The 288,358-nt window shown below is 42.4% G+C and overlaps 3 protein-coding genes and 3 long non-coding RNA genes across 10 annotated transcripts; 3 read left to right on the forward strand and 3 right to left on the reverse strand.

Annotated features, from left to right (window-relative positions):
• Positions 1 to 20,714: 20,714 nt before the first annotated feature.
• Positions 20,715 to 87,808, reverse strand: ABCC11 (ATP binding cassette subfamily C member 11). 3 transcript variants are annotated; one of them, XM_032486256.1, is made up of 32 exons: positions 87,480 to 87,808; positions 80,497 to 80,579; positions 79,434 to 79,529; positions 78,194 to 78,336; positions 76,576 to 76,694; positions 73,787 to 73,945; positions 69,748 to 69,895; positions 67,939 to 68,172; positions 63,030 to 63,203; positions 62,072 to 62,219; positions 61,767 to 61,915; positions 60,324 to 60,431; positions 55,916 to 56,173; positions 53,888 to 53,959; positions 51,465 to 51,589; positions 49,172 to 49,244; positions 47,293 to 47,496; positions 45,890 to 46,024; positions 45,715 to 45,811; positions 43,938 to 44,027; positions 41,647 to 41,750; positions 39,964 to 40,161; positions 36,776 to 37,002; positions 36,514 to 36,651; positions 35,103 to 35,289; positions 30,992 to 31,081; positions 29,199 to 29,388; positions 27,572 to 27,731; positions 23,734 to 23,812; positions 23,032 to 23,142; positions 21,310 to 21,474; positions 20,715 to 21,183 (listed from the first exon to the last, which is right to left on the reverse strand). In XM_032486256.1, exons 4-32 carry the CDS (start codon positions 78,290 to 78,292, stop codon positions 21,088 to 21,090), a joined length of 4,137 nt encoding a protein of 1,378 aa, XP_032342147.1. In that variant the 5' UTR covers positions 78,293 to 78,336; positions 79,434 to 79,529; positions 80,497 to 80,579; positions 87,480 to 87,808; the 3' UTR covers positions 20,715 to 21,087. The 3 variants fall into 3 exon arrangements, with proteins under 3 accessions (XP_032342147.1, XP_032342145.1, XP_006183606.2); XM_032486254.1 differs by lacking the exon at positions 79,434 to 79,529; XM_006183544.3 differs by lacking the exons at positions 79,434 to 79,529; positions 80,497 to 80,579.
• Positions 84,856 to 167,371, forward strand: LONP2 (lon peptidase 2, peroxisomal). Its single transcript, XM_032486257.1, has 15 exons — positions 84,856 to 85,197; positions 91,883 to 92,117; positions 95,712 to 95,843; positions 97,435 to 97,557; positions 100,114 to 100,277; positions 101,993 to 102,087; positions 107,120 to 107,378; positions 115,863 to 116,004; positions 132,314 to 132,464; positions 134,329 to 134,455; positions 138,222 to 138,355; positions 154,280 to 154,422; positions 163,111 to 163,318; positions 163,733 to 163,923; positions 166,944 to 167,371. Exons 1-15 carry the CDS (start codon positions 84,965 to 84,967, stop codon positions 167,163 to 167,165), a joined length of 2,559 nt encoding a protein of 852 aa, XP_032342148.1. The 5' UTR covers positions 84,856 to 84,964; the 3' UTR covers positions 167,166 to 167,371.
• A 6,140-nt stretch (positions 167,372 to 173,511) lies between these two features.
• SIAH1 (siah E3 ubiquitin protein ligase 1) lies at positions 173,512 to 199,475 on the reverse strand. Of its 3 annotated transcripts, XM_032486259.1 has the most exons (3): positions 198,842 to 198,960; positions 194,233 to 194,316; positions 173,512 to 175,571 (listed from the first exon to the last, which is right to left on the reverse strand). In XM_032486259.1, exon 3 carries the CDS (start codon positions 175,567 to 175,569, stop codon positions 174,721 to 174,723), a length of 849 nt encoding a protein of 282 aa, XP_032342150.1. In that variant the 5' UTR covers positions 175,570 to 175,571; positions 194,233 to 194,316; positions 198,842 to 198,960; the 3' UTR covers positions 173,512 to 174,720. The 3 variants fall into 3 exon arrangements, with proteins under 3 accessions (XP_032342150.1, XP_032342149.1, XP_006183588.1); XM_032486258.1 differs by lacking the exon at positions 194,233 to 194,316 and having other exon boundaries at positions 198,842 to 199,475; XM_006183526.3 differs by lacking the exons at positions 194,233 to 194,316; positions 198,842 to 198,960 and adding an exon at positions 177,909 to 178,514.
• Positions 178,705 to 192,334, forward strand: LOC116665739. Its single transcript, XR_004322390.1, has 4 exons — positions 178,705 to 178,835; positions 182,166 to 182,275; positions 189,505 to 189,660; positions 192,197 to 192,334. It is a non-coding gene; the product is annotated as an uncharacterized LOC116665739 (long non-coding RNA).
• Positions 197,559 to 219,464, forward strand: LOC116665740. Its single transcript, XR_004322391.1, has 4 exons — positions 197,559 to 197,621; positions 212,903 to 212,960; positions 217,589 to 217,687; positions 218,907 to 219,464. It is a non-coding gene; the product is annotated as an uncharacterized LOC116665740 (long non-coding RNA).
• A 2,873-nt stretch (positions 219,465 to 222,337) lies between these two features.
• On the reverse strand, positions 222,338 to 224,426 carry LOC116666073. Its single transcript, XR_004322948.1, has 3 exons — positions 224,290 to 224,426; positions 223,423 to 223,565; positions 222,338 to 222,514 (listed from the first exon to the last, which is right to left on the reverse strand). It is a non-coding gene; the product is annotated as an uncharacterized LOC116666073 (long non-coding RNA).
• Positions 224,427 to 288,358: the final 63,932 nt, after the last annotated feature.

The raw sequence follows: 288,358 nt of genomic DNA on the forward strand, positions 1-288,358 counted from the left end.
GATTCACAAAAGATAAAGAGAAGGAAATCAAAGCATACAACTACAGAAAATCAATTCACGAAAGAAGGCAGCGAGAGAGGAAGAAAGGAATAAAGGAACTACAAAACAGTCAGAAGACAGTAAGATGGCATTAGTAAGTCCTTTTGTATCAATAACTAGCCTAGATGTAAATGGATTAAATTCTCCAATCAAAAAGCATAGAGTGGCTGGATGGATTTGAAAATAAGACTCAATTATATGCCACTTACAAGAGATTCATTTCACCCTTGTGAACATATATAGGCTCAAAGTGCAGGAATGTAAAGATATTCCATGCAAATGGAAACCAAAAGAGCATGGGTTGTTATATCAGAGAAAACAGACTTAAGTCAAAACTATAAGAGGAGATAAAGGTTATTACATAACAATAAAGGTGTCAATTTTTCAAGAAGATATAATGATTATATTCCCAATATTGGAGCACCAAAATATATTAAGCAAATACTAACAGATATGAAGAAAAAGATAATACAATACTAGTAGAGGACTTCAATACCCCACTTTCAACATGAGATAGATCATACAGACAAAAACATCAATAAGGAAATATTTGTCCTACTTTAGGCCAAATGGACCTAACAAACATATACAGAACATTGCATCTAACAGCAGTAGAATACACATTCTCCTCAAATGCACATGGAACATTCCCCAGGATGTATCATGATAGGCCACAAAACAAGTCTTAACAAATTTAAGATTAACATCATCTCAAGTATCTCTGACCACAATGGAATGAAACTGGAAATAAATAGCAAGAGGAAAGATGAAAAAATCACAAATATGTGGAAATTAAACAACACACTTCTGAACAACCAATGGGTCAAGGAAGAAATCTAAAGAGAAATTTTAAAAAATCTTTAAAGAAATAAAAATGGAAACAAAACATACCAAAACCTATGGGATGCAGCAAAAATAGTTCCAAGATAAAAGTTTATAGTGATAAGTGCCTATATTAGGGGAAAAAAAAAGAGCTCAAATAAACAACCTAACTTCACACATCAAATAACTAAAAAAAAAAAAAAAGAAAGAAAGAAAGAAAGAAAAACAAACTAAGCCTAATAAAGTTAGCAGAAGGAAAGGACTAACAAATATCAGACCAGAAATAAATGAAATACAATATTGAAAAATGATAGAAAGGGACAATGAAAGTAAGAGCTGTTTTTTTAAAAGATAAACAAAGTTGACAAATCTTTATTTAATCTAAGAAAACAAGAAAGAATACTCCAATAAATAAAATGAGAAAAGAAAGGGTAGGCATTACAACTGACACTGCAGAAATACAAAGGATCATAACAGTCTACTGGGAACAACTGTACACCAAAAAATTGGATAACAAAGAAGAAATGGATAAATTCAGAGAAACATACAACTTACTAGGACTGAATCATAAAGAAATAGGAAATCTGAAGAAACCAATTATGAGTAAGGAGATTAAATCAGTAATCAAAAGTTTCTCAAGAAAGAAAATCCCCAAACCAGATGGTTTCCTTAGTGAATTCTACCAAATATTTAAAGGAGAGTTAGTGACAGTTTTTCTCAGACCCTTCCAAAAAATTAAAGAGGAGGAACACCTCCCAAACTCATTTTATGAGGCCAGCATTACCCTGATATCAAAGCCAGACAAAGATGCTTCAAGAAAAGAAAACTACAGATCAGGATCCTTAATAAATATAGGTGCAAATAATATCAAGAAAATACTAGCAAGCTGAATTCAACAGCACATTAAAAGGATCATATGCCATGATCAAGAAGGATTTATCCCTGGGATGCAAGGATGGTTTGACATACACAAATCAATAAATTAATACATCACATTAACAGAATGAGAAATAAAGTCATACGATCATCTTGATAGATGTAGCAAAAAAATTTAACCAAATACAACACCCATTCATGTTAAAAAAATAAATAAGCTCAACAAATTAAGTATAGAAGGAATATACCTCAACATAATAAAGGCCATACATGACAAACCCACACGTAAAATTCACACTCAGTGATGAAAGATTGAAAGAGTCTCATCTAACATCAGGAAGACAAGGATGCTCACTCTCACCACTTTTGTTCAACATGGTACTGGAAGTCTTAGCCATAGCAATTAGGCAAGAAAAGGAAATAAAGGCACCCAAATTAGAAAGGAATAAGTAAAATTGTCTCTGTAGATGATATGACCTTACATATAGAAAATCCTGAAGGCTCTGCCAAAAGAACTATTAGCACTAATCAATGAATTTAGTAATGCTGTAAAATAAAAAATCAACATATAGAAATCAGCTGTGTTTCCATACACTAAAACAAGATATTTGAAAAAGAAAGAAAACAATCTATTCATGGTAGCATCAAAAACAATAAAAATACTTATGAAAAATTTAACAAAGGAGGTAAAAGTTCTGTACACTGAAAACTATAAGTCTTGGAGGAAAGAAACTTAAGAAGATGCAAACAAATGAAAAGATATCCTGTGTTCATTAATCAGAAAAATTAATATTGTTAAAAATGTCCATACTACCCAAAGCCGTCTATAGATTCAGTGCAATCCCTTTCAGAATTCCAGTGGAATTTTTCACAGAAATAGAAAAAAATCCTAAAATTTATATGAAACCACAAAAGACCCTGAATAGACAGAGCAATTCTGAGAAAGAGGAACAAAACTGGAGGCACTTCCTGATTTCAAAGTATACTACAAAGCTATAGTAATTAAAACATAGACCAAAAACATAATTGAGAACCAAGATATAAATCCTCACTTACACAGTCAACTAATATTTGACAAAGGAGTCAAGAATACTCAATGGGGAAAGGATAGTCTCTTCAAAAATGGTGTTGGAAGAACTGGATAATCACATGCAGAAGAATAAAATTGGACTCCTATCTTATACCACTCACAAAATTAACTCAAAATGGATTAAAGACTTAAATCCTAAGAACGGAAACCGTAAAACTCCTAGAAGAAAACATAAGGAAAAACTCCTCAACATTGATCTTAGCACCTATTTTTTAAACATGACATCAAAAAGCAAATAAGAAGTGAAAATAATTAAGTGGAACTACATCAAACTAAAAATCTTCTGCACAGCAAAATAAACAATCAATAAAATTAAAAGGTAACCTGAGGAATAGGAGAAAATATTTGAAAATCGTGTATTTGATAAGTGGTTAATAGGCAAAATATATAAGGAACTCATACAACTCAATAGAAATAAAAAACAATCCAATTAAAAAATGAGCAGAGGACCTGAATAGATATTTTTCCAAAGAAGATACACAAACGGCTAAAAGGTACATGAAAAGGTGCTAATATTGCTAATCATCAGGGGAATTCATATCACCTCACACCTGTGAGAATGGCTATCATCAAAAAGACAAGACATAACAAGTGTTGGCAAGGATATTGAGAAAAGAAAACCCTTGTACACTGTTAGTGGAATGTAAATTGGTACAGCTACTATAGAAACAATATGGAGTTTCCTCAATAAATTAAAAATAGAACTACGATATAATTCAGCAATCCTGCTTCTGGGTATATATCCAAGGGAAGTGAAATCAGAATTTCAAAGAAATATCTGCACCCTCATGTTCGAGGCGGCTTTATTTACAATAACCAAAATATGGAAACAACCGAAGTGTCTGTCTATGGATGAATGGAGAAAGAAGATATGGTGTATATACAGTTTGCCCTTGAACAACACCAGTTTGAACTGTGTGGGTCCACTTATACAGAGATTTTTTTCAATACTAAAATTCTACATGATCCAGGGTTGGTTGAATCCACTGATGCAGAACCATCTCACAAGTCATGGAACAAATCCCCCTTAGACACCAAGGGACAACTGGATGTGAATTTAGACTGTGGGGGGAGGTCAGTGCCACTAACCCCTGCTTTGTTCAAGGGTCAACTGCATATGCACAAAGGCAGAGCATGCCCTCTGACACTGTCCTTGGCAATATTCCTCTTTATCTCTGAAGGTCAATTGTGCTTCAATTAAAAAAAAATGTAAACACTGGGAGGAAATGCATCAGACTGGTGGGGATTATGGGTGATTGTTATTTTTTACTTCGTTTTGGTGCATTTCTAGTCGTCGTCAATGAATATGTAGTGCATGTAAAGTTAGAAAGAAAACGATAAATGTCATTAAAAATAAAGAAAAAATAAAAGATCAGACTTGGAGTAAGGTGAGGGCCCGGGAGAGGAGGGAAGGAATGTGACATCAGTCAGGAGGCCATTATCGAAACCAAGGGAAGGGGGAGGGTATAGCTTAGTGGCAGAGCGTGTACTTAGCATGCAAGAGGTCCTGGGTTCAAGCCCCAGTACCTCCAATAAATAAGTAAAGAAATAAACCTAATTACCTTCCCCTGAAAAAGAACCAAGGGAAGACATGGAGAGCTCCATGCCACAGTGGAGGGACTGGAGGTGGTTAGAAGCTGTTAGATATCGGATACTTTAATTTCTTTGCTTATCTTGTTTTGAATTTTTTTTCATGCGTATTTTGACTTATCACTTCTTATAAAATTGGATGATATCACATGCATCTTACTTTTCTCACTTATCAATAAGTTGTGGAAACTCAAAAAAAAAATTTTTTACATTAAGAAGAGAAGCAACATGCTGGTATAAATGTGAGTCATTTAACTATAAAGAATTAGTATACAAAATTTACAAAGAATGTTCAATACACCAATAACAAAAGTATAGACAATCAATTAGAAAAGTGGACAAAAGATATAATTCACAGATGAGCCAAATGAACTCACAAACATGCTCAACCTTTGAGTATCAAGGACGTGTGAATTAAAACCACGATCACAAAAAGAGCTATTTCTCATTCTTCAGATTGGCAATATTAAAAAGCCTGGAAATTGTAAGTCTTGGCATATACATGGAGCACAGTAGATTTAAACCCTGTTGGCAGAAGTGTAATTTAGACAACTACTTTATAAACAATTTGCTGTTCTGTGATTAAGTTGAAGATTATCTTACTGCCACGGTCAGTCATTCTCTCCCTAAGGTATATACACGCTCTGAACAAATTCCACCTGTTCAAGGAGTCACACACAGAGTCACACACACCCCCTAATTTTGCATGCTTCCTCTCATTGTCCTCACAAACTCTCCCCTACATCTCCTAGCCTCTCCTCTCCCATACTCACTCATGGCAACGCTGAAGTTCTAGATCTAGATCTAGAAAAACTCAAGCACAGTAAGGAGATTCCTCAAAAGACTGAAAATAGACTTACCATACAATCCAGCAATCCCACTCCTGGGTGTATGTTGGGAGGGAACTCTATTCGAAAAGATACACAAACCCCAATGTTCATAGCAGCACTATTTACAACAGCCAAGACATGGAAACAACCTAAATGTCCATCAACAGATGACAGGATAAAGAAGTTGTGGTTTATTTATACAATGGAATACTACTCAGAATAAAATAATGCCATTTGCAGCAACATGGATGGACCTGGAGATTGTCATACTAAGTGAAGTAAGCCAGAAAGAGAAAGAAAAAATACCATATAATATCACTCCTATGTGGAATCTAAAAAAAAAAGACTTATTTACAAAACAGAAACAGACTCACAGACATGGAAAACAAACTTATCGTTACCAGAGTTGGGGAAACGAGGTCGGAAGGGATAAGTTGGGAGTTCGAGATTTGCAGATACTAACACTGTATATAAAATAGATAAACAACAAGTTTCTTCTTCTTCTTTTTTTTTTTTAGTTCAAACTATGGCTTTATCTCCATCCTCTTGACAGCACAAAACTTTAATGTTAATTCCTACTTACTAACATTTCATTCATGGGTCATGCTTTTTATCATCTCATTTTCTTTTTAACATTTGTTTATTGAGTTATAGTACAAGTTTCTTCTGTGTAGCACAGAGAACTGTATTCAGTATCTTGTGGTAACCTATAATGAAGAAGAATATGAAAAGAAATATACACATGTATGTACATGTATAACTGAAAAATTACACTGTAACCAGAAATTGACACATTGTAAACTGACTATACTTCAATAAAAATACCATATAGAAAAACTCAAGCAACCAATCCACAGAGGATAGACTCTCATGCACAAAATATCATTCAGCCCCCTCCACAGGAATATGTGTAGCAGCTCTGTTTGCAACATCTTAAACATCCATCAATAGGAAAATGGACCAATTGTATAATCTGAATACAGCATATTACTATTCAACAGTTAAAAAGAACGAATTAAATCCACACATCAACCTATGTGAACATTGTAAATTGAGACAAAAAAAAGTTGTAGGAAATTGTATTCACTCTGATAACCATATGTATAAAGTTCACATCTTGCAAAACAGTAATATATTCATTTGTCGATCAATATATTTGTAGTAACGTCTCATTTCTCCAAGTAGCCCTGATTCCTTTGATTGGGGAATGATATTAGAAACCAAGCTCTGGACACTGGGTGTGTTCTGTTATGGGGATGTTGTGGTTTCCAGCCCTCTCAGCTGACAGAGCAGCTAGTATACAGAGACATACCTACATGTTTTTCTTTATGGAGGCATCTGAATCTATTTTGAACTAAGCATGAGTTCCCACTGATTCTCCAACTGTAATCCACTGCTGTGATTATCATAATTCTGGCCTCCTCCCCTTGCTTACCTGTAAACTCCCACCCCGAAAGTGAGAAACCTAGTTTTCAGCATCCACCAGCCAGTTACTTAATTTGATCCCAATATATGTACATCACAGCATCAAACTGACACGTAGCCCTGTGGGAAATAACACCATCAGCCAGAACACAGTGCTTCCAGGAGCACAGCACAAGATGGAAGCGGGGAAAGGAACAACTACAGTGGAGAGGCCTGACGGACGTTACCTCGGCCAGGGGACCAAGGTCAGCATCAGCAGTGAGTCTTGTTGATAGGATGTACCCTTGAGGTGATGGGATGAGATGGGCACTTCACCTCTGTGGTCCTCCCTCCCCAAAACTCATTAACCCCAGTCTGATCATGAGAAAAACATCAGACAAATCCCAGCGGAGCTACATTCTACAAACCACTTGACCAGTCCTCCCCAAAACTGTCAAGGTCATCAAAAACAAGGAAAGTCAAGGGGGAAGTGTATAGCTCAAGTGGCAGAGTGCATGCTCAGCATCCGAGAGGTCCCGGGTTCAATCCCCGGTAACTGCTCCAAGCTGAAATCAATGAAGAAACCTAATTACCTCCCCCTCAGCAAACAAACAATACAAACAAAAACAAGGAAAGTCTGAGAGAGTGTCACAGCCAAGAGAAGCCCTAGGAGACTTTGACGACTAAATGTAATGTGGTATCTCGGATGGGAACCTGCAACAGAAAAGGGGACATTAGGTGAAAACTAAGGAAAGCTGGATAAAATACGGATGTTAGGTAATAATGACGTATCATAATTTACTCATTAATTGTGACACCTACACCACACTGATATGTTAATAACAGAGGAACCCCTCTGTACTCTTTCCACACCTTTCCTGTAAATCTAAAACTTTTTAAAAGTAAAGTTTATTTTTAAAAAATGAATTGGAAAGATATAGGCCAATTTCAAGATGATGGTTACCTCTGGCGGGTGGAGGAATGGAATCTGGAAGTTACCCGGGGATCGCCCCCGGCCATTATGACATGGAATCATGTATTTGAGAATGTAAACCCTGGGCCCGGGCTGTGTGTGCTCAGCATGTCAGCGTACTGCAGATCTCCTGTGCTACCCAAGTTCTAAGGAGGGACAGATCAGGGCGGTCTGGGAAGAGGATGGGGTTAGGGAGGACTTGTTATGAGAAGTGAGGTCAGAGCTATATGGTTGGAAGAGGAGAGGAGGAGAATTTGAAAGCCCAGGGGGGATGCTCAGCTGAGGCTGGGTGTGGTGATACCTGCATAGTGAGGCTCTTAAGGGAACCATGCGCATGAGGCTTGGGCAGGAGAGTCAAGAGCCACAAGCATGGGAAAGGTGGTGAAGGGCTTTAGATCTGCTCCTGCTGATGTAGACAGCAGCCTGCTGGCCCCCACACAGGCCCAACCCTGGGCAAAAGAGCCCCAGAGAGCCTTCCCCACAAGACCTCCAATGTCCGTTTACCAGAATGCCCTTCGCGGCTTCCTCTCCCCAAAGCACCATGCCCTCCTGACTTCTTGGGATTTGCTGCAAGAGGGCAGTGGTGGGCCGATAGCCGCTGCAGGGATGCTTGGACCGAGAAAATTAAAGAAATTGGCCTCTCACCCTTGGATGGGTCGTTAGCTCCCTGAATATATGCAATCCAGCTCTGGCCAGAGAGGCAGGAGGAGGGAAACCTAGACGCAAGCACAGCCTTGGACGCAGAGCCTGTCCCCATCCTCCCTGGTACTGCCACAGCATGGGCCGACAGCCACGCTCTGATCCCCACACAGCTGCCCTCGGCTTCCGCAGCCTCGGGGCCACTTCCCTGCCTGCAGTGCCCTGAGGGCTGCACAGGAGATTAGTCTGAGTAAAGCAGAGCGGGGAGGGCAGATTATTGGAAAGACTATTATGAAAGAGCTCACTACGATTCTGAAACTCAACCGAAACTATTTTGGGGAGACAGAACCAGAGAATCCAAGAAGACACCAGAAGTGGCAAACTCAGTGTCTTGGGTGAGAATTTCCTTCTGGCCAAACAGACTGTGGTTCAACAAGTTTGGCCACAGACCCCAGTCCTTCTCGTCAAGACAGCCCTCATGCAGTATTTCTGCAGCCAATGGACAACCTGAACCGTGTCACGAGGAAATATCAGACAAAGCCAGAGGAACATCCTACAAAACCACTAGCTGTGCTTTTCAAAAATGTTAGCATCATGAAAGACACAGAAAGGCAAAGAGACATTCTAGGTTAAAGGCAACTAAAGAGACTGACAGCTGAAAGCAATATACAGCCTGCATTGAATCCTGGGCGAGGGGTAAAATAAGGGTGTTACTGGGATGAGTGAGGAAATCTGAATGTGGACTGTAGGTTATGGAAGAGCATTGTATCAAAGTAAAATTTCCTGATTTTGATCCTTGTACAATTTGAGCCTTTATAATTTTGATTATTATGATTATATAAGAGAACATACTTATCTTTAGGAGATACATACTGCAGTATTTAGAGGTAATGGAGGAAAATGTCTGCCATTCACTCCCAGATTTGCCAGAAAAATAAGTTTGCTTAGAGAGAGAATGTTAAAGCAAGCGTGGCAAAAAATGCCAATTTATAAATCAGAATGAAGGGTAGTTAGGATTTCTGAGTGTCATTCTGGTTCCTTTTCCAGAGGCTTGAAATCATTTCAAAATAAAAAGTTAAAACTTTTTTTTAAAAAGAAACAGCCCTAAAGGGGATGAATTGTTCTACTGTGAAACTGAGAGCCATGTGCTGGCCACAGTCGCTCTGGTATCCGGGGCCAGGCAGACAGCATGCATGCTCTCTTCACGTGCAGACAACTGCCATGTCCCTCTGCTCATCCCCAGCCACCTGTTTGCGATGCCTCTCTTGTTCAGGCTAAACGTCCCGAGTGCTGCCTCCTTCTGAGAGGACAGGCCTCCCGTCCCTAGAGAATCCTCCTATGACTTCTAGAATTTTCCTCACTCCTCTAATGGCAAAGAGTCCTGGTGGCGAGCTGTCATCAGCTTGTCTTAAGGGGTATGGACTCCAAAATGCCAAGCACAGGACACCAGGCCTCCCTGGCCAGGTTCGGGTAATCAGAGTGCAGAAGGGTGATTTCCTGGGGCACGCCACAGGGAACGCAGAATTTTGATTACCTAAGACCACTTGGAAACGCTGCAGCTGGAATGGCACTTTGCTAAATTTGGCAGCCCCCGAGGGGGAGAACGAGAATTTTTAAATCAGGAAGTCTGCTTTGGCTAACATCTCTATCCCGTCTGTCATGCCATCCTCTGCCAGGAGTGAGGAGCTGCCTGGAGTGAGAAATCTGGTTGCTGGCAGTCACGGGCTGGAGGTGGGGGACCGCTGATGAGAGCTGGAAAAATGTGAGGACCTGACAGGTCAGAGTCCTGACTCTGCTCCTGGCCTGCCTGGTTCCACTGAGAGCAGCTGAGGGTTGGCAGGAGGTGGAAGCAAGCCTCTGACGCATCCCTCTGCTGGCGGGCAGGGTGGTCCTCACCTGACCTCAATAGACCAGAAAAGGCAGAAGCGGGAAGCTCTCATTTTAGAGCAGAGGATACGAACTGATAGATCATGGACTATACATACCTTGCAGGTCCATTGTATTTGGCCTGCTCAGTTTGTTTTTTTTTTTAATTTTTTGAATTTGTGGAAAACATTTAAAAATTAGAAGATAATCACGTTAAAAGAAAAAAAATCCTCTGGCTTTTGTCAAAAATCGGGAGCTCTGTAGGCCCACGAGCTACAATCAGCTCACACAGAGTGCGTCAAGGCTTCTTTGGCAGGGCACAGCGTGGTTTCGTTTGCCACAATCCCCACCAATCCTTACTGTCTCCCTGACTCTGGGCTCTGGGTGACTTAGTGTTTATCATCACACCTGCACTGCTGTTTTCCTTACGGTAGTTTCATTTTTCTCTATCTTTTCTGTCTCCAAAAAGGGAGGACGAAAGCTACCTTGAGGGCATTTCAAGAAGAAACATTTTCCATATCTACCCACTTCACTCAACTCTGATCCATGCCTGCTTCTCTAACCCAGAAAAGTACCTATTAACCATATCTTGTTTGAGAATCAGATTCTCCATTTCCCTTGGTGCCCACAATGGAAATCCGTCCCTAGGACTCCCCTGCATCAACCAAATGCAGTTGCACTCCTAAGCATGAAATCCTTCTAGGATAAGAGATTATGGCCACTGTTCCTCTCTTAACAAATCCATTCTTAATTTAAGGCCACCCAATATCTGCAGGACTCATGCCCTCCCCCGCCCTCCCACGGCCCCTTCCTCCAGGCTCTGTCTGGCCTCTGCTTGGAGGAGAAGCTGTGGGAAGCATTTCTCAGCCCCTGCCCCTCACCTCTCCTGTCTGTCCAGTCCAGCTGTCCCCACACCCCGGTGGGCAGCCAGACCAGGGCGATGGTCCCATGAGTGATATAGAGCTGGTGTGGGAGAGGGAGAAGGGAGGGGAGAGAGGGCAGAAGTAAGCAGGTGCAGGTGAGAGCACACGTGACCTGGGGTGCAGAAAGGGGAGGGGGCCCCAAACAGTGATCTGTGATGGAGTCTCCAAGAGAGGGCGCCTGCTCAGTTACAGGGATTCTCCGACGAGATTGAAGAAAGTTGAGAACTCCCATTTTACACCTGTGTGTACCACACAGGAGTGCACCATGAATTCAAGCTCTTTAAAAAAATTAATCGTGTGATTAAATCGTGAACAGTACTCTGTGTGTGTGTGTGTCTGACAGGGCATTCATTCATTTACTTAGGCTTTTGTATATCAGATTTGGAAATCCTGTCTTGACATTACAGTTTTTAACAACATGGAGCAGGGGGCTCCCAAAATGGCCATGCCCAGCCTCCCCTGGGCTCTGGGGCCCCAGGTCTCTGCTTCCTCCCTCACGGGCAGCCACACTTGATGTGGTGTTGCCCATCACAGCCTGTCCTGGGACAAACCAGGGAATGATCGCTACAGAGAGGAGTTTACCTGCGCAGGAAATGCTCTCGTCCTTAGGGCGGGAGGGAGAGGAGGAGGGGCCAGAAGTCATGGGGCTCAGAGAGGGTTGCCTGTGGTTGCTTGGGTCTCCTTCTCTCCAGGGACCCAGATTCACTGCCCTGTCCCTCCTGCCTGGAGCCCGCCTCTCCAACTGCCCCATTCAACTGCCGCTCCCACCGCGCCTGCAGAGGGAACCCTGGCGGACCAACATTCCCTCTGCCCCCATTAAAGGGCACTGCCCCCTCCCAGTTGGGCCTGGGCATGGTCCCCCTCCATCAGTGACAGCTCACATCATGTGCTTTGCACAGCCACCCCCTCCCCAACCTGTCACATCACTGCCTCATGTAAGAGGGGAAACTCCCCCCTAAACCCCATTTTACAGACAAGGCTGAGGGTCAGAGGGCTTTCCACGACTGGCTCCAGGCAAGGCTCAGACCAGCCCAGGGACCTGCCTCCCAGACAGCTCGCATGTCCCCCTCTACATTCCTGCAAAGGTGAGGCAACTCTGAGGTCAGGGGATGGAGGAACATCCAATTTTCAAAACAGAGAAAATCTTATCCACTTATTCCCCATTCACTGAATCAAAAGTAAAAGTCAATTTGAGCTTTTCTTCCCCCCTTGAATTAAATGAAACCGACGCAAACAGCTAACTTTTACATATCAAAGTTTCCTGTTTATTTCACTTCAAACACTGGAACATGGGTCTTTTCCGTTGTCTTGAGTCCCTGTAGGCGCCTGGCCTCCGTGTCTTGCTCAGAGCGCGGGCCAAGCTCAGAGGCAGCTGAAGGATTCCACAGCGGCCAGTGAATGGCTGGGAGGGAGGAGCATCGCTGAACTCAGAAATAGCAAATCCGGATTCATTTTTATGAACTCCTTACACACTTTAGAACACCTTCTCCTCCTGATTTACATGGATTTTATGACAAATTTCACTGTAGTATTTCAAGCTTGCCAAGACTTCCTCCTCTTCTGCTGGTCAATTCCTCCCCCTGCTGGCTGTTCCTGGCTCCTCCTGGATGTAATTCACAGAGGAGGCTGCCCTCACTCTTCCAGCCCAAAAGGGAGGTGGGGAAGGGGGTGGGGGCGGTCTGTAGACAGCTGCCTGTAGGAATACCTTCCTTCGAGGAAGCTTCCCTGTCCTCGGGGGTGGGCTGGTCCAGCAGAGTCTTTCTTTCTGCGAGTCTAAGGGGCCGTTTTATTTGCCTCCATTCCTTCCTTCATAAATGCAAATCACAGCTAATAATATCCTTGACATTTGTAGGATCCTTTGTGTATCACAAAATTCTTCCTCCTTTTATCACTTGATCTTCCCAACCACCCCAGGACATCTCGGAAAAACCCAGCACAGGCTGACTTTCACAATTTCCAAACGGATTCAAATGGTGACGGGTTTATGGAAGGAGAATGCTGGGCAGTTTTCCTCCATGTTCGTGGAAGTTCTGACAGAGGTGGATTTCCACCAAGGCACGGTGTGGGTCCTGCATCAGGAAGACCGTTGGGCCTATCGGGCAACAGAGTGTGGTGTGGACTGATGGGGAAGGGCTGTGCAGCCTCTGCCCGAGGCAGTCTTCAAGGGAACAACAGACAAGCTCCCATCCGGGCAGCATACACTCACGGAAGGTCAGGGCACCGCTGAGCCAAGCCAGCGCAGGGCGGTCACACCCCCAGGGATGGAGGAGGGGGAAGTCCATTGGATTACAGGAGGAGAATAAAAATATTAGAAATCCTTTCTAAACTTGTCCTCATCTTTATAAAAATTCTCTTTTTCGTGTGTCTAGATAGGTAAGTACAGCTATAAACATGCACAAGCTACACGTCATTGTAAAGAGATGTACAAGCCGCTATCAGGGGTCTGTGACGCTGTGCTCAGTGCCGGGTCTCGGGACTGTGGTGCCAACTGGCGCCTGCCGAGGCCCTGCGGCCCCAGACTTCCAGCCCTTAGGCGTCCGTCTGCTCTTCGGAAGACAAAGTCCCGATGTGCGTTTGCCTCAGTACAGCTACAGCCCTGGGAAATGACCTGCCTCACCGCAGCTCAGGCCAGCTTGTCTCAGCCCCTGTCTCCTTCTTATCAGAGTCACAAATTCCACGGCCTTGCTTGTGTCAGTCCATGTCTCCAGCTTACTGGAGTTGTAGATCCACTATCCTCCCATATATAACCTCACTTGTAGCCAATCGGAAGGCTGTCCCCCATCCTTTGTGTTCACAGCTCCTTCCCCAAAGAAAAAACCTGTACGTTGATCCCAGGACACCCAGGCACCTCTTTTCGGTGTGGCCCGCTGTTGCCTGTAAGCAGCGTAACTATTAAACTTTCATTTGTTGTTAAAATTTCCCATGCCTTTGGTAAATTCTTCTTACCAGCCAGTGTCACCAGCCCTGCCAAGTGTCCCCCAACAAGGACCACTCCTCTTAGACGATTTCCCAGCTCTGAGATTCTGCGGGGCTTTTATTGCAAAGTCAGTTTCTGCCTGAAATCCTCCCTCTTCCTGCCCTTCACCAATAAAGCATAAAAGACATGAGTTCAATCAATCTCAAAAAAATAGTTTAAAAAATTTTTTAAAAATATGTGTGTATTTCAGAGAGGAAGGAAGGAAGGAAGGAAGGAAGGAAGGAAGGAAGGAAAGAAAGAAAGAAAGAAAGAAAGAAAGAAAGAAAGAAAGAAAGAAAGAAAGAAAGAAAGAGAGAAAGAGAGAAAGAGAGAAAGAGAGAAAGAGAGAAAGAGAGAAAGAGAGAAAGAGAGAAAGAAAGAAAGAGAAAGAAAGAAAGAAAGAAAGAAAGAAAGAAAGAAAGAAAGAAAGAAAGGAAAGAAAGAAAGAAAGAGAGAGAGAAAGAAAAGAAAAGAAAGAGAAAGAGAGAAAGAAAAGAAAAGAAAGAAAGAAAGGAAAAGAGAGGAAGGAAGGAAGGAAGAAAGGAAGAAGTTGGGGGAGAAAAAACAGAGGGAGAAAGAGACAGAGACAGAGAGAGACACAGAGACACAGAGACAGACAAACAGAGAGACATGGCGCCAATATCCCAGGAAGAACACAGAACTTAGGATGTGAAGTTGCACAGAATTAAATGGCATATGGTGGTTAAGAATAGGAACTCTGGAATCACATGTGAACTCAGAGTCTCTAAATTTCAACTTCTCCAGCTACAAAATGAGAACATTCACTTCAAAACATTGTAAATCAGTTGGGGATAAGATAAGGGAAGTGCTTAACCTAGTGTCTTAAACATAGTAAACACTCAATAAATGGTAGCCATTATTTGTGAATGATCATTTTTTAATTAGCCAGATCTCACAGGAAATAAGAATTGCACCTTCTGGGCTGCTGGTGGACTCTGTCCGGTGGAAGACACAAAGTACCTGCTAAAGGAAGGGTTTGGGTTTTTCATTTTTGTTGGTTTGCCTGTGAACTAAGGAGAGACATTTGGGGGAAGAACATACAAAAAGTTGATGTCAGATGATTTGGGAGAGTAATTTGGAATTTGAATGGGCTCTTAAAACAGGAAGGGGAAGATACATAAATTAGTGAACCAGAAATTATGCATACAGCGATTAGCCAGCAAGCCTCTAGGAAGGCACAGAAAGTGCTCCTGGGCAGAAAACACGTGTTCTAGCTCAGCTCCACGCCTTACAGACCTGGGCACATCTTTAGAGAACTGAGCCCGCGTGTACAAAGTCACCCCTCCAGTGGAAAAGGTGACCCTCAGTTCTCAGGACAGGGAAACTATGCTTTTTGTGAACAACTACATTTTTTCTTCAAAAGGTTGGGTCATGAAGATTGTGGAAGACATCTTCCTCCTTCCTTCTTCTTAGCCATCTCTAGCAATGGTACACAATCTTACGGCATGTGTCCCATGTGACATGACCTTTGTGGAAGTGATCTGTGAGCTCTGAGTCATGAATCAGATGCAAACCCAGAATCCTGACATATGTTGTTGGGTGTGGGGAGAAGGGGTGGGGAGGGGTGGGTGCCGAGTGGGACTGAGACCCCCACACTGCAACAGAAACTTCCGGCTCTGTTAATTGTTGCAGAGGACAGCACAGACAACAAAGCATTCGGGAACCAAGGATTGTCCGGGGAACATCATTATGAAGTCAGAAAATTCTACCCCTCTTTGCTGTAATGAGAAATGGCTCTGCCCTGATCCTGCTCTGAGTTGCTGCGATGGTGGCAGGAACTGGGGAAGGGTAAAGCCTGCGTCAGGGGGTCAATCCTGCTCTGAGCAGACGATGCCCGACCATGGTACTGGGTGAAGCCTCTCTCCCCAGCCCTGGCTGCTCTCTCCTGTCCCTCTTGCTCACTCCTTTTCCTCCTTGTTTTAGATTCGAGTCCCAAGCCAGCCTGTTAAAAGCCAGTGGTGTAGCTGTGGGCAGGAAACCTCCCCTGTCTAGGACTCAGTTTCCTTCCGTAAAATCAAGTGCTGAACTGGATGAGGGTTCTAACTCTTTTTGTGCCATAGATCTCTTTGGCAATCTAGTGTCTCGGAACAGTGTTTCTAACACATAAAGTGTATAAGAGCGCAAAGAAAGCCAATTATACTGAAACCTGGTTATCAACTACATGGAAAAATTCAAAATTGGATATTGTCATATACATGCTTCTATATGGATGCATTAAATAACCTGATCTAGCAGCAGGTCGAATAACCACCATGATTTCAAAGCAGTGACGCACATCAATGCTATTTTGAGACATCTGAAACTATTGAAACGAAATTTGAGAATATCAGTGATTTCTGGTGAGGACGAAGTCACAGGTGACACTGGTACTATTAAAGTTTGTTGCCTCATTCATGATCAATGGAAGTGCTGAATTTCAGTTAGTGAACATAAAAACATCATTTTTTCCTATCCAAATTCACGGCTCCCCTGAATCTAGCCAAGGAGTCCAAGGACCACAGGCTAAGAACATCTGGACTGGCCATCTCTGAAGTTGCTTCTGACTCTGACATAGTTGGATTCCATAGAGTTGGACAGATTAGGACACTGAGGATAGTGGGGTAAAATGTTACTATCTTAACAGTTGGCACCTGTCATAGGGAAGAAGCTGGGTTTTGTTTCAAGAACTGCCTTGACCTGTCTCTTGAGGTAAACTAGGAGACCCTGATGACTTACTTGGCAGGAAAAGGCATTAACAGCACGAACTGTGTAGCCCACGTTGGGGACTGGGACCTGGAGACAGAGAGAACTCAGAGGGGACTGGCACGTGGCGTGCAGGAGTCTGGGATAGACGCTCCCCCCTTTTGGCCCAAACTTCATGGTCATTGATGTCGTCTATGTGCACAAAGGGAACAAGGGGAAGTGCTGAGTTCTGAATCAATGTGATGGAGAAAAGAGAGTCTGCATGGCCCGGTGAGGTGCACCAGAGGTCTGGACAGGAAGAAGTCATAGATGCACAGAAGCTCTGGGGAACCGATTAGAATGAGGGTGTGAACCTTTCCAGTCTAGAGCATTCAGAACAGAGTATTCTTGCTGATCCCTGGATTGGTGTGGCCCCAGAATCAGCAACATCAGTACTATCTGGGAACTTAATAGATAGGCAAATTCTATTTTTGGGAGGGGGTGGTAATTAATTTTTTAAATTTATTTATCTTTTTAATGGAGGTACTGGGGTATGCATGCACTCTACCACTGAGCTATACCCTCCCCTACCAAAAATAGACAAATTTGTAAGCCACACCCCAGACCTTCTGAATGAGAAAGCATGGGGGCAGGGACAGAAAGCAAGCTGTGTTTTAGCCCTCCAGTCCATTCTGATGCTCATTCAAGTTTAAGAACCCCCTCCCATAGGCATTATGATGTTCACAGCTGCATCCCATAGTCAGAAACCCCCTAGAAGTTATCCAACCTGATTTCCCCTCGCACACAGAATCCCTGCCAGCACTGTCTTGTGGGATCACTCTCTGTGCCTGGGGGCATCAGCAGTGCCCCTCGCCCTACACAGGGGAGAGCTGTCAACATCAGAAAAGGCTTCCAGCCAGGGAGAGCTCCCTGCCACTCCCTAGGGGCCATTTCCAATGACAGAACATCCATGCCCTTGGGCCTGGGGCTGCCCTCTGGAGCTACTTCTAGAAGAAGCCCTTTAGGAAAGTGAAGACAGACTCTGAGCCCTTCCCTCTTCCTTCCTGGTCCTTCTTACAACAGGGCTCAGGCCCCTTAGTGGTTGTCCTTTGAAGAGCCTCTATTTAGCAGTGTTTCTCTTAAAATGGAGTGACCAGAGCTGGAGACTGAGGGCCAGAAAGGGCCAGGTCCAGTGGGACTACCTCCTCCTTTGATGTGTACACTCACCTGCTGTCACTGTGCACCGCATCACATAGCTTGTGTGGAAGCTTGTCCTCTCCACTTGACAGGAGGGAGGCTAGGTCCTGAGGACAGAGGAGGGTCCTCAGAACCCCTGGACGCTGAAGATGCTTCCCCATCCCCACAGGGATGTAACTGAAAATACGAACAGTAGCAAACCATTAAGTAAGCATGAGGAGGCGGAGCAACATTCTATGTCGTCTCATTACAATTATTTTTGAATTATTTTTGAAATATCAAATATCAATCTTTTGAATTTTGTCACAAACTATTTCAGATGCCCCCAAATATATAAAGAATTATTTAAAGAAAACAAACTCATATACTCATCTGTCAGCTTAAGGAATAAACTATTACCAATACTGTGTGTGTGTATATATATATATATATACACACATATACACATATATATATATACACACACACATACATACACACACACAGTTTTTTCAAACAGTTCTGCTTTATTGCTGCTTGGAGACAATGGTTCTCAAGTTTTGCTGTGCATTTACAGCTTTAAAAATTCCAGTTGCTCAGTCTCCACCGCAAATCAAAACACTGAGGAATGGACATCAATCAGTATTTTTTAAACACTTTGGATGACTCCCATGTGCAGCCACGGCGGCTGAGAACCAAGCCAGGAAGAGAGGCTGCTGTGAAGGAAGGTGCGATGGGGCCCTGAAGACCCAGTGGAAATGGGCTCTAGTTCTTTCCCTCTGACTCAGGGGTCAACAATTTCCTTGGTGGATTCTCTGTGGATCTGGATCTGAAATCAGCGGGGCTGTCCCTGCATTGTAAGGACAAGCCTGCCATCTGCTGGCCAACTGAAGGAAAACAGGCAGCTAACTACACGTGGGTCAGTTATCGAGGGCAGCAACACTCAGCTCGCTTCCTGACACATGATGCAGGCAGCTGCCCTGTGGTAGGTCCAGGAAGGGGCAGGGCAGGGCAAGTGGACTCACCTCCAACTTGCGGACGAGCGACTTTGCGACCCTGCAGAGTTGTGACAGGCTGGGAGCAGGAGGGGCCCTGGGGCACTCCTCAGAGCCCAAAAAGAGAAGGGCAAGGATGAAGGGGAAGGAGACCAACAGGGCAAAAGGAACTTTAAGAGAGAGAAGACATTCACCTGGGAAAACCCTAGGAAGAGAAAGAAGCAGGAGGTGCCTAAGAACCCACGACGGGCACAGAGGTGATGTAACGTGTCACTAGCTCTGAGAAGGAAAAGCCGGGCTGGGCTAACAAGATAACTCATAAATCTAAGTGTAACAAGTGTCGGTTTACTGATCTAAGTTCTGCTGGGCTAACTCATAAATCTCAAGTTTAGTGTCGGTTTACTGGGCTAACAAGCTAACTCATAAATCCAAGCTCAACACGTGTCAGTAACGTGATCTGTTCCTAATAGGTAAGCTCCAGTGTACTGATTCCTTGCTTTTTGTTGTTCGAGCCTTATTGGCTAATAGCCCCATGCAGTATAAAACCCTATAAAACCCCATGCACACGTCTTGGAGGTGCTCAGAGCTCCGGAGCAGAAGCCCCTCTGAGCCCGCTGGCGTAATACATCTGAGTGCTTCAGCCCTCTGAGTGGTGCTTGTTTCTTGGCTGGCCTGTCATTTCCGTAACAGCTCGAAGCCCTGTGGTTGCATCAGCCCAGTTACAGTTCATTCCCGCAGGGATTGGTTTGCTGCTCTCTCTGCCTGGGACAGTCTTTCTTACCCCAGCCCTCTTCATCTGAGCAAATGTTTGTTCATATTTCAGGTCTCAGTAAACTGCAACCTCACTTCCACCAGGAAGCCTGCTCTGACTGTCCCCCTCGCCTGCACCCTGTTACTTGGTTCTGGAACCTCCTGTTGACGTGTTTACTATTTACTCACTCTCAGGAGGGCAGGATATCATTATACCCCCAGCAACCCCACCCCCACCCCCAGTGCAATAGAATGGGAAATATTTGGTTTTACTGAATTTATTTTTCCTTTTGGCAAAATCAGACACGGTAATCTGAAAACAAGAGGAAAATACCTTGAAACATATTTCCCCACAACAATGAGGTCGCCCTAGAAGTAAACTGAAAATAATTACTTTTTGTATATACCTGTGACCACTCGGCAAGGCAGTGAGGGGGTGGGGAAGAACAATTAATCTTATTTCCAGTTGGCATATGTTATAAACTAACTCTTCATTTCACCCATCTATGCCCGTTTCTAAACAAGCATATAATAGACAGCTAGTATTTGGGGGCCTGCCCAGCATCCATGTCCATTTTTCATTAATGGAGTAAGCGCAGCCCAATTTTATTTTGGAGAAACCACCCCCTCCGTTCTCCATCCATGTGATTCAGGGCAGCTGACCCCATCCCCAGGCCCAAGTGTGGGCATGTGACCTGGGCCTGGCCAGTCGCTATATTCCAGCAGCCTTGCCCATGACTGGTTCAGGGATGAGAACATGACCCAAGCTGGCCCAGTGATATTCAGACCTGGAGAAAGAAGACCTGGGAGTGCTGAGCTGGTGGGGCATGAGCCTACAGCTACTGGCAGCCATGCCGCCACCATGAGGAGAGAAGGTCAGAGAGAGAAGCCAAACAAAATATTGCAGAGAGTAGAAGAAAGGCAGAGGCTGCAAGGTAGACATCCTATGATATTGACACCCAACCCAGAACTTCTGGACCTTTGCATCCCATGAGCCAATCAAGTCCTTTTTTTTTCCAGAAGTCAGTTTAAGGATGTCTCTGTTCCCTGGAGTGGAACGAGACTAGCTAACATAGAAAGCAGAACAGAGGATGTGGCTTATTTTTACTTTTATTATTTTGCAAAATCAGTACATCATTTGTAATGCTTTTAACACCGATCAGAAAACTATAGTAAACCTTAACATTATTATGAAATTTCTCAACATATCAGTTAAAAAGAGACACATGATCCTTTGATTAACTAGTCTTCAGTAGGGCTGGGTTTCCCACTTTTGGGGAGCCACAGAGGGCCATGTTCTAAGTTTTGCTCCTCAGTGTCCTTGCCGTCCATCACCAGCACTCCTGAGCACGTAGCAGCCCCACTTTCCAGAGAAGCAGCCATCTCTGCACAAGGAGGTCATAGACTACGGTCTCCCAGCTGCACTCCTGTGCGCCCTGGTGAGCTGGGACTCCCGCCTCCACTCGATCCCCATCCTCATTGGCTCAGAGAAGAACTGGCTGATGCCAACAGGGCTGCAAACACGGACCCAGGCTTCTTCTGCAGGACCTCAGGCCTGTCAAACTCCACCACCTGGGAGCCGGGGAGAGGAGAGGAGAGGACAAGGGAACAGCTGAGTTCGGTCATGAAGGATTCGAAGTCCTCCGGTGGTGCCAGCCTGGGAGCCATCCTCCCCGCAGTCTGGGGATACCCCCTCACCTTCCCTTTGTCCATGACCAGGATGCGGTCACAGTTGAGGACAGTGGAGATGCGGTGTGCGATGACCAGCACCGTGCAGCTCCGGAAGCCTTCGCGGATTGTGTGCTGGATCAGGGCATCAGCCTCCAAGTCAATGGAGGCTGTCGCTTCGTCAATAACGATGATCTGGTGGACACGAGACGAGGGTGAGCAGCTCCCTCAGGCTGAGATCGGGGTCTGGTCCTGGCTCCGTCCACCACTAATCTACCAAGTCCCTCAGCTGGAAAACGAGACCTTCGGACTGGGTTCAAAACCCACCTGGAACGCTCAGTTAGCCATTACATTATGAAGAGAATGTTAGGTCTCAACCAAGAGCTAACTATTTTAGTGACTGGAGAATCTAGTTCTCGAAAATGAATATGTGCCAATGGCAACTTCTTGTTTTGTGAACCACCTTATTATTTGTCTGAATGAACACAGAGCAGTGTTCCCTGAAGAAGGGCCAGGCACACGCCGCGGGTGGCACAGGAGATGGTGTCGTCAGTATACGGATAAAGGTTCTTTTTACAATAATATGCACGAGAAAAATCTGCAGATAAATGTACTTTTTACCTTAACAGTTTTGTGTTCCTTTCATTAGCAGCATGGACCAGAAAAATCTAACTAGCACAGAAAGTGTGATTTTACACACATTCCTGTATGAGGCCGTGTTGATTTTTTTTTTTTTTTTTATGGAGGCACTGGGGGTTGAACCCAGGACCTCATACATGCTAAGCATGTGCTTAAGATGAGGCCATTTTTAAAAGAGAGCATTGTGAGTAAATCACAGGTTAGGTGGTATCCAGATATGACAAAAATCATTAAGTGATAACTCAAATTTGGGAAACAATATACAGAAAGCAACTTCCGTGTCCAGCAGCTCAGTAACTGAAATACGGAGCTGAGAGGCTGAGGAAGTGCTCCATCCATATTTCAAGTCCTGTCACTCCTGTCTCAGGAAGAGGGGAGGGTCCTCCTCTGAAACCTGCTTCAGGCCCCATCGCGCTCCGCCTGCTCTTGCCCAAACTCTGACAGTCCACACCCACATGTTTTGCATTTATCACTAAGTAACCATGCTGTGTGTTGCGTGTGCGTGTGCGTGTGCAAGTACGTATACACGTGTGAGTGTGGAGGTGTCTGTAAGTGTGGATTATGGTTGTGTATCACCTCCCTTGTGACAGAACGTTTGCTCCAAACTAGCCCCTGGAGCACCTGAAATTACTGCCCAAATATTTGGAAAACTTCAAGAAACATTGTCAGATGAAACATTTAAAAAATAGGTCACTTCGCCCCGGAACAGCTGTCATCTGATTCTCAACTCTAATCAAGACAAGGGAGTGCCCTGCATCCAAGTTTTAAAAGGAAAGCACGGTAGGTGATTTTTATTTTACTGCGTTTCTAACCTTGTGACTTTCTGTAGAAGTGTGTCATGACTTGGTGGTGTCAGCTTAGGTCAGGATGCCGGGGTCAAGGGCACCCAGGCAGAGGCCACCCCCCGACCCTGGCCCCAGCACACCCCAGCCCACTCCCCACCCCCGCCTCCGTGCGCACACGGAATGGCAGAAAGTGACACAGCAAGCCCTTGTGGGATTTGCGGACAGAATCCAGCACAGGCCCAGAGTCCCGTGGTGCCCGAGGGAGACACGGCCAGCATGTTTCCCAGGCCAGGCGTCACCGGGACCAACACGCACCCACACCTCTCACCTTGGAGCTGCAAAGGAGGGCCCGGGCGATGCAGAGCAGCTGCCGCTCCCCTACTGAGAAGTTTGCACCATTTTCCACTTCTGCTTGCAGTCCTTGAGGCAGCTTTGAAATCTGTGACATCAGGGAAGAGGCCCTCCAGCCACTGTGCAGTGAACCCTAACCGAACGTCATACCCCCTCCTCTCTCATCCTGTGACACTCCTCCCATCTCTACACCCCCAGCCGACGGTCTTTCTCATTCTCAGCTGCGCCCGTCTCACTCCTCTGGGAGTCTCCGCATCTGTTAGACCCTGTGCCTGGAAAGTTCGTGAAGACCTGTGCCCGGCTGCCCCCTCAGTAATTGGTCTCAGTCATACGTGCGTCTTTACAGAGCCCCGGCTTGGCCCGGCACTGCAGTGTCTGCTGGTAGCATCACTACCTGCACAGGACTTGGCGGTGTCTGAAAGCATCTTGCGTGTTCATTGCTTATTGCCTTTGTCTCCCTCGAACGTAAACACCAGGAGGACAAAGTCATACCCGCCTGGCCCTTGCTGTGCCCCCTGAGCCAGAGCACGCTCACCTCATTGCTGCTGTCTGAGTCATCAGCCTTTATCTAGGGGTCCCAACCCATCTCAGCCCCACGCGGCAGCATCTGGAATATCCTTGAGAGGGGCCTGGAGGGTCAGCAGGCTGAGACCAAGGACTGGGCCCTGCAGCCACTCACCATCCTGCTCAGGAACGTCCTCTCCAAGACGTCCCAGATCTGCTCGTCCGTGCAGCGGTCAAAGGGGTCCAGGTTGAATCTGCCACGCAAGAGGAAGAGAAGGGTTCAACAAGCACACGGACCATTGAACGGTCTGCCCCCTACATAGCAAGTCACCAAGGATGGTTAGAGCTGGATCACTGGGTTTAGAGAAGCCCATGGAACTTCCATGAGTGGTCATTCCTTGTGCCTGCCCAGTACCCCTTCCTTCTGCAAACAGCAGCCCCCAGACCTTGTTGAGGGGCCACCTCCTCCCCAGCTGCCAAGCCCATGTGGTCCAGGTGGGGCTCCACCACCAGCTCCAGGGTGGAGCAAGGGACTCAGGTATAAGCAAATCAGCCTGTGGCCACAGTGATTGGCTGGGGGCGGGAAGGTAGCCAATCAGAGCGTATCTCAGGACTTGGACAGGAATCCCAGGAAAGGGACTTGTTCTTTCTCACTGACTGAGCAGGGGAGGCGGCACCACTTGCCTTGGGAGTGGGACACATGGAGCCCCCCAGGGCTCCCATCAGAGCCTGAGAATGAAGCCAAGGCAGGATGAGGAGGACACTGGGCCCTTGAATCAGCCTTGGTCTTCCCAGGGTTGGGAGCCAAAAGAGGCCCTTGTAGCTTAAGCCACTTTCGGCAGTGTGGGTGTTAGAATATACATCACATAGTATTTATCATTTTGACCATTTTTACGTATATAATTCAGTGGTGTTAAATACATTCATGATGTTATGTAACAATCCACTAAAACTCATCATTTCCAACAAAAACTCTGCCCATTAAGCAATCTCCTTCTTCCCCTCTCCCTCAGCCCCTCAGCCCTGGTAAATTCTTTACTTTCTGTTTCTATGAATTTGCCTATTCCTGGTACCTCATTTATGTGGAAATATACAGTATTTGTCCTTTTATGTCTGCTTTATTTCACTTAGAATAATGTTTTCAAGGTCCACCTGTGCTGCAAAATATATCAAATTTTCATTCTTTTCATGGCTAAATAATATTCTATTGTGCTTATCTATCATATTTTGTTTATTCATTTATCTGTTAGTGGAAACTTGGGTTGTTTCCATCTTTTGAATATTGTGAATAATGCCGTAAACACTGGTATACTGGTATCTGTTCAAATCTTGCTTTCAACTCTGTTGGGTATATACTGAGAACCAGAATTGGTGGATCATATGGTAATTTTATATTTAACTTTTTGAGGAACCACCAAATTGTTTTCCACAGTGGCTGTACCATTTCACATTCCCACCAATGGTGCATGAGGGTTCCAGTTTATCAACATCCTCACCAACACTTGTTACATTCCTCTTTCTTTTTTCTTTCCTTTCCTTTCCTTTCCTTTCCTTCCCTTCCCTTCCCTTCCCTTCCCTTCCCTTCCCTTCCCTTTGCTTTCCTTTCCTTCTTTCCTTCTTTCCTTCTTTCCTTCTTTCCTTCTTTCCTTCTTTCTTTCTTTCTTTCTTTCTTTCTTTTCTTTCTTTCTTTCTTTCTTTTCTTTTCTTTCTTCCTTTCTTCCTTTCTTCCTCTCTTTCTTTCCTTCCTTCCTTTTCTTTTCTCTTTTCTTTTCTTTTTTTAATTATAGCCACCCTAGTAGGTATCCCGTGTGGTGAGGTCATTTTTTTCTGTCTCTTGCAGTGAAAGAATCCTAACTGATAATCCAGGTGACTGACATCAAGTTGGGCCCTCTCTGGACTTTACACCCATTAGGTTTGCACTTGCATTTGCTGTAGGCAATATTCTAAACACTTCCCTCTTCTGCAACCACTCAGTCCTGATTGAAACCTGTTCTTAACCTTCGCTTTATCTTTCCCCAGTTCTCGCAGCCACGCACATTTTGCATGCAGGGCTAGACTGTGTTAAAGAAGCAGGGCTAAAATGCCTTAGTTGCATATTTGATGGTCTCCAGTGCTTTTTCACAGACGGGCTCACTGACACCCTCTTCCCCACGAGACGGGTATACCTTTCACTGATGAGAAAATTACGACTTACGGGTGCTAAGTGCCTTGTTCAAGGTCACACCACAAGGCAGTCGGAGAGGTAGAATGGAAGCATAGATACTCAGAATTAGACGGCAACTTAAAGGGCAGAGTGAACCCACATTTCCTGTACTCCAGCCCACACTTCTTTCTGCTGCAGCGAGGGACTATCACTGGTTAAGAGTTGGAATACCTGAGGTTATATCTCACCTTTACCATTTACATGTGTGTCTCCTTAAACAAGTCACTTTTCCTTGCTAAGTTCAGTTTCTTCCCCTGTAAAGTAACACATAATAATAGTGCCTACCTCATAAGGTGGTTGTGACAGTTAAATGGCGCAGAATATTAAGGCATAAGGCTGGCATGTACCTCAATAAATGTTAATTCATTTTACTTTTACTCCTCCTATACCAAGGCACCATAGATTGGCCAACTTCTACCTTAACATGGAAATCTGTCACTAAACGTTATCTCATTCCTCTAAAACAACACAATCATAAAATTCTGTTTGTACACATATATACTCTCCTTGGAAAGACTTTCTCTCCTTTTTCTGCCAGGCAAGCTCCTTCTTATCCTTCAAGACCCTGTTCAAATGTCTCCCCCCCCCAACTCTGTGAAGCCCTCCTGGATTCCCCCAGGCAGAGTTATTTGTCCTACTTCTGGGCTCCCTCAGCTCTTGGTTCATATCTCTGATCTAGCAGTTGCCTCCCTGTATCATAATTTGATATGTCTTACATCTCGACAATGCCCCCACCCCCGATGACACCGTGCACTCCTCGGGCAGGGAGCAGTCATGCATCAGAGTGTCCCCAGTCCCTAGCACAAGGTGGGGACCTGGCAGAAGCTCCAAAAAGGCCAGTGAAATGGATGAAAGGATGAAGGAATGAATGAATGATGAGTAAGTAAATAAACGGATGATCAGAGCTCTGGGGTTAGTTTACTCTCTTGCCTCTAAGAATGCCCCTGGATTATCCTTGAAATGTGCGGGATCCAGCTTCGTTTTTTGGTTTTTTTGTTTTGTTTTGTTTTTTTAAATCTTTTTTTTTTTTTTTTTTGGCTTTTTAAATTTTTTAATTTAATTTTTGGGGGGCTGGGGAGAGATTTGGTTTGTTTGTTTGTTTGTTTGTTTTAATGGAGGTACTGGGGATTGAACCCAGGACCTTGTGCATGCTAAGCATGCACTCCACCCCTGAGCGACACCCCACCCCAGCTTCATTTTGAATGCCTTCAATCTTCCTCAGTCTCCATGCCTTGGGTTCCCACACAATGAACATGCTCTGTCCTTCAGCAGCACTAATCCGGGTGAAGTTTAGTCCCCAAGCAGACTTCCGAGGAAACAGAAAGTGTGGAGAAGAGGCTGAAGGATGCAGTTCTGTCTGCTTCACTGCGGGGACTGCCTGGACTGGGAAGTATTTCCTAACATCCAGCCTAAACGCCCCTACTGGCTTTATCCATGGGAGAGAGAAGAAAATGAACCTCATGCCCACATGGAGGGATGTGGTGAGCCACAGGGAAAGTGCTAATAGTGACCTGTAACCTGACCAATACCATCAGGTGTCTAAAAAATAAAAATCGTGCACCTTTTGTCAAGGGCATTATGGTTTACAACGTGCTCTTGTGTTTATCAGGGCCTCATCCAGTCCTCAAGGACACCCTGGGGAGGGGAGCCAGGTGGGTATGTGAGGCCCCGTGTGCCCAGGAGAGAGCAGAGGCCTAGAAATCAGGGCTTTGGTCCCGGGTAACCAGAGGCAGCCCAGCTCCAGCATTCCGACCCGCAACTCCTGCTGGGAGCCGCCCTCCTCACGGGCTGGCCTTGGCCCCGCACTCACCTGATGGTCCCTGGCAACAGGACAGGATCTTGAGGGATAATGGAGAACTTGGACCGCAGGTCCTCCAGGCCGAGGCTGCAGATGTCCACGCCATCGATGAGAATGCGGCCCCTGGCAGGTTCTACCAGGCGGAAGAGAGCCACCCCCAGGGAGGACTTCCCTGCAGGGGAGAGACAAGTGGGGACTCTGTCCCCTGCATCTCCAAGAGGGGCAGCACACGTTGTATCCGGCGTCCAGCCCTGACCTCCCCGCTCTGTGGCCCATTCCTTGTCATCATGAGCCTGGGGAGAGCAGAAGAGGCCTGGCGTCTCTGCTCCAGGTGCTCCAAGCTGCCATGAGCGGCTTCCTACCGCCTATCCGGGAGGGCTCGAATGGAGCCCCTGGGTTCAGTCCAGCTCACATATTTGTTTTGTTTCATACACACAGTGTTACTGTTTTTTTTAATTCTTTTGCCCCCATTAAAAAAAAAATCCAAAGACCTTATAGACAAAAATTCAAATTGCATGCTTCTCTTGAAAGTCAGTGGAACCTGTAACACTGGTCCCATACCCACCTCGGCAACAGGCAGCTGGAGCCAAGTGTTGCCGCTTCCTTGAGACAGAACGGTGTTCAAGTTCAATGCTCTGCCCTCCCCAACCTCCTTTCATCACATCCCAGATCCACTTCACTCATCCGGGTTACTCGCCAGGCTCCTCAAGGCATTTGAGTCCAACCAATCAGGTCAATGGGAGGGGCAGCCGTGTGTCTCATTCACCTTTGCGTTAACACGCCTGGCAGAGAGTAGGTGCTCAGTAAATAGCTACTGGATGAATACAGTCAATTGGAGTGTATCTACTGAGAGCTTCTCTCTGTCAGACCCAGCCCTGCAACTGCAGGCAAGAAATAGAAAGGGAAGTACACACGAAAGAATACAGCTGGAAGCTCTTCACCTTGCAGTAGCGCAAGGCCTTCAGGGGTCCCGAGGAGGCGAGACACTCAAGGCTCCAGTCATCCTTGGGGGCTACCTGGAGGAGGCAGCTCCAGTGCATAGGGGTGGGACAGGAATTGCTCAAGTCTGAGCAGTGTCTTTGAACAATGCAAAAAGCGGGGTTGGGTGACCCTTGAGTCAGATCTCCCAAAAGTGATGGGGTTAGGGGGAAGGAAGGCAGAGAAGGAGGGGGCTGACAAGAGAGGTCTAGGAGGGGAGGCAAGGAGGAAAGGGAGGACCCAGAGCTCACCCTTGCAGAGCCCTGCACGCCCCCTGCTGGAAGTGCTCGTCCCCACACCCTGTTCACCCCTCAAGTCAGCTCAAACGTGGGCCTCAGGGCCCAGGCCACTGTAGGTCAAGGAGCCACCAACCCAGTCACTCTGGTTAATGCCACCCCTCCCCTTCCCCACGGCATTCACCACCTGCAGTCATCTTCCTCACTTCCTTATTTGATGACCTGTTAACATCTGTCCCCTCTACTGGAATTTCAATACGATGGGGACTTGGGGTTTCATTCTCCAGTGTCTGGCACAGGGCCAGCACAAAGTGAGGTCCCAATAAACACCCGTGGGGTTGCTGAGCAAACACCTGCCCAAAAATAGGTCTGACACCCAAAGGCCAAATTTGAGGTTCAGGGGAGACCCGGGATGCTCAGCTCACCAGAGCCCGTCCTGCCCACGATGCCCACCACTTCCTGGCTGTGAATCGTCAGGCTGAGGCCATTGAGGATAATAGGCGTGTTGTCTCTGTACTTCATCTGATAATCCTGGAATGTGATTTCTCCATGCTGAGGCCACCCACGCGGACAGTTCACGCCTTCTATATGTAAAGGAGCCTCAGGGACACACATCTCATTTTTAAAGAAAGAAAAATCACTAGTTATCATCAATCTCTGCCCATTCCCTGCTGACCGACCGGCCTCTAGCTGTCGGGTGTGTGTCCCACCCCAGCCCAAGGGTGAGCCACCACTATGTGATCAGAGTACACCCCAAAGGGAACGTCCTGCCCCCAGCCACCTGGAACACACATGATTTTTTTTTAAGTTTTTTGTTGTTGTTTGTTTTGTCTTTTGGGGGAAGATGGGGAGGTAATTAGGTTTATTTATTTTGATGGAGGTACTGGGGATTGAACCCAGGACCTCATGCATGCTAAGCATGCACTCCACCACTGAGCTATACCCTCTACCTGAAATAAACATGATTTTTTTATCCCCAAAGGCTGAGATACCATATTGCTAGTCCCCTTGTTATTAACATGGGAACTCTCCCTAGTTTATCGTATGTGTTTTATATACAGATCCCTTGTGCAGACTTACCCTCTCTCAAGGCCCAACCTAGGAAGTGGGCAATTTTAGATAATTTCACAGGTGAGAAATAGAGACAGTTTACAATCACACAGCTAATGAGCAGACTACCAGGGGACTCGAACCCGGGGCAGCATGACTCCAGGCCCACAACTCTGCAACAAGCATAGCGGGTGCTTTGAGAGGAAAGACTGCTGGAGAAGAAGCCCTGCCACCTGGCTGCAGGTCATGGCTCCTCTGCTGGAGCAAGGGTCCCAACAGCGCCCCTCAGTGTTAAATGAGTCTGTGATTCACAAATTCTGCTCGTGACAGGGGCAGAAGACTGGCTTTAAAGGGCTCTGCCAGCCCCTGGCTGTGTAATTGTAAGCAAGATGCTCAGCCTGGCTAAGCCTTAGTTTCCTCTCCTGAGTAATGGGGCTAATGCTTCAGTCAGCCTTATTAAATTGTTTCATAATTCCACGAGATAATCTATATATAATAATATTGAGCCTTGACTACAGGCCAGGCACTATGCTAAGGGCTTTACATGTTATGTTATTTAATCTTTGCAATAAGCCAATGAAGTAGATACTGTGGTCTGTCCCATTTCAGAGATGGTGAGCAGCGAGGCTAAGTCATGAGGTCACATAGCTGATTCAAAGTTTAGACCTGAACCCAGGTGATATGGCTCCAAAAATCTAGGCTCTTAACTACTATGACATGAGTAGAAATAACACTAATAATAATAATCATAATAATTATATATTATTATTATATTATATTATTATATTATTGTTATTATATATATATAATAATATATTATTATTATTATTATTATTATTATTATTATTATTACTATTATTACTATTATTACTATTATTATTATAATACTTGGGCAAAACTCTCATTTCTATAAGGGCAGATCATTCCCTCTACATCCAGGAGCTCCATGAGGGATGCAGTTAAAATGAGCCGACAGTTTCAGAAGAGCTTCTGAGAGATGCTATACACAGGTCTAGGGGCGAGGAGGGGGAAGGGCCAGGAGCCCCAGGTGCCTCCTGGGGATGTCTCAGGGTCCCTAGGGTGCCGGGGCTTGCAGAGGTCACACAGCCCCAGCTTCGATGTGGAGCCGGCAAGATCCCCCTGCACAAAACGCAGACCTGTGTCCCACCTTCAGGTACTGCAGCATCCTCTCCATGGCTGTAAAGTACCCCTCTGTGTCTAAGCCAATTCGAGCAGCACCCTGGAACATGGACGCCAGCTGGAATGAAGGAGAAGCTTCAGGTTAACAGGCTTTGGGGTGCGCTCAGGCTCTCCCCACTCCCAAAAACCAGGAGTTGCGGTTCCCCCGAACAGTTCCTCAGACCAAGACAGTTTCCCTGATGGGGATGGAGCACACACTTCTGGTGCCCCCGAGTCCACTTTTGAGTTTAGCTGCAGCTGTGGTAGGCAGTCACAGGCGAGAATCCCACTGACACTCTTCCACCTCGTGTACCCTCTGCTTTCTGCTCAAAACCTTTGTCCATACCATGGAAGCCCACTCAGCCCATGTGCAGTGCAGCCCAGAGACACGGGAGCTCTGGCCCTTGGAAGCAACCCTCAGCTAATGGAAAAGGAGCTGGTAGATAAAGGCTCCTGTCTCTCAGACTTCAGGGGACAATCCTGGGACCATTCCATAGCTTCTCAGGAGATTTGGGTAGAGTTGAGGCTGGTGACCTAGGACAGTGACCTCAGTGACACACTTTCACAGTGCACTTGCTCCTTCCCTGTCTCACGCTCCTGCTCCCTCGGTCCTGTTTCCTGGGAGCATCTTGCAAATAATCTGTCTGCATCCGAGTCTTTGTCTCAGGCTCAGCCTTCAGGGAAACCCAGGCTAAGAGGGATTCTTGGGAATTGGAGGCACCAAACTGAGGAAACTGAGGCCCAAATAGAGGAAATGATACCTACAGAATCACCCGGAAGCTGGAGGCAGAGCTGGGATCGGGGGCCCAGTCTTTACGCTCTGTGCCCCCAGGCCATGCAGAAGGTGCTGGGCAACAACTCCATCATACATTCAGTCAACAAACTTGGACAAAGGTGCTAAACCAGGCTCCACGCTTCAAGTGCCGCAGACACAGGCCCTGCCCTCAGGGAACGCCCAGTCAGATAGGGAGACAGACAGGTCACCAGAGAACAGCAGCACTGAGGGAGGCACTCCACAACAGAGTCAGCCCACTGCTCCACTGTGGCCATGGGACAGTCACCAGATGAGGGCCACTAGGAAGGCTTCCTGGAGGAGCTGGCACTGGAGCTACATTTCTAAGGAGAGGTGGGATTTAGCCAACCAAACACCTGTGGAGAGGGATGTTTTGTCCTAAAAGAGGGACAAAGTCCTGACGGAAGCAACATGGCCACATACATGCACGGTCCCACAGGCCATCTCGCTGTGGCTGAAGCAAAGGGTAAGGACGGGCCAGAGAGGGAAAGCCTGTATAAGTCAAAGAAGGCGGCCACCATCATGAAACAACACTGAGCTGGGGAAGGAGGCCGGGGTGCGTTGGGAGGCTGCCTTTCCTCCAGTCAGGACATCAGACACAGCCGGCTGTCTATTAACAGCTGGTCCTGTCTCTCTTCCTTGCTTGTGCTCAGATGTTTGGCAGCCTGGAGCCCCTGAGTGGCTTGGGTTATTCCAAACCAATCCTGTTAAGCCAGCGACTGGTTTAGGAGTGAGCCATGACACAATCCTGAGCAATGAAGCAAGAGGAAGACTCAGCTGGGAGTATGCCAGGAAACTACTCCTAGTTCTTACACGGGGGCACGTGGGAAAAGTGATCTTGTCTCCAGACTGTGGCAGTTTTGGGTGGGGATGTGTTGCTTGGGGCTGCAGCCGCCATTTTGTGAGCTTGAGTGGACACTCCGGAGGACAAAGTCAGGTATAGGTGCCAGACCAGAAAGATAAAGCAATCACGGGTTCCTGCTAGGCCACTGAATCAGCCAACAGAGAACAGCCTTACCCCAGCCTTCTGGTCACATCAGATAATAAGTTCCCAGGTGGTCCAGGCCATTTTGAATTGGTTCTGTAGCTTGCTTTGGCTTGAAGCAGGAGCGTGGCTAGTATTTACTGAGAAATCTCTTAGGCCAGCAACAAGGTGTGTGATTCCTGCCTCCCAAAGCCTGAACGTGATTTTTTCAACAATGCTTGCAGAAGTCAGAGAGGTACCAGTCTGAGCAGAGGAGAGAGAGCATGTGGGATCTGGGGCCAGATCTGAGGGCCCGGAAGGCAGGTCCTGGCTAAGGTTTGGTGCATAAGGGGGCACGGAGTCTTTGGAGCTTCTAACCAAGGCAGTGATGTGAGGGAAACAGAATTAAAGAGCCCCCTGGAGAGAGTGTAAAGGTGGATGGAAAGGGTTTCGGGGGTGGGGTGAGGCAGGGAGGCCGAGAGGTTGTTACCCGGGATGGAGGTGCGACAGGGCAGCAGACGCTAAGGAGAAAGGACGAACCTGGGGCCATTCTGAAGCCATCAGGTCCCCAGGCAGAGCTCCTCCCTGGTGTCCTTGAGTGTCTGTGCCTGTGTGCGCCTGGCAGAGCTGAGGCTCCGCCCGTCCTGCACCAGCACCGGACAACCTGCCAAGGGGTATGGCCGCCAGGGAGCGTCTCTGGCCTCGGTCACTCCACATCCCCCAGGACTTGAGTTGGGAGCCTGTCCCCAGAGCCCAGAGTTCTGGAAGGCTCAGGGCAACTCTGCACAGAGGCACATGTGGGCGTGTGTGTTCGTGTGTGTGTGTGTGTTCATGTACGTGTGTGTGTGTCAGAGAGAGGGGGAAAGGGAGAGAGGAGAGCGTGTCCCACCGTGGACAAACCTGCTCTCACCAGCTGTGGGAACGCAGTCACGTTATCTCACCCTGGAAGCTCTGGTTTCCTATCTGGAAGCCGGGAACAGTAATAGCAAATGTTTATCCAGCATGTATTCTGGGCCAAGCATTCTTCCGGGTGTGTAACGTGCACGAATCCTCCCATTCACACACATTCCTCACAAAGCTGTAATTTCAGAACTTCTATTATCTCCCTTTTACAGCAGAAGAATCCCAGGCAAACGGAGGGTGACAGACTTGTCCCAGAGTCACACAGCTAATCACTGACAGAGCTTCATGTGAACCCACATGTTCCAAACCACACATTCCTAACCACGTGGCTACATCTCACAGAACGTGGGGAGAGTTCAGTGGAAGAAAGCACAGCAAGCGCCAGCCCCGGGTCAGCGCCCTGGTTATGGGACGGGGCGACTGTCTCTGGGCGTGAGCCCTGCACAGCCACCTGCAGGAGGGTCTGCGCACAGGTGTGGACATGTGGGCACAGCACTGTGTATGTGTGCAAAGGCCTGTCTGCTGCAGGGTTCCACGAGGAGCGGGAGGGACCCCCTCTGCATCCAAAAGGACGCCTCAGAGTAGGGCTCACGAGACCTGACCCAGTTAGAGAGAAGGCTGCCCAGGTACAGAGGGGATGGTTCATGAGTCCACCTGGGGACAGGGTGCCCTGGAGCTGGTGCGCCAGGGTCCCCAAGGAGGATGCTAGGCCTACCTCTGGCCTCACAGCTCTTCCCCAGGACTCTGGGGACGTGACCCCTGGCCCCATTGCAGCGGGCGAGGAGGAGCTCAGGACGTGGGGCACCCAACTGCTACATCAGGGTCCCCTTGAGAACCCATTTTTAAATATAGAGTCCAAGACCCCGCCCGCCCAGGACCTGACTCCGAATCCCACTGGAGGACGGGATGTCGGCCCCGCTCCAGGGCCCGGCTGGTCAGCCTGCCGGGCTGGGGCAAGCACTCCGCTTCAAGTCTGTGCACGTTGAAGCCTAAGGGGCCCTGCTCCAAGGGAGGACTGGAAACTGACATTTTTAACCGCCTTCCCAGATAACTCAGAAAAGTCTGACAACTGAATCAGAGTCTGAATAGTACAGTAAAAAGAAACCACACAGGAAACCAAGAGGTCAGGGGTCTTGCCCTGGCCCTGCTCCTAACTCTCTGTCCGTCCAGACAACTCCTTCCCCTCTGAGCCTCAGTTTCCCTGTCTGCACAATAGAAGGGTTGGAGTCTGTTGCCTGTGGGTGCCCTTTCAATCCCAATATTCTATGATTCCATTCAATAGCTTTAAATACAGACTTCCCAGTTCAGAGGTGGTAAGGAAACAGAACCAAGCAGCAGATTGTTCATAAGATCACAAATGCCCAAAACCCAAGATGTAATCAAAGTCCCACGGCCCCTAAGTCTGCCCACGCCCCCACCGTCTGAGAGTCCCTCCCTCACCCGCAGGACGAGGCTGATAGCCATAGCTTTGTAGGAATAGGGGGCAGAGGAAATGCTGAAGAGTATGAAGAAGGCCACGACCAAGGTCATCAGATTGGTCATGAGCTCCAGCCTCAGTGACATCCATCGCGTGGAAAACAGGAACATCAGCAGATAGTTATTCTCTGTATCCGTCAGCCATTTAAACCTGAGAAAGAAAGGACAACCCAAAAATCATACATGTCTGTCTAACCCAGGGCTTCCCGAGGGTGCTTCCTCCAGCATCTAGCTCCCGACTCTCACCAAAAAGGACAACAAACAAAATTTGGGGAGTGGAGGGGGGAGGCAATCCTCACTACCCCAATCTCAGCCATGACCCCAGATCTAGGAGAGGGCTCTGACTTTGAACTTGATGGGTAGTTCAGGATGGAAAACTTGGGCCAATGCGAGTGAATAAATGCCGGAATTCGTGAGTGAGTGAAGGGAAGCGCCCCCTTCCCAGGACCCACCCACCCTGTGTCTGCCTTGCTCACCACTGTGTCCCCAGTGGGTGCTGAGCACCTGGTAGGTTCTCAGTGTTGACTGAATGAATGCATCGCTCCAGTATCCCCTTGGTCCTAGTGTCTTTCCAATGCCATTGGGAGAGCTGGTACCACAGTGCATCCAATATTCCAGTTAACTGAGCCCACACCATCTCCCATGCCCAAATCTTACCAGGCTTTGAGACCAGCTCAGATGCCACCTTCTCCCCAAAGCCTTCCCTCATCCTCAGAGCTGTAGATCCTCTCTTTCCCATCTGAACTCCCTGGCATCTTATCTGCTCCTCTCCTAAGCTGTCTATCATATTCAACCCTGTCTTATTACAAAATATGTATCTGTGTCTCCTGTCTTCCATTAGACCGTGAACTTCTTGCAGTTCAGTACAGACCAGGTTTGACTGATCTTTACATAGTTAAGCCTCAGCAACAATCATAGGGTCTGTTTGTTTGTTTCAACAAACATGTAGAAGGCAAATCTAATGTGTGAATAGTGAAGGAAATTCTGTTATTTAGAAAGCTGTTGTTCTTTTATTATTTTATTATAACTAGATACCTGTTTGGAAGTGAAAGAGAAAAAAAAAAAAGCAATGCAGTAAGTGCTAAGCCAGTAGCGCACCTTACTATTAATTACATGAACATATGTATATAACAGCCACAGGTCTTTAAGGCTGACAAACATTTTTCACTTACAAATATCACTTACATTTTTCTTATCCTTACAGCATCATCTTCCAGATGAGGTTCTGAAGACTCAGAGAAATAAATGGAATAAAGCAATGTTCTCTCTGATTCTTCTGAAGATGGTGCTATTCTCAGATGCTCTATTTCCTACCTTCCTGCCCCCCACCGCCCCACAGTCTGCATCACCCTCAGGTGGCAGCAGAAGGACTCACTCATTGATGAAGTCCTCAGTTTTTCCGTAGACATGGATGGAGCTCAGGCCGTGCAGAGAAGTGAGGATGTGGGAAAATAAAGGGGAGCGGCTGTAGTTCCCCAGTCTCCTGAACAAACTGTTGGCCCTCTTTAACACCCTGCAGCAAGAATGGGGGTGAGTGACCTGGGCCATCCGCCTCTGGGACCATCCAATTCTAGGTTAGTCCCAGACTCACACCGGAAGTCACAAACCTTGTCCCCAAGCAAAAAGAAATCACTCACCTGCAGTAAATGAGGCAAACAGTGAGTAACACAATTCCCATCAGCAGGATATAGGGGGACAGCACACTGATCATCAGCAGGATGAAGACCACCACCAAAAGCAGGAGCAGGACCTGTTCAGCAACAGTGGGCAAGAACTGGTCCAGCTCATCCAAGTCCCCTGAAAAGCAGTTCAGGAGCCGGCCTATCGGGGTCGTGTCAAAGAAACTCATGGGGCAGCGGAACACCTGCAGGGACAAAAGCACCCCAGATTATGACACTAGCCACAGGCCTTGCTCAGGACTTGATGAAGATGCCAGGTACCCTCAGGCTCTGAAGAGGTACAGGCCGCAGCCTAAAGGGTGTCCAGGGAAGGCTATGTAGAAAAATGGTTAAAAACGGGCTCTGGAGACAATTTGTCAGGGCTCCAGTGATGCCCAGCTCTTCCATCAACTGCTGTGTGATGGTGGGCAAGTTACTTAACCCTTCTGAGTCTCAGTGTCCTCACTTGTATAATGGGGATGATAACGATGCTTCAGTGTTGGGATGAAGACTGCACAACTTTGCCCATATACTAAAGGCCTTCTGAGTTGTACAGTTTAAAAGGGTACACGACAACCTATGGAATGGGAGAAAATATTTGCAAAAGATGAAACTGACAAAGACTTGACCTCCAGAATATATAGGTAGCTCATACGACTTAATAAGAAAAAAACAAACAATCTAGGTAGCGTGGCCAAGTGTTCTAAGGTGCTGGATTAAGAAAAAAACAAACAACCCAATCCAAAAATGGGCAGAAGACCTAAACAAGCAATTCTCCAAAGAAGACATACAAATGATTAATAAGCACATGAAAAAATGCTCAGTATCACTAATTATCACTAATTTGAGAAACGCAAATCAAAACTACAATGAGGTATCACCTCACACCAGTCAGAATGGCCATCATTCAAAAGTCCACAAATGATAAATGCTGGAGAGGCTGTGGAGAAAAGGGAACCCTTCTACACTGCTGGTGGGAATGCAGTTTGGTGAAGCCACTGTGGAAAACCGTATGGAGACTCCTCAAAAGACAAGGAAGAGGCTTACCATATGACCCAGGAATCCTGCTCCTGGGCATATATCCAGAAGGAACCCTACTTCAAAAAGACACCTGCACCCCAATGTTCATAGCAGCACTATTTACAATAGCCAAGACGGGAAGACAGCCTAAATGTCCATCAACGAATGACTAGATAAAGAAGAGGTGGTATATTTATACAATGGAATACTACTCAGCCATAAAAACCGACAACATAATGCCATTTGCAGCAACATGGATGCTCCTGGAGAATGTCATTCTAAGCGAAGTAAGCCAGAAAGAGAAAGAAAAATACCATATGAGATCGCTCATATGTGGAACCTAAAAAACAAACAAACAAACAAACAAAAACAAAGCATAAATACAGGACAGAAATAGACTCATAGACAGAGAATACAGACTTGTGGTTGCCAGGGGGGCGGAGGGTGGGAAGGGATAGACTGAGATTTCAAAATTGTAGAATAGATAAACAAGATGATACTGTATAGCACAGGGAAATTTACACAAAATGTTATGCTAACTAACAGAGAAAAAAATGTGACAATGAGTGTGTATATGTCCATGTATGACTGAAAAATTGTGCTGAACACTGGAATTTGACACAACATTGTAAAATGATTATAAATCAATAAAAAATGTTTAAAAAAAAAAGATCTTGTGGTAGCTCATGGTGAAAAAGAATGTGAAAATGAATATATGTATATTAATGTATGACTGAAAAATTGTGCTCTACACTGGTAATTTACACAACATTGTAAACTGACTATAACTCAATAAAGTAAAAAATAAAAATAAAATAAAATAAAAGGGTGCATTTCATGGTATGTGAATTATATCTCAATAAAGCTATTATTTTAAAAAGGAAGAAAGGCATAATACATTGAAAGTGTTCAGAACAGTACCTGCCTCCTGGTAAGTGTTCCATTAATAACCAACTCTTACTTTTTTCTACAGATGGGACCATTTTCACTCAGCATCATCAAAGATTAGCAGCAGCAATTCCACTGCGATTGCAGAAGACGGAACCTTGGGTAGATTTTAACCTTGACTGCCCCTTCCTGAAAATGGCATCCCAACCTCACTAAAAGCAGTGAATATGAGGCCCTTTGGAGATCAAAGAGCATTTCATACTAGCACAGGGCTAACAACAATCCAGTTCATCCTTCTCATTTTACAGACGAAGAAACTGAAGCCCAGAGAAGGGGTAGCAGCTTAGTGATTGCTCAAGGTTGCCCAAGTAGTTGATGGCAAAACCCTAACAGGACCAGGGCTCTCAAGACTTCCTTAACCCCCAGCACAGCCACGCTCTTTACAGAAGGCATTTCTTAAAGACTCAGGGCACTGACCTGCTGACCAACTGACCACTTTCATTTCCCCACGTAGTTCTTTATTTTTTATTTTTTGGGGGCGCAGGATAATTAGGTTTATCTATTTATTATTATGTTTTTAATGGACGTACTGGGGATTGAACCCAAGACCTCGTGCCTGCTAAGCACACGCTTTACCACCATTGAGCTATCCCCCACCTCCTCCCCGTGTAGTCCTTAAGCCATATCACAAAACAAAGTGAATAAAGGTTAATAGTATCTCATAAGACCAAAAGTAAAGGAAAGAATGAAAGGAAAGGGGAGGGAGGAGGAAGATGCATTGTGACTATTAATAAATGATAATTATTTGAGTCATAAAGTGTCATGGCAAACGTCTGGAGACAGCAAGAAAGACCAGTGGTTGGCAGGGGTCTGGGGAAGGGAGGGGTGAATAGGTGGAGGGAAACTATTCTGTATGATACTTAGTGGCAGACACATGCCAGTATACATTTGTCAAAACCCACAGAACGTACAACACAGAGAGCAAAACTTCATGTGAACTACGGACTTCAGTCGATAGTAATAACGAATCGATATTGGCTCATCAGTTGTAACAAATGCCCCACACTGATGCAAGGTGTTAATAATATGAGGAACTGTGGGCATGGTGAGAGGGATGTGAGAAATCGCTGTACTTTCTGCTCAATTTTTCTGTAAACCAAAAACTGCTCCCCCCAAAAATTGTCTAGTAATTTAAAAAAAAAAAGTTGGGCAAGGTCAGGTCTCAGACTGTGGCCACGCCCACTTCCCCGGGCCCGTACCTTGCTGAGGAGGTTGTTGTGCAATGTCGTGGACGCCTTCACCGTGACCTTGGTGAAAGCCAATGAGAACAGGATCCCTATGAAGACCAAGAACAGGGCACCGAGGCCATACACCAGCTGGTAAAAGGGCAGCTGGGGGTTGTCGAGTATGTCTCCTGGGTCTGCAGTGGTCCCGTTACTCTCTCGGCTGCGGTTGGTCTTCAAGAAAGAATAAGGGTGGTGGTATGATAAGAAATATGCTTAGTCTTTGTCCCCATTTCCTGGCACAGGGCTCCTAAAACCCTTGTGATTTCCTAAGTGCTGCGGGTGCTGGGAGCATCTTTTGTTGTAATAAGTGACCTTTGATTCTGGTCACTTTTAAGATCTTTGGGGTCTCCGGAGCAATGAGTGTCTTTTGCAGCTAATGAGATGACGGCACCAGGTATTTCTAGAATCTGCCAAGGTGGAGTCAGAAACTTTAGAGACCAGCTCCCCAGTGCCTGGGGGCTTCAGGTTTGGGGCTGGTCACCAGAAGGACCAAGCCATGGGTCCAAGCTTGGAACTTTCAGCCCTACCCCATCCTCTGGGAAGGAGAGAGGGGCTGGAAATTGAGTTAATAATTAATTATACAGATGTATTGAAACCACCACAAAAATCCCTAAAGCACAGGCTTCAAAAGGCTTCCAGATTGGTGAACACACCCATGTGTCAGAAGGGTGATGCACCCCGAGTCCATGCAGACAGAAGTTCCTGCACTATGGACCCTTCTGGACCTCACCCTATGTATGTTTTCCTCTGGCTGTTCATCTGTGTCCTTTATTAGATCCCTTATAACAAACTGGTAAAAGTATTTCTGAGTCCTCTGAGCCATGCTAGCAGCAAATTATTGAACCCAAAGGTAACGTCCTGAGAATCCCCAAATTATAGCCAATCCATCAGAAGTACAAAAGGTCTGGACTTGTGACTGGCATCTGCAATGGGGACAATCAGAAGCATCTCTTGTAAGGACCGGAGAACCATTCCTTTGAAATATCATCAGGAAGGGCAGGGCCCCGGTCTCCCAGTCTCTCTGGGAGGATGGACCGCCCGCTGGCCGCAGACACAGCGGGCCTAATGGCCTTGACGCTTACCAGCCTTCTGTACTGTTTCACTTCTCTGAGCTACTGGGGCCCCGCTTTCCCTCCTCCCTCATTCGCCCTTTGAAAAGCCCAGATCCCCTCTTGCACAAATCAGAATGGAGCTCAGCTGTTTCACCACTGACAAGAGTGACTAAATAAAACCTTGTTTTCCCTGTTCTAACTAACGTCCGGCCATGTGCATCTTTGCTGTGGCCTCCCAGCCACCCACAGGGGAGATGAAATCTTATTTTAAGTAATACAGAACAAGGAGGCAAAACTCCGGCTGAAGGAAAGTCACTTAGGTGGACTGCAAAGCATTCTTGGGGAGCTGTCTGGGGACAGAAACCTCTTGGTTTTGCTCCAGCGAGACTGCCTAGGTGGCCACTCTGTGAACACAGGTGGCCAGATGGGAGGGAGCCCCAGAGTTCTGGTTCCCTCTAGAGCTCCATTTGTCCACTTGGCAAGGGCAGGCACTGGGCTTGCCATGGGCTTCCCTAACCCGTGCTTGAGGGGCCCTGAGGAGTAAGAAGCAACCCAACTCCACACAAGCCCACAGAAATGCACTCCAGTCCCCCATGGCACTCACCCCTGAGCCCTGCTCCAACCAATGGCTCAACCACCACATGCTGAACATTATGAGGAAGATCATCACCACTGAGAGAAGGAAAACCATGGCAGAGACCAGGTAACCTGGGGAGGGAGAAGGGGGTAACACACAGGTGCCATAAGAAGGTGCACGGCCATCCCAGGCCCTTGGATCTCCCTGACCCCTATCCATTTTGGACACCTTAGACGACTGGAAAGAGCTGGGTTCCGAGGTTAGAAAGCCCTGGGTTCATACCCTAGCTCTACTACTTAAAAGCGATGTGAGCCTGGGCAAGGTACCAAATGTCAGTGACACGCCACCTCCTTGCCTATGAAATAGTCATAGTAGTCCTGCCAGACTCATGGGGCCGCTCTGAGGATGATACGAGATAATGTGTGTCAAGCACCCAGCCCAGTGCCTGGTATAGAAGCAGTCTTCTAGAGGTCAGTTCCCCTTACGCAGGTCCTGAGGGTTCAGTGTTCAAAATAACAACAGCTCCTTTTTACGTGGTATGTACTACTGTGTACCATGTGCCAGGCATAGTACTAAATATATGCATTATTTCTGAATTTGGAATTCCTATTCCCATCCACTGAGTCTCCAAGAGAGGATGTAACTTGCGCACAGTCACAGAGTGGGTGAGTGGTGAAGCCAAGGATGGGAAAACCCAGGGTATAGCCCCTCCTTTAGCATCTACCTCTTGCACCAGCACTCTGTCCACCGACCCAGTCCCATGCCCACATTCCTTTTCCTGAATTCCACCCTTCCTTAAGCTCTACTCAAGGACCACCTCTCTTTGATGGCATCCGAGACTATACCTGGTCAGAGGGATGTCTCTCGCTGCTACTGGACACACGTGTTATCATTCTCCAGCCAGATTCCAGGGTGGGCTCTTAGATTCTATACACCCACCCCTCCAGAGGTTGGCACAGAGCCTGATCCACAATAGGTACTTTGTAAATACCCATCAATTGTTTTCTTGATTCATTCATGCAGTTCACAAATATTTGCTGTTCCCTTGCACTGGCCGGGCCCTACAGGGATGCCCATGGTGGGGATGGTGGGAGTGGCGATCTCCTCTGCACAGTCTACCTTTTCATCCCCTAGACAGCTAGAGAGAAGACACATCTGGCCCGGGGTTAGGATCCAAAGTCAGTGAAGAGTAAAGAGCTGGTGTGGAGTCACAGTGACTCTCAAAATTTAAATTACTCAAAAAGTACAGGATCATGTACTTGGTTTTGTGTGTACACCATTGTACAGTTATATGCGTGTGGATTTGGTAGTGTTCACCATTTAATAAAAGGAAACTTCTAATCACCATCCACCTTCAGAAATACAGTTTAATACATACCAAAATGAAAGCTTCACCAATGTTACCTTTGCAATGCATGCAAATATTTTCTATTCTATTCTCATTTCTATTCTCATTGATACTTACAATTCACTCAATTGATTTCAGAACCCACCAGTGGGTAAGGACCTGCAGTTTGAAAAACACTGAAATAAAGAGGACTGTTAGCACTCTTTATTTCAAGAAAATATATGGACTATATTTTCTTACTTTCTGTATTCTTACTGAGGTGTCCTTTGGGGTCTTCATCATGGAAAGCCTGCTCCTCTTAGGGCTAGCTAATTCCTAGAGACAGCAAATGACTCCCTGTGGGCACATCTTTGATATACAAACCAACCAGTCCAAAGCTCACACTCCCAACCACGTCTTTTCATCAAACCAATATTCCTCCTGCCCAAATTACCCCAAGACCAAGTATTAGACAACTAGGACCACCGCTATAGCCCAGAGCCCCCCAAAATCATTCAAACCATCCAACCCCAAGCTTACTCAGCACCCCTATCCTGCTTCCCCCAATTCTTCCCACAAAAAGACCCAATAAAGTCTCTGAAGCCTGGTCTCCCTTCTCCCCCTTTTGCCTCCTGATGGACCCTGGTGCTTCCCCATGTGGCTCTGCATGGCTTGCCATGCCTATTTCAAGGGATCTGTGAGTATAAATGTTTCCCTTGGTGAAAATAATTTACATGTTGTATGTCTCGCCATATTTGATTTTTTTTAATGCCAGGTACCTTTTAGTACAAGTACCCATGAAAACCTAACTTGCAGCATTGACTATGGTGGTAGGGTTACCATAACTGAGTACTGTTGGATGAAACTGTGCATGTTAAACTCATGAATGGCATGACTCTTCTGCACCCCTCTGCCTCACAAGACCTTGCAGGGGTAGGGCTGGTCTGAGAGAGGGTCCTGGCCTGGCCTGGAGCAGCTGGCCTCACCGTACCTCCGGCTACCTGGATGTAGTGGTGGTAGACACTCCATTTCAGGGACCCTTCTTCCATCTTCTCCTTCCTGGTGAGCTGATTTTCCAGCCCTGGCTCAGGGAAAAGAAGAATGAAACAGTATGCCTCCCAATCTCCTGTATCTCCTTCCCAGGTCAAAAGGAGCCTTGCAAAGCCCTCTGCCCTGGCTTCCACCCAGTGCCTCACCCAAGTCTGACTCAAACCAGCAGATTTTCCATGGAAGACTACTGAAGGTAACCTTTGCCTGGATTCCAGAGTCTAGAAAGGGGGTCTATCCCTAGCCATTCATAAACTCTGGAGGGCCTAGGGTTCTCAAGATCTTGATGGGTAGAGAAAGATGGCAAGAGAAAATGAAGAAAGCAATGACTTGGGGCCAGAAAACCTGGGTTCAAGAATTGTCATCACAATACTGTGCAACTTCAGGCAAACCACTTAACCTCTCTGTTTCCTCATCTGACAACTCCTCAAGAAACAGTTGTGACACCAGCCCCGGCAGACTTGGCCTAGAGCAGAGCAGAGGGACCAGTATCTAGAGATATCAGTAGATGGTGCTGATGACAATCACAACCACAACAATAACAGGAAACAGCACTGTAGGGGATGACTGTTGTTTCTGCCTGACACTCTTCCTTCCTCTAATAGCAACACCCCAGTTTTTCCTAGGGAAGAGGGCTTGCCTTATGGAATTTGACTCTTTAGGGGAATTATACCAGAATGGAAAACAATTGGAGTAGGGTTTTTTTTAATTTATTTATTTTTATTTTATTTAAATTTTGTTGGGGACAGGTAATTAAGCTTATTTGTTTTATTTTTTAATGGAAGTACTGGGGATTTAACCCAGGACCCTGCGCATGCTAGGCATGCACTCTTGCCATTGAGCTATACCCTCCCTTTCCCTGGAGTAGGTTTTCTTCAAAAGGATTCTGCACCTGTTCCCGCTACTTAGACCCCAAAATTGCTGAGGCCTGGTTCTTCAGCTTTTCCTTTCATTCTGTCATCTACACTCTTTCCTGCCAATAAATTATTTTTCTTCCCAAATCAGTTTCTGATCTCTGCAGCTGAAGACTCTACTGGTGACAGGAACCTGTGCTGAGGGCTTCCCTCCACCTGACCCTATCTAATCTCCACTACAACCCTGCAAAGTAAGCACTGTTATCTCCACTTTTGCCAATGAGGGCTCAGAGAGTTTAAGTTGCTTGGCCAAGCTCACACAGCTTTGTGCACAGCAGAGCTGGAATTCAAATCCAGAATTTGTCTTACTTCAGAAATGGAAGCCTTTCTGTTCTGCTACTCTGTCTCAGAAAAGAGCAAAGCCACAAGCTTCTGGATGTCCAAGACTGGGCCTAGATCATTTCTGATTTCCAATACATTTGCTGTCAACAAATGTATAATGAATGAATGTCCCAATGCCTTGAAAAGTTTTACATTTGAGCCACTCAAGGCCAAAACTATCCCCATCCTGTCTCTGCCTCTGCACACCCTCAGCTGTTCCCCCAACAACACTCACTTCCTGGATGCTTCAGGCCTCCATACCCTGTGGGTATAGGATCTTTAATCTGTATGTGTAATGTTTGGGATCCTGTTTGGCGAGGACATGGTCTGGTCAACTACTGGGATCTGTATCCTGTATGTGTAATGTCTGGGATCCTGTTTGGTGAGGACATGGTCCGGTCTAGGGTGCAGGGGGAAAGGTCAGGGCCTCTGGAGGGCAGGCAGGCAGGCCGGAAGAGGTTCTTATCCTATTCCCGGCATCATTACCAGCATTTTCATTGAGAGGCTCTTCCTGGCAAGTGGTCTGGGCCTGACCTTCCACCTGAGACTCTTCGGCTGCCTTAGCTACGCCCAGCAGCGTGCCCTGGGGAGAGAGCACATGCCGGGAATGCAGGGGTGCCCCTCCCCATCAGGAGTGAGCAAGGGACGGGGCGGAAATCACCTGCGTGGCCTCCGCTTTCATCTTCCGGATGAGCTGGGCATATTGCCCCTGGTTCTGTATTAACTCACTGTGAGTTCCTTTTTCACAGATTTTCCCATCTTCTAGCAAAATGATCTGATCACAGAACTCTAAATACTGAAAAGTCAGAAGAAATAAAGTCTTCAGTAAACATACAAAAAGATGTTTTTACCTCACTATTCAAAGGAAAGACACAAATTTAAATCATGATACAATGTTTTATCCCGCCAGTCTGGTAAAAATGTGAACACTGGACAACCCCAAGTGTCGGTGATGACTGGAGGTAAAGGGAACCCGTATAAAACTGGGGCTGGGGGGCTGTAGATTGGTACTACTTTGGAAAGCAAGCTGACAGTATCTAGTAAAATTAAAGATTTTTGAAGAGTTATGAACCAGCCAATTCACTCCTAAAACGCTACCCTAAGAAAAGACCTCTCAGACACGTGCATCAAAACACAGACAGAAGGATGTGCACTGGAGCATTTTTTTGGTAAAAGTGAAAACTGTGAAACAACCTAACTGTCCATCCTGGAGAAATAAATTCCGGAATATTCAGATATTGGAACAGTAGACCAGTGACAATGAAATGACATTCCACGTATCAACATGGAAGCTCTTGAAAATATAATGTTGAGCAGAAAAGCAAATTACCGAAGAATACGAAAAGTAAAATATCAATTATATAAAGTCTTAAAATGTGCAAAAGGGCACTTGCTCCTGTCTGGAGAGCCACACATATGTTTTAAAAGGGAACAATGAACAGCAAAGTGAGGGAGGCAGGAGGGCGGAAATGGAATGTAATCCGAGGGCCATCGATGTGGGACCGTGTCATCTGGGTGGCAGATGTGTGGGCTTTCGTTAGACTATTTTCTAGCCCATTTTTATGTCTTAAATATTTTATACCAAAAAAAAAAGAAAAAATAAAGCCAAAATAGAAGAAGAAGGAGAAATAATAATAGGGTCTTGAGGCCAAAAGCAAGCATGAAGCCATCTAAGGAGAAGGGCCCGTGGGAGGCAGCAGCAGACACAGTGTGCACTTGATGGAAAAAGGGGAGACTTGGGGAAGGTTTCTTCTCTAAGAGAATGTGTTATTTTTTTGTTTGTTTGCATTTAAATTTTTTTGTAACTTCAAAAGCAGTGGCCCACCCTTACGATTTTGAAGATGCAGGAGACCTTAAAATTTGCTTTAAGTTTTTACCAGCCTATATTTTCCACATGGAAAGCAGAGGAAATCAAGTGCTTCACAACAGTCCCTGAATCCCTGGGTCAGTCTGAGCGGAAGGGGCAGCTGCAGTGGGGCAGTTACTGAATCACACTGGAGAGGCAGAGGCTGGAGGAGCTGCCTGCTCCGTCAACCATGTCCAGAGCCCGGGAAGGGCAGTTACCTGCAGCTGGTGGGTCACCAGGACGACGGTCTTCCCCCTGAGCGTCTTCTTAATGCACTCCTCAAAGATGTGCTTCCCCACGTGGACGTCCACGGCCGACAGGGGGTCGTCCAGCAGGAACAGCTCGTGGTCAGAGTAGACGGCCCGGGCCAGGCTGATCCTCTGCTTCTGCCCCCCAGAGAGGTTGAGGCCCCGCTCCCCGATCTGTGGACAGGAAGCCAAAGGCACCAGGTCTGGAGGGTGAGCCCAGCCAGGTGTGCTCACTCCAGCCAGGTGGGCAGATGGATAGACCGAACCCCGCCGAGAACACGCTCCTGGACCCCTAATGACTTGGCACCCTTGACATTTCAAAAATATTTTTCAAAATCTGCTCAGTAGGATATGAAAAACTGATTTTCCACTAATACAATTTGTAATTCACAATTTGATACAATTTTTCTCAATCTGTCAGTTTCTCAGGAGACATATTACACTTTTAACAATTTAGTTCATAAAATAAATTACTTATTCCCCCAAAACAGCACCTTCTTACATCTCATTCAGGTTTTAAATCTCCAGTGACTGTCCCTATCTGCTGGCGAGACCATGGGCCTGGGTTATGCGCTGTCACCTAAGACCATGTGTACCATGTGCAGCTACTTGACAGGGCAGGGCTGTGATGGCTGGGCTAGCCCTGCCGTGGCCGCCGTGGGAAAGGCCCCCTTATACGACACCCCTTATGTCAGGAGTCAGGGGGGAAAAACAGAGTTACTGGGCAGCGTGTCTGGGGTCGCCTAGCAGATTAGCACCCCCGGCAGCTGCCAGCTGGCCCACCCCTCAGTCAGGCTCTGGGGACAAGGCAGCTGGGGGCTAAGTCCTACCCGGGTTCCTCCCTGCAGAGAGGAAGCAGAGTTGAAAGAGCAGCAGGGTGACCTCTTGTCACTGCTCTGCCTCCAGCTCACCACCATGTGACCATGGATAAGCTTGGCCTGGGCAAAGCTCAGCTTCCCGACTTAGTCGCTCGCTCAGCAGAGACTTAATAAATGCCTACTGTGTTCCTTTAATGAGAGCTACACCTGCTTGACACCGGGCACTATTCAAAGCACTTTGTATGCGTCACCTCCCCTAAACCTCACATCACCCTGACGAGGTCAGTACTGTTACTGATGCACTTTCCAGACCAGACCGTGTACTTCCTACTGAAGACACGACCCTGAACAAGACAACTGCGCGCTCTGCCCTCAAGGGTGTACACTCCCATCTTTAAAGGAAGGATGACAAAAGAACTGGCCTCCTAGGGTTATCTGAGGCTCACCCAAGACAGTGCATTCAAGTTGCTAGAGGAGTGCCGTGAATAGAGCAGGTGTTCCTTACTGATTACTGGGCTAGTGTTCGATGATAAAATCAAGACAACAGTACTGCTTTGATCTTAACAAAGGTCTTGTGTGGATTAAGGGTGGCTACAGCCATGAAAGAAGGCGAGTTATCAGGAACATGTAACAGTCAGAACTCAAATTGCCACTGTGGGGCCACAGCTACCACTCCTATCGACATGGCCAGAGAGGGGCAGGGTGGGTGGATGGGGCCCAGGGGTTGGATGGAAGGTTTCTTATCTTCAGAGAGTCTCCACTCTTGCTTCAGAAGGAGTTTGAGGTCACCCCCCATCCTCATGGGGTAAGATAGTCTCTTTGTCAGCTCCCAAGGTCAGATGACCCCCAACTTCCCTCCCTCAGTGGGAGACGCTCTGAGGCAGAATCTGCAAAGCTAACTTGAGCTGCTCTAGGAAGGAGGAGCTGGGGTCCCTCCTCTACCTACCCAGGGAGATGGGCTGGGGACCCCAGAACACCATGACAAAGAAACAGTCACAGCAGAGCTGGTGGGGTGCTCGCCTCTCACTCACCTCTGTCATGTCTCCAAAGGGCAGGATTTCCAGGTCACGGTGCAGGGAGCAGCAGTGGAGCACCCGGAGGTACCTGGAAGGACAGAGAGCTAAAGAGACGGGTGGCCCGGCCGCAGGCCCTCCGGCCTTCCCAAGCTTGGTAGGGAATGGTCTTGTATTCCATGGTAAGAAATTTAGCCTTGATCCTGCATTTAATGGGAAGCTACAGGAGGCTTTTTTCAGTTCCTTCCTCCCTTCATTTCTTCCAATCCAATGAATGCACTTGGTAAATATTTGAACAGAACAAAAAGAAGAAACAGTGGAAAGTGAGTCTCCCTCACATCTTTGACCCTCAGTTGCTTTCCTCAGAAGCAGCCACCAACAGAGTTTATTTATTCAGAAATAATCTAGTGACATATGTATGTGTGCAGCATATAGAGATTTACACTGTGTTAATGGCACCACTGTATTCCATCATATGGATGCACCACAAATCATTTAACCAGTGCCCTAGTGCTGGAAGTTTGAGTTGTTCCTAGTCTTTTGCTACTATGAACAATGCGACACAAATATTCTTGTACATGGATCGGTGTTTGTGGGTGACACTGTCTATGCATTCAATGCCTGACAGTGGATTTTCTAAGTCAAAAGTTGGAGCATTTTTATCTTCAGCAGATATTTCAAAACTACCCTTTTAGTGGTATCCGTCTGAAAGCTAAGCAGTGACAAGACGTCTTTTTGGACGATTGCCCTGGAGGCGGGATACAGAGTGGAACAGACCAAAGACTGGAGACAGGGAGCCAAGGGCAGGGGCAGTAGGAACAGTTCAAGCAGGAGGTCACGAACCAGCACTAGCAGCAGAGATGGAGAAGAGAAGGGAAAAACAAGAGCTGTTTAGGTGGCTGAGTCGTCCAGAGTTGCTGACAAATTAGATGTGGGAGGTAAGAAGGGAAGGCGTCAGGCTCACAGGGGTGCAGGATGGGGGTGATGCCACAAAGCGGAACTGGGAATTTGGGAAGAGAAGCAGCGGAGGTGGGGGCTGGGCAAGCAGAGGGCTTATGAGTTGGTAGAGGACCTGATATCAAAGAACCCACAGGACAGCCGGCCAGAGAGGACTAGTTTATACACCCACATAGCTGTGCCTTTAAGCATTGTTACTGGGGGCCCATTGCAAAATCATGTAAAGAGTCAAAGGAGGCCGGAGTCCACCAGAGTTGGAAGCACAGCTGTAGCATTCAGGGCAGTTTTCCTGAACCCTCCACTGCACAGACTTCACTCATGGCTTCCAAGTGCATGTCTCAGGCAAGTTTCCCTCCAGGACCCTGGGAGGGAGAGGCTGCAAAGGGCAAGCAGGGATGTGCATGGGAGGCGGGCATTGGGCCAGGAACCCAAACTCAGACTCCGGTCCCCTACGTTGCACAACCTCATCACTTCATTTGTTTTACCTCTTAATTTAGGGGTCAGGAATTAATTCATACAAATGAAGTTTTAAAGGAATGTTTTTGAAAGGGGAGGGTTATTTTGAGCCAGTAGAGCATCACAGTTAAGTGTGAAGTTTCTGAAAGCAACTGGGTTCAAATTCTGTCTATCATATTCTACCAGCTGTGTGACTTTGGGCAAATTATTTAACCTTTTCAGGCCTTAGCTGACTTGTCTGGAAAATGGATATGATAATAATCTTTCTTTCCCAGCAAGAAGGAAATTCGGTGATGCATACAAGTGAGCACTGATAAAAGAAATGTTCACACATTGAGATCTGGGAAAGTCATTCTGGCTTATAGATGAGTTAACTTGAATTTGATGCTCACTAGAACAGCCTGTTTGTGGCCTGTCAAACATTCATTGTACATCCACGTTAATTATGAAAGAAAAGGGCACACTGACCAGAAGTAAAGAATGTCTGTGTTAAAAATAAAGATGAAACGCCCCTCTTCCTGGGGCACCAATGCTGGCCCTCCCTCGATAAGACCCTTTCCCAGGTAGGTGCCAAGGGCCTAGTGTATGTGCTAGTCTGTTTTTCTGAAACCTCAAAGAAGTGTATCCCGGACTTGTTTAATGGTGTCTGTGCTGACAAGATATAAAACTGCTGAAAACCCTGCTTCTCTGGAGCAGTTTCTCAGTCATCTGGGAAGCAGGCTCGCGGGCTAGTCCTCGGTGTAGCTCCCATAAAACACTTCTCTATTCTTCTCATTGGTTGTTTATCGATTATTTTTGTCAACAGCACACCGCGTCAGCCGTTGCCAAGTCAGCTAGAGGTCCCTCCCCAAACAGGACACACCCCCCACGTCCAGCCCTGCCCCTCCTGGAAGCTTACCGGGCCTCATCATACTGGCTTCCCAAAAGGATGTTCTCCCGGATGCTCCCCGCGATGATCCAGGCCTGCTGGGGGACGTAGGCCAGGCTTCCGTGTACCCCCACCGAGCCCTCCAGCAAGTGCATCTGCCGCAGAAGGAGTCCAGCCTCAGGACCAGGGGACCTGGGACCGGCCCTGCCTGGCTCAGTAGCCGCAGTGCCTGTGGCCCCAGTGTGCCCCAGCAGCCTGGGGGCTCCCCAGTGTAAATGGGATCTTAACCTGGTCCTGCCAGGCCCACCAGTGAGCTGAGGAAAGGCCCTGAGAACAGGGGCAGTGGTTGGAGCTGAGCCAGGCTTGTTCCTGCTGCAGTTGAATCCCAGGTTTGCAAGGAAGAACACCCCACACTTTGTTTCTTCTCTATTTCCCCAGCCCCAACCCCGAGCAAGCAGCACCTTCCTACTCTTCACTGTGAGATGGAAAGTTCCAGGCCATCTCTGACCATCTCTAGATATCACAGAATTATTACTAATTTGTTAGGCATGATAACATCACTGTGATGAGGTAGAAAAACCCTTATTTTTCAGACAGCATGATGAAGTATTTATTGGGGAAGGTGTCATGATCTCTATAATTTCAAATTCTAGAAAATATGTTTCTACATAAATGTGGCAAATATGCAAATGTTATCAACTGTTGAATCTCAGTGGTGGGTATAGGGGTCTTTAGTGGTCTCCCTGCTTTTCTATATGATATGTTAATTTTATTTTATTAAAAAAAATTTTAATGGAGATACTGGGGATTGAATCCAGAACTTCGCACCTCGTGCAGCCTAAGCACATGCTCTACCACTGAGCTAGTTCCCTCCCTGCCATAGATAAATTTAAAAGCATACATTAAAAACAATCGAGACCACAATTCTTATGCCCATGACCCCAAGCACAGGACCTCATCATCCTGTGCTTCTTCCTCCTTCTCATCCTGCACTTCCTACTTCTGATGTGAAGCCAGGCTTTGATTAATAAGAACAAAACTTTAAAATGATATCATTTTGTTTTCCTTTATTGGAAGGCAAGCGATTGGTTCATTCGAAGAGGAAACTGACAAGCCTCTGGCCACGGAAAAAGGTGGCCTTGAAGGGAAACTGCCAGGAAACGGGAAACGTAGCTGTGATGAGAAGCAAGTGCCAACTGGGTGTCAGCCCTGGCTCCACCCCTCACCTGCTGGCCACCATGGGCAAGTCACTTCTCTCAACCTCATTTACTCATCTGTAAACTGACCTTCATGTCTGTGCCTTCCTCAGGGGATTGTTTTTAGGTTGAAGGGAAAAATGGGAAGCACTGAGCACAGGGCCTGGCATGCAAGTACTATGCAAACTATTTTTACTATTAAAAAAAAATGAAGTCTTCTTCTCAGCTGTAAAGAAGTCGGGGAAAGGCCATCACATGTGGAGGACAAACAAATGAGCCATCAGATGGGTGTATTAGGAGACAATTGCTGTGGACAAATTGACCACATTCCAAGGAGGTGATGAGTGTGGTGGTGGGCACTCAGGAGGCAGAGCTGAGAGGGGAACACAGTAAAGGATGGATACCTGCGAATTCTCCCAACCATGCAGGAAGGAGAGACGGCGGACAAAAAAGGGAGGAGAAAAGAGAGGAGCCCCAGGACTGGGTGAGGCTGAGGCTGAGTGGGGAAGGGCTGGCAAGACCCCCATGGGGAGGTGACCATACACATATACCAGATGTTATAGCCGTTTTATGGTGGTGTTCCCTAAGAGCTGTGCAATATGACCTCAAATGTTTGGGGGGAGTGGGCTTGATTTTGAGGGGGAACTAGAGAAAGGGTGGGGCTGTGCCGCATGTCTGCACAGCTGCAGACAAAGCAGACCTCAAGAACATGCACAGGCCATGCAGTTGGAGGTTCAGATCTCAAAGGCAGGGGCGCCCAGCAGGATGTGAATTCTGCTGCTGGGGTGCAAATGAGACTGTCCCATCCCATCCGAGGGCCTCCTCTCCTCATCCCCTCCCTCCCTCCCACTCCTTCTTTCTCCCTCCACGTTTCACTCCCGATGCTTCCTCACAAGGGACACATGTCCCACTCTGAATTTGGCTTCACGAGATGATTTTTATTATCATATTAAACTTTGAGATCATCACCTGGTAGCTGGCTGATGACAGCACAGAGTGGGGAAAGCAGAGACGGATGAGGCCAGACCTCCAGGTGCTGGACAGGCAATACTCCCAGCCAGAGGGGAGAAGGAAGCACATTCATAACTCACCCCACCACCACCACGGTGTGTGCTCAACTGTTTTCAATACGTAAAAACTCTGTTGGTTGAGACCCCATCGGGGAAGAAAGTGGTGATGTGACTTCCTTGGGGAACTGGAGATTGGGAGCGCCTGGTCTGCCCAAGGGTGGATGTGCAAGGGTCCCAAGACACTCACCTCCCCCAGGATGGCTGACAACAGGCTGCTCTTGCCACTTCCCATTTTGCCACAGACCCCTAGCATGGTCCCCTGCAAAGCCAAAGAGGACAGACAGGCATTGGGACAGATGACTCGCCCAGGGCGGGTCTGTGTTTGAACACAAAATGACAAACAGAAAACAAAATACCCACACACACTCCCAAGGCCCCTCAGACAAACAAAGCTCCAGATGAGCTCTGACATTGGTCTCTACAGGTGGGATGGGACAAGCTCAAAGGAAGGAAGTCGCATGGACACATGGTCCTCTCGGGCAAGAAACCCAAATGCCAGATCTGCATCTATGCTACTCTGTGATCCTGAGCAAGTCACTTAGACTCCTTGTGCCTTGGTGTCTTCATCTGTAAAATGGGGGTAATGAAACCAGCCTCACAGAATTCAACATATATTCGTTCATTCATTCATTCATCCATCAGATAGTCATTTGAGTCTCTTCTGTACACCAAGTAATGAAGAAAAGAACTCCCATTAAGCTGACATTTCTAGAGAGGAGAGACAGATCATGGAATAAATAAGAAAACAAATAATATCAGAAGGAGATATGTGACATAAGTAAAATGAAACTGGCTACTATGACAGACAGTTGGAGGTTACAGTCATGTTGGAAGGGTTGGCCAGAGAAGGCTTCTTACAAACATGTGTCATTGCAGCTGAGACCTGAATGACAAGAAGGAGGATCTAGAGGTTCCACATGATGGGAACAGCAAGTGCAAAGGTCCTGAGACAATACCAAGGTTGGCTAGTATAGCTGGGTGTGGAGGGAATGAATGGGAGAAGACGTCAGAGGTCAGATGTGGACAGGGTGCTCAGGGAAACCTAGACTCTATCCTAAGTGCAGTGGAAAGTCAGTGAAGGTTTTAAGCAGGAGAGTGACTTGAAGCGGTCTGTTTTAAAAAGATCTCTCTGTCCACTGTGTGTAACGGATTGTAAGAGGGTAAAAGTGGAAGTGGAGAGGCTGGTAAGGAGGCTCTTAGAGGAGCTGGATAAGGCGTGATGGTGGCTGGGGTTAGGGCTCCAGTGAGAGGTGGGTGGGTCCAGGAGAGATATTGAAGTAGAGCTGACAGGCTTCGCTGATGGACTGGATTAGTGGGAGGAGAGGAAAAGAATCAGGTTTGACTTCTAGGTCCTCGACCACTGGAAAGATGGTGATGCCATCTCCTGAGATGGGGAAGATGTGGGCAATGGGTTCTTTTTCAGTCTTGTCTTGTTTGAAATGTTTGGTAGGCATTGAAAAGGAGGTATTAAATAGACAGTTGAGTCTGGAGCTCAGAGACTTGAAAGCTAGAGATAATAGCATCAAGATGGAAATAAAGCTGTAAAACTAAAGCTGATGGACTGCAGGTGATCACCAAGGGAGAAAGCAGAAGTAGATAGTGGATATTAGATACTAATATCTATTGATATCACATATTATTAACAATCAGTATTAATATTGATTACTATTAGATACTAATATCTATTTTATATATAACCATCATTAGATATAATCAATGTCTACATCCTGTGTCTTATTATTAGACATTAATATATATGATATCTTGCTAGATATTAATAGATACTAGAGAAGAGACTAGATGTGGACAGAGCAGGGAAGCCAGCTCTTACAGAGAAGCCAGATGATGTGAGTTCACAGAATAACGAGGTTGAAACATGCATGACAGTGTTTGGCACACACTAGGAACTTAATACATGTTAGTTTAGTCGCCTTCCCCTCTCCTTCCCTTGTCCTTGGTCCTTCCAAATACCAGCACACATACAGCATGCCCCTCTGGGTCATGTTATTACAAAACAAGTTTAGATGATCGGTTGAGTCACACTTAAATATGAAAGACTTCCTATTCACCCTCCATGGAAATTTTGTATTTCAAAGGGACATCTTGGAGAGGGCAGTTTCTAGCCAAGGAACTAGTGGGGCATTGGGCTGATGTCCCAACCTCAGGCCCCAACAGTCTGGCAGGCAGCCGACATGCATGGCCTGGACGAGGCTACCTTTGACACCACCAGGTTTATCTTGTGCAACTCTGGGGCCCAGCCGTCCCCTTTGTCCTCTGGCTTGAAAGCACCTAGAGGTGGCTGAGGCTGGGTCAGCGCCTCAGGCGTGTGTCCGTTCTCCAGCTCCAAGGCTCCGTTGACAATCCCAGGGCAGGTCTTTCTCCACGACAAGGTGGCCTCCTCCATAACCAGTGTTTTGCTGGGGTCCTTCAATGTCTGCACATAGAAGTCAGGGCTCTCCTGGAGGAAAAATTTCTGGACAGAAACAAAGGAAAGAGAGGGAGGAGGATTCAGTTCTTTAGTCCGCTAGGAACACGTACCCATTTTACTGGCCTGCCTGTGGTCTCATATGAACCTTTTATGAACTTCTAATGAACCATGAGAGTCTGAAGAGCCACCATCAACTGGAAGAGGCTAGTTTTTGCTGTCAAAAATTCTACATCGGAGGGGGAAGGTATTGCTCAGTGGTAGATTGTGCACTTAGCATGCATGAGGTCCTGGGTTCAATTCCCAGTACTTCCATTAAAAATAATAATAAACAAACAAACAAACAAACAAACAAACCTAATTACCTCCCCCTAAACAAATACATAAACAAAAACAGTAAATAAATAAACAAATAAATAAATAAACCAAATTACCTCCCCCCTAAACAAATATACTTAAAAAAATTTTTTTTTAGGTCTACATCAAAGTTTTCCAAATCTCAGACTACCAGCACTCTTTCATGGCTGTATTCTACCTACACTATGAGTTATTTTTCGTTTTATTTTACGTAGACTAAGGATATAACCTACATTAGCATCATCTTAAGTGAAAACAGCTGTCAAATCATAGTACTGATGTATGGTCTTTCTCATTAAATTTCATTTAAAACTATTAAAAATAAAAAGGTCTGTCTGTGCACCGCTCCGTGGGAGATGCTGTTTCAGGTCATATATTTCAAAATGTGACTATCAGCAGGTCACTTCTCTCTGTGTCTCCATCCCCCTGTCTATAAAAAAACAGAAGTTGAACTACATGAATTCTACTATTTCAAAAGGTGGGCTCATATATATAAAATAGATAAACAGCAAGTTCATACTATATAGGACAGGGAACTATATTCAATATCTTATAGTAACCTATAATGATAAAGAATACATGTATGTACATGTATGACTGAAACATTATGCTGTACACCAGAAATTGATAAAACACTGTAAACTGACTATAGTTCAATAAAAATTTTTTTAATTTGAATTTTTAAAAAAGGGATAAATTGGGAGTTTGAGACTTGCATATTCTATATATAAAATAGGTAAAGAAAAGTTTCTACTGTATAACACAGGGAACTATATCCAATATCTTGTAGTAAGTTATGGTTAAAAAGAATATGAAAACAAATATATGTATGTTCCTATATGACTGAAGCATTGTGCTGTACACCAGAAACTGACACAACATTGTAAACTGACTATACTTCAATAAAAATATATCTTAAAAAAGAGTGGGTGGGAAGTGTTACTGCATTGATCAAATTGTGCTCACATGTCTCCACCTGGAGATACGTTTAGAAAGAGATCTAGAAAGACATTTACGGACATTTTGGACATTTGGTTTTATCTCTAGGTAGTAAGTGCTGAGTGATTTTTATTCTCTATCTTTTCGCATTGTCCGAAATTTTTACAATGAGTACATAGCCTTTTACAAAAGCAAAACAAAAAAGCTGCTTTCAAAAGGCAAAAAAGTGGCCTTTTTTTTTTTAATTGGACCTCAGGTATATTGAATTTGATAAATTATAACATTTGGGTCAAGGCATACGGTCATCAGGGGGCATTGCATGGCCCTCTTTATTTTGTTTTAGTTAGTTTGGCAGTTACTTGTTGAGCTATTTTCCATAACATGGTGAGTATCCGTGCGCCCACCGCTGAACCTGAGAGCCGTAACTTTCACCTATCGATGGGTCCTTCCCCATCTCATCTCCCTGCTTGGTGTGGACAAAGCCCTCCTCGCTTTCCAAGCTCTCTCCTTGGGAACCACTGTTCCAAACGTGGAGGCTTTCATTCCTGTGCTTAAAAAAAAATTATCATGCTGGCTTAATGTGTTAGTGTGACAAGCACACAGATCTGGGTGTGAATCAACACCAATAAACTGGTTTATGGGGAACAAAAACAGGGAGTCTTTGACCCCCAAATGCTCTAAGTAAATTCTCAATCTAACTACGCCATTCAGTGATTTTTCACTTGTTTTTTTTTTAATAAGTAGCACAAAGGAAGCTGTGATCTGGAGTGCCCACTCGGGGACCTTGTCTGGAGCCCCCGAGGGCAGCCTCAGCAGCCCCCAGCAGCCAGCTCACCTTCTACCTGTGGGCACCTGCAAGAAGGCAGCCTCCCTGAGGGCTGGCAGGCTTCTCCCTGCCCTGGAAAGCTGGCTCCTCAGCGTTCAGGAGCCAAAGGGCACAGGGGACTGAGAGCTGGGTTACTGCCCCAGGGAACACAGAGGAGAAAGAAGAAATCCGGCCCTAAAGATCATTCCTTCCCCTTCCAGCCTGGGGGTCTCCACGACACGCCTACAGAAAAGTTAGCTGGCTGATGCAGGAAGAGTGGAAGATGCCCTGATGTGAGGGGACTTGGAGAGTAAGTACTTGTCCCCAGGTGATAGCTCCCTTCCTGCCACCCCACACCACCACTCCACCACACCCCCTTGATCTTGAGGGTCCAAGATCAGCCCAGGGTCAGAGGCAGCCCAGATTCCGAGATCTTTGCCCTGACCCCTGCCATTCCTGCCTCCTCATCTCCATGGTAACTACATCCATCCCACCCCCTTCCCGCCCTCTAGCCGTCTCTCTGGTCATTCCTTCAGCCAACATCCCTCCCCACCCTTCTGAGCCCAGGTTGTACTTCCTTATCTCTGCCCTCCCTGCAGGTGGAAACAGGCACAGACCGGATGGGGCAGGGCGGGGCAGGGCGGGGCAGGGGTGGCTGTAGTGGGGCAGAACTAGAGCACCAATGGGGAGGAGGAGGCGGCAGGGCCCCCAGTGACAGCGACTGAGAAGTTAGGGGAGCTCTTGCGGCTGTTGGTAAGGAAAGGACTGTCTTGTGTTACTCAGACAAGCCAAGTTCGTTCCAGCCTCAGGGCTTTTGCACTAGCCGTTCCCTCTGCCTTATCATCCTCACTCAGCTCCAAAGTCGCCTTGGCAGAGAGGCCTTCCCTGACCAGCCAGTCCAGCGTAGCCCCAGCCCTCCCTGACACATGCTTTCAAACATCACTCCACTTTATTGGCACCACAGCTCTTCATGTGAACTGATCTTATCTTCTTTGAACATTAATTCACTTTTTTTTAATTTGATTTTTTGTTTGGTTTTGGGAAGGGAGGGGATTAGGTTTTTATTTATTTACTTTTAGTGGAAGCACTGGGACAGGACCTTGTGCGTGCTGGGCACACACTCTACCACTGAGTTATACCCTCCCCCCATAATTCACTTGTGAATTGCTTCTTTGAAATCCCAGATTGTAATCCTCTGGGAGCAGGGACCCTCTGGGTCAAGCTCACTGCAGTATTCTCAGTTTCTGGCTGGACATAGGTATGCAATCATTTTCTTTTTTAATGAATAAATGAGTGAGCAAATGAATGAGACGGATTTGGGACTGCACGCCTTTAAGTGAGATGACTCTAAAATGCTTAAGAAATTGGTTTCAATTTGAGTTTTTCAACTCAGATGCTTGTAGGGGCAAGACCAGAAATGTCAAGAAGTGAAGGAAACCACTGCTAAGATGAGGAGTGATAAGATACAGCTCTGGAGGTGCGATGGAGCACCGTGGGAGGCCGCAGGACACCACACTTAAATGCCGTGACTTCACCTGGGGTGGCTCTTATCTCCGCTCTGGCTGCTGTGGCCACAGGAGGATGTGGGGCCAATGTTGCCAGATCTTCTGATTATACATGAGAATCCAGAAATCAGAGTTTATAGATACAATTTCCAGGTTTTCAAATGCCAGCAACAGATATAATTTTTTTGGCAGGGGTGTGGGGGGGGAGGGTGGTAATTCGGTTTTTATTTATTTATTTATTTCTAGAGGAGGTATTGAGATTGAGCCCAAGACTTCGATATAATTTTTTAAAAAGCAAAACCATCAGGGTAACTCTACACAAACCTGGACAGGGTCTGCAGGCCACCTGCCTGAGATGTGGTTTGGATCCACTCTCCTAAGATCTCCCCAGGGTCTGGGCGCCGGCCTGACTCACCTGTCTTCCCAGCCCCATACCAATCGGGCACCGGAGGTCACTGAGTGAGACGGTCCCGCTCTGCCCAGGCTGGACTCCGCCCTGGCCTGGGGTCACGTGCGGGAGGAGCTTCACGGTGGTGAAGGCAGAAGAGCACGCCATGCCAAGGGCCGCGCAGCCAGGCCTCTGACCACTCACCTTGAACCTCTCCGCGGCAGGCTTGGAATTCGTGAGGCCTTTGATTGCAAAGGGTGCTAAGAACACGGACAGCTGCATGGAATTCAAGGTGGCCAGAGTGGTGAAGACCTGGATGGGGCAGAGAGGAGGCGGTAAGGGTCACAGCCCTGCTGTTCCCCTCACCCCCGGAGACCCCATCTCTCAGCCTCAAGCCACAGAGCCAGACCCTGTAGCTTCCAACCAGCAGGCCCTTCACGTGGCAGAGGACAAGCTGGTATTTTGGGGAGACTGGGATAAGTAGGGGAAACAGCGCTCATCTTAAAGTTGCCAAGTGAAGGCCTGATCGCTTTTGCAGATAAGCTACTGGGTAACCCTGTGACTTGGGCAGGTCCCCCCAACCACAAGTGCAGTTTCCCCATTGGCAGAGTAACCCTAAAGTCGGTACAGGATTAGCTGACAAGCCCTGAAAAAACACAAATGAGAGAGCTTTGTCTACTGGCAACGTGGCTTTGAACTACTATTGCCGTCAAAATCATATCTATTCTTTGCCATAGATGCTCTTTTCTTTTAGAATATTCAAAATCTCCCTAAGCTTCAAGCCTAATCCATGCCTCTCTCTCCCCCAGAGACCCTCCCTGACTATAGCAAATCACTTCCAGCTCTTAGGATCCCAGAATGTGACCTCCAGGATGAACCCTGGGCACTTTCCAATTCATGCCATTCATGCCCCATCTCCACCCTCTTCTTTGTCCAGCTTAATCTAAACTCCAGCAGAGCAGGAATGCTTTGGTCTAACCTTGCGTGGTACAAGTGCAGCGTGACCCTGAAGTCTCACCGAGAGTTCTGCTTACACAGTCCCCCTCCCACCCACAAACTTGCCAGGGTGTTTTCCTGGTGTGTGCCAGGGCCAAGCAAAGGTGGCTGCCATCCAGAGCACGGAGGAGGCTCCCCTTCTTGCTTTGGTGTGGTCTCCTGGCCTCTCTGGACTCCAGCCTTTCTAAGAGCAGCACCCTGTCCTCTTCCCCTCCAAGAACTGAATTCCTAACCCTGAAAGGGCAGCTGCTGCTTCCCAAGGCCAGATTCAGACCATGAAGAGAAAGACAGGAGAAGCCAGACCTCTCTGAAGTGTAATTTCAGGGCCCTATTTTGGGAATCAGAGAAACCCCTCACTTTAAGATTTTCAACCTCAGCGTCATCTGGGCTTTAACTACACATTCCACTTCCCCTGCACCCCCAGATGCCTCTGTCATCCCCCTGCCCACAGCTGCTTTCCAAGGGATGTCAATTTCTCCAGTGGACTGAGATGGAAGGAAGCTTCAGACTCTAAAAGTCTGGAAAATCAAAATCAACTTGTATTATTCATTTGCAAAAACTTCAGATCTTTCAGGAGCACGGGCTGGAAAAGGACATGGGAGAAAACTCTCTATCAATATGGGAGAGGAAACAAGCACCCCAAACACGCACTACTGAAGTTGTGAGTTTCAGTCGTAAGCCAATATGGATGAGGAACATCACGACCGAGCACACGGTGGGGCTTATGAAAAAGAAAGAAGTTGTCAGGCTCTGGATAAACCCAAATTTCTCCAAGTGCTTCCTCTCCTTTCTTCTGAAGTCTGGAAAAAAATTTTAAGGTTTTGAAATTAATCACAAGAACATTCCCCAAAGAGCACAGACCAAGCCCCAGAGCTTGAACGAAATCCCTGGAAGGCGAGAGGATGGGTCCACCATGACCTCCCCAGGCTCTGAGCAGAAAGCCAGCTTTTCTGTACCTTTAATTATTTTTGCAAATAGTCTCTCCCACGTGCACATTTTAATCAACTTAATGCTGGTGAGAACTTCACTGGTCACGCAGATGCGCTTGTCACTGACCTCAGATATGTGATTCTTTATCTTCACAACAGTTCTGGTCAGGAAGACCTGCAGTCAGGGAGCAGCAAGAGCTTCTTTTGACAAGGGCAGGAGAGTGCAGCCTGCGGTTAGTGCGACAACTAAGTATTTCCAGAGGTAAACTCCAGATGCAGAGTGAATACCTGCGTCTCATCCTGCACTGTTTGAACCCACTGTGACTCTAAGTTCCAGGTCCCTGCTGAAAGATTTCCAATGGAAGCCTCTACAGGCTGTCATGCCTTAGGGTACCTGCCTCACACATCCTGGAGGGGCTTTCTCTTCTGGGTCCCAAGCCAGGCTGTGGCTAACTAAACAGAAATGGGACTCTTCTGTCTCCTGGAACTCTAACCCCTCTACCAATTGCAATCACCTTCTAATCAGAGTACTTGTGCTAACGGAGGAAAACACTCAACTTCAATAATTCAGAGCACACTGATCCACGAGTCCCTTCCTCTTTTGCCCAATTTTATTTCAGCTGAATCTTTGGTAGCCAATTTGCTTCTCTCCCCTCTTTATACTGCGCTCAGCCAAATGTTCAGTGCATTCTGGGTGGAAGAGAAGGAACCACAATCTTACAAAGGATATCTATTGAGGAAAGGCTGTGCATTATCTGTCACAGAAACTTACAAGGTGGACACCCATCAGATTCACCTCTTACTTATTAGGCCAATGTTGTGGGCAGAGAACCATTTGAGGTAGGACTTGAAGCTGAATCTTACTCCCAGTGGAATGAGCAGTCAACAAGAGTCAACAGAACCATTAAGAAGCACCCCAGATTCCAAAACCCTAGGAGTTATGGGGAACGTCCAACATCAAATGGATGGCAAAGAAAGACATTACCTCCAGTGGTAGAATCAGGAGATAGCAAAGTGTGGCAATGAGCGCAGTGGGTCCAAGAGTGAGGCAGGAGGCGATGCTGGAGGCTAGCAGCAGTAAGCAGCTGAGCAAGGCCAGGGGCCCATTGTACACGGCTTCAAACAGGTAGTTTATGTCTCTGGTGAAGAAGCTGATGGCCTGTAAGACAGCAAGCCCAGCACCACAGGTGTCACTTCTCCAGGTACCCAGAAGAGGCTATACGTGCACGTGGCAGGGAGCTCCCCCGGGCCTTCTCCTGGCTGGAAGGCTTAAGAGGCAGGGCGGGAGAGACAGACACGCCAGGTTCACTGCTCTCCTGTTACTGGCTGTGTGACCCTGGATAAGTTACTTTGCCACTCTGAGCCGCAGCTTCTCCACCTGTAAAGCTGGAATAATAATACCTATTGAATATGATTGTCATGAGAATGTCAAGGAGACAGAAATATCGGCCCACATAGACTGTGCTCAATAAAGTTATATTTTTCTAGACTATCGCTATGACTACTACTAACCAGATTCCAGAGAGTTGCTTCCAGTCTTCAATTCGATTCGATTCTTTTAAAAATCTTTTTTTATTGAAGTATAATTGATTTACGAGGTTGTGTTAGTTTCAGGTGTACAGCAAAGTGATTCAGATATATATACTCTTTTTCAGGTTCTTTTCCATTATAGGTTATTACGATATTGAATATCGTTCCCTGTGCCATACAGTAGGTCCTTGTTTATTTTGTATACAGCAGTGTGTGTATGTTAATCTCCAGCTCCTAATTTATCCCTCCCCCCACCTTTCCCCTTTGGTAGTCATAATTTTGTTTTCTACATCTGTAAGTCTATTTCTGTGTTGTAAATAGGTTCATTTGTGTCTTTTTTAAAGATTCTGCATGTAAGTAATGTTTATTTGTCTTTCTCTGTCTGACTTACTTAGAATGGTAATCTCTAGGTCCATCCAAGTTGCTGCAAATGGCATATTTCATTCTTTTTATAGATGAGTAATATTTTATATATATATACACAGACACTCACATCTTGTTTATCCCATCACCTGTTGATGGACATTTAGGTTGCTTCTATGTCTGGACTATTGTAAATAGTGCTACTATGAACATGGGGGTATATGTGTCTTTTCAAATTAGAGTTTTCTCCAGATATATGCCCAGGAGTAGGATTGCTGGATCATATGGTAAGATTATTTTTAGTTTTTTAAGGAACCTCCATTTTGTTCTCCACAGTGGCTGCACCAGTTTGCATTCCCACCAGCAGTGCAGGAGGACTCCCTTTCCTCCACACCCTCTCCAGCGTTTGTCATTTGTAGACTTTTTGATGACGGCCATTCTGACTGGTGTGAGGGGATACCTCATTGTAGCTTTGATTTGCATTTCTCTAATATTCTATTCTATTCTATTCCATCCTATTCATTCTCCTACTACTAATAATAACTGCATTTTGGGGGCAGGAGCTGAGTCTTTCCTCCTTCTCCTTTCTCTCTCTCTCTTTTTATTTTTTGCTATAGTCTTCTGCCCACTCCCTCCTTCCCAAATATATACTGCCCAGTTCAGTGTATAAAAGCTGACATTCCAAATCACAACATGTTTAAGGAAACAATTCACTAATTACTGTCTTTTAGAATTACCAATCTGAATCCCTAAGAAGTGATTTCCTTCTAAGTTTAATCTGATTTCCTTCCAGTTCCCAGAATTTGCCCCAGGCTGAGCCTTTAAAAATGTTACAGTGTATGCGGGAGCAAAATTTGGTACAGCCACTTTGGAGGGCAATTTAACAGTGTCTTTTAAAATGAATAATTGCAGAAACCCCATGACCTGGCGATTTCCTTCTTCCGTTGGGGAACATTCACATGTGCTGGAGGAAGCACGTACACAAGATGTTCATTGCAGCATTGCTTATAGCAGCAAACCTGGAAACATCCTAAATGTCCATTGGTGGGAAGAGTTAAAGCGTCCACTGAAGAAGATTAGTTAATATTGGGTCCTGGAGCAAACTGTCAGTGTTCATGTCATTTACTAGCTGTGGAACCACAGAGACATTACGCAGTCTCTCTGTGCCTCCATCACCTCACCGGTAAAGTGGGAACAATAATAATACAACCTACTTCATCGTGTTGATGTGACATCTGAATGAGATAATACATATAAAATACTGTCTTTTCACACATCGAAAGGTCTGTGTGGGGGGTGATGGAAATGGATGAAAATGGTCAAAAGGTAAAAACTTTCGGTTATAAAATAAGTAAGTCCTGGGGATGTAATGTACAGCATGGTGACTGTATTTAAGAACACTGTATTTTCTATCTGGAAGTTGCTAAGAGAGTAGATCTTAAAAGTTCTCATTACAAGAAAAAAAATGTACAACTATGTGTGGTAATGGAAGTTAACTAAATGTGTTATGGTAATCATTTTGCAATATGTGCATATATTAAATCATTATGTTGTATAGTTTGCACGAATACAACGTTATATGTCAATTATATCTCGGTAAAAATGAGAGTTTTCCAAGAAAAAAGCTGTAATTATGGGTGAGCATCACTGAAAAGGAAGGAGGATGATCTATACATGCATGGAAAGTTAAGGCATAATGAGGAGGGGAGGAAAAGCTATAAAACAACACAAGTGATGTAGAACCGTTGATGGAACAGCCCACCCAAAAAAAGCTGTATCACACATTTTCTATCGGTAAAAGCAAGTTGCAGAACACAATGTAAAATGTAGTATCATTTATGTAAAAACATGCACACTAAACACAATATATTTTCTATGGGTAACTTGCAGGTGTACTTAAATGTACTTTTAAAAGTCTGGAACTACACAAGTCAAACTGATAATGGTGGTCACCTCCAGGCATAAGGGGAGGGACCAGATCTAGGGGGTCATCTATACTATATTTTCTTTCTGAGAAGAATGTCTTCAGGTGTTTTAAAAATTAATTTTAATATAAAATTTATGGAAGCAACTCTCTAGAAAGCCTCATGTGAGCAAGTACTTCCATCTCCAATTCCAAATGGGCCGTCTTGTTTTATGTTTCCGCAAAGATGCTTGGGGAAAATGGGCCTTGCCTCCAGCAGGGGCTTAGGACAGAGGCGTTCAGAAGGTCTCCATTGCAAGGCAGGACTAGGACCTGGAATCTGCAGCCAGGGTCTGCGGCTCCCCAGTCATGTGACCTTGTGCAAGTTTCATACACTTTCCTGGCCTTAGTTTCCACCCCTGTGACAGTGGGAACAATAACAGAAACTGTTGCATAGAGGGTAGTCAGAGGACCGACTGAGCTAAAGCACCTGTGACAATGTCTGGCAGTTACTGTGATGATTTTGCTGAGATGAGCAGGGAGAAGGGCTGCCACGGATCCTTGGACTTCAGTCCAGTGCAGGAGGACAGGGCAGCCTCCGTGCTTAAGGCCAAACAGAAATTAATGACACAGTTTAACACATGAATCACTGCCCCCTTCTACACGCTCTTTTATTTAATCCTCATTTAATTCTGTGAGACAACAATCCTGCAAGGTGGGTCCTGTTATTTCTCCACAGCTTCAGAGAGGATGAACAAGTTGCCTAAGGTCGCAGAACTAATCAAATGGTGAAGAATTAACAGTAATGATGATGACAATACCTTACACTGGCTAGCACTTGTGTTAGAAAAAGCAGCTGCTTGGTGGCAATGGTTAATTTAGCAGACATAATTTTGGACATGGTCTTGTGTAATTCAGATGCTGGGCTTTCTGAGGGATAGAATAGTGAATCTGAAATGATTTATGTCTTTGAAGGGGGCTTATCTGAGTGGAGCAGCCAGATTTGTGCTTGGTGGGGAGTGGGGGCAGAGGGTGGGGTCCAGAGACACTCTCACAAAGGAGCGCACATCTAAGCTGGGCCTGGAAGGATGAATGGGATTTTAAAAGGGCAGTGATGTGAGCAAAGATGCCAGCAAGTGGGCATGCCTGGTCTATCTGGGGACTGGAGGTTTAGCCCCGCCTGGCCCGGAGGAAGGAGGCCAACCTAGGACCAGAGGAGGGAGCCTAGGAGGAGGCGAGACCGGAAAGTTGCCAATGCCGGGTCACCAAGGCGTTTGGCTTGAAGGTAAAGAAGCCAAAGCGGTGCTGTCTTTTCCCAAAATTAAAACGTCTGTTTCAATATAAAAGTAATCCATGCTCCTCCGGCAACTGGTAAGCAGTGAAGCAATAGGGAAATTGAAATTAAATATGTAAAATTCCAATGTCGCCCATGACTCCAGGTCATAGTTGGAATACCTTCCTTCACTCTCTGTCAGTATTTGTTTGTGTTATGCTGTGAGGAACGCCAGAGCAAGGACTGACCAATAGCCCATCAGCTGGACGTATCCCACCTTTGCAAATAAAAAAGTGAACATTCAGGGAGGTTATCTCAGCCTGGCTTCTCCCAGATTGCCCTGTGCTAGCAAGTCCTCCCATCTCTTCCTCTCTGAGTAGTCTGCAAGGATATGGTGTCCAGGGAGCTTCCACTAAGGCTTTGTGTCTTTTTGTTCACTGCTGTATCCCCAGGGCCTAGACCAGGGGATCAATGAGCAGGTAAATCCTCCCTAAGGCTGTGAATACAACTGGCCTCTCCCTGGGTTACTGTTGACTTCCCAGACCGCCCTAGAGGCAATTGTTGATGGTTATTTTTGCAGTGGGGCGGAGATGGGAGGAGGTACTGGAGACTGAACCCAGGCCCTCCTGCACGCTAGGCACGCGCTCCACCACTGAGCTACACCCTCCCTGTTGATGGTTATTAACACTCACCCTGTGAACTATTTCCTTTCTCCTTCTTCCTTCTGTCCCAACTCCCTCTTCTCCCTCCCTTAGTCTCCAGGACAGCGATGTCTGGAGGAGGAGGAGGGAACTAGGGCCTCAGCGGGCAACCTCAGTCACTTACCTCTCCCACAGTGATGTGTGTCAGAGACTTAAATTGTATCAGCCTCTCAAAGGCAAAGGAGAAGATGGCCGTTCGAAACCTGACGCCCGTGCGCTGGTTGAGGACCCAAAATGAGCACAGACCCATAGACTTCAGACACTCGGTGAAAAAAAGGGCAAAGCAAAGCCCTATTCCATAGGCAATGCTCCCTGACTGCTCTTCGGAATATTCCAGGAGCTTTGGTATAACCAGCATCTAAAAGGAAACAGGAGTTTGGGTCATCCCACCTTCCCAATCCTGCTTTCAGCCAACACATACCCAACACGGGCCGTGTGTGAGGTCCTCGAGTCAATGTAAGGGGCTTACTGAATGATTGAAACTGTCTACACTCAGGGAGGTCACAGTCCGGTTGGAGGAGACTGAGAAATTCAGCTAACCCAGATCTGAATCCATGTCCACCACCTCGTAGCTGGTCCTGACAGGGAACAGAGGACACCCAGAAACAGGGTAATTCAAGGGTAATAACCTGACTGTTTACAAAGGTGTGGGTAGAATTTAGGCAGGAAACCCGCCAGGGGTGGAAAAGCACCCTAGTGCTTAGCAGCAGCAGAGAAAGAAGGGCAGAGGAGCGAGTGAGTTTACTGAAACTAGACAAAGCCATGCAGACAGGGCCCTTCATTTTAGAAGTCTGGTCACCAACCTCCAGTGACAGGGAGGGAGGCAGTCAGAGCAATAAATATCCTGCCCTCACTTCTCCTTCCCTCCAGCCTCCAGTTGGAGTCTCCCACTGGTCAAACCCACCCAGAAGCCAAAGGCAGGGGACCCCACAGATGTGATCTATCCAGGTCACATCACGTACTAGGGGCGCAAGTGGGGCAGTGAGGACGAGGGTGGAGAGTGGGTCTGGAGGGACGAATGGGGAATATCCAGGACGCTAACTGTCACCCAAGTCACTTATCTCTGTGGCATCATCAACCGTTGCTTCTTCCTGATCTGTATCCCTTCTCCCTTCAGCTGGTAACAGCGCCTTGGTTTTTCCCTAAGGGGACTCCCACCCGCCCCAGTGCATGCAGTCTAGGCTGGACTGTCAATCAATCACAGTCTGCAGGCCCACCGGTGAACATGTGGCCCCACTGGGGACAACCAGAGTCACTGACTGCAATCAGAATCTCGGGCTGAGGAACTGATAGGAAATAGAACCAGTTCATCCCAACCATGGTACAAGGAGGAGACCAACATTCCCAGAGCTGCTCCGCTGTTTCTCAAAGCAGCTCATACGTGCTGAACCAGGTGGAGTCCTAAGTGTTTATCTCAGTGTCACCTAACGAGGCAGGTAACTTTGTGCTCTCCAATTTACACATGAGGATTTCCATTAGAACTACTATTGAGAGGGGGAGGGTATAGCTTGGTGGTAGAGTGCGTGTTTAGCATGCACAAGGTCCTGAGTTCAATCACCAATGGCTCCACTAAAATAATAATAATAATTTTAAAATGCACAAATAAATCTAAATACCTCCCTCCCCCCCAAAAAAGACAAAAAACAAAAACAGAGCTACTACCGAGAGTGTCATGGGGTTCTATGAGGAAACAAAGGCACAAAGGAGATAAACAAGTTGCCCAAAGTCACCCAGAAATTAAATAGCAGAGCCAAGTTTCAAACCCAAGTGGTGACTACAGAGCTCACACTTCTAACTAATACCAGCTTAACTGCCCCAAAGGGTCTTCATTTTCTGAGCAGCAGCTGGGAGACAAAGACATCCCCATTTCCTGGCATGGACTTGAACATGCTCACCTCCAAGTCCCCACAGCCTCACCGAACCTGCCGCTTACCGGCCCAAACACACTTGCAGCCGAGAAGCAGCAGCCCGCAAGAATATTGAAAATAACCCTTGTTCTTTGGAATCTTAGCATCACCCGAAACACTGAAGCTTTGTCAATCCCACGCCTTGAGACTTCTTCTTCCCAAAGGAGACGAAGCCTTGAAAAGAGTAAAATTGAGCCAAGTGAAATCTCTTTGTACATATCACCCAAATGTCCTCGTCTGGGAGCTTTGTTACAGAAATTTTCAAACATAGCCAAAGTTGAGAGAAGAATACAGGGAGTCTCCCCAGATATCCATCCCCAGCTTCAAGAATTATCAACATTTGACATTTTTGTTTCATCTCCTCTCCCCTCCACTTTTTTTTTGCTAGAATATTTCAAAAAAAAATCCCAGAGATACCATTTCATCTATAAATGCTTTAGTGTCTATCTCTTCCAGATAAAGCCTTAAAAAAATCCATGGTAACCATAATAATTATTAACTGTTAATATTAATATTATTAATAACTTTATTATTAATCATTATTAATTAATAAGTGTTACTGATAACTATTCATTAACAGTTATACATTAATAACATCATAACACTAATTCCTCAATTGCATTTAATCCAAACTTCTCTGATTATTTCAGAAATACATTATTACAGTCAGTTTGCCTAAATCAAGATCCAAGCAAGGTCTACCCATGGCAATTAAAAGACAAATCCAACAGGCCTCTTGCATCTCATTTTAGTCTGTAACAGTTTCCCTTCCTCTGCATTTTCCTGCCATTTACTTGTTGAAGAAACTGAGTCATTCAACCTGCAGGATTTCTCACAGTCTGGATTTGACTGATTGCACCCCTGGTGCTGTCTAACATAATTTCCTATGCCCTGTATTTCCTATTAAACGGCTAGTTAGATCCAGAGGCTTAATAAATTTCAGAATTCAAGTCAACTGGCAAAAATTCTTAATAGGTGACGTAGTACTGTACGTCCTTTTGCATCACATCAGACAATGCACAATGTCTGGTGTCCCATTTTGAGTAATGTTAAGGTGGATCTGCGGGTTAAGGTGTGTTAACCTGACTCATTTGTTGCTAAGTTCCCCATCACGGATAACCACTGCCGAGACCCAGTGCCAATAGGGCTGGCAGAATGGTGGTTTTTCTAATTCTATCATTCTTTCTGTACTTAATAGTCTGAATTTTTCTGTAAAAAAAAAAAAAGACAACTTTCCCTCATCAACTATTTTGTTACCCTGAAATACAGTTAGTTGAGGAAACAGCCTGAGACTTTGAATAATGTCCCTCTTCCTTTTTGTACACAAATTAAGATTTATATAACCCAGAACTCTGACCTCCAAAAAGTGTCCTGATTTATTTCAAAGTCCCCAAAAGGGTGCCCCAGTGTTGGTTCATCCAACCAAAACTGTACCCTTATTTTGACATTCCCAGCTGGGATATTTGTGTTAACACCAGCAAAACAAGTACACCAAAAACATTTCCTTGGGGGGTAAAAAAATATAACATACAATATTTTTTAAAAGCATCAAAGAAGTTACCATGAAAAAAATGAAAATTTTGTTGACTTTTACACTTCTTTTTTATTTTGAATTGTATTTGAGGCTGGGAGAGGTGACTGGACAGTAGTCATTGTGATGTTTAAGGCTTCCAGAGCTCTAATCTTGGATGCCTTCCTTGCATCCACAACCCAGTCTGTCAGCTGCAGGCACCATGCTGGTATCTATCTGCCTTTTGACCTCCTGGCTCCTGCCTCCCTGCCTCCCTGTGTCCGGCTCCACTGTCTGGAAAGCAGTCACCACTGCCCAGGATGAAAACATCAAGGACTATGCCAAGGGGCTCCAGGTCCTCCCCAAGGCTTCTGCCCCTCAGTGAGCAAGAACACAGTGGGCAGAATAGCGTCCCTTGTCCTGCCGCCCTGTGCCCCCATGCCCCAACAGCAGCACTGTTTGCACGAGTTCTCCAACAGCCCTATCAGCGTCTGGTTCTCAAACTCTGCCTCGAGTCTCACCCAGCCTCTAGTGGCAAGCGGTTCTCGCTCTTTCTACTCTTTGCTCCTCCAGCACTGGATGCTCATCCCAATGCCAGGAGGATCTTACTGTGCTGCTTTCCTTCACCTGCAGTCAAGGCTCAGGCTTCCCCTTGTTCCTGAGTTATAAAAATGACCCCATCCCACGCTCACCGAAGTGGACCAGACAACTTGAGAAGTCTGGGCTTCAGTGAACAGAGCAAAAAAATGTCCCCACAACACCTGCCTGTGTGGGAGTCTTTGCTTGTGGACGGTATTACTCAGGCCAAACCCTGGGGCCACCACTCCTCATCGCAGCCCCACCCCCGCACTTAACACGATCCACAGAGACAACAGCTCTAGGGTCAATTCGACTTGGTCTAAACAAACCCAAGCTTTCCACAGCCTGCCCACAGCTCTCCTGGCAACTCTATACATTTCTGGCCAGGATTATTAGACTCAGATTCAGAAGATTTGGATTCAAATTTTACCTCGCCCATTCGTTAGCTATATGATGCAGGGGACGTCATTTCCCTTCTCTTAATCCTGTTTCTTCATTGGCAAGACGGGGAAGATAATATCTGCCCTGTTTATTTCATAACCCTATTGTGATGATCAAAGGAGGCCATGGATGGGGAGATGCTCTGTTATTGTAGAACAATACAGACGCGAAGAATTATGATGGTGATGAGGATGAAGATGATGGTGGTGAGCTACGGTGAGGCTGCTGCCAAGAGAGGAACCGATGATGATGGTTGTCAGTATATCCTTTGAGGAAGCAAAGTAGCTCTTTGGAAGGGTTAGGGAAGACACACCCCAGAACTCTACCCGTTCAATGGTGAACATATAGGAAGGAACCCCTCTAAAGGTGAGAATGCCCAGATAATTACTTTTTCAAATAAACATCCAACAATGGAGTGATTGCAGAAGTGTTGGCGGTCAGGCATTGTGAATTGTAGAATAAAAAAGGCAGCAACAGTGAAATGGAAGTGAACAGAAGTAACTCAGGTGACCTGGCACTCATCATGTTAGGGAAAGAACGAGCCAGCTAACATTTAACTGATCGCCTATTAGTATCTGGCATTTTTCCATGTGCCTCTCTTATGTCTTTTGATTCTTACAACAATCCTGTGAAGCATCGTGAGATAAATTTTTTGTAATTCACTATTTTGTATATAAAAACACAGGGCTGACAACATAGCTGGTAAGAGGTGCAATTCCAACCCCCAAATCTGGCATTATCCAAGAGGTGCTCCCTGGAACTTTTTTTTTTTTCCCGAATAAGTCTGAGAAGCAATGAGTCAAAGTTTAACCAGTCTCTATTTTCTCAGTGCCTTCACCCCACTGATTTTCTTTGTAAATCTCTGAGACCTGGTGAGAACATGGCAATCGTTCGCAAACTCCCTGACCGCCGAATGCTCTTTTCAGGGAGGCTCTTAGGGGACTGCCATTTCCCGGAACACATTTGGGAAATGCCCTTCTACACCCTGGTGTCTCTCATGAAGTAGTTAGAGGGAGGAACATGAGTACAGGACATTTCAAGTCACTCACTCCCCCCCTCCCCATTTGCTCTTCCTGTCACCTTGTGAGGTGGGCAGTACAGGAAATTTAATCACACAACTAGCTAAGGATTAAGAGGCAGGGCCACCAACCCACAATGTAATGATCAGTGACCCAGATCAGTGCCTGATCCAGGAAAAAAAAAAAAAAAAAGCAAAGGGGACAAGCGGTCATTTCTAACTTTCTCAAGGTCCTGGGCTCCCAGGTAAATCTGATAAAAGGTGTTAATTCTTGCTCCAGAAAAAGATCTCTAGCCCATACTTAGAAAATGTATAAATCATTTGAGGAGATTCATGAACCCCAGGTTAAGAACCTCCAGAGTAGAGTGAGGCCTCCTGCTACAAAGGAAGAACTTACATTTTTCAGTTGTCTGAGGATGGATCACCACAACCCACCGCCATATTCTTAGCATCTCTGGTCACCATCCACCAAGACGTGGTCTTTAACCAACCCTACTGGCTTGCCCAACGCAACTACCTTTCGCCATTTTTGGTTGAGGCGTCATGTACTGACATCTGGGGGATGGTGTTCTCATCCAAGCAATTCCGTGCACCTCGGATCATGAGTGGGGTGAGCCATGACACCATGAGGTAGGAGAACAGGCCAGCATCATCCAGGGGGTGTGGTGCAGGAAACCTAGCAAGGAAGTCACAGGCAAGGTGGTCACACTTACGATGCAGGCTCCAGAGGCAGACGATTAAGTCAAGGGCAAGATTTGGAAGGGATGGATTATAACTATGTAAAAACCGCAATGTGGTCATCTGGATGTACAAAAAAGGCCTTTTTTTTTTTTTTAAGAATCTATTATTTGCAATAGTTAAAAACTAGAAACAACAAAAACATCCATGAATAGGGGAATGATTTAAAATGAAAGAAGACAAGTATAGTGTATCCTGTACACTTGTGGAAAACAATGCAAAAGTGTCTAAAAAAAGAATTGATCCATATGGAGAACATGGAAAGGGCTCTAAGAATATTAAATAAGATTTTAAAAAAAAGCCACTTGCAAATCAAGAAATTCCAGGGGAGGGTATAGCTCAAGTGGTAGACAGCATGATTAGCATGCATGAGTTCCTGGGTTCAATCCCCAGTATCTCCATTAAAAATTAATAAATAAACCTAATTACATGCTCCCTCTCCAAAAAGAAATTCAGTAGTTTTTTACATAAGAAAGGAAGAAATAAGAGAAAGCAGAAAAAACTATATATATATAAAATATATAATATATATCAAATTATATAACAATTTATATCAAATCATTAATAGTGATCGACTTTGAAGTAGGGGTTAGGATTGGCAAAGGAACATGAAAAGAGACTCTCATTGTTTTAATTTTTCTATGTTTTGCTTCTGTAACTTCCACAAAAACAATAAAAATGAAATAAAAAGTAAATACATAAGAATGATAAGGTCATATCTCTGGGAATGATTCACAAACACAGAATATAGAAAAGAGTGATCGGATTAGGGTGTTGAGATTGTGCGTCATTTCCACTTCTTTTTTCAAAAGTGCCCTTAATGCCGTATGTCTCAACAGGAAGAAAAGTCAATTTAAAAAAAGATTTGGGGAGGGTGGGAGGGGATAAACTGGGAGTTAGAGATTTGCTGATACTAACTGATATATAGATATAGATATAGATATAAAATAGATAAACAACAAGTTCTTGCTGTATAGCACAGGGAACTATATTCAATATCTTGTAGCAACTTATGGTGAAAAATATGAAAACGAATACATGTATGTTCATGTATGACTGAAGCATTGTGCTGTACACCAGAAATTGACACAACATTGTAAACTGACTATACTTCAGTATAAATATATATAAATCAAAGAAAGAAAGATTTGGGGCAAAAGGTATGTAAACAAAAGTGCCCAACTGGTGGGATGTTTTGTTTTTGGCTGTGGCCTCTTTATTTCATACTCTGGTCCTTTTTCATATTTTTATATTCTCACAGCCACCAGCAACCGTGGCTGGATATTCTGGGCAAGGCTGGCCACGTGTTTGCCTGAGATGTTGGAGAGTGAGGGACAGAAGGGAGGGTGAGACACTGCAGCAGATGTGTGGGGCCATCTGTGACCGCACAGGTAGGGCCAGAAGCGACGCGCCAGGGCTGATATTCTGATAGGCCCAGCAGAAACACTGTGTCTCTCTAGATAAGGCTGCCTGGGTGAACTCAAGCACCAAGATTCTTTGTTCCTGGTGGAGATAAGATCAATTCAGTGGGTTACAATGTAGCTAGTATTGATAGGAGCTCAGATTTTAAAAATTAGGAAAACAAATGCAGTTTGCTTGATAAAACGTGGGAGAGAAGAGAGACTTGTAAACACAAAACGGGCTCCTGCTGATGAAATGCTGAGGAATCAGACTAGAAGTGGTAAGATCCTGTCAATAAGGGATTAACAAATGAACGTGTGCATGGCCCCTGAAACCAAGGATGTATAAATTAGAAACTCATTTGGGGATGGTTACTTTAAACCATGGTTTACTAGAGAAGGCTACATGGAATGTCTTTAGCTCTTAAGTTTAAGGGTAACATCACAGGGCATTTGGCCCTTTCAGTGGTTCCCCATTTCTCTTGGAATGAAGACCAACATACCTAATGTGGCCTGTGGGGACATGTATGATCTTTGAGCACCTGCCTCCACCTACAGCCTCATCTCGTACCTGGCCCACGCTCACACAGGACCATCCAGAGACAATGGCCTCCCTCTCAGCTCCCAGACATATCTCTTGTGTTCCTTTCACTGCAAGGCTGGGCCTTGGCATGTGCTGTCCCCTCTGCCCAGTTCATTCTTCCTTGACTCTTGCCTAGGAAAATCTCGTTCATTCTCCAGTTCTCGGTATCACTCAGAACCTGTCACATTGTCACTGTTTCATTGCCCCTCACGCCCCCACCTTTCTTCACAGCAACTTCCTCACACAGCTCATAATCACATATTTATTTACAAGCTTACTGTCATTCTCCTCCATGTGGGGTCCAAGGTGGGTGAGGATCCTGTCTATCTCGCTCACTGCTACCCACCCACAGTCTAACACAGTGCCCAGCTCCTGTAGCTGCTCCACGAATCCTTGCTGAACGACTGACTGAATGAATGAAAGAATGAGCCCTGATGTGCCTCAGGCTTCTCTGGAGGTGCTGGCTGTGGTGTGTGACAGGACTGTGTTGGGATATGGTTATGTAACCTTTGGGAGGGGTCTGGGTGCAAGGGTCTGGGAGCCACTGTCCTGGTGAGTATGACCTCATCTCCCCTCAGGACTCACTTTGGCTTCAGACGGAAGGGAATCATGGTTCTCCAGGCAGCATGGTACTTCTCCCTTCCCCGTGCCTCGGGCTGCCTCACCTGCTGGCTCCAGCAGCCGTCTCTGACAGTGAAACTTTTCTTGGGAAAGAAAAACCAAAAGAGCATCAGTTTCAGACCTCACAAATACTGTCCAGAGGGAGTGATGGACCAGCCACCCAAGGAGGATGGATCTTTCCCCATCCAGCCTCCTAGAGAAAGGCTGCAGGGATTAGGCAGAGAAGGACAAATACTGTGTGATCTCACTCCTATGTGGAATAAAAAACACCCCACCAAACAGAAAACCTGAACTCACAGATACAGAGCACAGACTGGTGGGTGCCAGAGGCAGGGGTGGGGGATTGGAGGAGTAGGCGAAATGGGTGAAGGGGATCAAAAGGTACAAATGTCCAGTTATAAAATGAGTAAGTCATGGGATAGAGTGACCATGGTTAATAACGCTGTATCGCATAATTGCAAATGCATAGTGGAAAGTTGCTGAGAGTAGATCTTAAAATTTCTCACCACAAGAAAAAAAAATGTGCAACTATGTGTGGCGACAGACACTGTAGTGATCCTTTTGCAATCCATACAAAATATCAAATCCTTACATTGCACCCCTGAAACTAGTATGCTATATACCAACTGCATCGCAAAATAATTAATTAATTAATTATAAGACAAATAAAATAAAATAAAATAAATAAAAGGCTGCCAGGCAGGGAATGAGCACCAGGCCAAGAGTCAAGACAAACAGGTCCCAGCTCTGATTTGGTTCCTTATCCACTAGGTGACTCTGGGCAGGTCACTCCACCTCCCTGGGCTCTCATCTGTCAATAAACACTGCAGACAAGAATAAAGGGCGAGGCAGAGAGGATATAGCTTGGTGGTAGAGTTTGGGCTTAGCACGCATGAAGTCCCGGGTTCAATCCCCAGTACCTCCATTTTAACAAATAATAATAAATAAATAAACATAATTATCTGCCTCCCAAAAAAGAATAAAGGGTGATATAGTCAGTCACCCCCAGGATGTGAGACTAAGTCACCCTCTGAGGTTAAATCTACTAAAAAGAAATCAATAAGTAAAAAAGGAAATCTCAAAACATTACATGTTACCCTTTTGATAAAGTGAGAAACAACTAAAATAAAAAAGATACATCATTTCTAGGACTTCATATAGAGTAAATAATACTCTCTTGAAAGCATAGCAAGTGACCAGTGGGAAAGGATTCAGAACAGAGATTTCTTCAGGTAGGGAGAGCTGGGGAATGAGATGGGGGAAGACCAATAGCTGGACGTGACTGTCAAAGTCCAAGCTGATGAGTTGGTGGTGGGTTTAAAGATGCTTATTATATCATTATAAGTAAATACATAGATAAATAGGTGATAGACAGACAGACAAACAGATAGGCACATGAACCATGAATGTGTGTCCTGACCAAGGATCATGATTCATCTGATTGTAAACGCCTGAGTTCCATTAAAAAAAAAAAAAAGGCTGAATAACTATGGAACAAAATTCTTTGACCTAATTTATAACCACTGAGAACACCCTGTCAACTCAGTATCCTGGTGTTTTGATGCAAAGGACATCTACTTACATAGCTAAGTCCTGAAACCATGACATCATCTGCATCCAAGCCAAGATTCACAAGGCCACCAGAAGGCTCGGGGACCCAGGATATCCTCCTCCTCGTCATTTTCAGTTGTGCTGCCAGTGCTTTGTTTCCCAGAATCAGAGAAGCTGAAAAGGCAACAGGTAAGAGCAGCTTAAATCCAGCCCTGAGTGGCTAAGAGACAGGGGATATCACCCTGCGGGGTCTGTGCCAAGGGCCACTGTCCCAGCGCTAGCTCTTCTCTCTGCCAGGAATGGGCTCACCTCTTCTGAGCAGTCCCTTAGAGCTATCTGAGAAGCTGTCTCCTGGGCTTGAAGTCCTCAGAAAATCCACTAAATAATTCTCAACTTTTATGTTGTGCATTTTTTTTTCAGTCGACAAGATACAGCTTTTGCCATTCAAATAAATATTGGATCGTCCTCCAAGTAAATAGACTTGAAGACTAGCCTGTCATCTTGAGGGAAGATTTTCTAGATTCTTTTATGTTGTTTCCTCGCATCTCACTTCCTTTTCACAAGTCACAACCAAATCTGGTGGACTCAGTTTCTGGAATTCTCCTACAGGGCCTACTCCAGATCGACTCCGCAGCCATGGCACCAGGCCACTAAGGTTTATAGTTGGCCTCCTGTACCATGGGTTCCGCAACCAGGATTCAACCAACCGATGAAAGAAAATTCTTGGGAAAAAAAAATCCCAGAAGGTTCCAAGAATTCCCATCCGAAACTATTTACATAACATTTACACTCTAGTTACAAGTACTTACATAGTATTTACATTTTATTAGGTATTATAAGTAATTTAGAGATGACTTAAAATATGTGGGGGGATGTGCTTAGATTATGTGCAAATACTACACCATTTTATATACAGGACTTGAGCATTCTTGGAATTTTGTATCCGCAGGGTCCCTGCAACCAGTCTCCCTCCTCTGAACTGAGACACAACTGTACTTGCCATGTGATGGTAGAAGTAGAGCTTTCGGGGAAAAAGAGAGAAGGAATGTGTTAGGTAAGAGAGGGCATCACAAATTCCTCATTTAAAACTCTGGGAAGAGGCCAGTTTTGTGGCTGTCATGAACCAGCCTAGGACATAGACACATAAAAGTGACATTGTGGAGGGAAAGTAAGGGTGCAGGGCAGTAAATTCTAGCTTGCAAGTCATGCACCCTGGCAAGGGGCTGCATGTGTCAGTAGTGTGCTGGTAAATATTTGTATCTGTAACGAACCTGTGCGGTTGCAGTTGGCAAATGAGCTTAGTTCCAATCCTGCAGCTGCGGTTGGTAAATGGGTGTAGTTCCGATATGATTGCTACTTGACATTTGCTATACGTTAATGAGTTAGAGAAAAATGAAATATCAGACACATGTTGATTGGATTATCATTCACTTGCCAATGACCTGAATAACTCTGCTGAATAATTTTCAAATACTGAAAGAATATTTCCTCATTTCTTGTGCTCTTCACAATATAATAGCTACTGGCACCACTTACTTGTAGATTTAATCTGCATCATTAACATTTCCTGCATTTATTTCTTAATTCTAGACTATCAGTAAAACAATAAAACAAGCCCTAATCTGTAGCCTTTGCTGATTTTTGTGGTGTAAACATCCCCACCTTGGATGATTTCAAGTTACCAAAATGTTGGGAAGAGAGGCGCAGTTAGAAATCATTGGAAAGTATCTCCACCTTACAGATACAGTAGATGTAAATAATTTCAGAAGTATAAATAACAGTAAAATGTCGTGAATAATTAGGAAATGATAAATACTAAGTATTACCTTTGTCTTTGATATAACGTAATTGACTGAAAGTTTATATAGTTTAATTTTAATAATGCTTGCATTGAACAACCGGGCTCCCAAAATCCCTGAAAATTTGACAGTTGGTTCTCATGAACCAGTGTCTTAAAATGGTAAGCCTAAACAGTTATGTTCTCTTAATCAACCAGCAAGTAGGGGCTCATAAGGAAGACCAGGATTCCTAGAAAACAAACAGAAAATAGATTTTTTTTCCCCTCACCTTTCATATATATATATATATTTGCCAACCTGGTTTATTTATACACATCTGCAAAGAGATATGATGAGGGTTTCAAAGGGGTGATTCCATGTAGAAATATGAAATTTATCCAGGAAACTAATAAAGGGTTTATAGGACAAAGTAAACCAAATGGAAATGAAGGCAATGAAAATGGATGTGTTCACAGAACACAAATTGCTCATCACAAAATAAATGAAACTCAGCCACACGTTGACTTGGGCCACCTTCCAATTCTGGGACACTCACCTCTGCTTCCTTGACTGGCCAGGGGAATTCCCTCCTGGACTTCCTTTGGCAGTCTTAGGAAAGTTCCCTGGCCTTCCAGCTTCCTGCCAGGAAGAGGACAGAGCTGAACTTTATTCACTTGATTTGTTAGAGCAGGCAGAGACCTAGATATGAGCAGAGAACGGGGGACACAGACCAAACGGCCGGAATTGGGCAGAAAGGAGGGGCACAGGCCAAATGCAAGAAATCACACATCATGCAAGCATCAGGGGTTCCTGGGCAGAGAAAGAAAAGCAGGAACCTCTGGGCTGATAAGTGGCCCAGAGGCCAACAAAGAAAGTTGGGAAAAAGCAGGAATCTCCAGTGTAACCTTTTGCTCATTATGCCCTCATTTCAATAAAATTAGCCTTGCAGATTAGAAATATCCATCATGCACCGATGCCATGACACTTCTGATCCAGACTAAACAAGGACAAAAATCCCTCCTCCCTTTGGGAAGGTGGAGTTGGGATAAAAATCAGGGAATATGACCCCAGACCCTTCCCTCCCTAATGAATATTCTGCCCACTTATTTTTACACTCTATGTAACCAACTTGCCAAAAAACTCAGGGCAGCTGCTCACCTGAGCCTGCCTGCTCTCCACTTGAGAATGTACTATCCATTACTTAATAAATCCTCACTTCACTTTTTTAATCTCCACGTCTTGTCTCTGAGTTCTTTCTGGGACAGGATGAAAACCTGAACTCCGGTTACATGCACTGGCAACATCTTCAGTGGCAAGACCATCATTGCAGTTAGGATGCAGCCCAGGACATGACTAGGAATAAACCAAAGAGGCAACAGACGCTTCCAGCCCTGTGTTCCTTTCATCCCCGGAGTGGCCAAAGCTATGATTTAGTTTAGACAAGGGCCCTTTGCATATGATGAAACAACCTGTGTATAGGAGGAGGGCCATTGGAGTGAGGTAACCTTTCTGGAGAAACTGACTTATTTCCTCATTGTTTTCACCACTTTCCCAGTAGGGTCTAGGGCCCAAGGCCAGAAGGAGCACCAGAGGGTAGGGCAGGTGCCCAAGGTAAGGGGCAGAGGCCTGAAGGGAAACCACGTCTCAAGAAGCAGAGGTGATCACACCTTACTCCTCCCGTCCCTCCCCCTTCCAGACCACACGTTCCCTGTGGGGGTAAATTTCCTGGGGCTAGTTCTCCTAACTTCTGGGGCCCCTCATTGGCCATCTTGTCTGCTGAGTCCTTGCATCCCAATGTCTGGTCTCCTCCTCTGTTCCAGAAACTGGGAAGCTCCTCCCTACCTTGGTCCTTGCCCCAAGTCCTAATCTCTTACTGAGAACCTTCTTCTCCAAGCTCCTTGCAGAGCATGGCAGTTCTCATTCAGGTATCAGCTCAGACACCACCTCCTCGGGGTAACCTTCCCAGACCTCCCTCCTTAATGTTCTCCTATCTCTAGCCTTTTAGACATATTTTCCTATTAGATTTCCTTATCACTTTGGGGGCTTATTTGTTTTCTGTCTACCTCGCTAGAATGTAAGCTCTTTGAAACCAGGGGCCTTGTGCCTCTTGTTCACTGATGTAGCTGTGAATCAAAAGAGTGCCCAGCACACAGCAGGTGCTTAGTAAGTGCCAAGTGGATAAATGATGTAGTAGATGTGGAGCTGGTCAAAGAAGGAGCCAGGAAAGTGACCTGGTCACAGAAGACCTCACATTTATATTTGTGATGCTTTCCCAAATGGGCTACTGTCCCATCATAGGATAGACTAGACAGGATTGAAAGAAGGTGTTCATCAAGCAATGTAGGGGGAGAGTATAGCTAGCTCAGTGGTAGAATGTTGCTTAACATGTACCAGGCCCTGGGTTCAATCCCCAGTACCTCCAATAAATAAACCCCCCAAAAGCAAGCAACTTAAATGTGGACCTGTTCCCCTAAGACACCACTATAGTACAGTAGAACTCTTCTATTGCTGGTTGTGGTCAGGAGGAGTGTATGTTAAAAGCATTGAACATAATATTTAAAAAATACACTACAAGGTTTATAAGATGGTTTTTGAAGTTCTTTGTTAAAACACTGGGAGCCTCAAAAAAAAAAAAATGGGCCCTTCCCCCTTGTCCTTGGAGAGGCTTTGATGAAAAGATAAGCTCTCATGGACCTGGGAGGTGCATTTTGTATCTCAGTATCACCCCCAGTGTCTATTACAGGGTAGGGTGCCCAGTACCATCCAAAGAGGTGATCCAGGGCTTGCTGAGTAGATCCAGAATCTTCTGCTACCAGCCGGCTTCTCTTTAGGTCCTAGTGGCTCAGGCCCCAGCCTGGAAAGATACCCTTGACAGGGTCCCTTGACATCGGTTTCTTCTCCCCTCGTCCCGTCCAATCCGTCAGCACACTCTGGTGAAGGTACACTCAGACAAAGCTTGAATCCACTGCTTCGGGTCCGAGTTCTCACACCTCCGGCCCGGACAAATTCAACCACCTCCTAGCTGGCTTCCCGGCGCCTGACCTGAAACCCTCCTGCTCCAGACCCCCCACAGCAGCCAAAACGACCTTTTGAGAACAGAAGCCTGAACAATTCTTCCACAATGTGAAACCACCGGGCATAGCGTAGGACCCAAACTCCTCACTCCAGCGGACTCGGTCCCGCAACCTCGCTCTACAGCCCGGCCCTGCCCGGGCCCCACCTCAGCAAATTCCGGCAGCAGGCTCCCCAGACGCCCTAAATTCATTCCAGCCACAGGCTTCGCAATCCTCCGGGCTCCCTGCCTGGAATAGCGACCCCCAGTCACCCACCCCACGACCTCAGCGCGGCTGCCTCCTCGGTGCCCAGCTCGGGACCAACACAAGCTCCTCAGCAAGGCCTTCTCTGACCATCTAAAGGACGTGTCACCCTCCAAAAGGATTTTCCCTGCTTATTGTTTGTTTCTCCCCCTAGACTGTCAGCTCCATGAACCTTGTCTGTCGTGTTCACTGATGTATCTCTGTGCCTAAAGTAATACCCAGCACACAGTAGGCATTCAAACTATATTTGTTAAGTGAGTAAATAAAAGGTGGGATTGTGTCAGAGAAAGAGCTTTAGGCAGCAGGCTCCCAGTTCCTGCATTTCTGTCTCCACCACAGTGGCCAGGGCACCTGCCTTCTCCTTTCCCTCACCTGCTGCACACACGGAAACACAGTTCCATCTGCCCTGCATCGGACTCGGGGTCCAGGGGTCTGACCCCCCACCTCCAGCCCCCCAGCCCTTGCTGCCCAGCCAAGAGGAGCTTGAGGGTAGGCCCTTGCCTTACATTAGGCCCTCTACCCATCCACAGTCAGCCCAGGGCCTTGCCCTTTGCACCCAACGAATGCTTGTTGACTTGAATGGACATTGAACTCCCTCCTGGAGTCTGAGAGCATTGCTGGACTTTATAGCTGGGGAAATTTTTTTCCCTCTGCAGGCTACAGTCAAATCCAAGTCCAGTCCCAACATAAAGGAGCTAGCTCCCCATGGCTAAATCTGGAGAAAAAAAATTCAAGCAACAAAATATGTGATATTATTGGATTATAACTCATAAAAAAATTGAATAGCCATGAGTCCATACTAATATAAAAAATAATTGAATAAATAAATAAATGAGGGAGAAGGAGCAGCTTTTTTGTACAGAATTCCAATTAATAAATGAAGAATTAACTCCCCCCAGGCATTTATTACTGATGAGAAACATAGTAGCTTAAAGTGGAGAAACCCAGCAGATACCACCTTCAAGAAATCATGGCCAAAATCACCAGCCGTAAAACATTTCACCGTCTTGTGTCACTAAGGCCAGATCACTTCTGTGGTTTTCCTGCCAAAAATGTATAACGTTGACCTAGAGAAAGCATCAGATAAACCCAAACTGAGGGACATTCTACGAAATAATGGACCCATACTTTTTGAAAGTACCAGAGTTTCAAAGGGGGAAAAAAAAGATTGAGGAGCTATGACAACCAAATGAAAAGTGGGATTCTGGACCCAAAGGACCTTAGTGAGAAAACTGGCAAAATTTGTGAAAGTCTATAGATTAGATAACAGTAATGTTCATTTCCTGGTTTTTATGGTTGAACGGTGATTATGTAAAACGACTACAAGGGAAACTGGGTGAAAGGTACATAGACATTTCCTTCTATATTTCTGCAACATTTGTGTACATCTACAATCAATTCGAATTGAAAGTTACAACGTTTCAAGTGGACGTGATTTACATGGGATCATCCTTGGGCACACACACAACGCTGAGTGTGCCTCCCGAGAAAGCAAGCTGGGGAGCCGGCTGGGGAGTGGGCAGGTGCACGACGGGCGATGTGCGCCTCTTTTAGCATGTTTTCGGCGCGCGGGGCCGGCGTTCCGGGAGGGGGCGGGACCGGAAGTGGCGGCGCGCCGGGACCGCGGCTGTGGTCGCAGCCGTGAAGGCCGCGCGTATCCGTGCGTCCGGCTTCAGGCGACGTTCCCCGCAGCAGAGGGCCGTCACCATGTCGTCGGTGAGCCCCATCCAGATCCCCAGCCGCCTCCCGCTGCTGCTCACGCACGAGGGCGTGCTGCTGCCGGGCTCCACCATGCGCACTAGCGTGGACTCGGCCCGCAACTTGCAGCTGGTGCGGAGCCGCCTGCTCAAGGGCACGTCGCTACAGAGCACCATCCTGGGCGTCATCCCCAACACGCCCGACCCGGCCAGCGACGCGCAGGACCTGCCGCCGCTGCACAGGTAGGCCGGGCGGCGCGGCGGCGGCGGCGCGGCCTTCTCCCGGGACCCCGGCCTGGCCCGGGACGCGGGGCTCGGGGCGGCCCCGCGGCGGGGCTCGGCCTCTTCGGACGACTCAAGTGCCGGGCAGGGGTGACAGAGGAATGCCTCGTGACCGTTAAATGAGCTAGTGCATGGAGTGACAGCTGCACGTTAGCTGTTTGCAGTATGGTGTGAACGCCCCGCCCCCCGGGTCCTCAGACTCCGAGGCCCTAGGCCCGGACTCTTAACTCTCCAGCCCCTCCTCTTTCTTTCCCTTCCTTTCTTCCTTCCCTTCCTTCCCGTCTTGTAACTGAAATCCTTGCTCTTCACGCACGTTCTCTTTTCCTTGTCCATCCTAAATTGCACCATCTCTTCATTAACTTTTGGGTGCCTTTATTCCACACTCCCTGCCTACTCTCCTCCCCTCAGTACTTCTGTTTCCCTTCCTCCAAGGCCTTCCCTGTTCACATTTTCCCTTGTCTCCCTTTCTGGAACTTTCCTACCTTCTCATCTCTCCTTCTCTCATATCTTATCATTTCTTAGGCCCCAAGCTTACCACTAGATTACCCCACGCCACGGCCCTAGTTGTGTGACTTTGTGTGACAGGCCGAACCTATGCCCGTTTCTTTTCTTCATTTGTCATTTAGAAACCAGCAGCATCCATCTCCTAGGTGTGTTATGAGGATTAAGTGAAATCACGTGTGTGGTCTGCTTTGCCTCATGCTGGATAAAGGGTTGCACTGTCAGTATTACACCCACCAGCCACCTGTGGCTTGAGAGCACTTGAAATGTGGCTTGTCCAAATTGATACTCTGAAGTGATCAGTTGTCCTGCTTTGCCAGGGATGGTCCTGGTTTTAGTACTGCAAGTCTTGTGTTCCAGACAAACCAGGGTGATTGTCACCCTAAATGTGCTTGAAGTGTACAATACACACCAGATTTTGAAAATTTAGTGTGAAAAATGTTGGTGAATAAATAGATTCTAAATAGATTAAATGTTGGAATGGTAATATTTTGGCTGTTTGGGGTTAAATAAAATACTAACTTTCCCTGTTTCTTTTTTCTTTGTAATGTGGCTACTAAAAGTACCTATGTGGTTCACATTCTGTTTCTGTTGGACAATGCTGTATATAGTATGCTCTCAACAAATTCACCTCCCAAGCACCTTACCTCTTGTGATATTTTCAATTTAGAGCCCCTTCCTCATTCACCTGCAGTTATCCTCTTTTAAAATTAGGTGTACCTGACCCTGAATGGATTTCAGGAGGGTGAGGAATGTCTTATCTTTGTCCAAAATATCGTGATTATGTCCATTTTTTTTTAAAAGGAGAGTCCATAGTTTTAATCAGATTCTCAAAGGAGATTTAGTAGCCCTTCCCTCCCCTCCTAAAACAAAACAAAACAAACCATAATTGTCCATCATTAGTCCACACTGTAAAAGCCTTGCTTTTCTCAAGTATGGAAAACATTTTGGTTTCCATTTGATCTGCTTTGCTTATTGCTTGAGTGGAATTAGATACTTTTCAAGTTTCAGTAAACTGTAATAAATTGTGTTGGATTCTGGTTTCTCTACATATGACCCTACTCCTTAAACCTTTGTTTATTTCTACCATAGTTTTTTTGCTTTCTGTGCCCAGGCACTTAGTTGCCTGTTAAGGCAAGAGTGCTCCTGATAAGATTTTTTGTTTTATGTCTACTACTTACCCATTGGTACACTGTGAATTTCGAAAGTAGGTTTAGTCATGTTTCAGGTTTGAGTGACTATTTGTTGGTATTATTCTGGCAAGATTTTGGAGGGTTTTTAATTTCTTTTATGTAAATCCCTCCAAAATAACAACTAAATTCTCCTGCTTGGAAGTAATCACTCATATTCAGATGATATAATCTGAATATAAATCTGGTATAATCTGGTCTGATATAATCTGAGTATAATCTGGTCCTTGTTGTTCATATTGCCTTTGTTTTAAATGAATAACAATGTTAAAATTTAATCATTTTAGTTAGAAAACATACACTGAAAATTCTTTATAGAATTTCAACATCATAAGGACCCACCAGACCATCTCGTTATCCTAGAAATACTGTTCACTACTTGAAAAGTTTATGTAGAAAGATTGCAATTCCTTAGTATTAGGTTCTAATGTCTTTTTTCTCTAATATGTATGACCTTTACATACTCTTACTTTAAAAAATTGAAAAACTGGTAGTAGTACAAATATTGAGTTATCCATAATTCTGTTTCAATACCCAAATCTTTCCAGTTACCTGCTCTTCCGGGTGGTAGTTGGACCCCAGGAGGAAGGCGAGGGCTCCGCTCCTGTCTCGAGTTTCCTTCAGACCATGCAGGTGAAGATGCCTCCGTCTTCAAGAGGAGCAGCAGAAGCAATTTGTTTCCTCTGTGCTCCTTGTCATATAGAGTGGCAGGGCCAGGTGTTGACTTACCTGAACCACTTCCTTCATGGTTTTGAACAGCACAGACACTTTCTGCATGTCAGGGTGCAGGCATGTTGCCCGACCCAGGAGGCTTATGAGGAAGAGCTTTGGATTATCCCCACAGTGTAGCACTTGGCTCCCGTGCCACCTCAGGACTGTCTTTTTCATGGCCCCTTGGTGACCCATTGTTTTCTTAGTGAAAATGGATAACATTGTCCTCACGCGTTTCAAGATGGCCCTCCAGTCTTGTATCTTTCCATTCTTCATTTCCTCATAGTGCTGACAGCTCATCCCTCTTCATTTTTGGGTTACTTCATCTCTGAGACCCCAAATTAGTTTCATTGGCATTTGTCTGACAAAAAAAAAAATGCTTTCTGTATAGCAGATGCATCAGTTCATAATTTGGATCGAGTCTTTGTCCGTGCCCTACTCTTACCTGTATCTATTAGCACTCTTAAGCACTTGACATATTACCTGATAATACTAACATTTTAAAATTTAATGTTTTATATTAGCAAGTATATAACGAATAGCTCTGCTTCGATTTTTCTACATCTGCCTTCACTCTTTTTAAGGAAAGTCTACGAGTAGAATTTCTTAAATTCAGAAATGAACTTTCAAGAAAGGAGTGAAAATCAAAACTCTTATAGTCACAGAAGCCTCGTCTGTTGTAGAACTTGGGCCTATCCTAGTAGACCACTTCCTTGTTTCTAAATCATTATTAATCATGATGATAAATTTCACTCAACGTCGTCAGATATTCAGGAAGATAAGGTGAAACCAAGTGAAAACTGTAAAGAGGTCTCAGTGGGTCTTTCCCAGAAGTGCATAACGTTTGCTTCCAGAGCTTTGGTAGAAATGCTTCTCTTCCATAAATGTTAAGATGTAAGCATCGGGCATTAAATAACAGCTGTGCTTTGCAGCACCCCAGCTGTTTAGAAGCCGTGTTAATAGTGTTTGCTTTTATACTTCTTATAAGTACAAATTCACGTTGTCCATTGTGAGGGGAAAAGAGTAAAATTTGTCGTAATAATTCAGGTCCCCAGTTTGCTGTGTAATATCCTTGTAATCACGGGTAACTAACCTGTTACCCTTTTTGAGTCTCAGTTACTCATTATGCTGAGGAGGTAGTGCTGTGTTCCCCACGGGGGTCAAAGGTGGTGTGTGATGAAATAATACTTTGGAAAGCCTTTTGTAGACTGCAGAGCAATAAACCTGTATGTTAGTGGCATTATTCCATTGCCTAAATGGGTAGTTTTATTTATTTGTTTGTTTTCATTTTTTAAATTTACGTATTTATTTTACAATATTACATTTTTAAAAATTGAAGTTTAGTTGATGTATGGTGTTATGTTATGACTGGGTAGTTTTAAATGTAGATTTCACAAATGGTGGTTGGGGGAAGGAGTACGAGGGCCTTTTATTGTTTCAATATGGGCAGAACTGAACTAGTGTCGTTACAGAAAAGACTCGGACGATTAAGGGTTGCAAGACAAATGGAGGGCTTTAATGTTAAAAAAAAAAAAAAAAAGAAAGAAAGAAAGAAAGAAAAGAAAAGAAAGGTGGTTGGCATATATCCACCGCAGTTGAGCCACCTACATAATCACTTCCTCTTGGAAAACTGCTTTTTGCAGTAGCGCTGCTTTTAGGTTTTCCCACCAGGGTAGCTGATGGTTCTCAGATACTTTTGGAACTCTTGTATTATCTAAGTGGGTTTCTAAATGACACAAATCTTACCCATTGTTGTCAGACTTTGTTTGGATTAAAATAAAACTTCACAACTCTCAAAAAGTAGCTCTCAGGAATCTCAAAAATTCTGTGAACTATAAAACAGCACAGTCATTAAGGTGTGGAGCTGCCACTTAAAGGGAAAGAACACCACTCATTGGTGTTCTCATTACTAATACATGTGGAGCTGTTGCAAAATCAAGATGATGATTTTGGTTATGCCTAGTAAAGCGTGTGGTAGAAGAATTAGAATATTTAGAAAGATGACTTAACTTCATGTGAAATCTGTGCATTTTTATGGATCATAGTTAGAAGGGAAGTATTAGATTAATAGAATAATTTGTTTACTTCATACCTATTTTTATGTTTAAAACCTAGAGCCCAACAAATAGTACAACTTGTCTAAAATAGCATTAAACGTAGTCCTTTCCCCTAGAACTTTTACCCAAAATGTCTCTCATTAGGTACTCTTTCTAGCCATCTGATCATTTCACACGTCACGTTTTTTCTTTAAATAGGGTGCATTCAAGTCAACTATAAGTAATTAAAACTAAAAACCAGTTAACATGTTTAAAACCTTTATGTGTTTTTTCTCATTAGGAGGAAAGGCATAGTGTAAATCCCCCTTTATCTCTTTTCAGTTTGGAACATTTTCCTTTCACCAGTTAGCAAAAGTATTTTATTTGCTTTGTAAGAAAACTCATTTTCAGTCTCACCTGTAATCAGTGACATAGCCCAAATAATTTAATGTGTTTCCTAGTCCGGAGGTTTGGATTTGTGCCTCTGGTTTCCCGTTGGTTTCTGGTTGGTTAATGCCTTAGGCTGGGGAACCGGTTCTGGTCTGTTGATGCTTATTGTGGACAGATCTGTAAACTCTTTCTGCATTTGTGTAAGCATTGTTGTGTCATCTACAGTGAATTATAGTCTCAGTTGGTCTCTGATCAGTTTAGATTAGATTAGGGAGGTATGGCTAACTCCCTCAGGCCATCTGGTTGGTTTTCAGACCCTGGGAGAGAAAATCCACTGTTGGTTGGTGACTGAAGGCAAGGAGCCACAACACAGATAACTCAAAATAATACGTAACTGCCAAATCATTTCATGTTTTTAAAGTATGTGATCTTTTTCCTTTCCACCAAATCATCATCCTAATTTTTTGGTTTAAATGATTGTTTAAATCAAGTTTTTTTTTTAATATATTTATTTATTTTTTTGGTTGGGGGAGGTAATAGGTTTATTTAGTGTTTATTTGTTCTTAAAGGAGGTAGTGGGAATTGAACCCATGGCCTCGTGCATGCTAAGCACGTGCTCTACCACTTGAGCTATACCCTGCCCCCTAAATCAAGTTTTATCCCCCATCCCCATGGTCTGACTGGAAGGGTGAGGAGGAAAGATATGCACAGCTCAGAACAGACTGAGTGGCAGAGGGAAGCCAAAGGTTACAGGTAATCTATGAATGAATCACCTACAGGAGGTAATCAAGAATTCACTGCACACGTAAGTCAGCAAGCTCACTAAATTATCCACATACCGAGTGTGTCCACCGTGAGTGTGTCTGAGACGGGCAAGTGCAGTTTCCTGGTGTCACCGTTTTCCAGGGTGTTGAGAGCTCTGGTCACCTTCACTTCAGTTTCTTTTCTGAAATGACCACCTTTCCTACAGCCGAGGGGAGAAAATACCGTTGTAGTTTGGGATCTGGAAGTGTCCTCTAACTGTTGGCCTTTCTGTTTTGTGTAACTTTGGCATAGTTTGGAGGAGACTTCCTTTCTGTGCATTAAGTTTACTTGTGATTGGGTCAGCATTGCATGATAAGGAGCTAGGACTGCAAACTTGTTCAACTAGTATTAGGTGAGGCGATTACCACTTAGTCGAGAACTAGGTTTATACCTTCTTGAGATGTAGGTCTGTGTTAACTCTCCTCAGTCCACGACAGTGTGGCCTCTGATATTCAGCCCCACATTTAGGAATTCAGAATTCAAGGGCATACACGTTAATTCCCAGATTTGATGGCACTTTGTGATAAGGCAGACATGTAGGTTTATAGATTGTGTAAAAATCCTGGCTTGATGTCAGTAGCAGAGCTGGTATTGGAACACGAATTTCTTAGATTGGTTTACATCATGCTCTTTATATATAAATCTGTTTAAAGTGCTAATAATATATATTGTGGTGTAAGGTTGCCTCATTCCTAGTTGGCAAATATAATTTGAGCTGTGTAATTCTCCACTGCTTTTACTTTTACGTTTTTATGCTTAAATAATCCAAATATTTAGGAATTTCTACCTAATTCTTAAAAGAGGCACTAATTAGAATGAGATGGCCCCATAGCAGATGGTAGGGACTTAATCAGGCTGTGTACTAGCTGCTAAATTAAATAGAGAAATAATTCATTTCCACTTTAGATGTTCTTTGTTTTTTAATGAATTTCTCAGAAAGGCAACAGTTTTGAGGTGAGTTTCTATTCTGCCGTATCGAACACTTGTAACACGGATGTTCTGTGTGTTTTTCAGAATTGGGACAGCTGCACTGGCGGTCCAGGTTGTTGGCAGTAACTGGCCCAAGCCCCACTATACTTTGCTGATTACAGGCCTATGCCGTTTCCAGATTGTACAGGTCGTGAAAGAGAAGCCGTATCCTGTTGCTGATGTGGAACAGTTGGACCGGCTTGAGGAATTTCCCAACACCTGTAAAACCAGGGAGGAGCTAGGAGAACTCTCAGAAGAGTTTTACAAATACGCAGTACAGGTGAGTTGCTTTTAAGTTATTCCTTAAAACCCTATTTTGCTCGGTTTCTTCGTTGCCCTAAGATGTGATGAATGCATTGAGTGGCGAATTTTTAGGGCAGCATATGTTTAAATGATTTAGTAGGGTATTATAATATACTCATTTCAATTTGCTATTGTCTGGGATTGTACCTAAGACATACTAGCCAACCCTTTCTAAAATTTTTCCAAAGAGTATTTCTAGAGCTTTTCTTATAAGTTCCAGGGTCTCCATACCAGATAATTATTAAACCTAAATAATCTTAAATATTAATACACTGTACAGAGCTATTTATCACTAGACTATCTAGGCATTAAATTATACAGGTTATGTTGGTTCAGAAGTCAAAGTCACACTGTGACTGGTAATAAGTGTGGAAGGTTAAGCCCGCGGTAGACTGATTTCAAGTGTGGTTAAACCTTGACCATCTAGAATGCTGGGAAGGAAGCACAGGTTAGGCATGCATTGACTATTGGGCTCTTTAATTCTAGGTTTGTGTTTTTTGGTTAACTCCAGATTGAACATAAAGCTCATCCCATTTTGTTTCAAATCTTATTGAAAAATATTATAAAATATATTTTTATACATAAAAATATTTTATCTATTGATGTAATCCAGTGATGAAACTGGATCTGTGAGAGTCAGGCAGCATGTAAACTGATCATTAAGAAGCATGTAGGGCAGGTGTTCGTAGCGTGATTGTATTTGTACCTGATGTGGCATTTCAAGTGTGGTAAACAATGGAAAACTAGAAAATTTGGAGCTACAACTGCTGTTGGGGCTAAAAGGAAGAATCTACTTGAAGAAAGAACCAGAGCCAGTGAATATGCTGTTTAGGAATGAAGGAGGTAGAGGGGAAAATAGACTTTGCCTCTTCCTTTCCCTGGGTCATCCTCCTGGGTCTTCGTTCTCCTGTTGGACACAGCTTCTTGGCTTCTTTCTCTTGTTCTTTATTTCTACCCACTTTGAATCAACAGAAGAATTTTAAGCATATAAAGATTTTGCAATGACATTAAAGGAATTTTTGGAAAGAAACACAATTTTACTATCATGCATCTGATTTAATTTTTGCTTTCTTCTGGTTTTGGTTCCTATTCAGTCTTATGTTTTGATTTTTGATCCATATCTATTTTTTTATTGAGTTATAGTTGGTTTATAATGCTGTGTCAATTTCTGGCATACAGCACAATTTTTCAGTCATACATGAATATATATATATATATATATATATTTATTTTCATATTCTTTTTCCCCATGAGCTACCACAAGATCTTGTGTATATTTCCCTGTGCTATACAGTATAAACTTATTTATGTATTCTATATATACCTGTCAGTATCTACCAATCTCAAACTCCCAGTCTGTCCCTTCCACTCTCCTCCCCGCTGGCAACCACAAGTTTGTATTCTGTTTGTGAGTCTGTTTCTGTTTTATATTTAAGTTCATTTGTCTTCTTCTTCCTTTTTTTTTTTTTTTTTTTTTTTTAAGATTCCACATATCAGTGATACCATATGGTATTTTCCTTTCTCTTTCTGGCTTACTTCACTTAGAATGACATTCTTCAGGGACATCCATGTTGCTGCAAATGGCATTCATATCTAATTTCAATATTAAGTACTTTTATAAATTCCATTGATTCAGGATGTCATAATTATATCATTTCTCTTCTTAGGCTTTAGGATTGTTTCCAATTAATGGTTTTCCTCCAACCCCTTGTACATCTGCTTCCACAGCCCTCATTGGTAGACCTCTTCAGTAGCTTCCTAACTAATCTCCTTCTAGCTTCTTCTTTCCCTGACCCACCTGCTCAGGAGTCCTTTCTCAATAATCTTTGAGCATCCCTCTCCCCTGAGTAAGAGACTCTAATAGCTCTAGGATGAAGTTCACATTTCTTAGTATAACATTAAGGCCCTTCACACCTCTAGTTACTTCCATTTATACCTAAGGTTCTAGCCACACTGTACAGCAGAGAGCGTCACATTTTATTTCCCGTTTCTGTGATTTTTTCCTTCTGTTCTCTCTGCTGGGAGTGTTCCACCTTCTTTGAATTTTTAGATTTGATTTTTGCTTTCCCAGCTCCTGTAGACTGTTAATGCTCCTTTGCGTGTGTCTCCACAACCATTTAAACATCCCTTTTAACATAATGCTTATCACATTATATTGAAATGTGTCTTATGGGTTTGTTTCCCCTCCCAAACTAGAATTCATCCCTGCTTTAGCCATCCTGTACTGAGCACTATGTTGTGTCTGACAAATAGTTTGTACTCAATAAATACTCAGAGAAAGAATTTTAACTGTTTTACTTTATTTTTTTAGGAGAATTTTCTAATTATGTTATCTACTTCTCCCACACCAGAACAGCTTCATCAAAATTATGCTTTAATTCTTTTGGCTATAGGCAGGTAACAGTTTCCAAAGTTACAGTGCTTTTAGGGAGATTTGATTATTACTGGCATATGAAATCTCGTTAGAGTGACTGTATGAGGATTCGGTACATTGTGAGTTAGTCAGTACGGGCTAAGTTTTGCTGTGTTAAGTACCCCCAAATCTCAGTCACATAAGGCGACAAAGTTGTACTCCCCACCCGCACTTCATTGCCCTAGTGGGGCAATGATCTACCGAGTAGAAGTCACGTAGGGACCCAGGTGGGTTGAAGCTTCATTTTAAAACATGCTTCCGTCATTGCTGAGGAAGGAAGAGGAGATGTGGCATGTTTCTCAATGGCTTTTAATGCTTCTGGCCAGAAGGAACTGTCACCTCCCCTCATGTTTCATGGTTGAAGGCAAGACCCACAGCCACATCTGTGTTCAGAGGTGAGAAAGAGCAGCCCCCTACCATGTGCCCAAAAGGACAGGGGACTCTGTCAGCAGCCCCAATGACTATCACAGTTACTGAAAGCTTGCCTTGAGCTTAATCTGTCGTAACTCCAGGATGTCCCCTAGAAGTTGTTTTAAAAAAGATCACTCATAGTCAGTGCTCAAATTCTAGCTAACCCAGTGTTCTGCTAAAAAAAACCCAGCATTTTGGCTGCTGATTGGTTAACATAATAGCCTTAACCTTGTTACATTTCCAGAATTGGATAATTATACTGATTGTGTAAGAGAATGCCCTTGTTCTTAAGAACAAAGGTCATGATGTCTGCGATTTATTCTAAAATGTTCAGCAATAATTGTGTGAGTGTATAAAGAGAGGGAGAGAAGGCAAATGTGGCAAATTGCTAACAGTTGGTGAGTTTAGGGGAAGGATATTGGGGGAAGGAGTTTACTATCGCAACTTTTCTATAAATTTTGATTTTTTTCAAAATCATAGTATAAAATCACAAATTTACAAAACCTTTTATAAATATTAATGTTATCCATTTTTGAGCCATTTTTGCTTTTCATCATGATTGACATTTTAAAATTACTTCTTTTTTCCTCTGAGGTGGGTAAAAATGCCTGGATATAATAATCAGTGATCTTTCAAAAACAAAGACTTTCTCTGAGGCCCAAACATTAAACTTAGATGATGGTCTGATTTTTTAAATCTACAAATAATGCCAGATTTCATTAGAAAGACTTTTTTTTTCCCTTGTAGTTGGTTGAAATGTTGGATATGTCTGTCCCTGCAGTTGCTAAATTGAGACGTCTTTTAGATAGTCTTCCAAGGGAAGCTTTACCAGACATTCTGACATCAATTATCCGGACAAGCAACAAAGAGAAGCTCCAGGTACAGTGTGCCTTCTGAAATGCCAAGTTACTATGGCACTTTTCATTTGGGTCTAGATAGTAAGTTTTGACTTTCAGGTAAGAGATACTGGAGACTCCTAGAAGTACTTAAGATGCTTTTACCCTTAAATTGGCTTGTTTGTTTGTTTAATGGAGGTACTGGGGATTGAACCCAGGACCTTTGTGCATGCTAAGCACATGCTCTACCACTGAGCTATCCCCTCCCCACTAAATTGACATTTTTTTTTTCATTTACTTCATTGCTTTAAAAAAATTTTAGTTATAAAACTATCTTTTTAAAATTGTGGTTTAGTTGACATACATTATATTTGTTTCAGTGGTAGAGCATAATGATTCAATATTGACTTTAAAAAATTTTTTTTTCCTTTTTTTGCGGGGGGCAGTAATCAGGTTTATTTATTTATATATTTAATTAATTTATTTATTTTAAGTGAAGGTGCTGGGGATTGAACCCAAGACCTCGTACATGCTAAGCACACACTCAGCTACTGAGCTATACCCTCCCCTAGTATTAAGTTGACTTTTGGTTGTGATTGTTCTACACTGTTGTGTACTCAGGCAGTTGTTTTATTTGCATTATCAGTACTGGTAGTTTGTCAACTTATGGAAAAAGTTAAGGCAGAGAATAATAAAAAAGATAAATATTTAATTTAATTTAAATATATAATTACACTTTGTCTCACTACTGGAGCCAAGACCTTTCCCGTGTGTGTAGGCATGCTTTTTTGACCTCTTCATATTTCTTACATAAGCCACACCTGTGATGCGTTATCTGTGATTTTCAATTTCTGTTTCTTTAAAGTGAAATAAGATACTTGAACAATAATCCAGGTGTAGACTCTTAGATTTGAATGTCTTTCCTCCAAACTATAAGTTTTTTTGAATACTTATTTTTATAGTATTTTTAAGCAGTCTGCTTCATCTTCCTAGAACATTAAAGTTTTCATTGAAGCAAGTCTCCTTATTTTATCAGTTTATTTAGTACTTGAATCCAGCAACTTTATTTAATACTTAAATCCAGGAACTCATGCAGACAGGCTGGGTTTAAACACAAGAACTCAGCTCACCTGGTAGGAGCAGAGAGTGCAGGGGTCCTTGAGACTAACCTGGCTGTGGGCAAGCATGTTCCACCAAGAGACCGGAGAACATCAGTCACTCAGACAAATCAGTAGTGGAGTTTGGTTAAAAGTGCTCCTATTCTCTTGGATATATAAAAATTTAATGCCGTGAACCTAGAATTTGTGTAGGCCTAATATGTAGACATATTCTGGGCTTTAGAAAGAATTGACATAAAATGTGGTTTTGTTCTTGCTCTTGGAACAGCAGACGTGGCTTCATTTTTAAAAGGGTAGATATCTTCATGCTTCTCTTTTTTGGGATTCTGGCACCGTGCCAGGTGACCTTGCTGATTTAATACAGTGACTTTAGTTGTGTCAGCCATCGGGTAGCTGTGACTACTGATGGTAGTGGCCTTCTTTACCTGATGACTGAAGTCCTGACTCTTGACTGCCTTGTTTTGGAGCATGTGTTTCTGAGAGAGCGGTTCTGCAAATTGACTCACGTTTCCTCAGATTTTAGATGCCGTGAGTCTGGAGGAACGGTTCAAGATGACCATACCACTGCTTGTCAGGCAAATTGAAGGCCTGAAATTGCTTCAAAAAACCAGAAAACACAAGCAAGATGATGATAAGCGGGTAAATACTTCTTTTAATCCATTTCTTCAGTTTTCTAGTTGTTTTTCTGTGATGTGAAATTCAGGGATTTTTGGGGGGGAAAAAGGGAGGAATAAAGAAAGGAACAAAGAAGAAGTAAGTTCATTGTCTCTTACATTCAGGTTACTGATACAGTTTTGGATTCTTGTTTGCTTCCCTACCTCTCCGTGTCTGAGTTCTTTTTTTTCTTTTAAGCATGTAGACATTTTCTCATTTTTTGTTGTTTCTTTTGGTAATCATCGAAAGGGATAGTTTACTAAGCCATTTCTCTTTCTGCTAAACGTTGTGTGATGTTTTCAATATTTTAAAAATTAGCAAATAACTGCATGAGTGTCTTTCAAGTATAACTGTTTTCACTGCATGTAGTATTTGTTAAGAACATACCACAAAATTGTTTCCTAAAAGGACTCTGTCAGTGTGTTGTGCCCTAATTTGGCTGACTTTTAACTTAATAAATGTTTCAGTTTTCATTTAGTCAACTGTTAGTCTTTTCCTGTCTTCTAAACTTAGAGACCATCTTTCCTCCAAATATCCACTTTCTTTTAGTTCTCCTTTAGTTGATTGTTTAAATATTTAACTCTTTAGCACGTATGTTTTTATTTTGCTCTAACACATTCGCCACCTCACCCAAATCTAGGTGAGAGTTGTGTTTCCTCAAGGGCACCCGATCAATGTGTTAATAAGGTGGGCGATCAATGTGTTAATAAGGTGAAGACAGCAGTTATATTTTCTCCATAATAGCTTTTTATTTAATTTAACACCATTATTAAATAATCCTTCAGTTCCCCATTGATTTGTGACGTTTTTATTATCATATATTGCATTTACTTGGATGATGAGATCTGCCTGAAGACTGCTTGGAGCTGTTGATCTTACTGTTATGCTGTAGGCACATTTAAGATAGTAAAGTAGCTTTGATGTGGACAAGGGTGAAGATGACAGCTCTCTGAAAGCAGTGGGAGGTTAAGTGAAAGGTTGAGAATAATGTTGGAGATTTGATGCCATCAGCACAGAAACATTCCTCCGTCTAAGAGACTACATTGTGGAGAAAGAAGAGCAGAAGTGAAGGATTCCTTGCGGGTGGGACTCAGGAAGGAGTGGGGAGGTAGGCTGAGAATGATGGGAGAGAGAGGAGTCGCTTATCTGTGGCGGATGTTCTAGGACATCGTGGGCGGCATCTAGGACATCGCACTGTTGAAAGCAAACACCAGAAGTCTCAGTTATTTCTGGCTTGAGATCGGAGCACTAACTCAGTTACTCATTTTGTGCAGAAAGACAAACCAACGTGTACTCTGCATTGGGAGACACAGAAAACTTACAGCTCCCTATCAATAAATAATACCATTGCTTAGACAGAGAGTTGTTCAGAATTGCTCTAAACAAGCAGCAGCTGAAATGCAGCAATCAGAGACTAATATTTGGAGTTTGCCTAAAACTGATTCCTTGCCTGCTCCCCTAAGAGTTTGAAAGTGCTCTTTTAGTAGCTAGAGGAAAAACTGCATGAAGAGTCCTTTCGTCTCAACAATGAAATAATTGATGTGTTCTTTAAAAATCTAACTTTAAAAATATTTTATTTTTGGTTTTTTATACTTTAAAATATTTTATTAATTTCATCTGCTAATGACTTAAGAATAAAAGTATATATTTAATATTTGTTTCTATAAAATTAATTTTTTCACTGTTTTTAAGCTTTTTATATTTGAGTAAGTTCATAGGTTAAAAAATAAATTCCGAGGCTTTTAAATTGAATACCAGCATACCATTTTGCTCCAGTAATGGCTAGAGTAGATGCATGATGTTAGTGAGCAGAGAATTTCAAAAGAGCACAAAGGTAGTTTTAAAATATGATAGAGAACCTTGGAGAAAGAGAACTTATATAGGACTGTTTGACTTGGCATGGGAGACTGTTTTTGGATTTCAAAGAACAATTTCAGCACGGTAGAAATGAAAGACAAAGTACCGAGTACGAATCACTGAAGTAATTGGTGATGAAAAAGCAGAACATCACGAGAAGGGAAGTAAATCATGTGTAGTAAACTAGGAGGGACCGTAGGTAAGATGGAATGTTTTGAAAGGAGAAGGACTTTTCTGTGTGTTGAAGACAAAGAAAATAAAGCCAGTGGTGAAAAGATTAAAGATGTTTGAAACTTTGTAGTGTAGGTTGGAAAAGGAAATTTATTCAGTTGCCAAATGGTAAATAGTAAGTATATCAAGAAAATAGTGGCTGCAGTAATAACTCCAAAAAAGATAATTCCTAGATGTTTTAATTATTTCTAACAGCCAGTTCCTTGAATTTTTTTCCTCATGCTGGTCATCTAAGCATATGCCAAAGAATCATGTCCACCTTATATTGGTCTGCTTTTTAAATTCTGTAGCCTCCGTGTGTGCATGTGCCTCCTACTTACCATTTTCAGCTTCATAGTTCCTAAAGATTTAGACTCTAGCCAGAAAAATGTCTCTTCAGCACCAGTTATAACCTTAAGTGTAGCTAAGTACTTTGTTTTCGATTTATTTTGACTCTTTTACTTTCCGCCTTAGGTTATAGCAATACGCCCTATTAGGAGGATTACGCACATCCCAGGTACTTTAGAAGACGAGGACGAGGATGAGGATAATGATGACATTGTCATGCTAGAGAAAAAAATACGAACGTCCAGTATGCCAGAGCAGGCCCACAAAGTCTGTGTCAAAGAGATAAAAAGGTAAATTGTGGAAGCTGTGCATTCATGAGTATTTTCATTTTGCTTATTAATGTTAAAAATATTGCTCACGGATTTGCAAATATTAACTGCTATATAGAAAATAGATAAAGAAGTTCCTTCTGTATAGCACAGGGAACTGTATTCAATATCTTGTAGTAACCTATGATAAAAAGGAATATGAAAATGAATATATGTATGTATATGTGTGACTGAAACGCTATGCTGTACACCAGAAACTGGTGCAACATTGTAAACTGACTATACTTCAATTAAAAAAAAAAAAATCGTTGCTTGTGGAAACGAATCTGCTATTTTGCATTACAAAGCTGAGTGATTTGTTTTATATTCTTTGATCTTTCTCGTTTTTTGTATTTAATATAGTCATGGACCACTCTAGTCATCTTTCCATTGTCAGCCTTAATCTCTTTTATCTCTTGTCTTTCACGGCTTTTCTAATTCTCAGGGTATAGCTGCAATCTATGGAATACTTTTCCTTCTTTCCTAAACCAGAATCTGATTCGTAAAATATTCTTAAGACTCCTGAATCAATACCGCTTTCAGGAATCTTGTTCTCAAATATGGAATATAAGTGACACAACTCTTCTACCTACCGTGTGCTGCCAGATACAATTACTGTTGCAACTGCCTTTTCATTGTCTTAAATACTTGGCCCACACTTGTTTAGACAGTAATGTTTGTTCAGTTAATATTTGTGTTCTTCACACGTTTCTGTTTTATTCCTTAGACTATAAATTCTTAGAAGGCCGGGACTGTCAGTTTCTCTTTGTTCAGGATAAAGTGCAAGGGAACCTTGATACCAGAATAGGGTATATGGGTTGATTACATTCTCTGGATGATCTCAGGGTTAAATAGAAAACCAGTTTTTTTCTTTACCTACTTGCAGTGTTATTCCTGTTTTTTTCTTTTTCTTTCTTTCTGTCTTTTTTTTTTAGTAATCTTTCTTTTTTGTTTTTTTTTTGGGGGGGTAGTAATTATATTTATTTATTTACTTATTTTAGCAGAGGTACTGGGGCTTGAACCCAGGACCCTGTGCATGCTAAGCATGTGCTCTACCACTGAGCTATACCCTCCTCCCCATACTTGCAGTATTGTAACTACGTTGCATTTTCTTTTATGAGTGAATTATAAGCAACCTGACTGAATGCTCAGTAACTGAAGATTTGACTTCTGAGGTTCACAGTTAAGAACATAAGTAAATATAGTTGAGGTCTATTTTATATTGACTCTGACATCAGTTAATAAATGCAGAACATCTGTTTTGTACAGAACACTATTTAATAAGCACTGCATATATTATGGAAGTTGCACTTTTTAATTGAATATCTCATGAGCTGGCTTCATCTCTGATACAGAACAACATGTAATTATTATGCATGGTTAGGCACTTAAATCTTATTGTCATAAGTAAATCAGTATGTAAGTGTGACTTGAGACTCTCCCTGTGAGATATTAATGTTGATAAGACCATATTTCAAGGATAGCATTAGATCTTGTCCACTCTACCCCAGTTTACAAATATCTGTTTGAAACAAAATAATCGTTTTAATAACTAGATTAAAAATTTTTTTTTCAGTTTTGTTTGACCAAATATATATGATATATCTGACCAAGAAAAGGAGATATGCTTGATTTTTCTGGTTTATGGAATTTTTCTATGTTCTTGAACAGGTTTGCTATGTATTCTTTCCCCACAGGCTCAAAAAAATGCCTCAGTCAATGCCAGAATATGCGCTGACGAGAAATTATTTAGAACTTATGGTGGAACTTCCCTGGAACAAAAGTACAACTGGTGAGCAAACAAAAGAGCACCTTTTCCACAGCCTGTCACCCGGAAAGCTTATGCAAATTCTGTAGAAATACTGATTACCTCCCTGTCACAGGAGTTCATGATGTAAACTGTTCAGAGACTGAACCTGAGTCACCTAGGTCTTAGGATCGAGCAGGAAAAGAAGGTGCTGCGTGAAAGCGCCCTTCACGCGATTTGGAGAAAGTAGGATTTTCTGTACTTAGTGAAATATGTGTTTTCAATAGCAATAGTCAATCAGACAGCAACTTTTATATTTATGTCAGGAGCCAGAAGAAAACCAACACGTTTGAGGTAGTTGGCAATAAGTGCCCAGTCAGTCCTAGAGATGGTAAAGCTTTGTGTTTTCTAAAAGAGACAATTACGGATAAAGTCAGGATCACAGTAGAATGGTTTCACCATTTGGAAGTTTGTTTTTCTCCCACCAGAACCTATGTAAAGAGTGTAGATTCTTTTTATCCCTCTTTCCTTCAATAGAATTTTTCTGTCCATCAGGAGCATTTTACACTGGTTTTCTTATATCTTTGCTTTGTGTTTTCTCCTAGGATGAGAAATATACTTAGTTGTCTTTCAGAATCATTTTATTTGCATCAGTTAGTATAGAAACAAGATTTATTGAGTTCAGCAGTGGATTGATTTGCCTCAACTACTCTTGGCATTAGAATAGCTGTATGGTTGAGTTTTGAGAATTCAGCAGATTTATTTATTGATTATCCAGGCTGATGAAACTCCTACATTTAAAACGGTGCTAGAGGTTTTGATAAGTGTTAGCCCTAAAACACACGTTTATGTGCCACATAAGGTATTTTTTACATACCAGATTTCAGGATGTTGAATTTTTAACATTAAATACTTTCCTGTTGACCTACAGAGGACTGTCCTCTCTGGTATGGAGAATTAAATTTTTTTTTGTCTCACAGAGGGCCCAGAATGAAGCATATTTATGTTCAATTAACTGTGCTGGGGCAATGATTGGCCTAATCATCTTCCTTCTGTTTTGACCACCTTTGTTTTTGTTCATTTATTTATTTTGTTTTGACCACCTTTAGATTTCATTCCCATTACAGTTCTTTGGTTCTTGTTTTGGGAAGCAAGTACATTCTAAGTTAGGCTAATTTTTCCTTTAGGAATATTCTGTAATTTTGCATTTATCCCATTGTCTAGATTTTGGTTTAAGTGTCTCTTTCTGTTTGAATGTTTGTAAATAAAGTTATAAGGCTAATTGATATTTTGTTTTCTGTTAAATTCTGGGAATCCATAAATTTTCCTTAGGTTAAATCAGGTTATACTGGTGAACTATAGGAGGAATCGTTCAGAAGCAACACTGGTAAAATTTTTCTTTATTTTCCAGTTTTATTAGGGTATAGTTGACATATAGTGAACTGCACATATGTAATGTGAACATTTTGATGAGTTTTAACGTGAGTATGTAACTGTAGTACCATTACCATAATCAAGGAAATGAACATACTCATCGCTTCTAAAAGTTTCCTCATGCTTCTCTGTGATTCCCTCCCTGCCTTCCCATTCCCGAGCAACCGCTGTGCACTAGTTCATATTTCCTAAAATTTTGTGTAAATGAAATGATATAGTATGTGTCCCCCTCCTTTTTTTTTTTTTGGTTATTTCCCTCAGCATAATTAAATTAAATTCATCCATGTTACTGTGTATATCGGTGATTGGTTTATCCATTTACCTGTTGATGGACATTTGTATTGTTTCCAGCATTTTAACAACAGTATATAAACTTGCTCTGAACTATGCTGGCAAATTTATTTTTTAATTTATTTCATGTTTATATTTATGACAAAATATTGCCTTCTAGTTGAAGGTGTTTTACCAAATAAACTGAAGCCGAATATCTTGGTTTAATTTTTAATTCAGAATTTTCTGGAAACACCATAGTAGGTGAATGCAGGGGAGCATGCATTCCCATTGATTTAGCCCCGAGTTGTCAGCTGATCTGTTTGAGTTCAGATGTCTGTCTGGATCCAGCTGGGCTATGGGGAAATCCATTTTGGTTCATTTGTCTTCTGTTAACTCAACTCTCCAGTGCCTGCTTTTAAGTGAAGTGGCCCTATTCTTAGAGATTTGAAGAGGGCCCTGCTCCCTGTTAGTTTAGACCTGGGAAAGGAATTACATTTAACCTTCATGTGTTTAGCTGCTCTGCTTCCATCTCATCTTCCAAGCTTCCATATTGGTATGTGTTTGCTAGGTATTTGTTTGTGTCATTGATGGAGTCATAATGATACCCAAACTCTGTTATTTTCCCTTTTGACCACAGAGTGAGTGCAGGACATGAAGCACGTCTACATAGCTTGGTAACACCAACGGTCTTGTTTTGAAATTTTGGTGTTCTCTCGGTAATATTTTTTTGTACTCCAGGATTTGTTTTAACTAATGACTTAAGTGAGGGTGCATATAGTGTAATGGCCTGAGAATATTAAAATTGCAGATTTCATTATTTGCTAGTAGTAGCCTAGTAAGTTGCTCTTGCTTTCCTCCCTCCCTCACTTGTCCTCTTGATAAAGTGAAATTCATGACTAACAAGGACTTTTTGTCAGGTTCACACGTGTAATTTTGGACAGTTGAGGCCAAAATGTTTATTTGAATGCAGAGTGCTGACTCCCATTTTTTACTGAAGTAATCCAGAAAATAGAAAATTAAGGCAAAGCTTTTATTTTTTCACAACTCAGAGAGTTTCTACTGGGTGTGTGTGAGCATCCTAAGTGCGTAGGACTCATGGAGCCTTCATGAAAACCCTCCTGGTCCAGCATTTCAGCGGGGAACTGAAGATGGGTAAACTGTGGTGTGAAAGTAGGCATGTTGAGCTTCTGAACCATTACTACACAGACTTAGGTCTAAGTGGTTGTTGTGGGTCAGGTTATAAAACCATGAAAATGTCTTCCATAATCCTCATAAGACAAGCTTATGTCAGTAGAGATTATCAAAAGTAGAGAGGAAAGCAGAGATGAACGAGTTGTAGGAAATAAGTTTCTTGATTTTCCCATCTTGGGAGCCAGTAGATACCATTTCAATCTTCTGATTATAAATAGAGAAATATATGTTCCAGCAGGTTTGAAATTTTTTACATTTAACCATGAGTATTATTCAAAATAGTAAGAGTGCATTCTGAATCATTAAAAAGAGCAATCAAAAAAAATGCATCCTGTATAGAAAAGATACTCGATATATAACATGGAAATTATCTTTCCTTAAAAGTTTGAAGGAATGTAACTTTTTAAATTGTCTTTACTTGGCATGTTAGAAGAAATTCCTTCATTGCTTTCATTATTTTCTAAAATACACAGAATTCTATTCTTAGTTTACTGAATGTTAATCAAGAATGGATGTTGCATTATAACAAGAGCCTTTTTAGTTACAAAATGACATTTTTGATGGAAAGTTTTTCTCCTTGGATGTGATAATGTAATGAATATGTTGATAACTTTATATTGAACCGTATTTGCATAAGTAAAATAAGTCCCACTGGGACTTAGTAGATTACTCTTTGAATAGACTTGATTTACCAGCATTTTAATATTTAGAGCTATGCAAAATGGAATTGGTCTGAAGTGGGTTCTTTTAATTTACTATGGTAGGTTTTAGTGTCAGAGCCAGCATCATAAAACAGGAAACTTTCTTTCAATTGTTCATATATTCATTGGTTGGGTTCTGAAACCAGGAAAGGGGGAAGAAATTTTATTCTTTCCTTTCCAAATCACTCAGCCAGGACTGACTAAAATCCATAGTACTATAAATTACATGTATTGCTGATTAGCTAGGTTTTTATAGACTAGCTTAGGAACCAAGTTACGATTTAAGGGCTTTTTGTTTTTTCCCCTGTAGGAAAAACACATGGCAAGTTCCAATAAGTGATTGAAAGAGTGGACATGTGTGTGTGTGTGTTTCTCTCCCATTTTCTTCTTTCACTGTCGGTATGATCACATGGTTGTGGATTAGCTTCTGGCTGCCGTCTAGCTGATGAATTCATTTTGGCTTCCAGGGCCTAGTGTTTAATCGGTGATTATTTTAGGTACTAAAGCACATCAATAAACCTAATGAAAGCTTGGATAGAAGCAGGGCCTAATTCATACATTTCTGCTGAGACTTTAATCAATAGAACTTAGGCAGTTCTTTATGTCTTAATTTTTTTTTTGATCCAGCCCTTCTGTTTTAGAAAATTAGCTGAAGGAAATAATTACAGATGTATGTGGAGATTTAGTTACAAGGACGCACAGTGAAGCATGCTTTATAACTGTAAAGATTTGTAGATAGCCTAAATGCTCAGCAATAGGGAATTAGTTAAATGAGTGCGATTAAGTAATGGAATATTATGCAGCCACTAAAATGTTACTGAAGAGTACATTTGCAGTCAAATGCTCTTCTCCTGAGCTATACCCCCAGGACTGAAGAGTACATTTGACACTGAAAAAGGTCCTCAGTGTGTTAAGTGAAAAAAATTTTCCAAAACTTGAACTCCTCATAAAATCTTATTTTGAAAAATAGACGTGCAAGTGCTCATGTGCACATGCACATGCACACACACACAGAACCTGGAATAGTGTTGAAGTGAAGGTGGTGCAGCTTTCTTGGGGGCATGAGATTATGGGGACTATTTCCTTCTGATTTATTCGTGTCATAAAGTTTTCTGGGATGAGCGTATATTCTGTAATAAACGAAAAAAGGAACAAATACCAGGACAAATAGAATATGTATAAATTATGTCTCCTTAGAAATAATGTGTATCAAGAAAATCATTCCCAAATGAAATGATAAGAGTATTAACTCTTTGAGTTTTTAATTATGTAGTTTCTACTCTTTCTGTAAATACTAAATCTTCTTAAGCAAAAACCCAAATCCAGGTCTCCCTGAAGACTCATTTAGAAGGATCCAAGCCTGTTCTTGTCATGTTTTTTTTTTCAAAAGAATATTTTGGCTCTTGCCAGCCTGGAAGGGAATTCTTCTATGTAAAAATCCCACGTGCTTAGATTATTTCTGTTGGATTATTTGGCAGACCGTCTGGACATTCGAGCAGCCCGGATTCTCCTGGACAATGACCATTATGCCATGGAAAAATTGAAGAAAAGAGTGCTGGAGTACTTGGCTGTCAGACAGCTGAAAAACAACCTGAAGGGCCCCATTCTGTGCTTTGTCGGCCCTCCTGGCGTTGGTAAAACAAGCGTGGGAAGATCAGTGGCCAAGACTCTGGGTCGAGAGTTCCACAGGATTGCACTTGGAGGAGTGTGTGATCAGTCCGACATTCGAGGACACAGGTAGAATACTTCTTTCAGTTTCATCTCCGATTTCCTTCCTTTTCGCATGACCAGAGTCCCCCCAAAAGCCAAGGCATAACATATATCTTAAAGGGCTATTTGCGGTGCCTTGCGTGGAGAGGACTAGCCTAGAGCCTCCACCATGATGTTATGCCCACACTAACCTTGGTATGAGTGTGACGACGGATGGGGTGTCTGGGCCGCAGCTTTCCTGGAGTCTCATTTGAATGTAATTACAAATTAGTTGTGATTAAGTATTATAATGTCTTTACATTCATTTTGGCCCAGTATCATTTCATAGATAATGACCCATAACTTTTAGAGTTTAAAAAATAGCTGGGGCAGGTAGAAGGAGGTAAGAAGTCTTTGGTAACAAATTTATTATATTTGCAGTTTAAACATTGTTTTAAGAAGGATGATTTGCAGTGCAAGTATGAGTAATAAGGTAAAAGGTTAGGATAATTAAGGCCTTCCCTTGCATTTTGACGCCCTTACTATAAAAATACGTTCAACTGTAAGAACTGTGTCTCTGACTAATCTGACATTATTAGAATCAGATTTGCATGTCACATTCATTGTTTTGTTCTCTGTGGTCTCTGTTGCTCAGATTGGAAGATGCTTTAGGAAAGTGTGAACCTCTATTTCACAGTTGCGAGTTGTAAGAAAACATACCTATAGTGTAGAAGTATTTAAAAATATAAAAATCATGAACTGCTTAAAAGAATATGATGTACACCTGAAACTGATATGATGTTATATGTCAATTCTGTCTCAAAAAAAACTTAAAAGGAGCTGTTTAGCTTTGAGTAGAAAGTAATTAAACTAAAGATAAAACTTCTGTCCTCAATACCGTACCCTCAATCTTTTTTTAAAATTTTTTTTAATGGAGGTGCTGGGGATTGAGCGCACGGCCTCATGCATGCTAAGCATGAACCCTTAATCTTAAAGTTGTAAAAGCAATCCAGATTATAAGTGGAGACATTGGCAGGCATGCCAGGGGCAGGCAGTGAACAACTGCCAGTGGCTAAGGGTAATTTAAATGCATATGTGCAGTTTGGTGAATATGGAATACATGTGGATTGTGGGGAAAAAAAAGAATGTGATGCTTTTATAAAAACATCTCATTTTCCACTTGACTTATTCACAGGATCTTTACGCAGGGATGGGAAACTATTTCAGAAACTTTTGAAGAAAAATGGTTCTTTTTATTCTCTTTTGTTTGCTTATTTACAATTCTTAGGCATTGAAGAAAATCATTCCCAGATTTTTTAATAAACAAGCAGTGAAGACTGCAGATTAGATCAAGGAATTGCTTTGGGTTATTCTTTCTGGCAGTTTCAAGTGATAGGATGTTTCTGTTGCCCAGACTGTCTTATTCTCACATGTGCCACTAGGGGCTGTCATTTGCTTTCGTAAAGAAATCGGCAGGCATCTTGGACCAACCTTGGAGAAGCTGGATCTAAGGCTGAAACCTTCTAATTTTAGCTTCAGAGCTTTAGGGAGGTGTTCCCCATGCAAGTGACTTGATTCCTGCCCTCAGAGTTGTTTTTGTTTGTCTCTTCCTTTCGTTATCTGTAGCAGTATTGTGTAAGAATTTGATGGAATTTAAAGAGTGGGTCTGTGGAGTTACTCTCAGGTGAAATTAATGTCCGTGGGCACATGGCATGTAGGTGTTTGTCCTTATTTCTTTCTACATTGGTATTAATTATTCATTAAGGCTTGGAAAGTGCTTAGTGCCTGGCACACAGTGAGCATTCAATAAAAGTTAGCTCTAATTATTATTTTAATTCTAAAGTCTCAGGCAGGCAAGTTGAGATTTATAAGCTTCAATATGACTTTTTATAAAATTCAATCTGATTTTTAAACTGTACCTAAAATATCCTGTTTTTGGCATTATTGTCTAATTTATGTGGCAGAATTGTGAAGTGTATTTTATGATCCTGTTGGTGGACAGTGTGTAATGTCGTAATTCCATCATTTCTTAAGAACATTGTGGGTTTTAAGCAGATCTTTGTTTTACATCTTTACTGATATTGAGAGATACAAAATCTATTCACTTTTTTCAAGTGACTGTACTTCCCCTGTGTGACTATCACAAAGAGAATTGAATCTGTAAAGAAAATAAGAACTTATTTCCTTCACGAGTGTTTTGTGAAAGAGCTTGTGTATTCATCTAAAATCTGTGTAAATATAAGCTTTTTAGAAATGTGTAGAGGTTGTGATTGTTGCCAAGTAACAGGTATGTGGTTTTGTCTATGAAGCCTGACTTTTGATGCAGCTTGCTGGTCAGTACGTGCTCCCTAGCCATCACTGTGTCAGGTGTTTCATTTGTGCTCTTGGGGACTTGTTACCAACCTGCCCCCTAAATTATCAGAGCCCGCAGAAAATTTTTATTTGAAAACCTGTTTGGAAGCAGGTGGAGAGTGGGGAGTGGCTGTTAAGAGGAGGAGGGGGTCGAGAGCAGAGTATGCGCTTATGTCAGAGTTACGGGTCGGAGGAGGAGAAAGAACAGTAGAGGATTCTAGCACAATCATGGGGTGGAGTTTGCGGGAACAAGTGGTTCCACATGACAGTGGAGGCATTTGGGAACACCCAGGTCTTGGCATTTAAGTACTGGTCACATGCTCACAATTAGAGTTCATGCAAAGTTTTGTTTTTCCTCAGCCTTGTGAGTAGGCACTACTGTTCTGCAGTCTGAAAATAGCCAAGGAAAAACAGAGCTGCTTTCTGTTATCTTCCTTGCTTATTCTCTTGATTTTGTCACACACTTTCTGTGTTTTCCCATGCACGGAACTCCAGTCTTTTGTGAGAAGTACCTGTTTACAGGAAGAAGAGTGCTAATAAGTTAAGACTTGATTTTTAAAACAACCTAAGCCATGTCTTTTAGAGTTAAAATGATAGTGAGGCAAGAGATGGGGAGAAAAAAAAACATTTCGTTTGCATATAAATCTTAAACTGGGAAAATAATAGTTATCTGACTAAACGTTGGCCTGTTGTTTTTGTTCATATTATTTTGAATTGATTAAAGGAAAAATAGTTGTGCTTATTTTCCATATTAACTAATGCATTTTTTTCAGTGTAAACATTTTTCATTTCTCATTCTCTCCATTGGGATTTTTCCGTCTACTTTTATAAGCCACAGAATCTCTGTTCCCATCTATCGGTTTTTATGACTTACATTTTTATATTTAAATATTATACTTAAATACCTTAAATCAGTTCATAGACATTAAATGTAAAGTGACTTCTTTTAGGATGAAGTTTTAGGAAATCATGTTTGTATAACAGTCTCTTTTTCATTAGCTGTTCCTTGGTGAGATACAGTATTGTGACATTTCTTAAGTTATTGTCGATATTTACTTTTCAGAAGTCACTTACCTCTGTTTGCCCAGATAATAAAATTGTATCATTTCAGGGAACCCTTGGCTCAGTTTTCAAACAAGATGAGAAGAAAAACGATCTTTTTCTTTCCATGGTGATAAATTTTCATATGTAACCTGAAATTGGTGATGTTTTAAATAAATTAGCTGTTTCATTATTAGTCTCTACAAGGGGGAAATAACTGAAGCAGCAAGCACTTAATATATCTCTAGCATAGTATACCAGAAAGGGTACGGTTTGCTCACTGTCCTCCTTATAACCTGTATTTGCATACAGCTCGTCTTCGCCCTTCTAAAACGTACAGGTTTATTTTAAGGCCCTAACCCAGGGCTTCTTCCATTAAGATGAGTGCAGTCAGTTATGACCCTTCTCTCCTGTAAACTGACCGCTTATTATCTATCATGTTCTTGTAACGATTGACACAGACCTTTGTTGTTTCGAGCACATGCCTGTAGAGATAAAGCATATGTAAAAAGGAGGAGCACTGTGGAGTACGGCTTTTCCCATGTCTCACACTCCTCTGCATCACTCTGGGCTGCCGAGCACGGTACCACGTGCTCTCTGAGCGCTGTATGAGTTCAAGGAAGAGTAAAACGTGATTACACATTGGAAGTCGTGCAGTCCTTTAGGTGAGCGCACCCGTGCAAATGAATGTATGGAAAGATTGAGGGATGACTGCTCCAAGAACAGTTGGATTGGTTTAACCTGCTATACTAAAGACTATTTTTAGTTCTTTAAAGACTCTTTCTTTTTTAAAAAGATCATTAGGATCTCTTTCAGGGTTATTTTTTCCATTTTGAGATATATGTGTGTTTGTGTATCTGTATATATACATACACATACATACATCCTTGGTAGAAAATTTCGAAAATAAAAGGGAAAAAAATCCCCGTTTTTCTGCCATACAAAGGTAATCACTTTCAACATGTTATTTCCTGCCAGACGTTTCATTGAGCAGCTTTTGCCCCTTTTTTTTTTTAAAGCAGCTGAATTATAATCCTGCCCTTTCTACTTAATATTATAATATAAACATTTTATATTACTAATTGCTTATGAATATAATTTTAATACTTTGTATTATAGCCCACAAGCACTCCTTAATTCAATTGAAGAAGCATGAAAAAAATTGATAGTAAAAATGCCTGGTTTTCTCCCTGGTCTGCACACCTCATTCCTGACATGTAGATGTCCTTGGCAGCGACAGGCTGACCAGCCTTTTGGATCACATTAGATTTGAATCTACCCAGAGGTGGTGCAGAGTAGTAAAATAGTTGGTTATCATGGAGCTGTAAATAGATGATATTGTAATTCCATGTAGTTGTTCTCTGAAGTATAACACAGACTACTTTTTGGAAAATGAAAAATGCTGATCTTGTAACTTAAAATTTTGAAGCGTATAGATGCTTTTGTTTTTGCATATCTTATACACTAGTTGAAGAGCCCTGAAAAGGCTGTGAACTGCCTGTAACAATTACAACTATGAGTTCATATATTTTTAAGTTAACTTGTATACTTCAGTTTTAAGAAAAACTCCTAGGTCGTTATGTATTCAGGCTGAGTAAGTACTCGAAGTGAAACATTCTTTGCAAACTTTCCCGTATTGTGCTGTATTTTTAGATGTTGTACCACAAGGATGACTGTAGAAAAGACAGTTATGTTTACCCTCAAAAAGGTTGGAGTTTGTAAACTCTAGTTTGTTGTGCTAGTTTCACTTACTTCTTACCTATGCAGTTTCTCAGTAGGAAATTTTGATATGCTAATTTGTTTTTAAAATGTTTGTGTTTGTTTGGTGATGTTGAAAGAGAACATTTTTACTTGTATATTGCTACATTTTTCACCATCTGATTCGTATTGCAAAGGTTTATTCAAAGTATATTCCGTATCTTCAGTCAGCAAATTGCATGCTACCCATACCTTCTGGTAAAGGACAAGCACATCATAGGTATTTTCCGTAGCTTATGGGCTCTGACGATACTTGTTTTCTTGGTTTGACATCTTGACTTGATTTGACGTTTGGGGATGTTACGTGTGATTGAGCAGCTCTGAGGATGTTGAGTGTGTTTCATGCTGTTATCACCGAGCAAAGGGCTCGTGTGTCCACCGCACAGAAAGCCGAGCTCTGACAGCGGGTTTATAGCAAAGGAGGGGTTTATTGCAGGGCGCTAAGCAAGGGAGTGGGAGACAAACCTCAGGCCCACTCCCACTTGGTCTTTGAGTTAGGGTTTTTTTTTTAAAAGGCGAAGATGAAGAAGCTGGGGTTAATTATCATCTTGTGACATTTCTGTGACATTTCTTAGTCATAGTTTCAGGAATCAGCGTGTGTCTGGTTTATAATTTTCTGGCCAGGTGGTCCATGGCTCGAGGGTCTGTTAGCTCACCTTGCCCTGGAGAAACAACCTCAGTTTGTACATTAATAGTGATGTCTACAACAGCAATTTTAGTACATTAATGATGTTATCCACACAGTAGTTTCAGTCATCTGACTCTGGTTGATCGGCGTTGAGTTACTGCAGGATTGAGGTCAGAGGGGGCAAGAAAAGAATAACGTTTTGGATAAAGAAATTAATTATAAACCCAGTGAGGAAACTTGGTTTGAGGGTGAGGGCTCGGTTCCACTATGAAAGGACATTTGTAAGATTTGCTACGACAGGTTTCTTTTGTAGAGCACAGGGAACTATGTTCAATATCTTACAGTAATCTATAATGATAAAGAATATGAAAAGGAGTATATGTCTGACTGAAACATGCTGTGCACCAGAAATTGAGACAACATTGTAAACTTACTATACTTCAGTTAAAAAGTCATGAGATAGAGATTGAAATGAGACCCAAATTTAGGTGTACTGACTTCTGCTTTTGTATTTTTTTCAGGAAACCAGAAGTGGACTTTAAATAGCTATTGCTAATAATAATTAGAGTTAACATCGTTTGAAAGCTAACTGTGTGCCAGACACTCTGCTGGGTGCTTTACCTGTTATGTTCTCTTGTGTTCTCATGTAAATCCACCAGGATGGCACTGTGGTTATCCCCATCTTAGCAGATAGAAAGATACTTTGGATGCTGGCATAGCTGATCCGGTGTCCTTAAACAGGAGAAACAAGCTTCTGTTTGGGGAACAATCTCACGACTCAGCTCCTGCATCTAATCTGGATTAAGACCCACTCTGTCATCAGAGTGCTCACTGGGTCTTTTGAGGAGGCCGTATACTTGGTACCCAGGGATAAAACCTAGGTCGTAAGTATGTGTCAGGAGAATTGGAGGGCCAGCAAATGCTGCAGACATTGCATTATTGAAACGATCACTTTGTGAGAGGTGGTTAGGAAAAGTTTCATAGAATTTCTGGAATTTATGTGGGTGGGGAGAGTCCTAAGAGCAGGAAGTTACCATATTAACAAAGGTTAAAAAAAAAAAACATAAGGAGTATTAATAGGATCTTGATTGTGTATGAAGCAAGAACATAACAACAAGTGAGTAAAGCTGTTGGGGGCTGGACTGTGAAGAGCCTTGAATTCCAGACAAAGGAGTTTGGACCTAATTCTCTAGGTTTAGGAAGCAGTGGAAAGTTTAGAAGGAATTGTTTATATACAGCAACTAGTATCTAGGTTTCCACTTCTTCTTTAGAAAGGGCAGCTGCCTAGAATACTATTTTCTCCCCATGACTTTAGGTCTAGAATTGTCAGTACTTATTTTTGTAATCTACCTGTCAAAAGCAGTGAGGAAAGGAAAAGAAATTAATGCAGCAAGAAATGACCGTTAGAGGCTTTGAGTTTTTTTTGTTTTTTTAAATTTGCCTTCCCTACTTATTCACAAAAGGCTGACAAATCTGTAAGTTCTCTAGAGGGATACTTTCAGGGAATTTATTAGTTTTGAGTCTTGGCCTTCCTATACCCCATTCTGAAACCCTGAATGTGCTAATAACCCCTTATTGTAACAGGACAGTATTTATTGTATCTAGTTCCAGGGCCTTGATCAATCCCCCAGATGAAGGGCATTCCCACGATATTTTTGAGGCTTCCTTGTCTTTTCAAAGGTCACTGTTTACTCTGCCCTACTTTACAGCAGTCATGTGGCAGAACCGAGCCTGGTCCGTGAGCCGGTTTTGTGCAGGTCATGAGATACAGCCCAGCCGCCGTCCCCCTTGCCGTTGGTCTGCTGCTCACAGGCACGCCCCCTTTATGCCTCTTCACAACAGCGTTTGATTTGTGCATGGCTTAGGCAGCAGGGTTGTAGTTAAAACTAGTAAATCGCTGCTTAAAATAAAGTTTTTGCTGGCTTTGTAAAAAAAAAAAAATAAGGCCCTTTTTTCCTTTTGACAAACATATTTGTTTTTATTTCATATCACACTGTGCGTCTCAGTTACGTAGATGATTCTTGTTCAGATATGTTGAAGCAGCCTCTACCGTGTGAATGCCCAGCAGTGTCTGGCTGGATTTGGTTATGCCAGTTAGTGTATGGATGAGCACAGTTTTATTCAAAAGGCCAGAAGTAATGGGATTTTGGCACAAACACTGTTGACCCCAGATCCTCTTACTCCAATTAATAACAAATTATTGCCTCTGAAATTAAAAATTTTGGAATTTTTCTTTCTTTCGGGGACTACTTGTTGAGTGTCCCTTTGAACCAATTCTCATTTCCTTCATGAAGATGGTGGTGTTTTAACCAGCGCTGGGTCAGCCGTTTCAGTCTGTAAAAAGGAGGTTGTGTTGGGGGATAAGAAGTACCAGGAAGGAGGGTACTTGGAAAAACTGAAAAATATGGGAATTAAATTCATTGGGCTCTTTGCATGTTTTAGAATCTTGAAGAATAAGAATAACTATGTGACTTTAAGAGTAATTTTTTTCAATTTCACTAAGTAGCAAGAATCAGATACAATGATTCCAGTACCCTGGGTTAAATAGACAGACAGACAGAATTAAATAGAAAATAAGACAAGAATTGATACTCTTGGATGTATCAGAGGGCTTTTTAAATTTGCATTACCTCTTGGCTGTATTGCTCTGATAACTAAATGACATTTTTTCCGAGCCACAGTTTTGATGTCTAAATGACACCGCTCCTGCCTCCCGACATCTTTGTTGTGAATTTGCTGCTTGTCTTCTGTAGGCGCACCTATGTTGGCAGCATGCCAGGCCGTATAATCAATGGCTTGAAGACCGTTGGGGTGAACAATCCAGTGTTCCTATTAGATGAGGTGGACAAACTAGGAAAAAGTCTTCAGGGTGATCCCGCTGCAGCTCTGCTTGAGGTAAGATTTAGAAAATTTCCTGTCTGTAATCACACTTGAAGAGTATGGATGAGAATAGTTAATCATATTAAAGTGACATGTACGTTGCCATGGGTTTAGTTGTGGGAAAAACACTTCGATACAGACTAAAACCTGAAGCAATTTGATATTTAAATTAAAATGTCATAGAGATTTCTTTTTCTTTCCTTTTTCTGATAGTTCCCCTCATTTCTTTTTTCTTTTTCTCTTTTTGTTTTTATCAAATAGTTTAACAAAATTCTATGCATACTTTTTGTTTAAAGACCAGTAATTCTATAGGATTATTACAAAAAAAATCAGCAAGCTAGTCTCTCTTCCTTGGGTTCCTTATTTCCTCTTCTGCACTTTGACCTCTGACTCTTAGTTCTTTCTCACGATAGCATGGCTGTATTGTTTTCTTGATTTTACAGTTTTGGGCATTATCTATTGATTGCTGTCTGTGGGAGATGAGAGTTTGGCTTGCTTGCTTCCTTCTGTCCCTACCATGTCATTTTTATACCCCCAAACTCCCAATACAAATTTTATCCTGATTTTGTTAAGTCATTATTGACCATTTACATTATAGTTATACAAGTGCTTTTCGCACCAGAGCCGTGTGGTGAACGATGGTCACTTTTCTTTTCCTGTCCTCCTTTTTGTTTTTATGTATGTGTTTTCAAAAATCTTTGTTGAGTTAATAATTATATTGTTTCTTTTGTTTATTTGCACCAATTGTCTAGTTCTCCTTTCAAGACTTTCAGACACCCTGTGCTCCATCAGTTTTGTCTTCTCCAGGCCTCGGATCCAAACTGGTCGTTTCCACATCCGGTACAGAGCTCCCCCTCCCCCTCCGCGACGTTGGGGTTCCTGTTGCCGGTGTTTCACGCCTTCCTCTTTCTTGGTTTATTCTCTCATTGTCATAGTGTTAATCCCACAGTAGCTTCCTGAGAAAGCCTGCATAGGTGGAAAATGTTTTTCAACTTGCATATCAAAAACTTTCTTTATGTCTCCCTCATTCTTGATCGGTAGTTTGGGTATAGAATTCCAGTTGGAAGTAATTTTCTTGCAAAATTTTAAAGACGTTTCTCCATTGTTTTCCAGTTCCCAGTGTTGCTCTTGATGAGACTACCATTGTGGTCTTGCCTTTTGTGACTTGTTTTGCTCTCTGAAAACTTTTCAGATCTTTTCTTTATCCCACTGTTCTGAAAATGTATATCAATGCCTTGGCATGGATCTCTTAGTGTCCATTTTTGCTGATGCTTTGAAGATTCTTTGAATTGGAAAATCCTGTCCTTCTATTTCTGTAAAATTCTCTTGAATCCTTTTGTTGACAACTTCATTTTTTTTGGAACTCCTGTTCATTTGATGTTAGATCTTTAATTTTCTTCTCTCTCCTATTACTTTATTTTTCGCTCTACTTTCTGTGAAGACTTCCTCAGTTTTATCTTTTAATCCTTCTATGAGTTTATCATTTCAAAGATCAACTTTTTAAAATTTCTCTGCATATTCTTTTTATAGTATTTTGCCCTTGTTACATAGTTGTAATGTCTTTTTATCCCTGAGAAATATACTAATAGGTTTTTAAAAATTTTTTTTCTCTTTGCCCAAAAGCTGCATTTATCTATTTTCTATATATTTTTTCTGATCGCTGTCTTTTATATTAGTTTTTCATTTTCATTAAATGTCTGATAATTTTTGTTTGTGTGTCATATTTAATAGTGAGGAACAAAAACTGATTGGAAGCTGTGAACATAGGAGAGGGGCGTATTGATTATGAGTTTCCCAGTAGGGTCATCTGAGTAGGCTGTAGGATTACAGGACCTCCTGTGTCAGTAACTTCAGATCTTTCTTTTGAGACTGATCAGATTTCTCAGAGAAGAATCTTCAAGTCTCTTGGCTTGACAGTGAAGGCCCAGCTGCCAGCATTCTGGGAACCCAGTAGGGAAAGTATCACTGCATTCTGTGTCCCGGATGTATGTGTTCACCTGAACTGTTGTGTGTGAACTGTTCAGTTCGTACATACCTGCTCAGCTGTGCCCAGTGTCACCTGTGCAGGGAACCACTGTTTTTTGTTCTTAAGAAAATAAACCTCCAGTACTTTGCTGGGATAGGGGAAAGGGTCTGGGAACTGACTGCTTCATAAATTTACTTTAACCTGTCCTCCTTATTTACCACCTCTGCCCCCACTTTTTATCCTGGTTTAAGTAAAATATTAATATTCAGATTGATTTGTAAAATTGGGGGAAAACTTGCTTTGTGAAACTTTTTTTTCTTGTTTATTTCCTTGCTCACAGTTCCCTCTGGCTTCCTGTTTCTTTTCTGTTTTCGTAAACTTAGAATGGCCTAGAACATGTGTCTTGTAAGCAGGGAGACCTTACTTTCTGGTTTTCCTGGGACAGTCTCAGTTTATGCCTGATTATTAACTGCACTCTCTTTTAATCTTAGAAGTAGGTCCTATTTGGACAATAAAAAGGACACTCTACTTAAAAGCCCCAGAGCTTGGAGATAAGAGTTTGATTTGGTTTAGTTTTGCTTGTTTTTATTGGAAGGTAGTTGTCTGGTGGCTTGGTAATTGGTTTACTGATCAGTACTATGAACAATAAAATAGTGACCATTGTTTAAGATTTTAGTGGTTTCTTAGATGTTGACGTTAGATTTTCAGTTTAATTTACATTGGGGCATTTTTCAGATAATCTGACAGATTTTCCCATTAGACACTTATAGTTACTGTTGAAAAGAATTTAAGAGTAATTCCCTGATACTTAGGTTTCCCAAAAGACAGTGGGAATTGTGAAATAAGTCCACCAAATACAGCTTCACAGGTGGTAGGAGACGGTGATTAAATCCCCGTCTTTTTTGCAAAGTATATTTTGAGTGTTCACCTGGTGCTTTGTAGTGATGGAGTAACATTTGTTGAATTGATCTTTGATTACAAGCAGCTGGCATAATGATATTTTCTTGTCTGATGGAGAACTTGGTGTTCACTTTTTTGACAACTGATTTCTTAAACTAAAAGTATGAAAGCCTCAAATAATGCCTCAGAGTAAATGCCACCTGGGGGCCCACGCTCATCACGGAGGCTTAGTGGTGAGTAGCATCAGTTCCTTGTAGGCTGTGGTGCTGGAGAGTGAAGCAGGATACGGAAACCGAAGAACCGAGCGGCCTGGTCCCTGACCTCCTTCTCCTCCCCACCTGCCCCAAGCCTGGGTGAAAACCTCTCATACTTCACAGGTTGTTGAAACAAATGAGAATATATGTAAAAGCAGTCTGTAAACTGTAAAACACTCTACACATGTTATTTTACTTTAATATCCACTGACATTTCCTGTATGTCCATTTTGAAAGCCACTTGCTATTTCTGTCACCAGTAGACCCACCTGAATGAAAAAAAGAACAAATTCAACTATTCAACACCTTGTGTTTAAAGTAGAATATATTACTAAGATTCAGGAATATCCAAGAGGGTAGTTTTTAAATCTTTCTACATCGACTGCCTACGTTTAAAAAAAAATTGGCATGTAGATATCATTTATGAAGTATACTTGTACAAGATTATTTTATTTTACAACTAATGTATATCAAGAGAATATATACTAAATATGAAGAACATAATAGTAGATATAGAGTGATTATTCTGGATAAATTAGAGAATAAGCTTGTTCTGCCTGTAGATTCTTCTTGCTTTTATATTTGTTCATGAAGGATATGCTGATTTCCTTGAGCTTCCATGGAGTTGTTGCTTGTATAAAATAGAATGTATTTCTAGTTATTGTTACAAACATTTGGATAGCCTCTTTTGAAAATTTATTGGAAAAATATAAAAATAGATCCAACTACTTGATAAATGTTGGTAGACAGTAGAATTCAGGCAACTCTGTTGTTGGATACAAGGAAAGTCCTTTTATGTAATTATTAGACTCAAAATTACAGAATTTTTTTCTTATCAGGTAGATTTTATCTTATTTATAATAGATGCAAGATTCAGACTTTTTTGTTAACTATGAGTGCATTTCTGAAATATACTTTCGTCTGATGGGCAAATAAAATACATGGATACTTTACCAATTTTCTATATAGGCAGTATTCATGGTTCTAAGTAATATATAGTATCCCCAAAGCAGAGAAGCCACTAGTCTAGATACAGTAAACTTCTTTCTTTAAAACTGAAGTTCTTACTTACTTAATTAGAATTGTAATTACAATTGGTAGTTAGATCAAGTAGTGTATTTACTATGTAGACACAATGAACGTATTCTCTTCTAAGCTTTACCACCATTGTCAAAGAATGTCAAAGAGAGGGGACTCAGGAAAATCCAGCCCTGTCCTTTTATAATAAAAAACTTGAGGTTCAGGATATCTTAATTTTTTATCTTATCACATGCTCTGTTTACAATATAAATTCTGGAACTCTAGCAGAGCGAAAAATGCCGTAAATACCGATGTTATGAGAGAAGTGTAGGTGAAGACCCATGCCCACTTTCTGGCTTCTTTTTCTCTCCTCCATCTCTAATTAGGGGAAGGACTGCAGCTGACTGCAGATGATCAGACTAAGCTAACTTAGGGAAATTTATGGCTTGCTAATCATTACTTTCCAGAGCTAGCAACCCTTTTTTTGGTTTGTTTTTTCCATTTCAAGCTCGTACAAGGGAAGAACCTTCTAACTAAGCTTGTTCAAGGATTTAATATTATGGAGTCATCACATAGACAAAATGTTTACATATTCTTTTCTATTATGGTTTATTACAGGATATTGCATATAGTTCCCTGTGCTATATAGTAAGACTTTCTTGTTTATTTTATATATGGTAATTTGTATCTGCTAATATAAAACTCCTAATTTATCCCTCCCCCAATCCCTTTCCCCTTTGGTAACCATAAGTTTGTTTTCTATGTCTGTGAGTCTGTTTAACTTGAAAAAGAATATGAATGTACATATATATGCACATATGCATAACTGAATCACTCTGCTGTACACCAGAAACTAACACAACATTGTAAATCAACTATACTTCAATATAGCAAACCTTGTTGCCAGTGCCAAGGCATAGTTGCAGATTCCAGAAAAATGTCTTAATGTCTTTGTTAGCTTTTTGATTTTCTTTTTATACCCTACTTCCATTTTCTGTCTCTCCCTTATTACCCACCCTCTCTACCCCTCACATATACGTGCTCAGGCTGCCACCAGACTATCCACTGCCGTCCAGCCCTTAGCTGTGTTCTTAATGAAAATAACTATTCCTCATTTCTACCCTGTTTAACACTCCTGTTAATTAGAGTTTGTGGTGATTGGATTGCATGACTAAATTTACATGAAAACTTATCTTGGAATTTGTTGGGACAATTACTGGTATGAATTTGAGGCTGGATAATTTCCAAGGCTTTCTTCTCCTCTGCTGCCATCCTCTGGGATGCTGTATCAGGGAATCATTGGACAAGCATGTAGACCACATCTTGGCCCTTGTCATCTTTCTGTCTCTATAAGGGCTTACCACTGGATTCACTCGTAGAATAAGAAGAGAAAAGAAAAAAGAATACTTGAGAGATGTAGAGACAGTAAATTGTAAAAAATAAGTTGAGAAATAGTAGTTTGATTAATAAATTGAGAAATAATGATGAGCTGGGTTTAGTCTCTGCCTCCCAGGTTGTCAGGAACAAGCACTTTTCAAAATACCCTGTCTAAACATGTAGGGAAATATTTTACCAGTATTTAACATGTTATGTCTATATTCTTATTTTTCATACAAAGAATAGAAAATATTTACAAAATTATATAGAGACCTCCTTTATATTAATGATTCTCTTTTGCCAAAAATAAATAAAAAATTTGGATATTCTGTAGAAAATGTATGCTCTACTTTGGGCAGTTTAATTCACAAATGGAGATGGGGATTCATTGATTAAACCAAAGCAGCTCACCTTTTAAAAAGTTACTACTTAAATAATATTTTATTGATTTTTTTTTACCACTTTAGTGTGGTATAATTGACATATAGTAAAGTGAGTATATTTAAAATGTACAATTTGCTGAATTTTGACATGTGTATAAATTATGAAGCTATATGCATAATCATGATAGTGAACATTGAGTTTCCAGTTCTGAAATGAGAAATTCATTGGAGGGAATCAGCAGTAGATTTGAACTGGCAGGAGAAAGAATCAGTGAATTTGAAGATAAATTGATAGAAATTATTTAGTCTGAAGAACAGATAAAAAAGAATGAATAAAGTCAACAGACTGTTAGGGAAATATGGAATACCATTAAGCACACCAGTATATGCATAAGAGGACAGGAAAGGGAGACGGGAGCAGAAAAAATTTTCAAAGAAATAATAGATGAAAACTTTCCAGATTTAATGAAAAACATAAATCTACACATCCAAGAAGCGTAGTGAATCCATGTAAGATAAACACAAAGTTTAAATCCATGGGCAAATAAAATACATCTTATTGACATCTTGTGTTTTGGTTGTTTTCTGTCCCCTTTGTAAGAAGGATCCTACTTTTTTCCTTTGAATTACATTATTAACTATATGGACAGTTTATTAGTTCAGAAGGCATATATTCTGTTGTATATTCTGGTTTTTTTTATACTACTTTTGGTACCTTTAAGTTAAAAAAAAAAAGCACATCTTTATTTCTCTTAGGTATCAACATCATAATGAAATAGGATTTCTTGTCCCTCCCTTGTATAAAATGAAATAATATACAGTAATCGATCCCTTCCTCATCTCACCACCTGGTTACTTTAATTGATTGTACTCTTTTTTTAACATTATGAATCTTTATCAAAAACTATTTTCAACCTTTATATTCTTTCTTATTTTAAATTAATAGCTTTTTTAAAAGCAGTTTTAGAATAAAATTGAGTGAAAAGTTCCAAGGACCCCATATAACTAACTTCTCACCCTCTGTTACCCAGTTTCCCCTTTTATTAATATCTTGCATTAGTGTGGTACATTTTTTAAATTGATGAGCCAGTATTAACACATTATTTTAGCTAAAGTCCATAGTTTACATCGGGGTTCAATTTGTACTGTATATTCTGTGAGTTTTGGTGAATATATAGTGACCTGTATTCCACCATTACATCGTAAAGAATAGTTTCATTGCCCTAAAAATCCCACATACTCCACCTAGTCTCCTTTCTCCTCTCCCTACATCCCTGTCAATCACTGTCTCCATATTTACTGTTTACTGTCTCTATAGTTTGTCTTTTCCAGAAATGTCATGTTGTTGGGCTTATGTAGTCTTTTCAGATTGACTTCTTTCACTCAGTAATAATGTATTTAAGATTCTTCCATGTCATTTTGTGGCTCATTTCTTTTTATCGCAGAATAATACTCCATTGTATGGACAAACCACAGCTTGTTTATCCATTTATCTATTGAAGGACATGTTAGTTACTTCTAGTTTTTGACAATTAGGAACAAAGCTACCATAAATGTTTACGTGCAGGTTTTTGTGTGGTCATAAGTTTTCGGCCCAGAGTAAATACCAGGGAGTGCAATTGCTGGATCATAAGGTAAGAGCATGTTAAATTTTATAAGAAACTGTCACACTGTCTTCCAAAGTTGCCATACCATTTTGCATTCCACCAGCAGTGAACGAGAGTTCTTGTTGCTCCACATCCTCCCCAGTATTTGGTTGTCAGTGTTTTGGATTTTGGCCATTGTAATAAGTGTGCAGTAGTATCTTGTTTTTATATTCTTTTTTGTAAACACATTTTCCACCTTTATTTTTTAATTAACAGATTTATTGAAATACAATTCACATACCATAAAATTCACCCCTTTAAATGTGCAATTCTGCAGTTTTTCAGTATTTTGATAAATTATCCAGTTTTGGAACACTGTCATTGCCTATGTCTCTGTTAGCAGCCGCTCTCCATTGCCCCCTCCCACAAGCCCCTGGCAATGACTAATCTTTCTGTCTCCATGGATTTGCCTATTCTGGATACTTTGTATAAATGAAATCATATAGTATGTGACCTCTTATGACTGTCTTGTTTCACTTAGCATAATGTCTTTCAGGGTTCATCCATGTTATATGTATCAGAACTTTGTTCCTTTTTATGGCTAAGTAATATTCTGTTGTATGAGCATACTACATTTTGTTTATCATTGGCTGATGGACATTTGGGTTGTTCCTACCTTTTGCTTATTCTGAATATACTTCTATGACCATTCATGTACAGGCTTTTGTGTAGACATAGGTTTTCAGTTCTTTTGGGTGTATACCTAGGAGTGGAGTTGCTGGATCATAAGGAAATTCTGTATTTAACATTTTGAGAAACTTCCAAACTATTTTCCCTAGTGGCTACACCATTTTACCATCTCACTAATGATGTAGGAGGGTTCCAGTTTCTTTGCATCCTCCTCAACACCTATTATTGTCTGTCTTTTTTATGTTAGCCACCCGTTTGCTTAGTATGTGTAAAATGATAGCTCATTGTGATTTTGATTTTCAGTCCCCTAATTGCTAATAACATTGAGCATCTTTTCATGTATTTGTTGGCCAATTGCAGATCTCCTTTATAGAAACAGCTATTTAAATCATTTGCCCATTTTTAACTGGGTATTTTTCTTTTTCATAGTGAGTTTCTTACATATTCTGGTTACAAGTTCCTTCTCAGATTCATGATTTGCAGATATTTTCACCAGTTTTGTGGGCCTTTTTTCACTTTTTTTGATGGTGTTCTTTGAAGCAGAGAAGTTTTTAATTATGATAAAGTCTAATTTATCTATATTTTTCTTGTGTCATTTGTGGTTTTGATGCCATATCTAAGAAGCCATTGTCTAATCCAAGGTCATGAAGATTTACTCCTACATTTTCTTCTAAGAGTTTTACATTTTTAGTTTTTATATTTAGGTCTATAATCCATTTTTAGTTAATGTCTGTATGTGGTGTGAGATGTAGGGACCCTCTTCATTCTTTTGCATGTGAATATCCAGTTGTGCCAAGCACCATTTGTTGAAGACTTCTTTTTTCCTGGGATGTTTCCATGGAAAATCAGTTAACTATAAGTGTAAGGGTTTATTTCTGGACTTCCAACCATTCCATTGATCTGTATTTCTTTGCTTACTCCAGTATCACATGGTCTTGATTACTGTGGTTTTGTAGAAATTATTGAAGTTGGAAAGTGTGAATCCTCCAGATTTGTTCTTCTTTGTAAAGATGGTTCAGCCATTCTTGGTCTTTTGTATTTCCATATGAGTTTTAGGATCAGCTTGTCACTTTGTACAGAAAAGCCAGCTAGGATTTTGATAGGTTTTACACTGAATCTGTAGATCACTTTGGTGAGTACTGCCATATTAATAATGTTAATTCTTCCATTCTATGAACTTGGGGGTCCTGTTTATTTAGGTCTTCTGTAATTTCTTTCAACTATGTTTTGTGGTTTTTGAGTATGTAAGTCTTGTAATTCTTTTGCTAAACTTGTTCTTAAATGTTTTATTCCTTTTGATACTATTGGAAATTGAATTGTTTTCTGCATTTCTTCTTTGAATTGTTCATTCCTTATATAAAAAAATTACAGAAGGCAGGGGTTATAGCTCAGTGGTAGAGTGCATGCTTAGCATGCACAAGGTCCTGGGTTCAATCCCAGTACCTCTATTAACTAAAAATAAAAAAATAAACTAAATAAAAGCTAAAAAAAAAAGAAATACAAATTGGTTTCTGTGTATCAGTCTTGTATTCTGCAACCTTTCAGAACTTGTTTATTCTAGTAGTTTTTTTCAGTGGGTTCTTTAGGATTTTGCAAGATCATGTTGTCTGCAAATACAGATACTTTTACTTCTTTCCAATCTGGATGCCTTATTGCCCCACCCCCCACCCCCTGGCCAATTGCCTTGGCTGGAACCTCTAGTACAATGTTGGATAGAAATGGCAGGATCTATTCAGATCAAATTTATTGGCATACAGTTGTTTATAGTATAGTCTTACTCCTTTTTTATTTCTGTAAGTTTGATAGTAACGTGACCTGTGTCTTTCTTGATTTTAGTAATTTGAGTGTTCTCCCTGTTCTCCTTAATATTGCTAAATGTTTGTCAGTTTTGTTGAACTACTCAAAAAACCAACTTTTGGTTTATTGATTTTCCCAGTTGTTTTACTCTTCACTGTTTCATTTATTTACTCTAATTATTCTCTAATTCTTCCTTCTACTTGTTTGTGTTCTGTTTGCACTTCTTTTCCTACTTTCTTAAGGTGGAAGGTTAGGTTATTGATTTGAAATTTAATATAAGCATTTCAGCTATCAGTATATTTATAAGCACTACTTTAGCTGCATCTCATAAATTCTAGTAACATATTTTAGGTTTTTTTTATTCATCTCAAAATATTTTCCAATTTCCCTTACGATTTCTTTTTGATTCTTCAGTTATTTAGGGGTTAATTTCATGTTTTATGAACTTCCAGATTTTCTTTTTATTCATTTCTAATTTGATCACATTGTGATTGGAGATTATAGTTTCTATGATTTCAGGCCTTTGAACTATAGACGTTTGTTTAAGGCTTGCTTATGGTCTTTGCTGGAGATTGTTATATGTGCCCTTGACAGTAATGTGTATACTGCTGCTGTTGGGTGGGTTGTTCTCTAGGTTTTGTTATGTCTAATTGGTTTATAGTATTGTTCACGTCTGTACTGGTCTGTTGAAGACCTATCTTCAAGTTCATTGATTCTTTCTTCTGCCAGCTAAAATTACTCTTTAGCCCATCTAGTGAATTTTTCATTTAAATTACTATATTTTTCAACTTTTAGTTTCTATTTGCATCTTTTTTATGATTCCTGTCTCTTTATTGGTATTCTGTATTTGTTAGAACATCATTCTTACAGTTTCCTGCAGTTCTTTGATTTCCTTTAGTTTTGTTTTTTAATTGTGGTAGAATACACATAACATAAAATTGGCCGTCTTAACTATTTTAAAGTATACAGTTCAGTAGTGACAGATATAGTCACATTTTTGTGTAACGAACCTCTAGAACTTTTCCATCTTGCAAAACTGAAACTCTGTGCTAATTAAATGCAACTCTGTGTTTCTTCCTTCTTCAGCCCCTGCCACCTATTATTCTCCTTTCTGTTTCTGTAAGTTTAACTAATCTATATGCCTTATATAAGTGGAATCATACAATATTTGTCTTTTTACAACTGATTGATTTCATTTTGCACAGTATCTTGAAGGTTCACCTATATTGTAGCATTTCTGTTTTAAGTATATTTTTAATAGCTGATTTTAAATCTTTGTCTAAGAAGTCTAACATCTGGGCTTCCTCAGGGACTGTTTCTAGTCACTACTTTTTTTTTTTCTTTTACTGATTTTAGGCCATACTTTGTGTTTCTTCATGTGCCTCATAATTTATTTGTTGAAACTGAACATATAAAATATTTTAAAATATATTTTAAAATATAAATATTAAAAATACGATTTTTAAACTAATCAGATTTCCCCCTCCCTAAGGGTTTGTTGTTTTGTTGTTGTTGCTATTTGGTTTTTTTTAGTGATTTTCCTGGTCTTATTCTGTAAAATCTGTATTCTTTGTCATGTGTGGCCACTGAAGCTGCTCAGTTTGTCTAGTGGCCAGCTAATGGTAGGACAAAGATTTCCTTAAGTGCCTAAATCAGTGGTCTTCCACGCTTTTCCGAGGGGCTCTGTGTTTAACACTAGGGCAGGTAGTTTATAACTGCCTCAGCCTTCACTTCCTGCTTTTACACAGCCTCAGTGTCTGCCAGAGGTGGGCTTTGAGGGCTGTCTCAGATCGTTCCTGGTCATACTTACAGTCCTGTACATATACATGACTGCCTAGATTCCCAGAACACCTCAGAGCTTTTGAAAAGCCTCCATGAGTATCTCATCCCAGAGTTTTTCGTTAAGTTTTTTGATCAGACTGTTGTTTGTCCCAACTGATGTCGCTGCCTCAGGCAGCTGCAGTGTCAAACACTTGCTATTGGTTTTTGACAAATGCACCGAGGATAGTGCTGTTCACACAGAGTGTTCTCTGAGTCAGATCAAATAAAGATGCATCCTGAGAATGAGGCCTTTCCAAGGAACTGCCAGACCCCTCAGACAGTGACATTCTCGGGGGCTGGGGCTTGTGGAGAGCTCTAATCCTGTTCTGCCCCATAGGGGCTGCTGGACTGCTGGTTTTCACAGCTATTGTAGTTGTGAGGCTGCCATGAACTTGGGAGAAGGGAAGGGTGTAAAGCAAGTGAAAACACCCCAAAGCTTGTTATACTTACGGAGATTCAGCTGTTTTTCTTGAAAAAACACTTGTTAATTTCTAGAATTCTGAAAAAATTGATTTTGACATTTTCCAGTGTTCTCATTGCTTTTATGGAGAAGCAGATTTTCAGACTTCCTTACTCCCTCATTCTAGAAGTGTGTCCTCCTACATTTAGTTTGAATTCTGTGCTTAAATGATTTCATTGCTTCTGACCTTTTTATTATGATTTATCTGTTGTTCAGATGGAGTGTATCTTCAGGTTACTTTCTTTAAGGATTTGTTTGTAAGTTATGTTTTGAGGCCTTTGTATTTGCTAAGGTCTCTTTGTTGCCTGCACTGGTAGTCCCCATATGTTTTGTTAGCATATTCCATCAGCAAAAATTTTTGAAAATCCCTCTCTCTATAATATAAATACATATGTAATAAGGATGTATTAGTTTGCTAAGTCTGCCATAACAAAATGTTACAGATTAGGTGGCTTAAAAAAGCAAACAAATTTATTTCCTCACATTTCTGGAGGTTTGAAGGCCAAGATCAAGGTGTTGGCAGGTTTGATTCCTCCTGAGGCCTCTCTCCTTTGTTTGCAGATGGCCGTCTCTTCTCTGTGTTCCCGCATCCCTTTGTCTCTCTTTCTCTCTCTCCTTGTAAGGACACCAGTCATATTGGATTAGGAACCCCACCCTTACGGCTTCTTTTAACCTTAGTTACCTCCTTAAAGGCCGTATTTCCAAATATAGTCACATTGAGGAGACACAATTCAATCCATAAGGAAGAACAGATATGTAATATGTGTATAGCATACGTGTACCGTTGTACTGTTGTTAGGTACTCATAAATACAACACACGCAGAATAAATTTTAAAAATTACATTTTGGTGAAGGAAATGATGTATTCTAATCAGGTAATTGTTTTGTTTCATAATGTGGCTATTAAAGCTTATTCTAGAAATAAAAATGTCAATTCTTATTTTCTCATTGTTCCCGTTTTTGCCTCTATTATCTCTAATGGTATTTTGCAGGAATCTTTTTAAACACTCCACTCACCCATTTTTAGTCTATAAAACACTTAATCAGGCACACATGGACCGCAGTGGCTACAACCACAGGTAAAGCAGGTGAGTGAGGGCCCCGCCATCAGCTGTGGGATTTCCACTCCTCTCTTAGGATATTTCATGTGTGTGTGAAGTGTGTACCAAGTGAGGGTGTTACTTCATTTTGTATAATGAGTATTTCATAAACTAATTTCTTTCTGGTATTACAGATGCACGAAGATGAATATATTACTGTTTTCTGCTCGTACTTTGGTGGGTTACTCGGAACATTCCACTTTTGTGGCCAGCGGTCTAAGCACAAGATGCAGCTGCAGTCACAGTTGGGTAGTGGGCTCGCAGGTGCCCACTTTGTTACACTTCATATCTTATGTGTGTGGCATATATTCTGCGTGATAAAATATTTTTTAAAATATTTCAGGTCATCATAATTTTGCTTGAAAATTCTGTAGGTGTTGTCCTAATAACATTTGTCATTTATTATCACACAGGAGGAATTTAAGGCTTTTCAGTCTGCAGTGTTGTGTCTTCTAGAATATTTTCTTGGCTGTTTCTTTCACTATAGGCTATTTTACATTTGCTGAGATCCCTTCTTTAGTTACATCAATTATCTGTGAATTAGACGTGTTTATTTTTTCCTTATCTTTCCCCTACACGGCTTTACGCCTTTTTCTTCTGTGTTCTGGACATTTTCTCAACTTTATTGTTATCACTGATTGAATTCCTGTGGGAGTTATTTGTGTGTGGCTTCCAAAGTTGATTTTAATTATTTGATTTTACTTTATTTATTTATTTTTACTTTTTGTTGTGGAGAATTTCGACTGCAGCGAAAGTTGAGAGAATAGCATAATGAACCGTTAAGCTTATCACCCAGTTTTAACAGTTACCATCTGATGGCTAGTCTTGTTTCATCTCTTCCTACCCATTCTCCCTCATCCCACTCCTATTTACCTTGAATCGAATTCCAGACATCATTTCTTTTCATGACTATGTTAGTATCTATCTCTAGAAGAAACAGACCTTTATAAAATAGCACCATATTCCCGTTCTTAAAGCTAACAGGTGCCTAGTCATGTGTAGTGAGTGGAGCATGCTCCTGGATTGCCTACAGACATCTGTAGTTCTTCTCTGGCCAGAAACTCTTACTGAAGAACAGTCCTCAGCATACACTCCCCCCCCCCATAGTTTATCCCACCTCTGGCCTCATGTCCTGGAGAATAAAGTGTCATATCACAGCTATTTCCATTGCCAGGCATGCTGTGTAGGAATGATAGTTCAAGATTGATGTAGTAAGACCTTTTAATGAAGAGAAGAAAGGAAAAAACAGTTCTGGTCATTCTTGAAAGCAGCTCCTCTGTGTGGGTGAATTGGACCATGGAAGCCTTAGCTCTAAAGTTTGGGGGGAAAGCAGCAGTTTGATGGCTAAAAAGTTCTCACTGTAATTCTTGTCCGTCTGTGAACTCAGCAGTTTACCTTGGTTTCATCTGAGTAGTGGTTACTAGAATGCTTCTCATCTGGCACACTGCTGATCAGTTTTTCTGTGTAACATCTGCATATCTTTTTCTGTTTTGCTAAATCAAAGATGGAGGCAAGCAAATTGGGCATCACTGATTTTCTCTCCTCACAACCTAGCTGTCGTGTAATACATTCTAAAAGACCTCATTCATAGCTCAGGAACATTGCTTTATTAATTTTCCTACTTTTTAAAAACCTCAGTGTCTTAAAATTTTAAGAGAAAAAAAAAATCACTTGGACAGTGCAGTAAACATTTCTCAAACATATCCAACATGTATGTATTAAATTTCCACAGCCATTAAATAATAGATTTGTACTTAACTAGAATGGGTTTAACTAAGATTGCCATACATAGATTAACAGTTTTCAGGTAATTGATAGACAGTAATATTACTCTTAACCAATTCTATACTGAACATAATTAGAATTGCCTTGGGTGACTTGAAAGTAACTTATTATAACATTAAACATTATTAAGTCTTGTGAAAATATGAGTAGTAGAACTTTCTGGGAATTGTATTCTAGATAAACATACAGTTTCCAGTACAATGAATGTTTAACAAAATTCAAGAGCTTCAGAGAGCTTTGAATTAAGACTAACTTGTGGGTATATTTGAAAACAAGTAAAACTTTAGAAAGAGAATCAGAAGCAAGGAGAAGCTAGTTACATAGTAAAATTGTGATGGTAAGTATTTTAGTCATTTTACTTTTCGAATATGTTTGTCGACCCTGTTTATATCTTATACTAATCTAGTCTAAGTGAAAGTTATAATGTGTTAAAAGGTTTAGAACATGTGGAAGGCACTTGGTGCCTTTACAGTCCTGTGTAGAACTCTCCGCTGTGGGTGCCTGCAGCTTGGAGCATTTGAGCAGGGATCTTAGAAGACATATCCTCCTTAATATACAATTGTTCAGTGTTTAAAGAATCTAATCGGTAAATTGACTAATTTATCCAATTAAAATATTTTTGAGAGATACTGATATTTTGCTCATTATAAACAGAAAGGTTTTACTTTAAGGCATTTTTTTAAAGTGAGCTATCCCTTGTGCTTTGTCAGAATATAGGAGTAATTTTTATCCGTTCACTTTTGTTTGGAATTCCCCTTTCAGTTAAAGACTTTCTGATAATGTTTGAGGGGAAATACACTAATTACTATTTTACCTGTTACCTAAGAATTTCAAAATGCTCTACACGTTTACTTTATATTCCCATAGCAGTTGAGAAGGGTGTGTTACCGAGAGGGAAACTGGTTCTGCAGGATTGGTAACTAATTCATGGCCACACAGTGAGTCATTAATAGGTTAAGAACAAAGCTTGAATGGCTAATTCTTGCTTCTTTGGGCTTCTGTATGTTAAAAAATCTTTGGTATTGAATATATTTCTTTTTGGTTTTCAGTGTTTTCCTCATGTTTCTCAAACTAGCTGTATTGAGCAGAAATATCAACCTTGCTAATATATCACGTGTGTTTTAAAATTGATGCAGCTTTCTGTTGGAACTACTGAATCGGTTTAAATGTTTATTCTCCCACAGGTGTTGGATCCCGAACAGAATCATAACTTCACAGATCATTATCTCAATGTGGCCTTTGACCTTTCCCAAGTCCTTTTTATAGCTACGGCCAACACCACTGCTACTATTCCACCTGCCTTGTTGGACAGAATGGAGATCATTCAGGTGCCAGGTACTTGATTTGTAAACAAAATCATTATTTTGTTAAATAAGAAGCTATTTCTGAGAGCTTTTCTGAGCATAACTCTTTAAAATTGGTCGAGCTGTGGAGTTTTTAGTAAAAAGTTGATTTGCCAATGTATGATCTTCAAAAGTTCTGAATCTGGTATATAAACCAGCTTTTATGTAGATTCAGAGCCACAGAATTTTGCAAAATATTGTTTATTTGTTTTAATGGTGACAGATAAAGAGTGAATGTTCTGTAAAACATACGAGTAAATTTTGCACAACAATTTCAGATTTAACGTAGCATTAAAGAATGATCATTTTTATGGAAAACACGATATTCTTCTTTGAAGCAATTTCTAAAATTATTGACAAAAATAATTATTTTTTAAAGTAAGTACCTGAAAAGCAAAAATGGATCCTCGTATAGCCAGTGTAGCTTCCTGTCTATCAGATTTTGAAGTTTTTACCATCTCTGAGAAAGTTTAATCATTCATTCTCATTGAGAGGTAGATCCTATAGCTTTCTGTTTGTTATATCTGGCCTCATTTTTATATAAAAGTTTAGGATGCTTTTAAATTCCTCTTCTTCTTAGTTGACTCTGTCAAATAGTTATATACTTTTTTTTTCAACCAGGTCTCCTTCACTGGAGTGTGTAAAATAAAGTCCTTTAGTTACTAACACTAAGTAAATCCCAGTGTTTTCACCTTATTTCAATTGCTCAGAATTACTTTTCCCTAGAAGAGATCAAATGTTAGTGGACATCTGTTAAAATGAAAATATAATTAAGTATATATTTCATATTAATCTGACTTTTTACTATCAAGTAAATGGTAATTGAATTTCTTAGTTATCTGTGAGCCCTACAGGTTCCTATATTTAGTTTTAAAATACAGTGGAGTAAAAAATTGCTTTGTGCTCATTTATAAGACTGAAATAAATAAGTAATGAGACCCAGTTGTCTGGAAACTGCAACTTAAGGCAAAAATCCATAAGACATACTAGTATGCTTGAAGTGAGACTATCAGGACAGCTGCTGCAGAGGTGACAGTGGTGCCGCCTTCCACCAGCAGGTTTGGTTGTCCTTTCCTCTCGCTTTTCTGGTGTTTTTTATTTCCTTTTTCTCCTCAAAAGATGCCTTGTCAATTCGCCTTTTTAATTTTGCTTGGAATTGGAAAAGGGGCGATCATTGTAGGGGGCAATTTTGTCTTACAGGATTTAAAAACAGTAAATTTTATACTCATTGAGGTTTTTAAGGAAATAAGAAAAGTAAATAAGAACACAGAGGTTTTGAAATATAAATTATATGCATAATTCCGGCATGTAGAGGGGAAAAAACTTGATGGGGAAAAAACTTTTTAGTTTTTGTACTGTTTTGTTGCTAAGATTTATAGGTGGAGTTCTGGAAATAGCTCCTTTGCAGCTCTTCCCTTGAAGTCTTAGTAAGAAGTCTTTGTTGTTGCTGTTGTAAGTTTTTTCAGTTATGTATCAAATTATACTAAAGAAAAGGAATGTGTTATTTTCTTACTAAATAATAAAATAAAAACTCACATTTGAGTTAAGGAGGTAACTATCTCTAAGTTAATGAGACTGAGATTTTTTTTTTCTTCTTTGAGAGAGATACCATTTAATCAAAAGACTTTCAAGCACTGTGCTTAGTAAGTACTTGTTTTGTTTGTGAAAAAGTCAGGAATGCTAACAACTATGGGCTGGAGATTGAATTTCTTTATTCTGATTGCAATCTTAGTTGAAGTAATACTTAAATTCATTTTAAATCCAAGATTCGTTGAAACAGCTTTGGGTTTATTACTGAAGCGTGGTGCTGTGGAAGCCATGTGAATAATCACAAAGTGTGGTGGTGTCTTTTCCAGGGTACACACAAGAGGAGAAGATAGAGATTGCCCACAGGCACTTGATCCCTAAGCAACTGGAGCAGCATGGGTTGACTCCTCAGCAGATTCAGATCCCTCAGGTCACCACTCTGGACATCATCACCAGGTTAGTCTGCCGTCCTGAGGCTTCACTCATGTGCACGTCTAGACAGGAGATTGCTGTTTTACTGGAAACTCACAGTATCCATTTCTCTCTGTCTCTCCAGCAGATTCCCAGCAAGCATTCCCATAGCTGTTGATTCACACAGAGCTCTGTATTAGGCAGAAATTCATAGGGAAAGCATTTAGAGTTTCTTCCTAGCTAACTAAGGACTTGAGCCAGAATTTCAGCTTTTCCACAGTAGTAATGTAAGGGATTAATTTAATAAATTAACACCCCAAAACTGAGATACCTTTTATGCCCCAGGATCTTAAACGTTGAGTTCTCCTAAGAAGTGAGATGCTTCTTTCAGACATCTCTTTTAAGTTACTCAGATTTTCTTTTCTTCTCTTTGAGAGGTTTTAAAAATCTATGTTCGAGTTTTCACCTTTGGAATTAACACCAGGACAACAATAAAGGTGCTTCCCAAGTTAGCTACCAAATGGTTAAGCCTGTGGCAAGCAGGACATAAATTATCTGAGTGCAGTGTTGCTGAGTCTAATTTATAGATTGCATGTTTGAATGGAAAATATATCCTGTTGAGAATTTATATGTACAATAGCCTCTCACAGTTTTCCTGGCTCAGCATTGCAGGTCCATTGCATCATCTGGCAAATGGTGTCAGACTGCCAGGACTCCACATGCAGCGCTTTCCCAGCAACTGCTGCGTTTCAAGAGAAGTGAAGTCTCGCTCCCTTTTGAACTCTGACTTAGAGTTTGGCTAGGCAGACTGCTTTTTGATCTAAGCCAGCCTCCTTATGGAAGTCTGTTTGGAAGTCTATTTAAATTTACATACAAAATAGTTAGACTCTATCTGATCTGCGAGTTCCTTTTCTTAACTTGTGGTTTGCTGTCTGGGTAATGCCAGGGGAGGTAAAGTATTTTATCATTTTAAATATGGTGATTTATATGCCAGAGTCTTCCAAAAATATCATTATTCCAGATAACACCCCTTATGTCTGAGTAACTTTCAACAAGTCACTTAACCTTTTTGATAGCTTCCCCATCTGTAAAAGCTAAGTGATAGGGGAAAATACCCATTGATAGCTTATCTGGCTCTAAATAATAATGATTCTGAAGAGTAATCATTGTTATTTCCCAGTTGTTGCCTGGAGAACTGCTTCCTTTTTATATACTTGTTAGCTCAAACATCAGATATTAAAAGCTGTGAACATTGGGAAATTTCTCTGAGCAGTTTTAATATTTTTAAAAACAGCACAGGTATTTGCTACTCCAGGCAAGTTCTGGATATTTAGTGAGTTACCCAACTTAGGACCTAGTTTTTCATCTTGCATGTGTTTTTCATCTTATCCTGTGTCACAGTCACAGACCCACAGTGTTCAGGAGGAGGGGAGGGGGTCTTAGGAGCCGTCTGGTCCTCCTCACCTCCCGTATAGCCAGCCTGCTTGACTTCTTCCAGTGCTGGAGCGCTCACTGCTGACTGCTCCTTGTGAGTAAATACAGCTGCTGTAAAATAATCTTTATATTCACCCTCTTACAATTTTCTCATTCTGCCCAATACGTACACATGGAATCTAAATATAATTTCTCTCTTGTACAGCCCTTCTGGCATTAAAAAAAAATGCCATCAGGTCCCCATCCCATAAAGGTTCTCTTCTCTAAGCTAAACTTCCCTCTTCTCTTTACCATTCCTCTTGACCCACTTTTAAGACTTTTCCCCTTCTTGGTTAGTCTTCTTCTGAATGATTCCTGTGATGTCAATGTCCTTTTTTAATTAAACACCCATAGTAGAATGCAGTATTTCAGATGTAGCCTAAACAGTCGTGGTATAAGAAGCCCACTGATTTTCTTATTGTGACTCTGTTATTTTATGACTGTGTCTCAGGATTCTTAGCTTTTTTGAGTTGTGCTCTTGCCTATTGCACTTACAGTTACCCAACACCTTCAGTTCTTTTCCATATGAATTTCTGCTACGCCTGGTCTATCCCATTGCATATTTATAGGGGTTGAATTTTTCAAAGCCTAACTAGAGAAGTGTGTAATTATGTATGTTTTAATATACGTGTTCATCTCAGCTACCATTGCAGCAAACTGATTTTCTCTTTCATCTTGATTATCATCAAGTACATTAGTTTTACGTCCTCTGAAAATTGGCATCTTCATGATCATCAGCCAGCTCTTACTTGACACCAGTGCTTCTTCCTTTTTTGGTTTAAAGATGCTAAGTAGGGGTTGACGTGTCTGCTCTCTCTCAGTCAGCTGTTCATGTCGCACTGTCTGCGTTAGTTCCCAGCCCCGTATTGCTGTAAACGCCTAAAAGCATCTCTCTGTTGTTGCTGGCGCCCTTATTATCTTTGGCATGCTGCAGCTTCCTCTGGACGTCCCGTGCCTTTTCTGCGTGTGCATGCCATTCCTCCGTAAGCTTCCTCAGGCCGTTCTCTTTCATCTTTGTGCAGACCCTTTAATCTGGGCTCATCAGATAGTTGTCTCAGAAGCTGAACTGGGTTTTGGCTTTTGTTTTTACATGTTGGTTTGTTTATTTTTAGGATGCCTCCCTGTTTTCTTTCTTACTGAAATTACATGAAGCTGTGGAATATGGACTTTTCTCTCCTCCTTATTCCTTTGATTGAAGTGAGTCTTTAGAGTGTTTAGCCAAGAACTTATTTACCTTCTCTCAGAACTTAAGAAATCTGCTTCACTGCAGTCTGAAATCTATGTCTGACTTCCTAATCAGTGCAGTTTTTCAGAGGGAACTGCGTTCTCTCTCTCTGATGCTGTCCATTCAGACTCATCCAGAGCTGGTGGCCAAGAATGACTGTACCATCTAAAGGTTTATGAAGTGGCGTACAGGGTTTAAGTCTGGCATACAAGTTTTTAAAGACAGCTATACTGAATCACATTTAGAATCTTTTTCACAAAACCACAGTGCTTGCCTCATTAGCATACTTACTCTCTTTAGAAGTCTCTGCAGTGAAAGTACACTGAATGGGATAATAGGCACAGTTCCTAGTATGACTGGATTTCTGTCTCAAATTGTTTTCTGCTTTAGTTGGGAAAATAGTTCTATTTTTCTGATTCTTTCAGCAATATTTCAAGTATAATAAATTTATCAGAATTTTCTTAAATAGACAAAATTTTAAGAAAGCTTTTACACTTATCACCAAGGAGTAAGTGTTTTATGCACTGCCAGTTTACTTCGGCAGTATAACTTGAAGAACCAAGAATTCATTTTTTTTTTTTTTTTATTGAAGTGCAGTCAATTACAGTGTGTCAGTCTCTGGTGTACAGCACAATGTCCCAGTCATGCATATACGTACGTATATTCATTTTCATATTAAGAATTCATTTCTTAAGAATAGAGTAACGGTTTAAGATATTCTGTATAAAGGGAAATGCTGTAGCCGAAAATACTTCTGAATCTTTAAGAAATAACAGTACTTTAATGAGGAATTTTTAAAGGTGAGGAAGTTAGTACTCAAGAAACTAATGAACTTTTAAATATACACTTCCTTTAGTGTAATTGGTTTTTTTTTTTTCTTTTTTATACTAAATTCTCTTTTTGGGGGAGGAGGTAATTAGGTTTATGTACTTATGTATTTATGGAGGTACTGGGGACTGAATCCAGGACCTCGTGCATGCTAAGCATGCTGTCCACCACTGAGCTATACCCTCCCCTCCTCCTTTAGTATAATTATTAATCACATTACTTCTCTCTCTTTGTACAGGTGGTGTTTAGCCAAAAATAAAATATTTTTCTTCAATTTGATGACAGGTACACCCGAGAGGCAGGGGTTCGCTCTCTGGACAGGAAGCTGGGAGCCATTTGCCGAGCCGTGGCTGTGAAGGTGGCAGAGGGACAGCACAGAGAAGCCAAGTTGGACCGTCCCGACGTGACTGAGGGAGAAGGTCTGTGACCTTGATCTGGTGCCTGCAGGCGGCCAGGAGGGAATGGCAAAAAAGAGAGTTGGATGTGGAGGGTCGCTGTGGGTGGTTCTCGGAGCAGTGGGACATGCTTCTCCCCTGGTAAATGCATCCGACGAGTAGGTAGAGCTTCCTGGTTGATGTGCTGTATCAAGAGGATTCTCTTCTACAGACAGTAGAGTTTTAGCAGGAATAACACTTAGTATTAATGGTTTAAGGATATATTTTCTCCAACTTTATAAAGGTGGCACACTTTATGTTTGGGTTCTGGTGTTCTCTTTTTCCCATCTGATTTGGGTTGTTAAAAAAAAAAATCCACGCTGTCCAAGTACTGCAAGAGTAGATCTTTATACCCTGGAATAGCTTCTGGTGTAATAATTTGGTTTTCTCACACATTTTCTTTGCTAGGTACACAATTAAGATGTAATTTAAATTATTTTTTGTTAGAAAACTCATTGTGGAGGCGGTGACAGGGAGAGAAAGGGAAGGGTTCTACTTCAGTTAATGAATCGGGGGCATCTCCTCTAGTACGACCATGTTGCTGCATGGTCAACGAGACTTGCTTTAACAAACATGACTGTAATAGAGAACTGAACATTTCTTTCGTAGTAAAGAGATTTACTAGATGTTCCTCTGTTTCCGTAGCTGTTTCTAGGAAGGAGTTTGAGGAATATGGCTGAAGAAGCATGATTTGTGATAAGTGTAGTGGAATTACAAAGGTAAACATCTTCCCTGCTTTTCCTTCTATTGCTCTGCCAAGTGCATTTAACAGCAGTGTCATGCGAAGAGAAGACTTTCCCAGATCCTCCTATTTCTAGTTCATGCTTCACGCCTGTTCGCACTGTGCCTCAAACCTCACTGGTTCATTTCTGCAGAGTAAACCTCCCACCTTGTGTTGAATTGGGGGTGGGGGTAGGGGGTAGTGCCCTTGTTATGTGGAGTAGGAATAGTGACCTTAAACTCTTAATTGTTTCTTACACAGATTTAAAAACCTTTTGTCTTTAGTTTACTTCTCACCCATATTTTCAGGGGTACCTCAGATTCCTGAGCCTTGGTAGGATTTTGTGGATAAACCCCCCGGCCTCCACAGACATTAAGGCTTCCACGTCTTCTAATCTGCTAAGTGTTTATTACTTCTTGTTCATCTACATTCTGTTACCCAGAATGTCAGCATCTCTCGTCTTCTTTATTATTCTTTTTGTTCTTGTGGATTAATGCTTTTTTGTTTTCAATTTCTTAATTGTCGTTTTAATAGGATCTGGAGAAGAAATTTAAAGATAAACACATTTTCAGACCACCATTTTCAGAAATCTGAATTTTTGAAAAGTGCCTTAGGTGAGTGATAGCCTATCATGAATGAAATCACTGGTGTAGCTGAGAGTGAGAGTGGACAGAGATATTTTTCTCTTTTTTCCCCTTCTAAATGTAAGGCCTAGATCCTCATGAGATTTCTCATTTTTATTCTTAGAACATCCCCGTTGTGCTGTGGCCTCCAGCATCTGAGCCTGTGTGCTTTAGTTCTTGTCTGATAAGACAGAGAGTGAAATGAGTTTATCTAGTTAACACGTTTTGAAAGTTGTGTTTAAGATTTAGATGGTGTCATTTGGAATTTATAATACATTCAGTGGGATCTGATGTCAAAAGAAGCTTCCCATAGTTACACAGTGCTTAATATTTATATGTATATCCACTAGCATATCTCTAATAATGTCTGTGATCATATTAGCTATTTAAAGATAACCCAGAAATATTCAAGAACTTGTTCAAATAGTTGTGAACTATGTGAGAACGTACAGTGTTTCATGGTAACATTTAGTTGGTTATTGTTATTTTTAATCCATGATTCGCAGAATAAAGCCTAAATAACAACGCAGTTAAGCAGATTTGGGTGGTTAAGTTATTACCTAGGACACCCATATAAATAAATAATCAGGATAAATACTTGTCTCTTGAGAGGGTGATTTTGATAATAGTTCTTATTAGCTAACCGTGGACTCCAAGCTGGGTCTTATATTGTTGATACCCTGAGTTACTGTAAACAACTCTCCTCTAGATTTTAGTAAAATTATTATAAGGTATTCTGAAAATTGGTGTTTATGACCTCAAGCCAAAAGAAAAATTTCTGCCAAAAAAGTGTCTCTTAGATTTTCATGTCACAGTTCAAATGGAGCTAGCTTAATAACTGAAAGTTTCTCATTAAGAAATGAATTATTTCAAATTAGAGTATAAAATGAAAGTTGTTTTCGAAATTTCAAGTAACTCAGTGAGGGAATTATTTTTAATGTTAAAAATATTGCTGGACTCAGAGTCACTGCCAGGAAGAAAAGTAATTTCAGGCCACAAGCATTAAAAACAGGCAGAACCTCCAGCATATCGAACAAACTTTCTGGAGGAGGCCCAGAAATACTGGTCTGTGAACAGTTGTCTTTGTATTTGTGAGGTCTTAACTGGCAGTTCAACAGAATAAATAACAGGATTTAAAAGACGAGTGAGCTTTCTCGCTGATTGGTGTTAGAGGAGGAATGTGTAGGGTTTTGGTCCCTTACCTAAAAAGTATGGGAATTATTTCAGGAAAGCCTCACTGCCTGTGTTTCTCTGCATGTTATTAGTGTATTCTGAATTGCCCTTTTCCTTTCTGGGATATTAGTTGGATTGAAAGATAAAAGTTTGTGGCTGAAGTTATATTCTGCTTTTGCCTGCCTTTAGCCAAGGACAGAAAAGTTCCATGTGTTCAGACTTGGATGTATCTCTGTGGAGCTAGGCACACCTCTATTTGTTCAAGTACTCATGTACCATATATGTCTTTTAATATCTAGTAAGTTTTTTTCCCTCAAAAATTATCCTCAGCAAAGATGGACTCACGTTATAGCCAATCCTTACAAAGTTTCTCAGGATATGGAGCACTCCCCATTATTTTTGAAAAGTATAGTATTTATTGGAGAATCTGCATTAAACTTCATGTACTTCAAGATGTTAGTTTCTTACTGTTCTCATAGAAGTCACCTGAAAAATTGGTTGGGAAAAAAAGAGAATTAGCCTCTTAACAGTTATTCCTGAGGTGTGTTAGATGTCATTATAAGTAAGCTTTTTAAATGTCGCTTAAATCAGTATGTACATGGTTATGTTATGGAGCGCTCAGATAAACACCTAAAGGGAAAACGAACCAGCTGGCTGCCTTATGGTTAGTGGCCGGGTACCTTGGGCCTGGGATGAAGTTCCCAGTGGCTGCGTCATACGTGGTTTCAGGAATGACTGTGTCTCGGATAGCCTTGATATATCTGGCAGTGGAAGCCCTCTAGCTTTGTTTCCCTTCAGGATTGCTTTGCCTATTGTAGGTTCATCAAATATTCATACTAATTTTAGAATCAGCTTGTCTATCTCTACAAGTAAATAAGTAAATAAATAGGTAAAGCCTTTTGATATTTTGATTCTGATTGTATTGAAACTGTGAATCTCTTTGGGGAGAATTGACAATTTGGTATTATCAAGTCTTCTGTCAATTCATAACTAGCTTCATTTATATAAATTTTAATAAATGTTTTTAAGTGTTTCAGTGGTGAGCTTTTGCGTATTTTTCCTTTAGCTGTTTTCCTAGTTAATTGATCCTTTTGTGCATGTGTATTGTAAATAGTCTTCTTAATTTTTAATTTTCTAATTGTTTTGGTTGCTAGTATATGGGGATACTATATTCACTTGTATCCAGCAAACTTGCCAAGTTGACATATTAATTCTAACTATAGATTTTTTTCGATTTTCTCCATACAACACCAGTTACTACAAATGCAAATAATGTCCATTTTCGCTTTTCATTTCTGATCATTATACTTTTTATTTTAGTTCTTTCCTAGTGAACTAACCTCTAGAAAAATGTTGAATAGAAATAGTGGTAATAGACAAGAGAGGCAGAAAAAGAGCCTATGAAGAATTACCAGCCTCTGTAGCCTTTGTTTTGTACCTTCAGGCCACCACTCATCACCTGACTGACTATTACAAAATCTCAGTTGAGGAGGATTCTCAGTAGCTGTCTAGTTTGGCTCTGAGTTGATTCACAAGTCCCTTCACAACAGTCTCCAATAAACACTATGCCTTGCCAATCTGACTTTGTTAACAGACCCTTCTTTATAAACTTGGCTATCTACTTCCCAGTCCATAGGAAAGTAGAAGCTGTGGATTGGAAAAAGGGCTAAGTGGTTGGGTGGTGTGAGTCATACGCAGTAGGATTTGATGTCAGTGAAAACATGCCCGTCCTCTCATGATAGATTCCCTGGGGGCCCTGCTGACCACAAAACAGGCTGGCTAGACCACAGATCTAACTCCAGGACAGTTTCTGTAGCTCAGTCTCCATCCCGGTTTGACTTAGTTGCGCATTTTGACATGTGTTGTTTCCCTGATACGTTTGCCTTGTGTATAGGACAGTGAAATCAACCTAATATACTGGGAGAAGGCAGAGACAGTATTAACTTCTTGGCATATCCTTTCCAGACAGCTTCACAGTTCAAAATGCATCAAAAGAAAACATTCAAATTTCACAGCACTAAGTTCTCCTCCTTCATGCACTTTAATTCTCCCAGGTCCTCCCCTGGCTGCGAGCTGGAGGAAAGGGATCCTGCCTGCTGCTTCAGCAAGTCTGCTTGCTGCCTGGGGTCAGATGCCACGGGGAGAGCCTGTGCGTGGGCTCCCTCCTCGCTCGCTGCTGCGGTTCCTCACTGTACATCCCGCGTGTTTTCTAGGGCAGCTATTTTCTTAGCCTTCCTTGGATCCAGTTCTCCGGAGGAATCATCTTCTGTCGGGCTGCTTTCAGGGCTCTTTGTTGTGGCTTCCTGCCATTGACTTCTCAAGCCCTAAGCATGCTTCACGATGGTTATTTTAAGTGTGGTTCCTTTGTTACCAAAACAGGAAGCTGTTCCTGCAGGAGAAACAAGTGCTTTTGATCCTGTCAGCTTTTTTTTTTTTTTCTTTCAAACTAGTCGTCTCCATATCTGAGGCATATCCATTCTCTTGTCTGATGTCATGAATTTCTTATATTAACAGAAAACACTATATATAATGTTTTCAGGAAGTAGCCTCTGAACTTTGTATAACTTTTTGCTGAATTCTTTTGTCTTTGACTTCTTGGAGCAGTCTTCTGATTGTTGCAAGATCTGTCCCTTTATCCTTTGGATTTTACATTATTCAATGCTGTGTAACAAATTACCCCCAAACTGAGTACAGCAATTACCAAACACTTGTCATCTCACGGTATCTGTAGGTCAGAGTCCAGGAGCAGGTTAGCCAGGTAGTTCTGACTCGAGACCTCTCACGAGGCTCCACTTAGGCTGTTAGCCACCAGGTGGGTCACCATAGGGAAGAACGGCGTCCAAGCTCACTTACATGGTCATTAGCTGAAAAGGGTCGTGAGACTCCATTCCAGCATGTGTGTGGAGGCTTCCCCACACCAACAAGCAATTCTGGGACACCAGCTGGGTGTCCCAGAATTCAACTCAATTCTGACCCTGTCTACCTAGAGACAGCCTCGGATTCCACAGGCAGAGGGCTCAGTCCCATAAGACCGCTCTTCACACAGAGGCCGGTCGCACGCCCAGGCTATTCCCTGTACTTCTGACCAACTGGCTCAAATCGGAGGTTCCCATGGCCCCTTCCTCAGGTTTAATTAATTTGCTAAAACGGCTCACCAAATCCAGGAGACCTCCCCCTCTACGCACTAGATTACTGATTTATTATAAAAGGATATTAAAGGATACGCATCAGCTACATAGGGTGAAATCTTGAACAAAGGCGCCTCTGTCCTGGAGCCTGGGGCCTGGCATGCAGAAGCTCTCCAAAAAAGGACCAAAAAACTGTCCTTTGGGGTTTTTATGGTGCTTCATTACATAGTTGTGAGTGACTAGATTGTTGGCCAATGGTGACGGATTTAACCTTAAGCGCCCCCCTACCCCAAAATCATTGGGTGCGATAGAAGGTTTCAACCCTCTAATCTCCTGGCAACCAGCACCCATCCTAAGTACTTCTAAAAGTCATCTCATTCACCTAACAAAAGACACCTTGATCATTTTTAACACAGGATATTCTGAAGGTTTGGGGAGCTATGAGCCAGGAGCTGTGGGCAGATATATTGAGAAGTTTATTTGGTCATCCAAATGACCAAGTATATACGTACCTCTCATAAATCACAGTATCACGTAGTGGCCTTAAGTTCCATGCTGACTCTTGGCCAGATTTTCAATTTCTCATCACTTAGGCCTCTCCCTAGGCTCAGGACATAGCTGTTGGCTTCCCCAGAAAGAGTGCCGTGTGAAAGGGAGAAATTGAGAGCCCAAGACAGAAGCTGCAGTCTTTTGTCATCATGACTTCTGCCACATTCTGTTGGCCACACAGACCAACCATGGTACAGTGAGAGATGGCAGTGCTCAGGCGTGGTGTCCTTGGGGGCCATGCTGAAGGCTGGCTCTCACAGATTTTTGGTTTACTTATTTTAAAGAAGGTTGTTATATATTTCATTTCTATTAATACACCCCCCCCATTTCTGAGGATTGAAATAATTTGTTTAGAGTTTTAAAGAAACCCTGTGGTTTGGGTTGTTAATAGAGAATGGAAATTGCTGTGCTGCAGAAACAGTTAAGAATAGCTATATAATTCGGGCGTGCCTTCAGGGGAGAAAAACTTAATAAGACCCACAAGCAAATGAATGATTCTTTAGTAACAACCGAAACAACCTTTATTTGTCAGCTTTTAATGGGGATTTTGTTGATAGTGTTCTTGTTTGTTTTGTTTTGGGACATAAAAACTTTGCTAGCTGTTTTCAGTGAAGCAAGGATAATTGAGTCGTTTCTTAATTACTTGGTTCCAGTTACATATAAAAGTCCTCTAACCTAATTCCCTTCCTTTCTGGCTTGAGTTAGAACAAAAAAGAGAGAGTAATTTGTGTGTGTGCCTCTGAGCCCCAAAACCACAGACTGGATGCTTTGGCTGTTTATTTTATATTGTTACAATAATACTCAGAAGTCAGATTGTTAGTTTCTGAAGAAATGCCTAAGTCTGATGGTAAGAGGTCTTTGAACACAGCATGACAGTTCCCAGTTTTAGTATTGTTATATGGGCTAAATTTAAATTGGCCTACATTTTCCTGCTCTTTAAGGAGCACAACTTTGAGAATTTCTGCATGTTCGTACAGAATGTACTGATTTAAACGGCCATACCAGTTCAGTAGTCATCACGATCTAAGATACTTTATTATCAGAAGGATTTTTCTAAGCCAGCATTTAAGTTTGTGCTGTTGAATATCCATCCATCAAACTTGAGCTGATTTCTTACTAAAGACGCAGGTTGTGCCGATAGGGCTAAAAAGTTTTGATTCATTTTTGCATTTTCAGTATTTAAAGTCTTGCTTCAATCTGTTCATCCTTATCTTTCCTTTGATTGTATTAGTGACTCAGAACAAATAAAATTTTCTAATAGCCAAAGGAACAACTAAAGTTAACTGTTAAGGAATATGGACTTCAGAGAGAGTTTTAGTCCCAAGGCATATTGGTTCTAAAGCTATGGGGGCTTGTAGGGTTCTGTTACAACTAATTGGATTTTGCAAACCAAGATAAAATTAAATTTAGAGATTAAGACTTTCTATGCTAAATCCTTTGCATTTGTAGGGGTGTTAGGCAGCATGTTGTGTCCAAACATCTAAAATCAAGTGGTATTCCAATGGTGAGATGAAAAGATCGCGTTGGTATATACTGCCACTGTCATGAAGAGGCACCACATACTCTTTTCTGACATTTACACTGATTTACTGATTGTTCCCTCTTCAGTACTAGCCTGGCTTAAGAGAGCTTTGTTTGCCTGTGTAGACCGGAAGGAAGCTGAGATAAAAGAAAACCCTGCTTACATATGATAGGAGCCAAATGTTTTGTTTAAATTTAAACTATTTGGAGACAGGAAAATCTAATATTGTCAAGAAATTAAAAAGTCATTGTTCCATTTAATGAATCATATAGGAAGATTCAGTGGCCTTTGAGTATCATTGACATATTATCAAAACCAGTCTTATGTTACAAGATACTAAAACTGTACTTATTTTTTTTTAAATATTACAGACAGTCTCTGCATTGTAGCTGATAATCCAGACAATTCTCCAAGACTATTTTCTGAATCTGTGACACAGGAAGTGAGATTTATTAATACCAAAAAAACCTCTGGGAGACAGGGTGCAAACCTCTTGTCTGGGGTGAAGTTAGGGTCCTGTGTCTTGGATAATGTTGATTTATTCAGTCAGTGAGTCAGCTAGCATTCACTGAACACTTACTGTATGCCAAGTTCCAGACTGGACTCTGGGAAGCAGATGAAAGAGATGTCTAACAAGTGTGTAGTCCACTGGAGGAGGCAGATATATAAACAAATAATTTTTAGATAGCGGATAAATGCTGGTTTTTAAAGTTTTGTAGCGGCATTGGATTGATCTTTTTTTTTATTGTAAACTTCATTTTATTTATTGTAAATACGGTAGCTTTTAAAAATTGCTTTTAGTAAATTGAGACAAAATGATCATTCACTTACATCTCAAAATTAATTTGGATAGATAAATAGATGGGGAAAAATGTTTTCCAGATAGTCTTTTTTGATGGTCTTTATTTTCACGAATAGGTAACTACTACTAAAGTTGAAAAGTGGTTCCCAATCATGATTTCCACCTCTGTCTTAACAGGTATTATATAGAAATGTGTCGTAGGTAAACTTGAAAGGAAGTGTATTTGGTAATGTTAAAGCTGTATTACCATCCCCCACAAAATGAAGAAAATATTGGCAAAAAGGACTTAGAAGATTTCATCGCTAGTATAAAGGCTTCTCTGGGCATTTGGTCCACAGATTTCTTCATTATGACTAGTTCCTTTAAAAAAAAACACACAAATTATTGTAGAATAGACTACACTGTATAGCACAGGAAAATATACACAAAATGTTATGATAACTCACAGAGAAAAAAATGTGACAATGAGTGTGTATATGTCCATGAATAACTGAAAAATTGTGCTGAACACTGGAATTTGACACAACATTGTAAAATGATTATAAATCAATAAAAAATGTTAAAAAAAAAAAAGAAAATGTAAGCTCAAAAAAAAAAAAAAAACCACACAAATTGAAAATATTCAGGCGCAAATGCCTTCTTGGCAGTAGGGGTCAGTAACTTGAATCTCAGTTGCGTTTAGCACACTTCCTCTGGTTGGGGGCATGGTTTCTGGAAAAGATCTACCTGAAACTGACAGACAAATTACATAGTTGAAGATATTTCAGGTTTTTCTGATTTGTTTTTAAGATATTTTGTTTTCCTCTTTCTGCCTTCCTAAGAGAAGCCTCTCAAATGCATTTTCTCTACGGTCAGTTTAGCTTTGAGGCACATACTTCTACTGTCTTGGAAGAAATAACAGAAACACTTACAATCTCAGTATCTCATCTCACTTTTTAAAGTAGATTCTTTTTTTTTTTTTTTTTTTTTTTTTTTTTTTAGTTTTATAACCGCACCCATACAGATCTTTCTCCTTATGCCTAAACGGGTTCTGGATCCATGATACACACCCCTGTGTGCTAAGAGATTGCGAGGTAAACATACTCCCCTTCACTGGCTCGTGCACAGCCTCTCTGCCAACTACCCGTTAACACACCTAGCCCTGCGTACAAATACAGTTCAGCACCCCAGTTTGCATGCTTCAAAACTCAGGAGCCCAGGGTGATTGAACTCAACTTGCAAGAAAGATTTTTAATCATTCAGTAATCATTTTCTTACATACTTTACTTTTCACAGATTAAAAATGTTTATATTTTCTTGACAAAGTCAGCATTAAAAACCTGGTAATTTCTTGGCAAATCAAAGTAATGATTAAGTATTTTGGTGATTTGTCATTTGTCCACAGATGTTATTAAGATTTGAGAATGAAATAGCAAATTCAATTTAATTCTGCAGACCTTAGTGGAACACCTGTATTGTTTGTATAAGGCACTGCGATGAGTTGATACGGCAAGATTAGAGGTCATCTCGTCTAACTTTCGCTTTACAGATAGGGAATTGAGGTCCTCACCCAAGACTGTGCTCCATACATTTGTTGAGTTATGGCTGGAGTAGTGGACCACAAACCCAGGCTGTCTGACTCCAAGGCCTCTTGGAAGTAAGGAGTATCAGTTATACCTCTACTGGATATTCCTGTAGGTCAGGAATACTGAAAATGGGAAGTTTCTTGTTTCTATAGCTAAAGCAATTTATTATCTCTGTCTGAGGCCCTAAAGTTCTTTAATCTAAACATTTCAGATACTTTTAGTGGCTAAGAGTTGACGACTGGGAAAATTTGTCGCTTTGTAGAAACAATTGTTTTTGTTCAATATTAAAGGATAATCCTTTCTAATGGCAAAATCATCACTATTATACAGATATAAAGTGAACATGTGTTAAAGATTTTAATTAACTCTATTAATCAATGAGAGAACCAGTAAGATGTTAACATCTGGTTCAGTGGAGCATCCAGAAAGTAGACACATATATAGGCAATCAGGAGTGCTGACATTCATTTGCAAAACCAGCTTCTTGGAAAGAGAGGAGGCAAAATTGATTTTCATTTCTATGGACAAGAACATCTGCATTACTATTAGTTTTCTAGCACTTACAGAACAGCTAGTCATCTATTTTGGCTGATTTCCAAGTCTTTCATGGTTTTTTTCTGACAGTGGTCACAGAAGGGAATTTGTGTATGTCATACCAGTTGTGTTGATCATTTTTAGTCGAGAGGAAAGTAATCTGATCTCTACATTTACCACCAGGCTGCCTTGTCAGGGCTATGGGCGCTTTTCTAGATTGGACTTTGGGCAGGACCAAGGGTGTCCTCGGCTAGGGGTCGGAATCCTCATACTGTGATTTGCTGTGGGCCTCAGGAGACTTGTTTAACCTTCCTAGGTCTCAGTTTCCTTGAGTATAAAATGAAGGATTGGACCAGAATTTTTTACTTTCTGCCTAGCTCTTAAATTTGTATATATCACAGTTCTATCCTATGCTTCCTGAATTCCTGATTCTTTCTGAATTCTGCTAAGCCTTGGAATGACAGCTGGGCATCCTCAGGGACTTCATATTAGTGTGACAGGAAAAGGTCATATTTGTTCCTTTGGAGAATTAACCCCCTGTTTCTGGGCCCTGTTATTTAATCGTTAACAGTGTTGTACACCTTATCCTTCCCTCCATCCTGACACCAAAGGAATTAAAAAACTGTTATTCATGAAAACGAACACGAATTTCGTAATCTGGAAGAAGGGGTTCCTTTTATGGCTGCATCGTAAAGCGTAGCTTTTGAACTCACGAGCCTGGGCTTGAGAGTGTAGTGTATGCTTCAAGGTAAGCAGGATGTAGAGAACAGTAAGTGATAACTAAAATGTTCTGTCTGGAGGGAAGATGCCTGTAGATAACTGGGGGCTGCTCGTGGTGGGGTAGATTTTTGTCTCCCCGCCTTTCTGGGGGATAGTCTTTGGTGTTAGTATCCTGCTCCAAGCCTCTGCTGTCTTCTCTTGGTTTCCCTTGGTCACCTGCCCAAAGACACCATTTGCTGCAAGATCTATTCAAGAGATAAGAAACTTAAAAAACAAAAAGAGAGAGCTACTGGAGCTTCCTGCGGTATCACACCCTCTCTTCTTCCTCCTTACCTCCCTCTTCAGATCATCCTTTCTCCCTCCTTCCCACAGTGATTCTCTGGCTCTTGGACCTGCTTTCACATAAATCACGTTCCTCTGACAGGAGAGGTGGCTGGGAAAGACCCCCTGAGATGTCCTAGTACAGTTGCTTTAGGAAAGCTTGCCCCTTCCCCGGGAAGAGTTTGAAGCTAAGGAAGATCCTTTGGGAACAGCTGTGGCTTGGCCGTCGGGGAGCGCCCTCAAGTCTCACTCCTGCTTCGCCACCGCTCACATCTGTCCTGCTGCAGGGCCGCCACCATTGAGCAGAGTGAGGGCCTTGCAGCTTCTGCCCCTGCTGTTGCCTTCTTGCTGTTAAGCTCCTTGGTTATGCCCTGACCACCCTCTCTCTGTCCTGAATTAGACTCAGAACAGGCTGATAATACCCACGAGAGAAACCTGGGACAGAGTCTTGAGTCTTGGTGCCTTTTTGTTGTTGTTGTTAAATGTATTTAATTTATGGGATTCCCAGCAGTCATGTGATTATAGTCAAAGCCCCGTCTGTGGGGCCCTGGGTGGGACTGCGGTGCAGAGGACATTTTGTTTTCTTCTAATGAAAGGGCCTACAGAGTAAGACGTGTGAGTCTTAGAAGTCTGTATGAGATATTACTCCAGCTGTATAATTCAGTTCCTCTTGTTTATGCCTATTAAGGCTTTCAGCAGTATCAGATTCTCCCAGCAACTCTCTGAGGGTTGCTATAATTATTATGGTTTTACTGATTAGAAAACCAGATACAAAGAGATAAAGTAACTTTTTTTTAAAGCCACCTAGGAAGCCAGAGCCAGGATTGGAGGTGATTATTGACTATCTCATCACGGAATCTTAACCTCATAACTCAGGGAATAGCTTGTGTTAACATTTTGGACTGTATCATTTCATTCATTCTCATATACATTTATATTACATTATATTGGTAAAAATCATGGCATGTGGTATTTTATTCTCTCCCCATTCCTCCATTTGATGATGTTTCAAAAGAATTTTCTCACATCACTTAAAAACACTTAGGAAACAACTTTAGTGACTGTAGTATTTTATTAGATGAATGGATGAACCATGGTTTACTGACCTGTGTTCCCCATGTTGAATATTCATCCTGGATCTGATTTTTGCTTTTATACATTGTGCTGCAGTGAGTAGCTCTGTTGTCTAAACATTTGTCTGAACTTTCGGTTATACCCTTAAGGATGGGTTCCTGCGAAAATAGAATCACTGGGTTTGAGATTGTGAGTGTTTGGGAGCCTTCCAATATACTGACAAATGGCTTTCCAGAAAGATTAAGTCAGTTGATACTTCCATAAGCAACAGTGTTTGAGAGGATCTCTCTCCACTCTAACATTGATCTTTGCCACTCCTTAAACTTCTCTACTGCTTACTTTAATTTGGTAACCAGAAAATGGTATCTTGCTTTTATAATGTAAACTTCTTTGCTTCTTGGTGTTTTTCATGTGACTGTTAACCATTTGTTAAGAACCACTGTTTTAGCCCAAGATAAGGGCATACACAAAAAAAAGTTAACTGTACAGTTTCAGTAGGAAACTGTGGGACACAGTCCATATTATAGGGCGGTTGAACTTTTATTTAATTATTGTTATTTGCCTTGCCTTCAAAAGTCCATCTGGCTTGAATGTGACAATCTGGGGCAAGGCTGGTGATGAGTCCCAGGGACTCAGCCATTGTCTTCTCTTGGTGCTGACCCCTTCGGACAGGAGAGAACATGGCAGGCGAGCTGAGTCCTGAAAGCTTGTACGTAGGACCCAGAAGAGTCAGCCATACCCTGGGCCTCCTGTTTTTGAATGGCGTGCTGGTGAGATGATGTTTCACTTGCTGTTTGTCTTAGTGAGGAACCAAGAGTGTGTGTCTGTGAACATCCAGCATTTCCTTACTCTCATTTTGCATTACACAAGGTGCAGTGGATGATTCCTAAGATCCAGTGCCAGCCTGTCTCCTGATCAGCTGGCACCATTTTCTTGACTTGAGCTTTAGTTTTCTAGGCTTGTGTGCCGTGATGGAACACTCTGAAGCACAGATTAGTTCTCAGTTTACTGAATTTTTCATCACACAGCTGCTGTGCCTAAGGCCGGGAGTGAACTGCCATCCTTCATATTATGAGGTCTAGTTGCATTAGAAATAGCTCTCCCCAGCCCTACGCCTCCAGGGCTCAAAGTGCTGGATTCACTACTTCACTTGGACAGGGGTGGGATGTCCCAAAGCATTGGTCACATCACTGTGGACTGGCTTTCAGCCATCCCCTCCAGCTTTCCTTCCTCCTGTGGTCGTGAACTCCAGGCAGCAGTTAGGCCTCAGGAAAGCCCGTTCTGAAGCACTTGCAGGCTGACGAGACCGGCAGCCCTTCTGTGCATGGGCTAGGGTTTCAGAGCCCTTCCTTTTTAGGGTGCAGTAACCTTAGACAGGAGTGCTTTTTACCCTGTGCATTAACTTTAATTAAGCAGTGACACCTGGTTTCTGTCCCACTCTGAGATCTACCTGTAGCTGAACAGATGGTTCAGGTGCCTTCCCGTCCTTGGTCGTTGACGTCGCTGGGATACGCTGCAAACAGAGCAGCGGGCAGAGGGGCTCCCACAAGCTGCTGAGTAGCCCAGGCATTGCTGGACTTTGTGAAGCAGATAAGTATGTGTGTTAGAACTTGGGAAGATCAGGGAAGACTTCCTAGACTCTGTTGGAGCCAAACTTTGAAAGATCAAGTGATGTTACAGAGGTTTTACTGTGAGAAAATATATATATATACCTCAAGACTCACATTTAGGATCCGGTATGCATATCACACTGTGCGGTCTACAGAGGGTTTCCCCTTTAATTCTCGCAGGAGTCCCGTAGAGAGAGGTAGTGAGGGGCTTAATGCTTTGCATAGGATCAAACAGCAGTTCAAATTTTTTGCCACTTGCTGGCTGGCTGTTTTCACTCGTGGTTCGGTCTTGAAGAGGAGGCCCTGCGGGAGAGCAGACTAAAGAGAGCCCTTCACAGCAAGGTCCCAGCAAGGCTGCGACACACGGAGGTCATTTGGGGACTTTGTTAGAGTCCAAGATTAAGGTCTAATATTATTAAACATGCTAAGTAATCACTTTTGAAAAGGAAAGTTAGCGAAAAACAATTTTTTTTAAACTAAATGAGCTATCAGAGTTGAAGAATCATAGCAAAACTAAAATATGTACAGGTATACAGTGCTTAGGTGACTACATGTTGTAAACTAATGTATACGGTAGTCATTTCCTGAAGGAAGGGTGTATGTAAAGAAGGTAAGGAAAGATATTTCAAAATACTTCATGAGATAGTACAAGAACTAGAAGAATTACGGCAAAAGTAAAAGCAAAGCAAAGCAAGGAATGAGGGTGAATAGAGCCAAATATCGCCTACATTTTTTAAACCTCTTCTCATTTTAGGTTTCTGGCTATAGACTTAAGTAACATTTTTCTTTACTAAAATCGGAGTTACAAATACCAGTAGGAAAGGTAGCCTGGTAGGTCACTTGTCTCCTGTTCCCTGGATGTCTGGTCTCAACCAGAATGAGTCAGTACTTTGACAAGGTGTCAGCAAGCAGGTAAGGGAAATAAGCCCACTATTCTAGGGGTTTCAAGCCCGGCTTCATGTTCTCTTACCCTGGCACTGCCAGTTATGTTTGTTTTTATTGGAAAATGATAACCTTGGAGTTGAACTATGTTTACATAAGAGGCATTGCTTACATGGGTCCTGTCACTGCCAAGTTCACGTTGCCCGTCAGGAAATAGGACACCTGATGGAAGGCCTCTGAAGAGGAAATTGAAGCGTTTGAGTTGTGTTGATCTAACAGACTTGTGCAAGGTGATCTATTGCATCTGATCCTTGAGTATCTGGCCTCCAAAGGCCATTAGTTGAGTAGTGCCAGGCGTTGCTCTTGGGTTAATATAATGGTTAAGAAGAAGACAGGCAAGGTTGCTGTCCACCTGGAGCTTACACTTTAATGTAAAGGAGGAGACGAAGGACACACAAGTGAAAGTAAACGAACAAGGCAATGCGTTGTGTCACCCTGAGGGGACTCTTGTAACACTGATTCTTCTCCTGCGTTCCACAGATGCGCAAGGTGAATTTTTGTGCCTTAATGAATGTATAAAGGCGAGTGAACTGTTGGAAGTCCACTGTGCTTCTATTTGATATTCACTGCTAATGAATTTTCGTACCTGCAAATGTCAGAATTCTTAAGTATGTGTTTCTTTTAGGTTGCAGAGAACATGTCTTGGAAGATGCAAAACCCGAATCCATCGGTGACACTGATGACTTGGCCCTGCCACCTGAAATGCCGATTTTGATTGACTTCCACGCTCTGAAAGACATCCTCGGGCCCCCGATGTATGAAATGGAGGTGAGCATTCTCGTTTCGCTGTTGGTACCCACCAGTTCACTCTGTTGGTTGCTTAATGGACTAGGGGAGAAGTAGCTTTGGGTGTTTGGGGAGGCTGAGTTTTGTCTTAAGTTTGGAAACTTGTTTTCTCTGTGGTGTTGAATTTTGGTGCTTAATGTGATAATGTGGCTTTTGCAGAACACCAGAGACCCTGGCCAGACCCTCTTTTAGAAACCCAGTCTGATCTTTTTCTCTGCATCCAGTTCCATTTTAAGAACAGTGTTTCTGACTTTCCTCTTTAGAAATTCTATATTCCTATTGTGTGTGCTTTAATTAAGGATTCCTTTGTGCCAGCAAAGGCTTGTGGAGGGAGGAGGAAAGCAGCCTAGTACAAAATACCTGAAGTCGGGAACCTGGCTTCAGCTTCAGGCTGCTCTAGTGCAGACCAGCTGGTGTCTTCCAGGATCTATTCTTTCTTTATTATTACTAGTTTCTCTGGGTTAAGCCCACGTACAGGTCTAGCCCCATTTCCACCTCTCCCCTGACTGTCCCACACGGCAGAATGCCCAACTGGAAAGGCCTGGAAGGAAGCAGGGCTGACTGAGTTGAGGCAGCTGGATGGAAGGAGATGTCTGAGTCTGTGACTGCCAAGGCCCTGTGATGTGTTTTATAGGATGCTTACTTGAGCTTTTATGAGTCAGTTACTAGGAAAAATATGTATTTTACTACTGAGCTTATTAGCATCTTTCTTCAGAAGCCTTACCATCACCTTTTCAGTATAAGGAAAAAAGATTTTCAGAAGATACATCTGGTAAATTATGAAGAAGATAACCTCACCATCTAACATTTGAAATCACTGCCAGTAAATAAGGTTTTCCTCAAAACTGAGGAGAGGAGAAATAGTCCCCAAACCTACCTTATTTCTCTATGTAAACTCTGAGCTGGTCATTAATGCCTGCAAGCCCCTGAAAAGCTCTCAGCTACAAGAACAGAACACGTTTACTCTTGGTGGTGAATCTGGTCCTGAACCATAGAATCAGAAACATTATTCTGGTTGTTAGAATTCTTAAGATATTGTGGATTTAAATTTTGAAGTGTTGAAAGAAGCAGAGCAAAACTTGTCTTGGTTGAGGAAGTGGGCCAGCACTGCTTTCCTGTTCCAAGAGAGCGCGGTGGTGTTGTGAGCGAGGATGGAAACAGGTTCTGCACGCGCGTGTCCGGCGGGCTTGCTCCTCTAGGCTCTCCACAGCGGTACGTGCCAGCCGTCCTTGCGGAGCTCACACCGGAGGCCTTAATAAACACAAAAGATGGATGTGCGCTTCTGTTGCACACACCCCTCCTTCCCAGCCATTTCTGCTCCTGTTAGGTTTGGAAGCACTGCTGACATTCTTGGAGCTTTGGCAGAGAAAGAGCCAAAGGACCGAAAGAGTAGTTTTACAAACATGGCTTAACAGCTCTGTTTGAAATCATTGGAGAAACTGTTTCCTTTTCCTTGTGGCATCTGAGGTATTACACTTTCACTGACATGAATCCAGTAGCCACTTTGACTTCTATTTTTCTATAAATCTTAGAATAGAAGGTCCTGTGCCTAGGAGTGAGGGACATTTTGTTCACCTTTTCTACACTTGAGAGAACTCACCCTGTCGCCGGGCGTTTCCGTCTCTACCTTGATGACCATCAGCCCCCAAGTTTTTAACCACCCTCTGCCTCAGCTTTTGCACCTATGAGATTAAGATTTATGGATCATTTCTTCATTGTCCACGAGGGCTGTCACTGTCCTAGGAGTCCCCCATTTTACAGACAGAGAAAAAGCTTAAAGAGGTTAAATGAATCATGCAAATTCACATCAGGTGCAACCAGTGAAGCCAGTATTTAAACTTAGCTCAGCCAAGTGCAAGTCCAGTATGCTTTCCCTGTGCCTGCAGACCACGCTCATTCCTGCCCTTTCCTGCTAAAAGAGAATCACTTAAGTATGGCAGTTTTACAGAAAAGGCATCTGCTCTACATCAGATTTTCATTTATATTCTCACCGACTGTAGTGCTGTGTTTTGGGGTGGGAGAGGTCGGATTGGGCTTCTTGGCCACTTTCTGTTTGTGTATCTGTTAGGTGTCAGGCACTGGAGGAGACCCTGTCACAAGCAACACATCGAGTCTTCAGGTATGGCGTCTTTCCAATACCAGATGAGGAACCAGGCTTAGTGTGTTTAAGTGACTTGTGAGAAGATGCACCTTTTGCCAGAACTGAGATTTGGTTCCCGGCCTGACCCCACGCTTGTGTTTTGTGTGTTTCGTTAGAGAAGTGTGACCCAGCGCCCCTGAGCAGCCAGCCCTCTGCTGTGTGCGGTGCTCGCGGGGGCTATCCCCGCCTCCCTGCCTTTCTGCTCCCGCCTAGGTCAAGAGTCTGGAGAGACAGATTATATTAGGAGTACTGGAGGCCATGGTGAGGTGTTCCCAAGATGCTGGAACGTGCCTTTTGGGGTTTAAAAGTCTGTATTCTCCATGAAGATAAAAGTTGAGGTTCTGTCATTTGTCCTAGAAGGAGTTCCATTTTCAGTAAATGCGTGCTGCTGGCAATACAGGAGTAAACAGGCAAGGGGTGATTCTACCTTCGTGGAGCTTACATTAGTAGGGAAAAGAAACAAATTAACAGATGATTATCAGTTGAGATTGATTCTGTAAAGCAGACACACAGGGTGGTCCTGAGCTAGGGAGTGGCTGCTCCAGCTGTGTCTGGGGTGGACTTTGGAGCTAGACTGGAGAGTCTTGCTGATGGAGTACCTGTGGGGAAAAGGAAACAGTAATCAAAAGGGATTTCGGGTTTCTGGCCAGAGCAGCAGGATGTGTGTGCAGTCGTGCTGTTTCCTGAGATGGGAGAGCCTGACGACGGAAGGAGGAGGGCGGGAGTGAAACTGGGCGCTCCTTTCTGCACAGGTCTGAAATATCTCTGTGGCCTCTGAGTGAAGGAGACATTGGGACATGCAGGTCTATTGTTCAGAGGAGAAACCCAAGATGGAGATGTAAATTACAGAGTTGTCGTGAGAAAATAGAAACAAGATCAGTTAAACCCAATTTTAAGAAATAAAATAAGAGATCTCCCTGCAGTATAAAGAGACGTGGGAGAGGGTGGGGGTGCAGGCGCCTGAAGCGGCCTGGCCTCCGTCCACAGCATGGGGTGTCAGGACATGTCCCCAGCGGCACCCCCAGGTCGGGGGCTGTAGGATTTAGGGAAGCGCACAGCTATTGAATCTTTGGTCAGTTACAAGATTGCCATTAATAATGGTAAACTTGTTTGCAGTTACTTTTAGTTTTTAAATTTTATTTGCTTATCTATTTACTTATTTAGACTCCAACCCATTTATTTGTTTTCTATTTTTTCCTTTTTTGTTAATTGAAGTATGGTTGATTTACAGTGTTTCAGGTATACAGAAAAGTGATTCAGTTATATATATATATATAAAAGTATTATTTTTCAGAGTCTTTTCCATTACAGGTTATTGTAAGATGTTGAATGTAGTTCCCTGTGCTATACAGTAGGCCCTTGTTGGTTATCTATTTTATATATGCTAATCCCATACTCCTAATTTATCTCTCCCCTCTTTACCCTTTGGTAACCATAAGTTTGTTTCCTATATCTATGAGTCTGTTCCTGTTTCATAAATAAGTTCATTTGTATCATCTTTTTAGATTCCACAAATAAGTGGTATCATATATTTGTCTTTCTCTGACTTACTTAACTTCATATGATAATCTCCGGGTCCATGTTGTTACAAATGGCATCATTTCATTCTTTATCCACATCTTCTTTATCCATTCATCTATCTATAGACATAGAGGTTGTTTCCATGTCTTGGCTATTGTAAATACTGTTGCTTTGAACATCGGGGTACATTATCGTTTCGAAGTAGAGTTTTCGCTTTTTTTTCCAGATATATGCCCAGGAGTGGTATTGCTGGATCATATGGTAGTTCTATTTTTAGTTTTCTAAGGCACCTCAATATTGTTCTCCATAGTGGCTGCACCAATTTACACGCTCACCGACAGAGTAGGAGGATTCCTTTTTCTCCATACCGTCTTTTTATTTATTATTTGTAGACTTTTTTTGATGGTGGCCATTCTGACTGGCATGAGGGATACCTCATTATAGTTTTGATTGGCATTTCTCTAATAATTTGTGATGTTGAGCATCTTTTTGTGTGCCTGTTGGCCGTCTGTGTGTCTTCTTTGGAGAATTGTCTGTTGAGATCTTCGGCCCATTTTTTGACTGGGTTTTTTTTTTTTAATTGAGCTTATATTTTGGAAATTAACTCCTTGCCACTCGCATCATTTGCAAATATTTTCTCCCAGTCTGCAGGTTGTCTTTTCATTTGGTTTATGGTTTCCTTTGCTGTGCAGAAGCTTTTAGCGAAAGTTTAGCAATAATTTTTATTGATTACATGACATCTTTTGGGGAGATGAGAATCTTATAATTTTCATTTCCATCCTGTCAAAGCCAGGAGAAGCCTCCACGTTATTAGATACATATACATCTTCATATTAGATGTATATACCTATTAAGTATACTATATAAATATCATAAAATCCTGCAGCTGACTCCCCCAAAAAAGCCAACATAAGGAGTTCCTGTATATGTCAGGAGGGAACAGTCTTCAACTCACAGATTGAAAATGTGGGGACACAGTCAGAAGAACATGTAAGCTCTAGTCTTTCCAGGATAAATTTAATTTTCAGCCTCAGAAAACCAGCCATCCAGGCTATGAGTGTCTGTTCTGTCCAGTCTGCTAATCCTAAGAATGTGTCATCTGAGTATTCCTGACTCCATTCATAGATTGTAGGAAAGCTGCTGTGGTTTATGAAAAGTCCTTATCCAAAGGTCACTGCCCTCAAAAGAACATTAATAAAGGGAAGAAGACAACAGACGTGCAGATTTTTTTTCTTTTTAAAAGTTTTTTGGGGCGGGGTAATTAATTATTTATTTATTTAGTCGGGGTGCTGGGTGGAGATTGATCCCAGGACCATGTGCATGCTAGGCACACACTCTACCACAAGGCTATACCCTCCCCACCCTAGACGTGCAGATTTTTAAAAGCTTCCTGAATGGAATGCATCCAAAGGTGAATTCCAAGAGATTCCATCAGTGTGCTTACCTTGCAGACAGACAGAATCAGATGCTAGAAGTGGGTGAAGTGTCTCAGCACTAACGGAATGCCCTGAAGAGTCGTTACCGGTAGTGAATTCCTTCTCCGTTCCACTCCGTTCGCTTGGTCGGGGCCCCACGCCCTGTTAAGACAGCACTGAGGCTGCACGTAGCCTGGCCCCCGCCCTGTCCGTCACCCGGCAGCTGGGCCTGGGAAAGGCCCCGCTGGAGGCTCTGGGACAGCTGGCCATCAGCAGTGCCGGTGTCCAGCCAGACCCCAGCACCTCGCCAGGGGAGAAGCTGCTGAAACAAATTTACAGCTGGAAAAAGCAAACATTCATGAAGTCAAGGCTTAGGATCTTATTAGTACAAAGACTTTAAAGAAGTTGGCAGATGGAGAGCTGCTGTGGTGAGAACCCTGGCAGGAGCATAAGAAGCTCTGCGTGAGCTGTGAAGGAGGCCAGCGTGCAGTGTGTACGGCACTGCAGAGCCAGCCGCCCCCGCGCCCCACATCCGGTTTGTGTGTCTCGCGGCACCGGGCTTGTCCCTGGGGAGAAGGCCCACAGCATGATTCGTGTGTCTAGTCCTTGGCACATGCTGGCCTCTCTGCTCCGATGGCTTTCTGGCCTTTTTCTGCCCAGCAGACCCCTAGTCATACTCTAAGACTGCTCAGTCCCTCCTCTAACACCTGTCCCAGCTCCCCAGACATGACCCTGCTTCTCCAGGGCTCTCTGTAGATACAAGCACTCGGTACATCCTCTGTTGTCACACTCCCTGTGCGGGGGTATAAATGGCCCCTTCCTCTGATGTAGGTAAGTAGTCCTTCACTTCCCTGAGGGATTCACTTGATATTCCTATGATCCGTGATGGGGCAGGCACTGACGAACGAGTGTAAAACTCTTAACCCCTCTGATTGGCTGCAATAGTGAATAACAAGGTAATAAAACTGTATGTGTTGGTCTAGGCTTGGAAGGGTCACAAGTTGTACGTATTTACTGTTTCAGTCAAATTTCACTGTTTTAAGTTAATCAAGAGGGAAGAACAGTGTGAAATTGGCAATGATTACTCACATGCTTCTTAAACACCGCTATCACTGAAGTGTTAAGAATGCAACCATACTTTAAAAGACATACTCTGTTATGATTAGGTTTTTCATTAAATATTTTAAACACTTCCTCAATCTGCATATATACATGATCGATAGAATTATTACAGAAGAAACTGACCATTTTTCTTTGAACAAGATTCACTTAACAGATAAAGGAAACTGAAGCATAGGGATTTATGAGTTTCAAAGGAAACTGAGTGACAGAAATGAGCTTGAGATACCCACGTTCCACTTTGACATCTACAGGGAAAAACCTAAGTGCCACGCCTCGGTCTGTCTCGGCTAATATAACTGATGGTTCCACAAACCAGTAATGGAATTAGAAACTAGTAAAGCACTGTTAGATAAACATAGTTTCGAAATAATTGTGTTGAATCACTTGTTAGAGAATACTGTAAAATACAAATTGTTCCCTATAAAGGGTTTAAGATGGCTGGGACACTTTCTGCCTTCAAGAGCAAGAAAGAACACATATCCTATCTTTTAAGTTCATATTTACTTGCACTCTCGTTGTTTCTGAGGGAAAAATACATAGAAACTGGATGCTTGATTGTTACAGAATTGTTAGTTTCAGAACACGTGTCTTTGAAGAATATGACCAAGTGAATGAAAGGTTCTTTACTAAGTTATAGGTAACTGCTCTTAGCCTGACCACGAGGTTCTGGGTGTGACGGTAACTCCTGCCCTTCAGTTCCGCCGTGTGTGTGTGTGTGTGTGTGTGTGTGTGTGTGTGCGCGCGCGCGCGCGCGCGCTACACGGAAGTGTCGTTGGTTCCATCTTAAGGTTAATGTTAGAACACTTGCCATCAAGTTAGAATAGAGTGATTGTGAGCCTGGATGTTTTGGGTTTGGCCATTTGGACTTATCTACCCCCATCCTTTCAGCTGAGTGTACCAATCACTTCTGCCCAGAGCACCAAGACTCTCTGGCAGATGGAGTGTGTCAGAAACAAGCTCGGTTTCTTGAAGCAACGTGGCAGTCAATATGAGTCTTACTCCTGATTTTTGGGGGACATTTTTGGTATTATTCTGACAAAATGAGCTTTGAAGATTTAGCTTTAAAAAGGGATTGTTCTCACTATAGCTAACAAAGTTGTGCCGTATGGCTTTTTCTGTTAAATTAGCACATGCTTCAGTATACTGAGGCTGATTCTTCAGGACTGGTTCAGTCAGCCCTAGAAAAGAGCCACGCAGGAAAAACAGGAACCCCTGGCAGGTTCCTGCCCAAATTAGATGTCATTAAGGTATAGAGAACTGATTTTGTATTAGCAAGAACAAGCCTTGTGACGCCTTTATAAATAGTTGTTTCTGTGTTTTCCTTCCATAGTTGATCATTTGCATATTGATCTTGTGCATCTTTCTCAAGTAGTTACAGAACAGGGCAAATGCCAAAGCTGAGGGGAGGTGAAATCCGTGGTGCACGGTCTCAGCTCAGCTGGCGCTGCAACCTGGCCTTCCAAATCTCCAGCTTCTCGTAGTAAATACAAAACCAACTTGAAAAACAGGCTTTTATGTTTACTACTAAAATTAAGTGCCCAGTAGATTCAGTGGATGCCACACATCCATTTAAAATCAGGATTTTCAGCACATGAGCCCCTTGGGAAAGGAATAATAATCAGCCACCCAGCCCTCCAACCAGAAACTCAGGGAAACTCAGAGGAAGTTACCTCTCGGTGGAAAAATCTCATGTTTCAGTTAGTGCTGGGTTGACACATTGTGCCCAGTTCCTCTGACATGGGTAACTTCTATAGGGTAAAAAATTTGGAGGCTCAAAGTGTGCAATAAAACTTAACATGACTGCTTTTCAACTGTTACTTTTTATATGTTTTCATAACTTGGATGTGTTAACCTGTTTGGCTCGTAAGCTCCTGTGAGTGACATGTTCAGTGTAAAACGGCAGTGAGGCAGCACAGTGGGCCTCCGGGTGCATGGAAAGGATCTGGGATGTCATGAAGTAGCATTTTATAGTGTCTGCAGCAATAAAGAGAAAGTAAAGCTAAGTGGTGGAGAAGTAAAATCTAGCAATTTTAATATACACCTTCGTACTTGGCCTCTGGAGCTAACACTTCTCAAAGGAATATTAAAAAGAGGGTTTCTGCTTTCTGAAACAAATTCATGATTACCTAAAATGAAATTCGGCTCTAGACTATTTATAAATAATGAAAATATTTAGATAAAACAATTCCTTCTGTTCCTTGAAAAGTAAGGTGTGTGTAACTAGATGTGGTGGCTGAGAATCAGTTATTGACATGTATTTTGAGGGAAAATTGTTTCTGGTAAATGCCAAAGAGGAAGTTTAGTTTCTGGCAGAAAGCCCTACGTGACTCCAGATCCTGTGCAGCAGTAAATACTTTGAGATGCAGCTTGAACTTCAGCCCTTCACGGAAGCGAACAGCCTTGTGACTGGGTCAGCCTGCAGACAATCTGGCTGCGTTGACCTCACAGATCATTGTCCTCCTTTCTCTCAAGGTGTCTGAGCGTCTGAGTCAACCAGGAGTGGCAATCGGCTTGGCTTGGACTCCCTTGGGTGGGGAAATCATGTTCGTGGAGGCGAGCCGAATGGATGGCGAGGGCCAGCTGACCCTGACCGGCCAGCTGGGGAACGTCATGAAGGAGTCTGCCCACCTCGCCATCAGCTGGCTCCGTAGCAACGCCAAGAAGTACCACCTGACCACCGGTGAGTGACCGCGCCCCGGGGCGGGGCGTGCCGACAAGAGCCGTGGTTGTGACCGCGGAGGCACCCCATAGTTCCGTGACAGAGAGTGAGAGGAGCTGTAAATTGCCGGAAACGCCTTAAATCACAGACCTTTGCTTTTGAACTCCCATGGAGAGTCCAGTTCCCGCTTGAGGACTGTCTGACTAGAACCTGAGCTGGAAACCGGTTCCAAGGGTTTGTTTTGTTTCTCATTCCCCTCGGAATAGAATGAAATTGTTCTTCCAGACCCCCACTTTACTTGTACTGCCCATTAATATTCTGAAGGGTTTATTTACCCTAAACATTCGTTTTTATCTGATATTCTTTTTTAGGAGAAAAAGAAACAGGTTTAATTTTTCTACATTAAAATCCTTTTTTTTCCTCCCTTTTTTAAAGCTTCTGGAAGTTTTGATCTTCTTGAGAACACAGACATCCATCTGCACTTCCCAGCTGGAGCTGTCACAAAAGACGGACCATCTGCAGGAGTTACCATAGCAACCTGTCTCGCCTCACTTTTTAGTGGGCGGCTGGTGCGTTCGGATGTAGCCATGACTGGTGAAATCACACTGCGAGGTCTTGTTCTTCCAGTAAGTATAAAGAAACCTATTTATATGGTTTTTAAAATTTTAAATTAAAAAAGGTTATTAATAGTATTTTAAAATTTAAATTAATAGTGTTTTGCCTTCTTCCTATGAATGTCTTAGTTTTAAACACAGATTGAATTTTTACACCTGTAATTCAGCTTTTTAAATTTTGATCAAATAAAGGGAAAACAGACAAATTTCCCCATGTCTTCCCTTCTACTAAGAAAGAAGACTTGCTGAGGGAAAAAATACCAGCCTGGGCATCAGAAGTATCTGCTGTTCAGGTGAAGAAGATTTGAGGTTTTGTCCTAGTTAACAAATTGTTAAGTGTATAGATTGCCTATGTGTAAAATAGCTGTTTTAAAACTTTAAGCCCAATTCTCACCTTTTGAAGTTCCTGTGAGACCTCCTGTCCCCCTGTAGATCACTTCGATTACTGTAGTTGATAAATCTATGGAAAAGAAGTGGTATAAAAGAGAAATTGTAGTAAAGACTAACCATGCCTAATTGCTAAATTTTGAAAAAGTTCTGTACATACGGGGCTTTGGGGCTCCAGTCCGTATCGTAATTACTTATGATACACTGAAAAATGCACAGAACTTGAGAGATCATTTAGAGGTTTAAGTCACTAGTTAGCAGCACCTGTCTGCAATTAAGTTTTGGCAGGCTCACACCGAAATGAGGGGAAAAAAAAGAAGGAATGTTTTTTATTCTGAAAATGCCTTTATTTTCTGAGGTAATGGTGAAAGTAGATCATAGAATCACCAGTTAAGATCACTAACAATTTAGCTCTCAGTTCCCAAAGTTTTTAAGTTCAATTCAACCAGGAAGTCATATTCTAAGCTTATTTATTACGATATAACTATGTATCTGCACTCAAAAGGAATGCTGATCTCTTTTCTTCACCTGACCCAGGAACCGTTGCATCTCAGGAGACAGCAGTGGTTAACACTAGCTGTGCTACTGAAGGGAGATGAACAGGTGCTTTACTGACCATAAACTCTTCAGTTTCCCAGTTCAAAACGGTGGGCTAAGCAAGGAATAAAGGGACTAAATTCCAACAGTCATGAGTGAGTGAGGAGCCATCAGCTGATAGTTCAGCCAACTTCTAGAAGATGGAAGTGTCCTGGCTGCTGAAACAGAACTGGAAGGAGAGACAGTGTTCCTAGCAGGAACCTGGTGAGAAGCACTGGCTCAGAGCCAGAAGGTGCAGACCAGGAGAACAGGAAGGAGGTGGGAAACAGACACCAGGGGATTGGTTGAAATGTCCACAGAACAAATGGCTCTTCCACGTGGTCCCTTGCTCTCAGAGCAGATCACAGCCAGGCAGCGGCTTCCCCACCCCCGTGGAGAGTCCCAGCAGCTCTGAGTAAGCCTGCAGTTGAAACTACCATCTGAGACGCAGAGAAAAGCAGCAGCATTTAAAAGAAAGACCTGCTAAGGCTAGAGAACACATAACTCAAGAACAGAGGATAGGACAAAGCTCTTAGATTTAAAACTGTGGTTTTAAGAATTGGTCAAAGAACCATTTAGAAAAAAATAATAGAAAAAAGCAATATGACAGACCCAGCATCTAACTAAACAGAGAAAATGGAGTAAAGCAAAATGTCAAAGAAATAATGGTGCGTTTCCTAGAACTGAAGGTTATCTTCGGGTTGAAAGGAGCTGCACCAACTAGGAAGAAGGATTTCATCCTCCTGACTCTTCAGATCACCCAGGAAAGAGCATTCTCATCAGGGACACTGGATGTACGGTGCCTTCAAAACTGAGGGGAAATGATTTTAAATCAAATCTTGTATGCACGGCCAATCAGTGTGAAAGCAACATAGACAGACATTTTTATACATGCACAGAATTGGTTTATCTTATACTTTCTGAAGAAGGTATCTTGGAAGTGTAATTCAACTTCATAAAGAAAAGGCCTGGAAAGAGAGTGACGGGGCAGGATGACCGCTGCACAGGAGGGCCTGCAGAACAGCCAGTGTCGGGGCAGCAGTGCGGGAGCACTCCCGAGAAGGCGTCTCCAGGAATCGCACGTTCTAGGTGGCGTGCTCCTTCGTTATCCGTTGCTGCATACACACCACCCCAAAGCAGTATTTTTTTATTCTCAGTTTCTGTGGGTCAGGAATTCAGGAGAGGCTTAGTTGGGCCCTTCTGGCTCAGGGTCTCTTACCATACAGTCAGAATATCTGCCAGGTTGCAGTCATCTGAAGGTGGGCTGGGGCGGCGGGATCTGCTTCCATCATGGTTCACTCTCATAACTGCAAATTGGTGCTGGTTGGCAGGAGGCCCCAGTTTCTCACCTTAGGGCTTCTCCATAGGCTGTTTGGGTGACCTCAGACATGGCAGCTGGTGACCTCCAGGGCAAGAGATTCAAGAGAGATCCAGGCAGAAACTCTTACTTTTTAATGACTTAATGTTGGAAGTCATAGAGCATCACTTTCCACACTTTTTCTTATAAGTGAATTGCTAAGCCTGGCACACATTCAAGGGAAGGGAATTAGACTCCACCTTTTGAAGGGACCATCCATTCTGGACGTATTTTAAAACCACCATGAGAGCCTGGATCACCTGGGAATATGTTTTCTTCATCAGGTGGCACAGAGATCATCATGGCTTTAACCCTATACAGAAGGAAATAACCCTGGCATGCAGCTAAGCTGTGTAGGAGTGGTATTTATGGTCCAAACAATGTAATGCTTTTTCAGAGTCAATCCACAAACAAGAGTGTTATGAGTAGACAGGAACATAAATGTTAACCTTGACAATATATAAGGGATAATAGACAAAAGAGGTGCTTATTCCTATCAAAAATTTAGTTTCTCCCATTAAAAGGACTTAATATACTAATTGAAATGTAAAGAACTTACCATTAATGTTTTTAGTGGATTTCCTGGCTCATGCTGTTAAAAGGGAAGACGATTTGGATGTTTTAAAATAGCTGTGAAAGAAATGTGGGTCAGGGTTTCTTCCACAGCCTGAGGATGACCATAAACTTTAATCGCATTCTTCTCTCCATACAGGTGGGTGGAATTAAAGACAAAGTGCTGGCAGCACACAGAGCAGGACTGAAGCGTGTCATTATCCCTCAGAGGAATGAAAAAGACCTTGAAGAAATCCCAGGCAATGTCCGGCAGGATTTAAGCTTTGTCACAGCAAGCTGCCTGGATGAAGTTCTTAATGCAGCTTTTGATGGCGGTTTTACTGTCAAGACCAGGCCCGGTCTCTTAAATAGCAAACTGTAGGCCCAAATCAACTTTTCAGAATTTTAAGTTTTAAAGTGCCAAGAAGGTACTGACAGGATGATTTTATTCACACCAGTAGGGGTGAGCAAAATGTGCCTGATTTGTGAACATAATCACAGCAATAACACACCTCACTCAAGGGATGGCTAGTGTTTATTACAGAAATGTTAATTTAATAAATGGATAAAATCGGAATTGAATTCTTACCTTTAGTGGGTGCATTACTGTCCCTGGAAAGGTCTGGAACAGTGGTTCTCATGTGGTCCCAGAACAGAAACACCTGAGAACTTGTGAGAAATGTAAATTCTCAAAGCCTGTCAGCAGACCTTCTGAATCAAACTCGAGGGGTAGTACCCATAAATCTTTCACTAAGCCACCCAGTCAGTATTCAAGGTCAAGAACCACTGGTCTAGACCATTACCTTAACAGATTCACCTGTAGACTTCATTGGACCCTGAAAACAATCACTTAGAAGGGAAACTGGGCAAAGGTGACAATATAGCCAATTAACAGTCTTTGTGGAAAATAAAGTATTCAGGTGATGCAAACTCTACGTTGAGGACTACACATCCCAATATAGGTCCCTTCTTATGCTGAGGGAAGTCGCCCTGTAAACATTGGTCATTTTTATCAGGCAGAGGGCACACATTACAGAAACACACTGGCAAAACCTAAATGCCTGTCATCTTAGGAAAAAGTCCAGTCTCCAGAGGGAAGCGGCCGTCATCCTGGGATGGTCCCTAGCCTGACTACTGCCCCCTCCTTTTCTGTTCCTTGTTTGCCTGTGCCAGTCCCAGTTCTGGTAGACTTTCCAAGCCTCTCTTCTCCTGCGACTCAGTCCATGGTATGGATAACTACGAAGTTAGGCTTCTCTACTTACTGGCATTTAAACTTTCTGTATCTTAGTTTTCCTTACCTTTAAAATGTAAATAGTAGTACTCATCAGTGTTACTATGAAGATAAAGTTAGAATGCAGCATAAAATAACATTGAGCAATGACTAATCATTATTCCCACCGGTAATGGAATCCTATACTACAAAATACAAGGACAGATACATAAAGAAACTTTGGAATTTCCTGCATAAGAATGGGGTCTACAGGTTACCCAAATACTGAGCTCACGCTTGCTAGTAAAAATCTGAATGCGTTCTGGGAGGACAAGTCCAGATCTGGGGAGAGTGAGCGAACACTGAGAAGTTAGACAGCCTTTCACTCTCTTATCACTACTGTGATTTTATTTCTGTTCCATCATCTTACAAGGGAGGAAAAGAAGCTATGATGTTAATTTGTTCTCAGCAACCAGAGGGAGCTAATCGATACCCACATTGCTCTGCCTTGTTCCACCCAGCAGAGGCAATGCATCACACTTCATAAAGTGGGAGTTACCTGTATTCTTCGAGAGTCCTGAGCATGCAGCTCTGTACCAGTCTGTAAGCAGTAGGGCATATTCTGTGCCCTCTAGCTATGAGCACACCTGTCCTTACTAAATTCAGGGATGTTAATTACACTCAGTGTTGTACAACTATTACCACTAGCCATAACCAAAACTTTGTCATCATCTTACTGAAACTGTGTCCACTCAGCAGTGACTCCCCATTCCTCCATCCCCTAGACCCGTTACACTATTTTGTCTCTATAAATCTGCCTATTCTAAGTACCTTATGTAAGTGGAATCATTGTGTAGCTGTCCTTTTACATCTGGCACATTTCACTTAGCATGTGGAGGTTTATCCCTGCTGCAGCATGTATCAGAATTTCTTCAAGACTGAATAATATTCCACTGTTTGCACATGCCACACTCTCATTCATCTGTTGTTTCTACCACTAGTCTACAGCTATCTCTTCGTCTGTTGTTCATTCTTTTGGAAATACACCTGCAGAACCACCCTGGCTTCCCACTAGGAATACGCAGAGGTTCCAATTTCCCCAAGTCCATGCCAGCACTTTTCATTCTTGATAATGGCCACCCTGAAGGTGTGAAGAAGCATCTTGTTGTTCTGCTTCGCATTCCCTAATGACTAACAATGCTGATTATCCTCTTCTAGACTGTTTGTAGAAGTGTTTCCCAAAGACCCCTATCTATATCGCAGTCAGCTGGGGTTTTTGAGAACTGCTGCTGAAGTCAAATTCCAGTTCAGCAGGCCTAGAGGTGAGGGCCTGGAATCTGTGTATCTAAACGGTGCTCTCCATGCTTTTGTGTATGGGCTTTTAAGACTCTTCAAGTATTACAACTATATAAAGCTTTCTTGGTAATCAACAAATTCTGTACTAGTCGGGGGGGACACGTTTTTCACTTGGCTCTGCCCCTTCTGTTTGAACCTTACTGCAAACCATGTCAGAGACACAGATCTTTAGTGCTTCTGATTTCCTCTATGCAGATACAGTAGAAGATGCCATCAAAGTGACTGATCCTGTTTAACATCAGTTTATAAATCTGCGACCATAGTTTAGATCCCCTGACTACATGAGAGGTTTTAAAGGATACTAAACATACCTGAATTTTTTTTAAAATAAGGGGAGGGAGGTTAAAAAAAAAAAAGTGTATGTGCTGAGTGAAACAGATTTCCTTCTTTGCTTTTCTTCCCTTGACATCAGTCAAGATTTGCATTCTGGTCACAGCACAGATCCTCTTCATCAGAAGTGTGGGGATGCAAAGTCACGTCCATCTCCAGTGCCATCTGAGTTGTAGTGGCTGCTGGAAATGCAGGAGTCTGATTCCTGTCATCTGAGCACAGTGACTACTGATGTCTACCACCGTGGCCCCTGTACTAGGTGACCGGTCCACATTTAAACCTTACCAAAGTCAAGCAGGTTGTGAGGTAATCAACTGCTGAGGGCAGAGGACTTACTTCGTATTTTCCTTTAACAACCACTAAAATGAGGAAAACCTTCCTATAATTAAGGGACTTGACACTAAACTGCAAAGAATGTTAATTTTGCCAATTCTCCTTTCAAATCCAAAGTTTATTTTGTATGGGGCTATTGGATGCAAACATCATGAATGTTTGTTCTTTAATGAACAGTAACATGATCAAACTCACATTATTTTGGCAAAAATGAGTTGTATTTAAGGGCCCATCTCCATGAAATTTTACCCAGCAGCTTAAAAAATGAAGACTGTAGAAGCAGTCAGCCAATTTGATGATTTATATCCAATGCTATGCTTTTTTGTTTTACTAACATTTAATGGATACTGCCATGAAAATTATGCTGTTACTAAAAAAAAAAAAACTTTCAAGCACCAAAACAGGAAGGAAATTAATATAAAGGACCTGAAAAGACACAATAGGGAAATACAGTGAATGGCCATGGAAGTGTTTTAAAACAGCTGTATCAAGTTTTTCGTTTTTTTTTTAATCTAGGAAAAGCTTTATCTGCTATGAAAATTCACTTTTTTGGAACATATTAGGTATACTTTGTACTTACCAATGAGCTAAAGAATGTGTTCAACATTCTTGGATCTAATTTTAAAAAGCAGATTAAAAATTTTTAACAAGTTCAATTCTAAAATATCAGCACATTTCTAGGCAATAGGAACTAAGACCCTTTAGGCTAAATCCTATCTTGACATGACAGTGCATGCGTGTCGAAGTGTGACTGTATTATAAAACCAAATATTCTTTCATACCAGAATTTAGAAAGGCCTAAAAAAAATACATTATTTTCAAAGAAAACTCCGAGCTGCATAAGGTTAAGGGAAATGTCTGGTTCAGCAGGGCAATGAGGATACAGCACCAAGACTGAAGCACACTCAGCCATCCTCATTCCCTCATGAGGTAGACACCATATACCTTTCACAGAGGAAGAAACTAGGCAGAGCCAGGTTAAATCCAAGTTAGTAGAAGAGGGTCAGAATTCAAGCCCAGGCAGTAAGAACCTACAGCCCACACTTTATATTTTGGTAGGTGCTTGATAGTATTAAACTGTAATTTGGGGAATGATGCTGTTTTTAGGTAACTGTTTCTTTTGGTAGATGATTCAACTAGCTTAACATTGTAAGCAGTAAGCCACCAAATAATCCTTTGTAACATGCAAGCTAGGTAGGTGGGAAGGGGGATGACTAAGGTTCTAGCAGTGCATTCAGTCTACAGATTTTCAGAAGATTCTGTCTATCTGTACCTTTCTTGTATAACCTACATTAAATGACTACAGTACCAGTTGGTAAGTCATACACCATTCACCCTCTCTGGTCTGATCTTACTCTGGTCTAATGCAGCAGTCACAGACTGACCCCCACATATGTCTAGTTTGATCCAGGTTTTGTTTTTTAATCTGGGTTACTTATCAATTCTTCCACAGAAGAACCTGAATGAAATAAGATTCTGCCATTAGTAAAATCATTGCAGATGCTCTTAGATATAAAAGTTCTTGAGTTGGGTGGGGCAAGGGGACAACTAAGATTTTTGGTGAATCAAAACATCTACACCCATTCATGTTAAAGTTTGCAGAACTGAGAGCCTTTTAAAAAGTCATACATACTATATAATAAAAATCACTCAAAGCAAAAAAAAAAAAATCACCAAATCATTAACATTAAACTGGTCCATGAGTCAACAAGACAAATTAAAGTTTAAGAATATAAAAGAACAAAGTTACCCCTACCCTATACAATCCCCTGAAAGAAAAAACCAAGATACCAGAAGGGGTGGGGACATCAATAGGAGAAAGTAGAATATTGATTATAATAAAGATGATTTAGGAACAAGAGTTAGACCTCAGATAACAAAAATCAAATGGACCCAAAAATCAAGCTCTGGGTCTCACTATCCCTATAGGCCCAGAATATGAAGGCAACTTAGAGGAAATATAGTTAACAAATATTAAAATGTCAACCTTATTACCTATCAAACACACTAAATGTACCATCTTAGTTTGCATAACTTAACAAAACATGAGGTAACCACCAACTGGAAAATCTTTCACACTGCTACCGTAAGTTTCCACTGAAACCTCTCCAGAAAGCAATGAAAAACACATTAAGACCTTAAAAAAAAAAGAATTCCAGGAATATAATCAGGAAACATGTAGAAATGTTCACAGGCTATTTATAATTAGCCAAAAATTTACCTGGATAAACTGGACAAAGCAAATATCCAACACTGGGAAACTGGATAAAATTATAATCAATCCTCACAAAAGTTACCCCAAATTTTTTCCAAGATCATTAAAGCTGTGAAATGCTTAGATGATCATGTTACATGTGGGGGTGTGAGGGAGTTAAGATAATTACATGATCCCAAATTATGAGATTTCAAAATAAATGTGTATCAACACATGTAAATACACATAAAGGATTAGAAATACGAATATGTTCATAGTCACCTCTGAATGAGTAAGATTACAGACCCTACTGTGGGTGCCAGTCTATATACTGAACATCTACTACTTTTAGAATCAAAGAAACATTTTAAAAACACAAGTAATTCAATACATTAAATGAGGGGGCAAAACTGCTTTTCTAACCACACATGCTAATAGAACAGACCTGGATATACACTGGTGGTTGACCTGTTCTCTTTCACCACAAAAACGGCTACACAAGCACAAGTTCTAACCAATTCAAAAAACACTGCTCATGTAGGAAACTACACAACCGTCTTTCCTGAGAACAGTTAACAGAAGCAAACTGCGCTGTCCAGAACTGGGGGTGGGGTAAGGGGTAAGTCCAAACTAGCTTTAACTGACTTTCTATGTTTAGGATACCCATAAAGAACACACAAAAGAAAATGATCTCTGGCCAACCGAAGGCAATTTCAGACTCTTGCTAGGTGCCGCAGAGTTAACTAGCGACAGTTAACTAGATGGTGCTAGTTATAGGTATAAAAATAGCAGCTAACATTCCCTGGTGCTTATTATGTGCAGAGCACTGTTCTAGGTAACTTGTATCCCATTTAACCCTCGGAGGTAGCTATCATAATTAACCCCATTTTACACACTAGCAAACTGAGGCCCCAAATCACATAGCTGGCTGGTGAGTTAGAGCTAGCACAGGCATGAAGGTCCTTGGAAGTCTGGCTGCAGAACTCAGGCTCATAACCACTAGGCTATGAAATATTTATTAACCCATTTTTGCTGTTGTTAAAGGAGGGAAAAGGTGATCTGCATTGTAACTAATCAGCCTCCCAACAGAGTTATGAGAATCAAACTGTAAGCAAGAGGAAGGAAAAAAACAAGACTGTGCACTCCAGAGGCCATCTACCCATTCTTCTGCTATACTTTAAGAACAGATCTCTTACCTACCAAACTTCAAAATATGGTACATTGCTTTTGGCTATAAAGTACAGAATTGAACAGGAAAATAACAGGATTTTAATCAAACTCAGAGCTAAAGCAGACACATAAGAGTTTTTAATTTGCCAGATATTCTTTTAATGAGAATTATAAAAGACCAAAAACATTTTTTTTTGCAAACTGCCTTTTTTTAAACAAATGATTTGCTTTTAATTACAAATACTGTGTAAGACGATGCCTTCTTTTGCAAAACCAATAAATACAAGAACAAATTTTAAACATATGTGATTTGTCCAAGATACTTGGGGGGAGGGGGGAGGGCCTGATTTTTTTTTCCAGTGTTTAAAAAAAATCAGTATGCCCTAAAACCTTTCAAAGAATAAATCTGAAGGTATGACTCAACTGGAGAGGAGAGAAATAGAGAGAGAGAGAGAGAGAGAGAGAGAGAGGGAGAGGGAGAGGGAGAGGGAGAGGGAGAGGGAGAGGGAGAGAGAGACAGACAGACCATCTTATAGCTGCTTTAAATAGCTTCTGATAATTCTTCCAATGTTATCCTTCCTTTCTGGAACTCTTATCTTCACAAAATAGTCAAATTTAAAATATTTCTAATGAACTGATTAATGGGGGAAAAGAAAATATGTATCGAACATATATATAAATTTACCATAAACAATTATGCATATCAAAAAGACACTAACTTTAAAAAGGTACAAAAAAAAGTGAGGAAAAACCTGAATTACAGAAAAGAAAGTCAAATTTATTTAATGAAAAACTAGAATTAATAAAAATTAGCAAGTACACACACAAAAAAAATATACACACACAGCAGCACTATGTATTGACTCACATAGGGGAAAAGCAGTGGTCCAAGACCACTCAACATGGCTTGTCAGTTAAAGAAAAAAAAACAAAAAACCAAACACACACAGACACACTCACGCACACATACACGCACGCACGCACGCACGCAAAAAACAGAACAAAAAACAAAAACCCAGTATTTTTCAACAGTACACTCAATCTACAACAAACACAAATTCAGAATTATTTTACAATGCTTTCTTTCTTAATACAAAAGATGCCCATCTTGGGTGTATATATATATATTTTTTCAGTGGTTTACTGTTGACTTATTTTTAAATATATTAGTGTTACTACATGCAACTGTTTCCTGTATTTAACAGCCTTTCCTTTTATTTACCTTCATGTGTCTAGCTTCCACCTACCAAAAGTTTCAGGTTGGCAGACAGATGGGTGCCTTATTCTCTGTGAAATTGAATGCAACGGTTTTAAACACTGGCCAGAAATTGTTTGATTGCCATTTCAACACATGGAAATAGTTACATTGATGCCTAAATTGCCATTTTCTGCAAAAAGCTGTGCAATGCTGGTGTCAAAGACTAAGCAGTCACTATTCATAATGGCTGTTGCAATTCCCTCATGAATAGATCGAGGAGTGGCTTCCCAAGTCAATCGCCGCCTATGACCATTTAGCTCAAGTCGATAAGCAAAATTTTCAGCTTGCTTGCGTGTTCCTATCAGCTGTACAATTGCAAAGAATTGCTGGTGACCATCGTATTTTTCCTGTTTCTCCAAGACTAACATGAAGTGAAAGCCAAAACAGGACTGCATCATCACCCAGTCAACAGCACCAGGAAGGTTAATGTCTGTAGCAAGGAAAACTATATCCTCTCCCTGCAGGGTTGTAATGGACTTATGCTGATGCATCAGATGTGGCATTACAGCATCCAAAGAGCCTTGCCATTTACAGGAAGCACCAGGGCACGGACAGGAATAAGGCCTAAACTCACAGAGCTCTTCGTGGTCTGCTTTTTCTGTGTGTGGCAGAGTTATTTCACATCCAGAAGAGGCGTATTTACAAGGGAAAAGTACTGAATTGGCCACTTTCTCCATAGCCAAGTTGCGAATGGATCCCAACGGGCCCCGGCAAGTTGGACAACATGTGAGCTTTGGGCGACAGTTGCTACAAACAAGATGGCCACTCTGACACTGAAGAATGGGTGGTAAGACATAGTCAAAGCAGACCGGACACTCAAAAAGACTCGCCAAGTCATTGTTGGATGCGGTCGTGCCAGTCAGGGCAGGCACCCTCTGGGACGGTGTACACTTTGAGGTTCCAGTAGGTAATGCTGTTGCAGTCTGACGGCTCATTTCTGTAATAAAAAACAAGTAAGAATAAAAGGAGGCAGGAGAAAAATAATTAAAACTATAACTTGTTTTATACAAATAATGTTTCCATGCCAGAAATATTAAAGTTTCATGCAAAATTTACCAGGAGCAAAAGAACAAAGGAAAATAGGGTTTTTAAAAATATATAAATTACGTAAAATATGCCTTTTGATTATTAGGAGCTGTACACTGGATAAAATCTCTTTTCAAAATGTTCCAGGGCACATTGAGAATTCCCTTTCTCTAAAAAATGTTAAAAATCATCCTTGGATGGACTACATGGAATAAATGCTAAAATAGAAACTGGACCATAAACAACTAAGAAACACTATGTAAGTAGCTTAAGTTCAGTGAAATCTGTTTTGACTGGACTTTCTCCTCCTTCTCTGTGTTTATTTCCCCTACTCATTCTATTTCTTCCCCATTCTGAGTCAGCTGCTGATAGCCCCAGGGAGTTATATGTGATCCAAAGGATCACCGGGGTACTGACTTTGATTAGCTCCTAATGGTGAACAGGTATCTGCTCTAGGGGTACATCTGGGGGATGGAAGGGGTTACAAGGGGAAATGCCAACTGCCATCCCATCATCCAGCTCCATGTTAACACCAGCTAGACAGTTACCTTGTTTCCTAATGATCAGTGCCCCCCTTCAAAAGTGAGGCAGTATAGAGGAGATATGGCGGGCCATTTTTAAGTAAAAGTTTTGAGTCTGGTATTTAGAGAAAGTAAATCATTCTATTCTACTTCCATTCCACAATATAAATCAGGTATACTTTGCAAAGGGGAAAGAGAGTGAGGAAAAGACGAAAAAGAATAAAGATCAAAAGCACCAGAGAGGCTCACGTAACACTGGGGAAAAGGGATAGTGGCAACAGGTAAAGAACTGCTTGTACCCTAGAGTTCACCAGTGTTGCTGAAGCATTCATCAGCACAGTAAAACATTATTTAAGAAATAAATGTCATCTGCAAGAAATGTTCAACAAGGTTAACTAACTTGTCAGGCTGAATGAAAGTGAAAACAAGCAACTTCTCCCAGGAATCTACCTTTGCTGGGATATAGTAGGTCACTGTCTAGCGGATGACAAAAGATCAGTCTATTGATGTCAAAAGAGTACATGCCCAAAAACCATAAACCATATTTCTACAACTGAAATTTAACTCCTCAAATTTAATGTTTCCTCAATTATAATCATTATTCTATTGGAAAGAATTTAACTTTGAAAAAATAGTGCTGGTTATTAATGTGACCACGTAAATGCAATTTGGGTTCTATTACTCATAATTACTCAAGGATAGATACCTTAAATGGGGATTGAAGGTTTAAAAAAAAAACCCAAATCAGATCAATTCCACTGTCACTAAAGGAATATTCTAAAGTCCAAGGGAAAACAAAAGTATCACATAATTCTATCATAATGTGGCCCATCACATGGATTTAGGACAACAGGAATCAATTCTCATCATCTGTATAACCCAGGTGTTCTTTCTAGTCCAACAAAAGCACTACAAAGAAATTCTCCTGTAATCCTGTTTCTCCCTAAGGAGACTGACTCTGTGCATATGATGATCCATGCATTTAATTTTAGGTCAGTAGTAAACAATGGGCTTAGCATTGTCAGAATGCCCTGAATGTGTGCTGTATGCTTACTTCATGGTCCATTTTATGCTGCTCATTTAAGAGAGCAACATAATAACTGTGAAGTGGTTCCTTGGGTACAAAATGATCTTAGCCACCAATGCCTTTCAAATCACTAAACCAAAACAGCTAATCACATTGAGAGGCAACAAACTCATATTAGTATTCAACCTAATATAACTACTAAGCAAGAAAAACATTATTGTTTAATTTTTTGACCTAGCAAAATAGTTATACATTTATCAGATAGTTCAGGCCCATGTTACAATATATATTTATTATTTTTCCAAACATTGTAGAAAGCACAATTTAAATTCCTATTCAACGTGTGAAAACAAGTGAAATGTGGCTTGTATTTCTTGTGAATGGGAGAATTACAGGCTAGCAGCTGCTAAGACCTCCCAGAGCTCTGCACGTGGAACCAAATTCCATCTTCAAACAGAAAAAGAATACGAACCACACAGCAGCCCTGCAGTAGGAACCAAGGACTCAAGTGTCTGGACAACCCTGCAGGAGTCATGACATAACCTGAAGTTTGATTTAAACTGAGAAAAGTACAGCTTTCAAAAGAAACATCACTGCCAGCTCAGTTATGCTGCAGCCATTCCCTGATCCATTCAGATTCCACTGGCTTACAACTTTCCCATTTCAGAGTTTAAGCAATCCAGTCTCTTAATAGCAATACCTTTTCTTTTCCTTGTCCCAAAAGCTGGTAAACAAGTGAGCAAGACGCCCCTCCAGGAGTACAGAAAAGGTGAGGGAGACTTCCCGGTCATGAGAAGCCAGGCAGCTCATAGCCTCTCCCCCAGAAGCAAAGACAAAGTTGTAACAGAGGGCCCTCCTGGACACCTTCTGTCCCCAGTCATGTCCGGGGTCAAGTTTTCAAGAAGGTAAGGCACTTGCCCTGCTCCATACACCCATCCACTCCTCAGAAGCAGGGGCTACTGAGGCAGAGAAATGAAGCCCTTTCTCGTCCCGAGAGGAGTCGACCAAACCTCCCCGTGAGCTCAAATTCGCCTGCGTCTCCAAAAATGGGAGCCATCGCTGAGCTGTCTTCTGCTGGGCCCTAAACCTTCATCTGTCTGTCTTGGAAGTTTGTCTTCCCCAAATTCATCGGCTAGGCTCAGGCCAGCTCGGTGAAGGAAAGGATTGGAGGGTGCGTGACGGCGACCGGACGAGGTGGTGCGCTCTCCGTGCCAGCTATGAAGCTACTACTGCAGGTTCGGGTCCGCGAGGATAGCCGTCTGGGGGCCGGGCCGCAGTGGGGAGAGCCTGCTCCAACCAGGACTGCCAGCGGTCCGCAGGCTCGAAGTGCTCAGGGCGGCGGCTGCGGCGGCGGGGGCTAGCGAGGGGCGGGGCCGCTGCGTGGGGGCGGGGCCTGCAGCTCCGCCCCAATCGGCCTGGGGCGGCTCCAAGGCACGCAGCGTGCAACTACCCCCCCCCCGCAAAGCCCCACGATCCCCAGCGACGCTGTGCACGCCTCAGCATTTCCACCAGCTTACACGTAGGCCAAAATGCCCTGTTTCTGTAAGGCCCAAACAGTCGGATATCGGCAATGTCGGATGGTTTCAACCCAAGAGCTATACAGAATTTATGGGAAACACGTAGTCAGGTAAGCACTCTCTGCACTATACTCTCACGGTTAACCCTGTGACCTCTTGATTTTTATAAAGCATTCTCCCTACTTCATTAACTATTCATCAGGCGTCAACTACCTTATTTCCTCAATTCTAACTCACTTCTCCATTCTTACCGCAGTCAGCACCTTATTTTAAACTCCCCTCTTCTCTCTTAGACAAGAATTCACAGTGAGAGTAGTAAACAAACATAACCATATTACACTCCTACTTCAACCTCCAAATTGAGATTATATCCTCTGCCCACTCTGGGAAAGCCATCTTAAACAGCCTCATTAAACAGAGTAGCTTGTTTTGTTTTTAAACAAGCATTACCCTTGCCCCAATAAAGTCCTGGGCCTCAGATTTGCATTGCGTCAGCTCATGGATTCGGAGGTTTAACCTGTCATTACATCATGCTTATTTAGGGCACCCTTTAAAGGCAGCAAGAGTTGGCAGTGGAGAGTGAACCCTGTGCAGTAAATTGCTGATTGCCCATTTTCAGCATAAAATTTGAATTCTAATCACTTCCCCACCCTATTATAGGGTGTTCAATCACCTCAACCTCATTTTGTATTAGGCTACACAAAACATCATTAGGAACAGAAATATAATTGAAAATACAGTCTGTCCACTGACAAATATAAACTCCTATTACCTATGTTTTTATTTTCTAATACATATTCATTCTAGATAGGTCTCAGGTTTCTAAAGCAGGACACTTCAAATGTTTTAGGCAGAAAAACTTTCTAAACAGAATTAAGAGTCCAAATGTCTAGAACAAGTAAAAGGGATGACAGATTCCTCCAGTCAAAAAGAAAAATATTTTTTTTCTCAAACTTCCAAAGGACCTGTACAGAACCTTATAACACCATCTGAATACCATCAATCTATGGATAAACCTCTCAACAAGTGATTCAGGACAGTAAAAGTGGAAGTGTTCTGGAGTCATCTACACTAGGATTCAAACCGAGTCTTCACCACCTGCTTAGCTGTAAAACTGGGACAGTATTTCCAGCCTTGCATGGCTGCCGTGTGGATTAAGGGAGATGGGTGAATTACGTATATCATAGGTGGTACATACTCCAAATATGTAAATATTCACTTACATACTTCCAATAGTTAACCTGCCTTGCCTGAGATCATCAACTAGTTAGAGACCACAGAACTTGTGGGTTCCAGCTATATATACACTCTAAAAGATGCCTTTAGCTTATAAGGTCATCAAACATGTCTACCAAAGATCATCTGCCACTTAACTAATTTTTAGCACAATACAGTAGAATTTCTTGACTAGGTAGAATATTTAAACTGACTCTGCAACAAGGGAAAATTTCACAAAAACTACATTACACTAAAACAATTCCATAGAATCCAAAGTTAGCAAAACGCCAAAATTTAGCAAGAGTGCACTATTACCTACCCTTTCTAAAGCCTACATCTCAAGCCCAGTTTGGTATAAAGCTTAAACAGATTTTAATCTAAATCAAAACATTTTAGAAGCAGTCTTTAATGTTGCCTTAGTAATTTCAGAGCATTTAACCACATTAACAATCTTACGGTAGAAGTAAATGGATTTAAACTTTTATTCTCAATTTCATGTGGGAAACTTTGTTTCCTATTATAAATGGCTGATGAAGAATTTCTCTGATGAATCATAACCTTACACCTGGCTATTCTAATGGATACACAACAATGTTGTGCTTTTCCTTTTCTTGCACTTTACAAATGTTACTGTGGCCTACAAATTATGCCCCCATCAAGATGCCCACATCCTAACGCCTGCCTCTGGAAATGTTTATCTTACAGCAGCAACAGGAAGCTAATAGTTACCTATGAAAAACGTTTAAAAAGAAGAAACGTTCTCAGACAAGGAAAAAGGGTCACAATGTATTGTAGAACAAGTTATAAACAGAACGTACATAAGTGTTTCTGGGGTAAGACTGTGAGAAATCAGGGAGACTACACACCAGAAAATAATCAAGTCAGTTATCTGAGTGGTAGGATACTGGTGATTTTTAGCTATATTTCCTTCAAAGGGGACAATAAAGAAACTACTTTATAAATATTAGTGGATTGAGAACTGTGAAAATTAGTCAAAATAAGAAGTAAAATTTGAATTCTTAATTTAGTAAAAAGATAAGATTCAAACATAGCTATCCCTCTTTTATTTCTCCAAAAATTATTCCTAGAAATGACATAATATGTATTATAAAAGTACAGGTTCAGATAAGAGACTTGCTCTGTGTTAATAATCAATGGGTTAAATAAAACTCTTCTATTCAAAACATTTAAGGGCCTTCCTCCTTTCCTCAACTTTTCTCAGAAAAGGTGCTTTATACATTTGACACTGAGCTCTATTTTCCTGAAGATAATTTAGAAAATGCTGTAGCCACAGAATAAGAATTATGTGTCCAGTAAGAATGATGATCTGAGGTGGGGAAAGCCCAGGACAAGAGACGTGATAGAAGGCCACTGTGAAAAACAGAAGTCTGAACAAAGGTAGATGACAGTAAATGGAAAGAAAAATGAAAACCATAACTCAAATGTGTAAAAGCAAAATACATTTGCTTTTTCCTGCCTAAATCACTGTATTTTGATGCCTCTACATCTGATTTTTTTTTTAAAAAAAGTATATACTTAATCAGAACCCATCAGGCACTATGCTAGGTACTTAACTATAAGGGATTAAATGTAAAGTAGGAGTGAGATGCCTGTGAGATGTCTAAAAGATGAAACTCATACGTTGCTGGTGCGAATGCAAAATAGTATCGCTGTCTCTTCATTACTGCAGAAAGTCCTATTGGACAGAACAATTCTATAGTCTAACTTTATTTTACTAGCTACTATCCTTATTTTTATTTCACATTCAATCTATATTAACATCAAGAATGAAAGTATTAACATCTCCCAAAACAAGGCAAGCCCTTTAACATGCTACTAGTGAAACTTTCCCTTTCACACCTGCCAGGATAAAGACTGTACTTCAAAACTTTGTCAAAACAATCATTGAAACCTAAATGCAACCATTCTGGTTTCATTTCTCACTATTATACCATAAGACAAATATCATTTTTCTTCCCTTTGAATCCCTAATTATGATACATTTTTAGTATGGCTCTAGAGTCTCAAGAAAATGTTCAGAAAGGGCATACAAGTGCTTAAGTCTCAGTCTTAGCAATTTGAAGCTCTTGCATAAATTGCACAAGCTTTGAATTCTAGTCACACCCTTTACCCCTAAGAACTATGTAAATTCTGCTGTCTTCTGACATGTAATGATACAGGCGAAAAATCTAATGTCATTTTTTATTCTCATTCCTTTGCAGGTAACCTTTTCTACCCTGACAGGTGGCTTGTAGGACTTTTTCTTTACCTTTGGAAGAAATTTTCACCAGAACATCTTAGATACATGCCATCAGCAGTCGCCAAACACCAGGTGAATATTTTCAATCCCAAGACTCAAGCCTTCTACTTTTGTCGACTTCTACTTGTTCTTTGACTCGATCTACTCAGTTTTCTTCACACAATTCTGATACTGACTCTCCTGGATCTATCTTCCAGTCACTTTATTTTTTTTCCCTCATAATTCCAGTCTTTGTTTTGCACTGCATTCCAAGAGAACTCATCAAGTCCATAAATTTGGCTTTGCTAAAACTGATAATGCTATCACTTGATACGCTAAAACATTTAATTAATTACACAGATTCTCAATCTCCAACAAGGGAACGATTTTGATGGCAGGAACCGCTACTCCCCATTCCTTTCCCTGAAGTCGGAATGGCCACATAAATTCGGACTGTGCTGCTCTTGTCCTTCCTTAGCCCTTCTACATAAGTTTTCATGTTTAATTTTCACGTGTCTCATTGGCACTTCATTGTTGGTTGGTAGTTTTATTCTTACTGATATAATCTAAGTGGGTCCCAGGATCAGCAAGCCAAATACTGAGGCAGAGTAGGGACTTTCCATGGTTCTAAAACAGCTGCTTCAAATATTTATTAACAGGCATACATACATCCCAGGTATTGTCCTCAATGGTTTACATATGTTCTAATTCAACCAACTCAATGAACTTCCAGGTTAGGCATTTACCCTTCGCCTTACAGATAAGAAAACAGATTTCAAAATAAATGCTTCAGATCACAGAACTAGTTGAAAAAAAAAAAAGTTGGAGCTATCTGATCAAGGAAGACTTCGAAGGGGTGGCAAATGGCATCCTAGGCAAAGCAAACAGAGATGTATCTATCAAAAACTTTAGCGTTGGAAAAGATCTTAACTCACTCTCATTTTCAGAAGAGAAAAATGATAGTGAAGTAATTTGGTGTCATATAAATTAGGTCAATGTTCAAACATAGGCAATATAATTTCCTAGATCTTTTTTAAAGCAGATATGCTTTACATATTTTCTAATTCAATTTAAAAAATTAATGTTTTTGAAATTTAAGTCTAATAAGATTCAAAACAAACAAAAATGAAAATTTACATTGTCTTGCTTTCCCTCCCAACACAAGAGGGATCCCCAAAGTAGCCAGCAGAAATCAAAAAAGAAGAGAGATGAAACCTGGTTAAGTTCTGAACAAGTAAGAGTTAACTAAAGCCAGCTCCTCAGAGGGACCTTTCCTGATCACTCTATCTGAAGGCCAGATCACCCTTCTCACTCTGTCTTCATATTATCTCTTGCCACATGAAATTCTCTTGCTAAATAACTTCCTTATTGTCTATTGTCTCCCCTTCTCCCTCCCCACAGTACCAACTTTCTGCTGATAAGAGCAATTCTCAAACTTTTCTGGTATCAGGAACTCTTTACACCAATGGCTGGCAAACTACAGCTACACGCCACTTGCCTGTTTTTGTAAGTTTTATTGGAGCACAGTTAAGCCTATTCATTTACATATTATCTACAACTGTTTTCAAAGGTGGAGCTGAGAAGTTGACCCTGTGACTTCTAAGCCCTTTATACTTATCTGACCATTTAAGAAAAGATTGCCTTTACTACTTTAAAGTTTTAAAAAATTATTGAGGACCCCAAAATAGCATTTTATCAATGTGGTTTACATGTATTAATATTTACAATATTAGAAATTCAAGCCAAGAATGTTTAAAATAGTTGTTAAAATTACCATCACACTTTTTTACACAACATGTAAAAATCTACTACATATTAAATATTTATGAAAAACAACTTTTCCATAATAGGGAGGAAAAGTGTCTGTTACATTGTGTGCAAATATTTTTAATATCTGACACAATAAAATACAGCTGGATATTCATTACCTGCTTCTGCAATTAACCTGTGAAGATATCACATGTCATGTAGCCTCTGGGAACCTCCACTTTACTTTCATGTCTCATTGTTGTGGAAAAAAAGTTTTTAACCCTCAAAAGGTCTTGAGAACTCCCAGCCTCCCTGAATCATTCATACTTCTAGTTCAGAACCTCTGCACCACAATATAAACACTTCATGAGAATAGACCTTGTTTTGTTTTGCTCACTCTTTTATATCCAGCACCTAGGACAGTACCCAGTCCAGACCAGGTACTCAAATATTTCTGGAAGGAATAAATAAATCAAATATAACAGTATGAAGGATTCCAAGTAGAAGAAATTCCAGTGTATACAACCAGCATTCTCTCAGCCCTGATGACCCCTCAGGTAGAATATATCTGTTGCATGATATAACCTTAAAGAGGGTGAATTCACAACTGAGATTTAAAATTCACTTTAAATAACACTATTTTAAAATGACACTATGCTGATCTTTGACAGAGGAGCAAAAGGCAATACAATGAATAACAGAGAGTCTGCAACAAATGGTGCTGGAACAGCTGGGTATCCACGTGCAGAAAAAAAGGAATCTAGACACAAATCTTACACTCTTTACAAAAACTAACTCAAATGGATCACAGACCTAAATGTAAAACATAAAACTATGAAACTCCTAGAAGGTACCACAGGAGAAAATCTAGATGGCCTAAGGTTTGGCAATGACCTTTCAGAAACACCAAAGGCATGAATCAGGAAAGAAACAATTGATAAGCTGGACTTGATTAAAAGTGAAAATGTCTACTCTGCAAAAGATATGGTCAGGAGAATGAGAAGACAAACCACAGATTGGGAGAAAATATTTGCACATTAGCTGATTAAGGACTGTTATCCAAAATATACAAAGAACTCTTAAGACTCAGTAAGAAAACGAACATGCCAATTAAAAAATGGGCTAAAGACCTTAACAGACATCTCATCTCATCAGATTTACAGATGGCAAAGGAGCATATGAAAAGATGCTCCACATCATTAGTCATCAGGGAAATGCAAATTAAAACAAAAATAAGATACCACCACACACCTATTAGAATGGCAAATCCCAGAACACTGACAACAACATGCTGGTGGCCATGTGGAGCAACAGGAATTCTCATGCACTGCTGGTGGAACGCAAAATGGTACAGCCTCTTGGAAGGCAGCATGGCAGCTGATTACAAATACAAACTAAACATATTCTTACCATAAGATTCAGCAATCATGCTCCTTGGTATTCACCCAAAGGAGCTGAAACCTTATGTCCACACAAAAACTTGCATACAGATATTTACAACTTTATTCATAATTGCCAAAACATGGTAGCAACCAACATGTCTTCCAGTAGTAAACAGACAAACTGTGGTACATTGATAAAATGGAATTTAGTTCAGAGGTAAAAAGAAATGAGCTATCAAGCCACAAGAAGATATTAAGGAGTCTTAAATACATACCGCTAAGTGAAAGAAGCCAATGTGAAAAGGCTACATACTATATGATTACAACTATATAACATTCTGGAAAAGGCAAAGCTATGGAGGCAGCAAAAATAATAATAAAAATAAAAAATCAGTTTGCCAGAGATCTGGTGGGGGCAGAGGATGAACAGGTGGAGCACAAAGGATTTTTAAGGCAGTGAAACCACTGTATTCTGTATACTATAGTGGTGGATACATATCATTATACATTTGTCAATACTTATATAGCTCTCAGAGTGAACCAGTAGTGTAAACCATTGACTTGGGTGATAATGATGGGGCAGGATGAATATGGGAAATCTCCATCTTCTGTTCAATTCTCCTGTGAATATAAAACTGCTCTAAAAAATAAAATCTATTTTAAAAAATAACACTATGGTATGTGAAGTAAATCATTTTATCACCATAAACGCAATCTTAAAAAATTGGATGTATTTCCAAACCAATTCTCTAAGTTTTCAAAGCATGTTTGTGACATCATAGTTCCATAAACCCATGCATTCCTAGACAGTAATTTCATTTTTCAGTAAAGCACCACTGAGAATATACCTATACTAATTATTCTGGTATTGGGCAAAACTACAGTATTCTGAGTCTCAAGTTTCCCACTCGTGAAACAACAAAACTATCAAGACCTTTGGACATTAACTGAGATCAAATACATGGGAACATTCGGTATATTATTAACAACATACTCACTTAATGATGTTTACAGAGCCATATTAGGAACCCTGCAATGAATCACTAAATTAAAAGACCTAGGTTTTCGGGATTTTACTGTTGTTTTAACCTACTGTGTTCACTTTCATAACCTCAACTTGGGACTGTGTCTGAAATCTGATAAAGGTAACAGAGTTTGCTATTAAAGAAGCTATTCAACTGAGTACCTACCAACCTGTAAGGCACCATGTCAGCAGCTTCATATACACTATTTAAGCCTCATAAAGAAGGCTATGTCTCCATTTTGCAGATGAGTAAATTGAAGGTCAGAAAAATTAAGAAGTAATAAGAACAGAGCCAGACTGTCCACTTTGTCCCTAAATCTTATTTTCTTTCAAATAACAGTATGTATAATCTCAGTCTGACACAGAATATTCAATTTAGCATCCAACAAAAAATCTTTTAAATTAAACTGATAGTCATAGCAAGCAGTTGCTTTTTGAAATTTTCTGTATCAAAAATGATAGATTCTGACAGTCATTAAACCCTTAGACATTAAATCAAAGCAAAGAATCAAGAAGAGAGGTAAGAGAGAAATAAGAAAGAGGGTCAAATAGGCTCTCAACCTTTTTATTCTCAACAGAATTTTTGGTAACACACTTGAAATTAGTGAAATCATGTCAGTCGTGATTACAACACAATCACTAATGCAGTATAACCAAGACTCACAGTATCTAGATGAAAGCATTCAAATACTATTCACTTAGTTATTTGTGTCCAAGTTTCAACACAATTGTTTACTGCCCAGGCTTTGTTTTATATTCTCTCTAGAAGTAAAACTGTCACACATTGCAGTAGATCTTTGCTCTATCATGGCATTATGCTACGTTTTAAATCTTCCTTATAAAACATCTTGTACACTGTAACGTACAATCCATTCATCTCCACATTCCACCGGACAAGTAATGGTAGGTAAATACACACATATATATATATATACAGAGAACAAACATTTAAAGTAGATCAAAATTGGTAGCAACCTATTAAGAGTTGGTGATACTAAGCTGAACAGAAAAGAGCACGCTGCTTGAGAGACAGAGAAAGAAATGAGGTTAAAAGTCACATCAGAGTCTTAATACATTATATAATTAAGGGTTCTTTACTACTAAAATAGCAGAAAAATAATAGAATGTATGGGGGGAAATGCCATATTAAATTCATGGAGCCTGATTCAAATTAAATTGTATTCCCTTGAAATAGTTATAGTTTGTGTCTTCATAAGCTCACATCTGAAACTCTATTCTCAGTGGAGGGGGACATATTTCTCTACAAAAATTTAATGTTTTAACTTCCTGTGTTTAAAATAACCTAAAAAAAAACAGCATTAGCACATTCTGGATCATCTGAATCCACCTATTAGCCATAAGTGAATGCTCCTATTTGCATTTATGGTCACACTGGCTTCAAGTTGGTACCATAGTACTCAGTTACGGTAGATTAAAGAGAAAAATAGAGGGGGACCTAATATAAATGATGCATTTGTGTGACATGAAGCCCAATGACATGGTTTTCACTGAAGCACTTATACACAGGTAAAAATATGCATCATGCGGTGGCCACAATATATGTGGGATAATTTTGGTATGTTCAACTCAAATTAAAAAAAAAAAAAAAACCTACAGCAAAACAGTTGTTTCAAGACTTCAATTTAGAAGGCAGTATTCAATACTTTCATAAATTAATATAATTTAAATTTGACTGGTTTTGTAGTTTCATTTGTATTTAAATTTGCCAAGTTTTGAACTGTCACCAACATCTGACAGAGTTGATGGGTCACTGGCCTGGTAAACTCTGTTCACTGACTGCACACTCTCGGTTTTCCTATTTTACCAGTTCCTCCTCAGCTCCTGCTCTTCTCCAAACTCTTAAAACTGGGAATTGCCCATGGCCCACTTTTCTTCACTTTGGTGATCTCACTCAGTCTTGTGGTTTTAAAATTCCATTGATACTGCCACGGATTTCTAAATTTTTATCTCCAGCCCAGATTAAAAAACAAACAAAAACCCTCCGGATTTGTCTTAAACCCCAGATCTGTACACCCAACTCCCTCTAAGACATCACTATGAGGAGCGAGGGACGGGGGTGGGGCCCAAAACTGAACTCCTTTTCTTCTCCCAGACTACTCAGTCAGTAGCCTTCCCCTCATTTGATGGCAACTCCATCCTTCCAGTGACTCAGTTCAAAAGCCTTCAAGTCATCCTTGATTTTTCTTTACACACCACTTATCTAAAACCACCAAGAAATCTTACTGTACCTCCTTGAAAAATATATCCAGAATCCAACTACTCCTCACCACCTCTACTACCACCATATAGTCTAAGCCACCATTATCTCTCAACTGAATTATTGCAATATCCTTCTATCAAGTCTCCCTGCTTCCATCCTTGTCTCCCATCCCCACCCTCCAATACATTCTGAGCATAGCAATCAGAAAAATCCACTAAAACTTCCCATATCCGGGTAATAGATAAAATCCTACAACAGCCTAAAAGGCCCTACGCAAAATGATGATGTGTCCCCATTACCCTGACTTCATCTCCCACTTCTTTCTCCCTCACTCACTGCACTAGCCTCCTTGTTCCGTAAGGCTAGGTTGTTGCTTGGGGCCTCTGCCTTAAAATACTTTTTCTCCTGGATATCCACATGACTTTCACCTCCTTCTAACCTTTGCTTGTATGTTACTTTCTCATTGAGACCTACCTTGTTCCCTCTATTTAAAACAGTGACCAGTGCTCTGCCCACTGACCCTTCTTCCTAATCCTTACCCATTCCACCTCTCTTCCTCCATTTCTACTCTATTGTTGTCCATAAAATGTATTACCTTCTATCAGGTTACACAACTTACTTATGTTTGCTGTTTTAGTCCCTCTCTATCACCTGGAAGGTAGGAATCTGTCTGGCTCAATGATGTCTCCCAAACACTTAAAACAGTGCCTGACACATAGTACAGGCTCAAAAAATATTTGTTAGAGTCAATAAGTTAGAAAGCAAAAGAGCTTTGGACTTTTTGAGCAGTAATATCCAAAGCTAGGTGCAACAGACCAATAGTTTTTAAAAATCCTCCAGGAAAAATGATTATCATTCTAAAATTCTGTGTCCAACCAAAATATCCTGAAAGTGTTGAGGGTAAAATAATCATGCAAGGTTTCAAAACATTGTTTACTTCCCCTAGGTATGTCCCCTGGAGGACAGCTCTTCAAATACAAAAGGATGAACCAAGAAAGAAGACAACATGGGCTACAGTAAACAGAAAGATGCAGGGGAGCACTGAGGATAATGACAACTTTACACCACGGCCATCCAAACAACCTGAGCATTTAGACAAGTGGTAAGGAATGTGGGGTAGCATCAGCATTTGCACAGAGAAAATAAAGCAAAACAGGAAAGTATTAACTACAAGGAAAATGATACAAATATAAATTAAATAGTTGAGAAAAAAGTAACCACAATTTACTTTATGGCTCAAATTATGAATAACCTTTACAGTCACAATAATGCAAACACAGAATTATGATGTTACTAAATTAGGACAGTATGGGAATGGGAAGGGACTGGGATGGGGGCAGAAAGAGGAGTTAAATCCACAATAGGAATAAGGCCTAAAACTGAAATATCGAAGTAAAAACAAAAGCATGTTATTTAGAGACAGAGAAGGTAAATATAAAAATAATCATTTCAAAGAAGTAAAACCAGTTGCCTCTGGCAAAGGACATCTGGAGAGCAGTAGGGGCAGGGAGTTTTTCTTTAAAAAACAAGCCTAATGGAATAGACTTGAATTACTATGTATGTAGAACACTTCAGATGAAAGGAAAATGAAGTTCAAAAACTTAAATGTCACAAACTGCATGCATTACTTAAGAAATTTTAGATATAAATTTGTTTTTAAAGATTTGATTCCAAGTATTTGCGAAGATGTGCAGAAACATTCCTACACTGTTGGAAATGTCCACTGTGAAGGCTGCTAATAAGATTTGGCAGTTTGTTTCAAAATTTGAAGTGCATATACTCTTTGACACAGCAGTTTTTCTTTTCAGAGTCTATCCTATGATTTACACGTTGGCAAAGTTGTGTGTGTCTGTGTGTGTGGTGGTGGGGTGGGAGAGAGAGAGAACTACAGCAATCTTGTTTGTAATAGCAAATAAACTGAAAACAGCCCTATCTTAAGAATATGATTAAATTATAGCCCATACAACAAAATGCTTTTTTTTCTTTTAAATGAGATAGACTCACAGACTAACATATAAGAATCAAATTGTTTAAGCAGGTAGAGAAAAAAAAAAAAAAACAAGCTACTGAATACATTACAATCCCATTTATGTTGAAAGAGAAAAAAAGAGTTAAGTAAATATGGACACTGATATAGTTGTCTATTTTTATATAAGTACGCCATGTACGGACATATCATATAATGTAACAGAAAAAAACTAGAAGGGCATCCGAATTGCAGAATGTGGTTTAAAGACTTAAGGTGCAGAATTAGAGAAGGAAAGAAGGTCAAGTTTGGAACCAGAAATCAGAGAACAGAGATGGGACCACTGACCTACAGGTACACAAAATGTCAAGAACTGCAGGATACACAGACTATAACCACACACTTCATCATCTGGAATTATACAATTCAAACATGTATAGTTACTGACAAGTGGTAATCCTTTAATGGGAAAATATCTGTAAGGATGTAAGTCAGATCAAAGAAATTAACTTTAAAATATATATGGCTGCGGGGGAGACTATAGCTCAGTGGTAGAGTGCATGCTTAGCATGCACAAGGTCCTGGGTTCAATCCCCAATACCTCCATCAAATAAATAAACCTAATTACCTCCCCTCTCAAATAAATAAAATAAAATAAAATAAAATAAAATAAAAAAATAAAATAAAATAAAATAAAATAAAATAAAATAAAATAAAATAAAATAAAACTATAGCTGTCTCAAAAAAATGTGAAACACACACAGACCAGAAACTACACCAAAATGTCTACAATGGTTACTTTCCAATTACTACACTATGAATGAATGTGGGAAAGTGGGGGTTGCATTTCTGTACATATTTCTCAAATGTTCCATAGAACACATATTACTTTGGTAATAAAAAAGGATTAAATTTTTAAATTTTTGTGCATATTTTGTGTCCCCACACTTTCCTGCTAATCAATTGCTGGTAACTTCATACAGAAATTGAAACAGAACTTAAGAGTTGATTTTGCCTATAGCTTTTTTCTCTTAGATTTCTTTTTTCTTAAAAAGCCTTGAATAGATAGATGCATACTTACAGAGAAAACATTATTTATAAAACAGCCTATTCACATTAAAATAACCCCACACATTTCAAATACATATATATACACTTTAGTTTATACTTATTAAAAAAAAAGCTTAAATTTAGCATTTTAAAAGTTAATTGTAAGACAAAATGTATCTTATCACCTCTCCAAGCAAAATCAAGAGAATACAGTTTGCAGACATTAACTCAAAGTTGTCCCTAATAAAGCTAAATCAGGGACTTTGACCAAAAACAAAAACAAAAAACCCTCAACTTTAGCCAAATTCAAGAGCTAAAAAGACAAAAAGGGAGAAAAAGCAAGTTTTTAACAATTAGATTACTTCATTTAGTTAAACCAAAAACAGAAGTAAAAAAGTTAGTGTATAGTAAACTTAATTTCACTGTATCAACCATCACTAGCTATGCTTGTCAACATGACAATAATAAATAACTAAAACAAGTACAGTTTACTACTTCCTATAAAACACAAGACTGGCATTAATGTTTTTATAATTTTGAAGGAAATAATTCTCACTGGCAGTATCTGCTTCGTAAATACAGATTAATTCTCCAAAGATTTTTCTTCCATTTCTCCTTCTAGTTCCTTCCATGTGCTCCCCCCACCCCCGATCCCCTGCTATTCAAAACAAACAAGAACAAAAGCCACAAGTTCAACAGGACTGGGTAACCTCAAGACTTATAAAAGGTCTTTGCCAATCTCATTTGTGTCACTGTGGCTCAAGCCTAGAGAATAAACTGACCCCAAATGGACTGTTTGATCTACATTATTCAGCCTAGAGTTCCTAAAGATTTCAATAAAAGTAATGGGACAGGTGGGAGCTGGTCACAACAGTGTGTTAAAATGCCATCAAGCTGTACACGTAAAATCTGAGCACTTTTCTATATGTAGTTATCCTATACTTCAACAAAAAAGTTTACTTGAGGAAAAAAAAGTAATTCCACTCCTGCAGGTATTCTAGAATCTCAAGAACAGTATCAGGTATCATCACTGGCAACACATCACAGAGTTCTCCTCTCTCCTCTCTGCTCAGTTTCTCAACATGTCTTTAACCTGCAATAGTACAGTAATCACTAACTATAAATACTCTCAACTGATGGCTTCACCCATATTTCCTTTACGAAATACAACAGAAGCCATCAAATGCTGATTTACCACTTCCTTCCCCTTAGAATGGAAGAAGTGACCCCTGCCATTGGGCAGTATCCTCACCTTCTTAGACTTCACATTCCTTCTATTATCCGTCTCTCTTGCATCAGTCTCTCCCTCTTCTTCTACTGTGCCACTTCCTCTAACACCCAAACATCTCCTAGGATCTCACTTCTGTGATGTTCCTTCTACCTCACTGGATCATAGATACCTCAAATCCAACATATCAGAACTTTGAATTTTACTACTATCCTTCTGTTTTGTTTTGTTTTCACTTTTATTGCTATCTGCCCCCCATTTCTAGTTTTTCCCATCTTGGTAAATAGCACCATGATCCACACAATTGCTCAAGCCAGAAACCACCTAATTCCTTCCTTCCCTCACCTCTCATATCTAATCCATCGGCAAGCCCTGTTAATTCTGTACCCAAAATACATCTCAAATCCATCCACTTCATCTTCACTGCCACCACCTTAATCCAGGTTATAATCAACTACAGCACTTCCTGATCAAAGAAACGGCCTTCTAACCAACCAATTTTCCAAACAGTTAAAGCAATCTTAAAAAGTAAAAGTAGATTATGTTACTCCCTGAATTAAAACCTTCTGATGGCTTCTCAGTACTCTTAAAATTCACATTCCTTATTTTGACTCTGCAGGATTTGATTCTTGTCTAGCTCTCCCCCTCATCCTTTTGCTCCAGCAACACTTCTCTCAGCTCCTGGAATAGTCCATGGTCATTCTTCCCTCAGGGCTTTTACTTCTGCTGCTCCTTCATTCAATCTGAGATGTTCTCCCTTTCCTCCTTCAAACAACTAGCTCCTTATCCTTTTAATGTAGCTTAAATGTCACCACTTCTCACAGCAAGCCTCCCTCCCACCACTATTCTTTATTTCAGCACTTTTGACTCCTTTATAGTCCATATCACAATTTGTAATTCTTCTCTTTCCCTTTCTAGAATGTAAGTGGTGATATTTAGAGAAATTAAGTAACTTACTCAACAACTAATTTTTTAAATTATTTAAGCACTTTCTATGTGTTAATGTAATCTGCTTCTAAATGCAAAAGTAGGCAATGTACCTGCTCTCATGGAGCTTAAAGTCACAAACACAACTAGTAACTGACAGAGCCAAGAGACACATCCAGCTCTGGTTCTTAACCACTCAACTACACTGCCACTCTAGCATTAGGACCCGGGGCAAGGGACAGCAACATGCTTAATAGCTGTTCACATGCTAATGGAAATTAAGGCTTGGAGAAGTTAAGTCATCTGCCCAAAGTAGCACAGATAAGACATTTGAGAGATTAAGTACAATCATGAGCAAAGGCACAGAGCTGTTAAAGGAGACTATTCAAGAAACAAAAAGAATCCAGTTTAACCAGGTATAGCAAAGAAGAAATGCTAGAGAATAAGGCTGGAAGATCATATTAGGACAATGTGAAGGTATTAGTCATTAAATAAATACTTACTGAGCACCAACTACATGCCAGAAACAGTGCTAAACTCTAGACAAGGGTGATCAAGGCAAAGTCCTCATACAGATTGCAGTCTATCTGGGGAGGCAAAGTAGTAGAGAAAAATTAGTCTGGTGAATAGCTTGGGGCCAAGCAGAAAGTGCTATGGGAACACAGGGAGATGACATCCAATTCAAGGTGGGGGGGGGGGTCCAGGAAGAGTGCCTCAGCTAAGTGATGTCTCAGGTGAAATTGTAGAGCTTTGCTGGAAAAGAGAAAATACCGTGCATATAGGAACTTGCAAGTACATAGCTGAAAATGGCAGGAAAGTAACAAGAGCCAGCTCCAGAAGGGGCTGTGTACTAACTAACCATGTCAAGGAACTTGGGACTTTAAACGGAAGGCCTTGTAAGTCACCTATGTTAGAAAGCCCCTTTAAATTAAAGGAGGAATAACTGAAAGGAGGAGGAAGAGACCAAAAGCAGACAGACACTTAGAAAGTAGAAGAGAAGGACATGTGAAAATGAGGGAGAGAGAGAAGCAAAGCCAGATCTGACATAAACAGAAAAATCAGGGCTTGATGACTAACTAACTGGATACAGGAGATGAGAACCTTGGATGGTTGGAAACAAAGGTTTTAGTTTTGGACACATAAATTTGAAGTACCTTGGTACACAAAAGTGGAAAATGACATGTAGGAAAAGACACTGTCAAAAGTATGAAAAAACAAACCACTGACTGGGAGAAAATATTTGCAAAAGACATATCTGATAAAGACTGTTACCCAAAATACACAAAGAACTCTTAAAACTCAGTAAGAAAACAAACATGCCAATTAAAAAATGGGCTAAAGACCTTAACAGACATCTCATCTCATCAGATTTACAGATGGCAAAGGAGCATATGAAAAGATGCTCCACATCATTAGTCATCAGGGAAATGCAAATTAAAACAAAAATAAGATACCACTACACACCTATTAGAATGGCAAAACCCAGAACACTGACAACATGCTGGTGGCCATGTGGAGCAACAGGAATTCTCATGCACTGCTGGTGGAATGCAAAATGCTACAGCCTCTTGGAAGGCAGCATGGCAGCTGATTACAAATACAAACTAAACATATTCTTACCATAAGATCCAGCTATCATTCAAAGGAGCTGAAACCTTATGTCCACACAAAAACCTGCACACAGATGTTTACAGCAGCTTTATTCATAATTGCCCAAACGTGGCAGCAACCAAGATGTCCCTTGGTAGATGAGTAGATAAATAAACTTATACATCCAGAGAATGGAATACTCAGTGCTAAAAAGAACTGAGCTATCAAGCTATGAAAAGACATGGAGGAAACAAATGCATATGACTAAACGAAAGACACCAATGTGAAAAGGGTACATACTGTATGATTCCGATTATGTAACACCCTGTAAAGGGCAAAACTATGGAGACGGTAAAAAGAGGTTAGGGAGGAGGAAGGGATGAATAGATAGATGACAGAGGATATTTAAGGCAGTGAAACTATTCCGTGTGATACTACGATTGTGGATACACATTATTATACATTTGTCAAAACTCATAATACACAACACCAAAAGTGAACCATAACGTAAACATGGACTTTGGGTGATAATGTGTCAGTGTAGGTACATCAGTTGTAACAAATGTATCACTCTGGTGGAAGATGTTGATAATGGGGGAGGTTATGCATGAGTAGGGCACAATATATGGGAAATCTTTGTACCTTCTGCTCAATTTTGCTGTGTATCTAAAACTGCTCTGAAAAATAAAGTCATTAAAAAAAAATGACCTGCAGGCAAAAGAATACATGGGGCTAGGTTTCGGCAAGCAAAGAAATCTGAGTGTCATAAGAATACATAAGCAGTAAGTCAGGAAATATGTACTGAGTGTTACACACTGAGGATATAGGAATAAAAACCCACAATCCCTGCCCTTTTGCAGCAGATGCTCTAGTAAAAGTCATGGAAAATCAAATGGCTTAAAATGCATTAGAAAATCTCTATTTAAAAGAAAACATTAAGGGTGCTTATTAGAGAGGAAAAAATTATACCCAGTTGTTTTTTGAGGGGAGGGAAGGAAGGGGGGAAGTCTGAGGTTTTCATATATTGATTTTGTTTGGAGTCAGGTCTAGACCAAAAATATCCAGAACTTAAACACTTTATAAGGTGTCTATGGAAATTTCATAATTATAACTAAAAGTCTGTAACAGATCTCCTTAAACCAAGAAAAACCTCCAATTTCTAAAAATCAAGTAAATCAACTGCTTTAAAATACAATCTAAGTGGTTGTTTTACAAAGTTACTAAACTTACTTTGTTACTTTCTTCATTTAAGACCTATTTCCAAAACACTGTGTAAGCTGAAAACAAAATCTTATTATTACATCACTGTTGCCATAGCTATATGTTTCCTTTTTATCTCCAATTAATTTTAGCCTAATCATAATATTCTTTTTAATTACAGATATTAAAAAATATTGCTCTACATCAATTTTGTAAGAATTTCCCAAAGCTTCAAGGGAATATATCACACTAAATTGATATAAATTTCAGAATTTGTACTTTGTGAAATACTTATCCTGAAAAGTTCCTTATCTATTAATTATACTGTATTTCAGTTCAAAATATTATTAAAATGTTACTAGATTATGCTGGGAAGATGCCAAGAGGGGTCATTTAAAGCAATTCTGTAATACATATAAATAAAATATTTTGGCAAAGTCAACTTTAGGATTGCAACTAATTATTCCAGATCACAAGTTTACATCTTTAATTTCCAGGGCAAAAAACCCCACAAAATTTGTATAATCCACTTAAGATCAAAATCTACTTGTCACAAAGTTCTCCTAATAGCTAACCAAAATCCTCTCCTCCACAGTTTGAGCCAAGATCTCCCGATAAACCTACCAGACCACCACAGTACACTCTGCTCTTCAGTAACGTCCAAAAGAGATGGTGACACCATAGACACTTCAAACTCAAAGACTCACTGTTTGAAACTTTTCCAAGTCAGTAAACTCAAGTCCTTGGAAGTGAATTTGATTTTTTAAATTCCAGACCACATAATCCCTTACTATAGACATTTCCCAATGCCATCATCTCCAAATGCCTGGACATTTACCATCTAAACTTCGTCTTCATTTTTAAGAACTAATGAAATACACTAAAAGAAAAACCCAAGCACTAAAAGTTTATAACGTGATTTCACATATTCTGGCCTATGCACTTCCAACATACCCAACATGCCAAGATAATCTCGTAAGTTTAGTAGTTACCAAACAAGAAAAGCCTTAGCAGCAAACATTTACTGAGCTCACTGGGCCTGCCACTGCTCTAAGCCCTTCGCCTACTAACATCTCATCAACTCTCCCAACAATCCTACGAGGTAGGTACTGTCATTACACCCATTTTGCAGATAAGGAAAATGAGGCCGGAAAGGTTAAGTATCTTGCCCAAGGTCACTAACCGGTGGGGGAGGGCTGAAACCAAAAGCAGGCAGTCTTACTTCAGAGTCCGTGTTTCCAACAATCAACTGCTGAAAAGAGTTAACAATTTACCCTTGACAGCCGCTTATCAAAGAATGGTAAATATTCAACTGCTAGAAATGGGCAGTCCGATCACTGTCCTACATCCGTGCTCATGGCTTCTATGACTTTGACAAATCAGCTACACCATCTGATTTTCCGAACACACGAACTGGACTTCTCTGAATGTCAGAGCAAACAAATTCTGAATCTTTCCAGGAACGGGAAAAGAAAAACCTACGCAACGCTGTAGCCCAGATTATCCACATTCCTAAATTACAAATCTGGGAGTCGAGAAAGCCCCCAAACGAAGCGACAAATGAAGCCGAGAAAAACCAAGATTTACAATAAGAAGCTGAAGCCTCCCTGGCAAGGGGTTCACGCGATCTCCTCTCTAACGACATAAACAAGGGAGGAGACTGCATTCTTCCCACCGCACAATGACGGCTCAGGCCGGAGCCGGAGAGAGAACGCGGCGCAACTGGGGACGACCGCTCCCGGGGTCGGGGGCAGGCAGGGGAGGCCAAGGACGGCCGAGTCGCCGCGTCCGCCCCCGGGCCTCGGGGCGGTGCGGGGAGGGGCCGGAGGGAAGGGCCGGCCACTGCCCGCACTCAGCTGACCTCCGCCATGTTGGCCGCACACCCCGGGACCCTTCACAACAAAGGCCGGCACCGGGGCGCGGGGCGCGCCGGACGCCTCCCCAAGCCGGGCCCGCCTCCCCGGCGCGCGGGGGCCGGGCCGCGCGGCGAGGAGGCCCTTCCCCGCCCTCGCCGGGCCACGCGGGGCCGACCCCCGCCGCGGGCCTGCCGGGCCCGGGGCGCCGGGGGCGGGGGCGAGCCGGCTCGCGGCTGCGGGCAGGGCCGGGCAGGGGAGGGGCGGGGGGCGGCGCTCGGCCGGGCGGCCCGGCTCCGGCCGAGACAAAGGCGCCCGGCGCCGGGGGCTGCCCGCGCCCCCGCCCCGGAGGCGCGACCCGGCCCGGCCCGGCCGCCCTCCCCGCCTGCCGCCATTACCGGGCCTGGGAGTCCTCCTCCCGCGGAGCCCCTCGCGGCCGGCTCCTCCCTCCAGGCCGGGCCCCACTTACCTGTGGGCGGAGAGCGCGCCTCGGACCCCGGTCCTGGCTCAAACGCGCTCCGTCGCCGCCGCCAACCCCCGCCACCGCGGGCCGCGCCACCGCCTCTTCCCCGTGCCGACACCGACGGGACTCCCTGGGCCGCCGCTGCCGCCGCTCGAGAGCGCGCCCCGCAACGGCCGCCCCGGCTACCCCCTGGCCGCCGCCGCCGCCGCCGCCGTTTCGCGCGTCCTCGAGCCCGCCGCGCGCTCCCGCTAAATACCACACACTGCGGCGGCCGCCATGAGGAGGCGCGGCACCGCGCGCCGGCGGCCCGGAGGGGGCGGGGCCTCCCGCGGGTGCGCAGGCGCGCAGGCGCAGAGGCGTCCGGCCGGCCGGCGGCGGGTTTCGCGGTCATCGCGGGTGCCGGGCTCCCGGAGTGGCGGTTGGCCTCCGGGCTGCTGGGCTACCGTTGCTGCGACTGAACACCTCGCGCCCAGCAAACACTGGCACATCCTGCTCTTGCCCGCAGCCGTCCCCGCCCGGGGTGACGTGGGCACTCGCCTCCCGCGTCAGGGACCTTAGTTGCGCGCCCCCCGCGAGGCTTTGTTCCGCGACCCGCGGGGTCGTCCCGCGCCGCGGCCCGGCTGTCACACAGCGCCGCCTCCGGCCCTTCCCAACTCCACTTTCCCCCACAAAAAAAGAAACCGCGTGCCTTGGCCACCGACCGGGGACTCCACCTCTAAAGGGGAAGAGGACCGAGCCCTTTCTTTAGGTTTGCGCCGCTCTTCTAAAAGCGGAACGAGTTTTAAAAGCTTATTTTCGCTGAAAAGTGGGTAGTGGGAAGCACCCCCTTTCCCTTGTCCTCACTCGTCTGGGAGCTTTATGAGACTCTGGGTTTTCTTTACATAAAAAATAAAAGGAAAATACCATTCACGATTCTTGACAAGGCATATACCTGAACAAATGCCAGTGTCAGGCATTTACAAACTTTGGACTTCATGTGAGACCCTCCATAAAAATTAGTATTACGCTTGAAAACAAACGGGTACTTTTTATATGAGATTTTAGAAACCATCCAGGGAATAGTCTCCCACTATGTCCAAGCTCCCTACCAATAGAAAATCTTTTTTAGATGGGAAGGTTTTATGCCAGCACTGCACTGAGAACACTCAAAAGTTTCTGCCTGAAAGTGAAAGGCACACGAAGTTATGTTATGTACTAATGCAAGCTGCCAGTTTCCAGTTTCCCCCAACAAATTTGTAGACTGTGTCTGTATTGATACTTCTGCATCTGCTCTCAACCTAATACTTTGCGTATTGTGGCTGCTCTCTTCCGCCTGAACCATTAGCTCAGTTTCTTGAGATTGGGAAAGTAAAAAACCACGTGTTCTTAACCTCAACCTATGCTACTAATATACTGCTAAAAGCTGGTCCCCAAAGCCCAGGTCAGTTGAAGAACTTGGGCGAGTTACATAGGTCCCTGCAGTTATTGGTGATGTTATTCGTTTCTTCAACAATAGCCACTACTTACAGAAGAAATCCGACAAGTACTATCATACTCTGTGCTTGGTTTCGCATGGAGCTTACCTAGTGAAGAAGCCATTCATTTACCCCTTCTTCCACACAATGCTAGGTTCTGCAAATGCAGAGCCACCAAACTAGGCATGCATTCATAGAGTAGATATAATCTAGTGGGGGACACAATCAGTCTCACAAATCTATCACTACGATTGTGAAAAAATGCTAAAAGGGTGGCAGGGGAAAGGTGCCTGATGCTAAGAAGTTGTATGACAGACCAGGTATATGACAGATGACTGACTAAAGAACCTGACGATTAGAAGGAATTAACCTGCTTGTGGGGGTTGGGGTGGGGAGTGGTGGAAAGTCGAGGACTTGAGTAAGGGGAAAGGCATTTCTGAGGAAAGCCTTGCATAGTAGTAGAAGCCTGCCGGATTCTAAGAACTGAAAAAAATCTCCACTGCATTTTTTTTTCCCTTGTGGAGATGGGAAGGGACTAGGAAGGCACAAGGCACATGGATGTGATGTAGACAATGATGCTGAAGAAATCAATAGGGTTCAGAAAGTGTTGGGCTTTGTGGTCCAATGTACCCAATGTAACGGACAACAAACACTTCTCAGTCTGGTGAGTCCAAGAAAGGATTCACTGAGGAATAAATTTAATAAATTGGAACTGAGCCTTGGCTAAAGGGTAGGAGTTGTCCAGAGGAAGATGGAAGTCTTTCCAAGCCAAGGAAACATATGAAACAGACAATCACAAAAGAAAATGGCTGTGTCCAAGACACTGTACAGGGAGGTAGAGTTTGGTTGAGGAGACTGGCCAAAATGAGCAAAGGCTGACCAGGGAAAACACTTTTGTTTAGGCAAGAAATGAAGGCCTGAGCCAAAGAGATGGCAAAGACATGTTGAGGAGGGTCTTGGGGGGACAGAGCTGGACTGGAATCAATTGGATTTAGGGAGGGTAGGATGTGAAGAAGATCAAAGAGCTGATGCTGATGAAAATGACAAAGATATGGTAGAAATAGGGTTAGTGGCCATTTTTAAGCATCTCTGTGCCAGGCACATGCATTACCTCATCACTCTTCACTGCCCATTGGAAATATGAGGTAACGGAGGCACAAAGAGTTCAAATAACTTGCCAAAGGTCACACAGCTGCTAAGTGACAGAGCCAGCATTCAAACCCAAGCCCAGCTTCTGATGCTCTCCCCTCAGGCCTATTCTGAGATTTCTAGCTTGGCAAATGGTGATGAACAGGGAGTGCATGAGAAAGATAAATTCTTGTTTTGGAGGCATTAGGTGTGAAGAACCTGGAGCAGGCAAAAAGCAGCTGGAAATAGGACCTACAAGGAGTTGCAGGTTACTCTACACAGCCCTGCCCCACCCTACCCCACCCCCATTTGGGGTGGGGCACAGGTGTGTGTTTCTAGCAGATTCTCTGGAATGAGATAATAGGGCGTAGTAGGTGAATTAATAAGGAAAACCAAGAAGGGTTCTTTTTCAGCAATCATTTTGAGGCGGTCAATTTCAATTCAATTAAGGCAAAACTCGCCATTAGAAGATGGAATATAATACATATTTAAGATATAAGATGGAACTCAAACCAAATAAAAAAGGCAGACACAAAGCAAACGTATGGCATATACAAAAGTACAGATTTAACATAGTGATGTCACACCTCACCAGTTAAGTTCTAAACTCCACCCATAAACAAAAAAAAAATAAATGTGATCAATACTACAAAGTCACGGCGGTAATCAAAACAGGAGGCTATTGGCTGTTGGCAAAACAGATGTATGGATCAATGGAATAGAATAGAGAGCCTAGAAATAAACCCACACGTCCACAGTCAGTTAATTTTCAATTAAGAAGGTAAGAATATATGGTGGAGAAAAGACAGTCTCTTCAGCAAGTGGCGTTGGGAAAGCTGCACAGCTGCATGTAAATCAATGAAGTTAGAACACACCCTCACACCATACCCAAAAATAAACTCAAAATGGCTTAAAGACTTAAATGTAAGACCTGACACCATAAAACTCCTAGAAGAGAGCATAGGCAAAACATTCTCTAAGACAATTTGTACCACTGTTTTCTTAGGTCAGTCTCCCATGGCAGTAGAAATAAAAGCAAAAATAAACAAATGGGACATAATCAAACTTATACACTTTCGCATAGCAAAGGAAACTATAAACAAAATGAAAAGACAACCTATGGACTGGGAGAAAATATTTGTCAAGGAAGCAACCAGCAAGGGATTAATTTCCAAAATATACAGACAGCTCATACAACTCAGTAACAACAACAAAAACAACCAAAAAATGGGCAGAAGACGTAAATAATCATTTCTCCAAAGAAGACATACAGATGGCTAATAGGCAAATGAAAAGATGATCGTCACTTATTATTAGAGAAATGCAAATCAAAACCATAATCAGGTATCACCTCAGAATGCCATCATTAAAAATTATACAAATAAATGCTGGAGAGGGTGTGGAGAAAAGGAACCTTCCTACACTGTTGGTGGGAATGTAATTTGGTGCAGTCACTTTGGAGAACGGTATGGAGATTACTTAAAAAACTAAAAATAGAATTGCCATATGATCCAGCAACCCCACTCCTGGGCATATATCCAGAGAAAAAGTCTAACTCGACAAGATATGCGCACCCAATGTTCACAGCAGCACTATTTACAATAGCCAAGACATGGAAACAGCCTAAATGTCCTTCAACAGATGACTGGATAAAGAAGCTGTGGTATATATATACACACTGGAATACTACTCCACCATAAAAAAGGAATGAAACAATGTCATTTGCTGCAACATTGATGGACCTAGAGATTATCATACTAAGTAAAGTAAGTCAGAAAGAGAAAGACAAATACCGTGTGATATCACGTATATGTGGAATCTAAAATATGATACAAATGAACTTATTTACAAAACAGGAACAGACTCACAGACATAGAAAACAAACTTATGGTTACCAAAGGGGAAAAGGGATAGGGAAGGGATAAATTAGACATTTGGGATTAGCAGGTACAGACTACTGTATATAAAATGGATAAACAACAAGGTCCTACTGGGAACTCTACTCAATATCCTGTAATAAACCATAATGGAAAAGAATTTTTAAAAAATAAGTGTAATCAAAATTACCCTTGGTGGGGAGGGTATAGCTCCGTGGTAGAGTGCATGCCTAGCATGCATGAGGTCTTGGGTTCAATCCCCAGTACCTCCGTTAAAAAAATAAATAAATCTAATTACCTCCCCTCCAAAGAAAGTTTTTTTAAAAATTACCCCTGAAAATCCTTTGAATTGCCCTTAATTGCACATTGTGTTGTGGCAATTAAAGTTCCAAACATCATGCTTTGCCAAAATCAAATTTTGGCCCCCTCATATCCCCAGCCTTTCTCCCGGTTCGACTGTTAATATCCATTTATCAACAGCACTTTGTACATCTGAAAATGACAGTACCTCCTTTGGCCCGGTGCTGGAGTACCTTATAAACTGGTGGATTCTTTTAAGCTGCAGGGGTGCCCAGGACAAAGCGGTCCCTGGAGATGCCACACACTGGTTTCGAAGTGTTGGAGCTTTTACGTCACCACTCAGAAGGAACTTCTTTTTCTGGAATTCTCCAACTTGCTTTTCTTGGCTTGGTAGGAGCCTGCTCTCCTGTACAGACAGTCAAAACTGCTTCTTCCTTCTCCCGTTTCCTTTTTATACAAAACTAGCTCATTAGATTAACTTCATCATCACTCATCTTACCTAGATTCGGGAGGGGCTTGATCTGATCTGGTTCATTCCTAGTGAAGGTATGATTGGCTGATAGGTATGGGTGGGACACAAACACCCTACAATAAATTGTAAACATTTGAAGGAAAATAGTCCCACTGTGAAGTAACTGGGCACCCTTTTCTGAATAGGGAAGCAACTCTGCTTCCATGACAGTTAATCTATAGAAAATCATTTTGTAAACTCTAAAGCCAATCCAAATAGTGTTCTACTTGATGGGATTTCAGGATGAGAGCCAAATATTTTCAGGCCATATGGGGAAGGCATTTCAGGGTGGGGAGCCTTCCCAGTCCCCTCAAGTCACATCAAATGGCAATTTCATCTACTCCAGTGGACCATAAAGTGCTAACCCTGTATCTGGCCCACAGTAAATGCTCCAGTGATAGTAAGTGACATTACTTTCCTCTTTCCTATTTATGAATAAAGCTGGCACTGGTGATAGTATCTATATTTTGGGATCTTACACAAATTCATAGTAACTTGATATTTAATATAGGTCAGATACCAACTCATTGACATCTTCTCAAATACAACTGTTCTTTCCATGGTGCCTGGTGAGATTTTACCAAGAGACGGAGTAGGAGCAAGTGAAATAAGTAGAAAGTGTTTTGACTTACTGCACTGGTCCATAATTTTTAATAAGTGAGTCATGTTCAAAATTGGGTATTATTATTTCTTTCACATGGAAATTTGCTAAAACTACACACATAGACCTACATTCTTCCTGTCTCCCACATTCTCTTACATGATTATTTTCAACTATTCTATAAATTAAGAGTACTCAGACCCACCTATCTAGCTAGATCTTTGGGCACACCAGTGTACTTAATTTAAGAAACATGAATAAAAGATAAATCTCAGATATATAAAACTCTAAACTCCAAATTGTTCCTCCAATACAGCAGTACAATGCAATGCTACAGTAACTTTCCAAATACTCCCCAGGCCTCAAAGCTTTAGTCCCACAAGCACCAGCCTCCCTCCTCCAGTCACCAGTGCCCTTTTTCCAAAGCACAAATCTCATCTTTGTTAAGTCCCTCTCCTGCTGTTGCTCTAATTGGTAGCTTTCTGTATGGGTCTCTGAAATCCTTGAGTTTTTGGGAGGCCCATTTCTCAAATTTCTCTTCTGTCAAGCCTCTACCAGTTCACTGACTCATTTGATGAATGTGTTATTGGTGTTCAGGGCACACTGGCAGTCCTCTATGCAGTAAAAGCAAGTTGTCCTTTGCATGGAGTACATGCAATCCCAGATAACGCTGTCAACATTGGCAAAACCAGTTAATACGGCACAGATGATTTGCAAGTGTCTAATGTCAATACAATTTTTTTATAACAGACCACTTCATAAGACCAAACCCATCATGCCCAGATCACTGATGGACTGTGTCTCCAGGCAATCAGAAGTATCTCTTGCCCAGGAAACTATCTTCTTGTATGTTAGACCATTAATATCCATTTATCATTCAGCTGAGGTGGATAGTGCTGAAGATATATTAGCATGCCTTTCCAAGCTTAGCTCTGCTGTTAGCCAAACCAAGAGACTTTTCTTGGCCTGAAACAGACAGGGAAGCGCTCCTCCCTCCCAAATACTAGATTCCTATCAGCTTTGCAAAGGAAAGCAGGTCCCCAACATGTCAGACATGCCTGAAGCAGAGCAAAAACAATGTTTCCTTTATCAGACACACCTGTTGACAGTCATTCACAGTCTGGGGTTGGTGAATGTCCTAAGCAGTATCCAAGACAAATTCTGCTGAACAAGGTCAGGAGGAAATTGGAGATACAGCATGAAGACCCAAAAACGTGATAGGGACTAACCGCAGAAAGTTCCTCAAAGCCCAAATGCTCAGAAAATGCATTCGCCCACAACTGGTTTTTCCTTGAATTTAATCTATTTCCTCAGGAAAAAGGGTATATACTAGGCACAAAATTTAACAAGAAGCTAGAAAATGATTCAGGTTTTTATGTACCTGGTAGTCTGTGGGGATAGGTGATGTTAAAAATAATGACTTTCCAAATGTTGGTCTTAAATCAATGAAATGCAATTAGTATCCATCCAATGCTTTTGATACAATTCCTCCCCCTGCCACATCTGCCACCTACAAACACACATACTCATTTCTATGGATGCAACCCTTTTCTTTATAGTCATTAGAAGTTAGTCTTCAAAAAAATTCTATGTTGAGTTCCTGTTTTGTGCTAAGTAGTATACTAAGCCCTGTGCAGGGAGGGGCACGGCGGAGTCACCATTATGTCTCCATCAAGGCCATGGAGAGCCCTCAAAATTTTGTAGAGCAAATGAGGAAATACTTGACAAGGACCATGTCCTAAAAACATCTGGCTGTCTACAGGTTTTTTTTTTTTTTTTTTTTTTTGTGGGAGGAGGTAATTAAGCTTATTTATTTACCTTTTTTTTTTTTTTTGATGAAGGTACTGGGGATTGAACCCAGGACCTCGTGCATGCTAGGCATGCACTCTACCACTGAGCTATTCCCTCCCCAGTTTTTTTCTTTTATATCTTTTTATTAATTATTAGAAGACATTTGTTCCATCTTTCTTGGAAGAACTAGCATTTATTGAACTCCTAACCTGTACTTAAATTTACAGGTTATTGACTTTAACAACACATATGAAAGGAGCATCCTACAGATGAGGAAACTGAAACTCAGAAAGGATAAGTAACTTTTCCAAGGGCACGGAGAAATGAGTGGTGGAGTGAAAGCTGACAGCCAGGCCTGCCAGTCTGCAAAGCCTCTGCTCTTTTTTTTTTTTTTTTTCAATTGAAATATAGTCAGTTACAATGTGTCCATTTCTGGTATATAGCATAATGTCCCAATCATGCATATATATACATATATTCATTTTCATATTGTTTTTCAATAAGGTTATTACAAGATATTGAATATGGTTAAAAGCCTCCACTCTTTGCTCTATGCCTGGGTGTTTCAACTCAGGTACACTGATCTATAAGAGTTTACATGTGAATTCCTCTCCAGAGCTGATGAGTTGATGAGAACTTTTAAATTCAGGATTTTCATTTTAATAGTTTTAGAATAATTAACAAAAGTATATGTTATGTTATCTGGACAACTACCTCCCACTGTCTATATTAATTTAAAAATGTAGGTGTTTGTGTAACATTAAGGTATAGGTGTAATTCCTGGAAGCACTGAAGTTGCAAAGGGCTATTAGGAGGGGTGGCCCAGCTGAAGATGCAGGAAAGGACAGGGAGATGTATTTTCATTTGAATTACTTTTAATCACATATATTGTATTACTTTTATAATTAAAAACAATAAAAGCAGTAAAGTCTTTAAGAGACAAAATCTGTGAATTCTTGGCTTGAGTACTAAATTAATGGCCCCAGGCAAGTTTTGCCTCAGTTTCCCCATCTGTAGTAACCAACTTCTCTTCTAGTGTGATTGTGAAAATGAAATGAGTTAATCCATGTAAAACATTTAGAACAGGCCCTGGCTTGAGTAGACAGAACAAACCAGAAGGGGGCTGGAAGTTGGAGACTGTGGTAGACAGAATAACGTCCCCCCCAAAAAAAGGTCCACAACCCTCCCCCCCAACCTGTGAATGTATTACCTTGCATGGCAAAAAGGACTTTGCATATGTGATTGAGCTAAAGATCTTGAGATGAGATTATCCTGGACTGTCCTGGTGCATCCAGTGTAGTCACAGGGTCTTTGTAAGGGAAAGAGGGAAGCAGGAGGATCTGGCAGAAGGAGGTGTGAGTTGAGGGGGAAGGTATAGCTCAGCTGTGAAGTGTGCGCTCATGCACGGGGTCCTGGGTTCAATCCCCAGTACCTCAATTAAAAAAAATAAATAAATAGGGGGAGGGTATAGCTCAGTGGGAGAGTGCATGCCTAGCCTGTGCGAGGTCCTGGGTTCAATCCCTAGTACTTCTATTAAAAATAAATCGAATTACCTCCCCCTCAACATACATACATACATACATAAATAAAATTTAATGGATAAGTAAGGAAATAAACCTAATTAAGCCACCACCACCACCAAGGGAAAAAAAAATTTAAAAAGTTGTGAGGTTGGAAGAGGAGGTCAGGGTGGAGCCAGGAGCCAGGAAATGCAGGCAGCCTCCAGAAAGCCGGAAAGGCAAGGAAACAGATCCACCTCTGGAACCAGTCCTGCCAACGCCTTGACTTTAGCCCAGTGAGACTGATTTTTGACGTCTTGACATCTTGAACTGTCAGAGAATACATTTATGTTGTATTCAGCCATCATGTGTGTGCTAAATTGTTGCAGCAGCCATAGGAAATGGGCAGAAATGGGCGTAGATGCAAAAGGAGGAAAAGCCCTCAGTCGATCTGGATTTAAAGAGAAGTGAGGGTCCATCGAGGATGGTGCGCTTTCAAATATCACAGAACATCTGGAAACAAAGCAAAAGGGTCCCTGGGCAACTCTAGCGACAGAGTGGGGGCGGAGGATGCCTGCCTCATTTGGTTCTTTGAAGATGGAAGAGGCCATCCAGGCATGTTGAGAATGTTTGCACGCAGACGGCCTCACGGCTTTTGGATCCCTCCAGGCTGGCGAAAGAAAGCAAATACGTGTCTGCTAATATTTTAGTGACACTGTCCCTGCACATTTGAACACTTGATTCTTAGTACTTGCCTCTTTGGTCATCAATAAGAAACAGCTTCTGGCTGTTCATTTCTTAGTCAACAGAAGCACTGATTAACCCAGCCGACTTTCCAGCACGTCTGTATGTGTATTACAGACACATTTCTTTTCTTTCCCGTTCTTTCTTTCTTTTAATAAAAATGTAGCCCTCAGAGGTATCCTGAAAAAAGCACTCAGCCTTACAACATTTCAGATTTAATGAGCCAAGAATTCTATTTTTTCCTTGTTACACAGAACAATAACTCTTAAGAGCTTAAATTTTCAAAGCACTTCACAAGCATTTAATTAATCCTCTCCGCTGCCAGGGAGAAGGAAACTGATATTCATAGTATCTCACCCTGACATCCTTTAATTTGGCAGGACATCCGCTGGCTTCGAAAAAGCGTCTGTACCACCAAGGTTATTTGGGCCACTGTCGCTTAATCAGTGAATGATTACCTAACGAAACCTGGTAACCGGAGTGGTTTAAATCGCCATCTCATGAGGGCTAGATGGGGCAGGGGGAGTTGCTCTGAGCCTGGAAGAGAAATGGCCATGATTCCCTCAGCGAAATGACAAAGCTCGTCTGTACCGAACCTGCGAGATGGGGCTTGTGATTAAGGCCCATTAACGGTTGCAAGAGGGCCTGATTCACTCCTGGAACTGGGGCATGATGAGTATCAAGAGGCCCTTCTCAGACCTGGGCTCTCCGGAGGCCCCGGGGACAATCAGCAGTTGAATTTCACTGTGCTCTTGGCTTAGCCTCGCGGACGCGTGGGAAGCTCTAGGAAGCCCTACTTTTCTCTCTATTCAGACCTGCTTCCTGAAGGTTTCGCTAATACAGACCAGCCCAGCATCCTCGCAGACTGAGCCGGACTCTCGGCAGCCGCCCCCGGGGGCGTGGCCTTTCCCTCCCCAGCCTCCCACCAGACCCGCTCCAGTGACTTAAGTTTGCTTAGTGAATCTCTGCCACTGCGGAATCCTGTCGGATCCCGTTTTCAATTCAAGGAACCAAAACGCAAGAAATGCCTTCTGAGTGCCTGGCACAAATGCCAAATCTTGGCTAGATAAGGTCCCAGACCTTAAGAACTTCGGTCTTAAGAAGATAAATAACCAAGTAACTAGGACACAGTACAGTAACAAAGGTGCCAACAGGATGTTACTGAGGGAGGAGGCACGAGGAGAAGGGCAGAGAAGGGACAATACCATTTGTGGGGGAGGGAGGGATCACCGGAAGACTTTTAATACAATGGTATTTAATGTGGCCCTTACAGGATATGATTTGAGTGAGCATAAGGGGAATGGGTGATATCATGATAAATAAGAAATATGGGGAGAGGGTATAGCTCAGGGGGAGAGGGTATAGCTCAGGGGTAGAGCACGTGCTTAGCGTGCACAGGGTCCTGGGTTCAATCCCCAGTACCTCTATTAAGATTAAAAAAAAAGAAGAAAAAGAAGAAATATATATTTTGGTCTTTGTTCCTAACAGAAGCTCTTGTTCCAGACCCTTCCATTTCTTGCCCTATGTACCTCTCCATCTAGCTGTTCCTTCGTATTCTTTATAATCATAAAATAAGCTGGTAGTGGAAAGTAAAGCACTTTCCCAAGTTCTATGAGCTGTTTTAGCAAATTGTCAAACCTGAAAGGAGGGGGTTGTGGGAGCTTCCAACTTTGTAATCAAGTCGGACAGAAGTGTGAGTACGTGGAGGATCCAGTACGTGGGACCAGAATCTGAGTGAGGGCAGTCTTGTGGGACTGTGCCCTTCAGCCTGCCAGGCCGATGCGGACTCCAGGTAGACAGTGTCAGGACAGGGTTGCACTGTGGGACACCAAGCTGGGTCTGGAGAGTCGAACAGGTTGTTGGTGTAGAAAAATCCCACAACTTTGGAGTCAAAAGTATTGGGAGTAAAAATAATCCAGAGGGTATTCCAGACCAAAGGAACATGCAGGGTGAGTAGGGAAACAGAAACCCAGCGGGGCCCTGGAGGAGATGCAACTGGTCAGCAAGTTTGAATCAGGTTGTAGAGATTTATGAGCAATAAACATTTATGGGTGTTTTGTCCCAACTTAGATGATTCTTGCACCACTGTCAGAATATTCTCTAGATCCACATATCATCTTTACTCTTCTTCATATTATTCTTAAACCAATTCACTGTTTATTGTTTAAATGTAATGAATACTGTACACCAGGGGTCAGCAAATGGCCCCACAGACCAAATCTAGCTCACCATCTGTTCTTTTTTTTTTCATGGAGGGGCTGGGGATTGAACCCTGGACCTTGTGCATGCTAAGCATGTGCTCTACCACTGAGCTATTACCCACCCCGCCCCAACCATCTGTTCTTGTATGGCCCACCAGCTAAGAGTAGTTTTTGCATTTCTAAATGGTTGGAAAACATCAAAAGAAGAGTAATATTTAATGACAGGTACAAATGATATGAAATCCAAATTTTAGTGTCCATTAAAAGGGTTTTTTTTTGACACAACCTATCCCCATTCATTTACATGTGGCCCATGGTTGTTTTGTGCTATAATAGAGTTGAACAGTTGTGACATAGACTATACATGGCCCACCCAGCCTAAAATATCTCTGGCCCTTTATAGAAAAGATTTGCCAATCTCAGATCTAGAATAAATGTGTTAACAAACAAACAAAAGAATAAATGTGTTAACATATATGTTTGGAAATCCAGTCATTTGTCATAAATGAAAAACAACTGGAATAAATTATTTAAAAATAAAAGTAACACCAGAGGTACACACTCCAGTAACTTACCTTGGCAAAGCACTGATTTGCTGAGTATCTACTTTGCGCCAGGCACTTTTTGCTAAGTATCTTTATATGGGGTGGTAATGATAGCAGCTGTGGTGTAGCTCCTGGTCTAATGTGAACAAGAATAAGAACTCTATGTACATTATCTCATTTAATCCTCAAGACATCTGATTGGAAATAATGCTATTCCCCTTTTGGTATCTCCAAAACTCAGGTTCATAGAAGTGAAACTCCTTGCCCAGGGTCACATCAGTTATAAATGACAGATTTAGGATTTCATCTCAGGTCTTGAGAATTCAAGCCTATTGTGGGTTAAAATTTGAAACACCATCATCTCACACATTGTAAGACCTGGGAGGCCAGGCTGAAAATCTGTAACCAGGAAGACCCCTTGAAAGTTTTTGAGCCGGGGGAGTAACATCCTCAGAGCCCTGCTGCACGAGGATTAATCTGGGCATTCTGAGCAGGAAGTAGTGGACCTGGTAACCTGGAGGCAGAAAGACCAATTCACAGGCTCTCATAATAGCTCAGTGACACTGTCATGGTGGTAAAACCCAAAGGGCTTAGTGGTGAAATGGATGTGTGTGTTGGGGAAGAGGGAGGGGTCAGAGAGCCTGAAGTTTTGAATCTTGGTGATTACGGGATGCTGAGCAGATTGGAGAAGGAGGGCTAAATATAGACATGGCAGGCTGAGTGGCCCCTGGGGTATCCAGCCGGAGAGGTGCAGCAGACAGGAGGAAAATTGGGAGTGGAACTTAAGAGTGTGCATTGGGCTATCATCTACCTAGAAAGGATGGCTCAAATCACAGAAGCCAATGAGAGTTTCAAGGACAAGAGCGTACAGAGAAAGCAAAGGGCATTAGGGAATGTCCGTGTTCTGAGAGAGGAAGGAAGGGGAGGAGCCAGCAGAGGAGTGAGATAAAAAGTGCAGGTGGGGGGAGGGGCACTAATGAGGCTCCATGACCCATAACTAGAGGGACGACCACTAGGAGGAAAGGGGAGTTGTGAGAATGCCTGGGGTCTGCGTACTTCTGTGACCAGAGAAAATAAGAGAGACAGAATTGAGAGAAAATGGTGAAAGATTCAAAGACCCAAGAGAAGCAAGAAGTGACAGTTAAAGGAAGAAAAAGCAAGGAGGAAGATTAGCCTTTGCAAGGAAGCAAGACCCATCCCGGTCATTGTGATGGCTTAAAAATATATCCACAAATAATACTTTCTTTTAAAAAGTGGAGCTTAGTCTCCCAACCCTTCAGTGTGGGTTGGACTTGGTGACTCATTTCTAACAAATAAAATAAGACAAAAGTGATGATGTGTCAGTTTCAAGAGAAATCACAAAAAGGCATTTTGCCTTCCTTCTTTTCTTTCTCTCTTTTGGATCACTTGCTCCAGGGAATCCAGCCAGTTTGTCATGAGAACACTCAAGTGACCCTCTAGAGAAGTCCACATGGTGAGCAACCAGAGCTGGTCACCAGCGGCCAGCGTGGAACTGAGGCCTCCAGCCAACAGCCTTGTGAATGGACTGTCTTGGAAGGGATCCTCCAGCCCCAGTCAAGCCTTCAGATGATGGCAGCCCCAGCCAGCCGACAGCTTGACTGCAAACTCATGAGACCCTGAGTCAGAACCACAGAGCTAAGCCACTCCCAAATTCCAGATCCACAGAAACTGTTTAATAATCTATGATTGTTGTTTTTAGCTGCTAAATTTGGGGTAATTTGATATAAGTCAATAAGTAAGTCATAAAGTCAACAATAGGAGCCTTCTGACCAGGAACAACTAGGGTTTCCTCTTTTTCCTAGAATATCTTAGAAATTTAAAACCTAGAGAGACTTCAAGGACTCCAATTCCAATTCTCCAGAGTGGGGAAGGGTTGAGCTTACACAAAGGGCAGCCCTTACACTAAGACCGCAAAGCAAAACGTCTCTGCCCAGCTGCAAACCCCTTCCTTCTCAATGCATTTGCCTGTCCACTCACCCAACAAAAGCCAATTAAGCCCCTCCTCCATCTAGGCACTGGTAAAGCAGCCTTGAGCAAGACAGACCAGTTCTCTGGAGTTTACCTTTTAATGGGGAAAGGCAGTTTTGATACAAGTAAGCACATAAATAATTCCAGACAACATTAGGTGTTATGGAGAAAATAAAACAAGGTGATGGGGAGATTGACTAGATGGGGGAGTGCAATTATTGGTAAGGAGTAAGCAATAGGACTGTCCCCAAAATTGTAGGGGCCAGACCAAGAATTTAAACAGAGGCTCCAGACACATGTCTAAGTATTTAAAAAGTATGATCAAACTAACAGACTGTTAATGAGAATATGTTCTGTTCTCCTACAAGGACAGATACACTCTCATAAAGACCCGGAATACCATAATACCATGTTCAAACTTCAAATCTGTGGACTTCCCAGAGTTCACGCTGGAACCTGGCAGCACGGGGAAACAGTTTGACCTTTAACTCTCCTCCTGACCTTCTTTACCATGCTCCCGTGCCCAACCCTGTCCCGTGCATTAAGGGGCCTCTCCCCTGGGCTCGGGTGGCACTGCAGCACAGTGTCCCAGCTTTGGCCCCACCCCCTCCCAAACATGCATAAGCAGTGTTCTCTGTGGTTCCCTCCACCTTCTGGAGGCAAAAGTGCACATGGTCTTGGGAGCAGTCCCAGGGCCCTTGAACAGAGATTCCAAGATGCAGGTAGCTGAAGTGTGACTAGAAGTGGGGCTCTGGGTGGGCACCTCTCTCTGGGACCTTAGACTTCTGACTCCCTAGGGGCGTGGCCAGAGGAGGGTCTGAGCTGGTCTGTTACAGGTAGTCTATCAGTTTCCTATTGCTGCTGAAATGACCACAAACTTAGTGGTTTAAAACAATGCAAATGTATTATCTTATAATTCTGTAGGTTGGAAATCTGGTAGGACCTCAGAGGACTAAAATCAAGGTGTGAAACAGCCATGCTTCTTTCTGGAGGCTCCAGGGGAGAACCCGCGTCCTTGCTCACTCAGGTTGTTGAGCAAGTGTTCGAACACTTCAAATCTTTCCTCCTTTCTCATCCATCTCATTCACTAACCCACGTCGTTCCTGTACTTACTTCTATTTTTAAGGATTTTGTGATTAAATTAAGCCCACCCAGAAAATACAGGATAACCTTCCCATTTCAAGGTCAGCTGATTAGCAATGTAATTCCATCTACAATCTTAATTTCCTTTTGCCATATAATGTAATATCGTCACAGATTCAGGGGATTAAGATGTGGACATCTTTGGCGAGGGGCAGTCGTCTCCCTTCTTCAGGTGGCAGTCCTAAGGGATAGCTTCTCTGAGAGGGTGATTGAGAAGTGAGATCTGAACAGTGCAAAGGAGTCAGCCATGAGAAAATCTGGGGCCGTGCTGTTCAATATGGAGGCCACAGTGGCTATTTAAATAGGAATTAATGAAAATTAAGTCAAATAAAGAATGTATTCCTTGGTCACGCTAGCCACATTTCCAGTATGCGATAGTCACATTTTGCTTCACTGCTACTGTATAAGATGGCACTAATAATAGAACATTTTCATCATCCCAGAAAGTTCTTTTTAAAAAAAAAAATTGGGGGGGGGGATAGAATGCAGGGATGGGTAATTAGGTTTTTTTAAATTTATTTTTAATGGAGGTACTGGGAATTGAATCCAGGACCTCATGTATACTAAGCACACGCTCTACCACTGAGCTATATCTCCCCCACCTGAAGGGTCTATTGAACAGAGCTGATCCAGAGGAAATGAATTCCAGGCAGAGGGAAAGGGACAAGCAGAGGTCCTGGGAAGGACACAATCCCATTGGACTACAGACAGGTGTTACACACACTAGAACAGAAGCCTGACAGCTCTGTATTTCTTCTGACTCACAGAATCACAGATTGATCATAGACAATTAGCATGGGAAATGGCTTTGAAGACCCCGGTTCCCCTTATCCCCACCAATACAGCACTTACTTCAAGACAGCTTGGATGCACCCCAAGTTCTCCTAACTCTCGGCTGATTGTTCCTTCCCTGACACCTCATCGCCTTCCCTACCAGGAAGGCCACCTCTCTGCCAATCCATCTTCTCCCTTCTTTCAAGAGCCAATTTAAAGAGGGCACTTTCAAAGACTCTTTCCCAGCTTTGTTGTGAAGGAGCAGAGCCTCCAGGAACACACTTTGGCCAGCATCCCGTCCTTTTTGTTCTCTGTTAAGTGTCTGTATGTCTTGTCCCTGCAACCAAATTGCACAGGGACTGTGACTTCTCTGTGTTTGCTTTCCCCATAGCAGACAGCGAAGGTGATTGAAAAGTTTTTAGTGAGGAAAAGAAGGAAGGAAGGATGGAAGGAAGGGAAGGTATGACGGAGGATAGAAGGATACAGGACTTAATGGCAGAATCCTAACAGTAATGTCAGACTGATTGGTGATGTGAAAAATGTCTCTGTTTAATTTGTGATGTTGCAACCTGAGGTGAAAGCGGGTTGTTAGAAGTTGTGACCGGGGCTGTGTGGGAACTCTAGCACCTTCACACCTACCTTTAAAGAACACTCCCTCTTCTTTGATTTGTTTTAGGCAAACTCCCTTAGAATAAGTATCTGTTTCTTGTCCCCTTTGAGTTTACGCTTTCTAGACTCCTTGAAGGGAAGTTTTAGGATGAAAAGAGACTAGAAATAGAAAACCAGTGATCATTGTTAGAGATCGCTTTAAGAGTTTCTAGAATTTAAAAGGCTCCAATTTGTAGATAATTCCTTGGTCTGCTCTCTTTTGGTGGCTGAATGTTCCAACTAAAATGATTTCCTAAACACAAAGAGAAAAAAGTACTGAATTTCCTTCTCTAACTAATAATGCAAACTTCTCCTGCCCAACCTCACCTGGTAGAATTCAATTTAGTGGAAAAGCACAGGATATGTATGTGAAAATGGATTTGGATGTTCAGTCCCCAGCAGACTGCTAAATGGCCCAGAAAAGTGAGATATTCATGGAGTGGAGAACTGAGTTTTTGCCACTGATCCTAGACACTTGGTGCTTGGGGGGTCACGGGTGATTGTCAGATTTCTAGACATCCTTCGCCAGCTTTATCAGTTTTGAAAGCCCCGAAGGCCATGAGAGGGGACATCTGGGGCTGAGCCATGAAGTGAAAGCCTGGCAGGTAGACGTCTTATTAAGTAAGTCATTCAGCAGCTTCCAAATAATTTTTGTGTGATTCTATAATTTGTGCTAACTATAGCGTTTTTTCTTTTGTTTTTTTTTTTCTTTTCTTGGAAAGAGTATAAGATCTGAATGTTCACATTTTTTTTTTCTGGGTATTCAGGAACAAGGCAGGACGTTATGCATCTGGCACCCTTCAGGACCTTGTTGTTATGGCAACGGGGACAGGCAAGCCTAGATTTCCCTGACACTGAGGGCCCCAAAGTCAATATAAGGATGCGCATCTGTGAAACCCAGGTGGTGAAGGAAAAAGCAAATAAATATCGGCCCCTCCTGCTCCCTGGCTGGAGCCCCGCACAAAAGAGCCTATTAAACTAATTGACGCAGGCCCTCCTGGGGAGCTGACAGAGCTCCCAGCAGGGTTAGGTTTCTCCAACTCACTCCGTAGCCGGGATCTCAGATGTCTTCCCTCCATCTCAGCAAAGCTGGGTCACAGGGGCCCCACGGAGAGGGGGCAGAGCCAGGGCCAGGGAGGCGAAGACCCCTGCGGCCTGCCCACTGAGGGCTGTCCTTCCCTTGGAGTCTCCCCACCTGTGAAGTGGAGGTGTCCCCCCAGAAACACCTTTCCAGCTCTCATCCTGTGCACAGAGGCCAATCTTTACCGAAAAAAATGAAAAGGCCCTGGGAGACGTACTAGTTACTGGACATCCACCCTGTGTCGGCCACATAACACGAACTCACCTAATCTTCACAACTCCGGTAGGGTCTCCCCACTTTATAAACAAGGAAAAGAAAGTTCGGGAAGTGTAACCAGCCCAGCCGAGGTCGTTACAGGCAGGCAGTGGTGCAGCTGGCCTTCACACCGAGGTCTGTCTGAGTCTGAAGTCCATTTCTTCACACCCCTCTGCCTCCCTGTCGCCTTTTATTTCTTTGCCACTTTCCAGGACAAGTGACAGAGCCTGGCGGAGCTGCTGGAGGGACTGAGAAAGCCGTCCCGCCTCCCTGAGGCCCTCAGCGTCCTGCCGTGTCTACACAGCTCACAGGTCTTGTTCCCTGGGCTGCGGCCCCTCTTGGCTTGACTGTGAATGTGGGTTGAAGCCCTCTTTGGGCCCCACGCTGTACTGAGCTCCTCCTGCCTCCCTCATTACCACCCCATGGAAGAGGCACCACTGTGGTCCCCACGTTACAGAGGACAGAGCAGCCCTAGAGAGGCTAGGTAACCATTGGAGGCTGCAGCTAGATTGGGATGGGAGCCCGGGTGGCCTCACCCATGAGGCCGCACTCTGCCCTTGGCTGAGTCCATCCCTCTAGCACTGTGCACGCTCCGCTATCCGGGCGGGGTCAGCTATTAAAAAGGCCAGACTCAGGAGCGGAGGGTCTGGTGTCAGTTCTTTTGCTCCGGAGTCGTGTCCCAGAGGCCCAGGCTGCGGGGCAGAGGCCATGGCTTTCTGCTGCTCCATGAGGACCCACTGAAAACTAGGTTTTTAATTGACTTTGGCTGAATGTCCCCCTTATTCACATGGATGACCTGAAGCCTGGGACACTAGAACCAGGAGGTGCCCCTTTGAGCTGCTGTATTTCCACGTTGGTTGTGTGACCCAGAACCCTGCTTTAAACCCTCTGGTGGCTTCTCATCACACCAGAGGACAGTCCCAACTCCTGCCCGACAGCGTCTGGCCCTTGCCTGCCTCTCTTACCCTGGACCTTCATGTGACTCTGTAAATCTGGCCTCAGCTTGTTTATCACCTCCTCAAAGAGCCCTTTATTAATTTATTTTCTGACTACCCTGCCCTCCACAACCAAGGAGCACACGGTAAATATTTGATCTATTTGAATGTACTGCTACTTATTGGTTATGATTCCCATTGATTAACTCAAAGCATCAGGAAAAGTAGAACCCTTCTACTGGGAGACAATTGTCTCTGGGTCTCTTAAATAAAACAGGATGTTTTAAAGATGTCTGGGTAGTGAACGGTCTTTGAAGAGAGGCGTGGTGCCTCTGTCCAGAGCAAAGAGCAGCCTTGGAAGATAGAATGCTTTGCTCTGGAGCAAATGGGCTCAGTGCCCATTATAAGGGATCTGGATTCCCGAATACATGCAGAGTCCCCATCCTGTAATGCAGCCCACTGTAAGTGCGCGTACCGCCTGGTCCCCTTCACCTCTCCCTGTGGGGACTGGGGCTTGGGAAACTGGCACAAGAAAATGCTGGGACTCGGCTGCTGCTCTTGCTGTGAGTAATCCCTTCCTTTGCCTCTGACCCAGGAATCTCCTGTCTTCTGCCAACATCCGTGGAACTGTGGCTGGATGAAGAGTTAGCTCCCAAGAAATGTGATGTTCCAAGTTTGACTCAGGCGATGCAGCTTCGATTCACTCATTCTCTCAGCATCCAGACACAGCACAGAACGGCCTGAAACTCTCTGCTATTTCTGGGGTATAAAAAAAATGGCCAGGGGGTTTATTTAGAAGCTGTCATAATACTAACATTCTAAGGGAAGCCCACTAGCATTGCAGTGTATTATAAGCTTTGCAGTACAAAGACGTTACCAATTTTGTATCTTCCTCAGAAGAAAAGGAGAGTGAGGTTTATCAAGGACCTCAAGCTATCTTTTTGTGCATTTGCGTTGGCCAATATCACTGCCCTGTCCAGGGCCGTGGGCAGCACCATGGGGGTCCTCTTCTGTAGTCCTGATGGAGCAAACGTGGCTGTTTCCACATTAATTACATGTATATTGTTATAACTGTTTACTATTAGCTGTATGACTTTACGATAAAAATGATTTTAAATGCTAAAAATTAAATGCAATTCACTATAATGGCAAAAATAAGATCCACCATTGAATAAAGAGAAAGAAAATTTTTGAGTCATAAACACATTGAATGTTGGTCCTTCTCCTTCCGCTGTTTTATAAAGAGATTAGTTTCTTGTGTATGTAGTCGAGGGGAAGGTGTCAATAACTGGCCTGAAAAACTAAAATTAAAGAGAAGTTCTTTGAAAATTCATTCACTCATTTAAAAAATGTATTGTTTTCCTATTACTAAGCTCAGCAGGGACTAGCAAAAGTATGAGCTCTCATTCCCTAATCCTTAAGGAGTTTACTATCTCATGAGGGACATGACCAGAACACAGATAAATTGAATAATTTAAATAACCCCAGAGGTGAGTTCTGCCATAGATGAGTCAGAATTTCCATGTAGGGGGCACACCTCAAAGGAGGAGGCAGCATTTAGCCTGGACCCAAGGCTGGGTGTGGAGGGACCATGCATATGGGAGGGGCACAGGGGCATGGGTGCTGTGCACATGAGTCTGTCCTGGGAGGAGGGGAGCTACCTCTGGATACAGAGGTGGAGTCACATTGGGTTTGAATACCTAAGAAATTTGGACTCTGTTGATTATTACCATGCTCCTGTGTGTGGGACCAAATTTCCAAATAGAGAAGGAAGGCCATACAAGAGTGATGAATGGAAGAATGGGGAAATGTTAGAGGGCTTAAGGTCCTGGTGAAGGAAAAGGCAAATGCAGAAGAAAGGGAATGGGGCTGACTGGAGGTCAGAGCATCTAGGAAGTGACTCCACCTTGGAAAAACTGCTCCCCTTGGTTTGGCTGCTCACCTTGAAAGTCAATCCTTGAGTGACAAGTGCTGGTATGAAAGGAAAGGTTGCTTTAGTCAGGAGGCTGGCAACTTGGGGAGAAGGTGGACTCCTGTCCAAAGGCCAATCCTCCCCTGCTGATCAGGGGGCAAGTGCTTTTAAAGGGGATTCTCAGGGGTGTGTAGGTACAGGGAGGTGGCTACATACACAACTGCACAGGCAGCTCCAACAGTCATCTTGAAACCGATCATGCAGTGGTCTGATCAGCATCGTCTTGGTTATTTTAAGTACAGTTAATCTTCAGTTCTAGGGTCGGTTTGTTCCCCTCTCCTTGAGGCCAGTTCTCGGAATTGTGTAAGATGGAGCAACTCATGTCATGGCTGCAGTCTGGTCATCATGTAATTAACTTCTTCCACCTGGTGGGGGTTTCAGTGTCTACAAAACAGCTCAAAGGCTGTGTCTCAGAATAGTATCGATAGCCTTTGAAGAGGAACTAAAGGTCCTTGACTTTGTTTAATGATGAAACTGATATTATTTTGTCCTATTTGACAATTTTTCTTTGTTTTTGTGTTCTCTCATTTTGCTGGTTAGTTTTATTCTTTGGCTAAACTTTTTCTACTTACAAAAGGCAGGCGGAGGACATGGGGAGGCGTCTGTCGTGGGAAGGCCCCCAGAGGGCCCTGCTCTGTTACACACTTCCATCGTCATGGAGAGGGGTTGTGAGACACATGCATTTATGGAAGGAGGGGATTAACACAAGTCTTTACCTGGTTCCTATTTCAGAGCACCAATTCAACGATTGCAGATTCGATCTCTTAATTTTAGTAAATTCTTAAGTCAGTGCTCTGGTGTGTGGGCTTCGTCCTACTTTGCTCAACACGTTTGAGTGGCCCACATCCCTGAGATACAAAGAACTTTAAAATGTTAGAGCTGGAGAAACATCTATGGTAATTGGTTGGAATGTTCACAAACCCTTATTTAATGTCTAACTTTACCTATCTTGAAGGATTGGGCAACACTTCTTACAATCCTAAAAGGTAAAAATAAGAGCTTGTGTCTTTTTTTTGTTTTTACAAAATCAAAAAGACAAATCTGTTTGTTAGGTAGGACATGTGCGGACCTTGTCAGGAGAGACATGCCCAATGGCCTAAAATACTCTAAACTGACCTCACACACCATCCTTCCCAAAGTGAGCTCAAATTTGCACCTTACTGCAAAGACAGAGGGCTTGTCAGTCACTCGCATGAGTCAGCCGGGCCACTGCACATACTAATTTCCTAACGTGTGGCAACAAATCAGGAGTAGGCCAGGGTCACAGTGCACACGCCTGAGTAATGGTTACCAAGGCGCTGCCAAGTGGCCGAGTGCCTTCTCCTCCCCCAGCCCCTCCTGCCTCAGTGGTCCTGCGTCTTGGAGGCTGGCAAGGTGTTTTCCTCCAGGTCCATCGGAGCTCAAGGATGGGATGGGCAATGTCCAGGAAGTGGGCTCTGCCCTTTGAGCTCACAGGGCGGGCCAGAAGTCTCCTCTGTCTAGTCCCACCCCTTCTTGGCACTCACACAAGAATTTTGTGACATCCCTCTGCACCTCCTAAATGCTAATTACAGACATGTATCCACACACGACGGCCTCAGCAAGATTCACAGCGGCCCCTGCTCTCTGATGGAAATACCTCTGCTGAAAAGGTAGGGAGTCAGGGCGAGGACACAATTGCACAACCCTCACCTCACCCAATTTTTCCACTAACAACAATTTGTTACTTAGCAACCAAAGCAATCTGGCTTCGATCAGAAAATCGCCTACCCCGAACAGTGCATGAAACCCATTGATGACCCCAGTCTTGCCCACCAGTCTTCAAATGTGATTCATCAGAACAGAACGGTGTATGTATTTGTTGAAAACAATTTATGCAAGAGTTGGCTTAGGGAATAAATAGCTCAAAAATATATTTGTGACTAAGGATATTAGCTGTTCAGAGAAGGTAGGTGGTAGGTGTGATGCTCTGAGAGTTAGTGAAGTAGCATTACCCTTTTCCTAGCCCTGCACATGTCTAAGCACAAGGGCCCCAGCCCAGGGAGTGGCTGACGCAAGGGAAGTACCTCTCGCGACGTGCAGCATGGCTCTCTGAATAGTGGTTGTGTGTCTGTGACATCAGATGGGTCAGGTCAGGCTGGAACCTCCTTCCTCAGGTGTGCATCAGAGCCTCAACACGGCACCACTCCAGAGGCACTGCATCCTGGATCCCTTGAACAGTTGTCAGATGATATCCCCCAATTTGGTGAATTCTGTAATTTGTTGATTAGATTTTTTAAGAAAATCAGCCAGATGACTCGTCAGGTTTAAAGGAACGTGATCCATTGGTCAAAGAGTAGGAGAGGGTTTGGGGAGGAGCTGAAATTTTGATTTTTCTACTAGTAAATGTAGATAGGGCCAAGTGGATATAATTTGGGGAGCAAGGGGGGAAGAAGAAAGGAGCTAATGATAGTGAAGAAGGCGATCCCAGGAAGACAAGCATGGGCAGAGACATGAAACTGCATGAAAAACCATGGAATTGCTAATAAACATCCACGTGGAGAGTGGGATGCATGTGGGGACGCTATAGCAGATGGGTTCGAGGCTGATGCTGGGGACAGTCCTGCGGGTCCCATTACAGAGTTTCTCCTTTATCTTATGTGTGCCAGGGAGTCATCAGAGAGTTTCAGTGAGTAAGTAGGTTTGATTTGTGGCTGAGCGAGAGCATTCTAAGACCAAGAGGGACTGCGCAGGGGCAAGAGTGGTGTGGAGGGGACAAGTGAGAGGCTGTCGCAATGCCCCAGGTGAGGGATGGTCTGGGCTTTGGTTGTAGCTTGAGCGTAGAGAGAAGAAGGTGAACTGGAGATATATTCTAGAGAGGAAGTCCACAGGACTAGCTATTAGGAAGGAGAGAAAAGGAAGAATCAAAATAATTGTTTTGCCTAAGCACCAAGTGGGCTTGTTCATTTATTGAGATGGTAAAGACTGGGAAGGTAGGAGGTGGTGTGCTCAGGATGGAGGGAGAAAAAAACGAAAGTTTGGAATGCTTATGAGAAGTTTACAAGAAACTGTGCCGGGGGCAAGCCGAGTGAGCAATTCAAGAACACCGCTTTTCACAGTGGACCAAACACTGCGCTCTCCTGCCCAAAACCCTCTGTGAATCCCTCATGCCTGTTTTCACCTGGTTGTGTTTCGGAGTCACATGTGAGTCCTCTGGATGCAGGTGGCCTGCTTATCTCAAGGGCTGGGGCCTCTCCCACAGGACACAGAATTGGTCCTCAGCGGGCTGCTTGCATCTGGGAGTTGATCAGGCCGTGTTTATACCTTCAATTGTTTGTAAAGTAATGTTATACAGATTGTAACAATTCCAATAATAAAGTTTAAAGAAAAAAGGAAAAAAACTTAGGGAGAGCCCCTTCCAATCCTCCCATCCCCACATGCACCCTTCCCAGGGCGGTCTAACAGGCCAGCCTGGGGTCTGAAAGTGTGATATCCTTCCCTCACACCGCCCAGGCCTGCCAGCAGGCAGCCGCGCCCTGGGAAGCACCCTCCCTAAGTCACTGGGGGAAAGTTGAGATGGCCTGAAACTCCAAGAGGGTGTAGGAAGTGCCGTGTCAGGAGGGGACGGCTGTGAGCCTGCGCAAATTGATTAGCTAACCCGCCGAAACGTGTTCAGGGCCAGCAGCCAGGGCCACCCCCGCAGAGGCTCGGAGGGCAGAAGCCCTGAGTGAGTCAGGAAGTCTGCAAATATTCTAACGCCTACTTTCACTTGTTTTTACTTTCACTTTTAAAGATCAACATCTCAATTATTTCTAAGTAGACAATACATATCCCTAGTAAAAAAATAAATAAAATGAAATCCCAACATTTCCAAGGGTCTCCAGGAAAAAGGAATTCTCCCTCCCATCCCCGTCCTGAAGTCTCCCAGGGCAACCACTGTTACCAGATGTCCTGTTTCTTGCCAGGAATGGTGTAGAGGGATCTGGCTCCTCCTTTTCACACTAGAGGAGTCATGTGACTCCACTGCTCTTCCCTCCCCCCTCCTCACCTGCTGCTGAGTCAAAGGTCCTCGGTCCCTCTACTGCGCAGGGTGGTACCGTCCTGGGGCACCTCGCTGCTTAGTGGCTCTGCCCGCAGCGGTGTTGACTAAGAGCCTGGACAGAATGGCTCTTGGAACTGTTGGGTTGTCAAAGGTGATGTTTAGATCTGTGCTAAAAAGCTACAAATACAATACCACAAATTCTTGGTGACTTGTGGGAGTGGAGGAAAGAGAAGATACAGGAGCACCCTCACCAATGTACTGGTCCCTGCTTGCTGTCTACTCTGTCTCTTTCTCTCTCTCCTGCCTCCCCCACCCACAGATCTTACAACAGGTAGCATGAAAGTCAACCTGAGTTGACTTTCTACCTACATTCTGATCCATAGTAGAGGTTTTGCCAAGAAGTTCACTGCTGAATTTATTCATTCCACACATATGGATTAGTTTGTGTCAGGCTGAGTGTCAGAGTGGAAACCCGATTCATGGAAGCCTGACAAGCATGCTCCCTGGCTTCACACCGTCTGCAGTCTGGTGAGGGAGGCCAGCTAGCAAACAGTTCTGTTAGTAGAGGGTGACAAGTGCTAGGGAGGGGAAACAGAGAGTGCTGGTGGAGTGATAGCTGGGCAGCACAGTGAATCATGGAAGGCTTCTTAGAGGAGGTGATATTTTAGTTGAAATCTGAAGAATGAGTATTATTAGTCAGGCCAGGTGGAGAATGGATTAGGAAAAGAGAACTGAGATTAGAAGGCAGATAGAAGGTGGCCCATCAAAAAGAAACAGCATTTGCCAGAGATGAAGAACTTGTTGGATTAGCTCTTAGGCTTTCTCAAGTTAGACTTGCCTGAGTTCAAATTCAAACTCTACCTCTTACCGGCTGTGTGACCCTAGGCAAGTTATTTAATCTCTCTGTGCTCAGTTCCCTCATCTATAAAATAAGACTGATAATTGCACTACTCCATAGGGTATAAATAAGTCTGTATGGGTGAAATGGCTTTGAACAGCACTACGTCTTAGCTATTATTTAAGTTTTGTTTGGCTGGCCTGGTGACCGGGCATGGGGCAGGAGAGGGGAGATTGAAGGAAGACGTAGGTGGGGAAGGAGGTGGCAGGGCAGGGATGGGCCTTCTAATTCATGTTAAGAGGTTAGGCCTTTTCTCCGCAGGGGAATAAATGAATTTCAGAAGCTGAAGAGAAGCCATGAGCAATACAAGTCTTACTGAAAAAGTGAGCCCCAGCTCTTGATGAGACTTATCCGGTGTCTGCAGTAGACAGAGAGGAACAGGCAGGGGACCATGAGATCTGGACTTGAACCTGAGTTCTACAGGGTATGGACCAGCAGTGTCACCTCTCTGGGTCTGTGTCCTCAACTGAGAAAGGTTTTTTTTTTTTCAGGGTCTAAATGAGATAAGGAAGCCCAGAAGCCTTCTTCTGAGTACCCAGCACAGAAGTATGGGCTCAATATTACCTAGTGCCTTTTCCCTGAGTTACACACATAGTTCTTAAGGCTAACAGCCTCGGCGTTCTGATTCTACCGCCCTCTCCAAACCTCTGATCTCAGATCTCTGATTCCGCCAGGTGAACCTCTGCCTCAATCTGACCCAGTTGGAACCACGCTCTGGGGGCTTGACTTTCAGTTGTGCAGCCTGGGCTATCTCAGCCACCATAGGGGTGCCGTGACGCCACCCACATCCCATACCAACCACAGTGATTTTAATTTGATTCAATGAAAGACGCCAAGTAGCACTTTTCTGGGAGAAGAGAGGTAAAAGAATCACACAAGTTATGCCCGAGGGTGGGAATGTTTTTAAACTCAGAAACAATGGCTCTAGAAATTTGCCAGCAGGGCTACCATTGTTTTTCTGAATTACATGAATCCTGAAACATTTAGTGTTTTCTTAATTCATCTTCAGTACCCAGGAAATATTTAAAGCAATGCAGTGCTGCAGACATCTATGGAGGTCTTTCTCTGTGCCAGACAGCGGGCTACACTCCGGAAACACAGATGAATGAGACCCATGGGGCTAGTCTCAGGTCTGTGGGGGAAAAAGACAAAGCCTATGAAAAATATTAGAGTAGCGGTGTGAAGAGAGTTCCGGGCAGCAGGGTTCCTGGGGCACACCCACCTAGGTTGTGCACTGCACAACTCTGGGACTCTGTTCACCTAGACTATGGTTTGATGAATTTTTTTCTGTTCAGAGCCAGGTAGTGAATATTTTATGGTTTGTGGGTCATACTGTCTCCATTGCCATTACTCAACTCTGCTGTCATAGCCAACAAATGCAGCCATAGACCCATAGACCATATGGACACAAATGAGCTTGCCTGAATTCCAGTTAAACTTTACTTGTAGGCACTGAATTGTGCCACGAACTATTCTAATTTTTCATTATTTACAACCATTAAAAAATGTAAAAAGTCATTCTTAGTTTGTGCACTATACAAAAACAGGTGATGGGCTGGATTTGGCCTGTGGGCTGTTCTTTGATAACCTCCAGTGTTGATTACAATGAGAGTGGGAACCCTTGGGGGTGTGCAGCCTGGCAGCCCTGCGTGGCTCCACTCAGAATATCCTATCTGAAGGCTAGTAAGTGCTGGGTGGACACTGCAGGGCAGGGAAGACTAGCAGTGGGAACAGCACAGCTGCACAGGAGGGAACAGAGAGAGAGAGGACTGAGAGAGGCAGGTTGGGGATAGACTGTGAAAGGTCTTGAATGCCACACTCAGAAGTTTGGGCTTTGTCCTTTGGGCAACTAGGAATCACTCAAGGTTTTATGCAGAATGAGATACAATCTGAGATTGCATTTGAGGGAGTGGAATGGAAGATGGGAAGGCCAGTTAGAATGCATGCAAACCAGGAAGAGATGGTGAGGGCTTAGACAAGCAGGGCAGGGAAGTGAGAGAGGAGCGAGAATTCAAAGATAAACTGGATGCAGGAAAAGAGGCTCGATATCATCAGCCATCAGGGAAACAGACATCAAAACCACAATGAAAAAAAAAGAAAAAAGAAGACACTAACGAACTCATCTACAAAACAGAAACAGACTCACAGATACAGTGAACAAACTTATGGTTACCAGGGAGAAAGAGGGTGGGAAGTGATATATTGAGAGTTCGAGACTTGCAAATATTACTACATATAAAACAGATAAAAAACAAACTTCTGTATAGCACAGGGAACTATATTCAATATCTTGTAGTAACCTATAATGAAAAAGAAAATGAAAAAGAATATATGTATGTATACATGTAACTGAAATACTATGCTATGCATCAGAAATTGACACATTGTAAACTGACTAAACTTCAATTAAAAAAAAAGAAAGAAACTCCACAGTAAGATAGCACTGCACATACAGAGTGATGACTATTATTAAAAAAGACAGATAATAACCAGTGTTGGCAAGGACGTGTAGAAATTGGAACCCTCACACACTGCAGGTGGGAATGTGAAATGGTGCAGCCACTTTGGAGAACAGTCTGGCAGTTCCTCAAAAATGGAGCTACTGTAGGACCCAGCAGTTGCCACTTCTAAGTTGACACCAGGAAAATCTAAAATATATGTCCACACGGAAACTTGTACACTAATGTTCATAGAAGCATTGGTCATTATAGTGGAAACAACCCAAATGTCCACCAATGGATACACGATAAATTAAAATGTGGTTTATCCATATGATGGGATGTTATTTATCAAGAAAAAGGAATGAAATATTGATATATAACATGATGAACCTTGAAAACATCATGCTAAGGAAAGAAGCTAATGACAAAAGACCGTCTATTATATGATTTCCTTTATGTGAAATGTCCAGAACAGGCAAATCTATGCAGACAGAAAGATTGCTTAAGGCTGAGGGGATGAAGGGTGGGGGCAGGGGGAGGGATTTAAGAGTGATTGCTAAAGGGTACAGAGTTTCTTTTGGGGGCAAATACAATATTCTAAAATTGATTGTGGTAATGTTGCCCCACTGTGAATATGCTAACAATCCATTGAATTTACACTTTAAATGGGTGAAATGTGCAGTATATGAATGATCTTTCAATAAAGCTATTAAAAAAGATGACTACATTTTTGTAACTCAAGAAGGGTAATTTTCTCTCTGCATCACTCCAAATAATCTGTCAAATGCTATTTAAACCACTCATCATTGGTTTGAAAATACACACAGGTTTTTGTAATTTAGGTTTTTACGTTTTGTTTAATTCAATGCACGTGTTTTCATCTTAGGGCTGCTATTCTAATAACCACTTTTAAAAAACTGGAACACAGTAACCCACAGGGAATTACACACGTTGCAGACTGGATTCAGAAATATGTATCCTTGGACCTCTTGCTTTCCCTTAGTCCTCAGGGCCAGTCAGCCAAGGAGATCTCTTCAGTTTACTTTTTTTGGGGGTAGCAGTTTTATTGAGATATAATTCACATCCCTTACAATTCATCTGTTTAAAGTGTACCGTTCAACGGTTTTTAGTATATTCATGGAATTGTGCAATGATCACCACAATCTATTTTTAAAACACTTTCATCATCCTAAAAAGAAACTTTATACCCTTCAGCGGTCACCTTCACACCCCCATCCACCCAGCTCTAGGCAACCATTAACCTACTTTCTCTCTGTATAGCTTTGCTAATTCTGGACATTTCCCGTAAATGGAATCAGACAATATATGGTCTTTATTGCCTGGCTTCTTTCACGTAATACAGTATTTTCAAAGTTCATAAAACCTTGCAGCGTGTGGCAGTACTTCATTCCTTTTTGTTGACGAATAACAGTCCACTCTATGGCTATAGCGCCTTTTATTTATCCATTCATTAGTTAATGGATATTTGGTTGTTTCCACTTTTTGATTATCATGAATAAAACTGCTGGGTGTAGGTTTTCGTATGGATGAACATTTTCATGTTTCTTGGGCACGTAACTAGGATTGGAATTGCTGGGTCAAACCCAATCATTTTATAAGATAATAGTAATAATATTAGTTTAGACATTCAGCAGAAAAAGATCTCATTGGCTAGTGACTCCAGTTGTCATAAGGTGAATTTCCTTCCATCCAGGGAACTCAATCACCCTAATAACCATATCCTTAGATATGAATATACACACAGAGAAAGACTGCTTAACTGCTTAATATTGCATGGGTGCAGGACTCATTTTGTTGTTGTTGTTGTTTTTGGAGGGGGAGGGAGTCTCATTTTTAAGTAGAGATAAACACTTAATAGTATTATGTCTTAAGACATTAAAGAAGAATTTTGCCACTCAGTCACCCCCCCATATCTTTTAGTTATATTTTGTGATAACTACAATATGATATTTCCCCTTCCAAACAAGATGAGAGAGGATGCAGGTAAGATTGTCTTTTTTTCTTTCTCCTCACATGCTTGTTGTTGTTGTTGTGTGTTTTTTCCCCTCCACAAAGGAAGCCAACAGAGCTAATGATACGATAATTGCAGCAGAACTGGTTCCCACGTTTGGGATTTTAGTGCAGCTCTGCACCAACAGAGCTGAGAATTCTAAACCAACATCCTCGTGACCCTTTTTAAAAAACATTGTGGCAAAAATACATATAATGTAAAATACATCATTTTAACCATTTAAGTGAATTCAGGGGCATTAATTATATTCACAATGTTGCAACCAGTCTTACTGCCTATTTCTAAAACCTTTTCCATTACTGCAGACAGAAACTCTGTACCCTTAGGAAAAATCTTCATTCTTCTCGCTCTCAGCCCTTGGTAACCTCTTGTCTATTTTCTGTCTCAAAGAATTTGGCTATTCTAGAAAATTCACACGGGTGGAATCATACAGTATTTGTCCTTTTGTGTCTGGCTTATTTCACTGAGCATAGTGTAAGCATAGTGTTTTCAAGTTTCATCCAGGTTGTAGCATGAATTAGAATTTTGGACACATTCCTTTTATGGCTAAAGAATATTCCACTGTACGGATAATACTGTATTTTGTGTATCCTTTCATTTGTTGGTGGACATAGGCTGTTTCTGCCTTTTGGCTGCTGTGAATAATGCTGTAATGAACGCGGACATGTAAGTACCTGAGTCCTTCTTTTCAATTTATTTGAATGTATATCTAGGGGGAGAATTGCTGAGTCATGTGGTAATTCTCTGTTTAACTTTTAGAGGAAACACCAAATTGTTTTCCGCAGCAGCTATACCATTTTATATTCCCACCAGCAATGCATGAAGGCTCTAAGTTCTCCCTATCCTCACTAATGCTTAGTTGCAGATTTTAAAAAATAATCATAGCCCTTCCATGTGTGAAGTGATATCTCACTGTAATTTTGATTTGCAGATCCCTAAAGATCAGTGATGTTGAGCATCTTTTCATGTGCTTGTTGATCATTTGTATACCTTCTTTAGATAAATGTCAGTTCAAGTCCTTTGCCCATTTTTAAATTGGGTTGTCTCTATGTTGTTGAGTTTTAGGGTTTCTTTACATGTTCTGGATAGCCCTTTATCAGATACATGATTCACAAATACTTTCTCTTGTTCTGTAGTTGTCTTTTCACTTTCTTGGTAATGTCCTTTGAGGCAGAACAGTTTTTTTTTTTTTAATTTTAATGGATCCCAATTAATTTTTTCTCTTGTGGATTGTGATTTTGGTGTCAAATCTAAGAATGCATTGTTATCTCATGACTCTTATGTAAGAAAGGCAGGACATACAAATGTCCCACAAAAGAATTAACATAGTAGAAGTGGCAGGTCAACTATCTTTCTATAAAGAAAATACTTGGAAAACCACATAGTTACACTGAATATTGACCAAAAATTTTATTTTTTCTTAGATAATTCTGTTATTTAATGAGGTCTATTTATATTGCTCTGAGAACCCAAGTTCATTTTCTTTTTTTCTTGTTGAATTATAGTCAATTACAATGTGTCAATTTCTGGTGTGGAACACACTGCCTTGGTCATGCATATACATACATATATTCATTTTCATTTTTTTTCCAAGTTCATTTTTATTAGCTGTGTGGGTCTCTATCATAGTGCTCAATTGGACAGGAGTCTGCCTAGCCTGTAAGTCGCTGCTCCTTCTACAAAAACTGTCCCCACAGCATCCTCTCCTATGTAGATGGCCCCATAGAAACCATGTTTGTACCTTGTGATCTTGTCCCCCTGGTGAGGACCCAAGTTGAGCAATCAGCTTCTCTCTGAGAATCTGTACTTGGGACTGAGAAATGTGTTGGTTACTGTATGGGATTATGTGGCAGCCATTTCTGCTTCATTCCCTGCTTTTGGGGCCACGTGAGATCCTGTATCTTTACAATAAACATTTCTTCTTTGCAGGTTTTTTTGGTATATGTCGTACCAATCTGCCATTGTGCAATGATATTTATGTTCCCATATTGGTGGGCTGGTTTCTCTCCCTGCAGAGATGCTGTGCACAATTGGAGTTAAGCAATGAATTGGTTGGAAAGGAGAGGACAACCTGGTGGGGGTCTCGGTTACACAGGGGAGAGAGTGAAAAGCCTGTTCTTTTCTCCTCAAAGGATTCTGAGAAGAACGGGTCTTGAAGTTGGATGGGTCCTTCCTGGTCCCTGCCCTTTGCGGTTATCCCTCAAGTGAGGAGGCAGGGGCATTAGGCTCATCCAGGTGGGGATGGGGGAACCTCAGAACATGGGGACCACGATCAGCTCTCCTGGATGGAGTCTGGTTTGACACAGTTTTAACATGACATGGGAGAGACAGCGAGGACGTGACGCTAAAGGTAACTACAACTATGGCAGAATATCTTGGCCCTCCACAGTGTGTCATTCAGGAACCCATGTCGCAGGGAGAAGCAGAGAGCCCGTGGACCTTCTGCGTCTGATGAAGAGGCCGCCATGGTCAGACCCATGGACATTATCAGTGGAGACCAGAGGGACAATCACAGGTCAGGGATCACCAGTCCCAGATGGTAAGGCAGAGAAGATACTCAATTCAAGGGACCAGTGAGCACCCACAGGGCACTGCCTGGGTCGGAGGGACCCTTCTGTCATCTCTAGGCCTCAGGGAACTTCTATCCCAAAGCGCCAACCTGGGAAGGAGAAGGAGGCATCCCTCAAAGGGGCTGTGAAATGACTGCTCTGGACTATTCACCAGGCTGGACTAGACCCAGCTCCTCTCTCTCACTCACTTCTCTCTGAAGGGTACGGCCCCATCGGACACTGGAAAGCTAAGGAAACTATATTTTATCTGCACATCTGAGTATTCTACAAAGTTCAATTTAGATCATAACCTCATAAAAACCCCAGAATCCAAAGATTATTGTCAGGAGCCAGAAGAATAACCCAAAGGACCCCACCCCCTGCCTTGCTTCCCCTTCCTTTTCCCATCCCTCCTCTCTTCCTTCCTCCATCAACAGGGAGCAAAGGACCTACTCTGGGTCAGGTTCTCCCAAGACAACCAAGACACAATTCTTCCTGTGTGGAGCTGATGGTCCTGAGAGAAGACAGAGACTAAGCAGTTTCCAAACCACATCATTAATGCCAACTTCAAGGTGTCCACGGGCCTTGGGAGCAGAGGAGAGCCTCTCAAATCTGCCTGGGCAGGGGTGAGGGAAGGTATGTGAGCATCTGAGGAGAAGGGAGTGCTCCGTGGGTACAGATGTTGGTGTCTGTGGTAGACACAGTGAGTTACCCACTCCCAAACTATTCTCCCCTTCTTCCTTCCTCACAGAACCCCAGTTTTGTTTGGGGTTGCCTGCATGCCCATCCTAAGCACTGATACATGCCTGCTTATCTTTCTATTGTCCGACAGCCTATTTTCCAGGTCCCCTTCACTTGTAGCTGTGGTCTGTGACCCAGATCTGGTCAAAGATACAATGCTGAGGGAGTTTCTGCAGAACTCTGCCTCCTTGATAAGCCGGACAGATCCGGCTGGTGCCAGCCATTCCCCACTCTCCCCAACGGTGCAGGTGATGCCTGGAGCTGTGGACTCATCTTGCAATCATGATGATGAAAAGAGTCAAAATGCTAAGAGAGCAAAGAGCAAAGATGAAAGAGTCTGGCTTCTTAAAGACCTTGCTAAGCTGTTGCCACAGTACTGGACTATCGCCTTCCAGATTTCTTAAGTGGGAAAATAAAACAAACCTCTGCTAATTGAGCATTCTGAAATTATTATTATTATTTTAAAATATTTTTATTTTATTTATTTTTATTTAAAAATTTTTTTTGGTTGGGAGGAGGTGATTAGGCTTATTTTTTGTATTTATCTTAATGGAGGTACTGGGGATTGAACCCAGGACCTCGTGCATGCTAAGCACATGCTCTACCACAGAGCTATACCCTCCCCACACTGTTTTGAAATTATTTAAAACATTCGTAACTAACAGCGTCTCAGAGGAAAGACCTGCTTATTCAACATTTGAGGGTCCAATGCCCTTAAAGCTGGTTTTCTTCCTGTTCACCCTGAAGAAAAATCTGGCAATCTGCAGCCAGCATTTGGAGATAGAGCCTTTAAGGAGGCAATTAAGCTTGAGTGAATTCATAGGGGACCCCAATGGGACAGGGGTCCTTGTAAGAGGAACACATGCACACAGAGGAAACACAGGTGGGGACACAGGGAGAAGGTGGCCGTCTGCCTGCTCAGGAGAGAGGCATCTGGAGAAACCACACCTTCCAGCACCTTGATCTGGGACTTCCAGCCTCCAGAACTGGGAGAAAACGAATTTCTGTTGTCTAAGCCACTCAGTCTGTGCTAATTTTATCATGGCAGCCCTAGGAACCACTTCTCAAAGAGGTCTTCTCTGGAGAAGATACCGTGAAACAGCCAGTCCTTCCCAGCAGCAGCAGACACCCAGCCCCACTGCCCTGTGTTTCTTTCTTTCAAATGAATAGAAGGTCATGATGGGTCCCTAGGTTTCTGAGGCAATCAGCAGCTTGGAAGGGAATAACCAAAATTAAAAACCCCAAACAGAAAAAAAAAGAAAAAGAAAAAGAAAAAGAAAAAAAGACAATTCAAGGATCAGAAAAAAAAAAAAACACCTATTTTTGAAACCACCTAATGAATCTACTGAGAGAGATTCAAGACGATATTACATCAGTAAAACAAGAAGAGGATGCTATGAAGGAACAACTGGAGAAAAGAGGACGCTTTCAAGGATTAAACAATTACGGCCAAAACAAAGTAAATTATTAAAGGCTGGAAAGCAAAGCCAATTAAATAATTAAAGGATGCAAAGTCAAGTTTTGTAGAAAGTCAAACAAGAAAGAAAAGATAAGAATTCAAAAGGCAGAAGAGACAGGAGAGGGGGAGGGCATAGCTCAGTGCTACAGTGCATGCTTAGCCTGCACAAAGTCCAGTACCTCCATTAAAAAAGAAAAAAAATCAAAACACAGGAGAAAACACGAAAAAGGGGGAAAAATAGAGAAAGAAATAATAAAGAAGGAAGAGCATTTCTCAAAGTTGAATCAGGATCCAGATGTTTAGATGGAAAGAGCCCACAATGAATGAAAAAGACGTTCTAGTGACATGTCAGAACGGCAAGGAGATAGAAAGTTCCAGAAGTTTCCAAAGTGACAAAACAAGTCAGCTAAAAAAAGGAACAGGGACCAGTCTGGTTTCAGACTTCTTAGTAACCCTGGACATAATAGAGAAATGCTTTCACAGTTATGAGAAAATATTATTTTAAATCTCTATCAGGTAAGAGTAAAATAAAAAAAAAAGATTTTCTAAACAGGCAAGGTCGTAGAAAATGTAACTGCCACAGTCCCTGTCATAGGAAGCTATGTGAGGATGTGTAGATCAATAAATAGGGGGCAAGGCGGTCTTGGGGAACAGCAGCTCCCACTCATGAAAGCAGGGAAAGGAAGACACTGTATCGCCAAGAAGGAAATAGTTTAGCTCACAGCAGAGAGATGGAGAGTTCAAGACAGAGGCCTCTTAGCCTTCGGCTAAGACTTTTGTTTTTTTTTTAACATAAGAATGTGATAAAGACACCTAGTGCAAGGGGTACAAAAACTATCAGTTAGACACTCCAGGAAAAAAGAATGATTGTACAAGAAAATTATGATCCACATGAAGCAAACAAAAACAATTTTAAGGTGACGATGTTCAATTCCATGGCAAACCACAATCATTTTTTAGTACAGAACCCTAGTGTTTATTGAATTTTATGCTAGTTCCCACAACCCCTTTATATTCCCCTACAAATGCTGTTCGATAGAAACTGGTCTTTAAAACACGTATTAAAATTGGTTCTGTTCTGGGCACCTTGGAACTCTTCTAACACCACAAAGGGTATTTCTGGGGAGACAACAATGTTCTGTTTCTTGATCTGGGTGCTGGTCAAAGAAGTGTGTTTCGTCTATGAAAAATCATCAAGCTGTACTCTTATGATACGTGCACTTTTCTTTATGTTGCACTAAAAGAAAAGTTTTGTTTGTTTTTTTCTTTTAAGTGTAGCTGATAAAAGATAAAGTGTGAAAGGTGAGGGAGGGGGAATAAAAAAATGGTAAAGAGTTTTGAGATCTTTATCTTACAAAGTGAGAGAGAAGTTAGGGAGTATGTCAGGTTGATGGAAAAGAAAGTAAGTTCTGAATATTTAAATTGACTCAGGCAACAGATGGCTAGAAGAAAAGTGGATTCTAGAACTACTGAACCTTGAGAGGACCAGCGTGGGGGAGGGTGGGGAGTAGGCAGTGTGAGGGAGTCAGGTCCTCATGTGTCACAGTGTGAGTCCATAGATGTCCTCAAAGGTGGAATTAACCACCTGAAGAACTGAAATCACTAGTGGTTAAAGAGATTGCTTCTGAAGTGGGGAGCAATGCCCCCACCCCATGGAAGACACTCTTCATCTATTATTTTAACAATATAAAGCTTTAAACCAATATAATAAATAAATGCTAAATTGCGTGATACAATCCACGAGGGCTGAAGCGGGGCTGAGAAAGGACTTTTGATGTTTCAGGCTGGATAACTCTTTGCTCTTGCTACCAAACAATGTCACTAAGGCCCACTGTAGGGTTAAAGGATTTTTTTGGCTTTGAAAAGTTCCTATGGCACAGGGCCTTTTTTCTTAACCTTTTTTTAAAAATTTATCAAATTTATTGTTTTCTTATGGGTATTGCTATAGCAGAATATAAAAATTAAATGATAAAAGTTTCTTTTAAGAGTGCAATTTAACTGCATCTTAAAAAAGTTCATCTGTTTTTTTAAAAACTATACATACTCAGGTAAAAAAAGACTCTGACTTAAACTTAAGACTTCAGAATTAAACTCTAGAAGTAAATGCTATGACTATCTAAAAGTTTATACTGACAAATTGCATACATTCTCAAATTATAATACAATATTTGTACACAGAATAACTATATATACACTTCAATTACATTGCTGATAAATAATAGTTATCCAAGTTGTCTTGAGAAATGAGGTTTAATATAGATTCAAATTAAGTAGAAGATCAGTCTCAATTACAGCATTTCTTTCACAAATAACAAGAGATCATCCAAACATTTGCTGAGTATAAAAAAACCCCATGCTTTGTGGTGTGTTCTGGGAGTTCCAGTATATTTTAGATGAGGGATGTTGACCATGAAGGAGTTCACTGCTGTGCTCACTGGTAAAGCTGGAGGAACTCTGGTCCAAAGGAGGGGCTTGCCCTCCCTCCACTGGCCTCAGTGCAGCTCAGGTGGGGATCTGACTGAGTGAGTGAATGCAGCTTGGCAGTTTGGGAGGCCTGAGTGGAGGGGAGGGAACAGCACAGCTTTAAGACGAGGGCCCACTCCTGGGAAAGGGACCATCAGGACTTGGTGCTCGGTCCCCTGGCTGGTGTGTAAAAGCCCCTTGTGATGTGCTGATTCTTGTGACCTCTTCCAGGAACTTGAGCACTTTTAGCGTCTCCTCCATCTCTTCTTGAATAGACTGCAGGGATCTCTCTTTTCTCAGTTCTTGGATGAGAAAATCGATTTCCTTCCTCGAGCTCAGGTTGACTGTCATCAACTTTGTGTAAGTGTCAGCGAGGCTGGGTATATTTACTGGCTCCTGTAGCTTGGCATTCTTTACAGTTGTCTCCATCTTGGCACACTCCTTTTTAGCCACACGAAGCTGGTCAATGAGGTGGCATTTCTTATCAGTCTGTGAACCCAGTGCTTTTGCCAGTTGCTTTTTATGTCTTCTGTTAAGTTCGCTTCTAACAGACTGAATAAGTCTGAAAGTAAATAAAATACCCAGCAATAAGGTGAGGACAGGCAGACTCAACGCTGTCTCCCAGTGGAGGCTCCAGAACATGAACTGAGAACACAGGCCACTGAACAGCAGCAAAACCAGGACCGCACTCAGCTTCCTAAGGATCAGCCCAAAGCCAAGCTCCACAGAGGACAGGAGGCCCTCCATGGCACTGACCCACCCAGGGCTCTGCCCAGTTACCATGGATCCACCAGCCACAACAAGCCCCAGAGGACACCCCAACATTCCACCTGGAACCCAACTGACGTCCTGGATTGGTCAGTTATCTGGTCAGTGTCAGTGGGGAGGAGGCGTGGCTGTCAGAGGAGAGGGTTGTAACTAAAATGTCATTTTCTCCATTATTGTCTAATGGCAATTTTTTCTGACCTCTTTTTTTTTGTTTGTATTTGTATACCATAAAAAATAGAGTGAAATGTGTCAATGTAAAGTTTATGATTTCACAAATCTTTCAAATTCCTAACCCTCAACAGTATCAGAAAAGTCAGTGTATGAACCATATGTTTGAATCACATCCGTTAACACAGAATATATGCCCTGCGTCACATTTCAGTAGAAATACACACTCTCTCAAGACATGCATCCATCAGTCTGATGGTGGCTGAACTTGATGAAAATGAACCAAAAAATCACAATGAATACTTTGATATCTGTCTCTTTTGCTCTAAGTGTTGTTTTTAGAGCTACATGTTTTTATTTGAATATGCCATTCATTCTGTTTGTAGGGCTGAATAATTTGACCTTGTAAGATTATATCACAAAATATTAATCCATTCTCTTAATAATGGACATTTGGGTTAGTTCAAGTGTGGGTTATTATGAATAAATATTTTTGTATATATATACATGCATCTGTTTTCTAAATATCTGTTTTCATTTATCCTGTGGGACGCATACCTGGGAGCAGCTCTAATGGGTAGATCTGTGCTAAATACTCTTTCATTTTGAAAGAGATTTCTTTAGGCATAATTTACATGCCATAAATTCACTCATTAAATACAAAATTCTTTAGTTTTTGTGTGTGTGTTTAAATGTGCAGAGTTGTGTCTCCCTCACAATCCCATTTTAGAACAAGTTTATCACAGGAAAAAAAGATTTCTCAATTCACACTTCTTTATTGGCTTCATTTGACACAGTCAGTCTCTCTTTCTCTTTGAAATGCTTCCATGATATAAATTCCAGTTCAATGCATTCCACCATTTTTATAATTGTTTTTGTTGTTGGTTTCTGTTTTTTTATGAACTGACTGACCTTTCCTTCTGTGACTCCGCTGATAGTTTCTACTTTTCTTCCAAACCTTTGGCATTAGTTTGACCAGGAATTAGTTCTTTTTTTTTTTTTTTTCATAGTTTACATTAGGGTTTACTCTTGATGTTGTACATTCTATGGGTTTTGACAAATGTATAATGACATGTAGCCACTATAGTATCATACAGAATAATTTCATTGCCCTAAAAATCCCTTGTGCTCCACCTATTCATTCCTCCCTCCCTCTCCTCAAACCCCTGGAAACCACGATTTTTTATTGTTTCTGTAGCTGTGCCTTTTCCAGAATGTCATTTGGTTGGAATCATACAGTTTGTAGCCCTTTCGTTCGGACTGGTTTCTTTCATTTAGTAATATGTCTTTTAAGTTTCTTCTATGGCTTTCATGGCTTGATAGATCATTTTTTTAAATGCACATATATCTTTTAATCTACATATACGTACTGTTCATTGTTTCTAAGAACGTTTAGAGATTTAGCTTTTTAAACTTACATAGTTATCAAAGAATAAAGCCAACCACAAAATAAGAATTAATTCAAAAAATACATACACCCTGCTATTAACAGCAACATTATTTATAATTGCCAAGATATGGAAGCATCCTAAGTGCATATCAATAGTTGAATAGATAATGGAGATGCAAAAATATATATATATAAAATATATATACACACACACATATGTACATGTATACATATATATATGTAATGGAATACAACTCACCCATAAAAAAGAAGGATATTTTGCCATTTGTGGCCCTTCATTCACTTTTTTTTTTTAACTTCAAAAACCAGAATTTTATAACTGGCAGAGACATTTCCATTACATTAAAAACAACAAAATACTTAGAAATAAACTTAACTAAGGAGGTTACCTATACTCTGAAAATCAAAATGACACAAGGAAATGGAAAGATTTCTTGTGCTCTTGGATTGGAAGAATCAACACTATCAAAATGGCCACACTACCCAAAGCAATCCACAGATCCAATGCAACCCCCATCAATATACTCAAGACATTCCTCACAGAACTAGAGCAAACAATTCCAAAATTTATAAGGAACCACAAAAGACCCTGAACAGCCAAAGCAATCTTTTGTAGGTCTCTTTTTTCCCTCTTTCTTCTTTTTGTTCTCTTTTCTTATGGTTTGATGACTAGAGAAGTTCCTTTAACATTTGTTGTAAAGCTGGTTTGGTGGTGCTGAAATCTTTTAGCTTTTGTTTAGCTGTGAATCTTTTGATTTCTCCATCAAGTCTGAACAAGAGCCTTGCTGGATAGAGTGTTCTTGGTTCTAAGTTTCCCCCTTGCATCACTTTAAACGTATCGTGCCACTCCCTTCTGGCCTGTAGAGATGCTGCTGAAAGATCAGCTGATAACCTTATGGGAGCTCCCTTGTATGTTATTTGTTGCTTTTCTCTTGCTAATTTTTATATTTTCTCCTTCTCCTTAATTGTCAATTTGGTAACTATGTGCCTTGGTGTGTTCCTCTTTGGGTTGATCCTGTGTGGTACTGTCTGCACTTCCAGGACTTGGGTGACTGTTTCCTTTCCCAAGTTGGGGAATTTGTCAGTTATTATTTCTCCCAAAATTTTCTCAGGTCCTTCCTCTCTCTCTTCTCTTTCTGGGAACCCTATAATGTGAATATCAGAGCACTTTATGTTGTCCCAGAGTTCTCTTAAACTGTCCTCATTCCTTTTTATTCTTTTTTCTGTTCTGAAGTAGTGATTTCCACTAATCTGTCTTCTAGCTCACTGATCCATTCTTCTGCCTCATTTAGTCTATTCTTGGTTCCTTCTAGTGTATTGTTCATTTCACTGATTTTATTCTTCAACCGTGTTTGGGTGTTCTTATATTTCCCAACTCTTTGCTAAAAACTTCACTCTGTGCATCTATACTCCTCTCGAGTTCTCCAAACATCTTCACCATCATTGCTTTAAACTATTTCCTCAGATAAATTACCTATCTACTTATCACCTATTTCTTCTTCTGGGATTTTATCTTGTGCCTTGGCCTAGGAGATATTCCTTTGATGCCTCTTAATCTTCTTTATTTCCTGGATTGGGGGTGGAATTTCCACATCTTGGTTTTTCAATACCTTAGGGGGAAGCATCAACAATTTTTTAAGGGTGCTGGGAGAGTTTTAAAGATGCACCAAGCAAAATTAACACTAATATATTTTATGTTTATGTTTTAAAAAACAGTTTATACCCACCAGCATTTGTAGGAGCTCTGGGTGTGGGGAATATGAACTATGGGAACTTGCATAAAACTTGACAAACAAGAGGGGAGGGTATAGCTCTGTGGTAGAGTGTGTGCTTAGCATGCATAAAGTCCTGAGCTCAATCCCTGGTACCTGCATTAAGAAATAAACAAATAACAAGCAAACCTAATTACCAGCCCCCTGAAAAAACTTTTAAATTAAAAATTAAAATTAAAACAATAAGATGTTGTAATCTCAAATTATTGAGGGTTGCCATGCAATTGAACATAGTCACCTTAAATTCAGATCTGTTTCATACCTGGCAAAAAAACACACCTCTGGGGAACAAGATCAATTCACAAATGTCCATTAATTTCACTCTAAAAACATCTTCCCTGTGCTGGGCATTGGAGACACAATCCAAACCCTCAAGGACCAGGAGAGGGTATAGGTCAGTTGTAGAGTGCATGCCTAGCATGCACGAGGTCCTGGGTTCAATCCCCAGTGCTTCCATGAAATCGATAAATAAACCTAATTACCTCCCCCTTCAAACCCTCAAGGACCCTTAAGGATAGTCATCTGATTCTGTGAATTAAAACAGCAATTAATATGGACCTTCTTCCTTGAAAATGTCCTCTCACAGAATGTTTTAAATCAAATTTGGGAGGCTCCTGGGTCACTCCTGAGGCCGATCCCTGGAAGGACCCATGAACTTCTGCTCTAGGTCTTAGGGTCTCAGAACTGAGGTCCACCAGGTTTCTATCACTTCTACGGGTCCCAAAGGAAGGGATATTTTGGGAAGCCAGGAGCAGGGAGACCCCTCTTACAGGAAGCACTGGTCACTTAGATGTTCCGTGAAGAAGCAAGGAGAACTAGTTGGGCAGCTTGGTTTATAGGTGAAGAATTCTGAGGGTCAGAGAGGGCAAGCATCTTACTTTCTCATGCATTCAAGATCACAACAGGAGTCACAACAGCTGCCACCAATGGACAGCCCATGGAGTGGGAGTCTCTTTGCAGCAATAGCATCAATAATCCTTCTAATAATAATGCTCCCTCAATCATTCTGTCTGGCCTGGGTGTAATTATTCCTAGTCTTCAGAATCAGAGGGGGTGAGTGACTTGTCAAAGTCACACAGCAGGAAGAAGCTCCGCTGGAGGTGGAATCCATTCTGGGTTTCTTCAAAGCAGGGGGCCAAAGGTTGAGGGGACTATAAAGATGGCAAAGATATTGTCTTTACTCTCATAAAGCTGTCTGTCTTATTGGGGGGTGGGGGGCTGGGACATATATAAAAAAGTTTAAAGTATTAATTGAATGCTTCTACATGCCTGGTCTGGAGGAGAGGTCCCTGAGAGACAGCCCTTAGCCCTGAATCCAACGCTGCCTCATCTTTTGTTCTGTTTGGCTCAGATAATGGCTTTAATGCTATGTGCACTCAGGCTCCAGCTCAGGCGAACAGGTGTCCTGTTTCTGTAATGTTGCACCTAGCGAGTGCCCTGTGATGCCCTGTGAGAGGATACCCGCTCTGTTTTCTACCGCAGCTCCCAAGTAGGAAGCAGTCTGTGGTGAGTCACCTCTGCCTTGTCACTCACGGGAGGTGAGGACCACAGGGAGAGACCACGCCTGTTCGCGGATCTTTAAGCAGTGCCGGCAGGTATGTACGCTGCCCTCGGTGGGCGGCCACCAGTAGTTCCGGCAGGCAGCCCCATCCCCAGGGACAGAACTTCTCCCTCTTCCAGGGCTCAGTCTCCACCTTTGCACTTGCCTGAGGCCCCACGTTGTCGCCTCCCTCTCTGTGTTTGTCCACACAACTCTTCCTGCCTGGAAAGCCCATCCTGCCCCATCCCACTGGCCTCAGTGCCCATCCTTCCTTCCCAGGGCCGCTCACACTTCAGGTCTTCTGTGAGGCCCTGCTCTCCCCCTCAAGCTGACTTTGAGGCTGGCTGCTTCCAGAGTAGACTGTCCCCAGGTGCCCTCTCAACACTGCCCCTTTCATTTCACTTCTTTTTCTCCCTTGTTGGACGTTGGGGACCTGAATTTGTACCTGGGCCCCATTTCACCACTGAGAGAGTCAAGGAGTTGTTAGACCTTTAGTTCAATTCCTCACCTTAGAGATGAGGAAGCCAAGACCCAGAGGGAGGAAGTGGCTTGCACAAGGTCCACGGGTTGGTGGCGGGGTGCAGAGTGGAGCCCAGGTGTTGCGTCTCCCCATCCAGTGCTCCGCACACTTCACCACGCTTCCGGGAGCAGCATTTCCCTTGGAGAAATGGCAACTTGATGTGTTGCCACCAGGACCTTGTGGATGGAATAGGTCGTCCTCAAGGGAAGAGAGGGGCCTCCAAGGAAGACCTCTTGCTAATGGTGGAGAAGGAAGGACGTGTGGAGTAAGAACTGCTACAACCCCTGGTTTCCCCATCTGGAAGCAGGGAGGCTGATCCCTGCCCTGGAGCCCTGGAGTGTTCTGAGGGTCAGGGATGACCGTGTAAAGCACTGAGTGTGTCCTAGTAAGTAGTCAAGGCCTTTCATCCCTCGGCCCATGTGACCTTCCCAGGCTCATCATTCCTACACCAGCCCCGACAGCTCACGCTCCAGCTGCCTCTGGCTTCTCACCCGCTCTGGCCATTCCCTGCCCTTTCCTCCTCTGCTCCTTAGTCTTCAGGCTTTGTCCTCAGCCTGAGCTAGCCTTTCCCCTCAATTCAAGAATTGCAAGCCGAGGCCATCTTCTGGGTCTACTGCAAAGACTGCTTCCTCTGAGAAGTCCTCCCTGATTGCCCTCCTTTCTGTGTCTCACACCATTTGCTCACTCCTCTCATCAGGCATTTCTTGGTCATTTCTATCTGGATACATGTCCCTCTTCTCTTTACCCTGTGGGCTTCTCCAGGGCAGGGATCCTGTCTCATTGATATCTGTGTCCTCCACAGCACTCAGTAAGCCCCAGTGCACAGTGGGCGGTCCAACACGTCGGCAGTAAACAAGACATAAGGCTTCCCGGGACAAAGTTGAAGTGAAGACAAACTCCAGGCAAAGCTTTCAGGGCAAACAGTCCAGATGAAAGGGGGACACTGCTTTTACTTCCAAACACACTGATCATCTGTCTCATAGACCCACACCCAGTTGGTTCCCTCCTTTCTCCATTTCTCATTTGGCTATTTTGGTCCAACTTTCTTTTTCTTTCTTTTTTTTTTTTTTTGGTCCAACTTTCATGTTAGCACGATTCCACCATCCCCAGGCTGGAACTCTCCCCTCTGCCTCACTCTCAAGCGGACCCTTGCCTCCCCAGGTGTTTATTTTGCCTCCTAAATTGCAGAGTCTAAACATTGCTCTTGCAACACAAGCCACAGGCAGCTGTGTGACCTGGGCATGTTACTTCACCTCCCTCCTTCCCTTGCTTACTTACTTTTCCTCATGAGTGAGGAGCCACTGACCCTGGGGGCTGCCGTGAAGATCAGATGGGCTCAGGCATGAGATGGGCCCAGCCTGGTGCCAGACACACTAAGCAGTCTGTGAATGTTCCCAAACATAAAAAGAGGAAGAAGACCCAGCTTTAGTCAGTCGCTTGTTTCTGTGCTGCCAAAACCTGCTTCTGGACCTGTTCTCTGCATTTCGCCATTTGGTAAGCCCTGCTTGCAACAATACTGCAGGTTCCCTGGTCAGCAGAGCCTCTGCCATCATCTGATCAGCCAGGCTCTTTGGCAAACCAGGCCCCAGGAAGAAAGGGTCACTGGCAGGATCTGAATCCGTGGTGGTTGTCTTTGCCCAGAATTGGTGGATAATCCATAAACAGTGACAAACCTCTAGTGTTATTATTTTTTCTTTTTAAAGATGTAATATGTCACAATGAGAAGGTTCTGAGGGTTTGGAGCAGGTCCTGCTTTCTGGTGGCCCTCGTGGGCACCTGGCTTGGAATGTCTTCCAGCCAGGGAGCCTGGTGAAATCTTAAGATGCCCCAGGGGAGAAGTGTCCCCAGCCCTTGTGGCTGCTTCACTGCCAGGCCACTCTGCTCCTTGGCTCGCCTCCCTCGACCTCCTTTCTGGCCTTCTCTCTAATCATGGCCACTTCCAAGGAGAAATTGACAGCAGAGTCCTAGGCAAAGCGTTGGAATCGGGCCTGGACCGTGCCCTCCATGGACAGATGGCCTCCTTCCTTGACAGTCCCACCTGGAGGGTAATTTCCCCTTGCGGTTGAAAGTAGGAGCTGTGTAGGGGGTGGGTATGGCTCAGTGGTAGAGTGCGTGCTTAGCATGCACGAGGTCCTAAGTTCAATCTCCAGTGCCTCCATTTAAAAACATACATAAATAAATGAGCCTAATTACCTCCCCCTACAAAAAAACAAAACAAAACAAGCCAAAAAAAAAAAAAAAAAAAAAAAAAGAAGAACAAAGTAGGAGCTGTTTGCAGGCCTTTAAATTCTCAGTGGCACCGTTCAGATCTAACAGAGGGAAGTAGGTGTCATAAAACCACCTGTTTAAGTGGCTCTAAATTAAGTCCCACAGTGTGATCTCTCTTTCCTTACATCCTGGTTGTTAATAAGAGGCCCCACCGGACAGATGAGAAACACTGCTTTTGAAGAGCCAGCAGGAAGGAGTTAGTCCTGCTTACCAAGCAAGCCAGGAAGGGCTAGCAGTGCCCCGAGAGGAAGATGCAGGGGGAGGAGTGAGGTCGAGGACGGGACTGTTAACACACAGTGGATTTCTAGAGGCACGGGAACTCTGGGTTACCCCTCCTCCTCCTCCTTCCATATTCTGTCTGGGTTTTCAAGTGGATAAAGCTGGGGCCTTGGCCTGGGGTGACTTATGCAGCCCAGAGACCTTTGCATCTGATTGATTTGTACAGAGCTTCTGACTGGCAACTTTGTAAACACTTGGTTTGCTCACAACTGTCACAGTGCTTCTCTGTATCGGTTAGAGTCCAGAAACGACTGTAGAGCTTTCAACAGAGGGAATTTAATACCAGGAACTGGTTGTATAGAAAATGGAAGCGAACATAGCTTAGCAAGAGCAGAAACCTCTTGCCCCAGGGCTGAGGCGTGAGAGCCCAGCCAGAGCCAGGGTGGGCTGGCAGAAGCTAGACCAGGCCAGGGCTCCTGTGGGAGCTGGCCACGTGGAGACGAGGGATGTCCTGCAGGAGCTGGACCAATGGGGGCTGTCCTGTGAGAGCTAGAGCCATTGAGGAGACACATCCACTGTCTTAGACACATCCACCGGAGGCTGAGCAAGAGGGGAGAAATGCCCGTCTTCTCTCCTCCTCCTGTACTCTAGTCTCTTGCCAGATTCTCCCACTGGGCAAAGCTATCTGGAAGCCACCTGGTGAGGGAGCCTGGCAAGTGTAGCTTCCTGTAATATAGAACAGTGGACAGGCAGAGAATGGACCTGGGGGCAAATAACGGGCAGGGTCTCCAACAAGCCAAGGTTGCCGGATCAAACCGCTAGGTTGCAGGAAAGCACTGAGGGAGCAGGGGAACTAAACAGGCAGCCAGGGGCTAGACCCCGTTCAAAGCCTTTCAGTAGTGTGTCCCAAAGCGTGGGAGAGGTACTGGAGCTGAGGGAGGCAGCACACAGACCTGGTGGGGCATTGAGGAACAGTGTACCTGTGAGTGAGAAAGCTGATCTCTTTCAATTCTCTTTCCTATCGTCCGCTAGCACTAAGGTGGTGTGAACAGATCTTTAACGTCTCTCTGACCCGTGCTCATCTCTCCTCTTCCAGTTGGTGGTGTAATAGATTACGTCGGCCGGCTCAGATCCCCTTGACCCAGATAACATTCACTTCCCAGCTGCTGTGAGTGTTGGCTGCTAACAGTTTACACCCTTCTCTTCTGAGTTGCCTCACCTGGAAATAGGTGAGAGGCGATACCATCACCCAGGGGCCATCTGCAGTCCATAACTGATGGATGCAGGAGGCAGGGCCCAGTATCAGTCATCAGGGTGGGTCAGAGCTGTGGTGCCACTCATGTTCCAGAGCTTCCAGGAGAGGGCTGAGGCCAGACTTCGGCTGAACCCACACCCTTGGGTAGCCTCCTTCTGCCTCCTTCCTCCTTCACCAAGAGCCCTCCCAAAGCACTTGCACACAAATCGAAAGGAATCCAAGACAGCAGGCAGCCAGCTCTAGCTAGACTTTAATAACTTTTTTTTATTACCCTTTTTTCATATCTTTGGTTGACTTACGGTCCATGATAAAGGTTTTACATTTATGGTAGTGATGTAAGTTTCACTTTACAGTCATTTTAATTTTAAAAATGTAAAGAAAAATATTAAATAAAAAATAGTACAGCTTGTACCCAAATGTTCACAGCAGCTTCATTCGTAGGACCCCAAAACTAGAAACAGTCCAGTGTGCTTCAGCTGGTGAAGGGATAAGCAAATTAAGGGGAATCCATTCATAGCAATAAAAAAGAATGAACTAATTTTTGAGGGGATACTTTTTTTTGTCTTTTTATTTTGAAATGATTTGAGACTCACATGCAAGTTGCAGAAATAGTACAAAGTTTCCTTGTCCCTGACACTGTTTACCCCAAAGACAATGTTGACATAACCCCAGCACAAAGATCAAAACTGGGAAATTGACATCGATACAATGCTATTAACTACAGACCTAATTTGGATTTTACATTTTGACACATGCTGATTTTTTATGGGGGAGGATACTGACATTTCATCTCATGTATATTTTCATGTAACCACCCCACAATCAGGGTACAGAACTCCTCCATCACCTCTAAGAGACTCTCCCCCAGCCGTAACCCCAGCAAGCACCCATCTCTTCACCATCACTGTATTTTCTCATTTCAAGGCTGTTCTATACCTGGGATGATAGAGTGGCTACAAGGTTTTTAGAAATCAGCATGATGTGCTAGTCATCATGATGTAAAACATTAACTTGAGAGAGTAAACATTAACTGTATGCTACATAACTTCTAAGGGGCTCTGTCAGATAACTATGTTTACATTTCTGAGACAGCAGAGATTTATTTTTATTTTTTATTGTGGTAAAGTACACATAAAATTTATCATCTTAACCATTTTTAAGTGTATGGTAAGAATGAACTATTAATATATGTCACAACTTGGATGAACCTCAAAAGGTTCAGAAACCACCCCCAAACCCTGGTACTGTATGAGTCCTTCTGTATGAAACTTCAAAAAGGCAAAACAATAGGGGTCAACAGCAGATCCGTGGTGGCCGCCCATCAGGAGGGAGGGGAGGGGAGTGACTGCCAAGGGGCATGAGGGAACTTTTCAGGTGATGAAAACATTCTAGGTATCATGATTATAGTGATAGTTTCATACTGTTTGCATTTATCAAACTTCAAGCTATACACTTAAAACAGCTGAATTTTAATGGAAATTATGCCTTAATAGAGCCAATTTAAAAATTAGTGCAGTTGCCTGTGGGCCCAGGAGAAACTGTGAGAATCACGGAGGGAAGAGCTGAAGTAGATGAGGGTGGTGGTGTTTCAGGGAGAGTATTTCAGGTCTTCACCAGGTCACTCCCTGGTGGCTGGACACATCGGGGAGAGTCTGCTAGGCTGGGGCAGAGTAGAGGAGGTGGGTAGGAAGCAACCAGAGCTCACTCCCTGGGCAGCCCCTTTGTGCTCCCAGACCTCAGATGTGATGGTTGCGAACAGCTCGGGGAGAGTGGTGGGCAGAGCGTGGGACCCCTCCCTCTCCTTCCCCCGTGAACAGGTGGAGTAGAAAGCAAGGCCCCCCCTTCACATATTCACGTGGTCACACCTTTCTTGATCTTTCAGTTGTTGGTTTGTTTTAAGTGAACATCCCTAGCAGGAGAGGAAGGAGGAGGGAGGAAGAGGTTCCTGAGAAGGTGGTAAAGAAAGATCTTCCCCTGCTCAGCCCTTATGAGGAGACAACGGACGTGAACTCTGAGTGACCCACCTTGGAGAATCGGATGGACGATGGCAAAGCCCCCAGGGTCACTCAGCCAGGAGTCTGCTCTCAACATTGGTCATTCAACTTCCAAGTTTCGTAAAGATGGGCACTTCTCTGCCTCTGATTTCTGTCTCTGAGTTCCTTTGATGGAGCTGAGCAGAGGTGGGATGGCTTCATTCAAGCAGAGGAGGCTGCTCTGAGCGTCCCATAAATGTTGTCTTTGTGCAAAGTCAGCTTGTCCAAACATCATCCATCACCATGAACCACATTGCATTGGATCAAATGGCTTCTTTTTGCAGAGAAGTACTTGTACTAATATTTACCTTGCATGGCGTAAAATCATATGGAAATCGGATACTGAAGGTGAATCTTGGGAGAGACGATGGCTGAGATAGCTGTACTTTCCTGAGCAGGCCGGCTGGCCCAGTGAGTCCCCTTCTCCACCCTGGCCCCCACCCCCTGACTCTGTGGCAGCCCCTCCCCCAGCGGGAGGCAACTGGCAGGCTCCACCGTCTATTTGGATGCTCACAAGGAGAGATTTTTAGGTAGACACAGCCCATCTTTCTCCCAGTGGGTGTTTTTTAATTTGCTAAAAATTCCAGAAAAGGGAGTAAACAATTATGTGTTACCAGTACTTACTAATAGAGGATAGTGGGGGAAATAATTTGGGTTGTTTTCTAAGGAGTATGCACACTGTTAATAATTTTATTTATATGTTTGTCAAACATTTATAGTGTGCATACTATACACTAAACTGTTACTCTGATAGATACCAGCGTTATACTTTTTCAGTTATGCATCCATTTATTCATTCCACAAATAGGATTGTTTACTATGGGCCACGCCCTGAGGCACGTATTGGACAGGGAGGAATGGAAACTAGCTCAAATCCCCTACAATGTTGCCTTATAAGATGCAATAATGAAGGTTTCCTTCTTCCTGCGTTAATTCACTCCATATTTATTCCTGTTTGAAAAATCATTTCATGGTCTTTTAAAAAATTGAGGTATAATTGACATAACATTATATTAGTCTCAAGTGTACCATATAGTGGTTCGATATCTGTATGCATTGCAAAATGGTCACCACAGTTAAGTGTAGTTAACGTCTGTCACCCTACATAGTTACAAATTCTTTTTCTTGCGATGAGAACTTTTAAGAGCTACTCTCAGCAAATTTCAAATATACGATAAAGTACTCTTAACTATACTCACCATGCTGTACATTGCATCCCCATGACTTATTTATTTTATAACTGGAATTTTGTACCTTTTGACCCCCTTTACCCACCTCTTCTCCCCGTCCCCACTTCAGTCCTCTGGCAAACACCAATCACTTCTCTGTATCTATGAGCTTCTTTGTTGTTTATTTTTTTAGATTCCACATATAAGTGAGATCATATGGTATTCGTCTTTCTCTGACTTACTTCACTTAGCATAATGGTAAGGCCCATTATGCTAACAACATGAATGGTCCACTCAAGGTCCATTCATGTTGTTACATATGGCAAGATTTCCTTCTCTTATATATATATATATATGTCACATTTTAAAAATCTGTTTTTCCATGATGGACACTTAGGCTGTTTCCATATCCTGGCTTTTGTGAATAATGCTGCTATGAACATGGGAGTGCAAATACCCTTTTGAGTTAGTGTTTTCATTTCCTTTAGATAAATACCCAGAAGTGGAGTTGCTGGATCAAATGGTAGTTCTATTTTTAAGTTTTTGAGGACCCTCCGTACTGTTTTCCATAGTGATTGCACCAATTTACATTCCCACCAACAGAGCACGAGGGTTTTCTTTTCTCCACACCCTCATCAGCACTTATCTCTGTTCTTTTTGATAACAGTCATTCTAACAGGTGTGAGGTGATAACTCATTGTGGTTTTGATTTGCATTTCTCTGATCATTAGTGATGTTGAGCATCTATTTGTGTGCCTGTTGCCCATCTGTACATCTTCTTTGAAAAAATGTCTATTCAGATCTTCTGCCCATTTTAAAATTGAATTGTATGTGTTTTTGCTATTGAGTTGTATGGGTTCCTTATATATTTGGGGTATTAACCCCTTATCATTTGCAGATACTTTCTCCCAGTCAGTAGGCTGCCTTTTCACTTTGTCGATCATTTCCTTTGCTGAGCTACATTTGTTCCTCAGTGTCCACGCTAGCACCAAGGTGCAGGGATGAGGTATTTCCTGTCCTCAGTGAGCTTACAGCCTGGACACACCCCAGAATCTCTTCCCAACTCGGTCATCATGAAATCACTCAACCATCCATCCGCCAGAGGGAACGGGGGCCGCACATGGTGGTATAGGACAGCGGCCAAGAAGATGAGCAATTGACTGGTGAGATGTTCAGCAACCGTCCTGGGCTCTGGTCCAGAGGACCCTGGAGGAGGCTGACTCTCCACGGTGAGAATACTTGTACTTCCCCTTTGCTTACCCTCCTCACACTTGCAGTTAGTTGTTTAATGGCACCCACTCAGTGTGTCTTTTTCAGATACATAGTAGGTGCTCAATAGATATTTGTAGCCTGACCTTCTCTGCCAGCTTCATAGAGCAACAGAGGCCTCCTGGAGGAGGGGGTCTTCTGGGCAGGATTTTGGGGGAAATCTCAGGGACCTTGGTGTGCCAGTATGAGGAGGCACTGGCATTAAGAAAAGTGTCAGATTGTAATAAATACTCAAAAGAAACATTGTGATGATGATGGTGTTGCTGCTAACGATGACGGTGCTGATGGTGATTGGCCATGGGTGGCTAAGAGCTGGGCTGTCTGAAGAAGCCAGAGGCTGGAGCCAGTGGGCTCCAGAGAATGCATCCAGCTCTGGAATCCTAAGGGATGCTTCTGAAATCCATGGACAAAGATGTTTCTCTGCTTCTCCCTTGTCCAAGTAGCCCATCATGGAAGTCCACACTGAGGATTATCCAGGACCCTGCTGAGGAGGGACTTCACCTGGGAGCTGGTGGTGGGGCTCCCAGTCTCTGAGCTGAGGAGGGAGGCTGGGGGGCAGCGGCAGCCACAGATGGAGCAGAGCGGCAAGGCCGGGCCCCTCAGGGAGCTCCTAGGTCTCTCTCAGTTGGTGCTCATGGTTCTCCAGTTACTTCCCTATGTCTGTGTTGGGAGAGGGCCTGGGGCTCTATTTGTCCTTCAAGTGACACGAAGGAAGGAGCTCCTTGTTTTGCAGGATGATGGAGGAATTGCTGGCTCTGCTGCTATTTATAGTTGAAATGATGTCACGTGGCCTGAAATCTCCAGCATTTCCCTTTCTCACTTCCTCCCTGTGCATAGTAGTCTTCCTTTAGAAGGAAACCTTGAATTCCTGATGCCATTTTCCCCGTAAATTCCCAAGGGCCACGAGGAGGCAATTTGGTCAGATCATAATCCAAGCCAACACTTACTGAGAGCTGACGGTGTGACAGACACGGGTCTAGAGCATTTTACACGTGTTCACTCATCTAACCCTCGCAACAGTTCTTTGAGATAGGTACTACAGGCATCCTCACTTTACAGGTGAGGGAACTGAGGCTCCCTGTAGGCAAAATACGTCTCTAAAGTTTGCGGGTGTTAAGTGGCAGGAATAGAGCCCAGTCTCTTGAGGACAAATGCTTAAATCTCCAAGAAAGGCAGCTCCTGTTTCTGGAAATTGGGTTGAAAGAAAAGAAGACAGAAGAAGCTGTCACTTTGCTAGAGACAGCTAATTAGAGGTTAAGATATTTGTTGGTGGTTGGAGGAAATGTTTTTTTTAATATTAAGAAAATAGTCCTGAAACATTGCTTCATTTTTAGCAATAACCACAAGCAAGAGAACTTTTCCCCATCTCTGGGTATAGAAACCAGCCAAGGAAAAGAAGTCTCTGAGCACTGGAATGAGAGAGTCAGAGGGACCAGTGGTGGACCTGCATGTTTCCCAATTCCCAACTGGTCCAACAGATCTGCCACACGCAAGCCCATGGCCCATCACCCACCACCTGTGGCGCCATCACCTGTCACCCATGGCAGAGCAGCTCGGTCTCAGAGAGGCCACCTACAGAGAGCACTGATAACCTGCCAGAGACTGCCCTGGGCAAGGGCTGCAGCAAAGGGCTGGAGAGGGTTTGCTTTGTTTTGCTTTGTTTTAATAATTAGAGATGAAACCAACGAAGAAGCAAGTATCTGGCACAGACGGTGCAAAGAGGCTCCCAGGGCTCCAACAGAGAAGAATCCGGACCCACCCGTGGCTCCTTTCACCCCGTTCTGGCAGCGAAGCCCAGACTTGCTGGACCCCTCAGGGGAAGGGTGTGGTGAAAGCGGAGGGGAAAATATTCTTTTCCTGGCTTTTGAGTTTCAAAAGCCTATGCCTTTAGACAAATGGAAAGGATAAAGCCAGTGTTTAAAGATGGAGGCAGGTTCATGATGAGTAAGACCAGCTCCCCTCCCCCAGGGCAGATGAGAGTCCCTAGGTTGGGGGAGGGGAGAGAGGCAAAGGGGAGGGCCTGCAGGAGATACTGATGGGCCTGAGAGGGGCCTTGACTCCCATCTCAGCCTCAGGTTGGACCTCAAACTCCCAGTCAAGGACCAGAGCACCCAGTACCACTCCCTGGGAAGAGTTCTGGGAGGCAGCAAGACTCAAAGAGAGGACTGGAGCCACAGGCAGCTTCCAAGACTGGGGAACTATCAAAATGATGCCAGTCACCCCACCACTGGGAGAGGCCCTAGATCCACAGCACTGAGGAGACAGTGTCCCCCACAGCAGTCCCGAGGACAGATGGGACACGGGACCCCGGTAACAAGCTCTCGGTAAGTCCACCAGAGATTAGAGGTGACCCTGAGGAAAGAAGCAAATACCCCAGGTGGCCTGAGATGAAACTTCTGTCACCCAGCAAAACAGAGGCTCAGCACAAAATTGAACTGAGTTATAAAAAAATAAAGTTTTTATTGTATCTCTATGAGAAGATGGATGTTAGCTGAACCTACTGTGCTAATCAATATATGTAAATCAAACCATCATGCTGTACGCTTTAAACTTATACAGTGATGTATATCAATTTTTCTTAATAAAGTTGGAAAAAATTCAACATAGTACAGGATAAAAAATAAACAAGAGAGGACAGAGGAGGAGGAAGGAGAGATAATAAATGGAGGGGCCAACCAAGAGGGTTGCTCACTATCTTGCCATGTAAAGCATGTTTATGAAAATACACTAACTCCTCTACCATCATCGTTATTTCATAAAGGCAAGATGATATTCATACAAAAAACAATAGGAAGAGCAAGACCTCAGATTTAAGGACAGTGCTTCAAAGAAAAGAGTCGACAACTTCTACATTTATATACACACTTTGGCTTCATATTTTTTATTTGTCCTTAAGCTGCAGAGTAGGGACCAACTTTTGAGACCTTCTGTCCTAGAGTGTGAGCCCTAGTGGGGTGCCTGGCAGCCTGCGAGCTCACAGCTCCAGCTGCTGCGGTTTCCCTGGCAACCAGAACCCTAGGGATGCCCTTCAGATGCTGCCTGAGACACCCCGCCCCCTTACCTCAGTTTGAGTTGATGAGTCCATCTGACTGGCAGCTGTCAGTGCTGAGAATATCATCAGGAGATGCCCAGTGTTGTGTGCAGAGTTGTTTAACCAGGGATTTTCTCAACTGGTAAATCCCACTTGGATTGGGAGCCTGAGACTGAGAATGGCTCCAGGGCAGCGCGGTGGGATCTGACTCAGCCTCCCCAGCCCCCAGCACCGGCCGTCCTGGAGGAGGGCTCCTGAACTCTGCTCAACAGCCAGGGAAGGCAGAGTGGGAGTCATGTGAAGTCTGTGGTTTACGGTCAGCCGAAGTTCCCAATTCACAGTCCCAACACCTACGCTACTTTTCCTAGCCTCTTCCCACAATTTGATACACCTGTCAACATCCCTTTCTTGGTAAAAATATTTTGTAAAGCCCTTTTTCCTGTTCTGAAATGTATACATAACTGACCTACATGTATTACATATATAAAAGAAAAGTACTTTATAATAAAGTAACTTAAAATAATAGGCTTGGAAACAGGTGAATGCCCTGGCCAGACTATGCTAGTAGAATTAATGAAGTAGTTGCTTGCACTTGTGTGTGTAGTGGAAGAACAGAAGAGTCACACTCCCTGGTTTCAGACTATACTACAAAGCTACAGTAATCAAAACAGTCTGGAAGTGGCATGAAACAGACACATAGATCAATGGAACAGGATAGAAAGTCCAGAAATAAACCCACACACATACAGTCAATTAATTTACAACAAAGGAGAAAAGAATATACAATGGAGAAAAGACAGTCTCCTCAATAAGTGGTGCTGGGAAAACTGGACAGCTACCTGTAAAAGACTGAAATTAGAAATTGTCTAACAGTATATACAAAAAAAAAAAACTCAAAATGGATTGAAGACCTAAATGTAAGACTGGATACTGTAAAACTCCTGGAGGAAAACATAGGCAAAACCCTCTGACATAAATCACAGCAGTATTTCTCCAGCTCCATCTCCTAAAGTAAAGGAAATAAAAACAAAACTAAACAAAGAGGGCCTAATTAACCTTAAAAGCTTTTGCACAGGAAAGGAAACCACTGACAAAATGAAAAGACAACCTACAGCGTAGAAGATATTTGCAAACGATATGACCAGTAAGGGATTAATATCCAACATGTATAAACAGCTCATGCAACTCAGCATCAAAAAAACAAACAATTTGACTAGAAAATGGGCAGAAGAACTGAAGAGACATTTTTCCCAAGAGGACATGCAGGTGGCCAACGTGCACGTGAAAAGATGCTCAACATCGCTAATCATCAGGGAAATGCAAATCAAAACCACAATGAGATTTCACCTCACACCTGTTAGAATGACGGTCATCACACAGAACACAAATAACAAATGCTGGCGAGGATGTGGAGAAAAGGGAACCCTTGTACACTGTTGGTAGGAATGTAAATTGGGTCAGCCTCTGTGAAAAACAGTAATGGAGGTTTCTCAAAAAACTAAAAACAGAGATACCATATGACCCAGCAGTTCCAGTCTTGGTTATATATCTGAAAAATACAAAAACACTAATTTGGAAAGATACATGTGCACCAATGTTTGTAGAAGTATTTTTTTTTTTTTACAGTTGCCAAGATATGGAAGCAACTTAAGTGTCAATCAACAGATGAATAAAGAAGATGTGGTGGCTATATATACAATGGGATACTACTCAGCCATAAAAGAATGAAATTTTGCCATTTGCAGCAACACAGATGGACTTGGAAGGCATTATGCTAAGCGAAATTAGTCAGACAGAGAAAGACAAATACCCTATAATATCACTTATATGTAGAATCTTAAAAAATACAACAAACTAATGAATATGATCAAAAAGAAACAGACTTACAGAAAGAACAAACTAGTGGTTACCAGTGGGGAGGTTGGGGGGAATACGGCGGTGGCGAAGTGGGAGGGACACACTGTTGGGTGTGAGACTACAGGGATGTATTGTACAACACGGGGAATATATCAGTATTTTGTAATAACTGTAAATGGAATATAACCTGTAAAAATTGTATTGAAAAAAACCTCTGAGGCTTAGGAAAAAATGGGCTTTCAAACAGGGAACTGCCCTGGCCAAACTACACTAGTAGAATTAATGAAATAGATGTTTAGACCATGTGTGGAATTAGCATAAGTGTGTATGGTATTTTGTGGTGGATGTTTTGGTGGATCAAACACTGTGAGCCATCAGTGGTTCAATTTTCAGAAATCTCTTCGTAAGGTAATGCACAAAACAATGCATCTTATCTTGATTTACATAGGAGTTGCAATCCCAGAAAATACCGTGCAGTTTAAAACTGCAAAAATACTTGCTGTTTATATGCAAACATATAACACATACGTAAAATGGATTTTTAAACAGGGAATTATATAGCAGCTGTTTCATCTACAAGGCCATTTGGAAGGAAACAATCTCTGTGACACACCAAATCCTGCCCCTAAGCCCAACAAAAGTTTTCACACTTCCCATTGAGATCTCCTCCTGTGGTTTGCAGATGAGACAGGGGCACAGAGAGATACAATGACCCATGATCTTGCTAGTGGCCCAGCCTGGCCTGGGAGCACTGCCTCCTGACCCTAGTTCAGTGCCCCTACCTCTACAGGGCATCCCGGCTCTGCTCTTTGGAGCTCAAGCTTCCGTGGATGTCCCTTCAGGGCCACTGCAGAGGACAGGGAAGGTCCACACCCCTTTAACCAGAGCAATTCTGCCTATATATATATATATATATTTTTTTTTTTAAACAAGGTCCTGGAGATTGAACCAGCTATGCTAAGCACAGCTCTGTCACTCAGCTGTTACCCTCTCCCTTGCCTATATTTTTTTTATTTAAAAACTTTGTTTACCAATTGCTAACACATTTTGTACATTTGCTATGAGACCAGCAATACTTACAAAGAGATGACACTGAATTCTCACAGCCACCCTGTGGGGCAAGTATTAGGAGCCCATTTTACAGCTAAAGAGCTATAGGCAGGGGGTTTGTCTGGTGCCCCACAGCCCCGGGTCTCTCTGATTTCTGAGACTGAGCCCCTTCCACTGTGCAGGCTGCCTCCCCTTCCTGTGTATACCTTGGGCTTCTGTGTGAGATTTCTTTGGAAAAAGAGTTTTACTGGGAAACAGCAGCCCTGGGGAGGACACCTCCACAGGGCCTGGGTCATTCCCGGGGAGAAGTCTGGACGAGGTGAATCTTCTAGGGTTGAAGGAGCCCCTTCTCTAGCGCGGCAGCCACCCTGTCTGACTGTACAGAAAAGTGTGGAAGCAATCCAACATTGCAGAAAAGACAGAAAATACAGATAAGCTAAAAGAATAAGCTTAAAAGCCACTCACAACTCCCCCTTGATAAGGTAGTTATTAACACATTGTGAATAATCTCCTAGACTACCTATGAAACAATACACTTAGTCATAGATTTTATTTATACAGTTATAGAAATTATATTTAATACAATGTATCATTTAAAAATTCTCTTTTATAATTTTTGTATCTCATTTGATAACATAGACACATGCGTTTATAACAAAATGGGATAAGAACCCACCCTAGACAAGACTTGGCAAACCTCAAGTTTGGCCCAGTGGAGGATGGTGTGTCTTCTTTCCCTGGGTGCGTAAACCCAGTTCTCTATTTGTGATGACAGTGGCTGGCACTGAAGTCCGTCTTACAACTTGCTGAGCACTATCCAGCCATCATCTCTTTTAATTCTAACAATCCCTCTGGGGGATCAGTTGATGTTGTCTAATTATCCTCATTTTATGGAGAAAGAAACTCAAGTTCAAACAGGTTGTGTGACTTGCCAGCTAGGGAGCCACCCAGATCACACACAGGTTAGTAGTGTCCAGACCCGTGTCCTTCCTGACACCCTTGCTGCCTCTCTGAGGATTGCTAGGTGCAGCCTGCATGCTCCAAGCAAGTGATCTCTCAGCTAAGCCACTGGCTCCTGGCAGTGACCTCTGGCCTCCGCAGAGGCCGAGGATATGGACAGAGCCCCAGACTCTGCCAGGGGTCAGGCATCGGCAGGGCCCTGGGGAATCTTCCTGCCAGCATCTGTGACACCTGCCATCTCTTAGCAACAGTTGGTGGCGTCAACAGTGAAGAGGCTGCGAGAGTGAGGCTGGATCCCCCTTCAGAGCTTCTGAAGTCTCCACAACCAGTCCCTTGCCAATGGGTGCCCTTGAGCCCAAGGTCAGCCTTGCAGGGCACAGGCTGGCAGCTCCCTTGGCCTTGGTGGAACCTGTCCCCACAGCAGGGCCTGTGCTCTTGGCAGCGGAGGGCGGTCCGCTCCTCCCAGGCCTCTCTGCCAGGCGCCAGGGCGGGTGGCGTCAGATCTGGGGTGCTCCCGGCATCCTAATCCGCCAAGGATTGCAGCAGGTGCCAAGTCTCTGGTATCAGGGGAAATGACCTCAGAGCTTTGAAAATGGCTGGCAGGCCACTGGCCGGACTTAAAGGTCCCCCAGCAGGCACCTGTCACCCGAGCTGGATGGTCTCACGCCCTTCCCCTGCCCCAGACCTTCCAGAAGGGAGCTGAGGGTTCTGGGCAGGAAGACAGGCTTCTAGGATAGGATGAGGCCTTGAGATTTCAAAGCCCTCTTTGTGAGTGTCCAGCTCCCTGAAGTCTGAAAACAGCTTTCCCCTGGGACCAGCGGGGGAAAAGGAGACCCGCTGGGGGCAGGGTGGGCAGCTCTCTCCCAGAGGATGACAGACCCAAACTAAGGACCCCTCTTCCCACGGAGCACTTCCCCGGGCTGTCACCTCCTCCTCTTCCTCCCCCTGTGAGGAGTGTGGAGCTGCTCTGCCCTGACCAGGATTTGTAGCTGAGGAAACTCAGGTTCAGAAAGGTTATTTGTGATCTGTTTAGAGCCAGGGACTAAAGCTGGTCAGGGCAGGACTTAGTCTCAAATACAGATTTTCCAGTCTTTCCACCAGAATCCAAAGCACTTCATCAACCAGTTCCTTGGAGAGAACTGTAAAATGAACTGTGTTCATTTCAGATTTTTGTACTCATTCATTTGTCACCAACATTTATTAAGCACTTTCTGTGAGCCCAGCCCTTAGCTGAAGGCTGCGGGGATTCAAAGTGAAGACAGCCTCATTCCTGCTTCAGAAGAAGGGACTGGGGACTAGGGGAAGAGACAAGACAGGCCCTGAACACAGCCCTGAGATGTGAGCGATGCTGGGATGCAGGAGGGGACAGCCAGCCCTGCCTCGGGGAAGCTGCCTGTAGGTGTGGGGTCGGGTGGGCTTCCTGGAGGAGGACGGGGGAGGAAGGGGCTCTTTGGGAGTAGTGAAGACCCTTCAGAGTCTTGAGGGATGTAATTAGGCAACAAACCTTAGCTTCTTGTGGGCTGAGGCTGCCCAGAGGCATGTGAAGAGGGAACCAAGGAGGAAGCTTCGGGGCACATGCGCCCTGCTTGGCATTCAGGGCTCGGCTCTGAAACGCAGAACTTGGTGCATCCCTGGTCAGGGCAAGGGGCAGCCCGGAATCCCTTGCCTTCCCCTGTGGCCATTTGGGGGTGCTCTGCCTGAGGCTGACGGGAAGCTGGATGGCTGCCCCAAAAGCCTACCAGGCAGGGCCTTCTTGAAGGCCCCAGTTTCTTCCCAAATAACGTGACTTTGTAGAGGAGGCCAGGAAGAGTGTGTGTGTTCAAGAAAAGCAGGGGCAGACTTATCTTTTCCCTTCGAAGCTTGTCCTTCCAGTGGCTGCTTCTAACTCAGTTCAGGGGACCCTCAGGAGGGACAGTGCAGCCAATCAGCAGTGTGCAGGGGGGCCAGGACACTTCTAGCCAAGGCCAGCCCTGCCACTTACCACCTTTGGGGATTTGGGGAAAGTCACTTAGCTCTCTGAACTTTGGTGATACAGGCATGCCTGCCTCCTGGGGTGAGGGTGAGTTTTTAATGAGATAATTAATGTTCATTAAATGGCCAGCACACAGTAGGTCCTCATAAATGACAACAGTTACCTGGTCAGGTAGATCACACACAGTGGGCACTCAGGAGATATCTGAAGAATGACTCAAACATGTTTCCTTTTTCTTTTCATCCTCCAAATACTTGGTGCTTACCTAAAAACCTAGTTGGGATCAGAAAGCTCTGGGGTTTGGAAACCGAGGGGCCAGGGCTGGGGGCAGGGAGTGTGGCTTCTGTGTCCTCTTGTGGGCTTGATCTGACCGAGCTGAGTGTGAGGCCTGGACAGTGAGGGTTTGCCCTGGGATCCCAGGACAGCTCTCCAGGGGGCTAGGCTAATGGGCTTTTCAGTTACTTGCCCTTACAGCATATTCTCATTTAAAAAATAACTTTGGTTTGTTTTTGTTATAAAAGTAGTATATGTTTGTTAAAACAAGAACTTATCTTGAGCTTATAATATAACAGGCACTGTTCCAACACTTAATTCACTGAGTTTGCACAATAATTTTACAAGGTAAGTACTATAATGTCCCCCATTTTATGAATAAGTGAATCAAGGCACAGAGAAGGTAAGTAACTTTCCCAGAGTCACACAGCTAAGAAGTAACAGAGTTGTGGCTCCAGCGTCCCCTCTCTCAACCACTATACCGTCATGCCTTATTGTACATGTGTGAAAATATAGAGAAGTAAAAATAAATTAAAGATACCTATATTCTTAGTATCCAGAGATCCTTGCTCTTATTGCTAACAATATAGCAAAGAGTTACACACGTTATGATGTAAGATAAGCTCATGTTCAAATTCTGGCTTTACTGTTTATGTGTAACCTTGATCTAGAAAACAGAGGAAAATATTTTTATAATCTTTGGGGTACAGAAAGTGTTTCTTAGCCTTGGTACCAAAGACAGGAAAATTTCTGTGCAACATAACAGAGCACAAAACAAAATGTAAATTCAGATGTCAAACTGAGAAATATTAGTTGCTTCATCTGTGATAGAAACATGGTTGATCTCTTTACCATGGATGAACAACTCAAAAGTTAGAGGTCACCTTGTAGTAGCTCACAGTGAAAAAGAATATGAAAATGAATATGCGTATATTCATGTATGACTGAAAAATTGTGCTGTACACCAGAAATTGACACAACGTTGTAAACTGACTGTAACTCATTAAAAAGAAAATTAGAGGTAGACCTCACCAAAAAATGGGAAGACTTGACAAAAAAAGAACTACAAATGACAGATAAATAAATGTAGGCTCAACCTTGCTTATAGTCAAATAAATGATCATTAAAACAACAAGATACTGTTTTCATACGTCAGATTTGGCGAAGATTTAAAAGATTGATGATAAGCAGTGTTGTCAAGGGTGTGGGAGAGAAGGTGCTCTTCTAGACTGTGGTGGGATGAATGCTCACAGCCTTTCTGGAGACAAATTGGAAATACGTCCAAATCCTTATCCACCTGTGTGCCTTTGGCTTAATATTTTAACTTCACATCATTTATTCTAATGAAAAGAATGATCAAATGGAAAGGATGTATGTGCTAAAATATTAACTGGGACATTTTTTAAAAAAGCAAATAGTTGAAAATAACTTCAATGCCCTTAGAAAGGAGATTTGTTATGAAAAATGCTGAAAAGCTATAGAATAGATTATTAGACAACTGTTGATGGGGATAAGGTGGATTTATAGATGCTGGGAAGGGGACAAGTCCATGATAAACTCAAAAAGCAAATTGCAGTATGGGGTCTTGTTTTTGATAATGGGGTCTTATTTTTGATAACAGGTTCTCCTGGCTGAGACCTAACTTGGATTTTGATTTTGACTTATTTTTAGAGGGGGAATTAATTAGGTTTATTTCTTTTAAGTTTTTTATGTAAACAAAGTTTATTCTAGGAAGAACATCTCATTGTGAGATAAAACCGTTTTAAACTTTACTTATATGTACTGTTTATTGTTTTCTAAGAACAGTTGAGTGCTTTAGCTTTTTAACTTAGTTATCAAAGGAATAAAGCCAACCACAGAATAAGAATCAACAGAATGCAGTAATACAATCATAAAAGACAGTCAAATGTGCTTACACATATTCAAGAAATCAATCATCAAGATTATAAATAACAAGTAGTTCATTTATGTCCTTTATTTTTTCTTTCAGATTCCACATATAAGTGATAGCATATGGCATTTTTCTTTCTCTTTCTGGCCCTTTCTTTATTTTTAATGGACGTTCTGGGGCTTGAACCCAGGACCTCATGCATGCTAAGCATGTGCTCTACCGCTAAGCTATACCCTCCCCCTTGATTTTGACTTTTTGTACAACTAGTTTTCTGGTATTTGCAGAAGTTGAAATGTTTGACAGTTTTGTAAATATACATGAGGTTTCCTTTTGGAGACTTCAAGAAAGAGCCAGGAAAATGATAGGGACTTTGGGACAATGCAAGAGTCCCAGCCTGTGTACATCAGGGGTAAGCAAGATTCTGAGGGCTTTTTTCTGCATCTGAAAAACTGTATTTATAGACTTATTGAAGATTAGTATCTATAAGCTATGTGCATTAAAATAATAAGCAAATTTATTGAACATAAACATAGAAAAGGGATAACTGGATGAATTTTCACAGTGAGCACACTGGGGTAACTTTCTTTCAGATAAACAAATCACCATAAGAGGCCCTGAAGCTCCCCTCGTGCCCCCTCCAGCCACTCCTTTCTCCAGCTCAGAGGACCACACTTCTGGCTTCTAATATCAGAAATGATTCTGATCTCTGTTTAAACTTTACATCTGCAGAATCATAAAATATGTACTCTTTTCTGTTTAGCTTCTTTCACTCAACACGATGAGATCCCCCGGGTGTACTAAGAGTTCATTCACGGGCATTTCTGTATCATACTCCACCGTTAAACTCACACCGGATCCATTCCCCTGTCGATGAATATTCGGATTGCTCCCCTTTTCTGTTTGGAAAATGATGCTGCTATAAATACTCTCACACATGTGCATATGTCCCCATTTCATCGAGAATGTACCTCGCTGGTTACAGCGTGTACTTACATTCACCTTTGATAGATCGTGCCAAAGCATTTTCCAAAGTGGGGGTGCCAGTTTACACTCTCACCAGCAGTGTTTGAGAGTCTCAGTTTCACCATATATTTGCCATCCTGTGACCTACCATGTCATTTTGGGTATTCTGGCAGGGGTGTAGCAGTAAATTACGGTGTTTTTAATTTGTGCTTCCCTGATGACTAATGAGGATGAGCATTTATTTTTTTTTTTTTGGACAGGTTTCCTGGCCATTTGGATATCCCTTACTACATACAGGCTGGCCTTTTGCTTTTCTCGAGTTGTCAATCTTTTTTTTTTTTTAACAAATGTGCAGTTCTTTGTGTGTTTTGGATCTTAGACCTTTGTCAGTACTGCAAAACCCTTTGCCCATTCTATAACCTGCCTTTTTACTCTCTTGACGGTGTTATTTGCTAAATGGAAGTTCTTAAATTTAATATAGACCAATGGGCCTATTTTTCTTTTACGCTTAGTTCTTTGTGTTCTGTTTAAGAACTTGGCCAGATACAAGGATATAAATATATTTTCTTATACTAATTTCTAGAAGCTTTATTGTTTTGCTTTTCAGATTTAGATCTACCATCTATCTGGATTTGATTTTTATATATGGTATGAGATAGGAACCAAGATTCATTTTTTTTCTAAATGGATATTCAGTTGACCTTCACCACATATGGAAAGGATCATTTTTTCCCCACTGCAGTATCACCTTCTATCATGATTGTCTACATGCATGTGATCTGTTTCTGGACTCTTTTCTTTCACATCTTTGTATCAGTACTAGACTATCTCATTACTGTAGTCTAAGTCCTCCAGCTATGTTCTTATTCTGCAAGATTGTCTTAGCTATTCCTGGCCCTTTGTATTTTCTATAAATCCTAGAATTGGTATGTCGATTTCAAACCTCCTCCATCCCTAAAAAAACAAAAACAAAACCAAACAAAAACCTTCTGGGATTTTCATCGTGATTGCATTAAATCTACAGATCAAGTTAGGAAGAACTGGCAATCTTAGAAATCACGTGTATGTCCTCTCCTACCGTTTTAGAAATAAAAACCTCTAAGTACTGTAGCTAAGTACAGAGTCATTCAAAATGAACACTGCAATTCCTGGCAACCACCTCGCCAGGAGATATGACTAAGTTCTGGACAGTGAAATATGTGAATTGTTGAGTGACATCTTCTGGAAAAAAAAATCCTTAATCATCAGTATGCCAGGAAATAGTTATCACCATCTGGTTCCAAAGGACCCTTAGAACTTTTAAAGTCATTTTATAAATAATGTAGAGTAAGAATGAAGGGGATAGTAAAAAAAAAATCCTTACTAGAAATGTTAATAAAAATAAGTATAACAAACCTCTTTGTATCAGATATATTTTGGAGCACAAATGTCATAAAGGCTGAAAGGACACTGCCATTCTTCCTTGTTGCAAAAGAGAATGGTCCAGTTCTTTCAGTGATGTATTGTATGACAAAGTCGTTTCTGTTGAATGACTCCGTTGATGAGGATATCTTATATATGTAATTTAATAAGAAATGTATATTTTACAAATTGATTCTTGAATTTGAGGAAATTTAACTAGGATATTGTAGTCTGAAAACTCATATTCTGAGAATTGCATTTATAGGATAAATTTCACTATCATTGGTTAGCGTTTGGAGAGTGAGTCAAATGTGTAATTTTAAAATTTCTTGTAGTCACACTGAAAATGTGAAAAAAAATGGGTGAAACTCTTTTGAACAATATATTTAATTTAATACATCCAAAATATTATCATTCCAACATGAAATAGATATGTTAATGAGGAAAAAAAGAAATAATGAGTAGCTCAATCTATGAACAGAATATTAATTCATTTTTGTAAATCTTTTTTAATATTCCTCAATCAAATATTGAAATTTTCTGTGTAAAGTTTCTGCACAGTTTTGTTGTATTTATTCCTATATATGTATATCCTGATGCTACTGTATATATTTGAATTTCTCTTCAATTTCTAATGAGATAGAAATGCAGCAGATTGTAAAAATATTTTGACCTTGTGTCCAATAACCTTGCTAAATTCACTTACTGATTGAAATAGTTTATCTGTAGATTTGTTTAGATCTTCCAGGTTTATAATAATGTCATCTGTGCATGTGACAATTTTTTTCTTCCTTACTGAGCTTGTGCATTTTATTTCTCCTCTCCCCTCCTCCACCTCTTCTTCCTTCTTCTGTGTCTTCTTCCTCCTCTTTTTCATAACTATTGCCCCAGCTGTTAAATAGAAGTGGTGATAATGGGCATCTTTGTTCTGATCTCAGTGGAATGCTTTTTTTAAAAAAATATTTTATTTATTTATTTTTGAGAGGGGAGGTAACTAAGCTTATTCATTTATTTATTTTTAGAGGAGGTACTAGGGATTGAACCCAGAGCCTTGTGCATGCTAAGCATGTACTCTACCACTTGAGCTGTATCCCCCGCTTCAGTGGAATGATTTTAATATTTCACCTTTAAGTACCATGATTGCTATAGAATTTTAAAATTTGAGGTGATACTTCACATAACATAAAATTAACTGCTTTCAAGTGAAAATTTTAGTGGTATTTAGAAATTCACAACGTTGTGCAACCATCACTTCTATCCAGTTCCCAAACATTTCCATTACTCCGAAATAAAACCATGTTCCCATTAAGCAATTACTCCCTACTCCACCAAAGCCCCTGCCTCTGGCAGCTACAAATCTGCATTCTGTTTCTATGGATTTTCCTATTCTGAATATTTCGTATAAAAGGAATCATATAATATGTTATCTTTTATGTTTGGCTTCTTTCGATTAGCGTAAGATTTTCAAGATTTATTCATGTTGTAGCATGCATTGTACTTTAGTATTCCATCGTGTGTACACACCACAACTGATGGACATATGAGCAGTTTTCATCTTTCTGACTATCAGGAATAGTGCTGTGAACGTGAACATGAGTGTACAAGACTTGTTTGAGTACCTGCTTTCAATTCTTTTGAATAGATACGTGTGAGTGGAATTACTGGGCTATATGGCACTTCTGTTTAACCAGCAAACTGGTTTGTTCGTTTGTTTGAATCATCAGTCTGTTTTTCACAGAGGCTGAACTGCTTTACACCCCCACCAGCCAGACATTACTGTCGCATCTGGCCAAGTTTCATTTAGATTTAACGATACGATTGCCTTTCTGCAGTTCATCTTTTCTTTTTGATTTACTGTGCCTCCATCTTTTTTTTTTTTTTTTTTGGCAGGGGGGAGGTAATTAGGTTCATTTATTTATTTATTTGGTTTTTCAATGGAGGTACTGGGGATTGAACCCAGGACCTCATGCGTGCGCTCTACCACTTGAGCTCTACCCTCCCCACTGCCTCTATTGTCAATGTGCTAGAAATGCACACTCTCAGCTTCGGTTTGACTGAGAATGTTTTCATTTTACCTTCATTTTGGAAAGATATTTTCATTGAGGACAGAATTCTAGACTGGCAGTTATTTCGTCTGTGCTCCATAAAGATTCCATTGGATTGTCCTCGAGGCTACCATCGTTTCTGCTGAAAAATTGCCAATCTTGTTGTTTTTTGAGAGTAATGCGTCTTTTTCCCTCTGGTTGCTTTTAAGAATTTTTTTTTTGTATTTGATTTTCAGCAGTTTTGATACAGTGCAACTAGATGTGTTCATATTTCTTCTTCTTGGCATTCATAGAGCTTCTTGGATCTATAACACGATGTCTTATCACTCAGCCATATTCTCTTACCTTAGTGCCGCTTTCCCCTTCTCTCTTTTTCTCTCACTGTGAAATTCCAGTCCTATGTATGTTTGGCCTTTCTACCATATCCTATGCCACTGACGTCTTTTACGGAATGCCAGGCATCGTGGATAAAAAATTGTACAGACAACGTGAGGCCCTCATGATGTTACTTTCCTCGAGAGAGGATTTACTTTTGCCTCTGGCAGGTAGTTTGACTAAGTGCAGATTAGCTTAATCCAGTCTGAGCCTGAGTTGGTTTGAAACCGAGTTTTAGTCTTCAGGGGGATCAGATTATTTCCATTTCACCTTTGTTCCTAGGATGTGGCTCTTCTGGGATGCTCATTGGAGCCCAGCACTACTTACGAATAAGCAAAGACCCCAAGGGGAAGCTTCTAAGCCTTCTGGCCCTACGGGACTTCTTGGCCCTATGGTTAATCCCTGGAAGTGGAGCTGGACACAAGGCCAGGTTCATTTCAACCCATCCACCTTTTCTCAGGCTCTTTAAGTACTAGCTGTCTTCAAACAACGACAATAATATTTAAATAAACCTTTTATTTTGAAATAAATTTTTAATTATAGAAGGCTGCAAAATAGTATAGCGTTCCCATATATCCTTCATCCAGTTCCCCTGACATTTACATCTTGCTTAATCTTACTACATTTGTCAAAACCAATAAATTAATGTGGATACAATGCTGTTAAGTAAACAATAGAGTTTATTCAAATTTTATATTCAAGTTTCATCAGGTTTGTCATAATGTCCTTTCTCTGTTCTAATGTCTACTCCAGGGTGCTGCAATTATGTTTAGTTGTCATGTCTGTAACATGGCCCGTAACAGTTTTATCAGTCGTTAATGTTTTTCACGACCTTGATGGTTTTGAAGAGCACTAGTTGGGGAGTTTGTAAAGGGTCTCTCAGTTTTGGTTTGTCTGATGTTTTCTCATGAATGGATTATCATTCTAGAAGAAGAATATCACAGATTCAAAGCACTCTTCTCATTACATTATTTCAGGGGTCCATGTTATGGATTGAATGTTTGTATCCCCCAAATTCACATGTGGAAGCCCTAAGCCCCAATATGATGGTGTTCGGAGGTGAGGCCTTCGGGAGGTAATTAGGTTTTGATGAGGTCACGAGTGAGGTTCCCTCCTGATGAGATTAGTGCCTGTACAAGACTGGGCAACGGAGAGCATGTGTCCTCTCCCTCTCTCCACCGCGTGACAACACAGTGAGCCGGGAACAGCGCTCTCACCAGGAACCAAATCTGCCAGCACCTTGGCCTTGGACTTCCAGCCTCCAGAACTGTGAGAAATAAGTGTCTGTGATATATTTTTTTTTTTTTTTTAACAGCGGCCTGAATTAAGACAGTATGTGATGTCAACCTGACTTATTCCTAGTGATGTTAACCTTGATCATTTAGTTCAAATGGTGCCTGTCAGATTTCTCCACTGTGAAGTCGTGGTTTTTCCAGTTTTCTACTATATTCTTTGGAAGTGGGTCTCTAAGAGCCACACTCACGAGCATTACGGGCCACACACTGGAGGGAAAAGTATCTGCTTACCTAATTTGAAATTCTTCTGTATGGAAGATTTGTCCCTCAAAGAGATTTTTACTTTTGTTTTTATTAAACCAGTGTTTCCACTTGTTCTCAGTGCAGACTAGTTTGTTGTGGCTACTTCTTAAGTCTGCTGCATTTATTTTTTTTAAGTATATGTGTTTAGAGAAACTTATTAACAGTGGTTATCTCTGACATCCGGGGCAGATAGGATACATGTTGTCGTGTGTCTTTGGAGGAGTTTCATTTTCCACAGTCCTGTATCCTTTGCATAGTCTATAATAAGCATGCATTTTATTTTATAATCAGTCAAAATGGTGATTTTTCCATTTTGTGAAAAATAGCAGAACAAAACATCTTTGCTCCAATGATCTATGACTGTGTCTCAGTGAAGAAAAAAATTGAGTTCGCCATCTGGATCATTTCACCCTCCCGAATCACATCTTTTCTTGTAAACTGCATTTTTGGATGTTTGGGGCACAAGGACCTGCACTCTTGGGTCAGTATGCATGATGCCAAAAAACCCAGGGTCTGATGTTCAAATTCTGGACCCACTTTTACTGACTGAGTGACCTTGACCAATACCTATGCCTCTGTTTTCATGTGAGAAAGAGGAGATAGTGGGGAGGATATAGCTCAGTGGTAGAGCATGAGCCTAGCCTGCATGAGGTCCTGGGTTCAATTCCCAGTGCCTCCATTAAAATAAATAAACCTAATTACCTCCCCTCCTAGAAAGAAAAAGAAAGAAAAAAGAGGTAACCATTATATCTACCTTAGGGGTTTTTTGTGAGGAAGAAACGAGATGATGGGTGATTATATCTACCTCAGGGGTTTTTGTGAGGAAGAAACGAGACGATGGGTGTATAACACTTGGTATAGTGCCTCGCCCACGAAGTGCTTAATTCACGTTAACTGATTGTTATTAGAGGCCAAGTGTAGGCTCAGAGGGGAGTCAGCCTTGAGGTGAGTCATTCTGGCCCCTTCTCTTTACGGTGTCTCCCTTTAGAATCCTGCCTGTTGTCGTGGGTCTTTCAGATCTAATTTTCTCTATAATTTGGGTTGCTAAGCAATAGTGCAATTTTCCACATTGGCTCAGCATTATAAAATCTGTAAGTGAAATCACGGAGCCAGGAACAGGTCCAGGCCTGGGGTGGAGAGGGGAGGGCTCGCTTTGCACTCTTTGTTCTGTAACAGTGAAGTTTTTCTTCTTTTAATCAAATAAACAAGCAGCCAAGCTCTTCGGTCTCACCATGATCTCTCCGAGTCTGGAATTAGGTCTGATCCCCTAAGGGCCTGGAGCTGAGCCCAGCACCTGGAGGGTGTCAGGCTGCGGTGACTAAGGATGCTGACGTATCTGAAGTCAGCAGGTGCTGGGACAGATGACGCCCCATGTGCACATTAGCGTGGGGCATCAGGGGACCGACCGAGTGCCACATTCACTGTGGAAAAGCACTGAACACCCTCTGCAGCGTGATCAGCTGACTAGTTCCCTGGGAGCTTGTTTCGTTCCTATTATGGAGACTAATCGTGTGCTGTTTGGACGTGTTAGACGTTCCGGCTCCAATAAAGACATCAGTGACCATGAATACATGAACCTGTTTGCATTTCCAAGTAGTGATTGAAATTTGATCATTTTTCTCTTTCCCCAGCAGCATCTCATTATTCTGAAGCAGCTCCTTCCCTGTTTGCTGGATTCTAGGCCCAGGGTTTCATTCAAACGAACCAGGTTTCAGGCAACAAAGTGAAAGGAATACGGCATGGTTTCATTCATTTCCAACAGGAAAAGAAAGAAAATGGATTTCTTCCCTCTGCCTGTGACGACTGTGGACAAATTGTGTGAGGTGTGTGAGGAGTTTTATACATGTGACCTCATTTCCTCTCCCCCCTTCAGTCGGCAAAGTCACCATTACTTTGTGTTGGTCCTGGGCCCGGCTACTCTATAATTGGATCCAGCCTTCAGGTTTGCTTAATTCTGTCCCCTCCTGAAGGCGCAGCTTGGCTTTTCCTCTGAGTTTACAAAAAATAAAAATAGTGATTGTCAGTATCTGTCTCTTAAGGACGAGATTTTTGAACCAGAAGATTGCTTGTTGAATGTGTCCACACCGTGGGTCTTACCTGGGTCTCCCTTTGCTCCTCCTGCCCTCTCCTCTTCTTGCTTCAGAGCTCTGAGCTATTTTTCTCATGACACTTCTGACACCAAAGGCGTGGTGTCTTGTCCACACTGCCTCTCCTGCTGTGGGTCCTACAATTCAGTTCCGTTCTGACACCAGCTATCTGGAGTCAGCATCAGAGCCCACCTGTTAAGGGCTTAGTCCCATCAGACTGCTCTGCTTCAGATGCCAGTTACGAGTCCCAGGTTGTCACTGGTACTTCTGACCAACAGGCTGTAAATTCAGAGGGTTCCCCCAACCCCCTCCTCAGGTCTGATAGTTCACTGGGACAACTCACAGAACTCAGGAAAGCACTTTACTTATGATTTGCAGTTTATCAGAAAAGATTCAACTCAGAATTGGCCAGTTGGAAGAGATGCATAGGGCAAGGTATGTCAGGGTGGAGGGGTTTGGGGGGGGTGCACCACCCTCCCAGCACCTTGATGTGTTCACCAACCTGGAAGCTCTCTGAACCGTTATTTAGGGTTCTTACGGAAGTTCCATTATGTAGGCATGATCAATTAAATCGTTGATCACTAGCGGTTAACTCAGTCTCAGGTGATTGACTCAGTCCCCTGCCCCTCTCCCCTTCCAGGAGGCCTGGAGGTGGGGCTGAAAGTTCCAGCCCTCTAATGATGCCTGGTCTTTCTGATGACCAGCCACTAGTCATGCCATTAGCATACAAAAGACACGCATCGCACTGGCCAGTCCAAGGGTGTTAGGAGATGTGTGCCAGGAACCAGGGACAAAAGCCAACACTTATTTTTTGTGGTTGACTTCCGCAAGTCAATCAAAAATAGCAGCAGAAGCTGGGGCTCTGAGGGTGAGAAGCTCCTTGATCCCATCTGCCTTATGCTTCTCTATCTGTGTCAACCTTCTGGTTTCCCCAGAAATGCCCCCCTGTGACTTACCGGTCAGTCCAGGTGTGAGGATAATTTCTCTCTCATTGCTGCAAGTGTGAAGTTGAGGGGCGAAGCCAATTTTGGTGGGATTCAGACAGCAGGAAGAATCTACAACTAGAGCTTGGCTTCTGCAAGGTGGGTTTGAGACCAAAAGTGGGCACAGGGAGCAGGTGATTAAAATGAAAGTTTCAAATAAAAGACGCAAGTAGACCAGGGGAACAAGGCGTCTCTATCTTCCATTTTTAGTTGAAATATTTCTTTAGACTAAGAACAAGACCCAATTTTCTCATGACAAAAGCAGGTGGACATGTCACCCTGGGTTTATATACTTGGTGGCCAGCTTGTGTATACACTGAGTTTAGAACAGTTCTTGCAGACTATCATAGATGCCTTTTTAACACATTGATCAACACTACTTTCCAATCAAAAACCACTAGGAGGGGACAGAAGCTTTAGAAATTCTGAGTATCCACCTAATTAAACAACTTGAACAGATTAAAAAAGCTTGTAGGGTGGTACAAACTGAATGTGTACGTCTCTCCAAAATTCAGAAGTTGAAATCTAATCTAATCCTACTGTGATGGTATTTGAAAGTCAGGCCTTTGGGAAGTGATTAGGTTATGACAACAGAGCCTTCATGAATGGGATTAGTGTCCTTAAAAAAGGGACTCCAGAGAATTCTGTTGCCCCTTCTGCCATGTGAGGACACAGAGAAGACAGCCGTCCATGAACAGGGAAGTGGACCTGACCAGACACTGAATCTGCTGACACCTGGATCTCAGACTTCCCAGCCTCCAGAACGAAGAGAAATAAATTTCTACTGTTTATAAGCCACTCAGTCTATGGTGTTTTTTGATACAGCAATCCAAACTGGCTGAGATGTAGAGCAAAATAAATTGATTTGGCACCTTGCTTGTTGAACAAAATCTTAACAGAAGAATTTTCTATTGGTACATACTTTGGTTCAATCAATATATAACATTTTCTCTAGTAAACAAGACTGAAAATTCACCTGGGCATTATAAGTTCCTTAGAGAACATACCATGTTAACATTCCCTTTTCAGGATTTTGGAGTTTTTACAGACTTGGTATCTTCAAAAAGGCTGAGATTATGAACTTTCCTTCTGAACTCCTCATTCCATGGTTACCCTTCCAAATGGGGGTCCTCCCACGGGCTGGCCTCCTTCCCTAGCTCCACAGAACCCTCAAATCTTTGAAAGCATCCTTGCTTTCTTACCACAAGATGTCTCAAGCCTTGTTGCTGTCTTACCCTCAAGTCCTCCCCCACAACCCACCAGGGAATCTCTGGTTTCCTTTGGTAAAAGATGGCAGCAAATCAAAACCACAAGGAGATATCATCTGTCAGAGTAGTTATTACCAAAAAGACAAGGAATAACAAGCATTGGTGAGGGTGTGGAGAAAAGGGAACTCTTGTGCACTGTTGGTAAGATCTGTGAATTGGTACAGCCACTATGGAAAGCAGTATGGAGGATCCTCAAAAGCTCAAAAATAGAACTATCATGTGATCTAGTGGTTCCACTTCTTGGTATTTATCCAGAGAAAACAAAACACTAACTCAAAACATGTCTGTACTTCCATGTTCATTGCAGCATTATTTACAATAAGCAATTTACAATGTGGGTGTCCAGGAAACCGCCTAAGTGTCCATCAATGGATGAATGGATAAAGAAAATGTGAAATATGGCTATCTTGTTCAGCTATAAAACAAGAAAAAAACCTTTTCATTTGCAACAACATAGATGAACCTTGAGGGCTTTATGCTAAGTGAAGTAAATCAGACAAAGACAGAAATACTGTATGACCTTGTTGCAGCAAAGTGTGTTACAGCTCAGTGTTATAGCTCCGTTGTGACAGCAACCTGGATCTAGGCGAGAGACCAAGCAGCACTCGGAGGGTTGGAGCACTCAGGTTTACTACGTCAGCGGGCCCGGAGGAGTTAACACTCCAAGCTCTGGACCCCCTCTGTAGGTTTACACAGCCTTTTATAGGCTACCAGTCTAGACTGTGCAACATTTTGCAACATCATATGCAAATAAGGTATAACAAAGGTGACTAATTAGAAACAAACGCTGTAGAAATGGACCAATCAGGAGAGAGAGAAATGGACCAATCAGGAGTGGTATAAATGGACCAATCAGGAGTTAGCTCAGGGAACCAATAAAATCTTAGGGGTAAGTTCCAGTTTCTTAGAAGTAAGCCGTTTCAGAGGCAAAAAGCAAGATAATGCCACTGGGCCAGGGAACAGGATGGTGCTGGCAGGAGAGTAATGGCTCTGCCTGGAGGTCCTGCTGGTCTTTTTCATGGGGCATCCCATCTCAATCTGACTAACTTGTGGAATCTAAAGCAAACAAACAAACAAAACACCCAAGTTCTTAGATACAGAAAACTAACTAGTAGTTGCTACAGACAGGGGTTGGCGGGTGGGTGAAATGAGTTGGGGGGTGGTGGTAAAAAGGTACAAACTTCCAGTTATAAAATAAATAAGTCCTGGGGACATAATATACAGCGTGATGACTATAGTTAATAATAATGTATTGCGTATTTGAACATTGCTAAGAGAGTAAATCTTAAAAGTTCTCATCAAGAAAAAAAAGTATAAACCACATTGGTGACAGATTAACTTGTCTTCTTGTGGTGATCATTTCTCAATATATACAAATATTGAATTATTATGTTGTACATCTGAAACTAATGTTATATGTCAAGTACACCTCAATAAAAACCAACCAACCGAAAAAAAAAAAAACCCAGCTCATGACAGCTTTATGAGGTAGCTATTATTATCTCTATTTTATGGATAGGGAAATTGAAGCATAGAAAGGTTCAGTGACAAGAGGTGAAGGACACAGACATTACGTGGCTCAGCCCGTCCAGAACACGAGTGCCACGAGGGCGTAACTGTGTGTCTGTCTTATTTGTTACTATATCTCCAGGTTCTAGAAGAGTTGCTGATACACAGTAGGTACTTGATAAATGGTTACTGAATGAATGAATGACTATGTAAGAAAAAATTTTATATGTTTAAACTTAACCGCAGAATTACTACGAGCACGAGGCATTTAACCAGCCAGAATGCTTTTACCCAGGCTGAACCAGTGGTTTTCAGGACAGGCTGTGGGTGTCCAGGTAGCAGCTAAGGCACAGAGATGGGTTCTCTTGGCAGTGGCCCATGGTGTTTGGATCTGGACACACGGCTCCTTCTCACCACCTCTCCCCATTTGCAGCCCTTAGGGGAGGCTCAGGTGCCCCGGCAGTTTGTACCGCATCTGTCTTGCTCCTGTGCCTCCTCATTCTGTCAGCAGAAAAACGATTACTATCATTTTTTTTCACTAATGATCTGCCTGAAACTCTAAGTGCTTTTTATGGATTAACTTGATTCTCTCATTAATTCTAAATGATAGGCCCTTTGATTAACACCATTTTACAGCTAAGGAAACTAAAGCTGAGATGTATTCAATAAGTCACCCAGGATCATACAGCCAGTAGCAGATTGCCCAGGAATTGATGTATCCAGAGGCTGTCATGGACAGGGAAGACGGACTGTTTCTGGTGAGCTGAGCATCCAGGAATGGAAGAAAACGCCTGGCCGAGTCTGCACCACGTTCCCCGCCTTTCACCCTCGGGAACGCTAGGCTGAGCTGCGGCTGGTCTTCAGCTAGTCCCTGGGTCCCATCTACTGTTTGTACTGGCTAAATGGGCTTTCCCCTCAGGAATACCTCTCTCTCAGGGCTCCAGAATTGCTTGGATGCCACGGGTGGAGGAATCGCTTTGGGTCGGAAGGCTGGAGGGTAGTGGAAACTTTGTGGGATTCGCAGCTTGCAGGGTGCACACAGCCGGGGTAACACCATTACTGGGTTGGTCAGATTTTTCACTCCCATTCCGCCCCTCCTTCCTAAGGTCTGCACACTGCAATGCAAGCTTAACCAACTGCCAGGACTGCTGGCTGAGCAATGATCACTTTTACTGTTTTACACATTTCAGCCTGGTTGGCAACCAGCTACTAAGAAGCCACTGTGGTTCAAACAACAATCCCCTTTGGACACAAGCTGGGGAATCCAACCCTTTCATGCAAAATGCTAGAAAACTTTGTGATTTTAATAACTGAAAACACATCAGTGCCTCCTTTCTGTTCTCCATTTCTGTAACTTTCACATTTCTGTATACCTGCCAAGGGTGTTGTCAAAAATCACACCAAACAGCAGGGCAACTGTTTACCTTTCCTTCCTTGGTGGTTTCACTGCTGACTTTTTTTTGTTTTATTTTGTTTTGTTTTAGTGGAAGTAACAGGCATTGAGAGAACAAAAGAGCTTGGTCCAAATGCAACTCTTACCTTGAACATATTTATCAGATCTGGGCTACTGGGGTGACAAATAAAATATCTTTTTCAGAATTGGAAACAAGTGTTCAAACAAAACTGGTGCACGAATGTTCACAGTAGCCCTATTCACAATAGCCCAAATGTGGAAACAACCCAAATGTCCATCACCAGATGGACGGGGAAACAAATTGTGGTGTAGATATATACAACGTAATATCATTCAGGCATAAAAAAGAATGAGGTGCTGAGACATGTTACAAAACGGATGAACCTTAGAAACATTATACTAATTTTTTAAAAAGAGGCCAGACACAAAAGGCCACATACTGTGTGATTCCATTTACTGAAATGTCCAGAATAGGCAAATCTATAGAGACAGAAAGCAGATTAGTGGTTGCCAAGGGACTGGGGGAGAGAGAAATAGGAAGTAACTGCTTAATGTGTATCAGGTTTTCTTTTGGGTGATGAAAAATGATCTAGAAATATATAGTGGTGATGAGTGCATAACATTGTGAATATACTAAATATCACTAATAGTAAACTTTATGTTATGTATATTTTACCACAATTAAAACAAAAACTTTCCTAGAAAGCAAAAAAAAAAAAAAATCTTTTTCAGAAATCTTTTTCAGAGACCTCAAATTAATACTTACCCTAAGTTCCCCAAAGGGAAAATTAACCAATTAAGAAGTTGATTTACACTGGTATATGCATTTGTCAGAACTTCTTGAATTGTACTTAACATCTGTGTGTTTCACTGTATGTAAATTTTATCTTAATAAAAGTTAGCCAATCAAAAGTAACAAAAATTACAACTGTACTACATATAAAAATAATCTGTGGAAATGTGATATTGTACTACTCATAGGAAAGGTTGAAATACACAGCTTCTGGGAACCCAAGTATTCATCCACCCTGCTGTGTAGAGTCCTAGGAAGCATGTCATAAAGTTATTTAAATTACCACTGAAGTGTAGAAGGAATTCACATGTGGAATTGCAATCAGGGTAGGTGTTCAGCAGCCTGGAGGTCCCAGCATGTTCCTGAGACAGATGTTCACAACAGTAGAGAACTTGCTTCCTGGTCATGGGAAGTCTGAGCATAATTTCACTTAAAGTTCTTCAGCCGTATGGCAGTCAATAATGATAAATATCCAGTGCACATAAAAATGTTTAAAATTGCTACATGGCTAGCTAATCCATTGCTATATCCTTATGTCAGTATTGCATGATACATAAAATCATATGTTACTGTATCTGACAAATGCATCATTGAAAGATTTTTCTCTTACCTAAATTGGAAGCATCCAGTAACACTATTCCAAACAGATGCAAATATTTAACAACATTCACCAAATACTTATTAAACATAAGGTACCTAGGATTATAATATTAGCATTCAATTCTATATTCCCCATTTCACATTAATTAGATTTCTCAGTCATCTTTTATCTAATTGGAAGTTGAGGGTGATTGTGAAAGCTTTCAGTTCTTAAGAATTTCATCAGTTTTAATGTTTAGCTCTTCCTTGTTCATTCTTTTACATGGGTTATATGAAACAACCCTTTAAAATAGCCTAAGTAAAATTGTGCAAGGGAAAAAAATGAAACTACAAACTCCAGGAAAACAAAAAACTGATAGAGAAAAAAAGTTATTGTAAAACATTTCTTGGCTCTGCAGTGAACATTTATAATGTCAAAATAGAAATCCTGTTTATTAAATTTCAATGTTTAGAATCTATAGTTAGACAACATACAGATATAACTTTGATTATAAGAAAAAAATAAATGCTATTAATTTTGTCAATGTGTAAGTTCAAATTATAGAAGTTGAAAGGCAGAAGGGAGAAGAATTCAAAGTGAGAGGGCTATGAAAACAAATATATGTATGTATACGCATGACTGAAACATGCTATTCACCAGAAATTGATACAACATTGTAAATTGACTATACTTCAATTAAAAAACAAAACAAAACAAAACAAAAAAGTGAGAGGGGTAATTTCATTTCACAAAGAGGGAGCCAAAAGACACTGCATACTTAATGGAATTAGAAGTAAAGGTATCAATACATGACTAAAAGTTACTGGAGTAGACACACTACCCAACCAATATCCACGCCCCTCTGCTTCTTAGTAGCAGAACGCCAGCTTTGCTCAGGGTGTCAATGGGCCCAGGCACAGGCCATGGATTATTCACAAAGCTATGGTTTTCAACACTGGTCGCACGTTGGAACTACATGGAGGAGATTATAATTTAATTGGTCTAGGGCAAAGTGGCTTAGTCTTGACCCTATTGACATATTGGACTGGATAATTCTTTGTGGTGGGGGGCTGTCCTCTGCACTGTAGGATATTTGGCAGTATCGTAACTATTACCCACAAAATGCTAGGAACACCTCACTCCTATTCATGGCAACAAGAAATATCTCCAAGACATTGCCAAATGTCCCATAGGGAACAACATCACCCCTAGATGAGAACCACCAGATGAGGATAAGACCATATACACATCAGTACATCTTAAAATATCCCTAGAAGATTCCAATATGCAGCCAGTGCTGAAGGCTACTGATCTAAGCCAATGATATCAATCCTGTTTCCTGCAGGTTTCTCCAGCAATCTGGCAGGTAGGTGTGGCCATGTGACTTACTTCCAGCCAATGAGGTTTAAGTATAAGGTTGCTGGTGGGAAGAGGTCTAAGAAATCTTATGCTTTCTTGATAAAAGGCCACCAACATAGGTCCTAGTTCTTGTCCATTTTCCTCTTCTTCCTTGCTTGTATACAGATGTGATGTCTGGAGCTGCAGCAGCCATCTTGTAATCAAAAGGAGACAAGCATGAACATAAAAGCTGGCCTATTAAGGGCAGCAGAGAGGAAAGATAAAGAGAACCTAGGCCCCTACTGACAGTTTTTGGCAGCTGAACTAACAATAAACTGGATTTGTTATGTGAGAAAAATACCTCCTTATGTGTTTAAGTCACTGTAATCAGGTTTCTATTATTTGAGTGAAAAGCAATCACAACTGTTATAGTTACAAATGTAATGAAGAGAGGAAGTAATAATATATAATATTATATTGGTGTGACAGGGCAGGGGAGGAGAGAGAGTAGTATAAACAAGTTAAACATTCATCTCTCATAACAGGAAGTCTAAAGAGATAAATCAAAACCAGTTATATATACCCAAAAGAATTGAAAACAAATGTCCATACAAACACTTGTAAATGAATGTTCATAGCAGCATTATTCATAATAACCCCAAAGAGAAAAAATAGACCAAATATTCACCATCAACTAATTAATGGACAAAGTGTGGTACATCCATCCATACAATGGAATATTATTCAGCCATAAAAAGAAATGAAGTACTTAAACATATTACAATATGGATGAACCTTGAAAACATCTTGCTAAGTGAAAGAAGCCAGATAACAAATGGTCACATATCGAGGGGGAAGGATAAATAAGGAGTTTGGGATTAACATATACACACTACTATATATAAACTAGATAAACAACAAAGACCTACTGTATAGCACAGGGAACTGTAGTCAATATTTTGTAATAACTCATAGTGGAAAAGAATCTGAAAAAGAATAGATGTATATGTATAACTGAATCACTTTGCTGTTCACCTGAAAACTAACACAACATTGTAAATCAATTATGCTTCAATAATAAAAAAAAAGTTACATATTGTGTGACTATCTTTATGAAATGTCCAGAAGAGTCAAATCCATAGACACACAAAGTAGATGAGTAACTGTAAGGGCTGGGGGGAGGAGCAATGAGCGCTAATGAATATGGTTTTCTTTGGAGGGGTGATGAAAATGTTCTAGAATTAGTGGTGATGGTCACACAACTGTATGAATATACCAAAAAAGTCACTGAATCGTACTCTTTAAAATGATGAATTTCGTTTCATGTGAATTATACTGCAACAAAACAAAAACAAGAACAGAAACAGCTACGTAGGTGGAGTATGAGAGACACGGACGGGTCCACCGAAAGCCACACTTGAAACTGATTCCCTCTTAGGAGCCGGAGCGGAACTTGAGTGGGAACAAGAAACAACTAACTTTTCATTATTATCCCTTCTGTATCACTTGATCTTTTTAAACATGTTTGTGTTACTTTGACAAAAGAAAAACAAGTGGCATAAGAATATTTCTTTCTTTGTAGCCTTGGCTAAGTTTAGCGACTCTGGTGAGGGAGAACTTTTTCTCTCTCTCATTTCCAGGCATGTTGCCAACTTACATCCCTTTCCTTTCTGCTGGTCTCTGCCAACGTGGTGTCAGACACTGAAAACTAGCTATGAAGTAAGAAAGCTTCTAAGAAAAATAAAAAGCACATTCTTAACTAAAATCACACATTTATAATTCTTCAGGCCCATGACTAGCACAATGTTTTTCATAATAAGGAAAAAGTGAGAAATATCCTAACTCAAAAATAAACTCCAAATCCCTTTAAGAGCTTTTCACAAGAATAAGAAAGGAGTGTGTTGAACAGCAGTAGCCTGTCACATCAATCGGAATCTTAGTTCCAAACCAGTGGGACCAAACTCTGAAGATATCAAAGTGGAAGTTTAGGCTCCCCCACAGGCAATCTGTTTACCTGGAGAAGGCACTTTCCTCCTGCAAAAGACTAAGAAAGGCCTGTAATCTAAGGCTTTAACCACCTCATCCTTAATCCACAGCCCCGACTTCTTACGAGATGGAACTCCAATGGAGAAGAAAAAAAATAGACATACTTTCATTGATGCCCTATGATGTCAGCACCTTCTGCTGGCTACTTCTGGTTGTTGCCCAACCCAGAAGCACAAACTGCCTACGTATTGCTTAGAGTAAGGAGCAAAAGCTCTGGCTTCTAACATGGACAGACTCCCTGGAAGTCGATCTGTGCCTTTAAAATTCTTCAGGCCCAGTAAAGATCTTTTCTCATTCCACCTGCTTCTTATACCACAATCTCACATTTTCTCTCTGCTTTCTTAAAACATCCTGACCCTCATGTGCCCTCGCCACCCCCACTCACCCCAGGGGAATTTTTTCATACGCTCCAGGAGTTACAGGGGATGGACAGAAGAACTCGGATGCGGGCAGCCGGTCCTTGATCTTGCCGACCTCACTGCCGGCCTTCGTGTTGTTTTCATCAAGCCCCACAGAAAGTGGGCCCAAATGGGAGGATTCTGGTTGATTTTAGTTATTAACCCGTGCAGTGCTTCCTGCCAGCATTGCCATTTTGAGTTGAGAAGGCCTACATGAGCCGAAGGAACAATGACAGTGGAACTTAAGATGCCGCGTTTGAGCGTCAGGAAGAACTCGGCTCCCACTTCATACCCGACTCCCATAATGAGAAAAGAGGGCACCCGCCACCCCCGACGTGGGCTGAGTGGCAGGATGGCTGCCGACAGCACCAGGCTCACCTCCTGCCAGCTTGGTAACATCCATGAAAATGGGTGTCTTGTTCCCAGTAGTTCTGGCAGATCTCAGAACTGAATCCCATCGACCTGGTTGGAGGCACTGTGCTCATCCCTCTACCAATCGCTGCGGCCAAGTGGGAGGCTTCCGATTGGCTATGCCTAGGTCACGTGTCCACCTGCCTGGAATACGTGGGCTGATTGTATGGGAGGGAAACTGGGGGTGTAGTTATCAAGAAGAGGGGGAGGTAAATATCAGAGAGACTAGAACAATGGCCTTATATATGTCTACTTAAAAAAACAAACAAACAAAAAAAGATGAGAGCAAACCCTGGGGACATGCACGTCACTCACAATCCCGAGACAGGTCTTTGGGAGCATTGTCTCCGCACTATTTAATAACATGTTCTTTGTCACTTATTTATTGAGCGCTGGATGTACTCAGTGCTCTGAGCTCGGCAAGGAGGTCTGGACAGTAAGACAGAGTCATAAAGTAAGCACATTTGAAAATCTCTTGATATAAATGACCCCCCCCAAAAGGTCATCTGTGTCCCCCATTCACGGTGCCTGGAGCCCTGGTTCCCTACACCCTGTCCCAGAGCATCACAGACGGAAAACTGTCCTCCCACAGAAGAGATCACTTCCCAGGAAGGCATTTTCGGGAGCCTCCACCTCCAACTCACATCTCTGAGGCTGACAAGTTGGAAAGGCTGGAAAATGTGTCCCTCACACCCTTTCACCTCCTTGTGGAAGGTGCTACGCCCCCTTCTGCTGTCCTTCCCCCCCTGCTCCCCTCAGGCCTTGGCTGGGGATGCCTTAAGGCAGGACATTTCCAGGGACATTTGCATTTTAATCACAGGGCCTGGGAAGACTGAATGATGGAATTTCAGACATCTGACCTGCAGCAGAGGAAATCCTGTCTTTTGATGTCAGGCAGACTGAGTTTGATTCCCAGCTTCACTGCTTTTTAAGTATGCGTCTTTGGAGGAAATATTTAGCCTTACCAAGTCTCCAGTTATTTTGAGGATTAATTTAAAAGAACGACTGGATTTCAGATACCTATCTGGTTTAATTTAGGCACCCAGTAAACATGTTAATATTATCATTAATTAATATTATTTATTCTCAGAGGAATACAGAGATGGGGACCTGCTTTGCTGGTTGATGTTTGCCAAGTCCCTGCCCTTCTGTGGACAATAAGGATTGGGCTAGATGTTCTGTCTGTGTTGGAGCCTGTGGTTCCCAAGTGCAGGGCATGGTAGAAATCCAATGCCAGCAAGCGGCGTGGTGTGTGTACGTGCACCTGTGTGTGGATTATGCATGTGTCCCTTTTCACTAGGTGGAACCCTAAAATCCATGCAGGCAGAGAACCATGGTAATCACTCCAGTGTTTGGGAAAGCCTGAGAGGCAGGCAGGGAGCCCAGTATGCAGAAGACAAAGTTTGGCCAGCGAGGGCTGGTTGCTCCCTCTCCTTCCTTAGGCTGCTCAGAAGGCGCGAAGGGGCTGGGTGGGCCCAGAGTGAGACCTTAGCAACTCTATCTCCGTGGAAAAGGGATGGCAGGCTCTGGCCTCCTGTGGGGTGCTGGCTGGTGGCCAGGCCTTGCTGTCAATGTTCTGCAGCTAAATTGGGTCCAGCTGTTGCCCAGGAATCCGATCTTAACAAACTCCTTCCTGGGGCAGCCTGTCCTTCCTCCTGCGGGAAGCCTCGGCCCCTGAGCCTGCAGCCTGGGTGGAGGTTTTGGAGGGCCCTGGGCCAGGGGGCAGTATTCCCTAGCTGGGCTAATTTATGGCCAGGTTATCACATTCATCAAGTGTCAGGACGATGGGCTGGGTCCCTTTCAAAGGTGCTTGAATCCCACTGTTGCCGATAGATGCAACTGGTGTTCCAGGTTCTTGTGCCATCCCAGAAAGAATTGAGACAAGACTTAGAGGTTAAAAAAAGGTAAAGTGAGGATTTATTAAAGGATGGATAATACACTCTCAGGGGAGAGCGGGCAGGTTCAGGTGAGCGCAGCTACCATGAGTTTCTTTGGCAAGTTAGCTACACAGGGTGTAAAAATGAATGGGCAGAATATTCATTGGGGAGGGAAGGGTTTGGGGTCGTATTTCCTGATTATCATCCCAACTCCACCTTCCCGAAGGGAGGAGGGATTTTTGTCCTTATTTAGTCTGGATCGGAAGTGTCATGGCATTGGTGCATGATGGGTACTTCTGATCTGCAAGGCTAATTTTATTGAAATGAGGGCATAATGAGCAAAAGGTTACATTTGGACACTGGAAATTCCTGCCTTTTCTCACCTTTCTTTGTTCTTCTCCAGGCCACTTGTCACCCCAAAAAGCATGATCCCTTATCAGCCCCAAGGTTCCTGCTTTTCTCTCTCTGCTCAGGGACCTCTGGTGCTTACATGATGTGTGGTTTCCTGCATTTGGCCTGTGCCCCTCCTTTCTGCCCAATTCCTGCCATTTGGTCTGTATCCCCCTTTCTCTGCTCATAGCTAGCTATCTGCCTGCTCTAACACCACCTCTCCATCTTGGGAGCCATCTCCAGACCAGCTTGATTTCTCGTGTCATTAAATAAACTTTCCTTTACTGAGGTTCTCTCTCCACCAAGCTTGGGAGGGTTAGGCTGCTTAGAGCCTAGGGGTAGGGTGTGGGGGTGTGTTTAGGAGCTCAGAGTTGGTCAGGGTTGGTGCTCCATTGCCCTCCTCGGTTTTGAGCTGTTTCCCAGCTCCTTCCCATCCTCCCTCTTTTTTTAAGTTCCTGCCTTCCTACAAGGCTACAAAGCACCTAAGGAGATAAAGTAGCTCTGCAAAGTAGGCTGTATTATCTGCTCAGAATAACTGTTAAATCACCTGCCGGAGGACAGGACAGCAAAGGCTGGTGGAGCCACAGCTTAAGTCCAGGACCCGCTGACTCCAGGCGGGTATTTCTCCCACTCTTGCTTGGTGCGCTTACCCAGCACTGGGCGTAGCACCTGGGATAAAGAGGTGAACTCGGATCCCTGACCTGGGGAGCTGGTAGTGTAGGGAGCCATGAATAACTAGGAGACAGAGAAGAGGGCAGAGCAGAGCTGGAGATAATGGTGCAGATGCAAACCCAAGACCATCCATGCAGAGGTGATGACCGAAGTCCGAGAGGCTTGTGCTGGGGGTGGGCAACTCTCTGAAGGGGAGCAGGACATGACAACTCGATGCCACAAGAGATTCCAGGTGGCTTTAGAATCAGGGAAAAAAAATGCTTCAAAGGACATGAATTAGGGCAATGGATGAAATTTAAATTCAGGCTGTATGTTAGATAACAGTAAAGTGTCAATATAAAATTCCCTTAGTTAATAATTAAATTGCAGTTATGTAAGAGAATGTCCTGCCCTTAGGAGGTACAGCTGAAGTATTTCAGGGCTATGGGTCACGATGGCTCTAACTCCTCTCCCATGGTTCAGCAAATAATAATAGTGAGTATATACATGTAGAGATTAAAGCCAAGTGGCAAAATGTCAGCAATTTAGAATGAATTTAGGTAAAAAGATATAAGTGTATTTACTGCAACTTTTCTGTAGGCTTGAAATTCTTCCAAATGAAAAGTTAAAGTAAGGAAGTGAGACCCGGGAGAGGAGGCCACAAAGGAGAAGAGCAGCGGGAGAGGGCAGGGTCCTGGCAGCCGAGAGAGGATGTGAGTCCAGGAAGGCAGCAGAAGCTGCAGGCTGGTGGGAGTTGGCAAGGACATGGAGGCAGCTGAGGAGCAGCCGGGGTACAGGGGAGAGGGTGCTGCCAGTCTCAGGGTTTGGAATGCAGGAGAGCTGGGGGTGCCAGGAGTGGAGAGGACACCTTCTAGGTTTTCTCCAGAGATGGGCTGGAGGACTATGGGGCAGGCTTGGGGAGCCCAGCAGGGCCTCACAAAGGTCAGGAGAAACCTGAGCCCTTTACTCAGATGAGGCAAAAGGGGTGATGGGGAGAGATTTGATGAAGAGCCAAAACAGCCCTCGTTTTCTCTCCTTCAGGGCTCTTATCAGTGTGGAATTATTTCATCTTAAGATATTTGTTATCTGCTATGTGAGCCCCATGAATTGTAAGCCCCCTGGCCTGGCCTGGCCTGGCCTTGGGTGGATCTGGACACCTGAACTCTGGTCCAGGTCTGTCAGTAATGATGGGATGGGCCACATGAGCCACCTCTCCTCCATGAGCCTCAATTTCTTCATCAATATAAATGAGAACAGTGGTTATAAATTAATGTGGGTGGGCAGCCGTGTCATAGAGGAAGCCTGGAATTGAGTCAGGTCAGGTCTGGGTTTGAGTCTCCGTTTTCTCACTTCTCAGGCTTGTGACTGGGCAAGTCACTTAACCTCAGTGACCCCATTTCTCATCTGTGAAATGGGCGTGATGTCAGCCCCCTCCAGGGCTACCAACAGTAGTGCTTTATCTCAAAGCTCGGCAGTGGGGCAGCTTTTCCGGTGATTCATTATGCTGTGGGTAAGAATTCTCTGTACATGCTAGTCATCGTTATTAATAATCAGCTTAAGGCCATGAACTTGTCATTTAGGAAGGAAGCCTAGGGGGGTGGACATTACGCTGGGGAACCCCCCCAGTCTGGCTGCATCCTTTTTCCTCTTCTCTGCTGGCTGAGGAAATCAGCTGGTACCAGGAGGGCCTGAGGGACCAGACAAGCTCCTTCCCTGAAAGGAAGGCCTAGTTCTTGCTTTTCCCCACCTCTCCCTGAGGGGCCCAACCCCAACCCCCTCACCTCAGTCTAATCATGAGGAGAAATTTGAGGCAAATCCCAATGGATGAACGTTGTATAATACATGTGACCCATTCTCAGAACTGTCAAGGTCATCAGAAACAAGGCAAGTCTGAGGAACTGTCACAGCCAAGAGGAGCCTCAGGAAACGTGACGGCTAAATCCTGAATGGGATCCTGGAACAGGAAAAGGGCATTAGGGAAAATTAAGGAAATCTGAGTCAAGCATCGGCTTCAGTTCATAATGCATCAATATTGCTTCATTTGTGGTAACGGATGTGCCATATATACTCATGACATTAATAATAATAGGAGGAATTGCTTGTGGGGCTGTTATGAACTGAATATTTGTGTTCTCTCCAAGTTTGTACGTTGCAATCCTAACCCAGAATGTGACAGTGTTAGAAGGTGGGGACTTGGGGGTGATGAGGTCATGAGGGTGGAGCCCTCCTGAACGCGATTAGCGCCCTTATAAAAGGAGACACAGGAGCTTGGTTATGGTCTCTTCTCTCTGCCAGGGGAGGATGCAAGGGGAAGACAGATGTCTGCAAACCAGGAAGAGGCCCTCACTAAGACACTGGCTCTGCCAGCACCTTGATCTTGGACTTTCCAGCCTCTGGAACTGTGAGAAATAAATGTGGATTGTTTCAGGCACCAGTTTATGGTATTTCCGTTAGGGCACTGGCAGTATATGGGAACTGTGAGCTCTCTGCAAATTTTCGAAAAATCTACATCTGTTTTTAAAGAATTTGCTTTGAAAGATGCCTGTTTTCAACAGAATAAGAAGATGGTCACCAAAATGGTAATTATCTCAGGGAGGGGGGAGATCAGATCTTTTTTATTTTCTTCCTTATCCTTTTGGGTATTTTTTGGTATTTGTTACAATAAAATTTTTAAATTTAAGGAGAGGGAGGGAGGGAGGGAGTAAGGGTGGGAGAGAAGGAGGGAGTTAGGGTGGGAGAGAAGGAGGGAGTAAGGGTGGGAGGGAAGGAGAGAAAGAGAGAGAATGAGAAAGGGAGGGGGAGAGAGAAGGAAGGCAGGAGGGAGGGAGGGAGTCTAAAGCATATGGGGCATGCAGGCCCCACCCAGCTCAGCCATCAGCTGACTCAGGGTGAGATGCAGGGAGGCAAATGAGCTCTCAGCGGTGCAGAGGTGCCTCAGCCTTTCCCCAGAGGCCTGTGTCCTTCTCAACCCTGGTGCAGGTTTGCTTGGGGCCCGATGAGGGTGCGAGTTCCAGCATCTCTGTCCCAAGTACAGTGGCTTCCCCCTCCCAGGGCAGGCTGCACCCCAGTGCGCTGAGGGCTGGGGGGGCTGGCCTGTGCAGGTGGATGACTCAGGAGTGCTGAGAGGACCAAAACATTCATCGCCCTGGCCCGGGGCTTTTCAAGTTTCCCCAAAGCCCTCTCCCAGACAGTGACTCACCACCCATCACCCCCATCCCGCTAGACGGCAGCTCAGAGCTGTGTCACCTCCTGCTGTGGGGGACAGGGGAGTCTGGCCTCTGAGGTCCAGACAAGCCAGGCTCCAACCCCCACCATGCTCTGGGGAGTCCAAAGTTCTCAAGTCTGGGGCAGATTCCCCACGGCTTCACTTTCTTGTGGTTTCTTTTGGCCTTGGCTCTTTCTTCTGCATCCACCGTCTCTGTCCTGCCCTTTAGGGACCCCAGAGAAGTTCAGCTCCTTTGTCAGTTTCTATCACAAAGGATAAAAAGCCATTCTCACCAGTCAGGGCTTGTCTGAGGCATCAAGAGACAGGGTCACACTGTAGGCTGCATACCAAGCCCTTAAAATAATCAAGGGCCTTCCTGGTCCCCTCCCTGCTCCTCCTCGCCCCTCCTCCATGTCCCTCCTTTCCCCGAGACGCTCTCGCTGTCCCTGAGCTCCAAAGTGGTCCCATCACTTTGCTGGCCAGAGTGCTGTCCTGGGTCCGTCTTCTATCTACCATTCAAAGCTCTTTCAATGCACCACAGGCAGCCCGGCTGCTGGCTTAACAGGAGATGCTCTCTGCTGGAGGCAGCTGCATCTTTTTAATTAATCAAGTAATTATTTTATTGAAGTATAGTCAGTTTACAATGTTGTGTTAATTTCTGGTGTACAGAGGAGTGCTGTTTATCTATTTTATATATAGTAGTGTGTATCTGCAAATCCCAAACTCCCAATTTATCCATCCACCCCCTCCTTTCCCCCCTGGTAACCATAAGTTTGTTTCCTATGTCTGTGAGT

The sequence above is a fragment of the Camelus ferus genome, chromosome 9 (assembly GCF_009834535.1).
Source record: "Camelus ferus isolate YT-003-E chromosome 9, BCGSAC_Cfer_1.0, whole genome shotgun sequence".
NCBI classification, from domain to species: domain Eukaryota; kingdom Metazoa; phylum Chordata; class Mammalia; order Artiodactyla; family Camelidae; genus Camelus; species Camelus ferus.

What these genes read in the sequence shown, in the direction of transcription:
- LONP2 (XM_032486257.1), top strand. Translation starts at nt 84,965, where the DNA reads ATGTCGTCGGTGAGCCCCATCCAGATCCCCAGCCGCCTCCCGCTGCTG. An exon ending in AGCAAGATGATGATAAGCGG is followed by an intron (nt 97,558 to 100,113) that starts GTAAATACTTCT and finishes TTTCCGCCTTAG; the next exon opens with GTTATAGCAATACGCCCTAT. An exon ending in CCCCGATGTATGAAATGGAG is followed by an intron (nt 154,423 to 163,110) that starts GTGAGCATTCTC and finishes CTTTCTCTCAAG; the next exon opens with GTGTCTGAGCGTCTGAGTCA.
- ABCC11 (XM_006183544.3), bottom strand. Translation starts at nt 78,292, where the DNA reads ATGACGAGGAGGAGGATATCCTGGGTCCCCGAGCCTTCTGGTGGCCTT. An exon ending in TCAACCAAAAATGGCGAAAG is followed by an intron (nt 69,896 to 73,786) that starts GTAGTTGCGTTG and finishes ACTCTTTTCAAG; the next exon opens with GCTTCGTCTCCTTTGGGAAG. An exon ending in GGACGTTCCTGAGCAGGATG is followed by an intron (nt 23,143 to 23,733) that starts GTGAGTGGCTGC and finishes CTGATGTCACAG; the next exon opens with ATTTCAAAGCTGCCTCAAGG.
- SIAH1 (XM_032486258.1), bottom strand. Translation starts at nt 199,226, where the DNA reads ATGACCGCGAAACCCGCCGCCGGCCGGCCGGACGCCTCTGCGCCTGCG. An exon ending in GGCGCGCTCTCCGCCCACAG is followed by an intron (nt 175,572 to 198,841) that starts GTAAGTGGGGCC and finishes TTTTTATTACAG; the next exon opens with AAATGAGCCGTCAGACTGCA.